At 40.4% G+C, this 250,636-nt stretch overlaps 2 protein-coding genes and 1 long non-coding RNA gene across 4 annotated transcripts; 1 reads left to right on the top strand and 2 right to left on the bottom strand.

Moving 5' to 3' along the window:
• Nucleotides 1-62,952: 62,952 nt before the first annotated feature.
• Nucleotides 62,953-163,172, bottom strand: LOC141744871 (uncharacterized). The gene is made up of 3 exons (XR_012587616.1): nt 163,129-163,172; nt 72,905-73,004; nt 62,953-63,061 (listed from the first exon to the last, which is right to left on the bottom strand). It is a non-coding gene; the product is annotated as an uncharacterized LOC141744871 (long non-coding RNA).
• A 42,616-nt stretch (nt 163,173-205,788) lies between these two features.
• On the bottom strand, nt 205,789-231,685 carry SEC23IP (SEC23 interacting protein). Of its 2 annotated transcripts, none has more exons than XM_074592975.1 (19): nt 231,375-231,685; nt 226,555-227,084; nt 224,944-225,139; nt 224,224-224,417; nt 223,790-223,879; nt 222,381-222,501; nt 221,942-222,031; nt 221,148-221,289; nt 219,601-219,809; nt 218,800-218,918; nt 218,040-218,210; nt 217,531-217,626; nt 217,143-217,349; nt 216,305-216,460; nt 215,433-215,535; nt 214,287-214,472; nt 213,374-213,536; nt 210,176-210,276; nt 205,789-206,854 (listed from the first exon to the last, which is right to left on the bottom strand). In XM_074592975.1, the coding sequence occupies exons 1-18, from the start codon at nt 231,517-231,519 to the stop codon at nt 210,195-210,197; spliced, it is 3,000 nt and encodes a 999-aa protein (XP_074449076.1). In that variant the 5' UTR covers nt 231,520-231,685; the 3' UTR covers nt 205,789-206,854; nt 210,176-210,194. The 2 variants fall into 2 exon arrangements, with proteins under 2 accessions (XP_074449076.1, XP_074449077.1); XM_074592976.1 differs by having other exon boundaries at nt 210,188-210,276.
• On the top strand, nt 231,391-248,982 carry MCMBP (minichromosome maintenance complex binding protein). Its single transcript, XM_074592977.1, has 16 exons — nt 231,391-231,864; nt 232,563-232,648; nt 234,383-234,523; nt 234,833-234,874; nt 235,344-235,445; nt 236,820-236,949; nt 238,089-238,240; nt 238,994-239,094; nt 240,953-241,116; nt 241,977-242,100; nt 243,750-243,867; nt 244,538-244,703; nt 246,871-247,004; nt 247,653-247,817; nt 248,222-248,310; nt 248,604-248,982. Exons 1-16 carry the CDS (start codon nt 231,807-231,809, stop codon nt 248,728-248,730), a joined length of 1,899 nt encoding a protein of 632 aa, XP_074449078.1. The 5' UTR covers nt 231,391-231,806; the 3' UTR covers nt 248,731-248,982.
• The last annotated feature ends 1,654 nt before the right edge of the window (nt 248,983-250,636 follow it).

The raw sequence follows: 250,636 nt of genomic DNA, 5'->3' as shown, positions 1-250,636 counted from the left end.
GAGAAGTTCATCCTTAAACCACAAAACGCAGCAAAATAATTCATCTTTAAATGTATTTAATTATCTGCTTTCTTGTGGCCTTTGAAGGCCTGTCCTTCAGGAGAGCGTTCATAGCTATTAATACTGCACTTATGTATAGAGCAACCATCAGTATTGCAGTAGGGATCCAATTCGCTTTACTACATGATTATTGCTAGAGAATTAATGCCAGAGAGTCTTTATTAAACCTATCTGCTTAACATATCCATTATGCATCAGATGGAAGCTTTGAACTCTGAATTAACTACCATGTAGTAAAACTTTTACTGACCGTGTTTGTGGAAGAACAGAGGCATAAGCTTCCACGCTAACAGCATCTACAGGTAACTACACCAGTGCTGGATTTGTTGCAAGGAGGGTGGCTGAACCCCAGAAAACACAAGACGTGTGACTGGCCTTGGAGAGAGCACTTAAAATGTTAGCGTTACTTAAATGACATCCACCTCCTCTGTCTGCCTTATTTCATTACTTTTCAAGACAGAGCTTGGTCAACTTTGTATAGTCTGGATTTTAAAAAAATATGTGATTCTGTTTCAGGAAACAAAGCTAAATTGTGAAATCTCTATGTTAAGCTGCTGTTGTTGGTAAAGGACATGTCCCCTTCCTTTGAGGACTCTCAATTTCTTTGTCTTCTATTGTCAAATATTTGTACTTCCTCTAGTTTGCCCCCCCCCAATGACTGAACATGTATGTACCTTGTTGCTAGGTGTGCACAAGAAAAATCTTTGTTTTCAAGAATAGTCCTTCCTTACCGAAACAGCCTCATGATCTGTGTGAATCAAGCCAGTCATGAAACGAGGAGCTGCAGGGACTATCAGATAGTGCTGGCAATCTGTGCTGCAGTTACCGGTTACACACAAACCGTGGAAGGAGGCAGGTGACAGAAGTGGGTAAACTGTGTTTGCCCTGCTTGAGGGCAAACTGACACCAGTTACCAGTCACACATCTTTTCTCCTATTCATTTTTTGTCCTGGAACTGTAGATATCCATTCAGCTGTGTTGCCTGTGGATCCTTCAGGCCTTTTGACTTTGCTACTGTACCTTCGCTACTATCCTGCTCCAGAAGAGGGGATTTTCCTCACAGATTTCTATTAGTGTTTGGAATCATTCAACTGTTATCAGCAGAGCTAACAAACAAGGCTACTTATAAATTAGAAATCTAACAAAATTTGTCCTGCTGCAGCTATCTGCTTGCAGTGTTCTGATTCTCCAGTACGTATCAGCTGATGGTGATTTATGAAGCACAAATACCTCAGATGATTGATTTTTATGAAACTAGACGCCGCTTGCAGCTGGCTGCTGAACTAAACTTGCTTTGACTTTTAAACCAAATATGAGTTACAGGGATAATTGGCAAGGAAGAGATTTAAGGCTACGTTGTGGTATTCAGCTACAACCCTGCAGTAGGAGCAGTGCAGAGTCACTGCGCTGCAGCAGATTCTCGGAGCAAACCACGACGACCCTGGCAACAACCCAATTCCCCATTCATCCCATCCCTACAACAGGCACGGCAGATGCCCTCCACGCTACTCATTTTCCTAGGTGAGAACTGATCCCACTCCGATGGAGGCAGCTCTAGGCTTCTCAGCATTTTTCTCTCGCAAGGATTAGTCTTTATTTTTTACTGACTCCAGCTGGGGAGCAGAAAGGAGAAAGCTACTTGAATCTTTTCTTCAACTATGTGCTTAGAGGGAAGGCTGAGCCGCCTGCAGCCTACTTTTAGTCCACAAGGAGATGTTGACAGGCAGAAAGAGCTGCATAGCTGGTACTGCTTTCCTGGAGGTTACGGCTCTGCCAATGCAGCAGGATGGGTGACTGCTTCTTACCTGCCTCGTGGCAAGATCTTGCAGCTCATGGTAAACCGAGTTTAAAAAAGACTGAATTTGCCATCAAAGCATATAAACTTTATCCTACCAAAATGACAAAAACCTAAGTGGTACTAAGAACTGCAACTGCAGAAGCTGGTTTGTTTTTTTTTTCTGAGTGTTCCCAAAGAGCTTGTAACTGTCCTGGGACAAAAAACCTCACTAGAAATAATGTTGTCTGGCTCATTCTTAGGTCTTGTAGTTGTGGAAGCTCTTAAGTCCATGGAGTTTCAGGGGTTGATGATGGCTTTTCTTCTGTATAAAGGATTCTTAAAAAGGTTACGTGAAAGTCTAACTTTTTTCGTCTTATGTGGCTACATGCACTCATTAGTCGAAGAAAAGTCACAGGTCCAGCCTAAAACATTTGTTAGACAGCTCCAGCACCTCCATCTATATATTTTTTATGTTTTTGTATCAGAGACAAGTACTACCTATCAGAATTCCTAAATCAAGCATTCCGAGGCTGCGCAGGTGAAGAATAGCTAATCTGTGAAGATTCACGGGTAGTGTTTCAAAAGTTGAAGAAAAACATTTTGATCCTAAGGATTACATCACCAGTTGGGGAGTTCATAGGTTTCAGGAGGGGAAGCGATAGCAGGATTAATTTAAAAATATAAAAAGAGGACTGTTCAATTATTTCAGAATTCAGATTAATACTTTTAAACAACCTTTGTTTTTTATATCACTGCAAAAATGTAGAGCATTGAAAGTCATATTTAAGCCCCATTAATGTTGATAGGAATCTTTCTGCTGGTTCAGGATGTTAAAGTCCGTCCTATATCTCCAAAGTGAAACATAGCAAAATTAGCCCGAAAAATTCCTATCATTGTGCTCACTCAAGAAAGTTCCACTTAAAACCAAATTTCACAAAATAGCTCATTGTGATCGTGAATAGCAAACAAAGGTTGTTTACTATTAGGGCTTTACATTTGCTCATTCTTGAGTCATTTAAAGTAGTGCTTATGTTCACTCTGTTTTTAAACTTTCTTGGGCAAAGAACATTTGTCGTCTTTGTTTTTTCAATGCTTAGCATTAGTGTCTAAGCTATGAATAGAAATACAAATACTTTGGTGGTTTTTTTGCAAAATCCTATAAGTTAAATTATAATGTCAGAAGTTAAAATAAATGTGAAATGGAAGAGCCATTTAGCTCCCCAAAGTGTACCTGTTGATTGAAAAAATAGCGAAATGAAATATCTCCTCTATTTTAAGTTGTGTCACCTTTTTCTTTTTTTTTTTTTTTTTTTTTTTTTTTGGTCAAAAGAAGAATTTTGTGAATTTTGTGGACTTAGGCAGTTTTCAAAAGTCCAAGTTTTCTTCATAAGGGTCACATACGGAAGGGTCAGCACTTGCGAGCTTGGGGCCCACCTGCACAGTAAAACTAGCCCATTTCTGACGTAAAAGTTTTCTCAGACTTCCTAACGCCGTCTGGCTTAGCAGAATGCAGTGGAAGTTGATGGAGCTGCACTCCGAGTATACCTTACTCATGGGGTTAGGTGGCATTATGTGTACAGTCAGCTCTTCTACCCGAATGAGGTAGCACATGGGCAATGACAGCATCGATGGCCCTGGGCTACTCTACTGATGTACTGGAAGCGTTGTCCCTGTGAGCGAGAGGGATGTCACGCTCCCGCTGAGGCAGTGGGACTGAAGGCAGCGTGCAACCCGGGGACACAAACACAACCTGAGGACTTCATCCTGTGCTGGCAGGCCCTTTTGTGTGCCTTTTTATAGATTTATATACATTTAGTCATCTGCCCAAGTCAGTCTCATTGATTCTGAGGTGATACTATTAACCATGTGAAACTCTTCCATTAAGTTGAACTGGTGCAACCAGTTCACGTAAGCCTGTGAACGAGAGCCACAGTTTTTTCTTTCTCTTCCTTGAACTTTTTCCCAAATTTTGTAGTTCCACAGCCCTCCTGTCTTTCATTCGCTATTTTAGGTTATTTAACCTAAACCGAAATGATGAGGAATGAAGAGAGTAAGAAATCTGGAACACGTATAAGTACGTAATTTATTTCTGAGAAAATCTCTGTGTGTATGTTTGAGTACCTCATGGGAAACTCTTAAATCTGCATAAGTCATTTCTTAATTAATAGAGCTCATTCAAGCTTATATTTTTTTGTTACTAATTTCTGTGGTAAAAAGCACATCTACAGAATGCTTTAGCTGGTTGCCCAGAGAGAGATTATGTGACAGGTTTGCACTACGTTGGGTAGGTCAGATCTACACAAATACTTCAGAACCATGTTACTTAACAGTGAAAAATGGCCATTATTTTGTGTTATTACCAATTTACAGTTATTACCAGTAATTATTCTTATTACTAATGAAATTAAGATTCCTTGAGATCTAAAAGTTTCTCCAGAAAAGAAAGCCAAACCTAGAATTTTAAGATACCGTACAGAGAAATTTGTCTAGAATACCTGAAACAAGCATGCTGTCTATGGATCAAACGCCATCTTTCTTACCCTTTATAATTTACTGAGGCTTTTTAATGATTAAATGCGTCACTGTTGGAGCCATTAAATCACTGGTTATTATTACTTTTTATATAAAGAGAGCAGAAAACTGTGGTTTATATTCCTTCACGATGATCCCGCTATTGTAGTCAGCATGAAGTGTACTTTAAGGAGGAGCCTTTCAGAAAGTAAGAATTATGCCTCCAGCATATAATAACATCTTACACAAATATTAGATATGATTTACTGCACAGCTCAAATTTAGTGCTACCTCTAAGCAATATAGGCTTTACATAGGAGAAGGGAGGCAGAGCATTGATTCTTTGTAAACCCACGTAAGGAGTTTGGAACCAGCCCTGAAACCAGGCAAAGGTCTCACCCCAACACATATATGTGAAATAATTTTGTATATTTTAAGAATGATTCGAGTGATGTTGACCAAAACTTGATGATTTTGTCAACTTTCATTTTGGAGTTATTTACACTCAGATTTGTCACAGGACATAAAACTGACGTGGGTTCAGATCCATTCAGATCTGAAGACACGTCTGGATGAAGAAAATTTCCAGTTTCCCATTGCCTAAGTCTGTAGACAACCAGACGATTAAGCAAATACAACTAAAATCACTAAAATCATGCCTGGCGTGACAGTTGAATAGCTTTTTATACTACAGTAATTACAATCTATTAAAAAATCTATTTATTCTTTCAAAGACATAAATGAAACGCTATTTTAGCTCTTTTCTTATACTGTCTTTATTTCTGTCAGTGTTTTTTCTTTTACTGCTTCTCCTATTCTTCTTCATGTCTGCTTGACTAATTAAGTCTAGGTCACCATGGGGAAAAAGCCCTCATTTTATCTTCCTTTTCTGCACACCACGTATCTGGATTCCCTGCGCACACTCACAAAGTTACCCTGACGTAACTGCTTTGTGCTGATGGACATTTGGAGCAATCAAGACTGAAGTACAGGCAGATGTCTCTTCTAGGGGAGTGGCAGCCAAGAACTTGAACTTTAAACAGTCTTTTGCCATTTTCTGTCAGTCAAGAATTTTGGCTTTCTGAATTGGTTAGACCTCTTGGAGTAGCGGCACACTGCCGGCACAAAATAGTTTAAATAGTTTAATTCAGGAGATTTTGTCTGATACATGTTATCAGTGTATTCCAGGTTAGCTTGCTACTTTTGGTAAGTTAATTCTGTATGAGATGTAATTGAAATTGAATTTCAATCTGCACCAACAAAACCCGTTCATAAGCCTTAGCAATCTCTGCCTAGGATAGGAAAAATGTTTCAGGGAGCCAAGGGTTCAGTCAATGAAAGAATTGACTTTATTCTAGTTCTAACCTTCAACAAATTCACAAAGATTGACCAGAGGAAGAAGTGTCCTGGCCATTAGAGAAACCTAAGTAGCACAGCTGGTCTTTGGAGAGTTTGATCAACGCTGCACACCCAGACGTGGTGCACAGCCCTTGGCTGTAAACTTAGCACTAGAGTAACTCCAAAGTCATGGAGGGTTTTTTTAAGGAAACCAGAGTCAAGACTGAGAACATTTTACTTGATCTGTACACGTCTGCACAGGTGCATATGGCAGCTGGGAAGTTCCCATCATCGGTGGACTTGTTTGCTATGCCATACACGCTGCTCAGGATTTCTTTCTGAAGTACCTATTGGTACTCTGATAGACAGAAGAAACTTCAGAGAAGAAAGCTCAAAGGAATTACAAACCTCAATCAGCATGATGTAACCATGCACATCTTAGTTGCCCTAGATATCATATTTAAACATTTATAAAAGCAAATTGTTGACGTTTCTGTTTAGTTACTGTACAAGTGCCTACAATTGGCTCATGATTGCGCCTAATTAAACAGTTGTTCTAAACACTCATGTATCGGCGTATTTCAGTAGTTGCTATCTAGTGAAATTGTGTCGAGTGTACGGTCTGGAAATTTATTAGCTTTGAATGTATGTGCTTGGAGCCATCGTGTGGCCCAGACCTACACTGCAACAAATGTGCTACTGCCCGTACCGGGGCATGGGCGAACCTGGCTGGCACCCACTGCACCTGGGCATCCCCCCTACCAGGGCAGCCAGCCCCGACGACCCCACTTCAGCTGCTTTCAGCAGAATTTATCTACCGAACCCTGGCTTACGCGTTTCAAAATGTCATTTATTACTGCTTGACCATTGTGGACAGGGACATATTTTCAGCTGGCACACTACTGCATCTAATTATCCGCATCTCGGTGAAATTTGATAAGCCTAAATAATTAAATTCATGTATATTACTCATATATTACTTATGAACCAGTTGACATTTACAGCACTGTGGCTTTAGAACTCAGTATACTCTGTGTGTTGTTGTGAGGTTACAGCTGTAAAAGTGATAATGTTCCCATGATAAACCTATGATAAATTCAAGTCTTTAACATTTACAATATTTAGTATTCTCGCACAGTATTTAATAGGAGACTGTGACTTAAAGCAAACATCTATCTTTAATCCTAAGTCACACTTCATGCCAAGAATAGCCTTATCGACTTCAATGAAATGGTTGTGTTAATTACTTTTTTCTATTGGGTTTTGCTTTTTTTTTTTCTTGTAAACATAATAGAAACTTGCCAACAGTTGCCACAGTCATTTCAAAAAAGGAAACATAATGAAACAGGGCACTTAAATGTAAGCGGTAAATGGAAGAACAAAAACAAACAACGTGAATGGTGCAAAACAAAATAAAATGTCTACTTCTGGGATTGGACAGAAGTTGCAAAACAAACACTCCAAAGTTTTAATATGACCTGATGATTTAGTATTCAGTAACAATAAAGGGCCATTTGTTCAGGTTTCGCTTGGATTTTTTGAAATTGCTAGCCATTTCATCTGGATTTTGTGCAATAAGGAGGCCAGAATATTGCGGCTACTCAGAGCGGGATTTTGTTCTAACCCATTTCTATTGGAAATAGCCTTGGGAAGAGCAAAATGGGATGAGAAGGAGTATTAATACAGCTTCAGACTCTGCATTCCCCTTTAAACATGCCATTTGTTGCACAGCCTTAGGAATCAGACTCTGTAACGGCGGACTCGAGTGCCCAGGGATCTGCATTCCTGGTGCTGGAAGAACACTGCGTTCCGGTGACTGTGCTCGCTGCAGTGGTATCCGAGAGCTTCAAAAACAATGCGTCAGGGGTTTCCCAGCAGGAATGATGTTTCATTGCTGTTCTGTAGGCTTCCTCAGCCACCGATCATGTCAGTGGTGTGTAGGAGGAGAAACAGGATTTTCTGCTAGATGAGAATGAGACCAGTTTCTAAGTTGTAGCTGTGAGCTACTGCAAAAGCGATTTCTACACCTAGGACTAGCAAACAACAACAGAGACTTCATTCCTCTTTAAATTCTGTGGCGTTCTGAGATTGCATGCCTTCACCCACATTGCAGCAAAGGGAGCAATTTACTTTATCCTCACATCAATGTCTTACCTCATTGAATGCTGACCTATCTGGTTAATAGCTGCAGAAGTAGAAGAAATGCTCTTAATTCCATGGCTAATCAGGATACATCAACGATGTTTCGTCAGACACACAACAGAGGTCAGAGGAGGGCAGAAACATCCTGGTTTAGTACCAGTGTCCGTGAATGCCACTGAAGGCAAACTGAAATTAGATTTGAACACTTTATGCTAGTTGTGACTGAGGTGGCAAAACTTTGTTCCCTGGCTTGAACATCCCCTGGGCTGCATCCCCAGCAGCGCGGCCAGCAGGGCCAGGGAGGGGATTCTGCCCCCCTGCTCCGCTCTGGTGAGACCCCACCTGGAGTGCTGCCTCCGGCTCTGGGGCCTCAGCACAGAACAGACGTGGACCTGTCGGATGGGTCCAGAGGAGGCCACGACAGGCTGAGAGAGCTGGGGGTGTTCAGGCTGGAGAAGAGAAGGCTCCAGGGAGACCTTATTGTGGCCTTCCACTACTTAACGGGGGCCTGCAGGAAAGATGCGGACAGACTTTCTAGCAGGGGTAATGACCTTTAAACTAAAAGAGGGCAGAATTAGACTAGATAAAAGGAAGAAATTTTTTATGCTGAGGGAGGCAAAACACTGGTCCAGGTTGCCCAGAGAGGTGGTCAATGCCCCATCCCTGGAAACATTCCAGGTCAGGTTGGACGGGGCTCTGAGCAACCTGATCTAGTTCAAGATGTTCCTGCTCATCGCAGGGGGGTTGGACTAGGTGGCCTTTAAAGGTCCCTTCCAACCCAAACCATTCTATGATTCTAAGAGGGAGGAGAAGGCACACGTATGATCTCTAGATGACTAGTATTACCTTTTAGATGACTAGAAAATGTATTCATAATTTCATTCTTTCCTGCAAGGTAGGCTGGGAAAGCCTGAGAGAACTTGGTGCTTATTTTTACCTGAGTCGCACTGTCACAGCCTCAGCACTTTCTTTCATTTTCTTTGCCTTCTATGTTATCTATATTTTAAAAATCAGCAGCTCTGTAAATTGAGTAGGCTAAGGACCCGATTGGGTGCGTATCCATGTGTTACTGCTAATTTTGCATATTCTGCCATAATTCCTCAAAGCGAAGACTACTAATTAATTAAATACGGTGGCCGAATCCAAGCTTACAACATAAAGCGCTCTGTGTTCCAAGCCAGTTCGATCAGCAGCCATTAATGTTGCCTAGCAGGGAAAGTATACACCATTTATGTAATAACCCTATAGCTCTGGCAAATCTAAATGCACTTCCCAGGTGAGCCAGAGACTGACTGCCACACGTAAGTGGAAAATAGTAATAGTTGTTGATAACGATGAAGTAAAATGATAGCCACCTGATTTAAATTAACCTCACTGAGCTTGGTGCCGTCCTGGGCATCTTACATATCACTTTAGGTACGTAATCAATATTTAGGTTTCATCTTACGAGGCACACGTGTGTCTCCTCTTAGAAGTAGAAATAAGCAATTCTGTCGCTGGGCAATTTTCTCTGGGAAGGTCAAAGGCAAATATTAAATATTTATTTGGCTTTTAAAACATACTATGAAATTTTATGTATTGATTCGTAAATAATGATAATTGAGCAAACTAGAGAAAAATCAGTTCATATATATTTTACTTTCTACAATTGCAGACAGATTTTAATCAACTAGTTTTAAAGGATAAGCTTTTATACTGTCTGATGTTAGAAATTAAGTTTTTTAACACTACGCTATACCAATACTGCTATGTCTAAATATTAAACTGTAGAACTATTTTTGGCAAAAGGATCTCTTTCTGCTGTGCAAGTACCCACAAAAGGATCCTTATTGTGCATTCAACCACAAATTACAGTTTTGAAAAGGACATCGATTCGAACTAATTGAAATTGTGAGATTCCTACAGAATTCCATATTCATTGAAATTAGTTCTGTGCATTTATCATAATCAGTGTGGTACCACAGGAGAAATAATGATTAGCTACTTATTGCTGGGTTTTAGGAAAGAACCTAATATTACTCTGAACGTTTAGAGTCTGCAAACAAAAAAGAACAGAGCATCGTTGTTAGCAATTCAGCCCACAAAAATAACAGGCTTTCTGTTAAAGTTTCCAAGGCTTTTAGTGGAAGGCTTGACAAGTTCTGTGCGCTTAGTTTGTTCTAGAGGGAACATTGAACTCAACTTCATTGGAAGGGGGGTGGAAGAAAGCAGTAGGTACTTACCGGGGTTAAGTTAGAGGCTCTTTCACTAGGGTGGCACTGTAAAGTTATACATTAGCTATACATTAGCTAAAATCCTTTAAAATAATCTTTGGGAATGCGTTTAATTAAGCACACTGGTAAATTCCTGTGTAAGCAATAAAGCTCTTTTTTTTTCCTTAGGTTGACTTCACTGATTATTCTGAGATTTTTTTTCCTTTTCACACAGAATTTTTTTATTTAAAAGAGTACTAAGAATGACAGAGAATTGCTACTTTTAGAGAAAGATATGAAAAAACAATGTCTTCAACTGTCTAGTTATACAATTTTTACTTGAATAATTCATCCCTCTTTGGTCCCCAGTGTTGTTAATTATAATGTATGAATGTGATAAGTAATCAGTTATGCTAGATTTGTGTTGAATATGGCAAAAAAGAATACTTGAACGCATCGGACTGCTTTCTCATTATTAAAATTCCTAAAAGAATTTCCCTTTCTCAGGATTCTCAATCTTCTCATTTTGTCTTCCAATCTTGTAATTTTCTTACTAGTTGACTATTAGAACTCATATCGTCTTGTCTTGTTTTCTGCTAGTAAAAAATACTGAGTATTTTCTAAACAGCGGACATGAAATATTCATTACTTGTGTATACCAAAATAGAAAGCTAACTTTAGTAATAATAATGAAAAATGCACATTGTTTTTTTAAGTGGTTCCAAAACTGCAGGTCCCTATTTTGCTCAACATTCTTGAAATTTGGAGATAGTTTTTTTGGATACTGGCATTCCATCCCAGTTTCCTACACCCGGGCGGAATAAATTGAATGAATGAATTCTTGGAGTCAAACAACAAGTTCAGTTACTTTTACTTTTCAGCCCCCGGTGATTTCCTGATTCTCTTTTTCCATGTCTCTTCTGATTCTTCCCTTTTCTTCTCCTTCCCCAGTCTTTTTGGTTTCTTTTCCTCCTTCAAAGGGTTACACCTTTTCCCAGCCCCATTTTCTCACTCCAGAAAATCAAAACATACTTATGGACTGCAGTGTAAGCCTTGATGGAGAGAGGGGATAAGTTACCAGCTGATGTTTTAATGCCGGTGTTAACACAGTTAATAGGAGCGCTCCTTTCCATGCTCAAGAACTAGAATTGAGAGTGGTACAAAAATGTCAAAGCATTGTCACATCAATATAATCCAAAAATAACCCCGATTTCTCATTATTTCTGAAGTGACTATGACTTGTCCTCCTTTGTAATTTTCTGCAACTGTAAAGAGCAGTTGAAAGGCCATGTCTCTAATTCCTGCTAGAGGCAGTGAAACAAGAAGTTCTTTAGGTTTACAGTAGCAAACAAAGGGTTCAGCAGCGTAGTGGAGGTGGCCACTTTTGAACAAGGGAATCAGGTTGTGATTTATTGCAGCGCTGTTTGCAGACCATGGATTTAGGCTGAAAATTCCCATCACTTCTTTCAGGACCAGGTCCTTTAGATCCCAGCCCAGAAAACGTTGTTTGGGTTTGGTATTTCTTTGCTTTTAAAGGAAGCATCTGAATATACCATGAAGTTAATATTTCATGGTATATTTGTTGTAATGTATGTGTAAAGATATTTTTAATAAGAAGGCATTAGCTGCAGTTTGACAAGCTATTTATTCATTGGCGAATCAGGGAATCTTCAGAGGTCTCCAAAGCACTGACAATGTTCCCACTTATTTATTGTCATGTTTTTGTATCACAACAATTGCATAATTTAATTATTGTGATAACCTGATTAGCGGCTTGTTGAGAAGGGCATTACAGTTTATGTTTATCAGGTTTAAATTTAAATTTACATGACTAGAGTGATAAAAAAAGCATAATCTCTGTTTACTGTAAACCTGGAAAGGTTTGGCAAATATTGTGAAACGAACACGATCATTTTATAGGTATAAAAGGTGCATTTTTTCATCTGCAAGTATTTGTAGGTCACGAACACTGGATATTAGATCATCATTTTCCTTTCAGTGAACGAGGGCCCAAGAGTTTTCTGCAACTGTGTGAGCTTCACAGACCTGACAGAAAGAGAAATTTGTTACTTTGGTTTACCAGGGATAATTTGAGGGGAAAGTGCTGTGCTGGAGTACTGAGTCTTTGAAAAACCGAGACCCTGCTACCTGCTGTCTAAGTAGACACTGTAGTAACGGTAAGCCAAATTAGCCCAGTTTCAATTTATATCCAAAGCACTTTCAAAAAGTCACGCAGAGCAGGGTTTTTGAAAGAAAGGAAGAGTTCATGGGTTTCCAGCTCTGAAGGTATCAGTGGGGGACCTGAGTCCTCCTTTTGTCCTCCAACAGTAAGTCACGAGACAGGAGTACATCTTTGCATCAGACACATCATGGAAAAGAGTCCTCAGCACAAGTTTCTGCAAGGGAGAAATCCGTGTTTCTTAATTGTGGCATGGAGCCACAGCTTCTTTTAAATTTTTCATGTCTTTCAAGCTCTCCATGGAATCAGAGCAATGCTAAACTGTTGTCAAGAGAATAGAAAAATGAGGCTAAAGCTTTGTGAGTTTTCCTTCTTGCCAATAAACCTATTACAGCAACTTATTTTATATCTAGAGACAGAAAATAAGGCTCAGAAAGCATATGAGCAGCCAGTCTGGGTGTTTAAAGTGCCTGATTCATTCTGTGAAATGTAAAGTGCCTTGAATAAAGAAATAAAAAAAAAACAGAGGCATCAAAAATCAGGTATTTCTTCAAAAAAAATGTAGCTCTATATAGCTGATAATGATACACGTAGCTAAAAACGAGAGAGTGAGAGAGAAAAGAGACTTAAGTTCAGCTTCTCAGATGTAATTGCATATTGCCATTATGCTTTGCAATTTTAATTGAGTCAATCCAGCTCTCTTTTATAAAGTCCCTTCCACAACAGTTTGAAACTTTTGATGTTCAAGAGATCAGACATAAACAAAACCACAGTCCTGTGCGCAGTGGGCACCTGTTTTACACTGACACCATGCAGTATTTATATTAACATTTTAAAATTTAGAACACTCTCTTTACTCAAAATTGAGTTTGTTTCAAAACAGCTCCAGGCATAAAGATAAAACAAAACGCCACATTTAAAGCTCTTTTTTCCTTTGAAGAGAACGTCAATTTCAAAGGCCCACAAAGGCATCACAGTCTAAATTGAGAAGAAGCTACCAGTTCCTAACCAATGCACCGTAGCCTCTAGAGATCGTAGCCGTGTAAGGATTACTTGTAATCCTTAAAAGAATTGCATAAATATTAAACAACATACTTGATATTACAGAATGTATTATACACACTACTTTGCTTGTACACTTATTATGAAAGTAATAGCTCAAATTGTTGAATTAATCAAACCTTGCCCTGCCATGTGGGAAAGCTATCTATTATTTCATTTACTGTTATTTAATGCATAATTCTAAATATATTTCCTGCAACGCATCTGTAGTAAAATAGCTTTTGTCATACAAGCTGTCATGGTAAACACTGTAATACCTTCTCTCAAGAGCTTGCATTTTGCAATGCCATCATTAGGACAAAGGCAGCAATGACGTTCGGTGTTATTTCAACTTCTGATTAAAAACCTGGGTTCTTTGTTCTCTTCCGTAAGTCCCAAAGATCTGGGTTCTCTCCCCAGTAACCTGTGTGTCTTCAGGCAAGTCGATGAGCTTTAGTGGGAGTCGAGAAACTCCAACGTGGTGCTGAGTTCTGGGTGACCTTCGCCAGTCAGAAGGTTGAACTGTGGAGCATGAACAAAAATGTCCCCTTATTTCCAAGGTGTTTACACGTGCTAAGCAATCTTAGAGCTTGGGTCACAGCTGGAAGTCATTTTTTATAAAATGTAGGATGATAAGGTGCATTTAATAGATATGTAAAAATGTAAAGCAGAAGTTGTCATTTATAGGTGTTCAAAATACAACTGCAGTAAACATTAATGTTTTGTTTTTAAATTCCTATATATTTAAAAAATAGTTGAAACGAGCAGGTTGAAAAGTCTCTACTAAAGCTGGAAAACGCAGGTTTTAGATTCAATGAATTTCTTCATTGAAAGGATCTAATTTCTGGGAAATGTATTTTTATTTTTTCTCCAATGCCAAACAGTAGAAACATTTTGCTTCTCAGAAAAAAAAAAAAAAAAAAAAAAGAAAGAAGAAAAAGAAATTATTTTCCACCGAAACATAGAGTTTCTGATCAGCGTTACCAAAACAGTGATCTCTCTATGTACTATCAGCTTCTTCCCAAGTTGGCAGGTCTTGGCATACCCGCGGAGAATAGGCACAGTTTCACTGCTTGCACAGCAAATGACCTCACATCCAATGAAAGGGCTATTACAGGGAAACATTCAGCTTTCCTTTCTTTTTTCAACATCCCCCAGCCTTTGCTTCAGTAGTAAGTTGACTTTGCGTGCCAATAGCAAAGCAGACGGGAGGCTGCCCCTGCAACAAGCAGATTTTGAGTCACGGCATAGTGATAAAAACTCTGAAGGCTGTCATCAAATGAGTAGAATAATGTCCCAAAGAGAGAAGGAGCTGGCAGAAGCTACATTTTACCTCAGCAAGACTGTGTAGCTAAATGCAGGGGTCACTTCAAAAATGAAAGAGGGGTGGGAACTTGGTGGGATGCTGAAATGATTTTATATTTCCTATAACATTTCTTGAGCGAAAAAAGAGAAGCTCAGAAACTCTCAAATTATCCCTTTCAGGATCAGGCAGAACTGGAAAATCTTAGGGCTAAGGTGCTGTGCGTTCCACTGTGATTATGTCAGTGGAGCCTCTGCAAAAGAAAAACAAGTTCTGTGGTAAACAAAGGGGATCCCAGCAGAGCAAAATCTCACCGTAACATCTGTGTTTATCTTTTAGCTGTTCTGGAGTTCTTTTCATGAGGAACACCCTGGGGGAAAGTTTTGAAAACGGCAATATTCTTATCCATCCTTGTATGTGTTGCGTGGGTATAGCTGTTAACAGGTAGCACGGCATACTGGGAGTGGGGATGTAGCTTGAGACAGCGCTGAGCATTTGATGTCTGTTAGGTATATTTGGGGGCATTGTTCCAGACTGTATCTAGGCTACTGCCCTGAACTGAATGCTTGTGAGGGCATTCATTAATGAGTTTTTACTAAAAAACTCATTAGATCAGTTTCCAGTTTCCAGATTAGGTGGATCTTCCAGTTAGTTTCATCCAAATAAAACAGTTTCTGTACTCTGAGACACGGCGACATCAACCACAATGTGCTAAATGGAAATGATCAGGAGATTCTCTCCAAGAGCACGCTCCTAGTGCTACTATATGAGTGAGGATGCATCTTCAGCCACCGACTGCAATACTGAGACCAGTAAACGCCTGTGTATCGATTCAGGCTTTCGGGTTCCGAAACCTCAGAAACAGCTTATCACTCCACTGGAGCAGGTGGCTCACTGGGGCTGGCTCGGATACATTTCAGACCCTTTTGCTATGACATGATCCTTTGCCGACTCCATCCACTCTTCCACAAAACCATGCAAGGGCTACCACAGGTGGTCCAACAAGTTTGTCCAGTCACCAGGCTAACAGCTGTCATTCATTCACATTCTGCTTCCCTGAATCCCTTTTCCTGTATTTATCTGTTGACCAAAGGAGAGTGTGGATGCTAAAATAAATGTCTGAGGCAGCTGGTGTGACTATTTGAAGTCCGTAAAAAAAGAAACGTTTCTCTTCATTTACATTTGTGCTTCCTGTGTTCTGGTTTTATAGTGGTTCACGTCTGAAAGGAGGATGCCTTCGCTAGTGAAGAGCCAAGAAGTAGACCAGGAAATGCAAGCAAGTTCCAGTGCTACGCGCAGGTTAATTCCTATTTTCCATCTAACCTTATGCAAACAGCTTGGTTAGTGTATAGCACCGTGACTGCAGGAAAAACTGGGCTGAGTAAGAGAAGAGAAAGTTTGTAAGGATTTATTTATATCTCCTGTTGATCAATACATATCTATTCTAGTTAGAATTTAGTAACTACAGATAAGCAGGGCCTATACAATCTAAGGAAAGCGGAAGACACCCAGGCATATTGAACAAAATGCTTCTGGCTGAGAGGAACTTCCATATGGTATGGGAATTTGTAGCACACAGTGGCGAGGGTCCATCGAATGAAGGGGAACCGACCTGGAAGATCCTACAGCACATTACCGTCACGCCAGCTGCAAATCATCAGTTCTGGAATCCAGAAGGGAAGCAAATATGCTGTGTGCAACTCAAACTTTTTATCATCTAGTAAAAAAAATAAAAATAAATCCCAGTAATCTTTATTCTATGATGGTCAGGGGCCTGTATGATAACGGAATATGCAGCAATGACCAAGATTCTCTCCTTTGCAAAAGGGAAAATAATGCTCGAGTACAGAGAGGTTAAAGTGGCAGGTCACAAGTGGCTCAGGAGACATGAGGGAATCTCTCAGAGAGGTTTAACTAAAGCCCTGGGATTCAGGGTCCAAATCCCTGAAAGAAGACGGGAACAAATGCCGCTCTTACGAGTTCTAATCCAATTATAAGTGGCTGCTTCTGCTGTCATGAAACTACATACGGCAGGTGCAAGCAACACGTTGGAGTTTTAAATTATCTGGATTTGTTCCACACAGGAAAAACACATCCTTATTACTTCTTTTTACGGGATCCACCTCTGGTACCTTATACTTAATGATCAGTGGGATATAAAACACCAGTCACTGCTACAAAAAGGAGCACAAACAAGCCACGTTACTCTGCTGATTTATACTTAGCGTGGCTGCAAGAGTAAACCTAGGAAATGCCTGTTTTTTGCCATATTAGAAGCTACAGATTATAGTAAGCGCATTTTCAGTATTTACTCCGTGCATCTTGGCTCAGGGCTGTTAGTGTTTTTAGAGCAAAGCCTCTTGCACATATTTGTAACTTAATTCTTCGCTAAGACCCCTCAGATCTGTGTCAATGAATGGTTTCTTAAGATGTTGTTACTATTTAAAAAAAGGCCTTTGACTTTGCAAGTAAGAATATGTTTTAAAAATAGACTGAAGAACGCTTTCATTTCATGTTCGTGGGACTCTGTGAGAGGGGAGGGGAAAAGTTTTGTAGGCGTTTTCTCCCCGGTGTTTCTAACCTTTAACAAGTTCGAAAATGCACCAGTAAACAAAGCAACCTACCTAAAATGCTTTAACACTTGCTAAAATGTTTCTATCTTTTCTTCCCCTTGTGCACTATCCCACATGTATTTTAATGATCCTTGTGGAAAAGCCGGCTGGTATGTAACAGAAAATTATATTCCTTTTATGCTATTTTACGAGGTGACTTTCACAGGAAATTCTGTGGAGTCTCTTCCCCTAGTACATTTTTCTAATTTGTAAATAATCTTTGTACATACCTATTCCTTTTCTGTGCTACAAAAATCCAGACTAAACGCAGTCTTAAGTCTCCATTCAGTTTTTTTACACTTCACTTTTGCACTTGTGGCAGACTGGAGATTGTAGAGCAGCTAATAAGCTAATGACTATAACATGAAAATACATAATACATTCTATTCTTAGCACTATTTATCAATCCTATTACAAACAGCTCTTAGAGAATAAAATTAAATCAGTGCTGCTGTCTTACATGGTGTTTCTATAATAAGGAATAGTACTGGTCCAGGAAGTTTGTATCACAGAATCATAGAATGCGTTGGGTTGGAAGGGACCTTTAAAGGTCATCCAGTCCAACCCCCTGCAGTCAGCAGGGACATCTATATCTATATTGGCAGGTCAGAGAAGAAATGGGGAAGGATTGATATACTGATGTCAGGTATAAAAAGGGCCAATCTGAAAAGCAGTTTTCATTTAAGCGCAGTTGACTTTGCTAGAAATTGCGGTCCTAAAAAACCCTAGCTCTGAATGTTTATCCAAGAATCTGGATCCAACATGGTATGCTTATCACCTCAATTTGTCATCTCATGTGTTGAGTAATTTAAGATGGTCATTTACACCCCCTTTACAGTCAATGTAAAGAGAATACCATTTTCGGAGAGGAGGTCATGTCATCCTGTCTATTTTTGGTACAGATTTTACGACGGGATAAATTGCTTTATGAGGTACCTATATATGGTGATATGGTTGAGTATCATGGTATTCAGGAATACAAAAATAAAGATAGATGAACACAAGCTAGTGAAAATATTTTAAGACTTTTGTTCTCATGAGGGTTAAAATTCTTTCTAATTTTGTCATTTTTTCGGTGATTTCACTTTTGCTTTGTTTTAAGCTAGTCTAACCAAAATTGTTAGTAAGGCTTAAAAATAATTCCACTGTGAAACATATTTAAAAATGTGCATGGATTTTGTTTAGTGAAGTTATTTAAACCATACGATCATTAAACTCTAATCACCTATTTACATGTACGAGATATTGTATGCTACCTAGTCTCATGAGCTTGGCACTAAGAGTGACATTGTGTTTGAAAGAGGTGTTTCAAGCTGACTTACAACCTCTTGAGAAAGAACGCAGTCAAGCCTAGAAAATTGTGCTATAGCATAGATTTTAGCAGATCCCAGGCATTATTAATTTTAAGCATACAGATGTTAGTTCACAAGTCAACAGTAATGGTTGAATGCTGCTGTAAAAGGAGGCAGAATTTTAAGAACATGCTAAAATTCTTTTTGAAGGTTGCTCTTTTTGACATCAGCCAATCCTTTCGCTGGCAGGGACATCGTTTCAGTTTTAAATCTTAGGCGTTGACTGCTTCTCATAACTTGTTGCTCGGTTCACAGCCCCTGTTTCTCACCAGGAGCCCCAGCTTGCTTCAAATGAACATAAGCCTGTATTTAGGAACTCTTTCTTTCCAAATCAATACAGCACAAACGTGCAGCGGCACCAGGCAGACTTTTGCAAACAACCTGACATTTATTACTCATTTGGAAGGTGTTATTTTAGGATCCTTAAATCAGAAGGAAAAAACAAAATTAAAAATACATCTCTGCTTTTGACACTGCCTATCTCCTTGTCCCTTTCTCCAAAAATTTCAACTCCCCCTCTGTAATGTTCAGAACATTTCCCTAGTTTCCTGACATATTAATTCTTTCATTCTGAGTGGCAGTCATGCTGTTTTCAGAGCTTCCGTTCTCTTCTGCCAAAGGCTAAAAATATGTCTGGTCACCAGTGCATCCAGGGTAATCCTATTCATATGTTGATGGTCCTTCAAAAGCCCTTCATTCCAACCTGGCAATGCCTACAAGTTACCTAATTCCCTTCAATTCTGCTTCTCTGGAATAGAAATTTTCCCTTAGTCCTGACAGCGTCAAAGTAAATGGGTAAAATGAGCCAATGTAGCAACGTCCAAAAAGATGAATGGGTAGAATGAACCATATCCATCTTTCACGAGAGTAATGCGAAAATTCACCATCCTGTCCCACAGCTACTCAAAAATGATGCTGCTGGTTTAAAAATTATGAATTTTTTAACATAGAAGCTTGGATTCTTTTGTATTCACACCACAGGCATCCTTACTTACAAGTGGGGGTTTACAGACTCTGCCCTAGTGTGGGATGGTCCAGCATGGTGCAGTGAGGGGGCAGCGAGGGACACGAACAAGAGCAAGAGCAAGAGAAACGGAAGTTGTCTTGATACTGCAATATTAATTCCCAAACCCTAATGCTCAGTATTGGACTTTTAATTAAAAGAGAAAATTTTCTGGTGAAATGTGAGAGGGTCCCGACCACATCCTCTCCCCTCCAGGGACCTTCCCGGTGGGAGAGCTCCATGGAGTGGTCCTCCAGGGACCTCCCTGCTGAGAGAGCTCCATGGAGAGGTTGTCCAGGGACCTTCCCACTGGGAGAGGTCCCAAAGCCTGCTGCAGCCAGCCCCTGTCCCCAGGAGCTGCCTGGTGCTCGAGCCTGGCTTGATCTACAGCTCCTGCCACACCGCAGCCGCTGCACCCTGACAAACTGTTCACATAGTAAAAACCAGCTTCGCTTAGAAAAAAAAACAAGAACACATTGTGTAAAAATGCAATTAAGGTGATAGCTCTGAAGAAAAATAGTTGTAGTACGCCCATAATTAACTATAATCTCTTAGCTCTGATAAATCATTACAGAAACTGGTGCTAAAAGACCCTATGGTATTACCAGCAATACATATTGAACCGTCTAAAGGCTCCAAATGGTTTCTTCCTGAAGAGGAAACTGGCAGCTCGGGTCTGCAATGTTACAAAAATAAGTAATCTTCCACATGTGAGCTTCGGTTCTGTTCATCCCTCCCTTGCCACGGGGTGAGAATGTGTCAGAAAACATTGGGATCCCACAAAAGTGAATGCAGGTCATGAATTATTGAAGACAAGTATTAATATCTACAGAATGAATAATATATGTTGAGGCAAAGTCTCATTACTTTTGAAACCTCTTTCGTAACTTGACTCATTGCTCTCTGCATGTGAAATTATACTCATATAATCTACATTACGATCAACTGAATATTATTTTCACAAATCCGAATGTTAAATCACTTTTTTTTTTTTTTTGGTACTTCAGCTCCGTGGAACCCACTGTAGCAGGAGTCATTATTTTTCCTGGTGGAGCAGAGATGGGTTTTAAACACCCCTAAAGTTCTAGGCCGAGGGGATTTGAAAAACATTACGTTTGGATAATTTACATTTGAAAAGTAAAAAGAAATGGAATGATGACAGTCGGTCTAAATTCTTTTTTGGTGTGCAGCAGGTGCTATTGTAGTGATAGGTACCTGAGGACAGTGTGAACATAAAAAGACGTTAGAAAGAGGGAGTCCCAGGATGTCAGGAGGTGATAAGGCTGAGTGATGGTACATTTGTTAATAGTGACATTAAAGCTTTTTGCTTTGTCGTATACAGCTCTAGCAGCATGACTATGTGACGGCTCCCCAGTGCAGTCTTTTTGGCCCTTCATGGAGATAAAATCCTCTCAGAAAAACTACCATCACTCTGGATTTGAACTTTTGGCAAGGATCCCAGGAAAGAAATTTTGGTAAGGAGCTAAATTATGTAGGTATTGAATCAGCAGATAAAGAAACATATTTTTAGACCCATATGTGCTGGTACAGCAGAGCGAGGAAGAAGTTGTCACATATGAATATAAATTTGTATTAGATTTTTCCCTTCAAATGACATTATAACCTCTATTTTTGAGAACATTTACTACATCTCGTAGTTGGCTAGAAGGTGAAAACCAGACCATGATCAAATTATTCCATGCACTACCTCTGTGATTGTCTCTCCTTAGAACAGCAGTCTGGTTACAGGAAGGGCTGGGATGGTGCAAGGTGTTGTTCTTGTTGTGGAACTTCTCAGCTACTTCAGTTTGGCACATAACAGAGCCTGGGTCCAGTTAAGACAGGTGTTTCTGGAGTGTAGTAATCTAAAAACAGGAAAGAGTGGTTATGTTTCCATCAACAATAGAAAAGTAAACATTTTTATTTGAAGGAATTTAAAAAATCAGAGTTAACAAAGAGGCTTAGTTTACTCTATGATAAAAGTGAGGATTCTCATGAGAAGTCCAGCTGAGGTTTTCCTGTTCCATGGTTGGTAGTCAAGACTTCTCAAGAGTGCAGATTTGAACAGTCCTTGATACATTGGTTGGCAAAGTCAGGTTAGATGGGGCTTTGAGCAACCTGATCTAGTGAAAGATGTCCATGCCCATGTCTAGGGATGGACAAGATGATCTTTAAAGATCCCTTCCAACTCTAACCATTCTGTGGTTCTATGATTCTATGATTGGACTAGGACCTGTAAAGGTTAGTTTGCCTTTTGAAGAAGTCTAGAAATTCTTCTAAATCACTTTCTCGTACTCAGGTCCAAAGAAGGCCACATGATGTGACCACCACAGATCTTTGAACCACAAGTCCACATTTCTAAAGTAATCAGCATGCAAAGGCTGTCCCAAAATTGTCTCAGAAGACAATGACAAGCCAATCTAAGCCTGCTCCGTTACCAAAAGGGACCATCCCATCCTTTCTCTTGATCCTGCTTCCACATAATTACCCTTAAGTTATTGTTAATGTTATATGGCCCACAGGGTAAATCCAGTCATTTCACTATTCAAATGAAAATGAACCATTTAATTTTTGGAGATTACATTTTCGGTCTGATAATTCATGCAGAACTGCATGAATACTAATGCTCGCTCAAAGGAGCAAGAGGAAACTCGCAGCTGGAGGAGGTCAAGTTAGATAACCCCTTGATACGATGAACCCAGTTATGAAAATGCACCCTGATATTCTCAAAAATTCCTTTATTCTGAATAGTGAAGCTATGAAATATTGTGCATAATACCTAGCAATGTCATATCCACAGAAAATTTCAACTAAATAATTTCTAAAGAACATGAGGTTTCAACACAGAGATTCAATCATTACATTTTTCATTGAAGAAGTGGTAGGATAGCCTGCCCTGTGTCACCTCACATCAGAGCCAGCCATAAAACATAGAGCTGCATATTCCAATTCAGGAAGTGTTTCAATTTTTATGTAGCTTGATTACTGTTAAAAAATGTTATGAAAATGGGTAATGTCTGATGGACATACTGGCTGATTTTGTTTGTGCGATGACTGCGTAGACTCTCCTTAAGATGATCAAAATAAATAAACGCAAGGACCAATACAATTTCCTGAAGTGCGGTGAAAAAGTACAAATAATATTTCAAGTAAAATCTTGGCCTCCCAGCCTTAACTATGCTGTGGGTAAAGAAAAATACAATAGTTGCTCCAGCATGCTCAAGATTTCACTTTCCTACTACCAAAGAAAATGTTTAAAGTAACTTTTCTTTGTAATTTAGTTAATGTAAGCACAAAATGCTTGCCCCCCTGGTTTTTAATAACAAGTTAGCTTTCGGTTTTTTCGGCTGTCTTTTCTTAAGTCTCTAACTTATGAAATGATGAAGTTATTAACTTGCTTTCTATGGTGTAGTGATGAATCTAAAAAAAAAGATTAATAAATTCCATGCCGTAGTGTTCTAGGCCGGTCCACTTTTCTGTTGTTCAAATGAAAGTAGGTAAATTTATGTAGCCAACTTAGCCCTCAGTAATTGCACTGCCCTGTTTGGGCCCCACAAAAATGAAATTAGTTTTTGAGTTACTGGAAGTCAATGCTCTTCAAACGTAGGTAGTTACCTCTATAATAAACAAACTGATGTGGATTAAGTATTATGTAGAAAAGACAAAAGTGTGTATACGCCATTTTGATGAAGAGATATAAAGGGTCCTTTGTAGTAATACCAAAATGGAAAGTGAGTCCCATAGCCAAAGTTCACTGATTAAATTCCAGCAGAATATTCTGTATATGGAGTGTGCTGCCACACTACAACGTGTGGAGCACCAATAAAAGAGATTTCTAAGAGTATACATTAACTAAAACCCCTTTACAAATGGGAACTCATTGTACTGTTTAACAGAGGCAGACAAAAAATCCCAGCGTTGTTTAAAGTTTAGCCAGGTCCTTGAAATACGTGACCTCTGGTAATTGTACTGATATTTGCCTGTTCCCGTTTTGAAAAATCCCTCTATACCTTCTGATATATTTTCTCTTTTGTTGAAATTAACGATCGAGATCTGTAAAGATTTTCTTGTAACAAGTGCTAGTACAGTGGATATAGATCTCCCTGAATCAAGATAAATGTTTTATAGCGTCTGTTTCCAAGCTGCAGATTCTTTTGAGAAGTGGCAGGAATCTGGGTCTTTATAGTAGCTAACCGGAGCGGGCAGATCACCTAATCACTGAAAGCAGATTTGCATGTTTGTTTTTTGCAGTATAAAGGCAAAGCACCTAAGAAAAGGCAACAATTCAAGAGATGGTACTATCTCTGTGATACACAGTAAGTTCCCTTGTTACACAAGGGATTATACAAGGAGTATTTCAGTAAAGATTTCTCATTTGAATTATTTGTTGCTTGGCTGGAATTCAAGATCAAGTGTGTTGGACTCCAGTGGGCAGACAGCGATATATTATATTCATGTGAAGAGGAAACCTCTGCCGCCCCTTCACAACATATGCAGTTTCAAGTCTACATATAAAAAGGGTAACCAATGACCAAAGCAGGTAGGAAAGAAGGGGCCGGTACACTGCTAAGCACGTCAGCTTTTTAGCATGCTGCTAGCAGGGTAAATGCAAATTCTCGTCTCTTTTCATGGGAATTAAGGGAATAGTTTCCCTCTAAGACGATGTTTTATTGAGGTTCAAAATTTCCTTGTGCTGATCCTTCACCAGCAGGATTTGTGAGTTCCTGTGCACTGGTAATCTCTGACCTCACGTCTGCAGGACCACAGTGTGGCTAGGAATTGTGTACTATGCCCAAAAGCAGGGCTGGTTCTATTTATCCGTTTAGTTATTTCCTCAGACTTCCCTGGCAATTCCTTCAGCGCTGCGGTCCATCTTTCCTAGCACCTTTCCCCCTTTGAATTCCATTTGGCTCAGTATTTATTGACTTGCGAGGAAAATTTTGGCTTAGCTCCTCACAGAACAGATCAACTATTCAAAAATCCCTCTTGATTTCCTTGATTATGTATGTATGCCTTCTTCCTATCTCAGTTTCCATTAATCTGGCAATGTCTCTTGATGTACCCCTTTGCCATTTCTTGTACTTTCTCTCTTCAAAGACTGTATTGTTTGGTATGTAGTCCCCACTTTTCTTCAGAAACTGCCTAACAATTGTTTGCTTTTGGCTTTGGGGGTTTTTGTTTGTTTGTTTTGATTTGATGATTCTATCCTTAATTTCTTGGATGCAGTTTTGTTTTGTCATAACCTTTTTGGGAGGATTCACACCTACAGTGTGAATTTATGATCTGAATATACTGCTGACTGTTCCGTCTTCATCTATCTCAGCATCTTCAACTTGATCCTTATTCTTTGCAACTCAGTAGAATTCTATATTTAAATACGTATCTTAACATCCTTTGACACCTTGGAGTAAACTTTACAGCCCTTTTATTTAATTTTTTTTTTACTTTTCTTTTTGACTAACTTGTCAGTTCTGCCACAGAGGCTGTCAGGAGCTACACAAAGTACACGCATTTTGTGAATTAATATTTATAAAGACAGGCAGTGGGATGTGGTTTTCCTGAAAGAGGTTTCATGCAAAATACAAAGTATTTGTGTGTTAAATTGTCCATCAACAAAGAACTAATGCATCGAAGAATGACCTTTACTTGTTCATCTGTGCCATCAGTCTTAATTCACAAACCCAGCGACACCCTTAAACAGGATGATTATGTAGTTAACCTCACACATAAATCTTCAGTGTAAAAATTAGGCATATGGGCTGAACGATATTTTAGCTTTCAGTTTGCGTTCTATAGCATTTTGTTAGGCTAACGAGAAGAAACAGAGAAATAGCTTGTAGATTCAGGGGGCATCATCCTAAGTCCTTGCTTGAATTCAAATCCAGGTCAAAAAAATGTGCGATGGAAATACCTCACATTATTTGCTTAATTTTGCAATAATCTGAATACCAGTTTAGTGAAGGCTCGTTGTCTGTTCTTGTGCTGTAGAGAGCCTGAGACTGAAGTGTCGTGGCAGTGCATGAGAAACCTCAGCTCCCACCTCCCAGGAAATATTCTGGGGTTCCTGTATCCATCTTTGATGAAAGAAGGCTGATTATACTTCCCTACAGAAATACACTTTCCTGAGAAAATGGATCTAGAAGTAAATGGGCCTCCTTAAAACAACGTATAAATGTTGAAGGTCTGTAATGTGTGATGTTTCTACCCTGTGATAATGAGATTGCTGCTTGTAGAGCGCCTGAAATACACGTTACTGCTTCTCAACACACAGTCCACCAAGGGCGTTGGGAATGAGCAAAAGCACAGGCTCCGTACCCAAGAAATCACTGCACGCATAAATGCTGTCAGCTTCAGAACTTTTATTTCCTCAATGGCTTATTCAGGGTTGTGTCAGTAAAACAGAACTTCGTTAGCAGACCTCAAGGTGCTGTCCTATGCTGTTACGATTTACAACTTATATTCAGAGAAGCTAGCAAGGTGCAAAAATAGCTTTAAATTCTATTTTCCATCCTTAGATCTGGTCAGGAACCAATGTGGATTTTTTTTTTTCTGTAATTACTGATTAATTAAGTTGAAAAATTTGCCCTAAAACTAGCAGACAACTGTCCTTTCTGAAAGTTGGTGCCGGCAGCCAGGGACTGGCAGAACACAATTTGAATACATCTGCCCAGAACAATGTTATGGGAGAAGATTCCCTTCCTTTCAAAGTATGTCTGGGTAATGTTTCTCTACTGCCCAGTATTTATTCGGTGATTTCCATTTCCATGCCTGTGCCTTTTCTTCTGGTCCTAAAGGATCTGTCCATCCTTTGTGATCAGACTCCATTCCAGAATCGTTCTGATTCCAGAATCATTCCTGGTTCCAGAATCAGGACTCCATTCCTGAAATCATTCCAGAAGTGGTGTTTCTAATTACAGGCACGCTATTTCCATGTGTGTATATTGCTGTAGCTATTTCTTTCATCTGCCTTTGTTCCTTGGTAGAATCTAAGATGTTTAGTTTTAATTTACAAATTCTTAATGAGTTAGTTACGCAGCACTGGACAAATGTTAGCTACAGAGTGACTCTGAGCTGATGCCGAGTGTAATTGCTTTTCGCAGTAGAAATGCTACATTTTCTTTTTTCATCCTGGAAAGAGTAGCATTCTTCCTTCTCCAGCTAAACCAGTAAAATCAATACAATTGCAACTTCACTAATTATCATCTTCTCGTGATTATGAAAGGCTGCATTCTGTGAAACATCAGAAGAATGCGACAATCAATGCAAAGAACTCCCTATGAGACTGATTCCCTCTTTTCCTGTAAGTAAACACAAACACATATACCATTTATCTCATTCAATGCAAATTCCAATAGATTCTACAGAGAGCTTGGGCTCCATCTGCAAATGCAGCTGATGGTGCTTTCCTCGTGTAGATCTGCTAACCCCGACTTTCAGACAGCATATTTAATCAGTGAAAATAAATTACTCGGGAATTAGCTTCACAGGAAAAGCTGGCTCAAAAACCGATCAATTTTATTGTTTCAGAAAGTTCATGAGCGTATCATTTTTCCCCCATGGACACATCTCTCAGAGAGGTATTAACTGTAATGGAGCAGGTTAAATTATTGATATCTATAAGATGGGCAGGCTTATCACGGTGTGAAATAGGTAAAATAGGTGAGCTATGGAACCTACGGAGGGCCGTCTATCACGATGTACCAGGTAACCTTCACGTACATGCCCAAGTGTCTTTGATTAAGAGCTTTGCTTCCCTAACTTGTGATAAATGTTGGACTGTTAATAATCATAAGCTTGTTACCGAAGACAGAGAACATATTCCAAAACCGGAACTGGGAAGTAGCTAGAGAGAGAAAACTTCAGGCTTTCAGGAAAAAAAAAAATTAAAAATTGCCCATGAGGGAGAAGAAAAGAGAGTTAGTTGTAGCAATGCCATTATAAAAGGGTTATAAAAGCTGTGTAGGAAAAAAGTAATTTATTCTAAAACTACTAAATTAAGCACAGGATGTAACAGGAAAATGGATTCAGTAGTTGAAGTATGGGGAGTTCCAGCAGCCCATATTATAATGGGACCCAGTCTGTTAAAAAAAGATATCTGCTACAACTATGACTTTTCTTCCCTCTGAGTTTGTGTAACATGTGTCTGTAGCGTTAATTAATCCAAACCCACGTTGTTGGCCAAAGATTCATACTCTTTTAAAGAGGCCCCTCTAGGCGTATTTGCAACAGTTCCTCAAACTGATTGCTGATTTCTCTTTTTATTCCAGAAATAGACATATCCTGAGTGCTGACAATCACTGTACTTGGAAAGTAAATTGATTTTGCGAAACAAAACATAACAGAGAGTGAGTGAGATTGAAACTGCAAGAAAACAAGGTCTTGGGACCTTGATGCTAAATGATGCTAAAAAAATATCCTCAAGACTTACATTCCATTACTTTGCTCAGACATCTCTATGCTGCTTTGTGTTTTTTATAGAAAACAGTTAGGGAATAAACATTGATACAAATATGCATGTTTTCACGTGAATTTAAATTTTAGAATCAGACAGGAGAATTAACTACTTATTGTTTTCCATTCTCATGTTTATCATTTAAAGGGTTTCAGTTACCCAGTTAGACATCAGAAAGAATAACGTGGGAAATAGGTGATCAGTTACTCATCAAAACCAAGGAACAAATACCCCTCAGGATATAAACTGCTTGTCTATGCTGTTCAGCTTTTGCCTTTGTAAAAACGAATGCATTTTCAAAATTTTGAATTTTTTTTTTCAAGGATTAAATGAAAAGAAAAATCAGCAAGAATCTTGCAAGATCAAGCCAATATGAACATTTTATTGTGCAAGAAAATTTATTCTTTAGCAGAACTTGCAGATAATACGTAAAGCCCCACCAAAATATATACAGGAAAGATTTACTAGGTAGTAGCTATAAAACCTTGAGCTACACCCCTTCAGCTTGGCTCACGTTCCTGCTCTTTTTAGGCAACAAGGCAGTAGAGAGAACCTGATGAAGGCAGAAGGTGTTTGCACCCTCATGTTAAATGCTTTGATATCATTGCAAGCAGCTGTGGCAAATGGCAATAATTAATTGAGTTGTTCATCAGTTGTTCACTCTCCAAAAATCAGATTCTCTTCTTTTCTCTATTAAAACATTAAAACATATAATTCTTGCTTTATGGGCAGAACTTCTGTATTATCTTTTTAGCTCTTAGGCTCCTCTTCAGTCCCTGTGCAAGCAGGACAATTGTGGACCATGAAGGTTGGCGGTGTTTAGCATTTTGAATCCCAGCTGTGCAAAACGTACTATTGCTGTCCTTACAGCTCTCTTCTCCCGTGGCTTCCAGAAATCCGAGGTGAGATTTCTCATTAAATTCATCCCAAAATCAGAGGGGACCTTGTTTTGCTAAAGCCCCATGCAGAGCCTAATGGCACCAATGGAAAGATTTGTTTTGATTTTGATGGGTTTTGTAGTGCATCTCCCACCTATTCGTAGAGACATCTCGTCTTCTTTTTCTGGCAGATGATGGCTCAAGAAACAGATCCATCATTACTACTCTTGAAATATCAGGGAAACTTATTCCCACACAAGTTCCAAAATTTGGGAGTAATTCCTTTGAAATAAACTCTTGACTGACTCTTTCTAGTACCAGTTCTACCTGCTGGGTCTTATACAATCCATTACATTTCTCTTTTCTTGTCATTATAATGGCTTTCTTTTTTATTTGCTGTTCATTTTGTATTTATTGTTTAGAAGATAACACTTTAATCTTTCCTTTCCCTCATTTCTAGCAGTTCAGCCATGCTTATGCAGTACAAACTTGATTTAATTTCTTAGCCAGGGCCACAGGGAAATTGGGGAGGTTACTTCATTAGTCTCTCTTGTAATTATGTTTCTAACTCTGCTTTCTAAAATAGCTCTTAGATGGCTTCAGTTCTGCGGCTGTTTTGAATCTGATCAGTGTCTTATTACCTGACATTTTTTTAAAACTGCTGAAACAGGTAAACTAGCCCAACTTGGAGACTCAGTGTATGTCCGGTAATTTTAAGTAGAAGGTGGGAGGAAATGCATTCAGTGGTGTATCAATTCCAGGCTGGATTTGGTTTCTTTAAACTTTGTGATATTACTACTAGCTGATAATAATCCATACAAATTCAACCACGTATAAAAACAATGCTTAACTCCATTGCATCCATCGTAAGGACAGTATATACCTGATTACATAGGCAGAGTCAATGTATAAATTTTCTAATACTTGGAACAGCTAATATGCCCCTTTAGCTGACTGATTGACTATTTTTGCGGTATATGAGGGCGACTGTTTTTTTTTTTCTTAAACAGGCACACATTTCCAGTCTATGGAGAGTCAGTTCTCTCTTTATTTTTCTTTTCCGTGTCTTCCCTTTGAACATAACACCTTGGAAAAGGGCTCTGTTCCCCCTTGATGAGCAAATCCAACTTAGGAGAGTGCATCGGGGCAGAAAATCCTGAAAACTATATGGCTGCATAGGGAGATGACAAGCATTAGCAGTAAAAACCCTTTGCTTTAAGAAAGAGTGCATTGCTGCCCGGAGGAATTCAAACTGTAGAAAACGGACAAGAAAATAACCCTCAACAGAAAGTAAATCTGGCCTCTTGAACTTCTTTCTCCTGGACTGATGGAGAGTCCTCTTGGTCAGTGCCATGAGGGTCCTGAGGAATCCATGACTGGCATCCGTCAAGTCTCCATTTGGCCATGATACAGATTGGACCACGGTAAATTTTTCTGTTCTCAACTGAATGGTCTTTGCTCTCTAGATCTGTACAATCTGGTGCGACTGAAAATGAGGAGGGGGACAGGGGGTGGTCAGCCCTCACTTTTCTCTTGAAGCAGGCATCAAAATTGCCATTTATATGTCTCCCTTTGTGATGCTTTCTGTAATGGCAAATCTCCTACCATCGGAAACTGGACTGAGAATGTTATTATGTTTTGCCTTGAGGTTAATTCATCAGATTAATAGCACCTGTAATGAAGATAGTAGCCCCTTAGCCTGCTAACTCCGGGCTTTGTACAAAATCCAGCTCCACGAGCAAACCTGAGCGTTGGTGGCTGGTGGCATGTAATCAATGCACAATACAGCAGTGGGTGTACAGGTAGTATCTGCCAGGGTTTTCAAAGACTCTGTCTTTGCAATTGCTTCAGCAATAAATGAGTAGTATCCTTTGGCTCATGTTTTCTCCTCTACTTCATCTGACCCAAACTCTCTGACATTAGGAAATGGAAAGTTAAAGAGTTGAGTGACTTAGGTATATCCTAGTCTTTTCTGTTGCAGCTGTTCCATAGCATATCTGATTCAACATTCCCTGCATCTTTGAGATGCATCTCAAATCTCTGCCCTCAGAGCACTCCAACCTGTAGGCTGTAAATTCAATTGTGGATATCTTTATTTCGTTCCAAACCAGCGAGTACTTACTTAATTTTACAAAACCCTATAGCTATGGCAGATTAAGACCTCTGCAAAGATTACCTATAGTCCCCTGAGAGCACTTTCCTAGGAGGCAAGGAATGTGGTTTAGACCTTATTTTCACATGTTTTAGAGGAAGACTTTCTCTCACACCTCCAAGAGGTGTTTTAACAAATATGCCACGTAAGCAAAGGGTCCGGTGTCCCTTTACACTACTTAATGAGCAAATTACACAGAAAAAATTACTCTCATGTTCACAATCATGAATGCTAAGAGATAGAGACTAAAAGCAATGATGTTCCCTTTAGTTACGGTCTATACCAGCTACTTATTGGCAGCTGCCCATTCAAATTTCTTGCTTTTACCTTTCTATTATACACTTCAGCCATTGCCCAGGGATCCCTCTGGGACTCGGGTCATTCCTAGGACTCAGGAACCCAGGACTTTCAGGACATCATTTTTGCACTGCCTCCCCATGTTCTGATCCTTTACTCTCATGCCACCGGTTGTATCTCCAACTCTTATCATTCAATTACCCTTCTTTCCCAGATGCTGCACACATCTGGAACAGGAATGCTAGAAAATTACTGAAATTTGCATCCTACAGATAGGTTTACATCAACCCTACAAACCACCTGAACTTACACATCAATCCTCACCTCTTTTTTGACGCATCCGAGCATGTCATCTCTCCCTTTAGCTCAGATTTTTCCATCCTCAAGCAGGATCTTGCTGCCTTTCCAAGGAAGTGCAACAGGATCCAGTACTGCATTTTCCTGTCTCCTACCCTATCATTCTCCATCCTCCTTGCAATGTACCTCCTCTCGAGTTATACCCCTTCCCACCTTGTCAACGAAGATTCAGTGACAACCTTTTACCCATTACGATGATAAGTAGCGAGAGACTTGATCAGCCCACGTGCTGTAACTGGTGATTTAGCTGCACGTGCTGTCTCCTCCTTTGTCTCTGGGAGTGAATATGAGCCTCAGCAAATCAAGGTGTATTTCAAAATGCTTTTTTTACTTCACCAGGCAAATGAATGAGACAATCCGACCCAATTATAACCAAAAAATGCTACCATATTTCTCGCAACAGAAAAGTAGTGCCCTTTATTCTCAAAAGAGATAATAATTAATTCCTCCCTTCCCTTCCACCCTGGTCTTTTCCTCTTCTTCCACGGGAGGCCTATTAAGTCCTTTGGCCAAGTCTCAAGCTCCTGTGCTGATTTCCATCACCTCTTTGTTTCACCATCAGCTGTCCACATCCTTAAAGGACCGAGGCATCCTGGTGAAGTGCTGTTCTAGCCACTGCCTTCAGACTGGGTGGAAATCTTCTGGAAGAATTTTCCTATCTGTCTGGTTACCAGTAGAAGCCTCCTTAATTTCCTGATAATTTATGCATCCAGCACAAAGTGAAACTTCATGCCACACCGGGTCATAAGTATCTTTTGAAATTTGAAAATGATTGTGGAAGGGGAATTTTCACAGCAAGCTCTCCTAAGTATGACCTGACATTTCAAATTCCGCTGGGGAAGACAGGTTACAAAAACGTACAGAAAAAAATCCTAGTTCTGTAACTAGAGACAAATTTGGATGTCTTCCTTGCTCTGAAAATTCTGAGAAGTACAGTTGAATCTGAATGTAATTTGCATCTCTCTTGGGTCACCTCAGGTTTTTCAGCTTTTACTTAGCGATACACCCACTTACGGGCATCTCTGGCTTTGGATCAGCAGGACTCTCTTAAGAGGTGACTGAATTTATATTCATCACAGAAAGCAATTAAGTAAAAGCAAAGCATGAGTAAAGACAAAGAGCACAATACTGGGATGGAAGCAAAAGAAACAGAAATAATGTGAATACCCTGTTCAGTCCCTTGAATCCTCTCGCCTGTGGCTATACCTGCTCTCCTTTTTCCCAGGTGTCCATACTGGGCTTGGCAAAATCTATACTGACGATTTTATCCTGATGTTACTATATTGGAATTGAATGCCAAGAGCACTACAATGTGATAATATGATACAATACTGCTTGTAATCCCAAATGAACTAATTGCAATTTCAGAGAACAAAATACCAATACCATTTATAAATGTTAGAACACATAAAACAACGGGATTTTCTTTTTCTGTGGGCTAGTCATCTGACTTCATTGTTCATCTTGCACAGTACAGTTTTTCTATGTCTGTCTGTTTTTAGTGTTAGTGTATTGCTATGATCACAGCCAGGAAAATCACAAGACTCATTACTCTTGGTTTTTTGCTTGCTTATTAATCTAGTCTAAATTATGCAAAAGGAATTCTACTGGAGCATCAGTTTGACATTAGGAGCTAAGCTGACCAAAAAGTAGAGCGTTTCATCTTTAGAGAAATTTCTGTTACCAGAACAAAACTGACATTTTTGTCCAGAATCCAAAACAACAATTTGAATTAGAAACGTCCAAAGACCCACAGCTTCTCAGTGAACCTGACATTTGAGAGCATTATTTTAACTGGGTATGTGCAATGGATTTCCAGGGATTTCTACAAAACATTCCCACTGCAGACTGGCTTAAAAATGTGCCCTGAGGTATTTTATGATGAATCTTTTGGACCCTGTTTTGAATTCAGGAAGAGTTCATTAAACCCAAAATGTTTTGAATAAATTTGAAGAGATTTTTTTAGGTAGAAATAGCTATTAGCAACTCAGAAAAAGAAGTGCCATTACTGGAAGTAGCTGGCATATATATATAGCTTCTTTAAGAATTATATTGTCAACTTCACCAGTGTTTTCTAATAAATCAGAGATGTTTTATCATAATAATTTAAAATGCAATTGAAAAGGTTGAAATGTATTGCAGATAACGCGGGAAGAAAGATTTGCAATTTCTTACTAGCAAAACCAGAGCCTTTATGTGTCAAAACTAAAATTTTCCTTAATACTGAAATGTTAATTAAACCAGTTTTCAGTAGACATATTTCATGCACTGAAAACCATGGGGATTTTTAGTTTTAAAAAAAACAAAAAAAGGCAAAAAACCAGTCCAGTGACAATTTTGAAAACCTGGTAATAAAGTCAATTAAATATTGATTAAATATTGCAAGAGATTTGATGGAAAAGAGAATAGAACTCTCACAAATACAGACAACTTCAGAATTCTTTTCATATTTATCTTATCTTTGTTTGTTGTTTCTGTAGCTCCAGCAGCCTATAAACAAAGTTAAATAATTCAATACAATCGATTTTACGCGCTTTTTCCCCATGAAAGCAAGTCAAGACCTAAGTGAAATCCAAGCATGGACGTGGTGTAAACACCCTTGTTCAGGGAGGGATTCATCTAAAATCAGCCGATCAAGGGCCATTCCCTGTTACCACTCCCTGGGGCCACCGAGTCACAAGAGAGAACTGAGTTATACCAAATTCTTACCTGCAGACCAAACTTACATCTGCATTGCGACTGGATCAGGCTTTGCTGTAGTATATGCTCACCTAACTCATTAATAAAATACCACACCTATATGGCTAGAAAACACCTAATGATAAAACCAAACAAATTCCAGAAATATCGTTCTCATCTGGCATCTTTTGTGGTCTAGCCAGTCCCAGTGGAAAAAGAGGAATTGTATCATGGAATCATAGAATCACAGAATGGGTTGGGTTGGAAGGGACCTAAAATATCATCCAGTTCCACCCCCTGCCCTGGGCAGGGACACCTCCCACCAGACCAGGTTGCTCCAAGCCCCGTCCAGCCTGGCCTTGAACCCCTCCAGGGATGGGGCAGCCACAGCTTCTCTGGGCAACCTGGGCCAGGGCTCACCACCCCCACAGGAAAGAATTTCTTCCTGATATCTCATCTAAATCTCCCCTCTTCCAGTTTAAAACTGTTCCCCCTCATCCTATGGCTCCATTCCCTGATCAAGAGTCCCTCCCCAGCTTTCCTTTAGTCCCTTTAGATACTGGAAGGGGCTCTAAGGTCTCCCTGGAGCCTTCTCTTCTCCAGGCTGAACAACCCCAACTCTCTCAGCCTGTCCTCAGAGGAGGGGTACTCCAGCATCATCTCCCAGCTGCCAAAGCCACAGCGCTAGGACGAGTCCCCAGTTTGCTATGTGCAGTAACATCACTGTCTACACCGTGCGGCAAGGTGTTCAGGCAAGTCCTTTCAGTGTGATTATAGGTAGTGCTGCAGGCATCAGGGCTGCTGCTGCACGACCTGTGCCTGTCGGTTGTCACACAGGAAGAGAAGATCCTGAGATCCCCTCAGACAGGACTGTCAAGTGGAAAGAGAAGGTCCACAAACACTACATGAAATTGTGATATAACTTCCCACGGTTAGGTCTAAACAAAAGAAGGGCTGAGATTTTACATCAGCTGGGCATGGCAAAAGAACTCAAGTTATTCTAGATACTAGAACTAAGCAGAACTGTTGCTGACCTTCTTCTTCCTCCAACAAGCAGGTGCAAGTCTAGCAAGAATGACTTCTAATGACTTCTTATAAAAACCTGTCCAAAAATCTAGTACTGCAATGGGGAGGGATTTATTTGATGATAAATAGCACATTCAGATCAATGCAAGTCCCTGCACTGGGGTCTCTTGAATCCATAGAAAGCCTCGGTGGAGCCTGCAAATAAATCCCAAGCTTGAGGGTCTGAGCAGGGGAGAACCCCACAGCTGGAGATCCTCACCAGGACTTCCACCTGACTTCACTTGTCTCGCTCTGGGTACTCCTCTTTTTGGAGAATCGGTGTGATTGTGAGTATCCTCATCCATATTACCCATGATGCAGAACTTCCAAACAAAAGTTAAAAATGTGCCACTGGATTTTATTTTTGGTGGCTTTTGTCACATGCAGAGATGTTATAGTTTTTCAAACTATGGGTTTCAAAACCTCGTTAGTAAAACTCAGTTGCCACTGTTATAAATAGAAAAGAGATTCAGAATTGCATAAGCATCATGACTCAAATAATTTTGGAAAGGCATAGCCCTGAAATTTGTTCATGTACTTTTTTGAGAGAGCAGTGAAAAATGTGTATGATGGGAGAGCTTCAGGATGAAACCATACACCGTACTCACTAGTTTTCCACCTACTGTAGTCATCTGGAGTTCAAAAGAATTTTGAAATTGAGAAAATTGAAAGCTTTTCCATCTGCATATGAAAGGCTGATGGGAAATTACATTCTTCTAATTACCTTAAATAGTTTTCTTTTGGTATCAGAAGACACAGACCTGTATTAAGAAGTTGTCGCTCCCTTCATAACCATTGAGAAAGGAGGACTTCCCCACAAGTTCCAGTGGACAAGAGGGAGGTCAATATAGATTCATAGTAATAGTGGAATAGATTCATAGTGGAGTAAAGGAGTATAAGGTCTGTCTGAGGCTAGTGCCAGGACGAGATGCTGGGGGTGCTTCTGTCATACCAATACACTGAATAACGAAACACATTTATCATCACTCCTTGCTTTGGGGAACATGAGGGAAGAACATGCTGATGTTTTGGGAAGAGCTAGCATTCGCTTTAATAATTTATATATTTATAAAACAAGTAATTAAGCTATTTTGTAAATGTCCTGTAATAACAATAAAAATACCGTGGAAGGACTCGGGTAATGAGTGTCACGCGTTGCTTGGAAGGGGTCGACTTGGTAAGATTTAGTAAATTGTAGATTAAGGCTCTGGAGTTCCCTCAATGTAAAAGCACTGACGGCTCTGTAATTTGTGTCCTAACAGTGAGAAAATGCAATAATAGCCTTTAAACTCTCACTTCACAGCCACCCTTTTCCCCTGTTTCTCAGAAGATCATCTCTAAATATTGCAGGGGTTAGTCACATTCCATAAAGTTTTTTATGTTTTCGGCTAGTAACACGTTCTTGAATGTTTGCTGTGCTTGAATGCAACTTAAAGTCAGAGGTACTGAGTGTTTTGAAGAGGAGAGACCTCTTCAAAATGAAGATCTAACAAAGCTCGTTTGAGAAAAAAATGGCAGGAGTCCGTGGCCCCTGTGGTCAGGGAATGAGAACTGAATGAATGCGAACGCCTTTCTAAATAAAACTGAATTTACTGGAGCAAAGCTGTGGACAGAGCCCCTGAACAATGCTTGGTGTCTGGAAAAAAGTTTGCCTGAATATTATTTAGCAGATGGGGGAGGAGAAAAGACTCCATGCGAAAACAGTTGATTAATAGGCATTCATAACATGATAGGGAACTGAATGCAGGAAATATTGCCTGGAGTGTGTGTCAGTGAGCTGTTAGTATTATTTTAAACAGAAGCATCAAGAAGAGAGCGTGCATAAAATTATAATATATGTGTATTAATGCATAATATAAAATATTCATTAGCATACAGAAAATTAAGATAGCATCTAATTAATCTGCTTAACCTCTAAATGACTAATTAATCTCATTAATATAGTCAACATTTGCTGATAGATAACAGAAATTAACTGCAGTTACTTCCCCTTCTATGTTTAGGGACAGCTGTGAAGTCACAGGAAACACAGAAATTTTGAAAGGTCGGCTTTTCCCTGTGTTTGTAAATGGCTATTTCTAAGATGTCTTCAGGAAGAAGAAGCTAAGAGAGCAGCTGCCTGGAAGCACAGGTAATGAGCCCAGCTGAACGGCAGCACGGATGTGGCAAGTTCAGTTTTCATGCGGATTTATTACCTTCTTATTTGGGAGGTCTGGAGCCAAAGATATGGCTTAGAGCTTATAAAAGCAAGTTCATTTTCATACTTTCCTTCTTCTATATATTTAACAGGGATTCTTTACCTATTTTTCTGTCTGTACTTCAGTTGTGCTACATTTCAAAATGACTGATGCCCGCGATCGTCACTATAGTCCAGTCAGAAAGGAGACATGAGTTAGGATTTAACAGCCCTAATCATTATGTCGACTAGACCCATTGCTGCTGTTTGGTACTGATTGTCAAAAAATATGTCAGAACTCCATTAAAAATCTTGTTTAGTCAGGAATTTAAAAATTAGCCATAAAACGCAGTGGGTATTGAAACAGTGTATCACAACTCAGCTTAATGAGGTGCCATAAATACGTATGTAAAGATCCCTACCCAATGATCACCTTTTTCAGTAGCAGCTCTGTACTAATATGATTGAAGAGGAACTCTTGAATCTAAAGGTGATTTGAAAACTAGATACGGTCTCAAACTTTAAATGTGTTTTTACACACCAACAATTTCGCAAACCTCATTCCAGTTTTCCATTCACTGAGTCATTACAGGAAAAGGACCACCTCAGGCAAGACACTGCAAACTAAAGCGTTTTCACAATTTTTCAACATTTTTTTCCCCTTTAAAGATGCTGATTTGGCAAAACAGAGGGGAGATGAAAAATTTCACATGTCACAATACTTTGCAATTATTCCTCTCTTACAATTATCCCTAAAACTGTTTGGTGTTCACTGTATGCCTTCAAAAAGCCCCTGTTAAAGTTGGGCACTTCTTTGCTCTGTGGGGTAAAGAAATAAGTAAATTCTGTTAGACGAAATCCAAAATTAATGCCAAAAATTGCCGTCATTTACTATGATTTAAATACATCCAGTCATTTCATTATCCCCAGTAGTGTAAGTAATGTCCTACTTTGCTCTGGACGGAATTAATTCCCACACAGCCTGGGAGGTGTTTTGGGATCTTTGAATACACTATGCCAGATGCAAAAGCAAAAGGCAGATCGTTGTTGTGTCCCCTGAGAGTCAGAAGCTGGGGAAATATTCGTGTTCCATCAAAATGTTTTTCTTCTGATGCAAGAAAAAAGTTACTGCAAGATTAAGCTCTTGATGTCTCAACCCTTTCAATGCAAACAGAACTTCAAGCAAGTGATAGTATCACTGACTTCAGTGGAATTGTTAGTTGCCTGAATTAATCTGCGAGTCTATATGCTTTTTGGGGAGTAAAGTCAAGTTGCAGAGATTTTTACATCCTTCTTTGTATGAAGAAAACCCAGATTAGCTAAGGTACCCATGTTCTATTCAAAATACAGTCATTAAGACAATTAAATTAAACATGATCAGTCAGCTCTTATTTAAACCTCGGCGACTGTAGAGTTTTAGTTATGGTACAGTATGTGAAATTCGTACACAAGTTTTGTTAAAGATGCAGTGCTCATTGGCCGTAAATGGCATAAAACATGTGATGTACTTCTCTGCTTGTGTAAATACTCCAGGAAGCTAAAACAGTGACTTTGATTAAACAAATAAAATTGGCTCATTATTGATCTCTCACCTAATGAAGCAAAGTGGAACCCCTCTCACATCAGCAACCCTGTTCTGCTCTCTCCAGTAAGGGAATATTTTGTGCATCTCAGGCAGCTATAGCAAGACCTAAGGAATCAAAGAGGAAATCTATTTCTCAGAAAACTCCATCTGTTATCAGTCTGGAAGAGGACTTGTAATTTGTGAAAAACACCAGAGTGCTGTCTGAAAGGGTGCTGCTTATGTTAATCTGCTAATGTTTCCAAACACTTACTATAAGCATTTCGCTTTCATCTGGGAAGCAATTACTGATGCGTTGTGGTCAGCTGTCTAACAGCAACGATGCAGCGAGCTATTGACAGAGAAAAACAGAGACTCCTCTGCCAAGTCCTTTACTATCCAGCAGCTACGGTAAGGAAACTCAAGACAAAGCAGCCAACATGTATTTCTAATGGGAAATTTAAAAAAGCAGAAATAATAAAACAGGTTTTGAGCGAATATCAATAGTATTTAAAGATACAATGAAAACTCATTAATCATAGAATCGTAGAATCTTCATGGTTGGAAAGGACCTTTGAGATCATCAAGTCCAACCAAACAACCTACAATCTCTGCCACTAGAGCATGCCCTGAAGCGCCACATCTAGATGTTTCTTAAACACCTCTAGGGATGGTGACTCAACCACCTCCCTGGGCAGGCTGTTCCAGTGCCTGACCACTCTTTCAGTAAAGTCATTCTTCCTAATATCTAATCTAAACCTCCCCTGCCACAACTTCAGACCATTCCCTCTGGTCCTGTCATTATTCACCTGGGAGAGGAGGCCAACACCCACCTCTCCCCAGCCTCCTTTCAGGTAGGTGTAGAGGGCAATGAGGTCTCCCCTCAGCCTCCTCCAAGCTAAACATGCCCAGCTCCCTCAGCCTCTCCTCATATGCCCTGGTCTCCAGACCCCTCACCAGCCTGGTAGCTCTCCTCTGGACACGTTCCAGCACTTCAGGGTCCCTCTTGTCCAGAGGGGCCCGGAACTGAACACAGCACTCGAGGTGAGGCCTCACCAGTGCCGAGTACAGAGGCACCATCACTTCCCTGCTCCTGCTGGCCACACTATTCCTGATACAAGCCAGGATGCTATTGGCCTTCTTGGCCACCGAGGCACACTGCTGACTCATGTTAAGCTGGCCGTCCACCAGCACCCCCAGGTCCTTTTCTGCTGGGCAGCTTTCCAGCCACTCTTCCCCAAGCCTGTAGCGTTGCTTGGGGTTGTTGTGACCAAAATGCAGGACCCGGCACTTGGCCTCATTAAACCTCATACAGTTGGCCTTGGCCCATCGATCCAGCCTGTCCAGGTCCCTCTGTAGAGCCTTCCTACCCTCAAGCAGATCAACACTCCCACCTAGTTTGGTGTCATCTGCAAACTTACTGAGGGCGCACTCAATCCCCTCATCCAGACCATTGATAAAGATATTAAACAAATCTGGCCCCAAAACTGAGCCCTGAGGGACACCACTGGTGACCGGCCGCCAAGAGGATTTCACCCCATTAATCACAACTCTCTGGGCACGGCCATCCAGCCAGTTTTTAACCCAGCAAAGAGTGCACTTGTCTATGCCATGATTCACCAGCTTCTCCAGGAGAATGCTATGGGGGACGGTGTCAAAGGCCTTACCAAAGTCCAGGTAGACAACATCCACAGCCTTCCCCACATCCAGAAGGTGGGTCACATGGTCATAGAAAGAGATCAGGTTGGTTAAGCAGGACCTCCCTTTCCTAAACCCATGCTGGCTAGCCCTGATCCCGTGGCTGCCCTGCACTTGCCGTGAGAGCTCACTCAAGATGATCCTCTCCATGATCTTTCCTGGTACCGAGGTCAGGCTGACAGGCCTGTAGTTTCCCGGATCCTCCTTCCAACCCATCTTGTAGATGGGTGTCACATTAGCCACCCTCCAGTCATCTGGTACCTCCCCTGTTGACCAAGATCGTTGATAAATGATGGAGAGAGGCTTGGTGAGCTCTCCCGCCAGCTCCCTTGGGTGAATCCCATCCAGCCCCATAGACATATGTACATCTAGGTGCAGAAGCAGATCATTGCCTACTTCCTCCTGGATTATGGGTGGGTTGTTCTGCTCTCCATCCTTATCTTCCAGCTCAGGAGGCTGAGTACCCTGGGGATAGCTGGTCTGACTATTGAAGATGGAGGCAAAGAAGGCATTAAGTATCTCAGCCTTCTCCTCGTCATTGGTTGCAACTTTCCCCCCGACATCCAGTAAGGGATGGAGATTCTCCCTGGCTCTCTTTTGTTGATGTATTTGTAAAAGCTTTTTTTGTTGTCCTTAATGTTAGGACATGGGGAATGCAGCTGTGTGATGCCAACCAAGAGCTTCCCAAGACAGAGATCAAAGGGAGAACAAATACTTTAAGGCAGTGGAATGAGATGGGCCATCAAGTTGGCAACTGCTGGAGATGAGTGTTTTACAGAAGCCCAAACACAGCAATTATTTTCTGTCTTCCAGTCTTAATTCAAGAGTCAGAATGAATTGACTTGAAAAGGATTTATTAAAACTTACAGGAAAAGACTAAGATGCAGATGAGGTGAAACAAGGAGGACAAGGGCAGCTTTTTTAAAACTTTTCTTTGTGTGCGATGAGCCCGTGGCTAAACTAACTTGTTTACAAGTTACAAGTATACTCGTTCAAATTACTTTAATCAGCAACTTCCACAGCTTCCTAAAAGCAGCAATACCTCAATACTCATGAATACTAATAAATGCCTAATATAATTGGGTTCATTGGCTTGACAGAGGAGAGAGGAACTGTATCCCAGCTATCCACTGTAATTATTTATGGCTACACAACTGCAGCCAGAGAGGGGGTTATTACAATAGGGCTTTTTAACAAAGAGAAGCATTTAACAGGGTCTAAAGCTATAGCCGGAGCTAAAGCCACTCTGCCAGATCCCTTCCCCCAGGTATATCAGTTTTACATGAGTAAAGTTTCATTAACTTCACTGGACCTTGTTTAAGTGCAACAAGGGTTTCTTGGAGTATAAGATGGACCTCATTGAAAAGATTTCTCATTGCAGCTCTTAAATACTACACCACGACTATAAAAATTAGAAAATTCTAGTACCCTCCTGCCCATCCGTGAACAAGTAGTGATTTAAACTTGCCCGTACAATCTGCGATATCTCTGCTCCTGTTGTACCTTTGCTGCACCCATACCAGCTTTTCTGGTCCCAAAATGCAGACTGAGTGGAGCCAATAAAAACATTGTGTAACAGTAAGATATTTCATATTCACTGCTTTCACATTGGTATAATTTCACTGACGTTAATGTAATTACCTTTGATTTACTCTGGTAAAAGTATATAGAATTGCATGAAACAGATAGGTAGTCTCCAAGTTCTGACACAATCCTTTCCAATTAAGCAAAAGACAGCTGAAGTCTTTCCTTACTCATTTTAGACTGTACGCTTTAATGACACCTTATAAATATTTATGAAGTTCGTTAACAGACGTATAATATTTGAGCTTTAATTGTTTAAGGACATTAAAACTTCATTTTAATAGAGGTAATATAATTTCTGAATTCTTAGCATACCAGCTCCAGACGTTACATTTTTAGAACTTAATAGCAATGATGGGTTTTCCACCATGGGGTCAGAGGGTTGGCAAATGTAATTTTCCAGACCCATCTGAAATATCATTAATTCTGTCCCTTGCATATAAAACGAGCTGAGTTGTCAGAGTCACAGTTTGTTTAACATATGGCAAATTCTTTGTCCCCTCATCTTCTATTGCTCAAATAAACTTCTCAAGTTGACAAAATCAATTAAATTAGAACAACACAAAGTCATATTGGGAGACTACATTGAAAATCACAAATTAGGTTAATATTACATCATACTAATGGTTTTATTAAACACTACTAAACACTAATGTGTTTTATTGTACACATTAGGGAAATTACTCTGCCAGATTCCAAACCAAAAGCCATTGTGCCATCTATTTTCATTTTATATGTATAGAACTCTACTGTCTAATTTACCTGCAGGTGCTGCTCTTGAGAGTCAGTGGATTCTCTTCAATCCTTCATGGGATAATAGATCTAGTTTCATTTCTGCCAGCAGTTGAAGAAATACATTCTCTGTCTACTTTGGCAAGGTCTTATTGCACCTGCTTTAAAGAGTTTTAGAGGGGCTGTTACTTCAAAGTGGGGTTTCCACAGTAGTAAAACAAAATATAGTTCTTTCTCCTTTTTCTCTTGTTGTTTTGTAGTGCAAAGAGGAACCAAATTTAGGAAACTTTTATTTCAGCCAACAGATTCAGGGAAGAAATCCTACAAAAGGGGTGCCCTTGCCCTTAAAAGAAGTCAACAGACTTGTTTCTCACACGATATTCCAGCTGCGTCCCACTGTTTTGCCGTGTTCTGCAACAGGTGGTCGCACACCCCTGCCAGGATAGCCAAATTTTAAAAATCAGTTTGTGCTGTTATTGAGGATGGAACCTGTACTTCTTGCTAAGGCAGATCCTTCAGTGTCCTTAGTGGCATTTTTTCTGGACAAATTCTTATTGAAATAAATTATATCCTCTAAGAACCTTTTAAGGTCTGTGGGTCCTAAAAAAAACCCATGAAAATCTAAAAATTTAAATCTGTGATCGGAGGGATGGCTGTAACTGAATAGCATCTATGACAGAGACAGAGCTGGCGGTGAGGTTATGAATTCTGGAGGATGGCTGTATATTAACATACTAAAGTTAATTAGTACATTACTAATTAAGTAACATACAGCCTTTAAAATAATTTCAGTAAACTAAACAGCGTCTGTGGAGAAGGTTTCAGTGGAATGAGATGCACTGACAGTTAGGCAGTAGTTATTACTACTTTTAAGATCACATAAATATTGATTACAAAGGATCCCTCGAGATCATCTAGACCAAACTTCCCCTAGAAATGGGACACTTGCAAAGAACAGATGGTGTCAACCATGGTTTTGTCAACCCACGTCTTAAAAACCTCCATGAATGGGAGATTTCACAACATTTCTAGGAAATTTTGTTGTGGTACTGCACTACTTTACTAGTGAAAAGGTTTGTCACAACATGTCCATTCTGAAACTCCCAATCTGCAACTAGTTGCCATTGCCCTGTGCTGTACCACCCGCCGCACAAGAGTTTGGCTCTATTGCCTTTGGCACTCCCTGTCAAACAGTTGAAGGTTTGTAACTCTTATGTTACAAACTCTCCTCTTCAGGTTAAACACTTGCTCTAGGCCCCTGACAGTCCTTTAGCCCTCAGTTGCACCCCTCCTGGCTTCTTGAAATCCTTCTTCAACTGGCCACAGTATTTCACCAGTAGCTTCACCAGTGTCAGGTGAGGGATAACAACTTCTGACAGTCTTCTCGCCGTGCTCCTCCTCGCATTGTCACACCTGCAGTTTGTGGTATTTACAGTGAGAGCACACTGGTGGACCATGTCCATCTTCATGGCCACCATAAACCCCATCTCTTTTTCAGCAGGGCTCTTCCCATCCTAGAATGATGCACGGGCTTACTTCACCCCACATACAAAATATTTGGGTTGAATCTCCCAAGTTTCTCATTGTCCCGGTCCTCAAGACCCCTCTGAATTGAAGCTCAACCATTTGGCATGTCAATTATCCCTCCTCCTTCGGTATCATCCACAAATTTATAGAGGGCATGTGACATTTTTTCTAACAATGACTTTCTAAATACGCTGCAATACATTGTTCTGCCTTGCGTATTATTTACCCTTGTCACTGTTACAGAGGGAATTGTCTTGCAGTCAGAATCCAAGTCACATCTGCCAGGATGATCACAGCTGACTCAAGATTCCCTCTCAGTACCCAGCCTGTAGGCATAACAAATGTTAAGCCCAAAAAGTGACACCATTGAGTGACAGTTTTAGAACATTTTGTTAAGATTTTTTAGTATGAAAGGTAGATATTGCAAAATTAAGTGTGGAGCTAAAAGTTTCAGGACATTCTTTCAGTTTCTCATATAATTAAATTAAAATGTAATAAAACCTAAAAACTCTAAAATCTCTGTTTCAGTGTCTTCTAGATGAAATAATATTATTTTCAGTTTAAAGCTATGTTTTAATTTAGAAACTGATAAAATGAAGAGTCAAAATGTAGAAGTGTCTGTTTAGTTGAAAATCTATTTCTTGCTTTTTTAATGGAAAATATTATCCCCAAATGGGCAAGTCTACTATTGATAAAGATGCAGTCATGACCCCAAACTGAAAGCTGATCAAAGCACAATTCAAAGTTCCAGGAGACATCTAAGACTCAGAAAGGTCTTTTATAACCATGGTAGTATCCTCTACCATCTCTCATTTCATCACGCTTTCTGTGAGTGTGATTTTTGTACCTCTGAATATAAGCCAACCATATAACGGCAAATTGTTTCTCTAACTTGTAACAACCTTTCTCAGATTCATAGTAGATTTCTAGCATGATTTTACTGATCCTATACAGATTTTTGTACTTGTGCCTGTTTCACACGCTGCTTGCTCAAGGATTTCAGGGCGATTGATCCTTAGGAAGGCAGGTGAACAAGAATCCTCAAGGAGAAACCCAGGTGCAAAAGACAAAAGCAGTGACTGACCTGTAGGCACTGGAGCTGAGCCCTGTGCCAGTGCCCCAGACCTCACAGATATGCCCATTTTTTATCTCCATACAGCCACAAAACTGCCTGGTTTGAAACTAGGTAAGTCTCATACTGCTTCTGGCTGGCATTATCGCAGCCTTGCCTCCTATACTGAAGGGCTGGCCTAATTCAGAGTGAAGTTTCGCTGACAAATAAGAAATAAAACAAGACAGATACAGTCCTGAATAGCAACTACCATGATTACTTTAATGGAGCAATTCCAAAAAAAAAAAGCGTTCAGCGGTTACTGTAACGGAGCAACTCCAATAAACGTATTCAGTGGTTTTATGTAATTGAACTCTTAGGATTTGTCTGCATTTGGAAGTTTACCAAAATAGCTAGTCAAGAATAATTACCATGCTAGGCTCTCTAATTCAGCTTTAAAGTGTCTTTTTTCTATTTAGTATAACCTATGCTGGAACCATGCCTGAAGAGCTGTTTTGGAAGAATTCTGAGAGTACATAAATCCTTATAATTATGAAAGAGGCTCATAATGTAATACACAAGAATGAGGCAATGAACATAAAGCCCAGAAAAGATCTCAAATTTGTGTGTCTCTATCAAAATAAAGACTCGAATATGACTAAATTATGCACAACGAGTTGTAAGTTAAAAGAAAAACTGAGAAGCAGCATCTCACATATCTCAGGTCTCTCAAGAAGTTCTTAAAACTTAGGAGCTTTGATTTAACTACATTTATGAGACTTCACTAATACTTGATAATTACCTGAAGATGACACAGATTTCATTTCATCTGCAATTCCTTTCATTCAGTTTGGCTACTAAAGTTCAATTTTTGGCATGTGTTAATTCAAATACATTAAAAGGTTACTGTGTTTTGTACTGAGAACATATCCGTGGGACATTTATAGCCCTTTCTTACGCAACTAAGGCAGTGCTATATCAATGGGGAAAAAAAAAAAAAGTTAATGTAGAACCCACCCCTCAATGTCTCCTGGAGACAGAATAACAGGGGTCACCGCTGGCTGATATTCAGGTAGAAGCCTTAGCGTAGAGGGACCTATGTTTACCTACAGAGACTCTTGTCTGGGATTCGCAGGCGTCACAAGTCACACTGGGCACAGAGAAACACAGTCAAGGCAGATTAAGAAAAAAAGTCAGAAGGATTCAAGTTCATGAAGAGCTTGGAAGAGAAGTATAGGTCTTGTGCGTTTATTTCTAGCATTGGATCGGTAAAGGAATAAGAATGCTGACTGCGCAAGAGACAGTGTTTCAGGAGAATCAAGTGCAGGACTGCTTAGAGAATGATTCTTAATAGCCAAAGAATGCTTAAGTCTGGCCAAGAAGTAAGGGGAAGAGTTTTAGAGCATTTTAGTCTTGATTTCTTGTAATGATGTTCTTAAACCTTAGCAAATTAACACTGAGAAGTGACAATAATTTCCCAGTTGAAACAAAGCATGAATATGCTGCCCAGTGGCTGGAGCTCTAAGAGAGACCACGCACAACCACCAAGGCAGCCTTGCATATCAAGAAGAGATCCCATTTTACCTGGCATAGCAGTAAAGGTCTAAAGAGAAGGAGGGGAACCTAGAAGCAGTGGCAGGATCCTATTACGTCCCAGCGAAAACGCAAAATAATTTGGTGGCTCTTTGGACATACATCCTGTACATAATTCTGTGTCGCTCATGTGGATCATGCTTGAGAACACCAAGGGTTGCTGAGAACACCCTCCCTCTTGTCCTTGAGACCTCCAGGGGTGCTTCGATGGTTGCCCTGGCTGGAAACTGTGGCTCTGTGAGAAGCAGCATGGAGAAGGCAACAGCAGAACGGGAGAACTAAAACCACTGAGAACAGGCCTACAGGTCAGTGAATTTAACAGGTAACCAGATGCTATTTTAGGAAAGGACAAGGAACGGTATCCTCCTGTAAATATTTTGAGTGCTCGATCACTGTTGTTGTTTTTATTAACAATTGTTATGGTTTGGAGGAGTTTTATAAAATAGCGAAGGGGTCTAGTAAATGAAATTTGTGTAGCTCAATACATCAGTTCAGGGCAATAACACACGCTAGTTTTAGCCAGGTAATTGCATTTGGCTTCGCTGCAGTAAATCGTGTCCTGTCACTACACATTACATACCATTATACACACAGTTGAGTTTGATGCTTTGGAGGAGGCTAATTGATCTAGTTTTACAAGAAGGTAAACAACATAAAGTTTGGATGCATGTGTCCCTTTTTATGGGTTATCACTGGATCATATAAGGCTGCAGAAGTCTGAATGAATTAAATCCATTTTGAAAAGAGCGGTGCTACTAACAAAGGCCAAACAAGTGCTGCCACTTTCTTCTAGCAACCGACTAAAGCTCTGAAAGAAGTAGTAATCTGTTTGCTTATTATTATACATATATTTTCTTCTTTCCCTCAGGAAAATCAACGCCTGATGAACAGAGAAAAATGAGAAGTGGAAGTTCACTAGGAACGATGGTACGAATGTGCAGTAGCAGGGTCTCTGTTTGCTAAACACCCCGAGCCCCAAAATGCTGCCCCATCTGCAAACTGAATGTAAGTGCCTGCAGTTCGGTTCATTCCAAAATGCATTGCATTACCGCACTGCTACAGCCATAACACGGCTATAAATAAGCCTTGGCTGGTTCTTCTTGTTCTTTCACAACTAGTGCAATGAAACCACGCAGTAACAATTCCGACAATGCAAAGGAAGTATTCTGAGCTAGTATAAATCAGGGTTATTTCACAAAAGGCAATGGACTGAAGCTAGTTTATGGCTCCTAGAGATGGCGATCAAAATAGTATTAGTGTGAAACCTGCTGCATGGAGCTATTTAGATTTATTTGTGAAGTACCTAATCCCCAGAAACTTCTCTTGTGGTTATTAATCACAATACGCTTGTTATCCTGACCTGCTAATAGGGCAGTTGGAGAAAGATTGCACTCCAAGTACAAAATTCTGCCTCATCTTTTCATGTTATATAGTGTTTTACTATTTTGCTTTGCAGTAAAGGAAACTAAATCAAACAAACCCCACTGTAACATTATATCAACACAGAAAGCTTCCTTGGAAATCCTGTGGCCCAATGAAGTTCTAATCAACCATTCTTCGTATATTTACAGAAGCTGGACTAGAGATGCTTGACGTATCATCACCAGTTTTGAACACTATAGCATTCACTCCCAGATTAAGTTTTTCAACTTTCCCTTTTCAAAAAATCTAGATCATCTTGGGAATGACATCAGAAAATTCTTATAATTCTTGGAGCTGTTCCTGTTTATAAAATGCCAGATCACCACAAGATATACGAAGATTATGGAAAACGCAGCCCTCAAATTTCAATGTCATCACAAGAAATCGTACTTCATGAGGCTGCCTCCTGCTAATAATCACTGCCAGGCAGGTACGTTCTCAAACGCTGGAAAGGGACATATGTTCTCTGGCTGCTGAAGTGGAGACATTGCCTTATGAAGTGCCAACATTTTTCGTCTTTCTCCCACCGTACTGCAGTCGTCGGATTATTTGAAAATTTCTTCCTTCTAAGTGGGCTGCTGCTTTCATAACCATGTAAGTGTCTGAGGGCTCCAGCATAATACTGAAGATAAAATGAACATACTGTGGCATAACAAGGTCCTAAAAACAGATGCCCCGTTAACTTGAAAACGATACTAAACGAACAGAAGCTATTGTCTTAGATCCTTTTCCTCTTTACTACCAATTTTTCCTTCCTGGCATGTCTTCGTTTCAGAGCTGATGTAAAAGTATATATTAAGGGTATAATTTAATTCTCACATCGTGCCTATCATATAATATTACAGAATTTTTAACAGGTCGTGAACTATTGCATTCAGTTTTGGGCCCCTCGCTACAAGAGGGACGTTGAGGATTTGGAGAAGGGCTACAAAGCTGGTGAGGGGTCTGGAGGACAAATCTTATGAAGAACGACTGAGGGAGCTGGGGTTGTTTAGCCTGGAGAAGAGGAGGCTGAGGGGAGACCTCATCACCCTCTACAACTACCTGAAAGGAGGTTGGAGAGAGATGGGGGCTGACCTCTTCTCCCTGGTGACAAGTGATAGGACGAGGGGAAACGGGTTCAAGTTACATCAGGGGAGGTTTAGATCGGATATTAGGAAACATTTTTTCACTGAAAGGGTTATTAAACATTGGAATAGGCTGCCCAGGGAGGTGGTGGATTCACCATCCCTGGAGGTGTTTAAAAAAAGGGTAGATGGGGCACTTAGGGACATGGTTTAGAAGTGGCTTTTGTCAGGGTAGGTTAAAGGTTGGACTTGATGATCTTAAAGGTCCCTTCCAACCCCAGAAATTCTATGATTCTATGATAATAATCTGTGCCCATTTGCAAAGATTTTTACATTAAGTCATAGGACATAATAGAATGTAATTAGAAAAAGATGAAGAGTAATGTTTTACTGCAAGCATATGTTGTTAAATATGTTATCCTCAAAACTCAAATCTGTATTTGGGATTCAGTCCTTCTGGATAGCCAGTCAGTAAAGAATGATCCATGACTTATGCCAGACAGTAAGATAAATTCAACTGATACAATTGTTCGGGGTATTTTCTACTTTACATTTGACAGTTCCACAAATATATGTTCAAATATTTCTTCCCTCTAACGACAAAAGCAATATTCACAAGGCAGGAACAAAATACTAAACTCAAACTCTGAGGTGAGCTATTGACATAAATTACTGATATAATGCTTTTTTGAAATAAAAACTTGTCAGTTTTCTCCAGAGGTATTTCATCCTTGCATATTTTTGTAACTCAAATTGAGAACCTGCTTCCAGCAGTCAAATTAGGATTATAGTAATTATTTCCCAACTCATTCATCTTGCCTGAAATTTTATGAAGAAGTTTGGCAACGGGTGCCAGAGTGAACCGTGATTTAAGTTAGAATCCAAACAGCGCAGCTTGTACAAAACTGTAGCAGAATTTTTACTCATTGAATAACATGCCATAACGTGACTGAGCCAACTCTATCGGTGAAGCGCTATCTCAGCTTTGCCCATAGAGAACAGAAGCAGAGTAATTAATTATTTGTTTAAAGACAATGCTGCGAGTCAATGGTGAAATAAGGAAGGCAGGCGTTGTATTCATTCCAAAGTCAATTCACATGCATGTGCAGCCTCCAAAGGAATTTTGCAAGTCCCATGACAAAACCAAAATTTTCTACCTGGCAAATGTGCTGGTAATATGTGGCATAGAGTGTCAGAGAAATCGGAAAATCTTTTTAGCCTCACAAATTAGATTGAAGAATGGTGAGAAAGCGAAAGAAAGTTGGATTATGTTCACTTTGGAATCACAAATTTTGGGGTTTGAATGGATTGATCATTGGATACTGCTACATGGACTGTAAAAACCATATAGGCACAAGTATGACACTGTCTAAAATTTTGAGGCTTAGTGAAACCTGAGATATCAAGGAACTTACACATTTTCTTCTTGCTTTTTTCTATTTTAATAAGCTGTTTTCTAAGTGGTATAGACAAAACTACATTGCTGGTTCTATTTTTGAAAATATTTCAATCTGTTGCATGAGGTTGGTTGATTTGGAGAATGGAACATTTTCTGGCAATTGATGTACTCTTCTTTCTGTAAAGTATTTATATTTGGTCCTTGAAATCTTTTATGCCTATATAGTGGCAATGTCAGAAAAACAAACACCACATCTGTAATGAACGCACCTGAGGCCCTATTTTTATGCACAGTGAAACCTGGGTGCATTCTACACACACGTAGAATAATAACAGCCCATTTATTCAGGTTTTACTGGCCACAGAATGCTAGAGAGATGCTGAGGGTAAGGTGAATATTTTATTCAGTGAAGTTGTGACTGTCTTCTATGAGTCCTTTTCATACTTTCGGAAGCTTTGGGGTTGGCATGCTGGCTGCTCAACTAATCTTCTGAAGGATGTATGCGCAAAGCAGCTTTCCCATGGCATTGAGCTTTCTGGCTGACAGTTTCATCTGGAACAGTTCTCTGCCAGAATGGGCTATTTTTCATTTTGACAAGCGGAGAGGCAAAAGAATAGAGTAAATGGAAAATGTTCACCTGACACAAATCTTTAAATGGAGTCACACAATCATAGAAATGTGTGGTCGCAGACCCCATGCCCCTGCACCAAGACAGGATCAGTTATGACTGTCATTAGCGATAAATGTTTCTCCAACTCAGCAGCGCTGACACCACCATATCTTGACCATATAGTCTATTCCAAAGCTGCTAAATCCTCACCATTAAAAGGGCGGTTTTCCTGAACATCAAATTTCAGTCTTTCTTGCTAGAATTTAATCCTGTTCAGCATGAACAGGGAGGACAGACCATCCTGTACACCTTACCGTGTGAGGACTGTACAAGTCATTTCTTAAATAGGTTTGGGAGGTTTTGTATATTGGGAAATGTCTCACTTTGCTTCAAGTTTTCTCTTCCTCAGGCTAGCCAGAGCTAGTTTTTTGTGGATTTTGTTGGGTTTTTTTCCTCTCATGGATCATAGTTTCTACACTACTGATCAACCGCTTCACTTTTCTGTAGACTTTCTCAACCTTTCTTAAACTGAACTGGCCCAAACCAGACCAGGTGGGATCTTGTTTGTGATTAAGAGACTGGAAAGGAGAGCCAACAACCTTGCAGGCTTTTCTCTTGCTTTTACCCCCCATTACAAGTGACTCCTTTTGCAGAAATATGCTACTAGTAACTTGTGTTCAGCCTGTGACTTGCTCTTGCTCCGTGCCCTCCCACTAGTTCCCATTCTGTAATTTTACGGTTGATATTCCTGTCTGTATGTAGGACATAGAACCGTTCTTGCTGCACTCTGTCCTATCTGATTCAAACCATCTGGTTCAAACCACTTCAGACTATCAAGATTTTAAATACTAATCCTCTTCTCTAGTACAGTCTGAGTCCCTTTTCCTCTGCAATGCCTGTAAATTCAGTAAGCACGCGAACTATCCCATCGTTTAAATCATTAATGAACACGCTGAAATCTGGCTTCTGCAGGCCACCGCTTGGTATGTTTTGACGCTGGCCCAATGAATAAAACCTACCCAGGGAAGGTCCGTTAGCCTGTTTTGTATCCATCCTACATGCGGACATTTTCTATATTTAGGAAAACGTCATGTAAATTACTGGCAAACTCTTAAGTCAAAATTCATGACATCTCCTGTTTCTGCTCTCCTCATAATATCCATTGCCTTTCCAGAGAGATACAAGGGTTTGGCTGACATAGTTTGTTCTTGGAAAGTTCACACAGCCTATGACACACGTGGTTACCTGCCAGGTATTTCACAACCAGTATGTGATCATATATTTCGGACTGTCCTAGAAATTGAAGTTTATCATATGTTCTTGGGATTTATTTTCTTAGAATCTATCATTCTTTTCTCCTCTTGCTATACTTTTTAAAGACAGAAAGTATATTTGCATTTCTCCTCTCCTGAAACACTCCTATCCTCCAGACCCTTTCAAACGTAATTATCTTAATTGCTTGCAGTTAACTGATGTGGAAAGAGTGTTGAAATACTGCCCTTTTTGGTGTCATGGACTGATAGCTTTTGTTTTTCATTGACTAGACCAAGATTTTTCTTGGTCATCTTTTTACTATAAAAGTGCATCTGAAGCGATTTCTTAATCTTTCCTGGTATCTTTGCAACTCAACCTGTATCACTTTTACATGTTAATTATTCTTCATAGCATTTGCTCTAAGTAAACTTGATTTATTTTAATTTGCCTGTTTCTTTTCATCTTCTGTTGCAGGCCAAGAAGGAATTTATTAGCCTATTCCCATTTCTTTTGCCAGAAACCTAAAAATATTTATTGAGGAAATAAAGTAATCATATTATCTAGTCCAGGACTTTCCTTTTGAATATTGCCTGTTACCGGTTCCTCACAGCCGCTTCCTTACTTACTACTTTATAAGATTTGTACTGCATCCTACCCTACCCAAATTAACACATAGTTTCACAAGTGATACTGTATCGACTACTACAGCAAAACCCAGTTCAATTTACTACAATTTCTTCAATTTCCTTTTTTTGGATGCCAGTGTTAATATCAAAGAAAAATATGAGATTATTCTAACACTATACTTTTTTTAGACTTACATTTTTTCTCTTTTTCCCATTTTACTTCTATATTTAAGCCGTTTTCTTCTACAAATCTATTTCCAAATCTTTATCTTCCATCTAATTCAAACCAAATGACTGGTTTGGGCCTTATCACTTCCTCCCTCAACTTCGTTAAAATACATATATTGCATTTTTTATTTTCCTGCTACGATACACGCTCCTAAACAGAAGCGTAATAAAATATTTCGTGTCTTTAATGCAGAGTCCTGCTCCAGGCTTCTGTTTTCAGAATATTAGGATGAAAATTATCCAGAACTCCAACTTCTCTGCAAGTAAATAGAAATTTCTTGGGCCTGAGGGTAGTCAAAGTAATACAATTTTGTTCGTATAGTCTCAGCTGCACTTAAATCCACGCCCCATATTGTATTCTTTCTTTCTTTTGGATCACTCACTGGATCAGACACCTGATTATTTGTGATGAGATACTGTAAATAGTTGCATAAAAACATCAAATGAAGATGTGATTGATACTGCCAGCAAATGAGACAAAGCACCACAGGCAGAACTTCATGAGTTTATAATAAAAAGAAACTACTCTTACCTTATTCCCTCTACAAGCCAGACATTTAAACATAGTTAACTGTATGCTGATAGTATTATAATTCAGAAATTCAGAAGCAAAACCTGCTGAAAAGAAAAGGTGTGTTCCGGCAAGGTGAATACAGAAAAACCCCATGGAAGTTACAGGGAATTCTTTCTTTTGTGAGTGAGGGCTCGTCAGTGAGATGTTGAACAAAAAGCTATTCATCCATCTGCAGGGTTGGTTTTTTTCCCATTACTCTGTTTTATTTAATCTAGTATTATATCTATGTGTATTTATCAATTTATAAAACCCGAATGGACGGGGACCTTCCGTAGTATTACAGGTTGTAATTTTGAGGGCAGAACCCCAAATCTGATTGCAGTGAATTCTTGGCATTTTTTTTCCAGGGTAGTTTCTGATGATTTCCTCATCCCCGTCACCTGGCTTCTCTTTGCCCATATGCTTGATGCCTTTATCTTTACGGAGTCACCAACCTTGCTCAGCACCGAGGGAAGTTGTTAAGAGCCATGTGCATCCCGTCCCTGCCACACAGTGGCCCAGCTCCTTCTTTCTTTCTTCCTATTTATTTCAGAAAGTATTCCAATATATTTCCATACCCTTCACAAGGCCTATCCCAGCTTGATATTTGGTAATTCTCATTTTAGCCCTAAGCTTTTTGGCCCATAACACATCTGTGTACGGCCCAAATGCGTAGACTAAAAACAAGCCCACGCAATATCAAACCCTATTCTACTAGTTAACAATAACATTCATTTCTTCCTTCATAGCCTCCAGTCTTGATTACGGATTTATTAAGAATAAATAGGAACTCATCATATACAATACCGGTTTGGTGGGTGGCTTGCAGGGGGGATTAATCAGAGAAAGCATTATTCTGAAGAAAACCCATTTAATGCAAGGTTAAATGTATTTGTTTCAAACCGTTCTATTGGCAGAAAGGCTTTAAGACAGCTAAAGCAGAAAAAGTCCCTAAGCAATCATCATAAAGTCTCACTGACACTAACAAGGGTGAAGAGTTTCACTGGATTAAGAATGTCCTGGTAACTTTGACACAACATAAAGCCACTGCTTCAAGAAAGCATTATGGGTTGGTTTTTTGGTTTTTGTTGTTTTGTGGTTTTTTACAAAATAAATACCTTAATTGTGCTAATTTATTTTAGGAATGTAAAACATGCATATGAATAATTCAATTTTCCACATCCAGTATTCAGTTTAAATTATTGTCCTTTTCAAGGATAGAGCTTTCCATTTTATGCATGCCAAGAGACGTGATTAAAAATATAGGAGCTACCTACATCCACAGGGCACTGGAGGAATCTACTGCAGAATATTTTTGTCACATTGACTAGCTCTTAGCAAGGTGATTAGCTCTGAGGACAAGAGCAGTGTTACGGGGAAAGTGTATTTCTTTATTCCCTGGACTTTTCCACACTGCCTGTCATGGAACTTTCTTGGCAATGATTCTCATTCAGATTTGGCTCTACAGTCAAAGGGGACCCAACACGAAGTCAAATCTTTGACCTCAACGCCGCAGCCTGAAAGAAGTAATAAGAAAAATGCCATCTGCTGATCACTTCATCCCCTCTCCAGTGCACAGTTTCTAATTACCTGGAGTGCTCGTTGTTGTCTTCACCTTGCTTTTGCATGCAGCTAACGTGCGTGATATTTGAATGTACTTTCCTGGAAATATAATCTATTTAGTATTGCCCTCCATGACACCAGGCTGGATCAGCATCTTAAAGACGACGACAAGTGGGAAGCAGTGACTCGCTGCGCTGCCCAGAAACACAGTGCAGGGCTGCGGATCAGAGCATCCGTGGAAGAGAAACCGTGCTAACCATTTCATATTTCATTTTGCCTGCTAAAATATGTGTCGAAGCTTCCAGATTCTTATATTGCAGCTTGAACCCTGGCACAGAGATAAGTGGTGCTTCTCTATTTCTCAGTATATCAACGGCGTGAATTTGGCTCGCTGCTGCTGCTTCGCTTTGGGGGCTCTGTTCCCTGGGGCACTCACAATTGCCTCAAAATTCACAAAAGTTTCCTTAAAATTTTGGCTCTTTCATGTGAAAAAAAAAAAAAAAGTGATGTTTCATGAGCAGTGATTTTAAAGCGATATGTCTTGGGAAATCAGACCTTTTCTCTTTTGCAAGAAGCTTTTTTTTTTTTTTTTTTACATGAGAAAAAGAACCTTTAAGCAGCTCTGAGGATGGGCTTTTCAGAAACTGAAAGAAATGATCAGAACAACCTAGTCCACTATTTCAGTTCTACTGGCAAGAGAGATGGCAAAAATGGGCAATAACTTATTTTTAAGGTGTTGGCATTTCAAATTTCAAGAACAAAATATTCCTTCTGATTTTTTATTTCAGTCTTTAACCCTTACACTAATAAACGCAGTGCTACGTGAAGTAAATCTTTGCAGAACTGCACCTGTTGAAATTGTCCCACAGCAGAAGTTGGCCTTACCACACATTGCTAGTCCCCACCTAGAATTTGTAGCACAATCCGTGGTAGAAATTTCAGTTCATCGTTCTGGGGCCAGCTCAGCTCCATGGGTCTGTCAGCTAGATCCGGGGCTATTATTATTTTGATTATTATGTTGGGTTATTATTACACCTAATTATGTCGGTACACCTGTACCCATTGATAATACCACAAATTCAGGAAAAATCAAACTGATTCCAACTTGAGAGAACAGAATTCAGCTGCTGGTCCAGAAAAAACAGCTGAACTTTCCGCTGTAAAATTTCTGCAATAAAACTGAAAGGCAGAATGGTAAATATTTTGCAATATATGTATATTTTGAAAGTGTATTCAATACTGTGCACTCATCCCGTGCTTTATAAAGTACCGTTCTTCCTCTATCTACAACACTTAATGATATTAAAGCCATGTCCACAAGCCTACATATAGGAAGAACTGGATAACGACCCAGTTATGCTATTGACTGAAACTCTAAAGCTGGTGCTTTTTTGGTTATTTGTGAGGTTCTGTTTGATGTTGTTGCCTGATTTGTGAGGTTTTGTTTGATGTTATTGGGTTAGTTTGAGTGCGTTATAAGTAAATTTTGCTGGGTGGCACAGTCTGCCCTAGAAATATCAAGAAGATAGTAGCTGCAGTGAAAAACAGCGCATTATTCTCGCAGTACTTATAAAGTAGACACAAGTAATTTTTATGTACTATAGTTAGATATAAATTATAGATAAAGCCATCCCTTTTATTTACAGAAATATATAGAAAAACAGACTACACGAGGATAATGGGAACTGTCCTGGCCATCTCTCTTCCAGTAAAAAAATATTCTTTACAGCACGTTTTCCTCTTAATTTGCCCAACCCCTACCTGGGTATCTCTAGTGCTACGGTTGTCCTTTAGAGATTAATAGGCTTTACTAGTGAGAAACTGCTAACGATAGCCAGCCAGATTCTCCCTTTCCCCAATTTATCTGATGAGACCTAGAGGCACTGCAGTGCCCTCAGGTTGCTTGGCACTCTCTTATTGAGTCCACTGACAGTCATACTTTCAACTTGCAAGAAAATAATTTTCCCCAATGAAGTTCGGCTTTAGCAAGTCTTTTACAAAAGCACATACACAAAAACCGTGGCTGGGACACGGTTTTGTGTGAATGTTTCTCCGATTGAACCTACTGCTGACTTAATATATTGTTTTGGGGGATGGGATATCTAACAGTTAATATTGCGATTACATTTTATCAGTGCTTCAACCTAATGGGACGCCTTTCGCTTGTTACTGTGTACTTGCACAGCAAGAGATCGTCCTCACTGCAATTAATATTTATCATTTCCAGTGAAACTCGGGAATTCCGTCTACAGGCTAAGACTCTACTGTACAAAGCACTGCAGGGACGGAGAAGAAAAGAGTCCCGGAGAGCACTGTAAGCATTTGCCGGTGTTTGTCTAACTTGTTCTTATGCACCTGAGCTAATAGAAACTCCGCCACTTCCCTGGGAAATCTGTTGCAGAATTTCACTCGCTTACTCATAGAAAATTTTCCTAATGTCTATCACTACCCAACTATGACACGAAAACTATAATAGATTTTTCATTTCCCCTCTGAGATCCCAGAAATCTTGCAGCAAGAGATGAAGATGATGGCATCCTTTGTCTGCTAAGAAAGAAGATGTCAAAAAAAGAGTTTGCTTATGTCGGTCCCTCAAATACTCTAAACTGATGCAGGGGTCAGAGGAACTAAATTTTTTAAATCACCTCTCTCATTTGCACAGAAAACATTTATACTAGTAAATAATTCATTACATGAGATCCTCTTGGCAATTTTCATTATAAAATTCATGATTAAATTATATTCCATGTCTTGGGAAATAGCGAACAGTTAACCAAGGTCAAGCCAAGTTTCAGCCAGTCCACGAGGAAATTTGTCATGTATTTGCTAACTAAAAATTATGCTAAACTGAAAAAGCCAGAAACTCAAATACTAGCTAGTGAGAGAAAGTAAAATTAGACCTCAGCCAATTCAGAGAACCCAGAAAAAAATTATAAGTGCTGGCAAGCATGAAGTTTTTGGTCCCTGTGTTTTCCTTACATGTAGAAAGTAGGTATGTGACCCTCAAAGGACTCTTGTAGCAACCCCCCTGAGATTCTTGGGTGATTTGTTTTAAACTGCTTATTCAAAGGAAACGTTAGTCTGTTCAATAATTAATGTTTGGGTTCTTAGCTGTTCTTTGAGACGTGAGTAGAATCTGAAGGAATTTACACGTGCAAATACCACCTGCCCATCCCAGCTCCACAGCCCAGAAAATATCTGCCACCTCTACTTTGTGTCTGCTGACCCAACCCTGGTCCTACCAGTGCCGTCAAGACACTGTGAAGCTGCTGAAGAATAAGGCCTTGGCTGCAGAGGATCTAGAAGGCGTCCATCGCTTCACCCCTTCACTGTAGCTCTTAAGGTGCCGTTGGGGCAGTTCGCCTCTGGAAGTCAATGTTTCCAAATTTCTGTGGGCAGCGTTGTTACCTTGAAAAAAAATAAATAAAAATAAAAAAGACACAGATCTGTCTGCTCCAACAGCAACGAGCAGGTCATTGGAAACAAGTCGGATGGTTACCCAGCACAGCTGGTTCTAGACTCGCATTTTATTTGACACTGTGAGTTAGAAAATATGTTTTTAATCTCTAAAATGACTAGCGAGACTGTGACCTCAGCACACAACTCCAGGCGTTACTTTCAGCATCGCCCCGCTGCATGCAGAAGGGAGCCTGAAAACGGAGCAAAGTGCCACCGCGGCACCCAGAGCGATAACGGAGGTGGAACACCAAACGCACTGGGGACAGAGATAACCAAGCTGTTTTGACGGCAACTTCAGGCTACCCAATTGATACCGGTCTGACTGCTGAGAAGCACAAATGGCTGATTACCTGCCGCTGGCCAAGCTTGTTCAAGAAAAGCTGCCGCTGTTATGGATCTGAAGAACTTGTGGCTGCTCAAGACCGAGGGAGAAGTTACCACCAGAAGAGCTTCAAGACAATAGAGCTAGTCAGGATAACATTGCTGAAGGGAGGTGTCTCCAGATAGTCCCAATTTGGCTGTACATCCCACAGAGATACTCACTGCTGCTGATACTAATATTATCTCTAGAATTATACTAATTACCAGCTTTGTTATGCAAAACAATCACTTATTTTGGTCATTCTGGTGCAATTCTAGATGAATTAGCTCAGACTTAATCGGACCTAAGGGAAAAATAAACTGAGAACACACTGACAAACAAGGATGATTTGAAATGTAGACCTTACTTTCGGAAACTTGCTAATCATATAGATTGACCTCTACTATCACTGATGCTTTCACATTTGAAAAGCAATTTCCTTCCATTTCTTCTGGCTTTCTGTGCGTAACTTTGAGAGGAAGAGTAAGAAGTTCAAGGAATCTTTAAAAATGAAAAATTATTGTGAGTTATCGCACTTAGTTAAACCTAGAAAGAGGGTCTAGCTATGAATCTGAACCCCAAACTGTCGTGTCAAGAAGTTTTTCAGCTCCAGAGACTGGTTCCAGTTTCACATCAGAGTTTGGTAGATGTCAACTTTTTCTAAGCATCACCTGTTATAAAATCTACCTCTGAGCTGCTTCAATAATTGCTAAGAAGTGGCAAAACTTTTCTCAGAGAAATAATTTCAAGGCATTTTGAAGCCAGTTAAAACTCAATTCACTCTTCCTCGTCTGCCTGCCTGCTTCCTTCCTCCTCTCCAAATGCTTTATTTTTAGGGGCAATGCTTAATTCTGCAAGGAAGGTAAGTTTTCAACTAAGCAAAAGAAAAATATGCTACCTGCAATGAACACGCTGGGGCTTTTCAGTGCTTTTTTATTTTTGTTTTTCTACCAAAAGAAAAACTAATTTTTCCACAGTCCAGTTGCCCTGAGCCTTCTACCTTATGAAATCTCTGATATTAAGTGGTTCAGTTGTCAGAAGGATTTAATCCCTAATCAGTCTTCGCAATCAGATCATGCAGACTGCCAGACAAATGCCTGACTTCAATTCACTACATTTTATCTTGATGTGTGTCTGCAGCACCAGATGCAACGCACGGGGAAAGAAACAATGCTCCATCTGGGACACCTTCTTACATTTCAGCTTCGCTGTTATGTTTCGTGACTTATCCATGTTTTTGTTTCCTTCTGCTCTCCCAACTGATATTTTCACAGTTGCTCTAATTAGTAGACTTGCTATTAAACTTAGATTTCATATGATTTTAACTTTCCTTAAAGACTAAACAAAGGCAACGCATTAATATTCTTTTTCCAGCCAAAGTGTTACACTTCCATTTGAAGAGCTCTTTAACCTGCTATTTGTGCATTCCTTATATTTTCTATATTGGTCATTACCTGCCTATGAGCATCGTCATCTCCTCCCACCCCTGCTTCACAGCACGAACTATACTATTTCAGAATTCAGCTGTGGGTGTTCTGGTTTGTCCTCTTTTATGAAGCTCATAAGAAAACAATTTTAACCCAAGAAAGCATGCTTTACTCAGGCTGAATCGGTGTTTCTTCTCCGGGTCTTTAAGTTCTTCCAACTCAATTGGTCCGTGTCAATTAATTTTCTCTCTCCTGACCCTACTGCTTGCTCTTGAAGTTAATTCCTTAAACTTTATTTCACAGGCAGTCACAGTCCACCTGAGTCCGCGAATGAGTCTGAAGGCAAACATGTAGTTGGAACCAATGAAACTTGCACGGCTGTTTGCCACTTTTCCTCAGTTCAGAGGTTCGTAGAGGTGGGTTAGTGCATAAACATTATCAGAGCTTTGTCTGGTGGAACCACTCAGTGAGGTGAAGAATTTAGATTTTATGTAAATCTTAAATTTAAAATAATAAATTAAAAACCAAACAAAACCAAACACAAACCAAACTGAAATTCGAGCTGAATGTGCAGAGAACCTGAGATGAACCTTGGAGCTATGAACTGTCTTTGCATCAGACTTCTAAAAGTTGGTGCTCCTCCGTGACCAGATGCATTCATGATGTGGGTGTGATGCTACTGGAAGTATATTGTTCCTTGTACTTTAAATTGTTTTAATATTACCTACACCCCTAATTCAGATACAATGTATTTGAAAACATAGTCACCATGACAATGAACAGAAAAACACTCCCTGTTGTACAACATGAATCTGTCTCCAATTTCAATATTCTTCATGAGGAGTGTCTCACTTCTATCTCTAAGTCAGCTTCAGTTCTGCATGCAGCAATCATCTCTTATCAACGTTTTCTTTATATAAATACACCCAGGCCACAGTGTCTACTCAAAATTCACTGAATTGGTCAGCAAAACTATACATTTTTTTTTTAAACATTCCTGCAGAAAGGTGTTTATTTCTTTGTAACAACAGCCTGACTTCGGGGCCACCCATGATTTACTACATTGTGAGAAAACCAGACAAGAATATGTTATCAAAAAACTCCAAAATGACTGGAAAAGATTATGCCAAATGACAGAATACGTTCCTTCAGTTTCCAGAGAAAACAGCTAAAGTGCTTCAAAACCAAAGATTTCTCTGGGATTTAGCATCCATTTTAAATTCATTTTAAACAACAGTGAAACTTCCACAAATTTTGCTCAAGATCAGACACAGTTAGGCAAGTGCATCTAATTGCATACACAACCGATGATCTGTAGAAATGAGAGGAACAAATCATGTACCTCGTCTCCCCAGAGGAAATAAAGTGCTTTTGCGTCTGGACTCCAGTGTCAGCTACCGAACTGTTGGCCTGTCCTACTGGCAAGATTTCATTACAGATGAAGCTCTTTTCTACAGAGAGAAACAGTGTTTGCTGAAACTTTCATCGTTTCTGCTCATGGAACTTGTGTCACCACAAAGGGAATGCGTTTAAGCTTTAATTTGCAATTAGTTTAGTACTTTCAGATTAACAAGGAAGCGACCCATACAGGCTGTAAGGGGCTGTCCGTGCAATTTTCCTTGTTCTCTCTCACACCTTTTGTTGCAGCTTACCCTGAGCTTCTATTTGCGAAGGGATCTCGCGGTTTCCTTAATAAGCACCATCCTTGGCATCTAATCCAGTGCTCTGTGGCGTGATTTGAATAGCAACCTTCAGGATAGGTACCTGTGGCCTCGCCGAGCTGTGAAATGAGTCAGACACAGGTATCAGCTTTTCTGTCATCCTGGCATGAATCAAAAATGCCTCAGTCCCCAGACGCTGACAGCCATAAATTATTCTTCAGAATTTGAGGGGAAAGTGCCGCTGAGCACGCAGCTGTCCCTTAGGAACCGCAGCATAGCCACCAGAAAGTGAAGAGCCTCAATTATTAAACTTCCCGTTTCAGATGCGACTACAGGGAAGAGGGGAAAGAATGCTGATGTTGGGACTTCGGGGAGTTGGAAAAATTTGCCTCCAAGTCGCTGCTTGTTATAACAAGTGCTGAAAAATGGCAGTTCTGCCGGGGTACCCTATGTCATGGTGAGGATTCCTTCAGCCTGAGGGGCTGGAATTCACAAGTCCATTAGGAAGCGAACAAACTGGCAGCTTACAGTGAGTAGGCTCAAAACTACATTCACGTAAAGAGCAAAGCCTTACGAGCCTTTACCTGATGCTTAGCCCAGTACTTCTTTAATTTCAACCTTTAGAAAACTGCAAAAGCAAATTTGAAAGATTCCCCAGACCTTCCTCTACAATTGCCTGTGGATGTACCATTTTCCTTTAGCTCGCCTCTCCCCTGCCCCTTTTTTTTAAAAAAAAAATCTTTTGAAGACCCATACTTTGAATCACGAAGAAGAATAAAGTTAGTTCTGAGAGAATAGAGAGCAAGGTGAGAAAAAAGGTGGGCTGCATGATGTGATTATGGACCCCTGGAAACATGAGAAATGAGTCACTGATCATGAAACCGAGTGATCGTAAAGGAATGAGAGAAAACAAAGGGGAGGAAAAGTAGTCAAAAATGTTAGTATGTTAACTGAAATCTGTTGAAAAACACCACTTTAAAACAAACCAATTAACGATGCCTCCAAACTAAATAAGAATACGAGGTTGTGTACTTTCGAAAAGAATTTTTTCCCCCGTGCAAGTACAGTCTTCAGCTGAATACAATACATTAAGAAAATTACCACCAGCAAAATTGAAAGAGGAACACAAAATTACAACGAGCTAAAAAAATTCAGATTGCTACTAGCAGCAGTATCAATTGAATGCAGGGAATATAATGATTACAGCTTCACCTTTCAAAAAGTTCATGTTAATCCCTTATGTTGCCTCAAACTCTACGTATTGAATGTTTGCTGCTGTTCTTTAATAATCTCAGCAGAAATCGCTTTGGGTTATTTCGGTGGTCAATGGAAAAGGGAAGGCACAGGAAAGCTGATATTAAGCCTTAGCCTGGTGGTTAGCGCATGCTCCTGGAAAATTAGCGTGGGTTTGACTCCTTCCCCTGCCAAGGAAGGTCAGGCATTGCTTTGACAAGGTCTTTAACCATAAGAATATCTTACATAGGGCAAGTACTGATAACCTCTTCCCTCCTTCTCTTTACCCCAACAGCCGGGTTTCCAAAATGAAGATGTCTATTATACAAGGGCCAGTTGCATCAGTATGTCAGGGTTGCGTAGAGCCAGGCTAGAGCTACTCAGACACCGGTGCCACGTGAACCCCAGCATTGCCCAGAGCAGCACAACCAGTGCCTGCCTGCCTGCTTACCGTGGGACAGCCGTGAACCCATGGCTTTCCTAAATTGCCAATCCATAGGGAAAACAGTTACCTCACTTAGCAGAGAGCTCCCAGACTGCAGTTTGGGCCTCCCAAAATAGGATTTCCATTAGATTTAGTCATCTGTAAGGGGCACTTTCAGTCCAGTCTCACTGTCTGGAGTCTATCTCTTACCAGTTAAGAGAGATGGACATCCTCAGAGGGCATTATAACCCACCAGTGTCCGCAGTCTTTTCTAGGATAGGGAGAACTGTCTTCTCAAAGTCCTTGTCATTATCTACTGGGTACTCGTAGATGGAGGCAGGCCAAATGCCTCCCTGTCAGAGGGCTAGGTTTATTCATGTAAGGTGACTCTCAGCCAAAGAGACCTCCTACATCTGGGTTTAGACACCTGCATTCCTCTTTAGATGTCATCCAGGGAAACTCTGCTTCTCCCCCACCCTCTTTGGACAGGAGCTGGCAGGTACATAATCCAATATCCAAGATGTACATTTCCACAGAACAATGATCTTTCATATGAAAAGGCATCAGATCACCCCCCGCTGGACACAAAAGTGAAGAAACAGTTTTCTGCGTATTTGACGTTTCTGTTTGAAACTGGATTTGTAACAGGTAATTCCTTTGAGCCCAAAATCATAGGGATGAAACCCAGGGGTAAATGAAATCTTGTTTGGTAGAATTACACTTTATCCGTAAAAGCAGGTCTGTTCCCGTTTGCAGTGAACTGAAAGAAAAATACACTGCTGCCTGTATAGGGGCAGGATTATTGCCCCAGGCGGGACTGTGGCAATACAGAGAGTTGCATAGTGGAGCTGCCCCATCAGCTGATAACTAAAGACACAAGTCACCTTTCTCCCAAGAGAAAATAAAATACAATTAGTGAGTGAATGACAACAGCTGTGGAAAATGCAGCCTGAAGACCACCTGAAAAATCAACTAAAAAGAGCATCACGCTTGTGCGAGGCATTGAAAAATCACACGCCTGTTCTGTCAAATCTTGCAACAATCGCAGGTGCTCGGTTATGCTCACAGGTTATGTTTACACAGCTCCGGGGACTAAATTCAAGCATTAATCAGTTTAAACCTTTGAAACTTTCTCCTTCAGGAATTTTGACCTAATCCTTTTCATGCACACTGTTCATTGCTTGATCAGCAGCAAACGTTAACTTCTTTTTTGATGGAGAGGGACCTCAAGAACATCCACTGGAAACAGCCCTCCCCACTTTTCTCTGCAAGGATACGGATTCTGCTGAGGAAAGAGCTGCTGCAGAACCACCCAGTTAGGGCTAATCTGTATCTGATCTTGTGAATGCCAACAGAAACCATTTGAAAAAGAAAAAAAAAATGGTGTCTGCAAACAATTCTGAAAACGATCAAGTGTAGCAGATTTTTTTTTTCTCTTAAAAAGAGAGTTGGCAATAGTCTTGCAGCCTTTAAAACCTTACAAAACATTGCATTGAGAAATGACCTTGTTATCTTAAAGCTTTTCTGTGAGCTATATGTTAGCGGTGCCAGCAGAGACGTCATATAAAGCATCTTTTGTCATATATTTTCATCTTATGGATTTTAAATATGGCCACTAGGCATTTAAAAATAATTTTAAAACAGCCAGAGCAGACATTCACTTGAATATGTTTCAGCCTATGCAGACAGGAGTATAAAGAGTCTTAGTTTTAAGAAAGGTATGTAGTAAATTAGTTCAATAATTTGAAAACAAGCAATTTCCTTGTTATTGATGGCATAAGACATTTAGAAAAGGATGGACTCATTGGAAAATTGCTAATGAGCTCATTCATGCTCCGAGTAGAGCAGGGTTTAATTAAAATCAATTACTTCACACTCTTATAAAAACTATAGATCAGTCTCACTTGAAACAAATATCCTTGACATCTGCAGTGGGAAGGAAGGTGGTCTCAATGGCTTTTGGGGGATTTTGTAGCAGACACGCAGACTGTGTTACTTTGCTCACAGACGTAAGGGGGGAAAAAGACATCTTCTCTGTATCCTCCTCGCATGCTGCTTCATCACCTCATTTTTTAGATTAATTTAGATTTCTAGACCAATTTATGCAAATTAAAGTGCAATTTTTTTATTTTCATTTTTTCACAGGGAAGAAATGGATCAGTACACTATTCTGCAAGGATTAAATAAGAGACAGCAAAGACTAAATCCAGGGAAAATCTGGTATGGTGCATAAGCTACAAATTTTTTAATGACCAAGTCATTAATGGAATCTAACCGTCTCCCTCATGTCCTCACGCACGGGTTCTCCCCCGTGCTGCAGTCCGAGACACAGGCTGCTGCTGAACATTAACCACTCAGGTAATGGCAAAGTTGATGTGTCTAGAGATAACCTGGTACCCACCCACAGGCCAAGCGGCTAGGAAACGCTTTGTGCATCCTTCAGTGAAAAAAATCACTTTCTTTTTCACCGGCATTCCCAGATCTGCGTTCCATCCTTGCGGCAAAATTTTAAACCCTTGAAACTTCGCGTCTTTGTACTTAGCCCCAGCTGTACAAGTTGTTCCAACTTTTAAAAGCCTACACTATAGCACAGCATCTCTTCCCACCGATATTTTTAATGCCATCCATCTTTCAGGTATTCATGGTTAAAGTGACCGCTTCCCTCTATGACACTCCTACAGCCTTTTTTATATGAGAGATGAGGCGGCTACAACTCAGCTACGTGCTTGTACAGGAATAAGGATGTTTAAGACTATCTTTTTTTTTTTTATCTTACACTGTTGAACCAGACGAAGCAAAGGGTTCAGCAGGGTTATTAAGCCTGCATCCTGCATTCAGCCCACGCTCATACACACAAGTATGAAGTTTGCTCCAGGCTTGTAAACGGGGCAGCGAGGCCACGGTGAGGGGAAGCAATCTGTGCGCAGTAAAACACCAGCTGATTGCTCACGCCATGGTACCAGAAGGGGATCGGAGACCATTCTGGTATTTTTGTGGTCACGGTCTGATCTCTGTCAGCTCTTGGAGCAATGCAGCTCCAAGGATACGCTCCTTATCCACAACACAGTTGTGCCAGAGCGAGTGCTTATAATTTGCTTTGATCTTTCCAGCTGATTGATATTCAAGAACTTCAAGGATCACAGAAATAAGGTGTTTCTTTTCCACTTGATCCGTGAGAGTCTGAGACAAAGACAAAGTGGTGAGACAGACCATCCCTCCCTCCATGCAGCTCACCGGGCAGATGACAGGTGAGGTTATATCCGTCAGACTCCGACACAGGAAAGCACACAAAGTACATAAAGTTGGCAAAATGCAGCTTTGACGTTTCTGCCTCACAAACAGAATGATTTAAAGTTTCCTTCCAAAGCAGCCAGACAAAAGGCGTGGAAGCAGTAATTGCGAACACAGCCTACCAAAGCCAGGTGGGGAGGCGCTAGGTGATCTGTGTCACTCCAGGTAACAGGAACAAGGAGAAACCGAATCTCTTCCCACCAAGAGAAAGGTAAGAAATTGGCTGCACAGGAGCATTAGCAGTGCAAACAAAAAGAATGAGCTCAGGCAGATTTTATTGTTTGACTGCTCGGGGTTACCTTGTGCAAACTGAAACGTTCCCCAGAAGCAGCATCAATGGTGCCCAAAGGAGCACTCAGAGATGCTCTGCTCGAGAGAGAGCACCAGGCTGGCACTCCAGGAGAGAGATGTTTCCATTTTCACTTATCATTTCTATCTCCAGCTCACACAAGAATAAAGTTACAGATCTGCCCTCTCTAGAGCTTCAAACAGACAAAAAAGAAAAAGGAACACTCTATACACATGGTATGAAAGGAGGGGAGGTTGCCCACCTCTGCTGCTATAGCTATAGGCTGTACAAGTGCTGCTCAACAATTCAAAATAGAACCTACCATAAAAAACGGTCCTACCTCTACAGCCCATTCCACCAGAAAAGGTTTATCGGGAAGCATCCATGGGATCAAAAATCTCTCTGCTCTTGCTGCTTTGGCTTAGGAAGCTTCTTGGATGGACCACTCTGATCTGGGAATGATTGCTGCTGTTCATTCTTTGGCCAGAACTATGCCCACAGATAAGTCATTTGTGAGGTGGGGTTAGACTCTGATACCTCTTGAAGCTGCAAGCCTGAAGTTAGGTATCATGAATTCATGTAAAAATGGTAAGGCTGTTTTAAATGGTAGCTCTTGGTGTTGAATGTACAGATCCAATTCAGAATTTGCTCTCAGTTTGCTTACAGGTTGCTGTTCTCGGGGGCAGGAGAGGATTGCAATGCATGGGATGCAAACTCAGGAATTAAAATGACAAACGATCTCTGCGATCCAATGACATTTCATGCCAATTTATAGCAGCAGCAACTACCGTGATCAATGTCCCTGTAGAAATGCATGGTGCTTATCTCCACAACGTGCGTGGGTTTGACCTGTAGCAATTACAACAGGGCATACGCATTAATACTGGATGATACATTTGCACCTTGAAGCCAAAGCATATTTTCCCAGGAATTTGCTAAAGAAACCAGCCTGCCTCAAGGTCTCCCTGTTTTCCTCTCACACGAACATATTCGTGGATTCCGTAGTTTCAACGGGTACATCACAGCCAAGGCACAGCAGGTCTTGCTTACCTTTACTTTTTGACATAGCAGTTGTTATTGCAGAATATAAAGCCAGGGTTTAAATCTATTTCCCAATTTATAAGTTAAAACCAAATCGGAAAAAACACTATATTCAGTAAAACTACGCCTGTTTAAAAGATGTATTTTCCATTTAGGCATTTGGAAATGAAAAATTTTTCTGCTCTGGTTTGAAATTGTCTTCCCTCTTGACATTTTGGGACAGTTTTCTTTATTATTGTTATTGTTACATGCAATTTAAGTGGTCAAAATCAACATGAAACATTTTGAAACCTTAAAAAAAAAAAAAGTCTCTGTTGCCCCAAAATGAAAATTATTTTCTGAATTTTTGGTCTGCAGGCGGTTCAGACATCACCATTCTTTGTCCCTCTGCGAAATATTAGCTATTTTTTTCCAATTTAGAACTTACTTTTAAAAGGCATGCCAAGCTCTATCCATCAGTCGCTTACTCTCTGATCCGAGTTTACTTCCCATAGTAAAGTCCGTTTCTGCTACAGAAAATAATGCTAGGAAATAGGGGGACAAGGATGAAGTCCTATGGTTTGCTCAAATTCATCAATATGTTTAATGAGACTCTTTTATGTACTTTGACTCCCTCACGCTTACCTAGAGCCGCCCCTAATAAAACATCTGGGATCAGCTTCTAGGCGTGACGTGTACTCAGGTTTTATACACATCTGTGTGTTTACTCACCGCACTGAACTAGTTCAACTTAACTTGGTTACTTCCTCCTTCAGAAATAAATCTGACTACATCTCCAGTTTCAAGGCGTTTTAGAGGTTAATAAAATATTTTACTATTTTAGTTGGTTAAAAAAACCACCCGTCCTAAATAAATGACGTTACTTTGTGATGCATAATGAACGTAACAGTGTTCACTGTAATGAACCATCCGTGTCTATAAACTGAATGTTGCTGAAATGGATTATTTTCTAACTTCTAATTCATAAATCAAAGCCTAATAGGTCTCCGAATACACCCTGTATTATAAAGATTCTGGCACACATTAGCGATATTTAAATACAAGGGCAAGTTCTGTTGCGACTGCTTTTCCATCTGTCATAATTTCTGCTGAAGGACAGAATATTAACAAATGACAAACCAACCTCAAAACCTTTCCTAAAATGCAGACTCCCAAAAGGACGTTATCAAGATTCATTTATAGACAAGACTAAGCAGCAATGCAGAGTGTTTCCTAAACGCTGAGTTATCCTTTCCCCAGGGATGCTTGGGAATGCCATCGGTTTTCTAGGCCTGGTAACAACCCAATATTAACGAGGCTGCATTTCCACCCCACACAGGCAGTACATTGCTGGCTGCCAATAACAGGTTTTTGGACTCAACCCCCAAAAGTTATTTGGTCCCCGATCTCTCCCGGAGTCAGTGAGAACCAGGTATCCAGCACACTTAGGGTCCAAGTCCTATATTCTGCAGCTAATTAACTGTGTTAATAAACAAAGGGTGCAAAGGAATGCCAGAAAAAGATGAACTAACCCCTGTTACGTGTGAGGGTCTTAATCACAAAGCTCATTCACGTTTCAATCAAAGGACAAGCGCTAGCATCTTCTCCAGAGGTTCCTGTTGCGTCTGACCCTGGATATCAGATGGTGAAACCTTTTCCGAGGGAAGCTTTTGTAAACATTTCAGAAATGCTCTGCTAGCTCTCATTCCCCCAAGTCCATATTTTGCTTTCTCAAACTGATAGAGGCGTACGGTTCAGGCAGTATCTCTGCTTTTTATCCTGAGGAATTGTACATAGCAATTTTCATTTTTCATCTGTAGCTTTCTCAAGCTGACATTCTGGAGATGTCTGCAAAACAGCTACTTGAAAGCCAGGCAAAACTCAAACCGTCATACGCTTTTTGACATTAATCTCATTTAAATAGGAAAAAAGAAATACCCATTTCAACTTCAAAAAAATCTTTTCATGCAGGAAATATGCAGGGTTCGGGGATATTTTCTGCCTCGCGGGGCCCATTCCTAAATTCCTGATGAAATATAGGAAGAGCCTGAGCCATTCCTCATTCCTTTTGGAAAGTTTCCCTCGAGTCCACCGATTTAGAAAGGTGAGTCACCAGCTACCTCCCTAGCAAAAGCTAAATTTCCTCAGTGATTTCTCGCGCCTGCAAAAGCTGTGTCCATCCATATGCAGCTTATATAAGGCTGAATGGCTACTGTCCAATTAGTTTCTGGTTATCTAATCCTCTTCTCTAATGCAGATAAATGATTAAGAGCTTCCATAACGAGCCGCCTGTGGGGTACTCGGGCATTTTCACAGCCCTTTCTGTGTCCTGTGCCCACATGCGCCTCGGCAATCAAGGGCAGAAAAAAAAGGGTTTTATTCTGAGCGTGGACAGACCAGGCAACAATACCTGCTGCGAAAACTTGCTCATCTCTGCGCCAAGATGTTTGTCAGCTTTTGCTGCTATTTTTTCTTCAGGTTTTCAGAGATGATTTAGCCAAGTTTCGGAGCGTTGGCTAAATTGAGCATTTCCTCCCATGCCTGGCCACCTCCCTGTTAATCTTCAACAGTTTAAGTTGCGTTGCTATCAAGGTATTGTAAACCTACTCGGTTCCTAATGTGCAGTTGAAGAGAGCAATAATATTGATGTTAACAGAAATCTCTGTTGTTGACATATATGTGTTTTCCACTTTGCTAGATGCAAAAATTCAGCATTTCAGGTTGGCAGATGTGAAGAGTTGCCTTGGCTATCGATTTCTACCTGCAACACTCCCCTGGACGTCTCACTAGAGCCCAAAGGACTCCTAATTACAGGTTACAGAAAATGCCACTCCAGTGTGGCTCCAAACCTGTGCAAAATCTGGGTGTGCAACAAATCCTACACAAAATCCTGTCTTTACATGAAAAAAAATATAAACCAGATAATTTCACGCATCTAGTCATCTTTTATAAGCATTCCCATATTTATTCAAATTGCTCGATTATATTTGCAGAGCACTTGGAAAATGAAAAGTACGTGAAGGGATGCAGCAAATGTATTGGCTTAATTTGCTTTCTTGTTTTAGACCAGAAATAACACTTCAGAGTCCAGTGGAGTTGTTTAAATGAATGCCAGTATAGGATGAAAGAAGTAGGCCAAATACCGATATGTTTTATTAAAGCCTCTGAGCTCCTAGGCACACAGCAATATTAACAGCAGTGTAAAATGATAGCTGAGATGCATTTGCAAAAGAAATTTGGATAAAATATATGGAAGATACACAACCAAGGTTAAAAGTCCACAGACAAAAAACAGTCGTAATTTTCAAGCTGAAAAGATAAGACAGATGCTTCAAGAGCTGCTTTTTGGGGAACAAAACCGTATAATATCTTAATAACTAAGAGAATAGACACTAAAACGATACTTTTCATATTTAACAAATCTGACGATACTACCAAATCACAAGAGGCTATAAGTAAAGTAACAGACATTGTGTAAGACCCTTAAAGTTTCAGAAACTGAACCAGTGGGATGAAACTTAGCACTGCTTAGGTGCAAAGGAAATAAAACACAGCTAACTCGTTTAGAGGACAACATGGATACGTCTTATAGTAGATCCTGAAAGAGGCCTCCACAGGACTCTGCCCGTGACGGCACGGATCTGCAACGCATTGGTAAATACGCCTCTATTAGCACCTACAAGAGCACAGCAAAATTGTACTTACCTATTGCTTCCAAACAATCTCTGCCCTTAAAAATATAACGTTGTCACCCATATGTCTTTTCTCAAAGCACGAGATAATTTTATCAGTCCAAGAGAGGAGACTGCAAAGAGAAGACAAATTAATGAGCACGTTGGCACTGCAGAAAAGTAACAAACCCCAGCAATAACGCATAGGCAAATTGCTAGGACGTTAAGCCGTCACAAGTTCATTGATTTTCTGCTTTCAAAAAGTGTGTGTAACGATTCCATTTTCACCTTATTCTTGGCTCATTAAAATGAATGCTTTCCCATTAAGAAGGTTGGATCGTCACCTTCAGAGGGTATGGATTTGAAAATAAAAATATCTCAACCTTTATAGCTAATGCATGCCCATATTTTATAGTAATGGTGCATAATGAATATGGTATCTACCCAAATTTATTCTGAGCTACTTTGTTACCACAAAGAACTTCAATAAATCATATATATTAAAAGTCACTTCATTTTAGAGTTATATGGCTTGCAAAGTCAAGCACTCAAAAATTAGATAATACCTAATTTTCTCTGAAGCCACTGAATTCATTCTTTCTCGTGCATTAATGCGACAGGCTACTATGAAGGAAACAGTGCGTGATCGGGTACCACAGACACAGGTTATGTGTATGTGTTGTGGTTCCAGTACACAAACGTGTGAGATGGTAATTTACGCATGGATAAGCAACTAAAAAACTTCTTTAAATACAGCGTGAGTTAGATGTGTTGAGCCATATAGACTAACGCGTTGGCAAAATGCATTGGAAGATGTTGAAAAAGACGACGGTTTTCACAGAAACAAACCGGCCACGAAAGTAAACTGAAGAATTTATTCTGAATACGACAAATTTTTTTTTCTCTCTTCTACAAGATAAATCAGCACAAAAAACCTAACAAATTTTAAAGCTGGATCCTGGTCCATTTCTGAAGAGACGCTACCCCTGCGTACATTGACTCGATACGATAGCAGGAGGTGCCTTCCAGCCTAGGTCCTGTGATCCTAGGTTTCTTCTCCCGTCATTTGTTTGTGCTGTCCTTCACGTTAGCTCCCTCTTCTCGTGTGCTTTGGAAAAGCATGCAAGTGAGCCAATGTGTTCATCACGTTACGCAGCAAAATGACAGCAAAAAGCGAAGGAAGCAGGGTTCAAACGCTGGGAAGCCTCGCTGCCTAAATATCTTCTGATCTTGATCTCTATCTCTGATCGTTACTATCCCTTAAAAGTATAAATTCGTTAACAGCTTTTCAGCAATAAATAATTAGCATAAGCGGGATGAAGCAAGCATGAATGCGATTAACTGCGGCAAACATCCACAGAAGCTAGCTATTCACAACAAAAATGCAAATTGAGCCTCACACACCGGCACGTGGCACGCTCTGATCTCGGAGAGCTGCCCTCTCAACTCAACCCAAATCCCTAAGAATTTGTGTTCCGTTCTACAGAGGGCCAGACCCTTCATGCCACCACACAGAAACGACAAAATTAAAACCAACAGTTTCAGGACTGCCTGAGTGTAGTTTGCTCAGCCCGGCTTTCTCGCTCCCAGCTCCCACTGATATTTTCTGTCGTGCGTATAGCCCAGTTCACCGTTATTGCTGTTTTCCAGGTGGGAGCTACTTTACATGCCCACGCTCCAGGAATGACGTGACCATACTCTGTCCCTAGAAGATTTTAACATTTTATGATCCGTTTGCGATTTAGTCGTTGCACAGCGTGCTTTCCCCTGGTAGTAGAATTTACAGGTAATATTTAGTGCCGGAGACGTCCCATAAATATGATGGACTACATGATTGCTATCACTGCGTCTTCCGAGCGTAGTGTCAGAACAAGTGCTGAAGGCAGGCTCATAGATAACAGGCTCTCTAGGTACATTATACTAGCGTTAAGTGTGAAAAATGCTATAAAATCAGCAGCGAACAGGAGGTGCTTACCAGCCTGACGCTATCAGTAGAATCCTGGATCGCTGTCAGCGCAGAAATCTGTATTTCATGATAAACATGTTTTTCTTTCCTTTTCAGGCTAAACATCTCAGGGAATGGTTCAAATACAAAATATTCTCAGATACTCCAATAAATATTACTTTAATAGAATAAATACAGTGATCATCCTTGTTAATTATTGTTTTCGTTGGCTCCGAGGACCCAAATGTGATTTACCATTGAAACACTGTTTTCTGCCCTCCCAGCACAGTTTTTGTTTTATTTTCCTGGCTCTGAAAGCTCCAAGTTTCACTGCAACACAAATGTTGCTGCACGCAGAGCTTGAGATGACCGTGGTTTGGCACCAAAATGAACCAAACTAGGCTTGTGTAGCTTGCTCTATAAAGAACATGATTTCTACCTGAAGTCTTACCAATAATTTTTAGTCTTTCAGATCATTTTTGCGAAGATATTGACTTAAGGAAGGGAAGTTTCACACATGCTGGTTTTGTCATATGAAATGTTCTCAGGCCCATTTGCTGTTACTTGAGACCTCCCCGCACACACAGTGTAAGAAAGAACACACACCACTGCCATTTAGGATTTATTTCAGGGTATGCTCCCTGACGTTTTCCTGTTCAGGTGGGATGCAGCCTTTCACAAGGAAGATCTGGAAACCTGCATGCAAGTAAGCTACAGCCTTAGCTCCAAGGAGCAGAGGAAAACCATCCTGTGAATTGGACAGAGAATGCGTTTCTCCTGAGAGAAGGGAATTAACAGCCCTCTCTGCCCCTTATCCATCAGTTCCAAACGGGGGTTTTTTTTAGATAGATAGATAAAGACAGATATAGATACATAGATACTAGAAGCCCAAAGAAGAAGTAAAAGTACAGCAGAAAACAAAAACATTTAGGCCTAAGTTTGGAAAGTTTGGAAGCCAAAAACTACAAAGTCCAGACCGGTCAGCTGATTTGAAACTAAGATACGGGGAAAAGAGAAATGAAGGAAGTAAAACAATTGCCTCTTCTAGCCCAAGTGAAAGTTTTGCAGAACACCAGCAGAATACGCAATAGCCCGGTGTGGGTCCAACTCTTTCGTGATGGCTGCAACTTTATTCCCTCCCTCCATAAACCCAAAGCTTCTCTCAAAGAAAAGAAGTTTTTGGGTTTTCTCTGGGAAACCATTTCTGAAGGTAGGGTTTTAGATAATACACAGCAAAATAAGATTAAAATCTGTTTGTGAGACTACCTCTGCACTGATTTTCTCTTTCGGTAACTGAAAAGGGTTTAAGTAGTCCTGATAGTAAAGCAGTTATAGACAGAGAGAAGAAGCAGCTGCTCCTGTTGGCACACTCCATCGCAAGTGTGCTACAGGATGAGTATTTTGTGCTGGGGATGTAGAGAAGCATTTGTATTCTCGATGGGTAGAAGCTGGCCATTTTCTGCCACTTTGCACAACGCTGTCCTATATTTCTTCCTGTCCTTTCTTTCCACTGCAAAATAAAACAAGGGAATTGCTTACCCACGGGCAGCAAGGTAGGAGTTCAGTCAATTGATGTACTGCATGAAGGGTGCAGGAATGGACACGTGATGGAAATGAGGCCTCTTTTCAACTTCTTCCTGCTCATTTATTCATGAGGATAACAGACAGCAAAGCAGCCGCATATTGCAGTTAGCAGTAAATTCCTTCAGACAAGAACAATTATAAGACAGACCAACAGCGAGGCTCTGTAGAGCGCTTCCACTGCAACGCCCAGAGAGTCAAGGGGAAAGTAAATTAAAAGCTTGAGTGCTCTGCTTCCCGAGGCACTGCCTGCAGCTGAGAACAAAAAAGATATTGCTCGACACTAGGTAGAAGCTTTTTTAAAAAAAAAAAATATGATCTTGTTCTTCTCCTTTTTCCTTCTAAGCAGTCCTTACTGCCTTGCACATTAAATACAATGGACCACAGTTCATACTTACAGCCTCCGTCCTCCCTCCCCTGCACACCGCAGCGGCACCGCAGCGCTGATGTTATATAGACAACAAGGGAAGAGAGAGAACAGAGATAAGAAAAACTGCCTGCTTCAGACAGCAGCTCTGGTGTTGTTATGTAGTGCATGCCTGAAGGAGAGCCTGGAGTGAGACTCGAGAGAGCTGAGACTTGCAGGTGACACCATCCAGCCCTCACGAACAGCCTGACTCACATCCTCGTTCGCCGTGAAATGTTACCAAGTCCCAGTAGGACTCGTTCCAGTTTGGGTGAGCTTTTTTAGGTCAGAGTCAAAACAATTCAGATTTGATTACTTCTGAAATTAAAATCCTACTTTCTATGTGAAGACTTGTTAAAATTCCCGTTTCGATTGGTGTCACAGTAACCTTTTGCAAGCCTGCGTGAACCGCGTTCCCAGCTCGATATCAGCAGCTCAGATTTGCACGGACGCTTCGCTATCTAATCTTTCATTTAATTCTTGAGAGTGGAACAATTTCTTCTATTGCTGTGATTGCTTTATAATTGCCATCACTTGACTGAGTTTAAAGTAACCTGCACGATGAAACCACAGGGGCAAGTGTTGATCCTCCATTCACTGATAGAAGTAGAAACAGGAGTAACACCATGAGGTCAGTTGAATCAGGCAGATGAAAAGGAGAGTGCTGGCTGTTAGGACAAACCTTTGGAAACCTGCCATGTCACAGCATGTGTCCATGGGACAGGCTTTGCAGAAGACCACTGTGAGAAGGTCCTGGATCTTGGCACACAGTTAGACATATACATGGGATCGCAATCCTGAGTGCAAAGACAGAGAAAAATGGAGGAGATTTGGTTCAGGAAAGGTAACCGGCCTCATATTTTTCAAAATGAAATGCAGTGGAATAAGAAGATCCCTTGAATAGGACATAACTTCCAGCAGAGGACATTTGAGGATAAATATGTTTTGAAAAACTCGAGGGCCCGTTTGGACGGTAGTGGGAACGGACTGTTTGTCGTGCAGATCTCTCACCGCGTCACTCAGGAGGTAGCTCGACGCCGTCAGAGATGAGGAAAGAGAATTTGTTGCTTCTTAAATGCTGCGAGCAACACGTATAGGACAGAATATACAGAACATTGCTGAACCCAGGGAGCAACTTGGGTTCCTTGAAATTTAGAGCTGCTTTAGGACTGCTCAGCGTCACGCTACGTTACAGCAGCTGCTTCAGAGCAATTTTACCAGCAAAGAATGCCCAAGTGTGTGTTATTCCTTATCCACACCTACCTTTTCTGCATTTTGTTCCTCCCATCTTATTTCTCATCCTCTCTCCTCCTGTCTTTGCTGTCCTGGAGATTGCGTAGGGAGCCAGTATGAGCCATTACAGAGGCAACAAGGTGCCCCAGGGCCCTGATGTGCTGGTAGCTTCAGCCCAGAACTCTGGGGTAGGATGTAGCTCCCTCGCCACAGAGAGCGCTCTCTCATCATAACCACTAAACCGATGAAGTGAATTCTCTCAGGCAACAGATCTATTGTTATTCTGTTCTCTGAATATGTATTTCCGAAAAGTCGTGTGTTCCTGTCATACCCAGAACTCAACGTGTTTGCTAAGTATTTGCTCTGCAGTAAAACACCTATTTGCACATTCCTGGGGTTAGATCCGTAACAAATATTTTTAGAGAGATGAAAGAGCATCGGCAGAACAACATACTTGCTGCCACCTACAGAAAGCAAGATGAGTCTAGTAATGAGACTGTAAACACACAGAGAGAAAATATCTCAGGGCTAAGGGCAAAAACCTTCAGAGCACTGGCAATATCGGATAGCCAGCTTGGATAAAATATTGAGAAATATGTGATTGGCTTGAGAGATAACAACACTCACAGCGGCCCAGAGCTAGAGAGTTATGAACATTCATAGGATGAAACCGGCCACATTGTAAGACCTTGTATTTGCAGAGTAGCTGTATCAGACAGGGAAGGAAATTTCAGTAATGAAACTCACATCTGCTTCAAAGGCTCCTAAAAGCTTTTTTAAAACACATAGCAATGCTTGTTCATTTAAACACAGCGTGCTTTCTTAAATTCAGATAGCAAGTCTGTAAGACACCAGACACACACTATACTTCTCTTTTTTTCCTTTTCCTTGACACCTTACTGAGTTTTTTGCATAAACAGTACTTTGCATGAAAACAGGAGATATTGATAGTTATTGCCAGCTAATAAGAAAAATCTTACTCTCCTTCCTTAACTCCTCATAAGAAGTAGCCTGTAAACAGCTTTTACTGCGACCAAGAAAGTCGGTTTAACAAATCTGTGGTTTGGGGCTTTTCTTCCCGCAGGAAATACCTCCGTTCCAATAACAAAGTACTGACTAGAACATGAACCCATCATCCACAATATATACATAGATCAGAAAAGCGTTATTTTTCTGATCTTTAATAGGCTTTATTATCAGCATTTCATAGCTTGAAAAAAGAATTTTATTTGTATCGCATTTTTAATAAATACATTTTATAGCAACACCTAGTCAATGCAGAAGCTGAAAAATCCACAGATCACAAAAATAAGGGCACTTGAAACAATCATCTGCCTCCTCTCATGGACCAGAGCCACCTCTCATCATTTTAATTCCTCAGAATTTCAAAGAACCTCCACAAGAAAATGTCCTTCAAAAGGAGCTTTTGAACTCCCCCTGATGCAGGAATCTGCTCCAGAAGGAGCCCTGATTGATGTCAGACACCACCTGGGTGCTTAAAATTGTCAGGCCCAAGAGGCAAAGGAAAAAGCATGGGTTTAAATCAACTAATTCGTTTCTACTCTTTAAGAGGAGGAAGCAATGGTGGAACCATGGCAAAACATAAGCAGAATTACAATTTTCCTCCAGATATCCCAGACTGACAGTGAATTTGGGTACTGCGACTCCTTATTTTGCTTCCAAACCCAATAACATCTCTCAGTGCCAAATTACAGCTCACTCCAGGGGGAAGATTTTAAAGTTTTAACCTGATAAGGCCACACGTATTCCTAGCTCACACACACATAAAAAATAGCTCCAGATGCCCAACACGAGGTCAGCATCGCTTATGATCAGCCTCATCATATCTCATTTTATCTTGGACAAGGCATCCCAGTCGCTGCCTTTTCACACTGACTGAGGAAGGAATTGAAGGTCGAGGGATCAGAAACTTTGGGAGAAACAAATCTACCCTGAAACTGCTGGGAACGCTGCACTGACTTCACTGGGTTCATCAGGCTGCTCCCATACTCTCCGCAAAAATCACCCAAAATATCTGTCCCTTATGTCAGTGCAGCTGATACGACCAGAGTCAAACCACAGAGGAATCTGGCCTCTACTTCTCCTTTATTTAATACCAGGTGGGTGTTTGGGTAGCTGCAAACTCTGATGCCTACTTGTTTAATTTAGAGCTGCAAACCACTATATTATCAATTATCAGACACATTCATACTGAGTTGTCTTAGAAATCAAGCCTCCACTTTCTGGCAACCAGAACCCCACGCCCCAGGGGAAACATTCCAGGTCAGGTTGGATGGTGCTCTGAGAAACCTGGTCTGATTGAAGATGTCCCCGCTCATTGCAGGGGGGGTTGACTAGATGGCTCTTAAAGGTCCCTTCCAACCCAAAATATTCTATGCTTCTGTAAAATGAAACCACTTTGTCTGAGGAAACCAATCAAAGTCAGACAACCAAGTCGCCATAATCAGCACTGGCACATATGATGTATCACAAAGACTTATCCCCTTTTGTATTTGGAAAGGTAACATGGCGTAACTGAATTTGTCTGAAACCAATTTTTCCAATTTAAAATAGCAGCAAGAGTCTAATACAAAAAAAAAAAAATAAATCTCAGGAATGTTGCCCTATCTTTTAACAGGTGCTTACCATGGCACTTAGTAACTACTGCCTAACACTTGCCAATGGTTTTTAATTTAGAAAAGATCCAAATCCCCTTTTAATCTTCCCGTTGACCTCAGTGTGTCAGTTATCTTTTCCCTTTTTTGTGCTTTAAATCCTATTAGCAGCAATAACCATTACATTGTGCATATTTTGCTCTCTACGTATAAAAGTCACCCATTACAACTGAGGTCAATACAAACAGAATGAAGCACTCGCAATTACGAGTAACGTATAAATCTACTGAATGCTAACTCTGCCTGTTATTATTATTATTAACCTGTTATTTACTATTATTTGCCTATTACATATTAAAAACCAGGCAATACTGGGTGCAGTTTTTCCCCATTTATCTTCCTAATATTGAAGGTTATAATCTTTTTGATACTGAAGTAAATCTAAAGCAAAAGTTAGCTCCCTCTGTAGGGCAAGCACGAGAGCTCCCTGTTTACAGAATCCAGTATAAAGTTAGTACCCAACAATCAGTGTCCTGAAAACAGAAATCTTTGTATAAAAAGTATCTAGCTAGAGTTTCTAAGAGACGAAACTGTCTGTACTATCATAACACTAACTGAAGCACTTGGAAAGGAGGGAACAGACAATAGGGGCTGTCTGTGGCCCTTACACCATCCATATAATAAACATACAAAGTTAGACTGCGAAAGTCAGACTCCCTGAGCAGAGAATTTTACTCCTTCTTGCCTGTGAGATAAGAGCCTGGTTTGAGACAATCACAGTAAGTAAACTTAAAACTAAATCAGCACGAAAGAATAAGCACTCTTTTTGCAAAGGGAAAACTTAGAAAAGGTTTTCTCCTATCTTAAGAGATGAAAAAGAGCACGTACTCATATAATATAGTCATATAATAGTCATATCAATAAGTCATATCATATCAATAAGGTTCCCAACCTTGAATTAAATCTCTTTAGGGAATTGAAGCACAAAGCAAGTGAAACAAACTCTTTTCATTTTTAAGACCACCTGTTAATAATTTAAATTTGTATTTTACACAATAAATCTAGATAGGCCTGTTCACTGGGAGATAGCTGTTGAACTCAAACATTAAACCAAGATAAAAAATTTTAATAAAGCTGGGTTTGTGTCAGTGAGCCTGGAATTTCACACTAAGAGGAGACACATTTCAGCTCAAGGGCTTAGCTGAGTTATAAACAATATGTGCAAGTTGCTTTTGTTTGGAAAATATTTTGTTAAAGCAAACTATTTATCTGAACCCTTTCTGTCGACTTAAAATCTACGAGTACAAACACTTATTTTGCTGAATACAGGAGGTCCAAGAAACATAACACAGTTTTCTTGTCTGCGATTCCAACCATAATTTTCTTCCAAAAATTCTCTGCAAAAAGAAATTCCGTCTGTTGATTTTCTCCTAAGGCCATGTTAAAAATTGAATTTCTCATTATTCCTCTGGTTGCATTCCACTTGTGTTTCTGCTTCTATTCTTTTTCTCCACTTACCACTGAAACCTGTTCCGTTGAGGGGTCGAAATGGAGGGTAAGAAGGAAAGAGGAGATTGCAAACTATTAAATTCCAATCTCAGCATTTACACGATGACAAGTCCTTGGCCTCTTTCATCTCTGGCTAAGGAATGACCTATTTAATTGTTCATTACTTCAGTGTAAATGACAGATATCTAGTGTGTCATCGTCTTTAAGGAGATTTGTGGTTGCCCATAGATCAAAAATATATGTGCTGGGGGCCACCTAAACTCCAGCCTAATGTATTAAAAAAAGATTTATATGGCCCTCGAACACCCCGGTGAAATACAATAAGATCAATGGGACTTGTGCCTAGGTAACACCAGATTATGACAATAACAAGTTAGTAGGATACACTAAGAAGACGATAGCAGGAATAAGTAACTGCAACATTTAGTGAGCAGCAATGTGAAATTCATCACAGTGGTGATTATTTATATTGCAGTATCAAAGTAGCAGCACTATGATTAAAGTCCTGTTATGGAATTCAAATTTAATAAGAGCTTTAACCTTTATCTTGTTGAAAAAAATACCACTGAAATGGCAAAAAGTCAAAATCTAGAATATGAACTTTGAGCTGTATTTGAAATTGTATTTTTATGGTGGTTTGATGAAAAAGTTATTGACACGTCAAGTATCATAAAATCTTTTTGAATCTTCTAAAATCTTTTTTTTGGCATTTTTCTTTGTGTTCATTAAAAATGGTTTTGTACAAGTCTGTGCAGGGAATCAAAACCATTCTGAGCCATCAGCAAAGCCTGGCTCCAGGCTACTGTTCTTTAACGGTAGTTATCAATCCCTTGTGTTTTCGGTGCACATTAGTCTTATTGTGAGTGTCTCACCATCATTTTGATTTCAGAGAGCTTAGTTGTGTTAAGACGATTTCACAAATGTATGGAATATTGTGACAGTGAGCCCTGTCAATGGAGTTGCTGCCTAAGAACAGGAGAATGATATTAAAGGTTTATAACAAAGAACAAGTTTCTGTAAGTAAGTACCTTCTAAAGAGGGAAATGAAAGCATTGCTGATCCCGTTATAGGCGATACCAATGGGAAGGCATGCACAAATCTTTCCATTTTAGCCTTTATTTGTATACCCTCAAGCATAGAAATGCTCAGAAATTTTTCATTATATGGGAACATCATGCCCTAATGGTAACTGCAATTAAATAGAGCTTTTGATAGTTAATAATAATTCGTGCTACTGCAACGGTCCAGAAACTTGGCCCTAGCTTCTACAATCTAATCAAATAGATTAGACAAAGCTAATAGTGCAGTGACATGTCTGGAAATAACAGGGAAATGGTGGAAATGGTGGAAATTTTGAAATGATGCAAGGTCCCAGTTTCGGCCCATGTGGACTGAGTGCTATTCTGGTTTTTGCACAACCCTACCTTTAATGTCCTTCATGATTAACAAAAGGGCTTCTGCATTTGATGTCCCTCAGCAGAGAAGAGAGACTCAAATCTCTTTGAATAAAGAGAAGAATAGCTTCTTTCTATTAAATATAGTCCCAAAACAGGAGTAGGTGCTAAGGAGGAGAGCACTGTGACATTGTGACATTCAATAGCACGACATTGAGTTGAGACAGCATGATGAGATACAGCCCACATACACTGGCCATCATCACTTTTGGAAACGACAGTAGAAAAAGATTTCTAAGATGTATTTTCATCTCTCACACTCAATAGAGAACAGTGATCTCGACACCCACATGCCTGACACAGTGCTGGGCGATGATTTGAAGAGACGACAATGAAATAACATTATCTCACATTGAAGAAATAGAATTACTTTTGAAAATGTCATGATTTGAAACAACTATACGTTGATTTCTTTATTGCCATGAAACTGTACCTCCACATTTTGTAAATCAAATTAAAAATGCTACAATGAGATTGCTTTTAACTGCTAGAACCTACTAATAATTTTAGACCTTAGGGCAAAGAAAATAACTTTTCAACAAAATATTCCTGAGACCTAAATAAGTTTTGATGTAGCTTTTGCTTCCATGGTCCTTTACATCTTTTTCTCATAATAAGCAAAAAGATAGTTATTATAAACCAGACGTGAATTTTATGGTCCAAAAAGATGGGGAGAGCCCATTGAGTTGCATTATCCCAGGAGAAGGCAAGTTCAAAACTGTCCTTCTCAAAAGGCTCTTCAAGAATAAAGTTGTTATAAGCTGCTTCCCCCTTAGCATTTGCTTGAGTGTCATATGCTGGCACATCGAAAATGTCAGACCTCAGCCTGCTGTACAGGTTTGCTCACTAATCTGCCAAGGGTGTATGTGGAACGAAGAGCTGCAACGCTACAGAAGTCCTCTGTGCCATCATATAGTGGTTTGCACGTCTTTCACACCTCCACCCCAGTTTGCTTTGTAGGACAAGTGGGGTTCTTGCCCATTCTTTGCCCTGTACCAAGAGCTCATTAGCTGCTTACTTTTCAGCAGTCGTCTAGCACCTTTGTTGCTATCTGTATTATCACATTACCTGAGCTTGAGTGATGCAGCTGAATCAGGTCCCTGGAGCTTGAATGGGGAGCTGGGGCTTACAGTGTTCTGTGATGGTGATATAATTTTCCCAGTTTCGATTAGGTTTTGACTTAATGCAGTTGTGTCAAAGATTCTTTACACAATTGAAGTCTTGGTGTTCTCTGTGGAAGGCATTATTAGCAATAGGTTCAATCAAGTTCAGTATAAAACTGTAGGCATTATTAGAGACATTTTTGGTGGCATAATGAGCTCTTCTGAGGCGTTTGCTTTGACCGGCCCTTTGAGCGATCCGTGAACGTCAGCGTTTTCTTGTTCTCTCTAAATGCATTTGTAAATCCACTTTTTTCTTGGTCGTGTTTCTATTTTCCAGTAACTCACCCTAATGGAACAAGGTGACTTTTAGATGTGTCAAAAAGAGATTGTATTAAAACGTTAGAAATACCTTCATAAAGCACAGAAGCTAGATACCCGTTTTCCTTCTCGGAGGGGGTGTCAGTAAGATGGGCCCAATGAAGTCAACAGAATAATTTTGATTTGCTTTGATAGATGAGGATTGGAGACCTTTAATCTCTGGTTAACCTTGGAAGATATGATGCAACCCTATCTATCACATCACAACCTTAAAATCTTAGTACAGTGCACACTTCAAAGCATTTACACACCTACGCTACCAGATATCGGACAAAAGAAAAGAAAAAAAGAAAAAAAAAGACTACTTTCAAATTTCAGGCAAGTAGAAGGTCTTGATATCTCACTTTGCTTGAAAGCAATACAATACAGTTTGTAACAGCGCTAAGCATTTATGGCAGGGCAACAGCCTTATACAGCACTCGCTGTAGTCTCTCTGATTTCTTTCCTCTTGACGCAGGTTCGTATTTGCAAGGCAGATACTTCAGGGACTGCTCATGTCTCCAAGCTATAAAATGATGTCTTGTTCACAGCAAACATCCATCTTCCTTAAAAATGTCCGTTGTTCTTCAGTAATATTCCCGATTGTTAACATAGGGCAAAGCTTTACAGCATTTTGGTTGCACTATACAACACTGCTGCAAAATTATTTTCCTAAGAGGACGCCTTCCCATTAGTGATCTATTTACTATTGCCACTACATGTAATCAAGCCATCATCTCTATAAACCTCCCCTTGCAAAACTAGTGTTTGTATTCAGCATCTCTCAAGCTGTTACTGCTGTCACTGCGAAAATAACAAAATACAAAAGATTGTCTGGAATTTGCACATTCTGTCAGTTTGCACAGTGACAGAATGATGTCACAAGAGTAGGAGGGATGAATTGCAGGAGAAAGAAGGATACAGGGGCTGCCTCTGAGAGGGACAGTGTGCTCAGAGGTTGTTCTTGCGCTACCTAAAATACTGAAGGCAGAGCTGGGGATCCGCTTACAGTTGGTCCTTGTCCACCCACTCCTTTCCTCCCTGTTTCGCTGGAGAAGCGTTCGAGGAGGGCGCAGGCACTACCACACTGCTGTTAACACTACAGACTCATGCCTGTAGAGACACGTCCACCTCTCAGGCGTTCCAACCAACTTGTTCTGGCTTCAGGATCAGCTCTCTACTCGTGTGGTCTCTGAAACACTTCTTTCACTGATTTAAAAAGAATAAAAGATTTGTTTGCACCCACTCTACTATCAAAAAAAAAGTTGCAAGAAACTGTGCAGACTTGGAAACTTCATCTAAAGATGAAGTTTAAAGGCAGCTGAAATAAATTTTAAAACATCGACATTTTGTCTCAAACAGCTCTTCCAACATTTACAGAATGCAGAAAAGGACCTGGGAGTGTTAGTGGACAGCCGGCTCAACATGAGCCAGCAGTGTGCCCAGGTGGCCAAGAAGGCCAATAGCATCCTGGCTTGTATCAGGAATAGCGTGGCCAGCAGGAGTAGGGAAGTGATGGTGCCTCTGTACTCGGCACTGGTGAGGCCTCACCTCGAGTGCTGTGTTCAGTTTTGGGCCCCTCACTACAGGAAAGACATTGAAGTGCTGGAGCATGTCCAGAGGAGAGCCACCAAGCTGGTGAGGGGTCTGGAGAACAAGTCCTATGAGGAGAGGCTGAGGGAGCTGGGCATGTTTAGCTTGGAGAAGAGGAGGCTGAGGGGAGACCTCACTGCCCTCTACAACTCCCTGAAAGGAGGGTGTAGAGAGGCAGGGGTTGGCCTCTTCTCCCGAGGGAATAACGACAGGACCAGAGGAAATGGTATGAAGCTGCGGCAAGGGAGATTTAGATTAGATATTAGGAAGAATGACTTTACTGAAAGAGTGGTCAGGCACTGGAACAGCCTGCCCAGGGAGGTGGTGGAGTCACCATCCCTGGAGGTATTTAAGAAACGTCTAGATGTGGCTCTTCAGGGCATGCTCTAGTGCCCAAGATTATTGTTTGTGGTGGGGTGTTGTGTGTGGGGTTGTGGGTGTGGAGTTTAGTAGGTGGGTGCTTTTTTTTTTTTTTTTTGTGGTTGGACTTGATGATCTCAGAGGTCCCTTCCAGCCACTAAGATTCTGTGATTCTGTGATTTACAGCCAACCAGTATTACTTTATTTATATCCTATTAAAAATGGTGCTCAAACTTAAACATCTGCAAGGTGTTAAGCGTTCTCAGCAAAATTCTCTGTAAGCTCAACTCCCACCAGCTACAGATGGAGAGGAGGGGGCTGAGAAGTACATTGCAGGAGTCATTCTTGAGTACATTTAAATTTAGTTCCATTTTGATAGGTGTTGTGGTTTGGGGCCACAAAATCACAGTCTGTATTTAGAAAGCTGACTCTTATAGCCGCTAAAAGTTACACTTCAGTCTCTCCTGAAGGTCTGCAGTTCTCAAGTACTTTGACATTGTCTAGTTAAGAAGGTCCGCAGTATAAAACCCATCATAAAACCCACAAAAGCAGGAGACCGCAGTATGAAGCCTATTATCTTCTCCCTATAGGCTTGGCTTGAAAGCAAAGCAGCTTTCAGCCTTTGGCATCTAGGGCTATCTTGTGCCGATGGGGTGGATTCTACGTGGGTAATGCTTTGTCGATTATTAAGATTTATGCAGAACATAGGTTGTTTCTCACTCCAAGTCATCGCTTGGGGTTTTTATTGGCTGAATAATGGTGTACTCCTCCTAGATTAGATTGGGGTTTGAGCCAAAATAAAATGTCAAAATAGATAAAACCTCTTCTTTAATATATCCTCGAAAAGCCATGAAAGCTGTGTCTCAGAGAGTCCTGTATAGCTTAGTAAACTATTAAATTAACAGGAGAGTTGCTGTATAACCTGAAAAACATATTAAAACATATTAAAGACAAACAAAAAAAAAAGACTTTTTCCATTAACTGTTTAGACAGACAGGACCAATCTAGCCCAATCTAAGACTAGAACAGTTCGAGTATTAACGATGTGAGCAACTGAGCAACTTCCTTAGGGAGACACATGCGTTCACACTTAACTGAAGCTGATTAAGACCAACAATTTTGTGAGTCACTGTAAACCATAAATCATAACTGTACATATTCCCGTCTGCAGTATTTTAGCATTTACCGAGCATGATATCATAGCAGAAACTTTAATATGCGTCGTACAATACATAGCACAACTGAGTCCTCATCCCTGCATAGGGAAGAAGGTTGCACCCATTAAAAAAATAATAGAACATGAGAGTCTATCTCATAACATTTGTAGACAAGTCCATGAGTTATCCTGAAGTTAGAAGCTTTCTAGAGATCAAAGGAGCACGAGATATCAAAGCGTCTGATGTACAACAGAGGTTTAAAACTCTAATCTGCATTCTGAACATCAACACAGAGTCAGAGGAGCCAAACTGCGCCTTCCTAGCTCTCGAGCCGCTTGGTCTAAATTCGCGCTTTCAGTAATCATTCAACAGAAGTGGTTCCAGTTTATTTGGGGTTTGTTTGATTGTGTTTTTTCAAAGAGTTTTTACTTTACTGTTTTCCAGACACTGAAGACTGAATGTGAAATTTTATAAAACAATCTTTCTATTTGATAAAATTTCTTTACTGAAGTGAGAGCAGCCTAAATTCAGAAAAAGGTGTGTAGATGAAAAAAAAAATTCTCATTAATGTTTTGCCTAAAACACTACCAATCTACAATTAACAACTTTTAAATTTAAAATTATTATGAACCATTTGTTCAGAATCCAAGGCAGCTTAAATAAATGTTGCACATGCACCATTGAGTAAAAAAAAAAAATCCACTGGCTATAAATCTCATTATATGGATAAAATATGCTTTATATGATGATAGAAAATTCAGAAATACTATAGTTAAGCCAAAGTTCTCTCAACAGGACATCTAAAGGTTTTAGTGTTGGGCTCAAGGATATGTTTCACTTCACTATCAGGGCAATAATAACTGCACTTGTGAGACGTCACTGGAGAACTCAATGGGATCATTTGCTGTTGCAATATTTTGGTTTATTATATTTTAGCAGGATATTGGTAGTTGAGAGACATAACCCAAGCTTGCTGAGGTTGTGGTGGCACCCTAGGCTCTATCCACAGGCAGTCAGCCCAAGATAATGATTTTGGTATTTTGAAAACCCCAAGTCAGTGCAAACAGGTGGCATCAACCGTCTTGAAGAGCCATGCTTCAAGGCAACACTTAGGAAAGAATATCTCAGCACATTTCCACTGATTTAATAATCTTATTTCTCTGTTCAAATTACGGTAGAACCTTCAAACTGCAGACAGGATCATAGCCAAATGATTCTAGTTATTATGACAAACACACAGTGTGCCTTTGGGGCTTAAAATCACATATTGAAACAACGCAGAAAGAGGAAAATAGAGTAATATGTCCTCACTTTAATGATGCAGAATTGAAGCACAGGGACTTTAAGTGCACTGCTCGGATATCACACCCATCTTTGTGGACTGATACCTTCATGCCCCAAACCTCCAGCTTAGCTCCCTTTTCTTTAAAGACATTATTTGTAGGAGCTTCAGAATGACTGTGCCAGTGTAAGTTTCCCCCCTTGAAAAGCAAATAATAGACAGAAGAAAACGTGAGTAGCCTAAACTAGGTATTTTAATAATTTCCCTTATTTGTGGTTTGAAAAAGACTAATTAGGGTCTAAGAATCACAAAGGATTAGAAGAGTATTTTGCAACGCTAAATAATGGTATTACACAATTACTTAAAATTTCCGGTTTTGAAATATAATGTCCTTAGCATGCATAGGATGGGAAAACGGATAGGAAAATAAACAGTTCTAGCACATGCTTCATTAAATCTTAGGCTGAGCTCAAACTATTTTTCAAAAAGAAATTTCCATTACAGTACTACTTGTTAATTTAGTGACTGAAGTGATGTATTAAGAGCAACAACTCTGGGCAGAAGGACAGAAATTACCCATACTGCAATAAAAGCACAGAATTAATCCCAGTTTAATGCATCAAGGAAATCTTCAGCACGGTGAAACAAAATTACTCTGTAATTTTTTTTACAGGCTTTATTTTTGTGGATGTTCTTTCTTTGAGCATCTGATGTTTTTCCTGCACAAAAGAATTGATAAAATCATGCTGTGAAAAGAGCAGAAGGAGCTTGCGGCAAACTCTGTGGTAGTCCCCCTCGCCACGTTCATCTTCTCTGTAACACATGAGCCTTTTTCCTTCCACATACCAAGGACAAGCTTTCCATTTATTAGAAAAAGAGAAAAAAATATTTTTGATCCGCAAATAACTTCTTTGCTTAGAGGGAATGCACCCAGTTCATTTTTTCCACTAGCCCATGGCCACAAGAGCAACACGAGTCCACATGCCAGGCTATAGAACATGACAGACTGCACTTTGGGGGCTACCTAAAATGCTGTCATCCATTCAACTTCTGTATCTCAGCAGACAAAAAAGTAATTCCCTGGCAATACAATGCTGGTTCACCAGTCTAAGCTCTTAAAAGATATTTTCTGTCCCCAGAGCACCTAAGTTTGAAAATTTGCTTTTTCAGAGTTTGGCCTATCAATAATTTGCCTCACCTAACTAATGTCCTTCTCTGCTCCCCACCTGCCACTTTCTGCTCAGTTTAAGTCACAGGTATCTGACAGAAATAATTTTAGTAACGTTTAAATTATTTTTTTATAGCAGACATTTATCAACAGCCCAATTTTCTGACTACCAAGTCAGGAAAAAGGGAGGGAGGTGCGGAATGGGGTGGGACACGACCAACAAAAAAAGTGAAAACAAAACAAAACCCAACAAAATAAACTTTCAGAGAAATCAAAAATAGTATGGTATTATGATTAGGAAAGTACTTAATTTGCAGGAGATACTTTGACATCAACAAAAGGAGCAGTGATATCAGGAGCAGTGAGAACATCATTAGTCACTAAGAAGAAGTTTTTGCACAAAAAGACAAAGCCTTCGCAAGGCAACAGAACCTCCAGGTGAAGTATGGGTGGCCCCAGGTCTTTCATCATTACGGTTGTTTCCTGTACCATATGGTCAAAAATCATTAGCTTCTAAACTGACTCCTCATTAAGAGAAGAGCTTAGAGAAGTAGAGAGAGACGTCTGGCCTTATAACAGAGAGTAGCTACCAGGTTCCCCTTCCAGATACCTCCCTTCCACAAGAGGGTTTCAGTAACAAAATCATTCTTTCATTTATTTGTGGCAAAGCTTAATTTTTATAATTTTGCATACAGACTCAGGCATGTAAAACCTACTCATTATGTCTGACTCTTGCAAGTGGCAAGGAAAAAGAAGAGATAATTATTGTGGTTCCTTTATTTTGACCCTGTAAAACGCTTAGGTGCTGGTAAGCAGTATAACATGGAGAAAGAGATTTAAAGAGATTTGAAAGAGATTTAAAGGACCAGTTAATTGCTGACAGAGTTGGGAAGATCAACTGAGACAGGATTTATTTGATAAGACTGAAGGGATGCAAAGGAAACTAGAAATTGCAGCTGCTGAGATTGCCCATGGTCTGCAACATGTTCATCGCTCTTGGGATAGACTGGGAAGAGAAACTGACATCATCTACCCGGAACTGTGCAAAGCATTCGATACCATCACAGACAACATCCTTGTCTCTAAATTGGAGAGATGTGGATCTGATGGATGGGCCACTCAGTGGATAAGGAATTGGCTGGATGGACACAGTCATACGTTGTGGTCAACATTTCAATGCCCAAGTGGGAACCAGCAACTAGTGGCAATCCTCAGGGGTCAGTACTGGGACCAGTGCTGTTTAAGATCTTTGTCAGTGACACGGACAACGGGACTGAGTGCACCTCAGCAAGTTTGCTGACAACACCAAGCTGTGTGGTGCAGTTGACACGCTGGAGGGTAGGGATGCCATCCCTGGAGGTGTTCAAGGCCAGGCTGGATGGGGGTTTGAGCAACCTGGTCTAGTGGGAGGTGTCCCTGCCCAGGGCAGGGGGGTTGGAACTAGATGATCTTTAAGGTCCCTTACAACTTTAAACATTCTGTGATTCTAAGATGTGGTTTTGTCCCTCCGAACAAGATCATTTTGCTGCAACTCTGATGCAGATGTTCCAAGCTGCACTGACCAGGACTGGAAAGTAGACATTTTATAAAATGAAAGAGCTATAATGTTTCAGTGTTAGTCCCAGGTCAAAGCCTGCCTAGATCCCACGCATGCCTCTACAAATGTTTTCACAGAGAAGACAGCTGAGGGCCTTCATTCCACTTTCTTTCATCTATGCAAGGAGGCAGAGGTCAGCCTTCTTCCAAACTAATTGTGACTTTTAAGACAACCTTGTGATCAGTTACTTCAAACAGCGGAGGCAAACTCAACGTGGTATGCAGCCAGGCACCCTCCTTGATAACAGAGACAGAGGCAGATTCTCTCCTGAAGGGCTTGGCAGTTGGGGATTCTTATTCCTTAAGGCGTGCACTAACTTCTAAGCCACTAGCCAAAAGATGAGATTGAGTCATGTCTGCACGCCGTGGTGTTCTGGCATTCAAAACAAACCTGGCAGATTTCAGACAGCTTCAAGGTCAGGAGTTCTGACTTTAAAAGGGCCGAGTTTTAAAAGATCTACTGAAGCTTAATTCAGAACTTTGGGCTTGTCCATTTTAGGTATCATAGCGTGCAATCTCAGGAGAGTATTCATGCAAAAAAAACCCCATAGATAAATCCACATGTATGAAAAGTAGATAAACTCTATATGATCTAAATTAACAATCCGTTTATCTGTATTCATCTACTGCCATCAGGGTGACGACAGCACTTGACAGTCTGAATATAAACGCTAATAATCTAAAATTCAGTTAATATTCAAGAAAAAAGTCACAAGCAAGGATTTTATGTCAGCCTGTGATGGTAGAGAGAAGCCAAACCAGGTACACCAGTTGTTGAATAGATTTAAAAAAAAAATTTATAAGGGAATAAGAAATAGCAATCATAATTGGCTCAAGAATATCCAGTAGCCTTTCTGGTTTTTCCACCAAAATAAAATAAATATTCTAATTCACTCCCCTTTCTTATGTGACGAGAGTTGTAACAGATTTAAAATACAACGCAATTACTATATCTAAAATTGTTACCCCCTCCAAAGTGGATGCTTCTATTCAGCTGAAAGTTCTATATATAAATCTAATATTCTTCACGAGCAGTACGTTGGGGATATATGACAATAAATTCATGAGTCTCTATGTTAGCTTATTTGTTTTCATATCAGCACCATGCACACAGCAGAATTACAATTCAAGAATCACTTGGAATGAAAGAAATAATAGCTATTAATATCGTTGCCCTCAAAGTATATGGAAATTCTTTACGTGATTCTTATATAATCGATGTAGTCTGATACGATGGAAGCGTAAAAATGCCAGGTCCAATGTATAAACAATATTGTGCCCTCAAGTTAGTCAGCAGCTGAAACACATGCTTATGTTTTGGAACATGACTGAGCTGTGCCCACACTTTTCTGTTTTTAGCATGTGTGACTCCATCAAATATGCTCGAAGCTAAATTTCTGGTTACGTTCTGGACTGATAGCTATAAAACTAATGACTGTACTGCAGGATGGAATATTTGTGTCACTGATACCAGGATAAATCAAGAGTAAGTTCACCACGGTGCCTAAGTACCTTCCCATTGAAATGTCAACTAGTAAAATTTTTAAGTAACAGACAAATCCAAAGCAAGACTTGATGGCTGGGAGGCACACGGACTTTATGCTGTAGCTATTTTTACTAATGACCTTCATTAACCATTGTAACAAATGACCAAAGACTATGACACCGATACCTTTCTGAAACATCTTCCTCTTAGGCACAGGCTGGTTTACGCAGGGGTCACCAGGTAAAACCCCAGCCTGTGAAGCAGACACAGCCCTAAACCGATCCCTCCTCTTTTGAAAACTATCTAGTCAGAGACTGACACCTTGTGAATCCATGTTTAATGAAAAAAAAAAACATTAAAAAACTTTGGGATGCACAGAGCGTGCCCCCCGGATAGCTGTGGGAGCGTGACCCCCAAGGCAGGAGAACATCCAGTTGGATCCTGAGGACACGAGGTCTTTCCCACCCCGTTCAGGACGGCCTAGCAGCGAAAGGCAATACAAGCTTCATCGGTCCAGATTGTTAGTTCAGGTAAATTGGCAGTTTTATTGGGGTAAATCCACAGAGATTGTGTGCAGTGAATTTTTTGTGCTTCCTAAGAAGAGGGTGTAGAATAAGCCTCTTCCTTCAGCACCTTTTCCAGCACCTCCCTTTCCCTCCTCAGGACCTAGTTTCCTTTGGCTTTTCTGCTTTGTAAGATCACTGTGGCCTGGGCAGAACACCACCACCTTTTTCTTGCCAAATCTGACAGACACAACGTAAGATGAGTATACTGTTATATTTCTCCTTCTGTATGGGAAGAATCAACCAGCTTTTTCCAACTTGTTTTCCTGAAAAAACATGTCTTGAAAATGTTTTCCATCCTGTACATCGGGTCACTGAATTGAAGCTTAAGGAAAGCTTATTACATCATTCAAATTTTCTGTACCATGTTGTGTTTAATAATATGGCCATGACTATGAAAATTATTAAAGTAGCAAAACCACAGTTCAAAATTTGGAGGGATGACTTGGAAACATTATTAGCATCAGAGAGGTTATTGTGTTCTCATCTCTCAATAAAAACTACAAGCATACACATCAATGAGGATTTAACACCAACATTTCAGAAAGTTAAATCAGTTTAAATCAGTCTGTTTATGAGCAACTTTTCCAAGCACCATAGATGAGTCAGTTCCCAGGGCCAGATTCCAGTTTCACAGATTGAGCAGCATTTTATAACATTGCTCTGCCAAGTTATCAGGGCTTGATCAACATGCAGCTTTGCAGATGTATAACATCATTGGGAGCAGATGTTTGGAAGGAAAATATCCACTCTCTGCTGATGTCAAGCCTATCACTCTGAAAGAAAGATCCAAGCAAGTGCTCCTGATAGCAAGGCTGAAAGTACTTGACATTTTTTTCACATCTAGAGACACGGAGGGAAAGGGCTGCAGGCAATCCCAGTCGTCCCAATCTAATTAACTTCTTGTCCTCCAGGCACGAGCAAATCTGAGCAATTTGTTTTTGTGTGAACACTGGAACATTTATCGAGAGCTCACTTAAAGCGAGGTGGAGTTTTTCCACAGACACAGTGGACTCTGGATCAGGTTCTATTAAAAAGTCTCTCTGAGTGGGTAACACCACTTTACAAAATCTTTTCATGCCTTTGAATTTCTTACCACGGTCCAGATATGCCACTGACCAATGACTGACTACCACTTAAGTGATATATTTTCAGATATTTAACACAACAATAATCTATATATCTTTAAAACTTATTTTTATACATGCATGTATGTATTTAAAGCTATGCCACAGAATCTTTATTATTGAATTCAAACCTACAATGCAACTTTACTGAAACACGTGTTTTTCTTTGGGATTTATGAATTGTTAAAGCAGGAAGGAGAAGTAAATTTATTTTAGGAATAGAACATTGAAAAACGTGCTCAACTAATGGCTACTATTTAACTAATAGAATCATAGCATCCTTTAAGTTGGAAAAGACACTTAAGCTCATCGAGTCCAAGACTGCTGGGGTTCTTCTTTCATGAGGACAGGTTTACATTAAGGGAGTTTCTGGACTGTCAAAGGTGACCAATTTGTTTGCAAATGAGGAAGGCTCGAACCAAAAGGTCAGGAAAAGCTTTCGTCCAGTTGGCGGCATTCAATTGGGCTAGTGAGCTGGGCACACAGCGACATCCCAGAGCAACAGAAGACAAGTGTCTTTAGTACTTGGGCTATTGGCTTCCCTCCTCCCACTGCTGCAGATTCAGAACAGGCTGCATCCTCTACATCCACACAGCCGCAGCATCAAATAAATGACCCATGCAGCGAGGGACCCATGCTTGAACTGCTGCAATTCAGCTACGGTGCCACAGGCCGATTAACCTCCACTTCGACAACACGTCTGCAAAGGTTAGCTTGTCCCTTTGGCCCACTTCATTTGCTAATTCAGTTTCAATGCAGGTGGACTGATGAGCATTTGATATAAGAAGTAACAGCTTTGAGCCATGAAATTCAGATCTAGACTTCTCAAGGTTTAGAAAACAGGTGGTAAGATTCACATTCTGGTATAAACTTGTCTTTAAATATAAGCTACTAAGACTGGAGTTATGATTTTTCCAAGTTGCCAGAGTTCAATACTTTCTGACCAGATCAGCTTAGATATTCCATGCGTGAAGCTGTAATGTTTCTTTTTAAATTTACTTATTTGATTATATTTGATGTTACGTGGGATTTTTGATTTAGCTGAATGATACTGCAATATACTGAAATCACGATACAAGTGTAAGTTACACTTAGCAAAATATAGCAATTGCAACACACAGCTTAACCACAGCACCAGTGTGAACCCTATTACCAGTCTCTCTCTTATGCACACCACCACAATGCTGGGTGTCCTCAGGAAAGAATACGTGAGTTTAAACCAGCTTAAGTCCTTCGTCTCTTCAAAATTCTTTAGTTTAGTTTTTAGCTAGTTTTGTTAGTTTGTTATACTCTGTGTTGGACCGAGCCATGCATCCATTTACACCATCAGTTGATCCACTCAACCGCGATACAATCAGTTGATCCACTCAACCGACATAGCTGTTTATCTAAAACAAAGGTCACCGTCTGGCTCCCTTTGTTGAGATAAAGTCAGGTTTCTTTACAACAGCCATGGTCAATCACACCCTACGTTACTCCAAGGTCTATGGACACATCTCCCTGGCCCATCTCTTCTGAGCCCTCTTCCACTTGTAGGGGTTTCTTGATCCATCACACGAGCCAAGTCTCTGATACCGAACTTGCAATGCTAAGCTTGACAGTCCCTCCAAATTAGGTGGCAGATTTTAGATGCCTACCAATGTATTACAGCACGCTGCCAGAGTGCCTGGCCGACCTGTACGGTACATCTGTAAGGAACAAAACAGTGCTTCTACATAATGGGTGGTACTTATTCAACAGTGACTGTAAACATCAACTTTTATTTGCCTACTGTAGATCACTATCAATAATTGCTATATTTTACAGTCCCACGTACCTCTCTAAAACTCTGCATTTCAGCATCTCATTCATCTCTGATGGGTGTCAGGAGAGCTTTCAAAGGTCTGCAATGCCTCTCTGCAAACGTTGACACTTACTTGCCTAGATGTGCAGATGGCCATTTACTGAAGCCAAATTATTATGTATGTTTTCATTCATTTTTGTGATGCTGTTAGGCAAAATTGTAGCATTTTCTAATGGACTAGATAATCACCCCTTGGGGGCAAAGCTCTTTGCCCTTCTGCAGTAATGAAAAGCAGTGGAGTTTCCAAATCTGCCCACAGTAATAACTCAAAAAAAAAAAAATTTCAAAGTTTACTTAGCGTCTGTTAAATCTCCATCTTGCATGCAACTTACAAAAACCTGACAGAAATCAATATTCTATATATATTCTCTTAATTATTAGCCTTTGACGTACAGCTGATAAATGTGGGGTAGTAGCCAAGGGGAACCGAAATCACAGTCTCCTTCCCTAATAAAATGTATTTGCCAGTGCTTTTTACATAGGTCAAGGAAATGAATTCAAGTTATATGTTACAATAATATTTTGCTTGCAGAAAGGAGCGTGCTAACTGTTGCATCTTTGAAGGTCAGATTTCCCTGAGACTTACAGCCACGTAGAAGAAAACATCCTGCATGACTTCCTACTTCTATAGGCACAGTATAAGACAACATTGATTTTTCTCAATCAAGTAATTACGCAGACAGGATTATGCGTGGACAAGATACACACAAAGAGGATTTAAGAAGGCTTATGTGAATTAATTTGAAAGAGTTTCAGTTAAAAAAAAAATAATCTCTTTCCTCTTTCCCCCTTTTCCCACACTGCCATCTCTGCTCTTAGAATCTTGTCCTGCAGTAAACATCTGCAATATTTTTGTGAACACTGTATCATGTGGCAGAAAAATCCCTGCTGGATTAGGGAACCTTGCATAAGCATCAGTAATTTTTATATTATGATATATAGCAGCACCTAGAAATACTAATCATGGTCAAAGGCCTCATGTATGTGAAGTTGTTGGCAGGCTGTGCACAACCTATAAGAGACAATCACATCTGTGAAGAACTTAGAACAAAAATCAAAGCAGAGAATATTGGGGGGGGGGGAAGTGTTGGAAATGTTCTCATTCCCATTTACTGTTGGGAAATAAATACATGGGGTTAAATGGCATAAAGAAGCTAGGCATTTTTAAGTAGGGTTCCTGTAAGTTAAGATGTTTTGGCCTCAGTTTGTCCTTAAGTGCTTCAGTTAAGGTCACTTGGAAATAAACGGCTACGTCAAAAAGAGGACCTAGACTGCCCCACAACCCAGCCATACTTTAGTCTTTTTGAGCTGTCACTCAGAGCAGGTTGCACAGGAACTTGTCCAGGTGGGTTTGGAATGTCTCCAGAGACGGAGACTCCACCACCTCTCTGGGCAGCCTGTGCCAGGGCTCTACCACCCTCAGGGTAAAGAAGTTCCTCCTCATGTTTAGGTTGAACTTCCTATGCTCAAGTTTATGTCCACTACCTCTTGTCCTAAAAGAAAGCAAGGAATTTCATCTCACTATAACAATGTTCCTCTTCTAGACTGCAGATTTCTGAGGTCAGCTCTATATTTACCCTACTCACGTTACTTCATTAGAAATAACAAGCAACCAGCAACATCCCTCAAACATATGGAAGGTTCACAGATCTAGTATTTAGTAAAAGAGCAACAGAAGGGCAAGATCCAGGTACGCACCAAACTTTCTCCATCCCTGGCCCTTCATTTCCATGGAGAGGAACCACAGGCAAGAAAGGAGCTGTGGTGTGCTCCAATAGGTCTTCCGAGCATCCGGATTAGAGACATGGAGAGTGATATCAAGCTAACTCACCCTTCACTTTAGATGCAGCTCTTGACATTATTGGCTATTTAGAAGCAACTGTAAATTACAATTTTGAATTGTATACTCAATAGAAATACTGGCTTGCTTTCAGGAGTCACGTTTCCTCCTGGTAACTCTTCAAGTGAGAATTCCCAAAAGATGTTTGGAAAGAGAACGGAGCGCATTCAAGCTTTGCGGCAAGTCACTCACTCACACCTCTCTTGGTCAGCGTGTTCGGTCTCTGCTTCCCTGTAGGCAGCGTTAAGGTACTGGCAGCCTGGTTTAATAAAGACCAGATGCAGCTTGGGAGTGGTTCTTCTTTCCCCCCACTACTATTGTTTTGCTGCCAGAGAGAATTTATTTCTTGCTGGTTCAACCATTTTGGAGAATTTGGATCTCCAAAGCACCACAAGCAATTGCAGGACACGTTTTCCCTACGTACCCAACCAATTCGCTTTAGCTTCCTTTGAAAAGCACTACTTCAGAGACGGAAAGGACAGTTAATTCTTCTTGTGTGCTGTTCTATTTAGACAATCAACAGGGGATAATTACTGTGAATTGAGTCAGTATTTTTAATATTTGCCGGTGAGGAATTCTGCTGAGACCCATTCACTCATTTCAAACAGACAGATGGAGCCCAAACTGTAACAATATCCACTCACAAATAAACCAGTTTTAAATTTACTAGTGGTGGCAGGGACCGTAGTCTCCCTGCTGAAAGTGAGTGGCACAACATAAGCACATAAGGTCACAAGATCTCATTACGTCAGATCAATTAAGTGTTTTTTCACCCCGCATATTCATACTGTGGCTGTATGCATCCCTATAGATTGCATCAGTTCAACTGATTAACATACTATTAATCTTTTGAGATCTTAAACTCCTTCCTAAGTGCATATATTTGAAGTGGAAGCTGGAAGGGTTCTAAGTGAACGTCAAAAACTTCCAGATTGGAGGTGCCTTTACAAAATATCCTATTCAGAGGCTGGTAAAGACAATTGCAAGCTAAGTGATTCTTCTGTATCCCTGCAATACAGCCGTCCCAAGGTCAGCCCTACAGAGACAGCAAGAAGCTGCTGCTAAGGACCAGCTGACAAGGTTTCTTTCAAGCTGTATCTGTACCTTTCATCACAGAAGATATCATGAAGAGCTAACCTAGAAAATATATAGAACATCATAGCCAACTCTACAAGGAGTAATTCCAACCACTTCCAAAAGCGAATGATGTACATTATATATAACAAAGTAGTAGGAAATACAGGGATTAGAAATTGCTAACAGGAATTAGTACCAGGAAACAAGCAAAAGTACACTGGCAGTCATGCTCAATGCTGTCAGCTGAAGAAAACGTACATTCTATTTCTAAAAACCTTTAAGAAAACTGCATTCAGATTTACTACAATTAACAGAACTTGACAAATTGCAATTATCAAATTTTCCACTGCCAAAAGCAGGTTGTTGACCTCAAGTCATCCTTCTGTTTAAAAGCTCCTGGGCAGTTTAATTTTTTCAAATCAGTTTGTATAAGTGTAACCAAATAATTCTACTGAATACACACTGTTAGGATATGACATTACAGTAATAATTTGCATTTCTTTGAGTCTTATTTGCATTCGTACGAGAACAATAAGTAACAAGAAGGTGTTGAAACAGATTTTGTGTATGTTAAAGCAGATTTTGGCTATGCTAAATTCAGCTCTCTGCAGCTGTACCTTATCTAATACCAACAGGCTGTCTTCACAGAATCACAGAATGGTGGAGGTTGGAAGGGACCTCTGGACGACATCTTCATCCAACCCCCTTGCTCAAGCAGGGCCACCTAGAGGCATTCGCCCAGCACCATGTGCAGACGGCTTCTGAACATCTCCAAAAATGGAGAGTTTGTTTGTTTGGTTTTCCCCACATCTCAGTTACACATACATATAATTTGAGAACATGTGAATATAGATCATCACCTTCCAGATGCATTTTAAGACATCCCAAAGCAGAATCACACCACTTGTTCCAATGCGGTTGGCCAAAGATAGACCTGATTAATCATATTCACCCACCTACACCAAAATTAACTGACTGTGAATGCTGCTTTTGCGGTTTCAGGTGTAGAATATCTCTTGATAGGTAAAATCAGTCTGGAAGAAAACATATCCATTGCAAACATTCATCCAAAACAAACAAGTGATCCCAAGGTTTTCTGAGATTCCAAAATTTCTTTCATGGAAATTTACCAGTCTGTCAGGTTATGACATCATCGTTCCCAGATATCAGTAACAGCACAATATTTCAAAAATGCTTTTGCCCCTTTCTCTATGCTGTCCTGTATGGTGTTTGTCAAGCTACCCCTTTTCCTCTGCATCCATGTCCCATCTCCAGCCCCTCAGTCTCTACCTTGGCTTGGTGCAGGGCTCATTCAACATCTCCTCCATACCAGGGGCTGAGAGGAAGAGGAGATGGAGGCAAACCACACTTCTCCATCCAGCAGCCATCCTCCCTGTCTCAGGAAAGCATCAGGGCAAGGCACGCACCATACGCCTGCCCATCTGGTGAAGGATGAGGGGATCTGCAGAGCTGGAGGAGAAGAGCAGGGGGAAGAAGCTGAGATGCAGCAGAAGTCCTGAAGACAGGGTGGAGAAAGGGCAGGCTCCCAGCAACGTCTTCCACCGCAATCTCCATCTTGAAAGCAGGTTCCCACAAGTAAGACTCAGCTTCCAGTGACAGAGGATGAGTTAAGCGAGAGAAGAAACCCTGACTATAACCTCCTGCGTAGCCCTCTATCCCTATAGATTCCTCATCCAAAAAGACATATTAGTACTGTGACACTTGATGGGTATTTTAATATCAGTATAATATCAGATTCAAATGGGTTTGCTTTATCTCATCCTCTACTTCCTCAATGCCAGAAGAAAAACTGCTAGAACATATCGAAAGGATTATTCAGATGCTGTTACCACTCCTACTGAAAGCAGAAATTTCAGAACTGCCGAACTCCTGGATGCAGTCTGACAGCTGCATTCCTTATTTCAGTTTGTCTTCACAGTCAGAATTGAAGGAAAAGGAAATATTTGTTTGAAATTTAGTGTTAAACCTCAAGATTAATAAGTAAGCTTTGGATTTGGTCTAAATGTTTTGTGGCTGTTTCTACTTATTCTATAATTTATGAAAACAAAATAAATGATAACGTAAAAGAAGCACTAAAAATTAAAAAAAAAATGAAAATTGAGTATTTCCACTTTTTTCTACAGTATGATTTATCAATGTCACTCCCAGAGATTGCTCACTTGAATAAATTGGCTCCTCCCAATGGGGAAGGGGAATATGATAAAAAAACAAAACAAAACAAAAAATCCAACCACACCCACAGAATCTGTGGTAGCAGCATTCATTGATTTTTAAAGCAACGATAAAAATATGCAAATAACTCCTTTTATTTATATTCTCTTCTAGAATTCAGCACTATTTCACTGCCATGGGACCTGACTAAGGAATGGATACTGCTTCAGCAAAACCCCTCTAAGTACTTTTTTTTCCCATGCTTATATAAAGGCTTTATTGGATAAAATTTCCGTAACTTTCTATTTGAAAAGTTACACAGTGAAATTCACTTAAGGAGTAAAGTTCAGGACCACACACTTGTATTTTGGTTTGAATTTCCTTCTGGATATACTTAGCTTGTAAAACGTTAAACAATCAGAAAGTCAAATCTTCATTCTATCACCTCATCTTTTCCCACCTTCAAGATGGAGAGAGAACAATAATTCAATCTAATTACATTTTTTAAATAATGTGTTTAACAGCACAAGGTAGCTCTTAAATGATTTAGGAATTCTTAAGTGACAGAATGGTCTTTTCACTTTTTATCTAGCTGTGATAAATTGAATGCTGATTTTGCAGGGGAAAAATAAAGAGCAGGGTCACTTGATACAGACCTTCTTTCGGGTACGTGCGTGTAGGTTCAGTGCCAACCTAATTAAAAACAAGGTAGAAACAGTGCGTTCCGTGATGTAGTCTGACGTGTCCTTCCTACACGCCCAACTGAGGATCACCGTTCTTCACCTACTGAACTGAGAAACTTTTTATAGCTCAATAGAAAAAGGAAAATGCTGTTTTAACATTTAAAATGAACTCTTACTAACTTAGAACCGCAGAGTGCCTTTTTATTAGTGAGTATCCTGTAGCTCAAACATCGTTCAAACATTTTCACGGAATCACGGAATCTTCAGAGTTGGAAGGGACCTCTAGAGATCATCTAGTCCAACTCCCCTGCTAAAGCAGGATTGCCTAAAGCACATCCCTCAGGACTGCATCCAGGCGGGTCTTGAAAATGTCCGGAGAAGGGGACTCCACAACCTCCCTGGGCAGCCTGTTCCAGTGCTCTGTCACCCTCACCGTAAAGAAGTTTTTCCGTGTATTTGAACGGAACTTCCTATGTTCTAGCTTGTGCCCATTGCCCCTTGTCCTGTCGCCGGGAACCACTGAAAAGAGCCTGGCTCCGTCCTCCTTAAACCCACCCTTTAGATACTTGTAAACATTGATCAGGTCCCCCCTCAACCTTCTCTTCTCCAGGCTAAAGAGTCCCAGCTCTTTCAGCCTTTCCGCATAAGGGAGGTGCTCCAGTCCCATAATCATCTTGGTTGCCCTACGCTGGACTCGCTCCAGTAGTTCCCTGTCCCTCTTGAACTGGGGAGCCCAAAACTGGACACAGTACTCCAGTTGTGGCCTCACCAGTGCAGAGTAGAGGGGGAGAATGACCTCCCTCGACCTACTGGCCACAGTCTTCCCTATGCAGCCCAGGATGCCATTGGCCTTCTTGGCGACAAGGGCACACTGCTGGCTCATGGATAATTTGCTGTCTACCAGGACCCCCAGGTCCTTCTCCTCAGAGCTGCTTCCCAGCATGTCCGCCCCTAACCTATACTGGTGTTTGGCATTCTTCCTTCCCAGGTGCAGGACCCTACACTTGCTTTTGTTGAACGTCATTAGGTTCTTCTCTGCCCAGCTCTCCAGCCTGTCCAGGTCACGCTGGATGGCAGCACGGCCCTCTGGAGTGTCGGCCACCCCTCCCAGCTTGGTATCATCAGCAAACTTGCTGAGGATACACTCTGTCCCCTCATCTAGGTCATTAATGAATATATTGAACAAAATTGGTCCAAGTATTGACCCCTGAGGGATACCACTCGTTACAGGCCTCCAACTGGACTCTGTGCCGCTGATCACAACCCTCTGAGTTCTGTCACTCAGCCAGCTCTCGATCCACCTCACTGTCACCTCGTCTAGCCCATACTTCCTCAGCTTCCTAATGAGGATGTTATGGGAGACAGTGTCAAAAGCCTTGCTAAGGTCAAGGTAGATGACATCTACGGCTCTCCCCTCATCCAGCCAACCCGTTATAACATCATAGAAAGCTATCAGATTGGTCAGGCATGATTTGCCCTTGGTAAATCCATGCTGACCACTTCCAATAACTTCCTGTTCCTCTATGTGTTTGGAGACGACATCCAGAACGAGTCGCTCCATTACCTTCCCAGGGACAGAGGTGAGACTAACCGGCCTGTAGTTCCCTGGGTCCTCCTTCTTGCCTTTTTTGAAGATTGGAGTGATGTCAGCCTTCCTCCAGTCCTCAGGCACCTCTCCTGTTCCCCATGACCTTGCAAAGACAATGGAGAGTGGTCTAGCGATAAATTTTGTCATTTCTTAATTCATCTCACAATTAATTACACGCAGTAGTTTCCATATGTGCTCTTATATAGCTTCACTTTATAAAATACTCTAAGCTTATCCGTCTGTGTACACTGTCTGAGTGTTTGGAAACAGAAGCTACAGCACCAAATACCATGCATTAACCTCACCATTGTAACTGCTCTTAGGCTATTGCCAAATTAACGCTAGTGCCAGGTTATAGACTTCTCATACTGAATGTTCCCTCCTCATCAAAACGTACAAATGGGATGAAAAAAAGATTCTTTTTCCTTTTCTGTAAACAAGGACTAGACCTTGCATGATACTAGAGAGACAGATAGCAATTTTCTGCACGTAAAAACACATGAATTTCAGCTGGTGTAACTCAGTCTAACACGAGTGAAACCAGGGTAATTAAACCTGTTAGTAGAGTGAAGGATCTGCTCCATAAATTCTACAATGTCTCTTGCTTGATAAATACACTAAAATAATAGCAATCATGTGATGGAATAGCAATTTACACTTGCCTTGTCACAGCACTTTACACACAGTAATTGCTTCTCTGCAGTGGTTCATCACCTTCATTGTAACAGCAACAGCCATCACTTCCCGTCCCCGCCCCCGTCTTCCTAAAACAGGATGTGCACCACGAACGCCACTGAGCTCTCCAATTAGTCATGACAATTAATCACTGAACTCGGCACTTTCATAATAGCTTTCATCTCCACAGCGCCTTGTAAACACGTGCTGAACACAAGAACAGTGCGTCGGGCTGGGTGAGCAATAATTATTGTCCTCCGTTTACAGCTAGAACCGAGTTCTGCCGAGGAGAGCTCCGTACAGGATGGTGCTTCCTCTCCATCCCCGACCCACCCCCGTCCTACACCACCTCCTGCAGTTGGTTAACCCTCCTATTGCTGAGGTCTAGAGCTCGTCATTCCCACATAAAGTATTCCAGGAAAATGGATATGCTCTACAGTTTTCCAAAGTTCTTTTTCCCCCAGTTGAACGCCACCTAAGCAAATAGCTCTTCCGCGATTCATACCAGGTCCTAATGTACCCCCTTCACTTTAGGTTAGAAATAACCTCCTCTGACCAAAATTATCAGCTTTCTATTGTATCAGGTGTCGTTGCAAGGTACCAGTCTTTACCTTCTCTCAAAAAGGAATGTCTTATGAAAAGCAGCGAGACCCTGAAAAAGCACTTGTTAAAAAAAAATTAACAAAAGTAATGCCATCGCACTGAAAAAAAAGGTGCTGCAGCAAATACGAGACAAAAGTTCATCGCCCAGAACGGAGAGAAACTTCCAAGTTTCCTTCAGCTCCCGTCATGAAGGATAGCTTTTGATTAGCTAATATAATTTCAGAAGACAATATTTTGTTTCAATAGAAGTTTCCTACTAGAAAATGTCAATATTGACAATTTTTTTTTTTAATTTCCAATTTTGAAGGTGCAAAAAAATTTTCATTTCACTTTGTCAAAGTGCATGTCATTTCCTGGATTTTTAGGATTTCCCCTACACAGCCAAGTCTGTAACCTGCCCCCAAGAACAAGGAAATGTAAAAAAATTGGCTTGTGGTTTCCCACTAAGTTTTTCGTATGTTTTGAAAAACCCTTTTGTCTCTGTATTCCAAAATAAGGAAGACAAGATAAAAAAAGATGTAAAAAAAAAAAAAAAAGAAAAGAAAAACAAGAAAAAGAAAAAAGACAAAAGCAAAAGAATTAATCTTGAAACAAAGTGAAATAATTGAAACTTAAGAGCTTGTCACCGCACTGAAAAGGCCCTGCTTCATCCCCAGTGGGCCTGATCCTGTGACACCAGCGCTGACCTTGGCTCCAGCTGCCCGAGCTCATTCTTCTGACTTGCCGCGAGAACTGCCCACCTCCTCCTGCCCGCGCACTGCAGGCGCACGGACTTGCAAACCAGACATATGGTGCATGTGTAATTTTTTGCTTATTAATTACCTCGCGCTAATTAATTTAGAATTTCATCTCAAGCTGCTGACTTGCATTTCTCTGGTTAAGTGAGGTCAAAAGATTCAGAAATTGGGGGGAGCGATGTTTTCCCATACCAGCTGGCTGGCTGAACGCAAGCAGTCCACAGCCTTTGAATAGCAGTTGCTGCTCTTCAAGGTTTGGAAAGAGAAAACCTGTGAAGATCTGCTACTCTACAGCCCAATATTTTTGATGTCCGATGGTGAGCGTAGAAAAAGCCTCAAGAAAGAAGTTGAATGTGAATTTAATGGAATAGAAAGTCTATCAACCTAGAAATCGTTCTAGGAGTCAGTATGGTTCACTTTTTTCCAAGCCCTAATGCTTCACTTGTTTCCCCCTCGCTGCTGGATATTTATGATGCACTTTTGTTCTCCAATAGCAGTAAATTTGTGTTTACCCCCCATGGCCCTGGGGGAGGAAATGAACGGAGGGCGGGAAGGTGGAAAGCAAGGCTCTGTGAATTGCTCCACCTTTCCTTGATGTTGTCAGTCTCTTGCAGCAAGGCATTATACTCTTTCCGTGCTGCTCACCCACCTGAAGCCTTCATACATCTTTCTCCCAATAAAACACATTCTGACGTGTAAACCAATACCAATTTGATGTCTTGTTTGCACCCAGTCACTGCACCACTAGCGCTGAGCTCATTAAGGCAGCGTGATGGGCTCAAAGTACAAAAAGCCTCTGAAATGCAACCGTGTTCCATGTGTGACTCCCTCTCTTCCTCACCTTTGGATGGTATGCTATTTCTCTGCCTTCTCCAATAAAATCCCATCCAGAGCTTAGCTTCTCCATGTGGCATCGAAACACCTCAACTTTCCTCCTGACTTCAGAACAAAGTTCTGACTTCAGAGTCACAAAAAAAACTGTAAGAGAAAAAAGTCAGGCAAGGGAAAGAACTAAACCTTTTGGAAATGTTTGTGACGAAAGAAGATGGTTGTTCTCCTTAGCAGAAACGCTAGATTAGAAGTGACAGCAGCCAGTAACCATAAAATAGAGAATACAGAAACTGATAGCAATCTGGAAACTTTAAAGGGCAGAGAAAGACAGAGGAAAAAAAAGCAATAATATTTTAGATAAGAGATGTCTGGTAGAAAGCAATAAGCAATCACATTTCATACTGGGGGGTCTGGGAAGAAGACAGTGCCAGATGCCACTGTGTGAAATGGAAAATCAAGGATGGCAAAAAGCACACAAAATATGCACCATGTGAAAAATCAGACATGTTATTAGTTAAAGGCTAAGTGTTGCTATGGATTTGAAGATAGTAGCTGAAACAAGGCTTTTTATGGATAAAATGTATTTTACTTTGTGTCTGCATTCATACCTATTGTTCTGCCCATCATTGCCTCCTACAGCTGGGGGGAATAACCCCATGCACCAGTACAGGCAGGACAGACTGGCTGGAAAGCAGCTCTTCGGAGAAGGACCTGGTGGGTCCTGACGGACAATAACTTGAATGTGACCCAGCAGTGTGCACTTGCACAAAGGCAGCCAACAGCATCCTGGGCTGCATGAGAAAAACCACTGCCAGCAGGTCGAGGGAAGTGACCCTTCCACTCTACTCAGCGCCGGTGAGGCACATCTGGAGCGCTGGGTCCAGTTCTGGGGTCTCCAGTGAAAGACAGACATGGATGGACTGGAGCAAGTCCAGCAAAGGGCCACGAACATGAAGGGATTGGAGCATCAGATCCGAGGGGAGGCTGAGAGAGCTGGGACTGTTCAGCCTGGAGAAGAGGTGGCTCAGGGTGATTTTTATCCACAGAAAGGAGCAAAGGAGACAAAGCCAGACTCTTCTCAGTGGTGCCCAGTGAGAAAACAAGAGGCAATGGGCACAATTTGAAATACAGGAATTCCACTTAAACATAAGAAAACACATTTTCACTGTGACGGTGGTGAACAGATTGCCCAGAGAGGTTGTGGAGTCTCCATCCATGGAGACAGATAAAACCTGACTTGGTCCTGAGCAACCAGCTATCACTGACCCTGCTCTGAGCAGGGGAGTCAGAGCGGGTGACCCGCAGCGGTGCCTTTCAACCTTGGCCATTCTGTGGTTTTGTGACTTTTGCTGTTACTCGGGTCCCCCAGTGGAAAGCCTGGAGTCACCAGTTAGAAAAGCTTTTGAGCAAACACATAATTGTAATACTTATTTAACACAAGTAGCGCATCTGACACCTGATGCTCTAAGAGCCTAAATCAAAGCCTAGAGAATTAAACTGAAGTATTTCTTTTGACTTTATAAGGAATAAATAAGCCAACGACTCTGCCGGAGGAGCAAGCCTGCTCACACATTGCATACAAAACTTGCAAGGTGCATCGCTATCAATGAGCACACTCATTTCCTTACTAACATGTGCCGCAAATTACAGCTGATCAAACAAAGCCCTGTAGATAAATGGCTTAATAATTCCTTAATCATATTTAACAAAGCCTTAAAAACTCAAGAAGAAAAAAAAAAAAACGTCTAAAGGGATTTAACAGAATGGCAAAGTGATAATGAACATTACAAACTGCAGCAGGACTTGTAGCACAGCAGCTCACATACACATTCATGTCTTCCAAGATTTTCTTTTAAGTTTAATGCCCTACATACCTAGATTGAGTGAGAAATACATACCTAGATTGAGTGAGAAATACTGAAATTAAATGACCAAAGGCTTTGGTTTAACATATAAGCCTGTAAGAATGCTTCACTGGGAATTGGCTCTGAGGATCTTGTCTCCATTGACTACTCTCGTTAAGAGAATGAATTAGAAATGACAAAACTGGTGGAAATGAACCAGACTCAGGAGGCTTCATTCCACTCTAGCACAGTAGCATGTCCCCCTGAGGGGCCAAAGTCCTCCCTAAGGTACAAGGACAGAACTACCGTGTTTTGCAGTACATATTTATATATGAACCTAAGAGGCCATGGGACCTGAAACCCAGTTGTAGCCCTAAAATGTAGAGTAGAGGTGAAAATCTCTCCTGATTAATTTGTAAGCCAGTCTATAAGAATTAAATGTGTTCCCTGGATACTGCAAAATCTCAAGGTCATCAGCTCCCACATATAGTCAGAGTATGCAGCATGGGGTAAGGAGGGCACGGATGGAGCCTGAGGTCTGACAGCACTCAGAGAGCGATTGGGATCAGGCAAAATTAGAGTCATCTTGGGACTGCTCTGGCTGTTTTCCAGGTCATAGCATCTGTCGATGTGTGAAAAAGTCATCTTTGGATCAACCATATGAATAGAAAACTCCTCATCCACTGGTGTATAAAATGAGTGGCAGCAAGTTGGGTTTTTTACATTATAATAAATGAAAAAAAAACCCTTATATTTGCACATAATATAACCTTCAGAGGGAATAAAGTTTTGTTACTATCGAAAGTGCTCTGCTCACTTGTATAATATTTTTTTCCTAGAGAGAACAGTGATCCTTTCACTTACAGTTTTACAGAGATACAAAACGAACACAAAAATTCAGCTATACATCCTGTTCCTTCGGTTGCTTCTGGCGGCTTTTGGAAGGATCTTTAGAAAAAAAAATCCCACCTTCTTTTGAAATTTTTGGTTGGCTTTATAAGTAACAGTAATGCTTTTTTACCGTCGGTACTGCGTATATGTTGTACACGCAGAACAGATCAGACAGCTGCGAACTTACTTCCAGTTACTCAATTATAAGATCTTAAAAGGTCTAAACAATGAGGACCTGGCACCATTCTTCAGATAATAATATAAAAGGAAGCAAGCCAAAGTATCTGGACGGTGAGGTAACTAAAGCTACTGCAGGCAATGAGAACATGTCATTCACAAAAAAAAAAAAAAAAAAAAAAACCAAACAAAAAAAACCCCAAACATTTGGGGCTTTTTTATTATTGCTGTTATTACTTTTGTTGTTATTCCTATTACTACTGCTGTAACAAAAATCAAAGACAGTTACAATGTAAAACACGTTTTCTCACACAGCCTGTTGTGGTAGAAGTAACGTGTAATAACACTAACCCGCCAGGCAATGTCACTAGCCGTATTCAATGCCAGATAACTTAAGGCCTGACTTGAGGCACTGGTAGGTTAAGTACTTCAGTGAAATGCGTTTTATTTCTCCATTTTTTGTGCATTCTACATCTTGTCAGCAAGTCGAAACCTGGCAAATCAACATTAGGGGTACCTACAGTGCAAAACCGAACGAAGGAAGAAAACGTCTCGCAGCAGCACATCTTAACTGAGAGAAAATAACTAATACAACAAATAAGAAAAAGGCAAGCTACAACAGGTAAGACAAGTTATGGCATGGGGATCTTTTCTGCACAATATTCCCTGATGTTGAGAAAATCCAGTCTCTGTGGAAGTCAAATTAAGGAATTTTGAAATAATCTCTCTTGCCATTTCAGACGGCCAAAGTCTGAGCTCAGACAGGCTGCTCAGATCCTCAGAATCATGATTCTGTCAGTTTGAGCTTAAATTTTATACCTCAGAAACATTCCACGTAATTCATTTGGACTGAAAAAGGGAGTGAACCCCATATCAGACTACATGGTTTTCTTGCCAGAAGGTGGGCTTTACATGGTCAGGTTTTCCCTGCTGTCACCATCAATTTACACACAAATCTCCTACTGCTATGGGATCCCAGTTCCTAATTGATACATATAAATCCTCTTACGTTTCTGTCCTAAGCTTCAAAAATATCTGGTTGGCAATAAGAGAAAAATTGCGATTATGTAATTCCACAAAACCGCACCCTATTTCCTGCATTTCTACCCTAAGTACCAAACCAGTCTAATTCAAGGCATCCATTACTCTAATCCAAGCACTAAGAAGCTTTCTGTGAACACTTTGCTTATTCTCAGCCACTGCCACAAGCCTGCCAGTATTCTAACTATGTATTTCATTTCTTCTGGTCATCCTATCCAAGCCATTTCATGTTATTTCATGTGTAGTTTCGTTGATTTAAGCTTTTTGGTTTGGTGTGGGTTTTTTCCAAACAGCCCTGCTAGAAAAAATTAAGGCTCGTGTCGGCTCCCTGAAACAGATTTATAACGTGCTTGAATTCTGAGATACATTTATTTTTGTTCCTGAATTCTTATCTTTCCAGATCATAAGAGCTAGGGAATATGCTTTCACATCCTCATTGATTCCCCATAAAATTCCTATTAGTTATGCTGAGTAGTAGACACTTATAAACTAATGGGATTGGGCAATCTAATTACAAAACAGTTTAAATAATCACCTACATCTGTCTATCACCATATTCCACATTACTACGGCTTGCATCATCATAATGCTGAACACAAAATCATTCACGTGCAATATTGCGCTGGGATCTAAAGTCGTTACTTTTGGCTACAGGAAAACTGAGAGCTCCTGGCTTTCCTGAAGAACACAGGCCGACACAACCTTATTCACTCTGCGGTCACCCTGCCTGGGCAAGTGCACTCCAAGGGGGAAAGCCACCATTCCCAAATTTTGAAATGCCACGGTCTGTGCTGGGGGTTTGAAGGATCCTGCTGGCCTCACACAACAGAAATCTCTCCCGAGGAGTGGGGCAGTGAGAGGCCACAACGGCTGGATGTCACCAGATAACACCTGGCAAAAGCCACCCTATGCAAGAGCACCACATATCACAGCATCTCTGCACGCGAGGACCAGAAGAAACAGCCCATCCCAACTTACGGGATGAAATGAATGAATGAATCTATTAGTTTTGTAAACCTTAGTCACAGAAAATCCTTTGGGAAAGCAATTTTATGAGCAAATTTATCCGCCGATGGCTAAGTCTGCACAAATGGTTCCGAAGTTTCAGATGATGTAGACCAGTCACAGAAGAACATGGAATTACATCAATAAACATCAAAAAAAGGATGGAATTCTTCCTGTGCAAAGATGCCAACGCTGACCATAAAATCCATTGTCAGATGTGTTCGTGACCAACTTGGTGGTGTCTGCGCTGACACCAGAATTATATTTTATATGCATCATATTTCAAACTCCAGGTTATATGCAATTGCTCTGCATATACCCAATTAATTTACAGACGGATAGCATTATTTCACCTACTATAACTATACCTATGGCATAGGTATCTGTGGATACAAGTGATAGTCTAAGTCTACATTCCCTCTATCAAGCTGTTTACCCATACACAGACATACGCTGAAAGGACACTTCGTAATATGCTAAATAAATCTGCAAAGGAAGGCTGAAGCCTAAATTGGAGAACAATTTGAGGGCAAACTGGGCACTCCTTGTCCTTGAGTTTTTTAACAGGAAAGAAATATAGCTTCAGATTAACAGGAAGCATGGAACATATCACATTTTAATTAATTAGCTCCTTCGGGTGAAAATCAAATTGTAATTCATTAAACGTTTTTTCTCATAGATTATAATAACCCATTCACATTTTTCTATGTACACCCTTATATCCCAAATCTAACACTTTTGAATAACCAAGATTTCTCGAATTTGAACTATTTAGTTGTGTTTAACATGATATTTAACAAAGTGGATTCAAACCCTCTTCATTTTTATTTGGGGGAAAAAAAATTTAATGGTGCTATATGAAACAATTACAAATTTATTCTTGTTCAAAATCACTTTCTCAGCTTGATTCATATGTATATTTTACTCCCTCACAGACTCGGCCCCTGTGCTACATTTTTTGCATCAATAAGGTAAAACTGTTTCTTATTCCAACTCTTTCGTGCTCTGAATATTTTTACAATCCTAGCTATATATAACCTGCGGGCCCTTAAGAAGTCAAATATTTCATTTAAATATTTTGCAATCAAAGATGTATCTTTATAACCCAGAAGTCCTAAATAGATTCAAAATAGAAATTCGGGAGAAAAAAAATTGGGCAGTCTGCTGTATTGTCAGACCCATTTATCAATGGTTTTATTTTAAAATAACCTTTTCCTAAGAAAAGCAAACTGTATTTGGGGTGAAAATTAACTTACAAGGAATACCCACAGCAAAACTAATTGCTTTTAATATTATTAAATTCAAAATACTAGGGCAGGGCTGTGAGCAGCAAAAGAATTTGATCCAATGGCATATTAAATAATTTTCTGAAAATAATTACATTTCTAATCCTTTAAATTCTTTACATTTATTTTGCATTAAGGAAGGATGGTATCAATCTTCATATCCATGTGGACTGTAAGAAGAGTGGAGCTTTTCATGAAAGTGTCTTTTCCTGTCATCGCCAATGAGGATGAAGAGGTCAATTTCTACTTTGAAACAATCCATAATATGAATATTAATCCCCCATATTTAACTTTCAAAAAATCAGCTTCATGCCTTTTTCTTTTTTATGATGGCCATTATAATAAAAGGGAAGAAAAAGAAAAACAATGAGGCCCCACCTTGTAGTTAGGTGCGTAATTAGGTATCTCCCTCAAATCTATCAGTAATATCAATGACCAAGAAAAATAAAATAACTTACACCAAAGAATACCTACTCTAGATCAAAATATCTGTTTCTTCATGTTCTAGCTTCCAGGAAAGTTAGCTAGAATGAGAAACCAGAGAAAGTCCATGATGGGTGTACTGCCCGAGCTGGAGTTGAACAGCGCTTGCCCCACCTGCCTCCCCTACTTGGTTAGAAACTAAATAGGCAAAGGGCCCTGAACCACCTAAAAATCACCACAGCTCACTCACTTTCCATTTAAAAATATCTATTTTCATGTATTTTTACCTTTCTTCAGGTAACAGACAAAGCTACTGTGTCTTCTACATCACCTTTAGAGCACGTTGCCAGAACTAGGATTATTGGCAAGGAGGTGAGGTAAATATTTCACCGAGCCTTCATGAAGAGTTATGAGAAAAGCTTCAGATCGAATTCCTAAGGGTATTCATCTCCTAGAATGGTGTCTTTAACATTTGCCACAGCATTTATAGGAAAAGACAGAAAACCTCACTCGTTCAACCGTACAGTTTAAACGCTGACCTCCTCAAGAGGGGAGAACAGCTGGGCTGAGGGTTATAGCCAAGGGCTGAGACTTCCCACCTCCCTAGTGACTGAGTCGCTAGTGAATCTTCACATCCCCGACAGGCAAATTCCCAATAAGATGAATATTCAGAAGATGCTAACAATTCACCTGCAGGAAACCAGATTCTATTGGGAGGGGGGCAGGGGCTGACTGAGGTTAGGTTTATACCGGCAGATGTACGCAAGTGTCCGTTTGGTGCCACATGGCTTCCAGATCGGAGACAAATGCCCCTTTGCAAGCTGGGGTAGAGACAAAACAATTACATGAAAGTCTGTTTCCGGCCATATTAATGTATTATCCATACACTAAAACTGAGGCAAATGCACAGTATCTTAACGACGCCGATCAGATCTGCTCCCTCATGACCCAATGCGGTGACTACAGCTAATTGCACAGCTCGGTAGCCAAAGCTGCTTGCAAAACAGCCTGATTTCTCCTGCAACAAGTTGATCTTATACATCTGCATAATCATCTGCTAATTTCCCTAAATGTAAAAATGAATTTAACTTACTGAAGCACAAAATGCCTTCTGCACACCAGCTTGCTAAAGCCAATTCTACCATATCTACAAAGCAGTGGTACTTTGTTCTAATTATGCCTTAACTACCCATTATACATTTTCGGAAATAAGCTTTATATAAATGCTAAGCCTAAAGAAATGGCTTCATGATGTTTGTGGAACCTGTTTTTCTTGTCTTCGATTCCAATGAAATCAGAATTTAAACAAATAAGCATCCCCCTGAAGAATGTGCAGTGCAGACCTCAATTCCACGAACGTTATCATCTGTTTCTTTATTCATATGAATAATTCTATCAAGGGCCATGAAACTGCTCACGTGAACATACCACAGATCAAATCTTAATAATTTTTACTCATTATTATGTATTTAATATGTATATATACATATTACAATATACATATTATATTGTATACATGTAATATATACATATTACAATTAAATGGCAGTCAGGTAGTGATTTACAGGCAGCAGCTGCCATTAAGGCTTCAAGGAACTAAAATGCCTGTACGTAAATTGCTTTATACTGCAAATGCTCCCCTACGTTCCCATCCCATGTAGGAGTCAGAGAGGAAAGTAAACAGGTCGGTTGATCTGCCAGTGACGTGACCCTGCCCTGCTGCATAGTCAGAATTACACCTTGACTAGTAGGATCCAAAAGAGAAACGTTCAAAATTAATCACAATTGATCTACTACTGACCCATTCATTATGGAACTCAGCGTCTACACAACAAGGCACAACGTCACCTATAAATCAGGTGTAATTAGGCCACTATTGACAGATTTACAGTAGGAAATGTGGCATGAACAGAGAATTGAGTCTACTAATCTATATAACAAAGAGGCTTTTGGTTTGTAGAAATAGTCGTTGAATTTATTTTATGTAAACTTCCCAAAGAAACAAAGATGAACAGTTTAACATCTGTATTTTGATCTCTATGATTTAACAAAACGTTTGTTTGTGAAGTTAGTTTTAAAAATGGGAAATTTAACATACTTATGCCTTGTAGCTATTTTTTTTAAATCCATTTGGTTTTTTAGCTGTTCCCTCAAAGCATGCTTACTTTACATGAGTACCTAATTGCTTTACAAATTAATTAACAGAATTAAAATCTACTCTGAAAATGGATGAGTTACTTAGTATTCAGACTTTGAGAGTGCGTCAAGGGAATTCACTACTTGGGGACTTTGCCATTATCATAGCTAAATGGATGGGTTCTCCTTTCACACAGTGGAATACAAATGTTAGGAGAGGTTTTCAAGAGCCATGGGGTCTTTGTAACAGAATATGTCTGGATCTTACAAGACATCTGAAGGAAGGAACGCAAAATGCTCCTGCTACGTGACCGAACTGTGGAATCAACCGTTCCAGCCCTGCAAAGTTGAGGCTTCAGCCCTTTGCCCCTCAAGCAGACGCACAGGTGAGCCCAAAGAAGGATCATCTTAGAATATCACTTTAAAATTCCAGGTGGAAAATGGAGCTTTTTTCCACCTTAGGACTAATCCTTAGGAAGATGGACCACATCCACAAAACGCCTGCTCTAAAGCAGTGCGGACAGAATATCTATATAGAATATCGTTTAGATATCTAAAGTCTTGTGCAGGTCCTAGAAAATTAAATTAGGAGTCTAAATTCAGAATTAACTCTTTAAAAGAAAATAAATAATTAGCTTATTTAAAGATCGAGAGAATTTTCTCACCTTCCTAATAATTTGAAACACTGGCCTGTTTTGTAACAGTACAAAGTCACCATATCTGCTCCTACACTTGATTATATTTGTAAGCTTCTCTTTCCTCCTTAGAAGCCTGAAAAAAATAAAACTTTTAAAAAGAAAGCCTGGATGTCATGTATTCACACCTCATAAGTGTGCAGTAGCAGTACCATCATGGCAACCTCTTGCATTCTCTCCTCCCTGTATCCTGCACGTTATTTCACTAACAGAGCTGCACGGTGAGGCCATAAGTACTAAAAACCCGGTGCCTCAGTACATCAGATGCGGCTTCTCTTTTTCAAAGGCTAAAAATGAGGAAAAACAAGTCTTTGAGACCTCACATGAAAAGATTCAGCTTCAAAGATAACTCCAAGCAAAGGAAACATTGATGGAAACGCTTCTCCTTCTGATGATAGCGGCACTACTGTCGTGGACTACTGAAACTTCATGCTTTTATTTTGATCTGGTTTAAATATTTGGAGCTTTAACCATTTACACTAACTTCTGAGTGGTAGAAATATAGAGATTGGCCGGGGTTGGGTTGGGGACGGTTGGCGTTTCTTTGGTTTTACTTTGCAGATTAACAAAAGAAGGTTTCTTCCTTTCCCTCTTCTGCCTCCTGCACAGCATCACACACAAGCCGTTCCATGTTTATGGGAGTGGGAAGAGACGAGACTGTATCCTCGCCAGAAGCTGGCTCCATATGGCCCGTGCTTCGTGCCCCTCTTGCCCTCCAAGGTCCGTAGCAGTGACGCTCTCCCTTCGCACACCAGGCGATCCCTGGAAGCGCAGTCCCTGCAATAGCTCCTCCTGGGCAGAGGGTCTCAGCTCCTCCATCAGCCCCAGCACAGGACTTTGTCTCCCTCTCTTTACATTTTAAAGCTTTTAGATCTCCGCACCAGTTTTGGTTTGGATATGTTTGTGTTTGTTGGTTTTGGGTTTGTTTTTTTTCATTTGAATAATACGCATTCTTTATTCCTCAAACATTCAATGAAGCTCCTTCAGCACTTCTCACTCTGGTTAATCTCTCCCGCTAGCTCTTTCTTTTTAACATAATCCATTAGGTTTGCATAACTTCTTTTTCTGGGGTGTGTATACCTGGCTTTATTCTGAAAGTTGCATTTTTAAGTGAATTTCCAATTACCATTTTGTTTTCTGGTTTACAAAGTGATTGCTGCCGGCAGCCTCAAGAGATCTAGCAAAGAAAAGCAGTTAAATAGAAATATGGGGTTTCTACGCTTGATTATCTAATGTCACTGGCTCCCCCAAAACAGCATCTTTTATGCTGATCTTACATCTCCTTGAATTTGAAGTATCTATTTCTTCTATTTCTATTTCTCAAACATTAAAGCCAAAACAGCCTGCCTGCTGCTTTCTCTGATGTGTCCAATGAAAATGTGACATGAAGAATTAAAAATAAAAAGAAATGCCATGCTGCTATACTTTGATGCTTCATTTATCTGTTCCCTAGGAAGTTGAAGTCTTCTCTTAATAACGTTCAGAAGCAATTGTCGTTTCTTGTTTTCTTATAATCAACTTTTAAGTTGCTGAAAAGGAACTGGAGTTTACAGGAAAATGATCAAAATTAACGTGAAACTAATTTTTTTCTTTTTTCTAGGGGACTGCACTGGGTGTAACTTTCATTATCACTTCATGCTGACTATCTATTGGGTTCATTTTGGTCCCACATACCATTCACCTCGGCCCATTTTCCTTCTTTGTTGGGTTAAGACAAAACTAGTGAATCACCGTTACATCCTATTCTTAATTAGTTACCAGTGTTGTTTCATACCTTTTGACCCTAACCAATACGGTAGGAACACCTTCCTGACTCCGAAGGGGTCCAAAAGCTGTCACAGAAGGCAGAGAAAACTTCTGAGCAGAAAGAGCAGAGCCCTGCACGGTTCTTAAATGGAAGCAGTTATCGTTAAGGAGAAACGGCAGGCAGCCTTCCAGGGAGGTACCCCTGATCCATCTTTCCTCCTCCAGGATTTCTCCTCCTACAGTCTGGGTTCTTTTCTCCAAATCCCATGCCAGTTCCTGTCATTAGCCCACTGGCATTTCTCTGTTTTACTTTTTTTGGCGGAGTTACTGCTTATCAATCCCCACTCTCCTAGGAGGCAGGATTTTCCCTAGTTCCCTTTCTTTAATCTTTACAATTTCTTCAATGCTGAATTATATTTTATCTGCTTGACTAAAGTGTCTGGGCCTCCCTGATATACATCCTATCAATCTACAGGTCACTCTTCAGCAACTGTGACATCTTTGTAATTTTGTAATCTTTGTATATAGTATTATATATTATATTCTCTCTATATATATATATAAAAGATATATATATATTAGTGTATATAATCTTTGACATCTTTGTAACTATCCATAACCCTCCTGAACACCACAAACCCCTTCCTTTACGGACGGATGGGATAAGGTTCCTGAAAGCACAGGGTGGTATCCCAGTCCCACTCTCCCTTTTTTGTTTTTTTACTGTTATTTCTAAACAGTGTCAGTACATACATTGCTTCATATCCTACAGTATGATTTTTAGATTCTCTCCTGTTCCATTTAATACTTACTTTCTTATTCATATAGTCTGTCATATCTCATAGTCTGTCATACACATATTAAGAAACACTTCCAGAAAAACATTCTGTGGGTATCATTATACAATATCATTATTGCATATTCCTTTGCAGTGGAAACAAATTATTCAGGAACTGGGACGGCTTAATCTAGAGATGAAAAGACTGAGAGAGATATCATAAAGTTCTTGAGTGCGTTAAATCACACTGTAAAGAAAACCAGGATAATTTACTCTCCATATTTATAACGAACAAGAAATAGGACAGCATTTTTGTTGACAGCACAGAAAACTTTTGCGTTTGTTTGGTTTGGGGTTTTTTTGAGTGAATACCCTTTGCACAGAACATGCCTAGCACATCACCAAGGTAAACTAAGGTAAAACACTGATTATATCTCAGTCACGAATATGGAAAGCTACCAATAAAAGCAGAGGAAGTCTGACAGTATGGGAAATCTGGAACGAGAGAAAAAGATTGATCCATAGTAAGAATGTTTTTCCTTTTTTTTTTTTTCTTTAGCATGACATCTTACATTTTGCCCACCAAGCAGAAGAGGGTTTGGTTTTTTGTAGAATATATCAACTGATTTTCATAAGGAAGTTAGATACATGACTTTGATCTGATTAGGTAATAGTCAGGAAAGAACTAAAAAGGTATAAAATTTAACCAATGTTTAGTAGTTATGAAAGCCTGTGTAATCATTATGAATAAAGCAGCTATACTAAGTGTTTCATTTAATTTGTCTCAAAGACTTGATTTAGTAACGCACTGTAGGCAAAAGTTCCTCCTCTGACTTCACTCATTTATTTGTAATTGCGCTACAGTGTGACGAAAGGGTCGGGGTGAACATTTATATTTACATGTTTTACTCATTCATTTCTAGGACAGTAGATCAATCTTTTGCATTCCGCAATGGCCGCAGTGACGGAGGTCCTGCAGTGACCGCTTGTAAAATCATTGCATGAGTCTGGTGTTTATTGTGGAGGCGGCGTGGAACTGCTCTGACTCTCTTTCCCGCTTCCATGGATAACATTATGCCCTAAATACTTTAGGGCTCCTTGGAAATTCCTGGCACAGATCCATACATATGCCTGAGTCTACACACTTGCAACACTTCATTTAAAACTCACTTTTTTCCTTTGTTTTTTAACATATTACTGTTGAGGCTGCTCATAAGGTAACCTACTACTTCTTGTCTAACAACTAGCCACTCCACGGTGCTTGCCCAAAGAGAAGGCATAAGAAATCTTTAATTTGTGCAGCCTGCTTAAGGGACAATGAAGAGTATACGCTTGGGTGGACTTTGCTGAAAGGCTCTGTTCCCTGGACACAAAGACCCTTGGAGGCATTAAGATGGGCTCTCTACCCACCAGCCAACAGATTGGTCCAACTGATGGCAGTTTGGTCCTCAAAGAGGCAGAGCTGTATGTGGGGCTCCCATTGCCGAGTGAACTGGCTGCCCAGGACTCCTTCATGCTCCACACTGCACTCCAGCAGCTGAAGCAGGGCTTGGAAGCTCACGGCAGCAACATTGCCCCTACAATACGGCACAGAATTCAGCATTAAAAGAGATAAGCAAGGGTAATAGTTTTTAAAATGTCTAAGCGAGAGCAGGAATTGACTTTTTTTCTTTAGTTAAACAGACTTTATAATGGTTAGTTAAGTCAGTAAGGACATGACAGATTCCAATCTCAGTAAAACTAAGAGAGAGAAAAAAAAATAAATGACCTTCCAAAAAGAAAAAAACAACTTACACACCATTCAATAGTGAAACCTATTACAAGAGACCATGCTTTTCAGGCAATTTTTTTTCTTTAAAGGGCTATCTCAAAGCATCCGTGAGTATGCTGAATGCAGTCCTGCTTCCCTTCATCAGCGGTTCTCTTCTTTTGGTTAAGCAATCAATAGACCATCCCTTCTTCTATTTGCACGGTTAAACCACAAGACTGATGTCAATTTTTTGGTAAGCTTAGAAATAACAGGTTTACAACTAAGACTATTAATACTTTTGCAGAGATTTAAGTGATTATTTATGAAAATCACAGGGTTTTATTCCATGACAATTCACTGTCTTTCCATTATCATTCATGAAAGTCTGAAAAAAAAAAAAAGCTTTTACAAAGACATTACTATCTGATCTTTATCTACAGCGTTTTTCAGAGTTCACCGTAGGAGCTGTGTATCCATTCAGCCTTGTAAGTACTTCCTCACAAAATACTTCTCCTGTCTCCATATTCGTATTAGTAAAGTTAAAAATGTGTACTGATGAAACAAAGAGGGCCTCACTATTTGAAACACCTTCCAAAAAATAGTTTCTTTTTTTTCAAGATTTTTAACAAATAAGCAAAGGACACAAAATGATTAAATCTCAAGAACAAAATGAGGGTAAAATCTTTCAGCAAACTATATTTTTCTATTTTTTTTTTCCTTTTTTAAAAAAAAAAAATCAAGAAAAACAAATACTATTTTCAATCCACTCTACCAGTGGTTATCTGGTTTGGTTTAACAAGTGTTAAATCTATTTCTTAAGAGAGACTGAAGCCAAAAATTACACCAAAAATATATCTTCACTCACATTTAATACCCAAGAAAAATTGCATCCTTACTAGTTATGCTACTGCTTAATTATCAAAGTTATGAGATAAGTTGGTCAGGGATAGGCAATTACAAGGCTAATGCATTAGTTCAAATGTTCTAATATCAGACACTTAGCTTTTGTAAAGCTAACTAATAGCAGAGACAGCATTAGAAGAGACATTTCTTTTACAATAATGAGAAGATGTCTTCCTAGATGTAAGCAAGGTAAATAAGAAAGTGAAGGAGGTTGAGATTTTCCCAGCTACATGGAGAAAAATTTTTAATCTTTATCCGTGTTTGTTATTCGGGGTGGGGGGGGGGGCAAGGAGAAGTAAAAATCTTTAGTTAATATGTTTAACTTAAAGAAAAAAAAAAGTAAAATTCATTACAAAATCCATGTTTCCATAGTTGACTTAACAGTCGTCTTCTGAGGAAAAATTTGGTCCAAGTAGGATACAATAAATTGCCTCGTCTCTTTAATGCCTTCCAAAGCGAGAGAGAGTCAGTGCAATTCATCTTGATCTTTACTTTCAGAAACCTGCACCAGCCGGTTGCGGGATCTCACAGGAACCTTATTTCTGGAAATGTTCATTCAAGTGCTCAGATTTGCACATCCAGTGGGAGCCCTCATAGGTGTACCTGCCCGCGTCCCTGGGGCCACGCGCATACGCAGCAAAAGTGCACCTTCCCTCCTGGGGAGCGTCAAAAACTCAGGTAGAGAAGAAGGGAGATGGCTGTCGACATATTTTGCTGGGAAATGGATAAGTTCAATTAGATTCTTAGCACTATGACTAATGACCTTCAAGGCTGAATTTACCACTGGATTTACCAGTGCATGAAAAGCATTAATAAACCCCTTTTCATGCTAATCAGCACCACAGAATCGCTTATACTTTCTATCCAAATTAGATTTTTGGCAATCAATTTCCAGAGCCCCTTGAGGAGTTTCCCAGTGGAGAGATGAAGACGGATGAGAGAAATTCCTATTACTTCCCCTGCTTCAAATGCTGCTCTGGAGCCTGGGTTAGGGTTAGCGCTCTGCTTGCCTGCAGGTCATTACAGACCAAGTGGGTATCGGCTGCCTGAGGCAAAAGTGGCAGAGCAACCTCTCTGTTCAGTGCAATTGCTGTGGGGAAACAAGCAGGAAGGAAAAGATCAGCACTTGGGACTGAATTATGGAATTCATCCGGAAGCAATTTCTCAAAAAAGACTGGCAAAATTGTCCATGAATGGATATCAGTAGCTACCTCTTGTTGGAGACGGGAGATGGAGACTGCAAGACCTTCCTAAGCAATATTATGCTCACGTAAAGGCTGTGCACCCTGCCCACCTGCTCACTTATGGTCGGTACATTAAGCACCCCATATTTCTCTGGAACAGAAACCTGATGAGGATCTGCTATTGGGTCAAGCCTTGGCCCACACGCTTGCTAGTAACAACCTTGCCTTAACGATGCAGACAGCACTGCTGTCCCTCAAGGCATGATGCAGAAGCATGATCCCAGGTAAAGAAGCCCTACTTGCTTTCAAAAAAATCTCAGTCCAGCTCCCAGGCCTCACAGAGGGCAGAAGCCTGGGCTAGACCTTCAAGCGGGGTCAGTCATGTAGACTTATCTGGGACAGGAGCACCCAGACTGCAGACCCCCACAGTTCTGCGGGATGAGAGTTTCTGAGGTCAGGTATCATACCTGAGAAGTAGGGCACTTTGCAGGCTAGAGGGGCAAACCAAAGTTCTAGCATCTGACACAGGGATGTTTTATCTAACAGACACAAGGCAAAAGACAGAGAGAGACCTTTTGGTTCAGGACCCTCTCACGTAAATGCTCCCAACCTTCCTATTTACAGCACCACTCTCTCTGACCCATTGAATCTTTGATTCTTTCAATGGTAAAAATATCAGAACAAAAGAGTCTCAACTGGGATTGTGATCTAGGAGGACGTGCACCAATGTACTCCAACCAGCCAAAATCACAGTGATGAGTGCGTTCCCCCAGGAGATGTGCTTCCTGGATATGTGTTAAAATAAATGCTTTAAAATTGATGCCAGCTTTTTTCTAGTTCTATTCTACTAGTTGCGCAGGCCAGACAACTACTCTCAGAAGAGGACCTTGGTCCTCTCCTGAAGCACGGAGTGCAACAGGGAAGTTTGGATGATGGGCAGGATTTAAACCACCCCCTTAGAGTTACCTTTTCCCAAACAGCTGCCTTCAGACAGCTCCCAGATCACCACGTGACTTGTTTTGGATCTCATGCCAAGGTCCCAAGCCCAGACGCTGAAGGTAGCCTACTGGGTTACACACTGGACACCACTACAATGAGTTTTCCAACATATCCTTTCCTATGGATTTTTTTTTGCTTTCTTCAAGCCAACCTTTTATCTTCTTCAGAAGAGAAAAAAATTAGTGTGATACCAATCTTCTAAAGTGCTAGGCCTACTCCTTGAGCAAGAGACTAACCCCGCTGTGAATACTAGCAGCAAAAGCTTGAAAAATTGTCAGCTGTTGTCTCTAACTCCTCGGAGAGCTGCAAATTACCATTATATACAGCTGATAGATGCCTCTGCAGGAGTTACCTATCATGAAGTCCACATTAAAGACTCATTTATATCCTTACCACTACATGTCTTGCTGATTTGAGTGTCCTTAAATGAAGGATTAATTGCCTCTCCCTTGAATACCTGATTTTGTTCCATCAGTCTGATTACATCAGATCCCCTGGTCTACAGCACAAAACTTCATTGTAGCCCAACCCCTGCATGCAACTCTATTATCATAAGAGCAACGCCGACTGTGATTTCTATGGAGCATCATTATTCAAGGTGATTTCAGATCTCTAACTTCATCCTTCATGTTTACTTACCAGTGGGGTTTACAGTCTGGCAAACAGGGTTTATATCTCTCAGGACAGAAAGTGTGAGCAGCAGTCAACCTCAAAGCTGAAGGTAATCTGTTTTAAGAAAAGGGGGTCAGTACTTTTCTTGTGCCTGCTGAGTGGTCGCTCATTTAATAAGTGTGGGAACTGAGACGTTACCTACGTCACAACAGAAAAAGAAGAGCGTGGTGTAAGAGATGTGCTCTGGAAGCTCGGCACCTGCCTGCTTACCTGCACAATCAACTCAATTGTTCATCAAAGAAAACGTTAAACACAACCTGAGCTACAACCTGAGGTCAGGCACTTAGCAGCTAGCCTGCACCATGGAATTCTGTTTTTTTCCTCTAACTAGATATAGCAGAGAACCACAGGTTTTACTGTTGAAACACCACTAATATTTGCTCTTTTCAGAAAAAAAAACACTCCCAACTCCGTTGTAAGAGAAGCACTCAGCTATGAGGCCTTGCTAAATACTCAGCATGCGGAGCTTTTACAAATGGCTGGATAGTGTAGAGGGGTGTCGTTACAAGCCAACACTGGATCCGTTACACGTTGGTACTGGAAGGGTGTTGCAATGAGATTCCCAGTCAGCAACAGTCCAGATGCACCCTCGGATCTCACATCCCCAAGCACCACCTCTGACGGGATTAAGGCCTGAGGGAATTTATTCACACTACACCCCGTAAAGGGAAGTATAGTGACTAAAACAACTGAAACTTAGCAGTCCAGGAAATAGGAATTTCTGATGGAATATCATACGTCCACTTCTCGTAGTTCGGATTCCCTGCAAAATTAACATATTTAAGTTCAGTGGGAGATACAAGAAGGTAAGGAGAGCCTCCCTTTACTTTCCTGGTGTATGAAAACACATTTATTGGTGTGCACATACTTTAAAATCGGGTCATTTTAGACCTGGAATATGTTTTTCCAATGACAGACAAAAGTTAACGCATTTCTGTGAAAAGTTTCCACTGTGAAGAATCAGTGGTCCCGATAAAATAATTCTGAACAAAACTTCCCAAAATGAGTGGTTTTCAGTGCCAGAATCTTGCACTAACCTGGCCTTTGGTTTAAAAGCAAGTCACAAAGGCCATAAAGATGCAGAGGAGGAAAAGATAATCTCATTTTAGAAGCGCAAATTGTACAGTTCAGCCGCGAGTGCCCTGCCTGACACTTCAAAATAAGCAACGGAGGGGCTGTGAAAGGGACTGATTGTCGGCAGAGCAAACGCTGCCCGGCTAAAAGCCGGCGTCTCCCCATCATCCTTGGCACTGCCCTAGGGCTGCTCGCCGCTCAATCATTTCTTAGGCTCCCTGTGGGTGCTATCAAGAAGAATAGCGGGAACAATTCCTGAGAACCGCATGAAGAGAGCGCCGGAAAATATACTGCTGCTCCTTCCCGCGTTAGACAGCCACCCAGTACGGTGCAGAATTAAGACACAGCTTAAGTGTTCCCCCTCAGACATGTCCTTCAGCTCCTCGTGCTTCCCCAGATCACAGTGTCTGGTCAGCGCGGACGTTCAAAGGCTGATCGCAATTATTTTAAGTTCTGTACCAAAGACAAACAAAAGCTCATCAGAACGCCGCACAGAAAAGCAGGCTGCTTTTAAAAATTCACAATCATTTTTTTTCATCACCAAAAAAAAAAAAAAAAGGGAGGATGTTTTGGTGTCAGATTTTCCCTGCTCCTTTTTCCCTTTTGGGCTTTTTTCAGTAGCAAAACTGTAAAGAAAAGGGCTCGTGGTGCAAAAAAGATAGAGGCAAAGTCAATGCACCTTTTCCAAAACTTTACAAACAGCTTTTTCACCATTTCATTTTTTTCACCATTTGCATTTTTTCCACTTTCTCTAATGTAAATACAATGCAAAAGGTTCAAGTAACCTGGAGGCAGTAAGTTTTTAGGAGCTGAGCGGACTATACCCTATACGTGTACCTCCTACCCACACCTCAACAGAATAGTGCGAAAAATATTTTGCATTTTTTAAAAGCCCTTCTGCTTTTCCAAAGATTTTCACACACACCCCCAAGTACCAACACTGTTTGAGATGGTTCGGTTCTATTTTTGTAAATACAGGATTACAAAGTGTCCTACAGTGATATGCCTCTCCAGATCCTAATGAACAGTCATCCATAAAACAGCTTGCTGTGAAATGGCTATAGAGGCCCTGAAATTGGACAACATGACCATAGTACCTAATACGAAGATAAATGGATATTCTGCCTTGGAATCAATTATCCTACAAGACTGTTGCAGAGAGGTGCATATGCAAGGCTGACAAAGTACCTGCCAGCATTACACGTAGCAGGAGCCCCCAAGCATGAGCAAAAGGAGTAAGATTTTCCAGGAAAAAAAAAAAAAAAAAAAGTTGCATCATTTAAGATGTTAATCTCAGAGAAATATCTGCATCTTTTTGCACCTCCCTATCATTAGTAAAAATGTAAAAGGTCAAAAAGAAGGAGAAAAGGACCAGCCAAGGCATGGAAAGACAAGGCTTCCTTACAAGAACCAGCTAAGCGGGCTAGGACTTTTCAGCCTGGAGTAGAGATGCTCAGCGGAAATATAATGAAAGGATGCAAATTCTGGAATTCCACAGAGATGGAGAATGGATGGCACGATCTCTACAGTATCAGAATTAGGGACATCAAATTAAGGTAGCAGCTGGCAGATTTAGGACAAATATAGGGAGGTGGTTCTTTATAAAACCTATAGCTAGTCTAGCAACCCCCACGCCGCATGATTTTGTTCACATTAAAAATTGCACACAGGCTCACGAAAAAAGATGGACAGGTTCGTGGAAGAGAACCAGCTGAAGACGGCTTAACAGACAAATATCTGCTGGGGTATGGTGTAGGGCAAGCTGCCAAGTCTTCAAAGCTTGAAGGCAGTTGGAGTTCTGTGTGCCTACCCTGTTCTCCAAGGGGCACACTTACGTGACAGATGCACTGCCATCATGCCTAATAGCCCACTTGAATACTTCTGTTTTCTCTCCTGGATACCTGTAGCGATGATTAATACCACTGCAAGCCCAAACTATTTTCCTGCTGTCTGGCAGTTGGGCTTTTTAAGCATTTAGACGTCTGTCTGGTCTTTTGCTGGGTATCCAGCTTTGATATCACCGCAACATTTGCACTGAAATACAGCAGGACTAGGGCTTCAACTACTTTTGAAAATTGCATCCTGAATTACCCAAATCCTGACAAGAAATACCATCTTAGTGATTGTTGTCATGTTTTCATCTGAGCACTTGATCTACAGAACTCTTAAAAGTGAACACCTGAAATTATTACTTATAGTCACCGCTGTAAATGATGATCTAGATAATGGTAAGAAAAAGGCATTTTCTCTTGAAACATTTGCCTTTCCCAAAAAAATTCATCTTCTTCCCCTAGGGAATCTAAAGTGTTTTGAAATGGTCCTGCTTTATTTTTATAAACAGGGAGCCAGACACTGTGTAACAGCAGACCTACACTTCATCTCGGCTGGCTAACTAATGTATTTATTTATCACCTCATTTAAGTTATCCACGATTTCTCTGAAGCACAGAAAATCGCTGCCCTAAGGCAGACTAGATCTGCACAGCTGTGAAAAGCGATATAAAAAGTCACAGCTGTCCGGGAAAAAAAAAATAAAAATAAAAATTGACCCCAAGTTTAAAGCAACAAAAGAACATGGAACCATGTCCCCCTGTCCCCCACCTTCCCAGCTGCAGCGGCACAGTAGTCCTGGGCCTCAGAAACTATCCCTATCCCCAATCTGGACAACGCTCTGCTGCAAGAGATCACTTGAAATGCTTAGTGCTAATTAATTCTATTGACCCTAAAATATTTAATACTAATAGCTTTTTTGTAATGTTTAAAGGACTAAGTGAAAGGAGGTAAGTCATTTTGTACGGTCAAGCTTCAACTTCCTTTGTAGCTACTAAAATATCGAAGCACAAATATCAGAAAGAAGAAAAAAAATTATTTCCATACAAAATTCAGGAGACACTACAGCTTTCTACAAGTTGATTTTGTTTTTTTCTTTATTCATTGATTTCCCCCCACCGATTGCATGGGATTTATTGTAAATGTTGTACACCTCGTTCCACAATGACACAATTAATGACTGTATTAAAAAACGGTTCTTTATAGAAACATAAAAGTAGGTAATAAACTAGAACAGGAATAATTCTGAGTTATATTTCTTATTTAACTTCTATATTTAAAGGGAAAGCGAATGACATTTCATGTTTAAGCTCCTCACTGTCAGAGCTATAGCAGGTTTATAGTGTTTGAGGACCTGCCTCACCAAAAATTTCATCTCCGCTAAATATCATCAACCCTGATTCTCACAGGAGCACTGAAGACCTGGTCCGGAAAAACGCTCCCAACTCATGCCACGAGCATCTCCAGAGCTCTGGTGCTGTGAGCAGAGGCCTTGCAATTTACTGCTAAACACACCGGCACATACCGGCTGTCTCACCTGGTCCTACATCCGCTGTAATAATAGCCATATTTTCTAGGGAGAGGAAAACCGATAAAATGATGTTAAGCCAGAGGGTATGCACAGAATCTCATTTTTAAGTTCAAACAATAATATGCATACCTTTTTTGCAAACCACCCTCCAGATAAAGAAAAGCTTAAGAAGTTCATGTTTCCTAAATGCTGAGGAGCAGTTCCCTAAAGCTGTCTCCCTGAGCGTGATGAGCATCGAGAGTGGTAATGCATGCCAAGGACTAAACCACTGCTGGAATAAAAAAAATAAACACCTATTCTGAGTCCAGCTGCTGACATAAGATCTTCTTCTTTTAGACGCAGTAAGACTGCAACAGTTAGAAATTTAGGTTACGATAAAAAAGTTATCATGAAGATCAATTCGAGAAGTCCAAAGGTTAAAAGAAAAAAATAACCAAATCATCGGTACAGCAAATATGCTTTTAACACGTGCATTCTGAATCCAGCTACTTCTCTAAAAAATGTTGCCGTTCGGAGAGAAACTTAAACATTTTTACCAGTAAAACTAGGGCAACTCTTAGGAAAGCTGTCAACAGCTCTATTATTTGGTCCTATTTCTGTCTATTTCACTACCTATCAGTCTCAAAGCTAAATTCTACAAGAAGTTATTAAAAAAAAAAAAAAAAAGATGAGAAAACAGGACAAAGGAGAGATTTGAAGAGAGGTTTTAAACAGCACAATAAACAACCTGTAGACGTTTACAAGATCTCTGAAAAATGATGAAACCTTGGGAAAATATATAAAGGTATTTGGCTGAGCTTGTAAAATATAGATGATCAAGGCTGAAACTACAGACAGGATAGAGAAGTCATTTAATGCAATATCGAAGGAAAGAGCGTTTAAAAAGGTTTTAGCCCAACAAGCATGGTGTAAGTCACAGTGGCCAATACCTTAGCCACTTCAACTGGTTAAAAAGGGGTTTTGTTATAACTCATGCTCTTCATAGGACAATTCACGTCCTGTTTAGTACTACCATGGATGCGTATTAAAATGTATTTTGTCATATCTTGTCACCTATCTCTTTGGGCAGCTGACGTACCAGCTCCTGCACTCTCATTAACTTAGAAGTTTCCCTTCAGATTCAAGATCATCCTACAAAACCCCTGCTTGCTGTTTTTCAGACCTCCCCCTAAGATGGACAGTCTACGGTGATGACTTCTCACATCAACATTGGACCAGCAGACAGACCTATTTAGCAACAGGAGAAAAGATGCGTATCCAAATGGTACTGAGCCTCAGAAGAACCAAACCAAGAGTGTCATACTTGCCAGTCGGTGAAAAGAGAGCCGCCAGGAGAAGTCAGCTCTAGAGCTCAGCCTTCATCTCAGCAACTTCCTCACGTGGAGGGAGAGGCAGAGGAGGGGGAAAGGTCCTCAGACAAAGCAAGAGGCTCACTGGTGTTACCCACCAGCGTGTATGTGTTGAGAATCCCAGTAAGGGCAATAAGCTTGCTTTTATTTAACACAAGAACATTTCACTTTGATTTTTCTGGTGCAAAATGCTTAGATACCAAAGTAAGATATGGCTGGGTAAAGAAGTAGATGTAAATACTTCAAGATGACTGAAGAGCATAGCTATGACAAATATATTGTTAAGGTGGTTTTATGCACAGTCTTCCCTGTTCCACTCCTCCCTCTGCACAAATATGGTATTCTCTTTTGATTCGGGCATCGTGCACAAGAGATTCAGTAAAAATCTGTGTATTGTAATTTGGAAAAAAAAAACCAAAATCTGTTGTCTCATTTAAGCACAAGGGTAGCGGGAGATGAGCAATTGAGATGATCAATGGCTCTTGAACAGGCACTCTGACTGTCTTTCATCATACAACGTAATTTGAAAGTTGCATGATGGATTTTGGAGGGGGGGCAGGGAGTGATAAGCATTAAAAACTTTATCTTCACTTAAACAGCCGTGTCTTACGCAATTCCTGTGGCTATATAATTCCTGGAGTCCCAAAATTTTGCATTCAAGTCAAAGTCCACCACAGAACAGGCCAATACCATGACAGAGAAGGTGTTGTGTCTGTTTTTCATCTCTCCTGCTGGTTTTTAAATGATGGAGTTGCCTCTGCTAGAACTCTCCTGAGCAATGCAAGGAGATTCCCACCACCCCACACGATGGATAATTACGAACTGTAGTGGATAACTACTGAAAACATGCTATATTTTCACGGTTTGAGGCATCAATGACTGCAGCGAAAACATGCCTTTTTGAACTCAATTGTTACTTGTTTCCACAAGGAGCAATATGTTGTTGGCAATGTGCAAAGCTTTGTCCTCTTAAGATATACAATTTTAACTATGGGCAGACTTTGGAAAACAACACTAACAAACGTGTCACAAGTAGTCTTTAGAAATGACTGTGTATAATATTGTGGCATACTTTCTTGTTCCTGCATCAGCCATCATGTTCTTCTCTGTATTTTCATATTTATTATGTACAAAAAGAAGTTAAAAGCGCTTCCTTCTTAGAAGCTGCACTAGCATATTCTTGTGATGAAATCTAATACGTGCTGTCTTGGAGCTAGCACCAGGAACAGCCAAGGAACTTCTGTATAAGCTATAAAAAGTCTTATGGAATCATAGAAACGTTTAGGTTGGAAAAGACCTTTAAGATCATCGAGTCCAACCATTAACCTAACACTGCCAAGTCCACCACTAAACCATGTCCCCACTGCTTAACTTAATCCACTGAGTATTTTTCTTCCATTGACCGTGGCAAAGCTTCACTTTGGGGGTGTACTTGCTTTGTTGATGGAACATCTCTAGCATGGTCCCTGCCATAGTCACAAGTCAAGTCATAAATAAATTGACTTAGGCTCTTGACTGATGTCTCTGACAGGGCTGCCCTCTTCTGTATATTCTGTAAGCATAAGAGAACAACCCTGAGCTGGCAGAAAACTACACGATCACATTAATATGCCTATAAACCAGACATAAGCACCTCTGAGAAGTATTAACAAATTCAAGTTTGGTATTGCAGTAACACAGATACCCATATTTTGGTTATGTGTAACAACTGAGAACATGACACAAGGCACTTCCCCTTAGACCGTCTGACAGGGAATATCTGTTTTCTTAAAATGTTATGCCAGGCATAATGGGATCAAGTCTCTTCATTGGCCTTTAAACACCAGAATGCTAAACAGAATTGATAATGAGTAAAAATAGCAATATCTCTTCATGCACACAGTGGGCTTACAGTTACAGAACATATTTCTCCTTATAAATAATTAAACCTTGTTTAGTCAAGCTGAGATTATTAAAATGCTTGACATTCAAGCTTCATAAACGCTATTGCATGGCAATTGCCTGGAACAAGTAGCCCGAGTGCTGCTACTCTCACCGACCTCCTCTGCTGGGCAGTTAGATAACGTCAAGTGAATAGCCCAGAAGAGGCACAAAATAAGGGAAAACTGTGAACAGTAGTGCGTCAGCAATGCTAAGCCTGTCTCCAAAGTCACAAAGGAGAGCAAGCAGAGAGCAAAGCAGAGCTTGTCCACGGCTACAGAGTCAGCCTTATTTCAGAGCCTGGGCTCTTGAGAGCAATTGATTTTTGCTGGGGCCCGTGAAACACAGAGTTCAAAGCTCCCCCTAAGCCTGGAGAGTGTTCAGACCCAGGACCCAAGTGCGTGACTCATCTGTGACCAGTAGAGGCATCAAGCAACTTATTGGTCATATACTGGCAGGACAAGTGAAGAAAAACGGAAAACAAAACTGAATCATGGGAACAGAAAGTAAGGCAGGTGATAGATCAGCCTGGTGAATATTTTATTACTGTGTATAACACAGGTGGAAATAAACTTGGATACACTGTTAGTCACTGTCGAACAAACATGCCCCACTAGAAAACATGGAATTCTGTTGAGCAGAGACCTTAAAAAAAAAAATTAAAAAATTCTTGCACAATTCTTGAATGGCTTAAAAAAAGTTCTGTAAGCTCTTCCCCAAACCTTTAAAATGTATTTCCTGTTAGGTAAATACACAGCTCTCACTATAAATTGAACTAAGTGATGTGTGCTGAAGTACTGAAGTCTGAGGATTTCTTTGATTCCTCGAAATATAAGAGCTACTATATTTTTTCTAAGGTTTTAGTAAATTAAAGCATAAAGAAATTTGGTGGAATATAAAAGAATTTGGGGTTCTATTTTACACAATGCTGGGATGTTTAGTAGGACTGTTATCCAGCATGCTTAAAAGCATCAATTTTTAGAGCAAAAAATAATCCAGTTCCACTAACATGAGTAGATAAGCTTATAATTTCATTAGCACAGTGTCAAGCACTCACTAAAATTCCTCTGTCCTAACTCTAAAAAATAGATTAAAGAGGGGAGATACAGGTAGTTGAAGTACACTGCCCAAATACCGATGGCTTTCATGCCCTCCACAGCATTTGTGGGAGTCATAGGGCCCCCGTATGGTTTAACAGCCTATTCAAAAGCTCAGTACAAAACTCAGCGTACTCCTTCAAGTGAATTAAACTCTAAAATTATGCAAAAGACCTGTTGTGATAATCCTGTCCTATTCTCCCCTAGGAAGCCAGTAGACGATGCACAACTTGCTGACACATTTGTTTTCTCCAGGTGCTGCCCTCGAGCTCTGCTCTCCTGCCAGCAGCACTCCAAAACAGCCAGGGACACCAGTGACTCGGTTCCCGTACTCACTGGTGGGGAGCTCATAGTCTTGCCTTGTCATCTCTAATTAAGAACAGTTAACGTTTTCTTCTTCCCCTGCTTCTTTCCCCTAAATTCCATTTGCAGCGAAGGGTGATTTCTGGCATCCTGTTTCATCTTCCCCAAACTTGATTTACAGGTCTAAGATTTTGTAGAGATGGCAGGATTTCAAAACACGAATAAGGAAAGGATGTGCTTCATGGTCTGGCAAAAGTAATGAAATGGTAAAAGTTAAAAAATGGCGCTTTTTTTCTTAAATATTTGGCATTGCCTCTTCTAAGTCAATTAATATTGTAAAAAAATGAGAAATCTAGAAGTTCTCTGCTATTAAATTCTCATCTCTCATCTACGAAATCACTTCATTCAAATGGTATTTCAAGAATCTGAAGGCTCTGCAGTGCTGAGGACCGAATTTTGTGTGTCCTGGTAGCATCTACACTTTGGGATGCTACTACACTATGCCCAGAAGCTATTACAGAGGTACCTAGTGGGAAGTGAGTAAATAAGAGTTATTGCTCTACATGTTGTGGTACTTCTAGTTAAGGTTGTAGTGCCGCTGTGTTGAAGGGTAAAACGTGACAGAACAATAAAGCAAAATGAGCCCATTATCCCACATAAAAAAGTTCTCTCTGGTCTTTGTTCAATTCTGAAAGAGGCAGTGGGTAACTAAAAAAACTCTTCTAAACTACTATTGGCATCACCAACAACCTTAGGATTTACACAGTCATTTTCATCTCCAAAGCACTTCATGCACATTAAAGCAGTTAATGCTTGCAGCGCTCTTATGAGCAAAGTTCATTACAGTCATCCACTTCACCCCAAGAGAATAGAGAGGGGGTTTTTTTTGCAGGCTTACCTGCCGACTGACTCAATGCTGGTCTCATTTAGGGCCCCAGAGCGGCCATGCAATGGTGCAACCCCATAGCCGTGCTCCTCTTCGCGTCCCACTTCATGAGACAGCCTCTTCCCTGTTACCACAGAGGAAAAACCCGCTCCACAGGTACTTCAACTGCAGCTACTTCTGTACTAATGCCAGGGAAAAACTGCCTTCCACATCCAAAAAATCTGCACTGGCTGAAATAACAACGCTGGTGTAAAAGAGATGAGAAAAGAGTTAAACCTCCACCTCTCAGAAAGCTCCCCAAGCCAGCACTTTATTCTTGCTGGTCTTGGCTCAGGGCTGTCAGCAAGGGAGGAGACTGGACGTGTGTCTCAGACCAACTCTGCTCCACGAAGGTCATTGTGCCAAACAGCAGCTGTGAACGGCACCTACACAGATCCTGCCCCAAGGTGCAGCCATGCTGCTGCTTCCTACCAAGTCAACCGTCAGAGCCCATGGGCATTGACCTGCAGATGGATTACCTGTGGTCTGTATGCACGCTTGGGCTGCCTGGAAGGCAAAATAAGGTGGGTTTGAGGGTTTTTTTCTTGTTGTTTTTTTTTTTCTTCAGGCTTAGTCAGTGCCAGCCGAAATTCAGTTCACAGTTTGGGAGCAGGAATCGCATCACATCAACCTCCACATCTCCACGTCAGCCTTCCAGTACCTGAAGGGGGCTTACAGGAAAGATGAGGAGGGACTCTTTATCAGGGACTGTAATGACAGGACGAGGGGTAATGGCTTCAAACTGAGAGAGGGTAGATTCAGATTGGATATTAGGAAGATATTCTTTACTGTGAGGGTGGTGAGCCCCTGGCCCAGGTTGCTCAGAGAAGATGTGGCTGCCCCGTCCCTGGAGGGGTTCAAGGCCAGGCTGGACGGGGCTTTGAGCAGCCTGGTCTGGTGGGAGGTGTCCCTGCCCAGGGCAGGGGGGTTGGAATAAGATGATCTTTAAGGTCCCTTCCAACCCAAATCATTCTATGATTCTATGTCCATGGCAGGCTGTACTCTCTTGCCTCTGCTCCTTTTAATGCAGCAAAGCCTTGAGCCCTGCAGTACCATTTTGTGTACGTTTGAGCTAGCCGTATAACAGTCTTTGGCTAGTTCCTTGGATGAATGCCCGGCTCAAAGCCTGAGTGCCCAGAGCCTGCCTGGAAGGGAACAGTCCATGGCCTAGTACCCAGGGCAGCACGGCTTCGCCCGCTCACCCCCATCTCGTGGGGACGGCTCAGTTAATCTGCATACGGAGTATCGCACGAGTGATATGCCAGATCATCTTTGTCAGAAACACATTCCTTAAATCTTCCTTTCCAGTACATTATATTGGTACTGAGACAATACAGTGTTAATGACATGGGCCTTAAGGTGGCAAGGTGAGGCAGGTGAAGCAGGCTCACAGTTAATCAGGAGTTTCAGGGGTTTTAAAGTCTCATTATAACCCAAGTTAAAATTATCTCCCCTCCCCGCCCCCGCTTTCAGAATTTCTGTTAAGCCATCCAGATCCCCAAGAAGAGATGCCGAGATACGCACCATGCTCCTCCTGAGGTCTGCCAAAGGTTGGAAAGCAGACCTCTGCCTTGGATCTGAAGCTGTATTTGAGATCACAATGCCCCAAAACAAAGCATTTCAAGTTCAAACATGCGTTTTAGAAGGAAATTTGACTTAGTCGGAAGAATTGTCAACAGGTCCCCTCAAGATACAGACAGTGCTCATGCTTTTCTCCTTTCTTTCTCCTCTCCTTCTCCTCTCTCTTGCTCCTTTCCTGCCTATTCACATTCATTCCCACACACACTTTAATTTTTAATTTTTTTCTGCTCTGGGGACAGGAGTGGAAGAGCATCTCAGGGCTGATTCTTTCCCTCCCTTCTTTTACTCTATGTAACCAAACCAACAGCAATTTCAGGACCTTGCAAGACTGAAATAATAATTAACAGGACAGAAACAATAATTAACACAAAGAACTGAGGCACCAAACTAAGAAGTAAAAAGGATGATTGTTTAACACTATCTGCTTCTGGTCTAAAGAAAACAGATTGATTTTTAGGATTCACCTCCTCGGTATTTCGAACTGCAATGAAGTAACTTCATTAGTATGAGACATTGATCTAACAGTCCGAGCAAGATGCCACCCTCGTTTGAATTCTGCCGGCTGAACCACCGGGGTGTAAAAGCTTGTTTTAAAGCTGTGTATTCAAAGGGCAGTCAATACGTTGCTTTGCTGCTATAATTTAACATGGGCTTGTGCACTGAATGAAAAAAAAAAGAAAAAAACCTAAAATATTCTCTGTGGGCTGCAAAGGATTAACCCCTTCTGAATTCAGTCCAGTTTCTATACTCGCTGGACAAACAAAGGTTTGCAGAAGACAACATGCAAATGCCAGATGGAGGACGTCCGTTCCTCGCAGTATGAAGGCCTGAGTTTTATTGCATTGCACAGTGGTACAAATAAAGAAATAAAATACTATCACCAAATTCTGCATATGGTGATTGAAACCAAAGGAAACTACGTGCTTGGGTGCTGAATACAACTGGGGGTACAGAAAACAAATTATACAGGAGAGAAAAACTCAGTACTGGTTATGTTAGCAATTTTCTTCTCAGATTTTTTCTCTGCTTCAGATTTATTCACTGAATCTGGCTTCACAATGGAAGATGATCTTCAATAACACACCAGTGGAGGAAGCTTATCCTCCTCTTGTTAAAGTTGCGATGTGCTATTCTGTTGTCCACTGTGGATCTGCATGTCCTATATTTTTTGGCAGTACTCAAAGGTCTTATCTGTGACACTGAAGCTGCCTGTTCAAGACTGATAAGACATTTACTTTGCCATAGGAGAAAAATTTAAAAGGAAAGACATAAAACCTTTGGATTTCCTTTTTTTTTTTTTTTCCCCCCAGGATATTAGAGGGCAGACTTCTGTCATTAGCACTAAGAATTGCCTCACTTACTTTAAACCCACCTTTCCACTAATATCTAATTAAAAAGTGTAAATTCTTTGCTCTTCTTAAGCACCTTAACAGAACAATAGTAATAAGCTATTGCTCTAATTCCTCACCTCCCGGTTACTCAACCACCAGCAACAAACAAGCAGTAAAACATGCTTAAACTCTCCTGTCCGAGGCTGGCATCATTTTCTGGGAGGGCACTTAGAGCACAGAGGTGAAGGGACCAATTTGGGTGAAGGAACACTGCAATCAAAAACCTTGCGGCAGCGCCAGCTCCATGGAGTGATGGATATGGCCATTGGACATCGCCCTGATTTAGGTACCACAGTAATACGGCAGGGAGAACTGCGTGCCAGTCCAACTCCAAACGCATGGCATGCCAGCAAGTTAGAGCCATTAAAGACAAGGTAAGAAGTAGAGCCATTTTTTCCCCAAAATAGCTTTTGCTTAATAAAAATCCAATAATCACGTAATTTTTATTATTTCAAAGGTCTGCTGGAAAGCTCCATTTGGCTGATATGTTTTGGAAACTGGAATCAAATTAGTTTTAGCAAAAACATCCATTCAAAAATTAAAAATGGATTTTGGTTGAAACTTTCACGTTTCACTTCATGTTTTGGTGATAGTACTCACTGAAACTCTTTTCAGCTGAAAAAAAATATATATATACTTAGATTTTGGTATTAGCCTTTTACAGGAAGGAAGAAAGTAGAGACAGATAATGTGGTATTTCATATATTTATCTCAGACGTTCCCATAAAGAGCACTGACGTTTTCTGGATAGTTATTATAAAAAAATCTTTGTATGAATTAACAAAGAATTTGCTGCAAACTCAGCTAACTTCCTGCACATACACAGACCAATCCTTTTGGAATTCTAGTAAACATCCTGTACTTGGTTTATATAAGGATTTATCTCACTAAAAAGGCGTATTTCAGACAGAAAAGCTTTTAACTTTGGTTTGGGCTGTAATATTTGCAATGATTAACGTCCTATTGAGATTGTTCAGAAAGTCTTATACTGTGAAATAGATAAAGCAATATGTAATTACAAGTTTTGTTCTGTCTGAAATAAAGCCCCCTTACAGTCTCCCTATGCAATCCAATTTGTTTCCCTTGCAGCTTTTGTTTCCTGCCCAAATATCCAAATTAATCATCTTCCTTCAAACTTAAAAAAAACATTATGAAGATCACCGCAAAGCAGAACCTGAGAAATGTTCCCGTTGGCATTTCTTTCTCAAGATGGATTTGGCAAATCTCAACGTAAACCACCAAATCCGCCACGCTAAGCTTCGTGAAATGGACTGCACAAAATAGGCAGCAACAAAGCAGAACCACTGCAAATACTTATGCATGTATTTTTCAAGAAGCTACGGTGCAGCTCTCAGTCATACCAACGTTCATTAAGCTCTCTCAATTGATGAGAGCTGGAGAACGAGTTAAACCAGCATACAGCTTAAAGTGAAATCGGCTTTTACCATGACTCTGTATAGCCCACAAAGAACTCTGTCATTAAGAATATTCTTTTGGGGAAAGTTTTTATTAAGCCAAGGAGAAATTTCAGTTCTAAATTAATACGGACTCTTACTTTCCTACTGCACCTGGCTCTAACGGAACGCATTTATGATATTAATCTTTTTACTTACCAATGAAAGCATTATGAACAGAAAGAGCTGGCAGAAACTGTTTTATGAATGTTGTTTTCAACCACCCATGGTTGAAAGGGAATGAATTATGCTTCTTTCCTTCTGTGGGGTTTTGGGTTTTTTTAGCAGTGCAGTCATTCACGTATGTTTTCTGGGGAGCAGAGTATGTTTGTCTCAAAGGACGGTTGAAGCTGAGGAGTATCGAAGCACACATGCTGAGCAGTAGCACGCCAGGAAGAAATGGAGTATTCCGGGCATTAAAGCTTTCTCAATGTCAAAGATGCTATGGTTTGGAGGGGTATCAAGATCAGCCTCTTACCTGTGGGTCAGGTCTAAGGCACTTTGGCAACATAATTTGGGAAGCACACACTGCTGCTGCTTGGTGGAGAGACAGAGACCTTCTGTCTCTCATGCAGCCCATCTGGCATCTCCCACAAGCACCGAATTCACTTATCCAACACAAACAAGTGAATAAGCCCTGTGTGTTTAATACTTCACAGAATTTCATTTTAAAGGGAACTGAAAAAACAACATAGGAAGGAAGGAATCAGTCTGACTATTCATACAACAGACTGTGCACTGTTCTTCTTGGTCAGGGCTAATTTCATGCACTGATATCATTATTTGCATGCTTTGCTGATTGGCAATGGAAGCGAGACACTAACTCATACAAATTGAAGCTAAGAAAATGAATATGGGTATTTTATCTCCATAAAATAGAATAAACTCAAGTAGTTTATTCAGATGAATACTATTATTCTGGCAGTCACACCTCAATGCCTAAATACTGCTATTTGGGAAGAAATCCATATGCATCTTGGTCATCAAGCCAGGATTCCTTTAAATGAAGAAGAAAAGCTAGATTATATTTTTTCCCTCCCTTTTCTTTGAGTGGTAAGCTGAATTCACAGCTCATTTGCTGCAGAAATAAACCTTGCAAACGTATGAGGTCATCATCTAGTTTGAAAATGCATTCAGTCATAGGTGTACAGAAGCTCCAAACTTCAGACCAATGGATTGATACCTTTCTCATTCAATGTTTAAGAGTGTGGAGGCATAATAGGTCATTAACGGCCTGTTGCTGAATGCCGTGATAGCTATATCACAAGATTAAGGAACAAATGTATTTATTTATTTATTAAAACCCTCAACTATTTCAGACCACATTTCTTTAAGGAAAGAAATATTTCAGCATTGGGACTCTCAGAAAGAACTTGATTCCTACAGGCTGCGGAGCAAAAAGCAAATATAAGAGTAGAACAAAGACAAATTTTCTTTTAATGCATAAAAGCACTAATCATAACTTCTTTAAATTTTGGAGGTTTTCCGTAATCACTGCAAGCAGTTTACGGGAGTAAAGTATAGAGGCAGTCTCTCACCACTGAGACGTTCATGTGGCAGAACGAGCTTATGACTGTGATTCCATCCTGAGAACGTGCTCTAAAGGCTGCTGGTTTATTGGGAGCATAACAGCGCTCCCACAGATTTGCTCATCTTCAGTGAAACGCCATGGGTACTCATAGGCCAAGCACTGGATGTCTTTAGCCCATTTGCGAGGTTGTGTCCCTTTACAGGATCAAATCAACTTTCAGGATAACAGATTAACACTAACCATACCGTAAGCACTCCAGGGCCTCTCAGCAAGACTCAATGCCCAGAGGCATATGATTAATAGACTTAACACAGGTTTATTTGGCTTTAAAAGTTTCTCTAAATCAGACCATACTACGTTATCATGAGGCTGCTCCTTATGGTTTTGTACAAGAAGTTTCTTAACAGATAAGGGCAACGATCCTGTTCTAGCTGTTCTAGGCCGATGGTCAACCAACACCATGAAGGACTGGGTAAAGTCAAGTTATTATGCTCTTAAAAATGTCAAGTGAAATCAGGGGTAGAAGTCTGGTTGGGAAGGAAAAAATTACAAACAGAAAAAAATAAAAAAGAAATACTACCAAAAAAATAACAAACATACACAGGAAGTGTATATTGAATTTCTGCAGAAATTACTGTTTTGGCTCAGGTTAGCAAAATCTTTATCATACACTGAGCAAATGGCAACTTAATTGATGTAACTGGCAATTCTGAGGCAGTTTCATAAGTAAAAGAATACGCTCCTTCCGTATCATAACTAGATCAGTGCTTTGTAGCTTATTTCTTTGCACAATTATATAATTTCCTCTGACTTATTCATATGGTCTTAAAACCTCAGAGGAAGAGCATTCAGAATCTTAGCCAAAGTTCCTCTATATCTTTTATTTATTTTTTGCTAAGCAATGCAGGGTCAACTAAAATTTTTACTCATCATCATTCTTCTTCTACGAGGATGCAGTTTACTGACAATAAACATACTGGGACTAATGTGTTTGCAGTGCATACATCTAAGTCACCTATACTCTGTTACCCATGGTATAGAAAGCAAAAAAAAAAAAAAGGGCATGTACATTATTGTATTTTATTATTTCAGAAAAAATAGCTGTCACTGAACTGAATATCATGGAATCATAGAATGGTTTAGGTTGGATGGGACATTAAAGATCATTTAGTTCCACCCCCCTGCCCTGGGCAGGGACACCTCCCACCAGAACAGGTTGCTCAAAGCCCCGTCCAGCCTGGCCTTGAGCCCCTCCAGAGATGGGGCAGCCACAGCTTCTCTGGGCAACCTGGGCCAGGGGCTCACCACCCTCAGAGTGAAAAATTTCTTCCTGATATCTAATCTAAATCTCCCCTCTTCCAGTTTGAAGCCATTACCCCTCATCCTATCACTACATGCCCTTGTAAACAGTTCCTCCCCATCTTTCCTGTAGGCCTCCTTTAGATACTGGAAGGCCACTATAAGGTCTCCCCAGAGCCTTCTCTTCTCCAGGCTGAACAATTCCAACTTTCTCAGCTTGTCTTCATAGCAGAGGTGCTCCAGCTCCCTGAGCATCTTCGTGGCCTCCTCTGGATATATTGGCAAGGTCATTGAAAGTCAAAACAACAGCAGCTGGGCTGAACACCTCAACTGTAGCCTTGTTGCAAGGCTCAGTCTTTCATTAGGAGCCTTCCACGGCTCTCTTCATCAGCCCCTCTCTCCTGCGAGGCAGTAGGTCTGCATTGGCCTTCTCAGGTCCCAAGGGCTCAGAGAGCGCATGCCAAACACATTCCTGTTTTTATTTATATCAGTGGTTTTCCACATGGCTGAGCTGGGCAGATGACAGGAATCAAAATCCAAGGTATTGAACACAGCATGGCGCAGACAGCATTCCTGGCCCTGCTTTTGGGTGGCCATTTAACATAGGCCAGGATATTTAATCTCTTTGATCAAGCCCCAGCCCTCCTGGAGCCCTGTGGCAAGAGGCCAGGTATCTTTGACAGGGTCAGACTTGCACCATCTGTGTTGGGTTACGTGTGAAATGGACTCTTACCACTTGCTTTCTAAAATTTCTTGTTCTTTCCTTTTAAGTTATGACTTTCAAGAGAGCTTTAAGGAGACACAGCCCTAAATCCCAGTCAGGTTTCACGGAAAGTTGGCCAAGTTTATCCTTTAAGTCTCCTTAGAAATCCCAGGCTGCACTTTACTTTACTTTCTTTCCACAACTCTGCTTTGTTTTCCGTTGAGTCCATCCTTTGCTGGAATTTTTGATCCAACTGCATGGGGCTTATGAAAAAACTACATGGAGCGTAGCTCTGGAGGCTGAGCGTGCAAAGCTGGTACACCCCACACGTAGGGCTAAGCCCGGGGTGCTTCTGCATGGAGAGGGGCAGGTGGGAGAACCAAACATATAATAAACACCAAGTACTTCCGTTTAAGTGAGACTCTCCAAAACATAATAAGAAACCACAGCATGAAAATACAGTTCGTCATCTCCCACCGTTTGCTTAAGCACCACTTTTAAGAGGCTGCGGCCTGTGAGTTTGCAGGACTTGGCCATTCCGGGGACAAGTACATCGCAGCCCCGTCCTGACGTTTCAGGCTGTTCGTTTCCCACACCAGAAGCTCTTTTGCTTTGAGAAGCGGTGGCTTTGGGACACCATGTGTGCTGCCTGCCTGCACCTGGGACCAGGTCAGGGCCAGCAGCCCTGCCAAACACACAGCAGATGCTCCCATCTTCCCAGCAACAAGCAGCACGAGGGCCTAAGTGCCACCACTTTCTTGTGGATGGCTCTGTCACTAGCATGTCACATCCTCTCAGACATTTTTCTCTGCTTTTTCTGCCCCCGACACTTCCTAATGTGCAGTTTGCCTGTCTCGTCTATAAATCTAAAACCCTTTGGGGCAGATATTTTTCTGACTGCCTGTTTGTACTGGCAGAGGCCTCAGCTGGGTTCTCCAGTGCCTTAACTTATAGTTCCCTGGCTGCTTTTTTCTGCTTGAAGCATTGTATTTTTCTCTCAGACAGTGACCATTTCAGAACATGAATCTGTAAATCTACATATTGCTTTATTACAAAAGTGTTTATGCTTCTAGTCTGTCTTTCTTGCAATAGCTGTATAATGAAATCACAAAGCAAGAATCTTTCATAATAAAATTTGATGTAGACATGCCTGGAGAATGAAATCAGAAGCAGTCAGTGATGGGAAAAGCTGCCATCAATCATGGCAGGCAGACTGCTCCCTCCCGACAGCAGACAGAAACAGAGGTAGAAAGATTCAGTAATTCAATAACAGCTGCAGTAGAAAACCAGGAAGAAATATTATGATGCTGGTCACTACGTACTTAGTATTATATCTTACCTGCACATCAAACTTGTGAGTGATGGGTACAGGAAAAATTTACGCTAAAGTCATCAAGCTGCAACTGCTCGCTTTAAGGCTGCAGAGCTCTTGCTCTTAGTTTTACGCACCTGAAGGCAGTGATCTATGCACTCTCCGACACCCACTCCCATACCCCCCCAATAATCCAGGCAGAAAGGAACAACCAGAGGACGATTCAGCCCACCTTATCTCTGGATAGGATGAATTGACTGCTCAAGGGTCTACTTTTGCCATTGTCTGTAGAGATGACTTAGATTAGAAGCCTGACTTTAATACAGCTGTTTCAAAGCAAGCTGTATTCACTTCAGACCAGCTTCAAACTTCACTTTTTTTTTTTTTAAGTATTAATCGGATAGAGACTCTTATGGAATTCACACTAGTGCCACAAAATCATTAACACAAGTTCACCTTCATGTCACATTACACGTTTTATAAAGCAAGAGACTTGAGGTGCCCTCCTCTCCCTGGGAAGTTGCAGAGCCAGCTCCTGCTCTGGGAGAAGCCTTGGGTCAGAATAGAAACATTTAATTTACATTCATCCACTCTTGCATAGAATTGCCTACCTGTTTTGTTTAGGAACTGGGAGATACACAGTGTAACAAATTTCTCCAAGTACACAAATTTCTCTAATTCTCTTCAAACAAAAAAACCTACATGAAGCTTGACAACCTGCTTTCGTTCATAGGAGAGAATGAAAAGAGATTATTGGTTTAAACTCAGAATTCTGGACTTATAGAAAAAAAATATTTGACTGCCGTGTCATGTGAATTCAGGCAGCTGAAAATCATTTTATTGAGAGATAAAATGCTCATAAAACATATCACACATCTTCAGGCAAAAAGGCCTGAGCCAAGGTCTTGCCCAGGTGGTCAAGAAGGCCAACAGCATTCTGGCTTGTATCAGGAATAGTGTGGCCAGCAGGAGCAGGGAAGTGATGGTGCCTCTGTACTCGGCACTGGTGAAGCCCCACCTCGAGTGCTGTGTTCAGTTCCGGGCCCCTCTGGACAAGAGGGACCCTGAAGTGCTGGAGCTTGTCCAGAGGAGAGCTACCAGGCTGGTGAGGGGTCTGGAGACCAGGGCATATGAGGAGAGGCTGAGGGAGCTGGGCATGTTTAGCTTGGAGAAGAGGAGGCTGAGGGGAGACCTCATTGCCCTCTACAACTCCCTGAAAGGAGGCTGCGGAGAGGTGGGTGTTGGCCTCCTCTCCCAGGTGAATAATGACAGGACCAGAGGGAATGGTCTGAAGTTGCGGCAGGGGAGGTTTAGATTAGATATTAGGAAGAATGACTTTACTGAAAGAGTGGTCAGGCACTGGAACAGCCTGCCCAGGGAGGGGGTTGAGTCACCATCCCTAGGGGTGTTTAAGAAACATCTAGATGTGGCGCTTCAGGGCATGCTCTAGTGGCAGAGATTGTAGGTTGGTTGGTTGGACTTGATGATCTCAAAGGTCCTTACCAACCATGAAGATTCTATAATTTATAATTATGCAATTTATATCTCCAAGGATCTCTGCAACTCTTATTTTCAGACTTTTTTCTTTCTGTGAAAGAGATGAAAATATGTTGGGGAAAAAACTAGGTTTCCGGGAGAGAAAAAGATTATTTTTTTTTATTAGTAGTAAAAAAATATCACTGGGGTTGTAGGGAATCTCTTAATTGAACTCTCCGGAAAGTCTGCAAATCTGAAAGATGAAATACTAGTATTAAAATAAAAGATATTCTGAACAGAGTCCTTTCAGTTCATGAAGGACTACATGGCACTGAATACTTGTCCATTAATATATGCAGCACACAGCACAAATACATTTGATCATTTTTTCCATTTGTCACATGCAGATCTGAATTGCTAATCTCATAATGAAAATAGCGCCCCGTGTCCTGCTGTTGCAACTATTTAAGATTCAGCCACCCATCACGACAAAGTAGATTTCAGTAAAAAACCAGACTGTATTTTGTCATTAAAAAATCCTTTTATTCCTCACTATGGGAAAAAGAGAGTCACTATGTTTTATCTGATATAAATAAGTATGCAAATTGGGAAGGTAAGTGGTGTCAGCCTGAGCTCTTTGATTAAAAAAAAAATGGAAACTATTATTTGAGATTATATCTCCAACATGGACACCAATTCAGTCACTCGAAAAATAAATCTTACAGACTTGCTTTCAGCAGAAGCCAAGTAAAAAAAAAAAAAAACACACACTAGCATTATATCACAGGAAGTTAGCATTATATTATAGGAAATTCTGCTTAATGGAGGAAGTGAATTTGCATTTTATGGCTGTTTATATATATTTGTGATACATATAATATGGTATGACCTTCAGAAGTAACCAAATTTGTGTTTTCATCACATCAGAAACTCTTTAGCATGCTGCAGTTTGCTAAGGGACGCCATCGCTCCAAACTGTGAAGTAATAAACTTGTCGGTCTTATTTCCCTGAAGCATACTGACTCCTGGCTGACACTTTGAACAGTACAAACTAATTATAATTGCTCTATAAAAACAAGACTTATTCAAGGGCAACTTTTTTACTAAAGCGTTCTCTTAATGGCTTGACGAAAATACATCATTTTCCTTTAGCTGCTTGGAGGTATCTTTAGTTGAAATCAGGTGAGTTAAAACTTGTTTCTCCAGTATAACTTTGGCAATAACAAGGAACAACGTTTATATTCACCTTTGCATACCAGAATACAGAGCAAACTTGACATTGCTGTAAATCCATGAATGACAACAGGAATAGGCTGACAAGTGGAAAAATAGCATTACAAGTAGTGTTTCACAATATATAATTATTTTTTTTTTAAAGAAATCTCATTTATAGCTTCTTGATCTAGGATAATATTCTTAACCTTAATATGAGTTATAATGCACTTACTAAATACAGTGGATTAAGACTATCCACTCCACAGATTAAGACTATCCACTCAAACTTTACAGAAGTTAAGTATAAGAATTAAATTGAGTTGTTTGCCTTTAGAAGGAGACTAATACACAGATGAATCAGGGACTTCAGCTTTTAGACAGCTTCACATCAAATCAAGATTCATGCTGTTACCGAACAGAAAGGTGAATCATATAGAGGACTAGATCATAGGTGAGGGATTAAAAACAGAATTAGGTGACACTCCCAACACTGAAACAGCTTGACGTGGTCCAAAATGTCTCATAATTCCTTGGATCCATCCTACACAGTACCACAGGCAGATGATATTGTATTCCACCTACTAACAATACATAAATAAGGCACAATGACATGTGAAATCAACACTCTGTAGGAACAGCGGGAAACAGCTTAAATCAAGAACCTTGTTCGTGGGTTCAAAACATGCCTTATTAATGTTTTGAGCGTAAACCCTATAAAATACATGATACATGACAGCAAAATTCTATAGACACCCAGAGAACTTCACAATGCAAATTTTGAGCAAACCCAAGGCATGTACAGAAGGACTGACATTTTGAAGACCTTCCTTTTGCTGCTGAGGGGTGACCTCCTCAATGTCAGAGATGTCTCATTTACATTTTCACTCTAAATTAGAAAGGTCACACAAAAGTGGAAGAAAAAAGGATTTTGGACATGCATGCATGCTTTGAATCATCATGTGAATTGACCAGAAAATCCTGAAGTGAAGGTACAGTGACCAGGAAGAGGCATTCAGCTCAAAGGAAAAGTGCTGTTTAATGTTCCATTCGCTTTTCAGTCCTAAAATCTGAAATCTGCCTTGAAGTTAAACTGTAGCTGGAAAAAGTTTCACTGCTAAGTATACCCTAAGACTATTATTTCTTTGAACACAACCTCTTTTTCCAAGTTAATTTGCAATCAAAATTGCAATCAAAATCAAAAATTTAAGTAATCAGAAGTTCTGCTTTAGTTAAAAACAAAACATTTTTTTTTTCCCCATTTTAGCTTGCACCAATGAGCTACTTATTTTCCTCCACGACATGAATCCACTCAGCTCAGATCATATAGATTATGCTTTGGGGTGACCTACAATGGAGGCCAAGCGTGGAAGTCCCAGATTGTTTCCCCTCTCAGTCCTCCAGAATCTGTTTGATAGCTAACACCTCGAGATACCAGAGCATACGGTCTGGTTTTCCACAGTGGGCGTAGAAGGCAGTGGGGTTTTTTTGATAAGGAGCAGGGACGGCCAAAAAGTTGATCACATTTCTCAGAACAACATGTAAGTGCTGGTTGAACACAGTGGCCCAACATTTCAGAGGTAGCTGTGTCAGCATCTTGGTCCACACACAAAAACTATTTCCTAAACTTGCTTAAAATATAAGGATTCCCTAAATAAGAAAACTTTTATTTTTTTTTACCCTTTCTCTACAAGATGCTGGATTTAACACATAGTAAGAGACGAATGCTAAGTCTGGAAACAATCTGGCTGGAGCAACAATATTCCTTGTAAAAAGGCATTGATAAACTAGCGAGGGTAGAGAGTAACCAACTGTTTTGTTGGAAATTCCCCAAGAAAACATTTAACTGACACGGTCTGTGCATCTTGTCAGGCTGCCTGGCTCCCACAGCAACTGTGGTGGGAGCTCAAACGTCTCAACTGATAGTTCAGCATGTTGTTCCAAAGCGCGGCAGTTATGCATCCCACCAAGTTATTTGGTTATTGACATCTATTTGTATGTAACCGTTGTGAAAGACTGAGAAATGAATTATGGTTAGTGTTGTTTCAGCAAATGGACACACCAAAAAGAGCAAAACATGAGTAATTAACAGTAAAGTGTCAACCTTTGCTTCATTGTCCCACTTCAAGAAATTGTTAATGTCTTACTGAGATTTAAAAAAAAAAAACAAAACAAAACAAACAACCCACAAAAAAAACCAACCCAAAACCACAACAAAAAACACAACACCACCCACACACGTCTTTCTTGGAAAGTTTTAAACAGGAGGAAACCCAAAAGGATAGCAAGTCTTCAGTCTTTACAACTTTTACTGTAGTAGGAGAGATTACTTTTAAGTTCAAAATCCTTTGAATAGTTTTTCTTTAAAAGAAAAACCAGTATTTCTTACAGGAACTGTTCCCCATCCCACCCCCCTCGAGAGCCTTTTCACATTCTTGCCAGCTCTAAATTAGTCAGGGAGGTAGCAGAGGAGCCAACCTCTCTGTAGAAAGGCAGAAATACCCTCCACACTCGGAGTACTGGTATTCCCTCTTTGTTAACCACACTAAAAACAATCTTTCAGGTAACTAACATGGTATCCAGCAATGAAGAAAGAGGAAGGACTAAATTATACCTTGAGAAAAACATACCCTTTAAAAAAAATGCATTTCTAGTGTATTTGAATCATAACAGTCAAGAAAAACATTAAACACAGCCAGGAAGTGGTGCGTTACTGGGACTTCTCGTGTGCAAGGGCTTAATGTCCTCAAAGGCTCGGCTGATGAAGCCACTAAACATTAGCGTCGATGGCATTTACTTCCCGCAAATCTGTCAAATCACACAGAAATTTCAAAAGATATCAGATCTGGGGATACGCACCTCACGTTAAATCAAATTCAAGTGATTGTATCCTCAGATTGGAAATCATTGTGCTCCAAGACCAGCCCTTGACCGTCTGTAGGACACCATTTGCACCAATGAAATGGGCACGTGTCTGGACCCCATGCATAAGTAGTAACACAACATAAAGTGAAAAAGAAATCTAATCATTTCAATAAGAAAAAAAGCTCTGAAGCCCGTTGTTCTGACAAGCCATCTTTCTCTTTTACCCTGGTGGGAGTTATCTTCAGTTTCTAATAACACTCTGATATTTTTTATGCTGTAACCAGACGTACTGCAACCTGCCAACTTCACTCAATTAACAAGTAAAAATTGGTGCTTCATACAATGACCCTGTGTGTCTTGAACAAGACAATGGACTGACAAGCAGATAAGTTTCCCACACACATACAGATTATACTAGAATTCTCTTAAAGTCATAGCAGGAGTAAACTGCAAAATTCTGCAAAAAGCCCTAGAAGGGCTCCGGCAGCACTGCGATAGTGACCGGTGGCGCTGTTCCGTCATGGCTCATTTGAGTAATTGTGAGCAGCACATCTTTTCCCCCCCACCCCTTCTCAATATTAATAGTCTTTTAATGATATAAAAGGTAAAAGCAAGAACATTGAGCAATTGATTATTTTGTGGGAAACATCCCATCTTCCAGCATTAAGCTTTATACGAGCTCAGTATTTGTTTATTCTGAAGTTCTAAAGAGACGACAATTTTCTCCTACAAACCATCAACATTGCCTGGAAGGCAAGACCCAGAGGCAGCAGTTGAGATCTGAAGGGGATAAAAGCAGAAAGGGTAAGGGGAAAACAAAAAAAAAAAAAGCCACCCTCTGCTAATACCAATGTAAGTTTGAGGCGGTAGCACCGGTTCGATGCATACAAGGTTAGAGAACAGGTAGCTACAGAGTGATGCTCTGCCATGTTTATTTGACAATTATCTTAAGAGCTGGGTTTAAGAAGTGGATTCTTAGACACTCCAGGCCGTGGGAAATTGCCAAGAACTGCAGTCAGCCCAACTGCAGTTGAGCTAAGTTCTAAATGCTTTGTTACGCTGACTTTTTGGAGAAGCAGCTTCTCAGCCTGTGTAACGCTGCTGTAATTCCTGCCAGGGTGCTCGGAGCGGAGTACTTGATAACCCAGCGGGGCTGCCAGAACAGCACTCTCCCTGCGCATCCTTTCAGCCCTGGAGTATTTGCATGCACCAGCCTCCAGATTTGTTATTTTTCCAGACTTTTAGTAAGAAAGAGCTCATAAACAGGGCAGAGGAAATGAAATGCATACAAGCTTACCAGAGGTCAGCCTCTGTCTGATTAGCGCATTGTTTTAATACAATCATGTGAAATAACAAGAATTGGATACAGGCAAAATAAAAAACAAAACGAGCAAAACGATGTATGATGTTAGGTGTAAGGTCTTTTGTTCAGGAAAGTGGATAAGAGAAACATTTCCTCGGCTGCAAGAGCTAAGGAGGAAAGGTTCTGCCATTTTGGAAGAGTTTTTGCTAGAATCTGATTAATTTGAGACTGACTTGTTGATTTACAGGAGGAAGAGGCAAACAAGTAACATTAGACTTGCTTGTCCTTCTATAGTGGATTGTTTTTCACCACCCCCAGATTTCATTCACCTGTTCAAAAAAATTAGCAACAAAGCCTAGGATTAAAGAGTTCTTTTAATCTCCTAACATCTTTCCTTATGCCCATTCCATAACTCAGGGTGATGAATCAACAGGCCAAAAGCTAGATACACATCTCACTACTCTTACCTCATTCAGCTGGTGAAGCCATGTAATTTTTTTAGTCTATCAGCCTTGGGTTTCCTTCTGTAACCAATATGTTTTCTAACAGCAAAAAGCAGGTGGCTTCTCCTTTACGCTGGTTGCATTGGGAAGGGAACTTTGATAAATATTATCAGCACAAAAGAATGTTCGTATCTGGTTCACGCCTATGACTGCGCCATGTCCCTAGATATGGAAAACTAGCAGATATATAAGCAGACTCATAATGTGAGTTTGTTTATATTTTCTTTGCACTGATTTCTGTTATAAAATTAAGATCAGGGTTTTTCTGTTATAAAAAAAATCTCAAATTCAATGCTGAATTATAGGCACAATTTAAAGCCAGAGATAATAAAAGAAAAAAAATACGTGTTCTGCACTTTGGTTTTTTTTTTGAAGGTCAGCTGTAATGATCACAGCCTGTGAACCTACTGAAGGCTCTCAGACTATCTTTATAGTTATGTTTTAGTTTTGAGCAGACTACGACCTTCCCAAAAGGGCGTTCTGTAACACTCATTAACAGTTTTGTAAAAGTAACCTGCGAGACCCAGTAAGACAGTTTTGATTAAAGGTTTTGAAAGTCACCTACTTGTAGTTTTCTATGGAGATTGGTTTCTTATCTCCACTAGCAAACTCTTATTATGAATATTAAAACCCCATACTTAACACCGTTATTCCCAGGATCTATATCTACAAGTGTAACCATAAGACTTGCGCAGAAAGTATTTTATTCACTTCCGATGAAGATTACTGCATACTTAGTCTTTGTTCTTCAAGCCTTCTTTCTAGATATTGTAATAGTGGCAGTTAAAAAAGGGAGCGTGCCAGTGTACTGCATGCAACTAATAAAATAACTAGCTTAACGAAGTTGATAGTACAATATTACAACTCAAAAACTGCAAGTCAAATAAAGCTTTGTTTCCAAACTAAGTTCATTGTTTCGTTCATACGTTCACTCTGTTGTTGTGGACCACTATTATAAGAGTACACCAAAACTTTCTTTGAAAATCACGTGTGACATAACAGAGTCTAGGCAATACGTAAGGTATCTTCACAAGGGTCATGTGTAACCTCTCTGGAAATCCTAGGCGTCATTTAATAGATAATCAAGTCACTTGATTTTTGAAGATAAATGTATCTTTGCTATAAGTCAAGGCAGAAGCATCTTCAAAAAAAAAACTTCCCCCCTAAAAATAAATAGCACCCCCAAAAATAATAGACATCTCTATTAAAAAAAAAAAACAAACAACAAACCAAACATCAAATAACCCAAAAAAAAAACCATCACAAAACCAAACACCTTTAATAAGCATCGCCCAAAAAAAACAGCAAACACCTTTAACATGATGCCTTTGTGATACTGTGCAGGAAGCAGGAATTCTTTATCCGTGATTCTCATGGACCTGAATTTAGGACATTTCTCCACAGTGATTAATACCACCACCAGTGCACTGCTGAATCACCAACTGCACAAGCACCGGCACATAATTGCGTTACTGGTTAGTCAGAGAGCACAGCCTGAATTTCACACTACTTTCCATTGAATTTATGCCCGCTGACAAAGCTTCTGACATGGCATAACAGGCTCCTGCTACAAAGTTAATCCATAAATATTTCTTTAAACAAAACTTCAACCTTCATGGCAAGTTCTTTCTGATCACAGCTTTGTGTCATGCAGTCACAGCATTTTTGATCCTCCATCACTGACTGAAAAGCCAGGTTTATCACATCATCAAACCACAGCTCAACCTACTGCTAAGCCTTCCCACCACACAGTTGTCTGAAATCTGGCTGCTGAAGAAAACATGAGTTGAGTTCCAATTTCTACCTCTTTGATCCCTGTTTTGTCCAGAAATCAATTTTCAGCACTAAAATGGTCCCATCTCATAGACGTGAGTTGCATAAATAAGGCAGTAGATAAGTCTGTAACAGTTTTCAGACCTTTATTGTATTTTTTCCCTGCACTAGGCACAGACAATTTTAAAGTAGGGGCTAAAGGAATAGTGATTGTTTTGTTTCAGGAGTTACTTATACATTTGAATTTCCCAATGCTCTGATGGATTAGAGCAGGAGCCAAGAGGAGGTCGAATAGTTCTGTTCCTATAATCCACACTCATTCTCGCATCAAATTTGTTTTGGAAGTGCTCCCCTGATACATTGTCTGGCCTCTACACTAATATTGCAAAAAAATAATTTCTCTAAGGTTTAAATTTCTTGTTATTACAACTTTTGCTTTATTTTACTTAGAGGAGCAGGTATACACAGTTACACAGTCCGGATTTCAATTCACTGAGCTGAAGAGATTTCTGATCCCACTGGTCGTCACACCTGTGCGATCTCCCAGCTCTGAACAATCCTATCCCTTCTCAACACTGTTGGACCAAAATTTTCCCTTCCCTGAGCCCAGGCAGCACTCTGCAAATCCCAGGAGCCACTGCCCAGGCTCCATTCCAATCAATTCATGCACAACTGCCTCTGTTGCATACAAGAATTATCTACTCACAGTCTTTCTGCACACTGATGAAGTTATTCCAGGGGCAACAATGACTTGCTTCAGTCCCAAGGCAACGCAATCAAATCAGAGATACTGCAGACTAGAGAAGACCCCATCTTTCATCAGCAAAAACCAGCAACACAGGTAGAACTAATTAATTACTACAAATACTTTTTCCTCTTTGTCTACCTGCTTAATTCTCTTTTGCAGCCTCGACACCCATTCACAACTCTTCCAAGACTGATGACCTTTCAAGTCTTATGGCGCTTTAGCTGCCCTTCATTCACCAGGCACACCTCGCTGGTCACCACAGTTCTCCTCCAAGAATGGGGCTGAAAGTTTGACAAATGGCTCGGCGTGCGATACCATTCCACTGTGCCAGGAATGAATAATAAGACTGCACAGGTGAGAAAATTAAAACACGTTAGGTGCCTCTGAAGCACACTTTCAAAAGCACCTCATGGAATTTACAGAATTCACTTGCTTCCTGGAGAAGATATTGAACACCAGTCTAAACTTTTCTACACCTATAGATGACTTTAAAAAACACACTTACTAATTAATATTAAGTCATCAGCTAGTAGCTATTCTGCATAATTCTGCATGGGAGTGCCTTTAAGCTCCTACAGCAGCATCAATGCCGAGAACTAGTCTATGACACAACCCCCCTCATTTTCAATATACAGATGAGCCCTTTGCAGCTATGTTGCTATTTGGTTATTTTTTAAGTCAGCTAGAAGTGGATATTTGAAGTTTTGAAAGGCATGTTGGCAAGTTAACAAACCGTGGAACACTGCCTGCTGGATTTTTCTCAGCAAGAGGGGGACAAAACAAGAATCAGAGAAATACCGTGAATAAAGCCATGCTGCAGTAGCCAAGGGAGATCAGAAACACAGATGTTTGGGGGGAATCCCTTCTCTTTTGCAGGTGTTTTTGGGTCAGAGTTCTGAACTATAGCTCTTCCTATGCTCCCAGATCTTCCCCTGCAGAGAAAGGGAAGCAGTGCATTCTATTCTTGCCATCTGAGAGCAGAGAAGGATGTGCTGAAGCACGTTATTTAAAGCCTTTCTCATCAGTTTATTTGGGACCTGAGCTGTACAATCTAGGGTATCTCTCCGGAGCTGCACTGAAATTGAACCTTTGAAAGAATCACATTGGCGACTAAGCACCTGTATTGACAAAGGAAGCTTGGAGTCATTTAAGGCAAACTGTACATAAATACCATGGAGATTAGAGCAATATGTTGCTATTTGCACATGTACTTTAAATATTATTTTTTTTTAAACAAGGACCTACAGGGCAGAACAAATGTATTGTGCACTAAAGCCAGCTCAAAAACTATCAGCAATTAGTTTTCTTCAATAGTCATTAGGTTTTTTCTGTGACAATAAAACCCTGTGAATATTATGCCTCCTAGCAGATTGTAGTGCATCTCATCTGTAAATTCCCCAAAGCGTCAGTATGAATCTCTGTGCATGGTATGCAATTATAATGAGGAATGTTCTGAATGTGTAGGTCTACCTTCAACCATCTGGAGTGCCTCCTTTATCAAATTTGTTTTCAGTGTTTGTACAGTCTCCTGGTAATTAATTTAAGTGATAAAAGTATATTTGTCTCATGTTCAGAAGCCTGTTACCTTAAATGCAAGGCTGTTACCTTAAAATACAACACACACACAACCCACACAACAACAAGCACACACAAACCCAACAACTTGAATTTTTGATCAGGGTATTTGATATAGAGAAAGGAGATGACATAGTTTCACCCTTGTTAGTGAGGAGTTCCAAACCAGATCTCAGCTCAAAGCAAGGTCATCCAGAGAACATCAGAGCACCGCCATACCATCATCCTTTAGGACATACGGAGTGTAGATGCATAGGATACAGCAGCCTGAAGGAGGCGCAGAATCATAGAATGAACCAGCTATTCACATTTCCAGAAGCGTGAAGAGATCAAAAAAGGTGCACCATCTTTGAAATCCATCTAACTCATTAATACCTGTGTTTTTAACGTTGCACCCCAAATAAAGCATGGAGGCATATTGCATAGGGCTGCTAATTGCCCCAGAGGTCTATAGGAACATGGTTTGAACAGTATATAAACCAGAAACAGGTGTGGGGTTTGGGTGGGTTGTTGTTGTGTGGGTTTTTATTACTATTTTTTTAATATAAGCTTGAAGTGCATTTAATGAGAGAAAGGGCAGTGCATGTATAGCATGGATGTGCCTTTATGGGCAAGATTTTTTTTTTTTTTAATTCTAGTCAGTGATTTGAAGCATTAATAGTCTTCATAATTTTTTTTCCTAACTAGTATAAGCACAGATGCTAGTCTTATTTGTATAGGCAACTCCTTACATCACTGTTTTCCAGGAATTAATAAAGTTCACTAAACTCAATTGGAGCCTGTAATAGAATTGATCAATCTGTCTGTAAACAAGACTGATCATTTCAAACCACACCCCAGCTTCAACTAGCAAACCTTGTCTGGACCCCTGTCAAAAATGGTAAGCATATTTCTTATTTGGGTTGTTGGCACTCTCATGGAGAATGTTACTCATTTTAAGAGATTATTATTTTTCAAACCTCCAGAAAGTGTTCATCACCAATGATCCAATCCTAAAGTACAATTAATTGTGGACAATTACCTAGACTAGATCCAGTAAAGGCTTCGGTCCCTGCACACAAGTACATCACCACACGGTTTCTACAGAATTTAGGTCACGTCTTCTGCCATTAGATCTTAATTTCCTTCTAATGAAAACAACCTTACTGATTACAGGAAACATCCCAAGACCAATCCCTTATTAGATTCTTTTATAGTGATACAGCTTGAGAAAAAACAGAACGTCGTAGTGAACTGTCTTTTATCTCACACAGGGTAGACACAAGCACTGAGAAAACATGACTAAAGGTTTCCAGAACATTTTATAAAAATAAAAAAAAAAAGTCATTTACATTTAATAGTGGCTAGGTGTGAGAATTAAACCAATCTACTAATTCTACAATTTATCCCGCACTGCCTCTCTCAGGGAGAAGCAACACCTGTAAGTAAAATAATGAGGTCTGCTTTTCACTGTAAGAGGCTGCCGTGAAATATTTGGAAACACTCCCAGCAGAATTCCAGGCGTGAATTCTCCCTAAAGCCACAAGCACATTACCTTGCAAAGGCAGAATAGCCATTTGGGTGACAAGAAGGATGTTGAGAGGCTTTTGTTTGTTTTTCCAGATGTAATTGAATGAACTGAAGAAGTCTCTCACAACCCTTTATGGGGCTGCCTGAAGAAATATTTCAAAACTAACATATTTCCGCCCTCAACTCTTATTTATAGTTTGGGCTCACACGGACCATTTGGCTTATTCACTCTTTTTTATAGGCCTTTTTGATGTAATACACTGCGTTCTAAATACGTGCCAGAGTAGTTTTATTTCAATTTAACACTATGAAATATGCCTAAATACACACCGATTCAGTGAACTCCATGTCACACAACGTGGCTCGGAAAGAAAAAAAAAAAATAATATATGGCTCACTGTTCAAGCATTTCTACAGGACCAGCATGCAAACTAAAAACGTCTCTAAAAGCCACAGTCCCATGGAGAGCTGAATCAGAGGCAATATTTCCAATAACTCCAGAATAACAAGATTAAATCTCAGTGTGAATTCTGTTTTACCAAGGAGAAACTCTAAAGCTAAAGCTTGAAACAGCAAAATACCACACACCGAGGCGACGAGGGAGTTCATTCTTTCAGAGCTGGGTTTTCACAATCAGAGTTTTCTTAAAACAAAGAAGGTGCATCTATAACAATGGCAAAAATACATCCTTTTCAAATTAAAAGCAAAGACAGTATGAAATGCATGAAATTATAGAGTTGATGCCACTGCCCTCACTTTACTAGCCTATGATCAATGCAAGTCTTCTGCAGCATAAAATTGCCCGTTGGAGTTCAGAGAGTCCATTAGCTACTTCACAAATAATCGATGCCAGAAACATACACAGACCTGCTGCCCGAGAGAGCATCAAAGTTACAAGAAATACCAGATCCCTGGACTGGAGTTTGTGCTTCTTGTAGTCAAGATAACGTTTCACGGGAGAGTAGCACAGTTTGAAGGCTTTAGTATGAAATATTTAGTATGACAAAAAATGAAGACTATAGGTCAAGTAAACCAGGAAGAAAGTTATAGCTGGATCCCTTTTGATTTGTCTTAAGCACTGAACTATACCTAGTAAAAAAAAAAAAAAAAACGGTCTTAAACAGGGGAAAAAAGTGGTATAAAGATGGAGTTATACAAAAAGCATTCAGCACCTGCTTTTGTGATATTACTGGGGAGCAAAGTTACTGCGTGCTGAATCAGAAACAAGGCACGGCGCAGACACATTCAGAGACAGCCCTGAGGAAATAAAATTTACTCTTAGATTCACGGTAACCAAATACACATACAGTCCATCAAATGATAAAACTGCCATTTTTATATTCGTATTAAAAAAAGTATAAAAAATATTAAAGCTTATAACCGTTTTCATACATTCTGTAACTTCAAAACTTTGTTTCAGGCCAGCTTTGGCTAATATCGTTTTTAGTTCTGGAGGTTTTCCTCTGCACTTCACTGTAGTTAACTGCTGAAAGTCTACAAGTCTATCCAGTAACACACTGGAAGAGCAGCTACCCACATCTCGTGGAGCATTTGCAAAGTATCTCCAGCTTCTGTCGAACCCAAAGCTATTTCCAATGGGTTTTGGGACCGTCCCAAGTGTCCATAGCTTGTCCAAGGCATGGATGCCCAGACAGCCAGCCGGCTGGCCGAGTGAAGGTACTTCCACCACAGACCCAGCTCTAAAGCCAACTCCTACTGTCATTTACCTGACCCCTGGTAGAACATGTACGTGCTGGGCGGTCAGACCACAATTGCTCGGGGGAGCCTTTGTAAGCACTCATGGAAGTCCAGTGCCATGCCACAGATGAGGAGAGGAATCACAGATCAACCAAGCCCTGTTTGACATGCCAGTTGGTCCCAGGGAACATCCCCCAGTTCTATCAGCTGTGAAGTAGGATATTCACAGCTGACCTCACTCAGCTCTACAAAAAACTCTTGTGGACTTCAACAAGGTTCATCCAGCCTTAAACACTGTTAGAAACACCATGCCAGGGCTTTATTTTCTCCTGCAAAGCATGACTCCACCACTCAGCTCCCTGTCCTGCTTCTCCAGGGAGGGACCGGAGAGGGCTGTGGAACAGCTGTGGCACAGATGTGCCAGCAGCAAGTCTGCAGGAGCCAGACTGCTCCATGACACAATCACAGCAGGGTTACAGCTACCTTCTGCCATGTGAGGGAACAGCAGGACTGGCCCTTCCCCACAGCAAAATTCAGCCATCCTCGTTGATTCTCACCCTTCAGTCCCAGAACAGCCTCTTTTCCCCTTCTTTTCTGCACCCTCCTGCATCTCCAGGCCAGCCACCCTCTTCCTTTATACAGCATCAATGTTTGTTCCTAAAATAAAACAGGCAGACACATGGCTGCAGATTTCCCAGGCCATATCCATCCTCCGACAACTCCCTTCTGTCACACAACATCTTTATCTCTTCCCTGTCACTGAAATCAGTCACTTCTACCAACCCCACCATCACTGCTGCCTCCAGGCCAGATCTCCTGGTCACCGTACGAAACATATCGCAGTGGTACTTGTTGATAGAAAGAACATCACTATTAATACAAAGGTTCCCACACGGACAATTTCTCTTCCCATTTCAACTCATTACTTTCATATCTGTGTAGCAACAATAACTTTAACTTGTCCCGGAAAGGGATGGAGGAAGTGATTTTTAGATACCTTCTAATGAGATACTAATATAAGTGTTGGGTTTTTTTAAAAGGAAGGAAAAGACAGTGTGAAGTTGCCCAAAAGAATCTCAGAGCATTGATTTAACAGTCTGGGAACAACAACTTGGACTCTTAACTCCTTTCTTTTTCTTCTGCTGTCCTTGTTTTGGTCCCTACACACTACCAAAGAGCAGCCATTCCCTCATGGCTTCTCAAATAGGCTTAGCAAGTTCCTCTGTGTTATTTTCCATCTGTGCTTCTAAAACCTCCCACCATCCTCACCTGCTCCTCTTCATTTCCTTCTCCCTCTCTTACCACCTTTGTGGCCCAATAAAGTTTCTTAGAATTTAACTGCTGTATTTATGGTCATGAAAATACCCGCACGTTTTAACAGAGGGGCCTTTAACAGAGATTTCGTCTCCTCGCGATCAGCCATTGAAAGATAAGTTATCTTATTTTACTTTGTAGAGATATAATCACACAACAGTACAGTCACAGGCACTTAAGGATTGTAATTACAGAGCAATCATACACCATCACAAACTTAAAAGTTTAGTTTACAGGAATCTCAACTTTTTTTTTTGTTTGTGTGGTTTTTTGGAGTTTGGGGGATTTTGGGGTGGTTTGTTGGGGTTTTTTTTGACAAAATTAAAGGAAGGTAAGCAGAGATAGAAGCAATTCTTCAGACGAAACAGTGTAATAGAAAAAAAAAAAAATCAAACAACCCACAGTTCAAAAATGCCATAAGGATTATTTCAGTTGTATCAGACCAAGGAGCTTTGGTTCACAGTGCTCTGTAGTGCAAATGTGCTGCCAGTTTACGTTAAAGCCCCTGCTGCAGAGCACAGAATCCTTCCCTCCCTTGACATACAGCACTCAAACCCATCCCACTTCCACCATAAACTGGAGCAGACAACGCGCGCCCCAACCGTACTGCTTGCACTACAGTAGACTGGTTTCATCAGCATTAGAGATACTTTTCAGTCTCCTTTCTGTTTTCATCCTTAATTAAGTTAACTCATTGTGGCAAATACCAGAGCTCGCTCATTCTCGTTTGCATCTTCCCCAGCCTGTTGTCTCAACCGCCCTCTGTATCTCTAGTGCAGCATCCCAGGAGCTACAGCACCACCCGGCTCACTTTGATTTCCATTGCGGGCACAACCGCAGCCGAACAACATGCACTTGTGAGCCTTTGTAACAGCAGCGGCTGCAGAGATTGATATTGATCCGACTGCTCCTCGTACGTGAGTGTCTGGGGCACAACCTCCCTGCCTTGTAGCCAGCTGCATCCTGCTGCGCCAAGCGGAAAACACAGAGCAAACAGCTATTCCAAAGCTTTAACAAAAGGGAGCCCAACTGCCAGCCGGTTGTATTCCGTCCCTTTTGCCTCTCCCTACTATCATATATTATAAAGTTATCTTATTTTTATGCACTACGTGCAAATAACATCTACATCTTCTCTTTGCTTGCTGAGAATTATGGAAGCTGGAGTGGGCTGAGCAAGATACTTTAAACCACCAAATCAGAAAGTCCAGTCTAAGCATGAGCAGCTCCTTAAAAGACTGGTGTTTACCAGGTGCAGGAAAGGGCCTAGAATGAGACTTTCCTTATCAGCCACATGGCAGATATGCTTTAGAACCCGGTGGGAATGGGCTGCTCCGTGAGGAAGAGGTGGTGTTTAGCTGGTTACACGACACAGCAGGAGTGCACCACACATGCATGTGACAGTAGCGTCTGACCTCTACTTATCTGTGCCTTGCTTTCCCTTTACACGAGTTATAATTGGATAAGAGGCAGTCATCACATTGCAGTAATGTCACAGTGTCATGAAATGTAATGGGTGTTTGCAAAGGACTAGCAGAGCTCAGGATGAAAGGTCTCATCGTAAGGAAAAGTGCTGGTGATCAGAACCCAGGGGGAGATTTGCTGAACAGCAGCCCTGGTGTGTAATGGGCCCCCAGGGAGTTTATTAGAGAGCCTCACAATTAAAGAAATTTGTCACGCTTCCGTCTCATACCACTTGTTTATTTTAAGGTGCTGCATAAGGAAGACCAAGCAAAGGACAGAAAACAAGGAACATTCTGATAAATGTTTTCTTTCAAGCCCCATCAACCCTGGGGAAGTGGGTAATATTTCTCACAGACTGCATTACTCACCAAGCATCCAATACTTCAACTGCCAACCTGTAACTCAGGTGGAAAGGCACAGCAGCTGGCAACAAGCTAGCACGTCTGGAGCTTTTAACAGAAACCAACACAGGTGGAATCCATCAACCCATCAGAGGAACCCACCCAGGGCCACCTGCGCCCTCCAGCACAGCACGAGGGAGAGCTGTGCCTGCCCAAACACCTTCCACAGAGGTGGGAATCCAGGTCCATGCCCTAAGGACAGCACAGAATGAATTAATAGGACAAAAAGCAATAAAGGAAAGGGCTGATATAGTTATTACATGTTTCTTACACAGCCATCAGCCCTCCCTTGCAGTTGCCCCTACAGAGCAAGTTCCAGTCCCCCATAACTCCCACCTTAGCTGTAACACCAGTCAGTGGGCTGAACTGGGAACCAGACACTCCACCTGGTTTATTACCCTGGGCACTGATAGAGAATTAGGTTCTTTACCTAAACTTTTATTTACTTATTACTTCTCAAAACCTTCACAAAGGGAAGACAGTCGGGCCCACATTTTCTAAAGCAGCTCAGTTCAGGGGGTGAGAGGAAAGGCAAAGAAACAGTGGATAAAACGGCAGAGCAAAACCCACGGAGGATTAAACCATACCTGCACTGCGACTCCGGATCCTTCCCCACCTGCCCTCGCCCTCAAGAAAGTGCCCAGCAGCAGCCCAATGTTTATAACCATAGAGTTGCTCCACCTTTCCTAAGACAGCAGCAAATTTAACTGTAAAATATTTACATACAATTTATTTTCCAGGGTCTAAAGCCAGACTACAGCTGGACAGCCTGGTCCCTGCATACTCACACCACCAAACTTCACAGAGCCTCTCCCAGAGACCGGCCAGCAGCAGCCAAACAAATGCAATGTTCAACCCAGCAGGGGACATGGGCACACGCACGCCTGCAGCTCGGTCACATCCACATCGGAAAGGCAGCAAATGCCACACCAACTTCCAAGGACCCCTTCAGAAACTGTTTTCTTTCCATAAAACTGAAGATATTAACAAGTAAGAACACCACTAACCTTCCTCCAACTGAGCAATTCCAACCTTCCTGCTCCTTCCAGGCAGCCAGCTACCTCTCTGCTGTCCTAAAAGACTTTTAAATCAGCTGCTGAGAATCAGGGCTAATTACTGATTCCTGACTTTCTCCTTGCCAGCAAGTCCAGCACACAAGCTGGGGTGCCAAGTTTGAATGGAGAATGTCTTCTGCCTCAGAGAACGCATATTTTTTGTATTACTGTGATTTGGCTTTTGTTCTCTGGATTAAAAGGTCTTCTTCTGTCAGATGTCTTGTCCCTTATGTTTACCGATTCCATATGTTTGAATTAATTTTATTATATTTACTATACCTTTTAGACTGGGAAAGAAACTGCCAGGGTCTGATGCCACAAACTGAAGGGTGGGTGCGCTGCACCGAGGCAGCAGGAGCAATAACTTCATGAAATTCTAATGCTGTTCTCTATTTTTACCAATAAACAGGAGCAACTATTGCTTAAAGTAATAAGTATTCACAAAGTTGTTGCTAACACACATCATTGCCATTTCTGAAAAAAAAAAAAAGAAGAGAAAGAGTAGCATCGTCATTGGAACAGCAGTTTCAAAAGAGTTAATGTATTTGTCATGGCAGACACACTGCCGCTTTAATTTGGTTTTGACATCCACACAGACGAGTCTGTTAAAAAAATGAAGCAGGCATAAAAAGGCATAGTGCTTTCTCGAATAAAAACTCACAACAAAGGTTGTATTTAGGTTTCAATTTCTTTTGCCACGCTATCAGCTGTTAGCCTTTACAAGCGTCAATCACTAGGAATTGAAATCATTAGAAACAATTTCACCGAGAGCCTACAGCTCGCCTCCCGAGATGTAAGTGAGGGCAGAGCCTGTCCCGAAGCAGACGACATTTGGTTGAAATTGTTCAGAGTTACAAGGTTCATTATAACTTTTTAAGCACTTCTACAGTTACAAAAAAAAAAAAAACCAAAAAAAACCCAATAAAAACGCTGAAGTTACAGTAGGCCTTGCCTTTTCATTTTACAGAATCAAAGCGGGTCCCATTTTCTACTTCTTGGAACAGAAAATGACTTCTTAAGCCAAACTTTTCACTGAAATAGCTTTTCACTGAAATAGACTTTTCACTGAAATAGAAATAACTTCTAGCAAGGTTTTACAACAACAGAAGAAAAAATTTAAAATTACTCTATGTGAGATATTCTGGGAAAATAATTTTTCTGTACCAAATTCGTTAGAATAGCACATTAAAAAAAAAAAGCCAACAAACAAACAGAGCCAAAAAACAACAACAAAAAACCCACCAGCCTTGCCATCCAGAAAGTTTTTAAGACCTTTAGTAGAGCGTTTTCTTGGCCATGACGCAGTGCCTGGCAAAATCCAAGGCGGTTAGTATTAAAGACAAGCTTCCCAACCCGTTTTAGAAGCTTAGGTTTGTCACTCAGACCATTTTACTTCCAGTGTTGGGTAAAGCATCAAAGAATGCAAGGTGTAAAGGTTTACGAGAATGTACAATAACAGTTGTGTGTGGCGCTGCCACGAAGACGTAATAGCAAACCTAATAAATGTAGTGGGAAAACACTCCTAAAAGTGTTATATTGAAGATCTCATATTGCACTTGAACGAACGGAAGGTGCTGTGGAAAGCACAGCTTGCCTTGCACTTGCATACTGATGGTTATATTTTTTTGCTGAATATATTGTATTTTGTCTATTTTAGGCAAGCAGTTAGATTTATGTTAGATATTTTTAAGTGATTACCTTATAAGAGCATGTAACTCACTTCAGCTTTTGCCTTGATTGCATATATCAGCAGTTATTTTCATTTAAGTGGGAAAAAATCTGACTTGAGATAAACAGGGCAAAATTTCTGTCAGCCGAACCATCTAAAACATAACCTTAAAAGCTACATATTATTCAAGCTGTCATTTCCGTTTACTGCAGCGGGGAAAGTTGGGTTTTTGGTTTTTTTTTGCTTTTTAATCCCATTAGCCCTGCTGAAACAGCAGGCTGGAGTCGGCACCGTCTGGAACCAGTCAGAGCTGAACGCGCGGCTCCGCTGGCGATGCTCCATTGTGCAGCCCCTGGACGTGCTGGTGCGCAGCCTGAGCCATGCCCGTCTGGAATTACTCCCACAGAAAAGAGGGAGGGAAAGCATAAGTGGTTTCCACCCTTCTCTCCCTCATCTGCAAACCCTGTTCTCAGGGCCGGCAGCTAGAATAAAAGTCCTTTCCCGGGATGTGCTGGTCACCAGCACGTGCGACCAAGAGGAGTGCCCTGAATAGTGCCCTGGGAGTGGGTCAGGAAGGACTTGGGGAGCAGGGATGAAGGCAGGTTTGGGGGAGGAAGGTCCATGCAGGGGCTGAGGGGCAGTGGTATCTGCACGGTGTTGGTGAAGGTGTGATGGCACATGAGCAAAGTGTTTCAAAGAACAACGGTATGCTTTTTATTCTTTCTCCACAGGCTTCCAAGATTTTCAAATGAGGTCTAAAAGCAATCCTCCCTGTTTTACAAAATCATTTTTCTTTCTCTTGTCTATTTTTATCTTCTAAACTGCAAATGAGGCAAAACTCCCAAGTTGGTGCTGAAAGAGAAACAGCAGCCGCATGGAGGAAGGACTGATGCCATGTCCAGAGCCTGCGTTCTGCTGTTCCTGAGCCCAGGACCTGAATTAACCTTTCCAGAGCTGTGATATGGATAATCACACTATCAAACTCACACGCCACGGAAGATGTCCCTGCCCCTGGCAGGGGGGTTAGGCCTAGATGATCTTTAAGATCTCTCCAACCCAAACCATTCTATGATTCTATGAACACCCTCCATCACACTCTTTATCCCATCGGGGTGATTTAGGTTCCAGTTGCCTTTTTGTTCCAATCAGCTTTCAGTTGAGTTGGCCACTTAGTCACTAATCCTGGTATGGTATCTCACAATATTAACTAGTCTATCTAGTAAGCTTAATAAACAGAAAAGCTTTGCATTTCTCTATTGCATTTTCTAATTAATTCATTTTTTTGCATTTAACAAAGTGTTTTCTAAGGAAACAGATACAGACTGCCAAGTCTTCTTCCCCTGTAAAATCCAGGCTCTGTTGCTTGTAGTCGAAATAGTTTTAGCCTACTTAAAAAAAAACAGAATAATGCATTGGACTGAAGTAAGCATTAATATTGAGAGATTAAATATATTCCAGTTTAGCTATAAGATTTGGAACTTCTTTTTTGCTTTCACTAGTCTCTCATTTTATGAGCATATAGATCATTTTGCCGTAGCGCATGACTAAACTGATTTCATGGCTGTATTGTGTCAAAATTATCTTCTTTAAATTGCCAAGTAAGGAACATTGACTTCTGTACAAGTGGATTTCCTTTCCCTCTTGTCTCCCCTCCACAATCTTTAATGAGTCCCTACTTTGCTGTCAGCCACCATCGAATATTGGAACAATTTTAAATAGTGAGGAAAAAGATGGCAGCCTGTTAGGTTTTAATACTCCGACACTCCTCTGGGAGTGGATGAAACTGTTTATTTCCATTCTCCACAATTTCATTTGGCTTCCCTGAATTTACATATTGCATTTTTCCTTAGTAGATATCAACCTTAATTCTGATAAAAGGCTCAGATTAATGTGGTCTAATTCTGATAATTTACTGACTCTTAAGGCTTTTCTAGACTCTTAAGGCAACACTAATAAATCTTTTCTCTCTCTTTCTTTTTCTCTCTATTTTTCTTTCTTTTCCTCAATTTTCCTTCTGAAACAGAAAGTGCTTACTGAACTTGTGCTTCATTGTGTTTACAGATTTTGTTTCATAAAAGTCTATCCCGATTGCTTTTTAAATGTTGGTTAAAAATAAAGAAGAAGAAACAAAACCGGCATTAGACTCTTAAGCATGTTTAGAAATGACATGCGTGAATTTAGAGGAAAAACAGTGAGAGTCCCATTTCTAGTTAGAGTAAGCTGTTTCCCACTATGTGTGTGAAACTATCTATCTGTGCTGTCAGGTCTCATCCAGATTTTTCTCATGGATAAGGCTCCAAAACCTGTTTAATCTCTTCCTCTGTACCTCTCTGGTGTGACTCCTGTGCAAAGTACCTTCTGAGTCCTTCCACTGGGGTAATATTGTTCTCTCTCACCTGCTTCTGGGCTGCTGGAGTCTAGTTTCAAAACTAGGGAGACCAAAAAAGTGCAATAAATGCCTATGGCAGTTGTCCTGCTAACCACTGGAAATGGTTACTAATTGGCCTGTGTATAAAACCTTGCTCTTGTCTTTCTTAAATTTGAAGTTATGGGTGCATGTAGACCAGAAAACGTGTTCAGAAAAGGACCTGGCTCATGGGATGACGATATTCAACTGGCTTAATATTTCCTACTCTGCTTCCCATTAATACTTTCTCTGATCTGCCTTCCCTGTGTCAGTAAATAGATTTCACACACGCAGTGCTTTTTTTCCCCCGTCGTGTTATTTGAGTGTTTTGTTTAGTTACAGCCACCGCACAGAGAGGAAGGTGGCTTGCAGGGCTAATGTTGGCTACCTTCTCTCCCATGCCGGTTGATGGACTTAATTTTTTTAGAGTGTGGGTTTTAGTTGTTTTGGATTTTTTTAAAGCTTTTATTTCAAATAAACAAGGTATTAGATGTGAAGTGCAAAAGGGATGCACTGAGATACTCTATCCAAATAGTGTGTGCAAGTAAATGTCATGTAAGTAGGCTATTTTATTTGGAACAAATAGTTTTTAAGAGATACGTATTTATCTTTAGGTGAAGGTTAAAGATTTAATAGCATGGAAACTGAGTTAACATTCCACGAAAAATCTTGTTTTATTTTGTGCCAGACCAGATCTTCCCTCAACAGCAGCAACAGTAACAACAACTGATTTGGTCCTTTCAACGCTGCCTGACCGCTGGAGACCCAATTGTAGATTCCTTCTACAAATGGCTGGCCAATGGACACCCTAAATCTAGAAGTTTATGCACCATTTGGGTGGCACAGACCAACGGGACCATGGCGGGACAAAGACGTGGGTGTCTTTCTCCATAAGGAGAAAGGCATGGCCAGTCTCTCTCTCGTGGCCAGTCTGTCCCTTCGGTCGTGTCCGTGACATACAAGAAGCAAGTGTCCCTGATGAGAGGGTGGCAGGTACGCTCCATGGTTTATGCCATCAATTACCATAAACTGGTAACAATTTTACAGTTAAGATTGCAGCTAGCTGTCCTAGGAAAGTTTCATTTGACACGTATGCCCTCTTTTACCCGCTGTACGTCTCAAGTTTGCCTTTGCCAAGTGAGAATCATCTGTGCGGGGCTCAGACAAACACAGGTGAGAAGAGTTTTCAGAAAAGAGTTATTGCTTTCATAATAAAGGCTTTGGAAAACATATTTGAAGAAATAAGTGGTTTAAGAGTAAAAGGATGGTAAGAGACCAGATTGGAGAAGTAAATATTGCATGAAACATAGATGTTTCACTTCTTTTTCCTTTTATTTAATGAGAGAATAGCCACTTGACTATAACACATGCACCATTAGTGCTTTCTTCCTTTTTTTAGCAGCATTTATGTCCCCTGAAGTGTTTTCTTTGCATTGCATGAGAATTTACTCAGTAAATAAGGGTGAGAAAAGAGTCTTTCGTGAATTGTGGCTAGCGAATATGCAGGAAAGGGGTCTGCTCTCGTGCAGAGAAGTCTCAATGATCCTGACAGCTCAAATGCACACGCGACAGAGTTAACAGCATTGAAGGGACAAAAGCTGTCCCTAACAGAGAGAACCGTGTCTGAAACTCTGAGTCACCCACTTGTAGTTCGGCAGCTGACTTATTTCAGATGCAAGCCGTTTCTCCCGTGACAGGTGATATATGTGAGCAAGCACTAACAACCATCACAAGGGGAGTGATGGATGACTCCACACCTACTGTCCAAACTCCAGATTTTAGCCCCCAGCTTCGGTCAGAGCACCAGGTTGAGGGGTGCTGTAAATCTCCAGGGCTGCAGAGGAGCCTACATTGCAAACTTAAATAAGCTAAAAGGCTCGGCCAATTAGTCTTTAAATAAGCTTTCATTGAGTAGGAAAAGCATTGGGCGAGATGTTAATTTGAAGCAGGTTTGATCTATGTGTATACACATTGCTGACAGGAAAGAGGACAGCACAGAACTAATAAAAAGGAATAATATTAAGCTGGAGAAAGGAAGAGGAAACAAGGGTAAAAATGGTTTTAATGCAGTAAGATCTATCATGCAGAGTTGAAAAGTCGGACTGTGAAAAGCCAATTAGTGCATCGAATATGAAAAGCACACAAATTAAATACAGAGAAGATCATCAAAGAGAGATGAAATATGGATGTTCCCAGCACGCAGACATAAAGGCATTTCAGTTGAGTATATAAGAAAATGTTTTTAAAACGAAATGAAATGCAGTGAGAATTCAGTAAAAACAAGCCTGTAAGGGGCAAATGACAGATTGTGAAATGAAAGTATAAAAAGCCAAATCTTTATATAGTGTCTAACACTGACAAGATACTTCAAGGTTGAGTTTATGAGGTCCTGTGCCATAAACATCGCAATCTAGAAAACTGATTTGTTGCTTGATGCAGGTTTTGATCTAATATCTTCTGTTCCTGGAGCGTTAATGAGCAAAAAGCCAGATTGTAGTATAGTTCTGTATTACTAGAATAAGAAATAAGGACCAACATCAGCGTTCGTATTTTAAATTATTAACAAATGTCTTGAAAACAGCCTCTCCTATTAAGCAACTTGGGTGCTCATTGTGGTCTGAACACATTGAGAACTGCTTTGATATAAATACTGAATTCATAAGTGAATTTTCTGCATTTAGAGTGGCCACCTGCTGGCTTTTATTCAAAGGAGAAAAAACACAGAGGGTTTGTGCTGCCCTCTTACATTGGGATAAAGGAGACTACTAGGCAGTACAGGATGCTTTCAAAATATTACAATTGGAAACAAGAAGTTGCTTGAGTTTCTAGCAATTATTAACAACATTGGGCTTAAATCTCCATACATTGTGAGAAAATATATTGGCAAAATGTTGAGATACGAGAAGCCTGAATTAAGGAATACAGGTTGTTCCTGCAGGCTGAATGAACGTTGACTTTGCATCCTCGAGCAGCTGCTGCCGAGAGCCGGGTCACGGCCAGCCCTTGCTGCAGCTCTGCTTCCAGTAGGAACGTAAGGGCTGATCTCTGCCACCAGCCGGGCATAGGGTGACCAGGTCTGGTCAGTCTGTTGGGTAAGCTCAGCGTAAGAGCCTTCTGGGGAACTGTTATGAAGGGTCTCTGAATTGACAAACCAGACTAAAAAAAACACTTGTGCAGGAATTTGTAATCAGGGTTTTAAGCTTTCCTAGCACTCCATCTGCTGAAGTCTTAGTGGAACAATTATGCAGAGGAATCGCCCAAGTAATCAGAGTAGGGAAGCTACCGCAGACACCACCACCCCTTTTTTTTTTTCCCCTGCATAAATGCATTTTACTTTTCAATCATTCAAAAAGATTTTTATGTAGTATATGTTTTGAATAGTTTAAAGCTGCAATTTGAAATCAGTGTGTTTAATAATAGAAGCATAAGTACTCGAAAAGTGAAAAGTCACATTAGGATGTTCAATCCTGTCTCATTTTCTAAGCATCCTTAAGTTAAAGGACGAAATCAAGTATAACAAGTTACTTAACATGAGTACTTTATATTTCTTGAGGTAGTCAGTACCTCAAGCCAATGTCAAGTCAACATCCAGGATTCTTGTTGAGCTTAAGCTCATATTTTAGTTCAGCCATTATGCCAAAATGCTCTGCAGCGCATGTGGAAAGTCTGTTCCTCAGATGAGGATTTGTTCTGAAAGCTGGTTCTGTTCCGCCTCAAACCAGGACACTCTCAAAGAACAAAATGTCTACCGTTAGAGGCTAGTTTTGCAGTGTGTATTCACAGTACTGTGAATACTAAATAGCTACAAAACCTAAGCACTCGTCTTAATCTTTGGGATGTTTCTTTTTTGAGCACTTAATCTTTGTGGCTATAACTGCTACCAGAGAGGTTTTGCTCAGGCTTCTAGATTAAGACTGACCTGTGCAGATAAAATCTACTATACATAGCATCTTCCTTCCAAGAAGGAAGAATTTTAATTTAAAATTTTATCGTTTATTTTCTATCACTTGTGTACTGAAAATAAAAACATATTAGAAGCAAAGACTATCCTTAAAATTCCAACTTGAACTCTCTAAAAGTAGAAACAGCTTCAGTACTCCCTGCAATATAAGACCAAACATGCAATTAACTTGAACCAAGCATAGAAACAGCCTTTCCCAAACTTCTGCTACCAAAGCTACTACTGAAGATAGAATAGTTTCTGTGACGAGAAATCTGCCAGCAGCTTTTTATGCCATTAGGCAACAGTTAGAAAATCAGATGGCAAGACTTCTTATTAGTAAGACCAAACAATTAAATGACAACCATCAGTAAAAAAAAAAAAAGTATTATTTAGCATAATAGACATTTCAGGAAAGCTGAAACAGCAGCAGTTTACTGAGCCATCGTTAGCGTAATTGTTGTGCCTATCACTTTGTAGCAGAGTCAGGAGTGAGGTTGGGGCATGGCAGGTTTTGCTCATTCCGCTGCCTGCGATATGTCCACTTGTTCCTCTGTTAGCCTTTTTCCAACCAAAGTACATCCTCCACATGTTGCTGAATCCTGGCAGCGCTCTGGTTTGTGGTTGTTGGTGTCCAAAAGGTTAACGTGATAATGCCTGTCTGTAAACCGGTCAATGTTCAAATGTTACAGCAGAGCAGTCCTCTCCTCACCCTTTTCTATCCCGGGCAGGGCAATTACTTCCCCATGACAGCCATCATTAGCGCAGAGGTTCTATGTCACTTACTGGGTAACTATTCATAAAGTCATAATGAGTACAATTTAAAAAACAAAACCAAAACCCAAACCATCAACTGTTGATTATTTCTTTGAAACCCAGCCATTTGCTGTGTCACTTGTGTTGGTCCCTAAGACCACATTTTCCCCTTCATCAGGCCAGCATGTGAGATTGGGTAGACCATACTCAGCAGTTACAGAGCATTGGGCAGTGACTGGAACGGCTGGTCACAAATATATTAAGGGCCAAAGTGGGAGAACTTTATCTGCCGGCCTTAACTGAAACCCATATCTCACTTTAATTAATTTAATCTCACTCAACAACATAAAGATCCATTAAAGACCATTGGGCCATTAAAGATCCATTGGGAACAACACTCAAGTGGCACTTGACATTATTAAGGTGGTGGGGGGGAAACAACAAATTTTGCTCGGCTTTTTTGCTTGTGCAAGCCATCTCCTTCCTCTGTCCTTCTCCAGAAGGATGCTGTTTCTAATCTGGAGCTGACCAAGATGAGGCAAGTACCATTGTTGCCACAGCCCCAGCTCACACAGAGCCAGTTTCAACGAAGTTCTCCACTTTAAACCTGCATTTCTGCTGATTGCCATCTACCAGTTTCTCAGGAACCACTCCAGAGTAGGGTGATCTGATTCCACTCCGGGGGCTGCCTAGCCCACTGACCATGCTTGGCCTAACACCTCCCTGGGAGCAGAGACCACGGTAAGACTACACTAATCAGAGCAATTAAATTTCTCCCTGATTTATTCTTCCTCTGATACACTAGAAATTGTTTTTAAACCCTGGCTCAAAGCTTGCGTCACGAAGCATGATGAGAGAGCTGGCAAGCCTTGGGTTGTTTTGCACTACAAAACAGTAGGGTCATAATACGCTGATTACTTTACTTCCAAATGAAAGCAGCTCCATGAAGACTCCTCGAATGAGTTTATTCCAGCTTTGAGCTAGAAACAACATATCTGCAGGTTAATGGAGACCTGAACAGATCGGCAGTGCTGAAAGAATGAGCCCTCCTGCAGCTCAGCCTTCAAAGGAAATTGATGTTCAAAGGTGCATACGAACCAACTTTGCCCGAAAACGCCATGTAGGTATACTTGTCCTACCTACCCATTTCTGAAACGTTGAATATTTGATTTTGCAGCTTCTCAAGTGTTCTTTTAAAGCTGATGATTACAGACTGTGTTTAAGTTCCTCCCCATCTGTCTTTTAATTTACTCAGTATGTAAAAAGGATACATTTCACATGTTTCCTATTATTCTGTGACTGGCTCTTTAACCCATTAAATCCCAACATTACTAACAAGTATACTCTTGAGATCTTTCTTAATTTTCTAAAGAATTTACATATGTATGCGCGTGCAGATGTGTGCATGCAAATATATATATACACACACACACACAGAGTACCTCCATGCCTACAAATGATTTTGGGATGGAAGAAATTCTCTCTCCTCCTGGAAGTCTATTTTCCTGACTGAATTTTCAGACAGCACAATTTTTTTTTTTCTGAACTCAGAATTAAACTCACTATATTTTACAGAGCAAATAAAAACCCTACCAGATGGCTAGCCAAGGCTATTACGGGCTGTCACTACTTTCCACACCCACCTGTCCCTCCAGATTAGGAAATATGACTGAAGAGTTGGTTTTCCTCCCGCTTTTTTTTGTAGCAGCAATGCCAGCGAACAGATGATGCCTCGCAGTTATCTTCAGCTCCCCCAGAGCACTCGGCTGCCATTCAGCGGGTTGCTTTGCTCTCTTTTCTCAGAGAAGGAAAATGGAAGTTATAAAGTATGCTGCTCAGAGCAAAATGCCACCTGATGAAGAGTGTAATATTTCATTGTGCAACTCAGATCAGAATATGATAGAACTTGAAGAAAAATCAGCTTTTTGTCCAAAAATAAACATGCGCCAGAGCCATCTGTTTCACATGCCTACAGCCACCTGGAGGCTCCATCATACCTGACTAACGCTGCATGGCGTTCAGTTACAAAATGGGTACATAGGTAGCTGTAACCAGATTCTTGATAATTTCTCATAAACCAGGCATTTGCTTCCGCATTTCCAGTTCCCTCCTTCTCCCCCCATTGCCTTGCAGGACGTTGAAGCACAGCGGCACGTGGACTTCCAACATGTGGAGGAAAACCCTCAGGCTCCATGGGAACAGACACAGCACACCAGGCTCTGACAGGCAGCTCTCATAATCCTGTCTCCCAACCTGAGAGCACAGACTACACAAAGGGCAGCTAATCAGCGTTAATGTAGAGTGCGTGGGACTACCCGAAGGCGAATGGCAGCTGATTTGAGTTAGCGTGTGTTTGTCATCAATAAAAGAGATCGATTTCAAATCATGTCATATTTGCTAGGGCTGTGTTCCCAGGCAGTTACTACAGATGCTGTCACTTTCGAACTTGTCTTTTCATCTGAGAGCTTAGATGCTTGCTTCATCTGGCTTTTTTTTTTCTTTATTTGCACAGATGTATACATAAAACATAATTTAGTCCCTCTTTTGCAAAGTGCTCCAAATGCTATTTGTTAATTTTAGCACACACAGCAGGGCTGTGAGTCCTGGGAACATTACGACTGCTTCAACTTAAATCTTGCTCCACAGAAAAGGCAAACACTGCTAAATGCAAACAAACGTCAGCTGAGCAGCAAACAGCAACTCAGTGGAGGTTCTAAAGATGAATCTTGAATCGGAAGGTCCCTTCCAACCTAGACAATTCTATGATTCTATTATTCACTTGTACAGATGCCTTTGATTGCTCTTCTCCCACTCGCACAGTGACAGTGGGTCAAAGTCATCACCCCATGTGTAGCTGTTAGCAGCGTAAAAAGAAACAGTGGGACGTATAGGACAAGGAGTAACAGTTTTAAACTGGAAGAGGGGAGTTTTAGATTAGATATCAGAAAGAAATTCTTTCCTGTGGGGGTGTGGGGGTGGTGAGCCCCTGGCCCAGGTTGCCCAGAGAAGCTGTGGCTGCCCCATCCCTGGAGGGGTTCAAGGCCAGGCTGGACGGGGCTTGGAGCAGCCTGGTCTGGTGGGAGGTGTCCCTGCCCAGGGCAGGGGGGTGGAACGAGATGATCTTTAAGGTCCCTTCCAACCCGAACCATTCTGTGATTCTATGAATATTGTGGACATGAGTGATACAGGGAGTTTTAACGCACACGGTGGATGAATGTCCATTGCTCTTGTTATCAGGGTGCACAGACCTCCTGGGCAGTTTGGGGCTTCTGCACGGTTCAGGGAGGGACAGAGTGGCCCTGAATCACGGGGACAGTGGGTGATGGTGACATGGGCTTATGCCTGGGCACTGAGATGAGCCCGGAGGGAGCCCTTCACCCATCCTGGGGCAGAGGTGAGGAAATCACCCGTCCTCTCTGGCTGCTAGATGGTGCCGTGCTTGGAAGCTTTTAATAACTCTACTATGAGTGTGACAAACTAATAAATCCTCTCTTTCCTATCCAAACTTATTGCTCAGGGATGCTGAACGTCCCTTTCCTGGCTCTGTGAGAGGCAAGCCCAGTGGCAGGAGGGAGACCGGATAGATTAAAAGGGGAATTAATCCCTGTCGCCCCCAGTTTGCCTTCTTGCTCCTGCACTGCCGCTCGGTAGTTTAGTGTTTTATTGGTAGGCAAGAGCGGCCAAACTGCCCTTAGGTTCTTTCTCCTCCTTGTATTTATTTTTTTTCATTCAGATAGCCAGTTTTAAACTCCAGGTCACTGTGTCACTGTGCAGGAACGGTGACTGAGAGGGTCTCTAAATTTTCTAAATGAACAGTTTTACAATGTAATTCCAGCAGCCCTGAAGTGATCCTGAAAACTGTTGTGGTGACATGGGAACAGTTTCACCTCGGGCCATGGCGAAGGCAGCTGTCAGCAAAAATCTGTGCTCCAGAGGACTCAGATATGTATACTCAGATGCGTGATGGATAATTAAAATAATTTCAAGTATTTGTTATGTCTCTCTCTACAGTGCAACATTTTTCCTGCCACTGAGTTTGTATAAATAAAGGATTAACAATTTTAAATTTAGCCTTAAACTTAGATTTTTGTTTTAAAGAACTGCCTTTGATCCAAAGTAACACAACCATGTATTTAAGTGCAACTTAATTCACAGTAATTAATCCATTTTTCACTCTTCGCTGCCTTCCCAATTTTGGCATGCATCTGCGTGTCACAGTAGAAGCTGGGTGGTCACAGGAGTGGGGGGGAGCAGCGGCAGGGGGGTTATAGTACAGGCATTCAGCACATGCTGCACATTCATCAGCTCCCTATGGATTCTGGCTACCTGCTCTGGTTGAAATTACCCATGAATAATTTTTATTTTCATCATCGCCACCTCTTTGGTAACCATCCTAGCCATGATACAGCAGCAGAGGCGTTGTGTGAATACCTACTCCTGTTCAACCTCTGGACCAGTCACTGATGATTTTCTTTTCATTTTTATTGATTAAAGACCTAAGAAATAATCCCTGCAGGACATAGCAGAAATACATCCGCTTGGTGACATTTCCTTGCTTCTGGTGATGTTTTTGTGACCTTTTTGTCAGCCAGATTTTAGCATGCTCTTTCAGGTCTGAGGTCAGGCAGTCCATGAGGATGCTCATGCACGCAGCAGCGCCGGGACCAGGGGCAGGTGCTTCCATCAGCCCTGAATGCACCTGCCTCCTTGTACGGCTGCTTTGGCTACATTTGTGTTCCTCAGCAAGCACGTGTGATTAGGAAATGCCAACTGAGCAACCAGGTGGATGTGAGATACATGCAATGTCAGAATTAGAAGTTTTTCTTTTTTGTTTTTCTTTTTTTTTCTTTTTTTTTTCCACCACCACATCAGTTCTACAGCTAAAGTTTACAAAATCAGTGGAAGATGCAAGAGTTGGCATAATCAGACTAGATGGGCTTCCACTTGTTGACAGTGATATTTTCAGCATGAGGATTAAGTACATATATAAACACTTTCAGAATTAGTGCCCAAACACCAGATGGAAAGATAATTGAAGTCAATGTAGAAAGCTGCCTTCCAAATCACGGATATATCTTTAAATCAGGATTACAACAGGCACCTTTCATTTGCGTCTTTGACCCCAGCTATGGTCTCTCTGGGCTTTATCATGTTCAGTGATGATGAATCATAAGCAGTGAAGGACATGACTTAAATTTCATTTCAAGTATGCCATTTACAGGGCGAGTGGTAAGGCAGAAGAAATTCTTTTTTGCTTACGAACTCAGCAGACTCTTCTGGGAAGAGTAAAGTGACAAATAAATATGCCTTTTCCCAGTGCCACTCACAGAGTGATTTTCCAGAACAGAACCATATTTTAACTTGAAAGCAAAATATATCTCTGCCAAGTAATCCATATTAAATAACACGATTTTAGTTCCAGCCCATTAGTTTTGTTTACTATGTCTAGCTAGCTTAGACAGCGCCTAGGAGACAAGAGCCTGGCCTGGCCTTCATCAAAGCTGTTGGATGAGTTGCCACTGATTTTAACAGGCTAAAAACGATCTCTTGAAAGGCATGTGTTTTAAAAATTTAAGGTGTGCTTTTTAATTCCTTTGGTATCAAGAAGATTTCTTACTTGCATGCTTTTCTAGACCCAAAAGTCTTGAGAAGAATCATATTGGAACCACTGCTAGCTGAGTTTAGTGACATGTACTGCAGAGGCAATTAAAACCTTGAAGTCTTGAGCAGCTGAGAGACACATCTGACTTCCTTTCATGCTCAGAAGGTCACTAAAGTGAATTTGAAGCTGGTATGATAGAAATGAACGGCTCCTACGTAAGAACCTGACATAGAGTTAGCAGGGTTTGACAGGGAGCGTCAAATGATTTCTGTAGAGCTTGAAACAAAGGCCTTTTCAAAGTTAGACAGTGAAATAAGCTTTAATATTTTAACCTGGTCTAGTGGGAGATGTCCCCACCCATGTCAGAGGGGTTGGAACTAAATGATCTTTAAGGTCCCTTCCAACCCAAACCATTCTATGATTTTAAGCTCATCCATTCAATAAATACCAAGCAACTTCTCATCTAGAATTTCTAACCCAGAAGAGGAGGCCAACACTAGCTCAGCAGAAGATAAAACAAGTTGAAGAAAATGCTTTTGGTAACAGTAGATACTTTTAAAGCTCTAAGGACACTCAAAACATAACACCAGCTTTTAGAAACTGAATTCATAGGATTTGCTGTCACACAAAACTGAGAATTGGTGCTACTGTTTCTCTATCTTACCCAACCAGGTAGTTTAGAGCTGCTATTGCTGTAAAGGGAGCATCACTCCAAAAAATCCTAAAGTAATATTCACAGTCTCCCACTAATGGGGGGAAAAAAGGTGAAATGTTACCATGGCAACAGAAAAAGCTGGAATCTAGAAGACATAGCACTTCTACACAGACTGCACCTAATTCTGTGTCATCCTCAACCGTGCAAGGCAAATGACTGACGGAGGCTGAAACTAGCAGAGTTTTTCTTCTCGCACAGTCTTGCTCCATTTGACCATTCCTGGGCTCTGTCACAGCCAGCAGTTGCTTTCACCTTCCTGCAGGGTTTCTCATAATTCTTCTTCTTCTGACAGTATGTGAGTTTTTCTGTTCTTGTTCCTCTTAGTCCTATAGCTGGGCAAAGTTAGAAGGTCGTGGTGTATCCCATGACAGAAGAACGCAATAAAAACCAGTGCATGCAAGAAAGAGTGGTATCTTCTGTTACAAAAAGAGTTTGATGGAACCATGAAATTTTACTGTTTTTTATTTATTCGGGGCTCCATTGTTTCTATTGTTAGTGATATATTTGGTATAAATAAATATAAATTAGTATATACTACAATGAGGCAATTAACTTTCAAAGGGTTATGGTGTGCCTCTTCAAGAGGTTTTGTTCTTTTCAGGTTGTCTGGTGCGATCCCAGTGCTGATCTTGCTCCATGTGTAAATCTGTAGACCAGAACCTCACTCCATATCTCAAGCTATGACAGCCTGAATCGGCAAGACAGTGATTCCCACCAATACATTCAGAGAGTTGCAGAAAATCATAAAACAATTCTAAACTACACAAAACAATTTTATAAGAGGACTCAAGCGATGGTTCGGGGGAACTTACAGAAGTTAGGCAACTACAATTTCCAGAAATAAGTCAAAAAGTCCCAGACTGAATTTGCACATAGAAAAAAACATAGGAGCAGTTGTTTATGTTACCTATTCTTGTGATTGAAGAAAATGCTCTTTCCAATATAACAACATCCAGAGATTGCGAAGGTCCCAAATCCAAACTTGAGACCTGAGCCCCCTCAGAGTTTGATCAAGGCCTGAGCTATGATGAATTAGATCCATCTCTAACGATGCAACCTGCCTATACAAAAAAGTACAGCATTAACATTTGCATGTATGTACCCCATGAAATAGTTAATATCTAGATTGGAAGGAACTTTGTTGGCAACATGGACGCGGGATTGAGTGCACCCTTAGCAAGTTTGCCGATGACATCAAGCTGCATGGTGCGGTCAACACACTGGAGGGAAGGGATGCCAACCAGAGGGACCTGGACAGGCTTGAGAGTTGGGCCCATGCGAACCTCATGAAGTTCAACAAGGGCAAGTGCAAGGTCCTGCACATGGGTCATGGCAAACCCAGGCACAAATACAGGCTGGACAGAGAATAGATTGAGATCAGCCCTGAGGAGAAGGACTTGGGGGTGTTGGTAGATAAGAAGAAAGGTCTAGATGTGGCACTTCAGGGCATGCTCTAGTGGCAGAGATTGTAGGTTTTTTGGTTGGACTTGATGATCTTAAGAGTCCTTTCCAGCCATGAAGATTCTGTGATTCTGTGAAGCTCAACATGAACCGGCAACATGTGCTGGCAGCCCAGAAAGCCAACCACATCCTGGGTTGCATCAAAAGCAGTGTGGCCAGCAGGGCAAGGGAAGTGATTGTGCCCCTCTGCTCCACTCTGGGGAGACACCACCTGCAGAACTGCACGCAGCTCTGGAGCCCCCAACATAAGGAGGACATGGACCTGTTGGAATTGGTCCAGAAGTGGGCCACAAAGATGATCAGAGGGCTGGAGCACTTCTCCTATGAAGACAGGCTGAGAGAGTTGGAGTTGAGGTTGATCAGCCTGGAAAAGAGAAGGCTCCAGGGAGACCTAATAGCAGCCTTTCAGTACCTAAAGGGGACCTATAGGAGAAATGGGGAGGGACTCTTTATGAGGGAGTATAGCAATAGGATGAAGGGTAATGGTTTCAAATTGAAAGAGAGGAAATTTAGATGAAATATTAGGAAGAGATTCTTTACTCTGAGGGTGGTGAGACACTGGAACAGGTTGCCCAGAGCAGCTGTGGCTGCCCCATCCCTGGAGGGGTTCAAGGCCAGGTTGGACGGGGCTTGGAGCAACCTGGTCTGGTGGGAGGTGTTCCTGTCCATGAACTAGATGATCTTTAATGCCCCTTCCAACTCTAACCATTCTATGGTTCTATGAACTTGACTCTTTTCCTCTTCTTCCCTCACGTAGAAGTGCTAAGCGATTCCTTCACTCAGAAGTGTGAAAGATTATCTTACAGTTTCCAAAATACACTTAACTTTCAGGCCACTTGAATCAGTCTTAAAGGACGTAAGCAAATATGAAGGGATTAAAAAGGCAGTAATTACAAAAGTCCAGGCTATTAAAGGGCTTTTGTAAGGTATCAAAGCTTCTGTGAGCATCACTCTGCTTCAGAACTTTTAATTACGTCTCTATTTAAAGTATATCAAAGAACAGATGGTTTTCAACGTTAATAGGCAGCCTGGAACCATTAAACATTAGCCATCTATTTCTAGTCTGGTCTCCTCAGGAACCCCAAGAGGACATAGTTTAAGGCTAGGCCACCTTTCCCATATGGGCATTTCTCTGTATATTTGTTTCTATTCTGCAAGAATTACAACTACACAGAGAGAAGTATCCAGAGAAGAGCCAAAGTACTGTTTTTATGTAATTGGACCTTTCAGCTTTTTCCATACTGAGGGCACGTGTATCCTCCTCTCCAAATGTAGTAAGTCAGAAACTAATAGAGGCCAGTATCAACCAGATGAACAGAATTCACTCTTTTTTTGAAAGACAGTACTTTGGAGCAAACTCTACCTGAAGTATAATCCATAATTCCAGGATCTTCTAACGGTCTCTGCATCTCATCCATGTAACTGAAGAAATCTCAGAAGAAACAATCAGGTTCAAATTATTTCTTTAGAATGAGGAGTTGCACTTTAATTCTGCTTTTCCTTATGAAGCGTACATACTGCATTGCTAATGATCCGGTGGGTTTAATCCTTGTGTTATCTAATAACTTAGTAGAAAAAGCTCTGCTAAATTTTAATCACTGTTTGCGTTCCCTTAGGTGAAATTTTTTACTCCTGGATTTTTTTATTGGCCTCTAAATTAAGCAGCACATAATAGCAACCTCTCTTCCCTTCAAAATCCTACAGACCTTAATGAAGTTCTCCTCGGTACCAAATAACTTTTCCCCACACTAATGAGAACTGGATGCAGCCTGACACTGAAAAGGTTCAAAGACTCAAAAATCCCACAGCAAACGCTGAAGATCACACTTCTTGCTGATGTTAGATTTTTTAGCCCGCAACTGATTTATGTCCCTGCAAATTGTGCAAGATCTGTGCGTTTACCTTTTGAAGAGGGGGGTGCACAGTGTAGATATGCCCCATGCAGTTGTGGCCATGATGTCCCACGTCAACCTTAATGCATGCACAGAAGGAGTAGGTTTGCACAATATTGCAGCAACATGAGCAGCATGAGAGAAAACACATGAACTAACACAAAGATGAAAGAGCAAGTCTATCACGCTGTCTCCCTGAGGGATTTGATAGTCCCTGAGTTGTAAATGCCATTATATCCTGTTGGCCTTTAGCTTTGTAATTGTTTTCAGCTTCAACAATAGGATTTTAATTTGGCTTTAGTTATTTTGTTATTATTAAATGTACCTAGTTTGGGTACTAATGATAAAAGCAGACAGTTTTGGCTCATTGTTTTGATAGGAAAATGGGAGCAGGTTTTGGATGAAGGCTTTGACTTACAGAAACAAACGACTGCACTGTGATCGGATATAGACACTTACCATGACGTAGTGCCTCCCAATGCCTACTGTAACTCGCATATTCAATACGTTCTTACCCTGGCCTTAAAACAATATCGTATCATAGCAGTGACAGGCAGCAATAATAAAGCTGTTACAGACAGTTCTTTACGTACAATTTTAAAATAACAGTGGAAATTGGACTTCTAAGTGATTTCCCCGAAAATAAAATATCTTGATTTCTTGGAAATATAACACGAGTCAGCTTTGGAACTATGAATTTATATAACTGTACAAAACCAGGTTTTTTAATCTTTAGAGGGGAAACAAAGATAAAATACTATATTTTTGAATATAAACTCACTAAAGTCAGTATTTAGGACTTGGACATCTAACCATTTCTGCTATAGTGATGTCACAGTGATATATATCAATGTTCCACTTGCTGATTTTGTCCTTTTTCTGAAACCTACGTAGACTGCACCATCCTAGAGACTGTTTTTTTTTTATATATGGATACAGGAAAGAGATTAAAACATATTTATATCTTTGACCCTTAATCATCTGCCCTAGTAAAGCAATGACCAGGAATTTCTATAAACAAACATGTACCTTGCATTTAAAAATACACAAAATTGTATTAGTGTCATGGTTTAAGTGCTGCCTAAAGGTATTAATAATTACTCCTTTTAAATGGCTAAATATGCCAAATGGGCATTTGCCATTCTGAGAACAGAGACTATTACAGGTATCGCACTAAGCCCAACTCAGTCGCCTGGTACACACTGACGCTTTAATGAAGTTTACTTTCTGCTTTTCCCGTGGCTAATAAGGAAATGATGATGTTTGAAAAGAAAAGAAAATACAACAGTATTCGTTGTACCGAATACCTGCTACTCTGCTTAGAAATGTTTAGCTTTGCTGTTGTCTTCCAAGGTCACTTCTTGCCCGAGCACACTGGGTCTGTGGTGAAATGGGAGTCCTCTGTTCTTGCTTTAGTCACAGCAGGGCCGGACACAGGCGTCCTTTTTTCCTTTTTTTTTTTTCTCCTTCTTCTTTCTTCCTTCAACTGCTTAGATCTGTTGGTGCTGTCGGTGGTAAGGTATGAGAAATGAAGCTCAACAGGTGGTAGGATTGCTGCTGGCATCAATTTATTATCATTAGCTAATAGAAAGAAAACTGCTCAAGTTAAAAAATTCTTAAAAACATAGCAGCTGATGGGGTTCCAATCTCTGTACTTGCCATGATTCTTAATTTAAACAAAGCCTCACAGTGACTATTCATCAAATTCTTTGCCTGAATAAGCTTTTCTTTGTATACATTCAGAGGATAGAGTATGTAGCTCAAAGTTTGCAAAAATTATACTGATTTGGTATCTATTTAGAACAAAAAAGAAAAGTATGATTCCTTTCCTTCATTCCAGAGTAAATCAAGACGAATGCAGTGATTCCAGCTGAGTTACATCAGACTGAGATGAAACACATAGAATAAACACATCAGTATTTAGCACGTTGGTGAGAAAATCAGCCTGGTAGGAATTTTATTGATGTTAACAAAAGACACTGGACCCTAGGAAATATTATATCACAGGTTAAGCTCTAGACCCCCTAAAAAGCATATTTAACCAGTCTTCTAGGACAGATTTTTATCTGAATCATGATAAGAATCATTAGACAGAATTTCACGCTTATTTTGCTTCTTTTTTTAAATGTCGTATTCGCAAATAAGCAAATACTTCACATTGAAGAAAGACAACATGGGGCTCATATTTCCCCACACTGAACTCCCAGTGGCAATAATGACATTGGAATGCGCTCAGAGATCTCACCAAAGTGCAGGGTGAATATACAGGCAGGTAGGAGTGCCATTCTTTGGAAAATAAAGACAATTTCATCCTCGAGCATGCCACGTTCCCTCAAGTCCTTTGGGGAAGCGCAGGGATTTCTCCCTCCATCTATCCCAAGGGAGGGGGCAGAGAGCAAGGCTCCACGTCCCTCCAGCAGCACCACAGGGGACTGAGATGCAGTCAAAGAGCGTGGCAAGAGGTAGACAGTGGTCTGTGGCCACTGAGGAATACCAGATCTGCTCTGGGTAGCTATTCATTGTAAATAACATACGTTGTCTTTGTGATACTGTAAGAAGAGAACACAGAACACGGATTGGCACAGACACATGGGAGACCTTATCAATTCACATGCACTGAATTGCTTGCAAATAAGCCACAGTGACCTGAAGATGGAGCTAATTGAAGATTAGGAAACTCATATGTCGTCTGACTTCAGAAGGACAAGCTAAAGATCGATTCCTGGTGAGACTCCATCCCTGTTTCAATTGAGTGTAGTTTCTATAACAACCCATGCAATTCCAGTAAAGCGGGCAGTAGAAGAAAGCAACTCAAAATGATTTTGGAAGTGAGCCATTACTCTCTAATTCTCCAACTGCATCCCAAACCCTCCATGCCACTATGCAAATTGCCAAAGTCACCCATGAATCCAGGTTGGAGAAGCAGCAGGGTATTAATTCAGTCTTGTTTCTCTTGCTAAGTCCACTGCAGCTGTAAATCCACTACTGAAAACTTCTCCCCACTCCTGGATTCATTAGTATGCTGCTCTGGTTTAAATGTCAGCAGCGGAACATGTATTATATGATGAATTTAGAGAGAATTTCAGAGAGTGAACTAAAATGAGCCATCATGAGTGCCATGTGCATTGCTCTGAGTGCCACAAACACTCATTATAGCAATTCACTAGTCCCCTAAATATCACCCCCTGAGCTTTAATGTCACAGGGGTACATCAGCATAATTATCTAGGATTTTGCTGCAACTGCTTCATTTTAATCCCTTATATCTTTTAATATTCTTATATTGTCTGGGCTTTGGGGTAGCTTCCCACTTTTTGATGTTAGGGGCTATAGAATGCTTTCTTTAGTACTGAAAATTTAACCAAAATTCATAGCACCTCAGTGGGATAACTGAGCCGCCCAAAGGAATTCTCCTATTCAATTCACACTAACCTCATTGACAGTCTTGCCACTGACTTCCCCAGGAGTAGGTATGGGCTGTTGTAGCCAAAAGAAACACCTGGTGTACAGTTATCGAGCCCGTATACAACCTTGGGGTCAACCATGTCACAGACAGATAACACCAAAAAAGTTATTCCACAGACTATGGGCCTCAAAACATCTAAACCTTCTGTAACAGATTTAAGATCTTGAGTACTAGTCATGTCAACATGTCAAAAGCCATGAGAAGCAGAAAACATTAAAATGCCCAAACCAAACAAGTATTATGCATTGCAGTGGGGGGGTTGTATGTTTTCTTGCAAGAAATTATTTGTGTTTTCTTGCAGTGAAGAGGATGAAACACAGCTGACTTTGGAGAACTAAACAAACATTTCTGGGACAGATTGTGGTTGCCATCTGGGCAGCTGCCAGGCAAAGCAAAGTACTCCCCGTGCGGATGGATCCGCTTTACCAGCAGCAGACCACAGAAATTAGGGTGGCTGTTCACTGAATAAATGAGCTTCTTATGACCAGCAAAAGCAGCCTGGCACGTGGAGAATGATGAAGGTGCACAATAGTTATGTGAGCTCTGGTTATCCTTGGGATTTATATATCCATGGACTGTAAAGCCAGAAAGGATTATCATCACAGGCCTCCTCTAGTTAGTTAAAACTAAAACCTTGCCTTCGAGGATGACATCTGATCTTGACTTTTTGGCTGCCCTTGGGGGATAATCTCCACCGCTACTTAGCGTATCGTTCCAGCCTTCAGAAATAACCTGTTACCTCTGTACCTCTTACTTCAGCCTTACTTTGATTCCAACAGGCCAAATACTCTTTAGCAGGAGACAGCATTCTCATCCCCCCTTCGCTAGTAAGCTTTCAGATGTAGGTTTAGATTCAGTTTACAGGGGTTTTCCTGTACAGGGAGCATGCAGAAACAAACTACTTGTTAAATGGATTTTTGCAACTGGGACACTTCCTTCTCTTTAGGAGTGAGCCTCAAGTGGCTGGATGAGGTCCTTCCTACATAACCAGCAAACTCCTAAACTTCACTCACCAGGAGAAGGTGGTACAAGGAACAGTAATGCAATTTCTTGCCTTTCTTTGTCAATAGGGAAACACTTCAGTGAATTCTAACTAAGAATTAGTTATTGTATGCATTGCTACTCATAAACGCAAGTTCTTAGTGGTCACAAGCGTCCAACGTTTAACAACTTTTCAGCAACTGAAAAGTCCCCAAGAGGTATCTTCCAAACAACCATCACACCCAGCTTGTGTCCCACATTTAAGCTCTGCTTAATTACAGTAAATTACTAGCTCTCATACAAGTCCCCACCTTTTGAGGCTGGGGAAAACAAGGCAAGGAGAAAGAAAGGGACCTGTCCAAAGCCTTCTGCACATCAGATCAGAAGCAGACCTGGGAACATAACACCAGCACATGGTGAGGGCTGGATGGTCCCTAAAGGAGAAGGAGCTACAGGGTATCTCCAGGTCAGCAGGGTATAGGCCTTACCTACCAGTGCCAGAGATGGTGGCCAACCAAGAGCCTCTATCACAACACAACATAACAGTGATGAGGCAGGTCTCAGGTCCAGCTAGGAAGCCAATCCTCTGATCAGGATCAGGTCCAGTGACTGCCAGACAGGTCAGAGATCATTGCAGAAAAGAGGCTGTAAGTTGAGGCCAAGATCAAGGAGCTCCATGGCTAAAATGCCACAGCTCAGCTACAAACCTACAACGTTGCTCAGAGAGAGGACAATAGCCCCAGGCTGAGCTTAAATAGAGTCCCTGAGCCCAGGGCTGGGGTGGAGGCTCCAGGTGAGGCTGTTTGGTGCCATTAAGGCTTGTTAGTGCCCTCAGAACCCTGAGAGGTACTCTCCTTCAAGCTGTGTCTGTTATTTGCTTGGAGAAGAGGGCCCACGTGCAAACGTAGCCATCTGGTTTACTGTTGACGAGAGAGAGCAGAGCAGCTGTGTTACATTGACCGGTGAGCTGTGTATCGCTGGCCCCTCGATGTTCAGGACCAGGGGAGCATGGTGTAGGAGATGGAGCTTTCCGCAGACAAGCAGTGTCAGGTCCTCTGGTGGCGTACATTGGTGTTGCTCCAGTGCTGTTTTAGGAGTGATGAAGGCTTCAGCATTTTGAATTCTTTTCCGTTGCATTAATCTGCTCTGTTGCAGGAGGTGAAAGGCAGAGGGAAGAGAGAAGGGACTGAGACAGACTCTGCATGTCCTGAGGTGCTTTAATTCATGTGCCGCAGGTTCTGCACGTGTCACAGAGCACCGGTGGAAATTACACACACACTCACTAGTTATACGAAGGACAAGGGCAGTCAAAAGAGAGATGTGAGGCTGCTTTGGGTTATATTTTTTGATCTTCCTACTTTGAAGTCAATGAGTCCCAGCTGCAGCTTATAAAGGTAGCCATATAAGACGCAATTGCCCCTGAAGCTCTATGATGGCTTTAGTAATGGTTTGTATTACAGGAAAAGACTGCAAAAATGGTGCTGGGAAAAGGAAGATGGAAATCCCTTACTTACTTCTTCAGATGGTTGAGAAAATTTTTGTTAGCTCAAAAAATTTCATAGCATAACGAAATACACTATGGCCCTCCAAGATTTTCATGATGCTAATAGGAAAGAAAATGAGAGGAAAAAAAATGGTTACTGATAGTAAAGTGGTAGTTAATAATTTTGCAAAGACCAACTTCTGCAAATTTATTTGCTGTCTTGTTTGGCTACTCGGTTTGCAGGAGAAAACTGATCCTATTCTACACATTAGTATAGCTCCAATTTTAGCAGACTAATGTCCAGTAAGAGAATGCTGGTTGTTGGCACAAGCCTACCAACTTCTGTATAAACATAATTACTTTATATAGGAAACTTCCTGAGCGGATCAGATTGCTGAGCGTAACTGGATTCGTCCCGTCTACTGCCCTTGTCTGGAAGCCCTGAGTTGCTGTCTGAAGGTGGAAATGTTGCTCCTATATAACCAGCATGACTGAAACATAACTTTTGGCTGAACTTCTCAGAGCTTCAGTTATAAAGGAACTTGATGGCAGGGTAAAATTACCTTAGTCTTTCTTGTATACAAAGATTGGATCTAAACAGTTTAGACTGTCAGTTCTGTCCCAGCCACTTCGTATAGATGAGTTTACAGTTTTAGGATTGAGCTGTACTGGAGAGAAAATATGATGCTGTGCTGATTGATAATAGTAGGAGCCGTGCGTTGCTCACCAGTGTAAATGTATTTGGGTAACATTTTTTTTTTCCGAACAGTTTGAGGATTTTATTCTAATTCTTTAGTTATATTTTAATGAGGTATTTTGAATGAAATTCAGTTTTAATGTGTGTTGAGTTTGCTATGTTAACTGGACCACTTCCATTTATTTCATATAAATGCTTTGGATGTAATTTTATAGTTTCTGAAAGAACACATTGCAACTACATCTTAAGTTTTATGAGATAATAGAAATGTCACAATTTCATGTTCTGCATCACATATAAATGGAGCTGTCATGCAATATTCCATTTCTGACAAGAAACCAATAAACCAAGAGAAGAAAGAAGGAAAAAAGACTCCAAAAAAATCAACCAAAAGAAGCCGTGATTGATGGGCACATAACTGAGCTAGGATTTCCACGAATAATGTTACTTACACAACATGCCAAAATACAAAGTTTCCAAAGGGAATGATTTTATGATTAAATGTAAATTGTAATCAGGACCAGAGTAGTACCAGGAATTAAATGCTACTAAGCATGGAAAAGAAGAAAAGGGATAACCATTCTCATTTCAAACAGGGTTTTGTTTTTCTTGGCATCTTACTTTGTGGCAGCTGTCCTGCCTATAAATTATGGATTTATTTTTTTTTTTTAAATTGACACGTGAAAAATCTCATTAAAACAAAACCCTACCTGTGCTGCTGATAATATTCCATGTTATTAAATCTGGAAGAGCTTTTTTCAAAATCTTATTTACTCTTCAGTAATTTATACATTAGATGTCTTGGGCAATAAAGATATCTGTAGTTACTTTGCTTTCTGGGATGTCAGGTTTTAACAGCGTTTTGTAACATTGAAGTGCTGAGAGAGGTTTGTAGGCAAACATTTCATTCATCCCGTTTCAACAAAATGAAAATAAAATAAGAGATTTTAATCAATATTAGAGCCTGTTAAACGTATTTTGCCATCTCAAAAACCACAAATTATCTGACAACACGAATAGAGACAAGTGAAGTGTTTCAGAGAGAAAACTTTTGAAATTTGGTTTTAGAGGCCAACGTGGCAGAATAATTAATACAGACCTGTCCAAGCACAGAGTTCCAGCACCCAGCACAAGGCTGTGAATGCAAAGGGAAATTCAACTTGTTTAAGTCCAAGTCTGTGTAAACTCCCAGTAATCCTCTGAACAGCAAGATGCCTATGGGATGCCTGCAAAGGGGCTGTGACCACCTTATCCTGTTTTTTCTTCTAGTCTTCCACTTCTTTCAAGTGGAAGACCAGACCAAGCTATCAGCATATTGGGTGAAAATGTGTACGTCTGCAGACACTCGTGTATACTTGATAACCTGTGGGCACGTAAGTACCAAGCTCAAGATTCCAGTTATGGAATAAGGACCCGACGTGTGTTGAAGGATATAGTCCGGGAAAACCCAACTTCAAACTATATTCAGCAAGATGGCGAGATGCACTGTACACTGTGCATGTACATCAGTGCCATTTAAGAGGAAGCAAGATGTATGGATTGCTGTTGTTCAGAAATGTAAACGGGGATTTGCAGGCAAGTGATACTGAAGAACTTTAGAGGCAGCCAGCTTTGTGCTCTTGGCAGCTTAGCAGGACCCCCATCCCAGCTGTGGCTTATGCTTGGGCTGGACAAAGCACTGGGCGATGCTGGTGGCACAGCAGAAATGCAGGGCAGGAGGCACTTATTCATCGGAGGCTGCCGCCCAATCAGGTAAGATACGTGCAGAAGAGGGGGAGAGTTTTAATACCCAACCCCATGAACACTGCGATGACAGCAAATATGAATCTACTTTAAATTATGAGGGATGTTACTCTGTTTGCTCAGGGGAGGGACTGTATCGAGCTATTTTTAAGTCGGCTTTTTTCATCCTTTTTCAGTAGACTTTCAGCTTGTAGTTCTTTCCTTACTGCCTAAGAGTTAAAACTAAAGGAGGGAAAAAAATATGTCACCTTTTGGTTTCACATCTCACACACAAATTATCTTACTACAAGGTCAACATTGCGTGCATTGTTCTCCCATGGATTGTCTGCATTTGCTGATAATTCATTCATTTTCTGGCTCATCACCTCTTCCTTCCAAGGGATTAAATGGCCCTCATGTCTCCTCGAGAAATATGAGAGAGCTTGATTGCACAGGGATGACAAGAAGGATGAATGGATTGAATTTCAACATGGTTCTTTCCTTCGCTTATTTCTCTGCTTCTTGACAGGAACACAAAAAACGATCTGCTGTCAGTGCAAATGTGCGTGAGGAAAGCAGGATAGATCTACTGGGAAATTTTACTCTCCAAAAACCAAGGTAGGGCAGATGCTAACAGGTGAAATTTCCCTGTGGAAGAATCCCTCCGAACAGGAGGGTGCTGCTGTCTGCTGGGGGACTGGCACAAACCACGCATCTTTCGCACACGTTCATTTTTGTCTCTGGAAAATCTTGAGATTGGTCTTTTATTTTCCTGTGTCAAAGAAGAAATTTTAATTCATTGCCACAGTGGTACTAAAAACTCTATTTCCTTATTCCTGCATAAAAATCCTGATGAAGTGCCCTCTCTGTGACACATCTTCTCAGGAAAAATCTGCGTGAGCACACTGGATTTATGCTGCAAAACAAATGACTGTATCAAAGCAAGACACAGGTTTGATTATTTCATTTGATCTCCTTTATTCCTGTATCCGATTATTTAAAGCCAATAAACATATTGGTTCATCTTTACATCTTGGATCCCACAAGGTAGGACCTGTCACTTACAGTTATTTTCACTTTCAAACAGGAGTTTTGGACATTCAGTTCTCTTTACGTGCTTGTAAACTGCCTGTTCCAAGAGGTGATGGCCTGAACCGGCCATGGAGAGAGGGGCGGGAGGTTGTCGGTAGGACGGGCTCTCCACAAGCATGCCAAGTCAGATCTAAAGTTCTACTGAAGCACTAATGAACTCCTCAACCACCTTGTCTGCCAGCAAAAATCATTCTCTTTCAACTGCCTTTCCATTTCTGATACAATTAATCATAATTTTATGTAGTACTTCCCCCATTCAGTACTGGGCATGAAAAATAGCTAATGAATTTCTGCACAGGCACACTCAGAAAGATAGAACTGAAATAGGTTCTGCAGTATATATTTAATGGTCAATATGTTACACTAAAGCATCAGTAGAGCTCCTAAAAGCCGTTATTCCCCTGCAGATACCAGACTTGTAAAATTGCTCCCATGCCCTTCTCCCAGGCGTGGATATCTGGTGGGGTTGAGATGAAGGAAGGGGATGAGCTGTCAGCGCTGCGGACAGGCCAGATGGTATCGTGAGCCATAGGAGGCACTTGTACTTTAACTGAGCTCCTAAGGACCGTTTGAGCTATGCGGAGGCTCAGGAACAGCTCAGGGTCAGAAGTGCTTTAAAGCTGTTTGATTTCTCTCTGTGTTGCGTTTCCGAGCAGCTCAGCCCACAGCACCCGGAGCCTGCGGGGCCGAGCCCCTCGGTGGGAGCCTTGTGCTGGCGCGTGCCTCTGAGCTAAGGCAGGCTATTACCAGCTCCAGCACCTGCTTCACGACTTGGAGGAAACGGACTCTGAAAAAAGCTCGCTGCTAAACTGGAGTTTTGCGAGTGATGTGTCCTGCGAAACCATCGAAAGCCAATAATAGAGATCGCACAGAGCAACCGGCACCTCACTCACCTTAGTTACACGAGTCACTGCCATGCAAACATCAGAGGAACTCGCTGATAGTCATCACGCTCCATCCCTTACTCCAGCTCACACGCGTGATTCCAGTCCAACTGTGCAGCTGCTGCTTATCAAAAAGTACATTCAAAGAAAACATGACTTTTTTCCTGTTCAGCATGAAATCCATCAAGCCATGGCTAGCTTGGCTGGTGAGCATTGTCCCAGAGCTCCTGGAGTGAGCCTTTCTGCACCCATGGATGGCATTTCTGCACAGACCCACCCAAATGAGTGTCACATCATTTTGGTGCCCACTGCATACCAACTTGTTCTGCAGTGAGTACTGCTTTTCTGCCAAGAGATACAGTGAAAGGCAGCACATCGTCTGTGTTTGAGTCCAGAGCTGAACACACAGCTAAGCTATGTTTAAGCTAATTGGTATTTTTGCAGTCTGCACCCTGGATGTATTCATAATATCAAGGTCTCTTTTTTGGAGGGCAGGGTATCTCATGAATACAATCCTTGCTTGAGTGAAAAGCATTGTCATTATCTTTTACTAAGAATGATACTTAGAATCAGTCTCTTGTGTCTATTAATAATGACACGCTAATTGAATCTGGAAACTCATTGCTCAGAAGCAATGGATGCCGGGCTAATACTAGCATTTTATAGCTTTGCACAGAATGCAAGCAAGGGTCTTGCCAAGATAAACACAAGGTTTGCTTTTATTGCTGGCAGGCATTGCTGGAGCTCCATTGTTATAGCTGGAGTTCAGCAATACGTATCAGCAGCAAGCTTAGCCTGAAGTCCTTAACTCGTTGCTGTGCTGGAGGTGAAGTTCTACATAATCTACACTGAAATTCCCTTATTAAGGAGAATTTTAAGAAATTCTTATGTCCTTTTCTTTCTGAAAGAGTTCTTTTCTTGAGGCTCAGCACGGAAAGGTAAAAGATGGTTCATTGTTGCTTTAAAGTGCACAGAAAAGAGTAAGATATAAGAAATTTATTACCTTTGCATTGCAGGTTGACACTGGTACACGAAGTTTACCACTGGGTAATGGGGAAGGTTGGACAGGAACACTTGTTATCGGTAGAAAGCCCTTGTTAAAACATTAACAGCATATTTTTGAGCCAGACATGGCTAGACATACCATGGCTAGACAACCAAAAGTTGCAGGGGACACAAAGGAACTTAGACTATTCTTGTTTGTCCTAGGAAGTGCTGTGCATGACTTCTGTGGTTTATCAGGCATCTAGAACAGACTTTCTTTCCCTCTGTATTTCAACGGGATTTTTCAATCCCTCTCTTAGGTGCCTCAAAACACATTCATCCAGAGAGCTACGCTCCGCTCATAGACCCTGTCTGCATGGCTCTGGAGGCAGGGAGTTGTGGAGCCCTTCAGCAAATCTTGGCACGTGGCATGCATTCCTTGCATTTGAAACTTGGTATATTCCTAAGGGAACTGCTTTCAAGGATGACAAGCCATCTGCCTCCACTTCTGGTGTCTTCTCTGCTTCCACATCCATATGTTAAGGTGGAAATAATGTTTTCAACTCAAAAGCCTAATTTGGCCTGTAAATTGCAGATTTGTAATGATCAAATCTAGTTTAAGCCAGACAGTGAAGATTCTTCCATCACCATTTGCTGATAGGAATTACTTCTTCATAGCACTAATGGCTCACATGTTACTGCCCCAGTATTTGAATGTAGCATGGTATATTATATCACCACCAAGTCCACGTTCTGGACTCCTGCTTGTTTCACCCACATCCACGATCATTTACCGTAACCATTCTGCTGCATTGGCTGCTCTCTTCTGGTGAAATTTCTATTATAGTAAACGCGGGCGGTGTAAAGAAAATGTTGCAAAATACTGCTTTGATTAGCAAAGTGCTGCAAGAATGCACTGGCGAGTCTGTGTTGCACATGTGGACACCTGGAATGAAGAGCAGTAAAAGGAAAATATTATTTCATTTCTCTGCAGACACACCGTGCGCGGGCAGAGCTGGGCCCATCCTGCAGACCAGATGCGTGTCTCTGCGACCAAGAAGTGAGTTTGAGTAAGATGGTGTAGCTCTGCAGCAGGCAAGGCCGGCGTTTTGAAATGAGGCGTTTTGCATCGGCAGGACAAGGGGATAAGGAGCCCAGAATGTTGGGGACTCTTGGCAGCAAGAGGCGGGGAGAGCAAAGCACATCTCAGCCCTTCGCCTCTGGCAGCCTCTGTGGACGCTGCGTTTAGTGACGGCAGAAGCAGCTGTGGAAATGGGCTCCTTGCAGGGGGACCCCTCTGGAGCTGTTGTCACCTTTCAGGGTGCAGCAGGTGGAGGGACAATGCGGTGACAGCCATGGGCACCCCAGCTCTCCCACCAAAAGCGTCCTCAAAGGGAGGCCCAAAGGCACATCCATCAGTGGCCTCCAGGTCACTGTGCTGGGTGGAGGCCAGGAGCTTCTCAGCCACAGGAGGGTGGTGAGGTGAATTTATCCCCAAATTCATTCTTCATAATGTTTTTCTTAACAATTTTCAGAGGTTAGGATTGTATGAGCTTTTCCTTTCCTTCCCCCTCCTGCCATCAGCTTCAATTTGAAACGAACTTGGTGAACTTCAGAATTCTGACCCCCTGGCAGGCAAAAGCACAGGATCTTTCAAGGCTCTCCTCGGGGCTGTGGTCGCTGTGGCACCATTGTTGAGCTCATTGCATTTATGCCTGTTTCGAAACGCTTCTGTCCTTCCTACCGACTTTCACAGTTTCACTGGTGGCCAAGCACAATCCCTGCAATGTTGTTAGCCTACAGATTATTTTAACTTCTACTTAGCTGAGCCCTAATTGCTTTACCCTCGGTGCTTCCAGTACAACATCTGATATGATTAGCTGTGCCATTAATTATCTTGTACTTTAACTATGAACCTCCTGCTGAAAACCAAGGAAAGGTCAATGCACATCTAGAGAAAATGGTACCTAACAAGATACATTTATCAGCAAATTAGGCACAATGTGAGTTCAGCACATACATGTGGTCTGAAAGGTTTTTACCAGCGTGCTAATGGTACCTGTTACTTTCCCAAGGATAAATGCTTGTAGTCAACAGGACACTGTCTGGTGAAAACCTCCCATGGATTTTAGCATACAAAAATCCTTTATACATAATAAGAAGTAAATCTGATTAAAGAATGCAGAAGATATTTGATAAGTAGACCAGACACCACAGATATTGGTCAAATGATACCTGACTAGCTGTTGTTACAGGTAATAATTGTTACATGTTTTTACCTAGAATAATTTAAAAAAGAATAGTCCACTCAGCCCGTTCACAGTTATCACCCAAGTGTTATCATACACTCTGTTTCTCTCCTGAATGTTTCTTAGCACAGCCAGTAAAAAAGAAAGACTACCGGACCTTAATTTTTGTTCTAAAATGCTGTGACATTTTGATCTAAAAACTGTGAGGGACCCTTTTCATTGCAATATGTTTCCCTGTAATTACAGATACAATCTTTTTGTTTGCAGTGTTTTCCGAAGTGTTCAGTTCCTTTTTTACCCTTGCATCAGATGTGCCCTGTTGTCCCTTTCCCTTAAGGATGTTTAAGAGTATAATGTTGCAGTTTGTAAATATTTTTACTGAGTTTCATTTAGTTCATTTCAATTTTGATTGCCACCATCAACATATATTTTCCATATACATTTTCTATAGCTTGACATAACTTTTTACTTCCAAACCCTCTTTTCTTGATTTCAAACATTATCAGCATCCCTGGAGTATAGTAATGCTTTTTGGTTTGCCTTTTTCCCATGCAGATGCTACTGGCTCAGAACATCTCCCGCTTAGTGGCCACACCTTCAGAAAAGGACAAACAGTTTGCTTTTGATAGTGTGTCCTCCATTTTCATCCAAGCTACTCACTGACTTCGACTCTTACGTACAATTCCTACTAAAGAAATTTGAATTGAACAGGCATACATTTTCCCCCCTTAAAAAAAATCACCCACTTTGTGTTGCAAAGCCAAAATAACAGAAGTGACTTTTGCATGGCTCTGAAAGCCACCATGTCCCTTCGCTGGGTTCTCAGCTTTGCTGAGAGGAGACATAGGAGCACCTGAAGGGACAGAGGACTGGTCCGTAAACTGGATCCCAGTTAGGTTGTCCTCTTTTTCCTGCAGGAAAATATCAGTAAGATTGAATGAGACAACTGACTGTTTCAAGCGCTGCCTTTCCCTCCTTCCCAGCACTCCATCCCTGATCTTGGGCAAGAACACAACTTGTCCAGCCTGGGACTGGATACACCTGAAGTATTTAAAGTACATATTCGGGATAAATAAAGCTAAGAATAGGATAATTTGCTTTCGCTTCAGGGCAAACAGCCTCATAGTGCTGTAGAGGCAGGTGTGGAGAGCTTCATATGGGACATGAGTCTGAGAGAACCTCTGGTGCCCTGGTGAGGAGGAGCGCGAGGCGTTCCCCTTCCTCACCGTCAGCCTGGGATTTTGGGGTGGGTGGTGCTGGAAAGCAGCAGCTGGTTCCCAGCGGAGGGGGAGCATCCTGCCATTTCACAGGCAAAATGTTCAGTGATGGTTACTAGTACCCCTATGTGTTATTCCCAGTTCCTGTATTTTTTCAGTGTTGGATGTACATTAACAGATACAGCATGTTTTGATAAATATAGGAGGATAGAATGGATATTTTGCAAAGTGTGGACATATTTATCCAGGGATTTAGGACTATCAGCTGTTACCATATAAACCTCACAAGGAACAGCTTGGCAAGCATTTTGTTTTGTCAGCATTGCTGGTGTAGGTACCCCATCCCCATGCTGCCTCCTCTGTTGTGGCTGAGAAGTTGTTCGGTTCTCCAGAACCAGGAGCTGAACCAGGTGAAAAAACCTTTTTTTCTTTCTTCTGGGCTAAGTTTAACCCACGTCCAGTTCACCAAGTGGCCTCACAAACAGCTGCACAGACACATACATCCAAGTAGGCAGTTGAGTGGTCAGAATAGGGGAAGAGGTTCCCAAGAGTGATGTTACTACTTAAAATCTGTCAAAACACCATCTGAGTGGTTGCAGAATTAATTAATAAATTGAATCCACTGAGTTAAGTCAAATTCACGCTAGCGTAAAACCAGCCCTGCACAACCAGCCCTTTGAACGCAGCTCAACTGTGCTTTCACCCCTACCTTGAATTATGCTGTGTAAGTGGTCTGTTGCTGTTGGCATTTTGAACTTAATGCAATTTAAAAGAAAGGCACCGTGTCAAGGTCATATTAAAAATATTTTGGGGACATGTTAAAATAACTCAGTATATTTCAATTCAATTTATCTTAAAGGGTTTAAATCTTGTGTAATTTCTCTTGGAGGAAAGGTTAGACTTGGGATCTATTCTCAAAACAAAGGAGGAAAGGCTGAAGAAGCAACCCACAGTCTCCACGTGTATTTGGCACTTCATTTTTTCATCTTCCAGTTTTTGAATAATAAAACGCCCAGGTGCGTAGGGCAGTTTTGCACTGACGGCTGAGCTTAGGAGGACTTGAGAGCCAAAACAAATCAGCTTACTGCAGCTCTTCCTTGGGCAGTTGCAAGTGTCTAGGTACCAAGGCTGCAGTGTGCTCCTGCTTCAAACGTTATGCGGCATTCAGTGCAAAAAAGAAGAGACATTATTGCAGTCAAAAATCAAGCACTGATGTTACAAGAAAGATATCTCTTCTCAAAAAAACTGTACTTTTCAACCAGGTGCCTCAGTTTGATTCCATTCACCGTGTACCTAGCTTAGATACAGCTGAACAGGACATCACCTCAAAACTGCGAGACTCAGGCCTGAGAAATCTAGGCAGGAAAAACTTTATGCAGTCTCAAACTGCCAGTGAATACACAGTGCATGCGGAAGCTAACCCTGGTGTGGCAATGTCCTTTCACCTAACTCCTATTAGAGTCAACAGAGAAAACGCCTCTTGATTTCAGCAGCAGCTCATCTTAGTATGGACGTAAAATGCAATGACCTTCAGTTACCTGGTGGGTCTTGCATTGTGCTAGCCAGGAGTTTCGCAGAAGCTGCCTGTGGTACCTCTTTATAACCAGAAAACTCTGCTCAGGTAGACACTAGAACACATCCTCGTGGTGCTTGAGATATAAAAAAATAATGTTAAGCATTTGGAATTAGCAATAAGCACAACAGGTGCACACAGTTGTCTATGTCCACAGCAAAGGCTGCCAAGATTCAGTGTTAGTTTTCACCTCTGAAGAGTATCAGTTCACCTGACAGTGGCAATTCAACAGCCAGAAGGTATTTCAGTATATTATGTATATGTACACCCATATTTCAGTATTTCAGCCTTTATTACCATTAGCTAATAATACTTCAACCTTCATACAACTTCCTTCTCCTTAAGAGCTTCAAGCCCCTTTTGCAGCCCAGGTGGCCCATAGGCTATGTCTCTCATTTTTACAATCAGCCTTAGTTTTTGCCTCTTTGCTTGGACGAGCTTTTCACCCTGAAGTTCACCTTTTCCCGGCTTGCTCTGCTTTTAAGTGCTGCTGTGTTTTCCCATTCCTCCCACTCCTTTCTCCGCAGTGAGGCTTTTCAGACTGACCCTTGCGACCCTAGCCCTGTACCGCATACTCTGCTGAGAAAACAAGGATTCCGTGTCTGTAAAAGGAAACGGGCTGTTTCAGAGCGCTGTTTTTAGAGGCGGTGGGATGGAAGCAGGCATTGAAACCAGACGCACGCAGGCTGCCGTCCTCTGTCCTCCCATGCATCTCCTCCTGCCATGGTGCACCTCAGTCCCCACACTTCGCTCCTACTCAGGTTGATGGGAGATGAAGTGAAGCCCTCGCTCCAGTCATCAAGGAAGCTGCTTCCCTAAGCTGTTCCACCACGCAATGGAGGAAGCTATGTGGGATCTAGGTTCCTTCTTGAAGTGTGTTCCAGGAAATACAATTAAAATTTATCTGGCCTGATCTCACACTGTGAGTTTTGATACATGCATAATCTGAATTGTTCTTCAAATTCACCCATGTTCTAAAAAACAACAACATGATGAAGTGAGACTGGTAGCAACAAGAAACCATCTTGGAAGAGTTTAACACACAAAAATTCAGGTCAGCTGTACTGATGTAGGTAGAATATGTCTTTGAATTTTACCATAGACTTCAGGTTGATGTATTTTTTTCCTGAGTGGTTTACCTATGCTTCTGTGCTTACCAGCTACGTACCATGATGCTCCATTGTATCTGGGGACCAGGTCTTTTGTGCTTCCAATCCACCAAAGCTCAATAAATGCACATTTAAGTTATTTCAAAGTAATTTAACCTTTTTCCACATCTTGGTTTATTAAGAAGATAGCAATAAAGAAAAAAACATACTATCTGAAAGAACTCCTACATCTGTAGGAGCTAAAGCGCTATAGTATCCCTCCTTCTCAATACCAAACACGTGGACCAAGGCTAATGAGCTTTTAGGATTGAAGTTAGAGCTGTTTCTATTTTCTAAACTAACATACGCAGAATATATGTATCATTTACACATGCACACACATACATATGTATGAATGTGTGTGCGTATATATACAGGTAAAACGTACATATACATCTATGTGTATATGCATTTATACCTAACTGCTAGTCCTATATAGTACTATCTCAGTTCAGTTACTGGTTTCTGTTAATAGCTCTTTTTATACTATTTTCAGGCATCACTGTTTTCTAAGTGGGAAGTGGTCTCTCTCCTGAGAGGATTTCACAAATCACTCAATACCAGATGTCATTATATTTCAATCAATAAACTTGTACTGCGATCCTATTAGCGAAGGATCTTCCAGAGGCTATAACCACATATATTTGTGCAAAGGATGGTCTGAAAAACAAATCTAATCTTGTTTATTGACAGAGTTCAGTCCTGAAAAAATGGTCTCTTAACAAATCATGTAGCCAAGGTATTTTGCAGAAATACCGCTACCTTCATGAAGGAGGTTTTGAGGTTATTTGCTCCTACTCTACAGCTGCAACTCCCGTTTTTCACTCTGCAGCACTGTCATTATTTTCTCCACATGTAGCTTCCACTGAAAAGCTAAGGGGAAAAAAACAGAGGGAAAGTATTTGTCATGACATAGCTGTGCTCCCCTTTCCCTGCCACCAGCTGTTTTATATTGGCAGAAATCTGAGATCTGTTTCTCTCTCCATTCCCTTCCGTAGCTCCCTTCCATCACTGCTTAAGAGACCCTCCCTGGGGGCTGCTAGGGCCAGAGCTTATTATTTAGAAATTCAGAGCCGTGTTTTCTTAGTCCTTTGTGCAGACGGAAAAACTGGGAAAAGGACAATCATATCTGAACATTCTGCAATGCAGAGAAACGTCATGAATCCCCTGAGCTACAAACAGATGAATAACTAAACCCTTCACAATGCTCGTAACAAGCCTTCGCTTAGGAAAACTTGACTTCTGCCTACACTCGAGCACGTTCCTTCTCGTTTCTGAATAAACCCTTTTCCCTACAAATGCACTCAGAGCAGTCTCGAGCATAATTATTGCTTCAGTTGCATTCATGAGGCCATTTTAACCAGATTACATTAACAGTCATTTGAACATTTTTTTGGCAGAAAGGGAGATACAAGGTCAACTGCTCGCTTTCTTCTCCTCTCAGACCTCTGTTCTCTATTACCATCTCTTAAATAGACACACTTCACTTTTGATTGACTGAATTTGTATGGATCTGGAGCTATTTTATTGATGTATTAAAAGACGTTTCTTCTTTTATAGCCTCCATATGTAAAGGAAGCCTGGAGAGTCCTAGGTTTTCAAAAGTCATCGAGCTGAAAGCTCCATTCCTCACGCATATTGGAGAGCTGCATTTTAACTTCAAGGAGGTGCATTTATAGAGGGTTCTTGTACCCTCCAAGCAGCTCAGCTGAACACTGCTGCGGCGAGCAAAATCTGAACCAATGATCACCTCTCTTCCGGTCACTGAAAATTTTCACTGCAGAAGTAAGACAAATACTTAGTCCTTTGGGCTTTGCAACAAAGGAAACAGAAGTTTATGCTTTTCTGCGCGCAGGTTGCTTTTGTAGTTAGGAATAAACTCTATAAGGAAGTGCGGATGATGGGAACATCGGTTGTGCTGCCAGTCAGAGGGACCTCAACAAGCTGGAGAAATGGGCAAAGAGGAGTCTCGTGAAGCTCAGCAAAGGCAACTACAAAGCCCTGCACCTGGGGATGACCAACCCCAGGCAGCGACATAGGCTGGGGCCTGACCAGCTGGAAAGCAGCTTTGCAGAAAAGGTCCAGGGGTTCTGGTGATTGTGTGAATAACGTCTACATTCTTGCTTTTTTTCACCACTGTTTGCATCATGCAGCAATAGAACATAAGGTTCACCTACTTCCAGGTTCTCCGGTCAAAAGCCCACGTGCAGGGTCAGGGATGCTCTAAATGACTTCCAGTTTTGATGCACCAAATCCCAGATAACTGTAGTGATGCTCATCTCCTCAGCCTCCTTCCCCTCTCTGGCCAGGTGGTGCCCAGGAGAGCTGTGTGGTACCCAGAGCCTGTCTTCTGCTTTCCTTCACCTCCTTTCCATCACCATGGGAAAATGGTAATTCTTTACAAGGACCGCTAGCAATCTGCATCTAAAGTAAATAAAAAACCCCTCACCGACTCTGTGAAAATGCTGAGCGCCAGCAGGTCTGTTTGTAATCGTATTTACACTGGAGTTGTTCCACTAGCCTCTGGGAAGCTAATCCTGATTTACAACTACAAAAATCAGACAGAAATCTAGAGCCAAGCTCATATTTTAAGAGTTGCTGTTACAAGAGTCTGAAAACAACGACCAGACTGCTCCTATTAAATCAAAGTAAGCTGTCAATGACTTACACCATTTCAGTTAAATACTGATACGCCAAGAGTATTGAAATGAGAACGGGCATTTGAAATAATATTTCCCATGAAGAATTCATGGGATTTTTTATTTCAACACTGGGGAACTCATCCTAATTCAAAGCGATGATTAAAAATAAGGCCAAGAACACTTAGCTCGGCCTGAGAAGTGCAACACTGCAAAGGGCTGCTCTCCAATGCCCACTCCTGTTATATTGGAACATTCGGTCTCCGCCAACGAGTGTCCTGGCACTGGCACCAACTGCTGATCATTTTTAAGGAAAAATGAAATGCTAGATTTTATTATTCATCACAAGAAAAAAAAAAAACAACATACATGGAGGAACCAGGGAGAACATTATTATGGAAATACCATTTTAGACAGAGTTTGTAACACATTTGTCATATTGCAGACACAAAGTTATAAATATTAATGTAACATTCATTGGGAAAGACCAGGACAACTCCAGGCACAGAGTTACTGAAACTTTTTCAGTGTTACGCGAGACATCTCCTAGCACAAGGAGAAATTATTTGACTTTGCTTCTTTTACGAAGAGATGCGCGAGGAGGTGTTCCCAGAGGACAGAAACAGGCAGTGCCAGCGGAGGCAACAGTTCCCGAAATGGCAGGAAAGGAGCTGTGGTCAAAAGGTTTTTCAAAAGAAATAAGTTTTCAATGAAAGATTCAGTTTCATTCAAATGAGAATCTTTAGGAAAGGTGCTGGATTTCTTAGCGAGGCTCTGATTTTTTCCTTGGAATTCATTCATAAAAATTTCCACCTGAAAATTAACTTTCCACGTGAGGCCTCAATGCAAAACTGGACTGTATCGGAGTCAGAATCAGTATATGAAAGGAGTATCCAAAAAGGTATGACCTTTTAGCTGAAACTGGTTAGTTTCACACTTTTCTGGCATTTTTTTTCCCAATTTATTCTGCACACTATGTATTTTTCTGTCTGTGCCCTTTACTACTTCTGTGGCTTTGGGGAACTCACCAACAATCTTTGGTTCTCTGTTGTAATGCTACGAGGATGAAGTGCTAGTGGAAAAGAAAAGTCAGTCAGAGCACTTTCATCCTTCAATAGACTTATTTTCAAAAGAATGTGCAACTTAACAGATCTGTAGATATGAGATCAACACAATGTTACATATGTGCTTATCTGAAGCACTGCATGCCATTCAACACAGCAGTTTCTTCACAGACAGAGAGCGAAGGCATTTGCTCCTCAACGCTTTCACTAAACAAAGCACCGTATCTTGTCAAAAGTCTTCAGATCTTCATAAATGTCTTCAGACTCCCACATTAGGGCACAGAGACTGTCTCCCGTTATAAACGTGAAAGTCAGGCTGCACCAAAGCAGCACAGGGAGTGAGCACTGTGTTCAGAAGATCCTCAGGAGAACACTTAGCACGAATGTGTTAATTGTAGGAAAATATTGATCTGGGTTGCTCAGCCAACCTCAGCTGCTGAATGGAGGGAGCCAGTCTCCCACCGGCAGGCCAGGACACAGGTGACAGTAGTTAAGAGCATCTCATTCATAGCACAGGTGGCCCATTTTCTGAGCATGGAGCATTTCCTAGAGCAGCTTGCTGTTGCTTAAGACTTTCATGACAATCTCTCCCTAAATAACACTGTAGGTTTTCATGAGTAGGAAGGGAGAGAAAGGGTAGATTTAGACTAGATATAAGGAAGACATTTTTTATGCTGAGGATGGTGAAACCCTGGCCCAGGTTGCCCAGAGACGTGGTCGATGCCCCATCCCTGGAAACATTCCAGGTCAGGTTGGACGGGGTGCTCTGAGCAACCTGATCTAGTTGAAATTGTGGTTGGACTAGGTGACCTTTAAAGGTCCCTTCCAAACCAAACTATTGTATGATTCTAAAACATCTTTAGAAAGTCACAGGGCTACACAGGGTGAGATGAGTCTTCTACTTTGCACTCTACAGGGCGGCTTCTGTCAGCAAGAGTTAGTCACACATTTTCACCCTTCCACTATGAGTGACTTGCAGTCTTTTGTTTTAGCATGAACTACTACATGGTGATCTGTCTGAAGGATGTTTTAAGCTTGTATAGTACGAGCTCTCTCTCGGGTTAGGCAGATGGTGCTAGTATCACTTTGTACCTCACATCATGCTGCTTCCAGTATTTCTGAACACCTCCACAAAGCCTCCTAGCACAGCTCATGACTGTAGATATGTGGTCAGGGCTGCAGACACAGCCCGTATTTACCCATCCTCTTTTCTCCTGCAGAGGCCCCAGGGCCAGGATGCAAGTCTGAAGCAGTACACTTTTTTTTTTTTGGGATGTGGGCAGATGACAAGAAAGACCAAGGCAGAATGAGAGTGGCAGTGGGATGGTTGCAATTCTCAACACTTTGGGGTAGGTGAACTAATTTTACCTCCTTTCCCTGTGCTATTATACCCTGCTACATAGATATTTTGATTAAAAAAAGAAATCTTCTGGACAATCTTAATTTTTTTAAAAAAAATATTTATGATCACTTCAGCACAGATGAAAATATGGCAGGGAAAACTTTAATTAGGTAATCTGTATGCAAAAATTTAAAGTTTAATTAGCATTATCTATTTAATTATGGATTATAATGCCTACTACTCCTATTTAGAAAAGTCAAAATAAATAAAAAAACAACAAACCTATAGCAGCATATATCAGCGGCTGTGCTGCATATGGTCTGCCCATTAAGTTGTTGCAGCATGCTAGGAAGATTTGTGCTGAGGAAGTAATAGATACATCTGTAGCAGATAGAAATTCACTCTTTAAACTCCATTTGTTTTACAGTTTTTCTTTGTTTTATATAATCATTGGCTACGCTGTCATTTTTCCTTCGCTAATGTCCGATCTTCCATTTGCTTTTAAGATATAAGAAGTGCTAGTTACTGTAGTTGCAATTGAATTTTTATTTATATAACTAGAACTGATTTTAATGCTGTATTCCCAGAACAATTTCTCTGCTCCAGATGGTCCTCATTCACCTGCAATATCCTCCTGTGCATCCTTCCATTGCAAAGGAAGCTCCTTGCCAGCCAGGATCACCCAGGCAACAACACTTCTCACACACCCATAAAATTTTACTGTTCCTTGGCGCTGCTGTTCCCTCCCAGCAGTATCACAGTCCATCAGCTTTACAGTAAAAGAAGAAAGCGAACAGAAAAGACAACCGTCAGAACTATTTAAGCATATTCATCAGATTATTCAGTGTTGCACAGAGTTGATAAATATATAACTTCCACTCTATGATACTTTAGATGAAAATGAGGCCAGTGGTTGTGGTTTGTAGGTTTTTGTTGTGGTGTTTGCCTTTTTTATTTATTTTTTTTTTAAATGTAGTATTTGTATTCTAGCTACCAAAGCAGATCATAAAGCTTAGAAAACTTGGTCTTCAGAGGTTAATTTACAAAGATACAGACGTGTTTGTTTTGAATAAAAAGTTTCCTTTGGCAAATTTGCTTCCCAGAACAAGATGGACTTTGATAAACTAAAGCAAGTCCAGTGGAAAGTCCCAAGATGACTACAGGGTGGCAGCAGACGGCATGCAAGATGTCAAGGAAAGTGTTCAGTTTTGAGAAGCCAAGTAGGAAAATCTTACTGTTGCCCTCAACTACTTCATGTGGGAGCACAAGAGAAGACAGAGACATTATTCTTGAAGAGAAAGGACAAGAGGCAACAGACAGAAGCTCCACCTGGGAAATTCCAATTGTATATTAGAAAAAGAAATTGCAATCACAGTAGTCAAACATTAGAACAGGGCCCAGAGAGGTGAAATATATCTCCATCCTTGAACAAGGTCCTAAGCCGCTCCTGCCTTGAGCAGGGGAGTTGCACTAAGTAACCTCTCCAGAAGTCCCTTCCAACCTATTTTCTGTGATGAAGTACAAAACCTTGCTGTAAAGACCCACTGTAAGTAAGGTATTTTTAATTATAATAACCAAAATATATGCACAATAATGTGTATTTTACATATACCAAGAAAAAAACCCACACTGCATTTCAAAATTCATTTACTGTAATAACAGGCAAATAGTCAGTAGTAAGGTTAAGTCACTAATATTAAGAAAAGCCACAATTTGCACGTAAGCTGAAGCCAGAAGAAAGCTACAGAAGCTCAGTATTCAGAGATACAAATTCAAAGGATTTCATACTCACAATTCATCTCAACTTCATTACATGAAAATGGAGGCTGGGTTGCAGGTCTGGACCTAGATTATTATCTACCGCCCATAAGCTTCAGGTTCATCTATTTACATTTACTGTTTTGAGATTTTAAAATGCAAGGTCAAGGTAAGTATTTTAGTTCTCACAACCGCAGCCTAGTTTCACTAAAATTACCTTAATTACTAGACCAGAATGTTATTTTAAATTGTTCTTCATTTCAGGAGATGTGAACACTGAACTAGCTGTAACAAACTTCTAACATTTTCAAAGTCAAAGGTTCATTTTTACTTAAAAAAACTCCACAATAAAACTCTTAACAGAGGCTTAAAAAGGTCTTTATAAAATAATCTCCATCACACTTACAATAGTAAGAAAATTATTCTGGTTGCTAGTCTCTAGTAGATATGAACTGGTTTGTGGAATCTGTATTAAAGATGGTTATAACTACAGTTCACATTTTATTTTTAAAAGGTGGACCCATAAACGTGTCAAGAAAAGCAGATTATTGCTGTTTCTCAACAAGTCCTTTTTAATAAGGACATGCTGCTTTGATAGGCAAAGCATATTTGACTGCCAGCTGAGACAGGAGAGCTGAAGGAGAGAAGTAATGATTTGCATGCCAAAACCACCTTCTTCAGGGATCACTTTATACTTGGCAACTGTACAATTAAACTGATTTAAGATCAAAATTGTGTCATTCCATCCATCTCTTGAATGACAGTGCTGATCATCTCAAAATTTAAGTTTGCTTGAAGTGACACAAGAAGGTAGAATCTGAGCAAGTTCTGGACTGGCAGAAAAAGAGTCTGACGCTTATCCTGCCATCTGTAACTATGAAAATACTAGATGTTCTTCAAAGTGTTTTTCACCAGGTCTGTCGGAGCAACAGGTATGGCTGTGCAGAGAAAACAGAACATGTACATATGGGAAGTATGAAACATATCAAGTTTTCTATTCCTGCAGTAGTACTAATAAAATTAAATATGCCAACATTCAATTTCAAGAGGACTCAAAAGGATCTAAAAATCCATACACATTTTTCATTAATTTTTTAATACAATAAGCTCCTGAAATATACTTCTTGTGGACACAAATTGGCAGTTACAATTACAAAGAGAAAGAGCTCGCAACAACTGCACATAGGATGTCATTCACTATACATTTTAATTAGCTACCAGATTCTTTAACTTATGGTAATAAATTATCCTACTCTATTTAGAGATAAAGATGCCATAGTTTATACAACCAAGTTTTAATATGCTGGTGCATTCTCCTCCCTTACTGGGGCCCTCTAAAAAGAGCTGTAAAAATAAGAATAATATACAGAGAGTGCATAGTGACTTAAATCTTCTAACCGACACAGTGATAGATATTCCTATGAATGTAATAAAAAAATAAGACTCTAGTGGTGGCCACACTTAACTACAGAAAGACAAAATTCTCATTTGCAAGAGTAAACTAAAGACATCTTGGAATTTTCAGATTCCTTTCAAACAAGTTACCAAAAAAGATACAGGAAATGAAATTTTCAATTTATGTGTGCAAGTTGTCCCGAGCACTTCTTTACATTGTTCACATGAAACCCTGTACCACCATTTCACAACAAACAGCTTCAAGATGATGTAGAAGAGCTAATTCAAATCACTCATACAAAATAAAAGTAGAACTCAAAAGTTTTTAATATCATTGGTACTATTTTATCAGTAAGTAGAAGGAAACAGATATTGGCAGCTACTCACCAATTTTAAGTGCGACCAACTCTTCTCATACGTAATTTTAACTAAGATAGTTAAGTTACCCAGAGATGTCAAAACAATAAATACTCCCAAGACAGAACACTACACAAACAGGCTACATAGCATATGCTGTGCATCAACCCTCCCCTTCTTTGCTTTCAAAATCCATCCTCCATATGATGAAGCACAGTGACAATCCTAGTCCCTCTTCTGCTTTTAGGAACACTGTTTGGCAAACTCCCTCCACCTCTCCAAAAGAAAACAATCAGCTAATTCAGACCAGAAATAAAACTGAGCATCCAGGTCCTCCCTTAGCTTGCCTCTGCTAAATTTTTTATCTGCTCCAAAATGACTACGGTCCCCAAGAAGTGAAAGGGATCTGCACTGGCCACCAGGACCATAAAGATCAAAATTCCCGAGCAGAGGCAAGCAGGTAAGTAGATCCTGTCTCTTTCCCTCTGCTGACAGCAGACACCATGAAATTAAACTGGACAGCAAGAGGTAGCTCTGCACATGAAAGCAGGGAAGTGGTGAGGTCTCAGCATCCAAATCAATTAACATGAAAAATATGAAGAGGGAGCCCAGAGCTACCTGTGACATTTACTTTTTCCCTTGAGCAGTCCACAAATAGAGAGAGGCTGTTTCTTCAGATAATCTACTTCTGGGTAGGTAAATGGATGTTGCTCTCATAGGCACTGCTGGATAACCCACTACCTTCAGACTGCCACCTTTCACATCTGAGGGTCTTAAAGGAAGAAAGAAAAAAAAAAAAAAAAAAAAAAGAAAAAACCCACAGCCAACCTTACCTGACCACTGTCTACCACTGGGAGAGAGTTTTCGTTTTTCCTACTGCAAGACTTACACAATATTTCACACAGAGTATGTAGAGACATTTCTTCTCATGTAAAAAAAATCCTGGTCTTGCAGCGTGCAGCCTTCCCGAGATACCACTTGTCATTAAGTGCATCCCACTGGGCCTTAACTGCCCTCCCATTTAAGCCTCTGGGACCTGAATCCTAGCCTCAAGTGCTGTTCAGTCAAGGAAGTGCTTACAGAAGTTCTGAGCAATTCCTAATGGTATTACAACCACACAGACACCCTTGACCGTGCTTTGTTGCATGACATCCTGCTAAACCAGCCTCCGACTATGTAGTTCTCAATGAAAAATACTATTATCCCAGTGTCTGCTGAAGCTAAGCAACAAACCCACTTCTAGCTTTGTGGTGATAATTTAATACGGCCCAACCCCCACAATAAGACAGAAAGTTATTTCTGTAGCAATAAGCTTTGTATGATTTCACCCTAAGCGGTCATAAATAAAAGCAGAGAAAAAATTCTGGAAATATGACTTGAGACTCTGAATAAGCCATTGCAATAACTGATACACCACTGTCAGTGCTGTGCAGCCAAACAGTGCCTTTTTCCTATTATTTGGCCAAGCTTTAAAAAATGCATTTGATCAGCTACGACATTTCATTTTTAAAAAAAGATCTTATCAACTGACCATGAGAAGCATTCTGTTACAAAAGACTACTAAAACCGTATGGTAGCAGTTAAAGATATCTACAATATTCCTCTAAAATGTTAAGTATTTCTCTTCACACTGGGTATTTATGTACCTTTACATTATCAGTTCTTCTGAAAAATGGAGAAATACATCAGAAACACATTTTGTTGTATGATTCCAAAAAAGGCAAGGTGCGTATTTCTTCCTCCTTGCCTCTCAAAAGAGAACATAGCCTTTTCTATAACATCCAGGGAGGCAAACTGGTACAATAGAGATCCTCATCTAGGACACACACCTCTTAAAATAAAAAGACCTGCAAGTTGTATTTCATATCTAAGATACTCAATTATATTATGTATTTGATTTCTTTTCAAAGTGAACCAACTTCCATGCTGTATCATTTCACTCGTTCTACTGAAATTATTAAGCTATACAACGATAACAAAATACTGGCAGATATAGTAATTTCTCTTTTAGTAATTTATCGATATCAATGTTTAACACTTTCTTAGGAGAGAAGTGACTGGCAGATGTGCACAATTGGTCAACCAATACCACAATTTGCACATTACAACACTGGAACACTGTTGGTGTTCTTTAATGTACTGCACTGCAAAGGAAATTTCATCATATCCCATATCACCAAGTTTTCCTAGACTTGAACGTTCACTAAACAATTGAACTGAGGAAGAAACACGATAAAGAGAGATCATATTTTTTTAGCATATTTATACTGGCAATAATTACACCATACCAAAATCTCTAATATCAGGTATCTTTCGGGACCAAAGGAGGCAAGAACTTGGAAGACTTCCCCTGCATCTAAAGTCTAGAAATTGTTTTTCCCATCAAAACGACACTTTGCAGCTGCCTGCTTCATAATTTAAACTTCAGAGGAAAAAGGAAAAGTAAAGACATCTAAGTTGCAGCTGAATTTGATATGAGTACATAAGACATATTAGAACAAACTTACAAATTCATGTACCTATACATCAATGTTGCGGCTGTTCAGGATTGATATTCATAGTCCTGTATATTTCTTTGAGAAAGAGCAAGGCAGTGTCTTCGGATCCCCTACAAAGAATTTTGGAAAAAAAAAGAAAAAAAGGAAAGGGTTATGTTGGTATGGTCCATGTTCTAATTCTTGTAAACCATGCTTCATCCCATTCCAGGTCTCTAAAAAATTTGCACAACCTATTGCCCTAGTACTTATCTTTCGGAAACATGGCCTTACCTCCACCAAATTCCACTGGGCTACAATTCTTCAACAGTTTTGCATTATTTCTGTTATCAGCCCTAGCCTACGCATTTACCTTCTTCTACTGCGTTTTTCCCGCCGACTCCATCCCCCCTGACTTACTATGGCTGCAACTTGAAATTCCCTTCTCTATCCACTTCTTTGATGTTACTCATTTGGCTTAATAATCTATCACTTTTTGTCTGTGATGGGCTCCTGAACATATTCCACCAAGAACACATTCGACTTGTCAAGGCTTTCTTCCTTTACTTGCTCCACTGCAGCTATTAGCCCAGCATCAAAACTCAGCCTTGCAAGTTCTATCAGCAATATTCTAATTCTTCTCTCCTAACTGGTTGGCACTTCCTTGTAAATAGGCTATAGTAAATATCCGTAGTCTTCCTCTCTTCCTTACTACTAAAAAGTAAAGAAGTTCTCAAATAATTTAGAATTAATGCAATTCATGTGCCATGTTTCCAAGTTGGTGTTTTTCCTCTCCTTTGCAAAAATCAAAGCTTTAGGCTATCTGAATTTAAATTCAACATGGACAAGACTTAATTTTCTTACTTGTCTATAAATTGTTATTTAAACACACACAAACAATACCAATATAAAAGAGCAACAATCACTGTAAGAAATAACAAAGTTAAACAGGCAATTTTTAACAAAGTTCCAAACTGCAGGAGTTATTACATAAGGGTAGCTTCCTGTGCTTTTTAGAAGAAATTACATAGGGAGACAGTTTTCAAGGAGATTTAGATGGTCAGAACTGTGACCCTCCAGATGTGAGGAACATCATTTACAGATCACCAGGACGGAGTTAAATGTGCAAGCTAAGAGACTACAGATATTTTCCACAATTAAGCACAGGGATAAGTAACCACATTTCTTGATGGTCTCTACAATTAAATGAGCAAGCAAACAAGCAAGTAGAAGGATCAACACAGAAGCGCTATTCTCTCTAGCATACAGCTCATTTCATTTAAGGCTATCCCCACCACCCTCCTCAAAAAACAAAAACAAAACAAAAAAAAACCACCACACGTTAATCATCATGTTTATCTTCCTTATTTGAATGAGGAAAAAAAAAAAGCTACAGGCAGCAAGCTTTTAAAAACTTGGCAATGATCGTCTGCCGCCTTGTGGAAAAGAACTCCCATTCCTTCAACTCTACCCGTGAAACGGCACTGCCACCGTGGGGTCACCCATTGCTAGGGGAGCCCTGCCAGAGCTCAGGGCTCCACAGTCCTGGCACACATCAGCGCTGCAGCCTTGATAATCCCTTCTCCGGCAGCTGCTGATCTTTAACAATGTAAGGGACACCCACTTTAATAAGATCCTTCAGGTAACGCTTTCAATTTCTTATTTTAACCTCTGGAAAAATGCCTGCGTCTAGAAATTATTAGCTATCGAAAATCAAAACCTTCAAAAATAATGTAGAGCACCGCTTGTCCAGCACTTGCTAAACTCAGAACAAGAGACTAGTATTTTGCCTACTGAATAATAAAAAACAGTCACTCCCCCACAATAGCATTTTGCACAGCTCGGCACCCGACATCCCAGTTTGTCTTACATATAAAGGCGTGCTGTCATGTTGCCAAATACAGTTTACACATTGTTTGCTTGACCATTCCACATCTTGTGTATTTTCATGTGTGCTAATTTTATGACAGTAATAAAACGCATATGATGACATATCAAAAAAAGAAAAAAAATATAGAGCAACTCATAAGGGCAAATACAACAGGTCAATAGTTACTGCTATTCCTATAAATGGAATTATATCTGTCTCCACTTGAAACATGTAAGCACTTAAAAAAAAAAAAAGTAAATCCAAATCCAGATAAGACAATGGTGTACCACAGCTCTGATTACATGAAGACATCAAACTCTGCTTCTTGTTCTATAAATTGTTCTGCATATGAGCAACCACTGTACACAAGTGGTAAATTATAACCATCCAAATTTACAGGAAGATCCACTGTGCCTTCTTTCTTCCCTTTATTTGTTAAACTTTGATAGCAGAGCATCAATATCCAGCATGAAGAGGTAATAAAGTTTTGCTACATATTGTAGTCGAATACAATTCCTTCATGAATAGTTTTATTTGAAAAACTACAGTTGTCAAAATGCTCATAGAGCTCTTCTTGTTCTGAAAATTATTATAGCTAAAAGGTGTGTGTTTTGAGTGTCAAAGTTCATGAGATGAGTATGCAATGTCTTTAATGCAAAGAGGAAGATAGATTTGTTTACTTTGTGCTAAGACAGAATTTTATTTTGAAATGAAATTAGCTAATAGTGACATCTAGGTGCAACACCTTGAGACTGACATACCTGGACAGTCATATGTATTGTTTACCTTAATACTTGAGACATCTCATTCCTGTAACACTTGAGCATCCAGAGTATAACAAATTTATCTTTACAGTATGCCCGTGTGGGAAGGCAACATCTTTTCAAACAAGAAGCCATTTCAGAATTAAGTGACGAGGATCTCGTATCCAACTCGACAGTCACCTTTTCCAAACATTTCAAAGATTACAAAGACCCAGAAAACTCAGGTCTCCTAAGTCACAGGCATACACATCGACCACAGGAACAACTCCTGCTCTGGTAGCTTTATAATTGGTTGGTCCTTTTACAACATTTAACTTCTCAAATCAGCAGTAGCCTGAAAAATAGATCTGTGTATATAAACCCCATTATTTTTGTCAAAACATACCTGAAATGAAACACTAGGGCATGATTTTTGACAGAGATCACCTGAGTTTTCATTATAAATACTCAAGACAGAAAACACGATTCTAGCAATTATCATATTGGTCACAGGTAAATAACAGATAATAGGAGTAAGATGAATAGCATGCATGTCATTACCAACATTTAAAGATATACAGTTACGTCAAAAATAGAATCACAAATACTTCCTCTTACCAGTAACACAAATGACTCTGTAAAGCAAAAAGGTATTCATTGAAGCTTTCTATTGGTTTTTCTTGTAGAACATAATCAATACGACGTCCTCCATTTAGCATTCCAACCTTCACTAAAAAATCTTCATCTTTTGGAGGGTCTGGACTTTCAGTGATCTTTTCAGCTAAAATTAAAGAGTTTAAGAATTAAACTCTTTTCAAGCACAGCCTGATTGACTATAATCAAGAAATATGACCATTCTTCCCCGCTATAGTTTCCACGTGCTTACACTAAAACAGTGATAACAGCCTCAACTGACTAGCACACCACTGCATAGTTCAGAAAGTTTACTGGAACTATAGGCTTATTTCTTTAATAACAGTTTAAACAGTTTGTTTGCATAGAGTCAATCACTATCCTCAATTTAAACTAGTAGGAATGTTTTGTCTTTGTAAGTATAGACAAAGTCAGCATTACTAAACACCAGCAGATAATTTACAACTGGGAAGCCTGCCCTTGGCATCACCAGGGGTAATATTTATATTTGACTTAAGTTTATTTTCCTCAGCAGCATTTTTTTCTGTTACAGCATATACTTAAATGTTTCTTAGCTCATCCCAAAAATATTTATTTGTACTAATTTGCCCTGAGAGGAAAGAGAACACAATGGATTTAAAAAATCTGCCCTTCTAACAGAAAGTGGAAAGGTTATACAAACTCAAGCCTAAAATATCCTTCAATAAAAGTTAACTTTTCCTTTCCTAAAAGACAAAAAAATGCATCAATAGATCTTACATTTAACGTTAATATTCCAAAAGCAGAGGCCTCCTTAACAGGGTCAGGAAAATCAATAGCAAGCAGTAATCAGGATGCTCAAGTTTCTATTAATTTGAGATCAGTAAGTTATAAGAAAACCAACAATGTGCCCACATACCTTCTACGACTTGCTTTTCTTCTTCCTCTTTAATTTGGTTAGCTACTTTCTCCAGTTCCGCTTGTAGCTGAGTTGAAGATGTATGAGCACGTGCAAATTCATTAAGGGTCTGCCATGCACTCTTCAAAGAGCTAATAAAACCCTGTTTCAGATCAGATCCCATACGAGAGAGAGAGTCTTTCAACTCTAAGAAAAGGAAAAAAATTGAAAAATCATTACAAGAGAAGGATTTAAAATTATAAACTAAAAAAAGAATGATTAAACCCTGTTCAAAAAACATCCTAATTATTAGGAGAAACAGACCAGCTAAGGCATGAATGAGTGTTTCGTTAGAACCACATTGGTCTGTTAGATGAGGGCTCACAACTGTACCACGGAACATTCACCTACATCAAAGAAACACCAGAAAAGATCAACAGACCATTATTTTTTCCTCCTTTAATATACACACCTTTTGAGAGTTGTAACCTAAAACATGCCTTAACAAGCACCTTGTCTAGTCTAGGAAAGCAGACTCATTCTAATGTATCATTCTAAAGTATAGACGCTGTAGAATTTCTCCATCCAAGTGCCTGAAGACAGGCTTTCAGGAGAGCTCTGTGAACTTGTACAACAGTAATACTGTCAGCTGTACAGCAAAACTTACTTTCCTTATTAAGTATGCAAAAACTAAGTACAGCACCTTGATGTGGTGCGTACTCGTGAGCAACAAAATCAAGCCCCTGCCCACCACTGGCTATGGAATCACCTTTTTCCTCAACATGTCCAATACTGAACAGACACTGGTTAAACATTTTATGATGGTCATTAGGGACAAGGTAGAAGAAACCAGTAAATTTAGTTTCCATTTCATATCATCTTAGCAATTACTTAGAATTTAACATGAACAAGCACTATAGAGCAATTTTAAAATGGAACTTTGGTAATTAGAAGCTCAAATTGGGAGGAATTACAATTATTACATCTAAATGCAATTGTGAATGCCCAACTTATTGGGCTAGAAGGAATCCCCTCTGATGCTTAGGAACAACATGGAGTCAGATACCCAGGAACATTCATTAGTATCATGAAATTTTACAATATGCTAATGAATCGAATGAGTAAATTAGGAATGAGATCCATATACGAAATAAGTTTTCCTTTTACCCAGATGAAGTCTTTTTCTGCCTTTATGATGTGGAATGAGAACTGGTTTTAAATCCGTGTCTTCAACGATCATTGGTTCTAACCTGTAAGCTACTGGATCAAGCTGTTAAGAAACAACACATTGACATTTAGTTATCTTAAAAGTTATTCTAATTATCACATTTCAGTGAAAAAAAAATTCCTTTTTACGATTAATAGAGAACCATTTTTTAATTCTGTTCTATTTCGGTTTACAGAAACTCAGTTCATGACCACTGAGTTTAATCATAAGATTAAACAGGTTCATTAACTAGTTAGATCTTGTTCTCCTACAGACAGAGATTCTAAAGAGGAAACACAACAGTGAAAGAGCAGCAAAATTTTCTTGCACTCTCGTGATCTCTACCAATATGTCACTGTTTAATTGTTAAACAAGATGGGACAGAAGAGGACAAGTGTACTGCATGCACTGCAAAACCTCTAAGAATTTCTGGATTTCCCAGAATCTAAACTGGAAACTCAGAAAGGTCCTGTAAAAGGCTCAAATAGAAACACTTTATAAGAGTTGACAAGAGTGGCCTGAAATTGATTAAAAAAAAAAAAAAAGAAGTTCTTTAAGCTCTGAAAATGAACAGGGCAAATATCATCAAGCCAACCCATACCTAGAATGCTAGGTATGGAACCTATAGCCAGCTCTACTTCACTTTTGCAGTAAAAGACCATAAATATTCGGAATGTATATTTGAGTTGGGTCATTTGTTTTTTAAAAGGGTGTTTTGGGTAATGTACATAGGGAAACAGAAGGTGTAATGCTCAGAGGTTACAACTTAGTATTCTGCATTGTTGTCATCTGCATCGACTAAAATCAAATCTCAAAAGTACTGCATACTCACTGGATGATAGATATTGAAGAATCCCTTGCAGGTAGGAAGCCTGTAGTTTTCATCAATCTTCACCACACCTCTCACAGTAAGGAACACACCAATAGGAGAACCGAGAGCAAAGAAAATATCTGGTTCAAAGTCCAAAGCACTGTAAACCACAGAAACCTGCCAGACAAAAATCAGACCTATAATCTCTCAGAACTGCCAGCTAGTTAACAGAATGCTTAGCTAGGAAGGAAAAACAAGTTGTGTATTAAATCAACCGCACGCTCACAGTACTTACAGGAATTTTCAGCTGCATTGCCCTCTTCCATACTAATACTATAGGCACTAGAACATTTAGATACTGTAATATTAAAATGCTTTTCTTTAAAAAAAAAAAATTCAAAAGGTACAAAAAATTTAAAAAATATATATTTTTTAAACAGGAAGTCTTTGAGGTTTGGTTTTTAAGTTAAGTTTCAGGTAAAAAAATATAACAGCATAAATGTATCGGTTTAGGCTACCGTGTTAAATGTAACTTCACAGAACCAATCAATATTATGTTATTCACACAGTTCTGCTTCTGGAACAGAACTGTATTTACAACTCGCTCACTGCTGAAAGAAAAAATGAATTGTAGTGGCATCCTTGTAATGGTGAGTTTTGGTTTTCAGTAATCTAACCCACTCTCCCATCCCTCCTGCCAAAGGGTAAAGTTCTACATAAACCTAACTTTTGTACAACAACCAAGGGAAGCAGCACAAAATCATCAACATTAAAAAAAAACCTCAAACCAAAAAAAACCCATAACCAAGCAAAAGGACAGCATTGCTCCAAATAAATATTTAAATCTATGTAGTCTCACCTGTCCAGTTCCAACTTCAAAATACTCATAGTCAATGTTCACAGAAGAAACAGATGCACCAACTGGAAGCCTCCTCTTTGAGTGCAGCTGACCAGACTCTGAAGAGGAGACAGAAGTACCTGTCTCTTTTGCTTTCTGGACATCATCTTGAGTTTGGAGCGTGGCAGCCAGCACCGCTTTCTTCTCTGCTACTGCTTTCTTTTGTTCCTTTTGAGACAAGTTTGAAAATCAGGAAAAAAAAAAAAAGTTTATTTCACAGATGTCAATATTTCTTTAATACATCCATGATGTTAACAAGTGTGTCAAAGAATAGAAGTTACTCCACAGCAAGGAAATCAGTTACATTTGCTTAACAACTTTTTATTTAATTCCCAAAAAACGTATTTACCTGTTTGGCTGCTCTGTCTTTTACAAAATTAGCTATTTTCTTTCTTGGTCCAAGAGGTATGCCCATCTCCTTCAGGTCATCAACTGTACACATCAGCTAAAAACATCCCAAAAAACAAAAAACCACACACATCAAAGCATAATTTATAACTTTTCTAGTAACATATATAATTTCTTATTGGCAATGACTTATGAATTAGAGAAGACATTTTATAAAGCTACAGAAATTACAAAAAATTAAAAAGACATGATACAAAGTGCCTTAATGTAGTTGGGGGGGGGAGGAAGCAGGGGAAGGACAACACACCAAAAGTTTTGCATAACATTTAGTCATCATGTCAGGCATTAATCATCTTACCTTTGCAACTGCTTTCATGCCTCATGGTACACTAAACTCAAAGAAAAAAAAACAAAAAAACCCAACGAGACCTTCAACCCCAACCCCCTCCCTGCCAAACATAAACATCCATACCCTGGCAATCCCCATAAGTCAAGTGAACATTATTGTACCAGAGACTCCATGTCAATTCGCTCCTTTTCAAATGTGCTTGTGTACTCTGACAAACTAAGCATTTCCAGAGTCTTCTGCAAAGTAGGAACATCATCCTCTACTTCAGGCTCACAAAGGTCATCACCAGAAGTAGTAATTGAGGAGCCCAAGGAACTGGTATCTTCAGTCGTCTTAACAAAACAGTACAGAAACAGAATCACACCATCTAATGGTGAAAAACCAATATTCAGCAGGTAAAAACAAGTTAAATTACTTTCTCTTAAAATCTTTATTATGTAAGCTTTATAAATTTATGCCCCTTTTAGTAAAGCAGGATACAGATTTTCCACTAACTATATGCCAGCAAAATACATATTTAAAAATTACAAAGAGAGGCAAAAGTTTTCTTGAGCTTTCCAACACTCAGAAATATTTCCTTTTAATCATCACTGGTCACTGGTCACAACTGGTCACTGTTTCTGGCCTGAACACAGATAGATTCTTTCCCTCTTATGCATCAGATTCTGTTAAGACCAAGTTACATGTCTACAAGGGTCAAAACTGATGCTCGTGATCAAATCCTGTTACTGGCCTAGTTGGAACTTGAGAGAGATGCAAATAGATTTTCCTCAGAACCAAAAATATTTACAAAACTGCACACTTCCATCAACACGTTAAAACGTACTATTAGAACCCACAACCCCATTTCAGCTAATAAATTCTGAAAACTTAAGAAAAAGTTGCTGAAAATATCAGATCTAAGGCTAGCATGCAAATTACCTGTTTATCATGAACAGCCACGTCCTTCACAGTTCCATTAACACCAGAGAACGGTCCACTACTTACTGATGAAGCCAAGTCCTTCTGGTTAGACAATATGTCAAATAGAATTAAGGAACCTGGAAACAGGAATTAAAGTTGCCTTGGGAAAAATGTCAGATTTTCCTGTCCCTGAATCCCAAGCATGATTTATATGGAACAGTAATAGCAATGTATAGATTATCAAAAAAAGATGGCTGAATTAAAACTAAAATACCCATATATTAACTCAAACACAATCATTCTCATCATTCTCAGCAAAAAGCAAACCTTTTTTGCCCCCCCCCCCCGCCCAGTTCATGCTTTGTGCAGTTGCCAGGATTAAGCTATCTTTCCTTAACCATCTTAGACTGATTGCAAACTGGAGGAAAAGTTCCAGCCCAAACCATTATGTCATATTCACTATAACACTTATTCTGTTCCAAAAAATTATCTACTTTTACTAAGTGGGGGTTCTGAGACACAGAAGTTACCCACCTAACAGGACACCAGATAACCTGCCAACTTTTAAACACAAATTAGATACTAAGTCTTCCTGAAGGAAACTAAAGGGGGCAGGAAGTGGGAAATGCACACATCCACAAAGTACTAACCTTCTCTCAAAGCTTTATACACTTAGCTATCGAGGTGTTTGACTTTTAGTCAGCAGCATTCAGACAGCCATGCCCTATCAGCTAATTTCGCTTTATGCTTCATGAAGGTTCCATTTCCCTTAGTGTAGGAGTGCTGCTTTTATCCCAAAACAATTCCTTAGGTAATTACCTAAACTGTGCCCAGCCACGGAGACTCCTCCTTTGAAGTCTGGGTTGCGACTCATGAAAAGTGCATACAAACGATTCATTTCCATCCCCACTTTATCCACAATCGTCTGACAGTAGGTGGGGCTGTTGTAAAACAGTATGTCAAGGAGTGTTTCATTGGTGAAGTGGCGCAGGCGTCCAATGCTCGGCAAAGTGATTTTTTTTATGTTCCTAGTAACACAAAATCATTAATTAGAAGCATGAATGCCTTTTAAAAAAATGCAGAACTTTGTTAACTTTTGAAAGTAGCAGAACTGCAGTGTAAATACTACAGACGTTAGAAAAACATATAGCCTTCTGGCCTTATTGCATATTCATGCATTAGTGTTATCTACTGATTGTACATATTTGAGAAAGGTATGGCTCCCTTTTCTCTCTCCAGACTGAAGGGATGCCTGAAATAATCTCTTCTCTGTTCCAGCACTGCTCTGTTGTAGTAACAGGGAAGTTCTGTGAGCAGATTGGTAGAAGTGGAAGAGAAAAAGAACTCGCATATAAAAATTGAAGGTGAAATTGAAGTAAAAGGCAACATAATGCTCTCTTTTTGGAGAAAAAGCTTGACATCACCTGCCTGCCTGCCTGGAGTTAAGACAGCTGCAGTGAGAACTGAGACTGCCTTGGTTAGCATTGCCTGGTTTGATTAACAGAATGAGGAACTTTCCTCATGATAATGCAGTGTTCAAATAAGAATAGAAGACTAAGGTTCTAGGAAAGCAATGACTTAACCAAGCTAGAACAGTCTGAAGAATACCAGCACGTGCTCTAAGCAGTACAGGTTGCTACCCTCACAATTTCTACTTCCCCATCTTTGAGCAAGAGATGACAGCTTGAAATGTCAAGTGACAGCAAAGGGACAGGCACCAAGAAGCAATTTTAAAATAGATTTTAAAATGCTGTAACACTCCTACCCAAATATAGAGACTTTGTTTTTTAAAAAAAAAACAAAAAAACACCAAAGAAAACCCCACCACCTTAGCTCAACTGCCTAACCACAATTCGGGTACTACTCTGGGACTGGACAGAGGGCTCAATGCCTTCCTGGGAAAGAGGGCACCGACATCTCCTAGGGTCAGACTCAATGAGACTAGAAGAAGGTACAGGAGAGAAAACTCTCCACTCTGCATTGTATATACCTGTTGCTGGACAATATAACTCCATGTTCACCACCTCATACTTCCGATCACTATCTCTATGCACTCAATCATCGTCACGTATCAATGCATTAGCCACTTTCATGAAAATGCAGTACTGAAAATATGTGTGTGCCTGTGTATACATATCATGTCACTTAGGGTGATGAAAATAAAAAATAATACTCCACATGCCTTTCCACTTCCTCTATAATCCTTATTAAAATGTTAATTAAAAAAAAATCAGTGATTCTCTTTTGTAACCCTGTCATTTATGCATCTAGCCTAAAGAGCATATTACCTTCTTTTTTTATCCACTTTCCAAAAAACATTAAGATGCAGCTGGTATGAAATTCTCAACATTAAACAATATACTCACCTGTCTACACCTGTTGCATCTCCGTGCAGAGAGCTATGCCAGTGAACTGGGAGGAATTCCACCCTGCTCACTTTACGTTCCTCCAAAGATTTCTTAAAGTGAGTCTGCAACAACTTCAGAGAAACAGTCCTAAAATCATCAACTGTAGAGAAGAAGAGGAATGAAAATCTTATAGTAGTACTCAAGTAACACACAATTACAAATATTCTTTCCTTCTCCCCACTTCTGGTTTTAGCCATAGAACATAAATGAACAAAACTGGAAAGTGGAAACATCTTTTCTAGCATTACTCCTCTAAGAAATTTTTTTTTTTTTTTTAAAGTGGATTTTCTAGCAAGCTTCTATTTATCGCACAATGAATGCATTTTTATTCCATGACCAGACATGGCCTTAATTTACTCAAATGTGCTTGTGTGTATTTAAAAAAACAAAAACAAAAAGAAAAACAAACAAAAAACAACAAAAAAGCAAACAAATAACAACCCCACAAAAACGACACAAAGCAAACACATCCACCCACACTACAAAAAACAACACGCCACACGCCCCAGAAGCTAAACTATTCTGCAAGTCTAATATTGGGCACTAATAATAACAGTTAAGGCTGTAAGTCTGACAAAGCACAGATTCTGCTTTTAGAAAATAATCAGGAAAAAATTCTACCAGAAATTGAACTTCTTAACATTAGAGAGTTTGGGTTTTTTTTAAAGACATGCTTATCTGAATACGAGATACAGAAACCCACATTTAAACAATTAAGAATACAACTGCTTATTAAACAAGCAAAAACGTACCGCATTCAACAATGCTTCTAAATCTCAAGTCACATACAGGACCTATGCCATGAACCATAAATACTAGATGGTCAATTTGGGACATTTCTCCTGTAGAAAAAGAAAATAAAAAATTCAGAGTACCAATATGTACTGCAGTTCAGTTTAGACTGCAGGTTGCTTGACTCTAAAGTTTAGAGTCAAGGAATCTTAAGATATACTTGCTTTATAAAGCCTACTACTTAACACGGTTCAGGACATAATATAGTTCACAGCACTCCTTTGATTAAAAAAAACAAAACCAGATAAACTCTTTCAAGCAGCTTAGACTAAGGAACAAGTTTAATCTTTAGACTCTAGGCACGAACAGTGCATTGCGACTCCACCCATTAGGGCCAAACTTTTGCATAGAAACGAACTGTCTGCTCAAGCTGCAGACCTACATACAGGAATCACGTACCATCAGGAATTTCATCCTGGTCATCATCAATTCCCCGTTTTACTACCCTTGGTCTTGCCTGACCATCTTGAGTAGTGCCCCATTCATCTGGTGTGGCAGAAGGTTGGAACTGAACTATGACCTGAAAAAAAATATATTGTCCAATTATAAACACAAAAAAACCCTTACGATTTGTCAGTCTGAAAGCATTGCATGGTTTAACACACTTTTTGTTTGATTGCTTTACCTTGCATCTGAGACAACTGTTTTCTTTAATTAGCACATATGCAAAAAAAGCCTTAGAAAACCCTAGGGCTATTCCTCGTAGCAGCGACAGCTTCACTGAAACTAGATTCCAAAATAACACAATTTTCATTACCTTGAAAAGCAACCAGACAACTTAAACAAAAGTAACCACTAGTTGAAGAAGCTGGCCTACTCAGTCATTCTTAACAATTTTAACTCCTCAAACAAGCATGATTCAAGTTCCTCTTTCCTAGACCCCCATACCAGCTCCTCTTTAACTGATTACTGTTTTTGTGAGGAAACTGAACACTACCCCAATTTACAATTACTATAACATCAAGGGAGGCAGGGGGGAAAGAACAGTTCTTTTCAGGGAAGGACAACAGTATTCAAAGTAGCCCAGAAACCTCAGAAAGTGAGGAATTCAGTAGCACAGCTGTTTATAAGACTTAACACTGACTCAGTGTAGTCTGAACTCATATTTATGACACCAAGTGGTTTAAGCGCTCCTTCTCTAGGTTTTTACTGGACAGAACTCCTTAACCAGCATTAATAAGTGCTTAAAGTAGGAGCAACCATGATCCTTTCTGGCCCTTGAATTATTTTGTTCGTTTATTAATTACTGCATCTGTGATAAGCGAACAGTTAACAGCATTCCTCAATAAGGCTGAAGTCCATGTTTTAATCACATGAGACTGCTAGCAGAGTATTTAGAATAACTTTTAAAGCTTTTTTTGCTATACATACTCATGGCCTAAAAACAGTTGCACTGGAAGACTTCTCATGGCTTAGAAACACAAACTAATTACCTTTTGTTAAATTAATTCTCTTTTCCACATGAAAGCTCTTAGTTTAAATTACCTTCCATTTGCTACAGACTGAGGTTACACTAATTCAAAGTGCCTCCCATTTGCTGCCAGTTACACTTAGTCAAAATATTTACTATGCAAACCCTTGTTTTTCTTAAGTTTCAGAAAGCATTGTCTTTTAATCACATGACAGCACATTGAAGCAAGCAGGAGTTCAGTGTTCTATAAATTTTATCATCTTTAGTGCACACATATCCAAAAAGATCAAGAAGTACTTTTCAAGCAAGACTAAGACTGCATTCAATTTATGCTTCCATCAGCCTGCTCAATCACCCCTAATGAATTCTGTAAGAAACAATTGCCAAAATCTATTACCTTAGGATTATGCATAACAATTGTCTCCCCATTTGGGAATTCAAGTCTCCGATGCCATTGATTTGTAGTTACAGCTCTTTTATATTCTGCCTGAAACAGTAAGCAAGTTACACAAAATCAGTATATGCCTTCTCACACAAACTATTTTTTGGCCTTGTGCATCATCTGTATGTCAAGGTTATAATTTACATAACTTTATTTATACAAAAGTGCCATGTGAAGCACTATACAAGTTGATTTTAGGTCACAGTGATGCAGGACCTATCGCATGAGCAATGTGGCCTTCCAGCCACTCCCCATTCCACAGTTTGTTTACTTATGTTCCAGAAAGTACATTGTGGAAATCACTGTAATGAAACACAAAGTATTTCTAAGATCATAAATACAAAGAACTATCAAATTCTTCGTGAAGTTTATGTAAAGGTAATACTAACCTCTAGCTTATCACTAAAATCCTCAGTGTAAGGAATAAACCGGCTATCCTTGTCTCCCTTATAAAACCACATGCATCGTCTCACTTCAGAAGGCTCTTCTTCCCAGTAAACAGCTTTCCTTATTCTGTCATACAGGTACACGTCATAGCGTCCCCCGTCAGTGCTCAGAACCACACTCTCAGGATCAGGCTGGACTATGAGACAAAAGTCACACTTGGTTACAATACTAACACATGCAATATTTTCACATGCAATATTTTTACAGACTCACCCCACCCCCAATCACTTCTGTGATGAATATTAGGCCATTAAACAGATAGTTATACCATGGAAGAGAAGAATTATAACATCAGACAGCCACTCTATTGCCCCTAAAAGGTTTCTAAATGCTCTGTACACAACAAAAAAAGCTTTGAACATCTCCCAGATGCGAATAGTTATTCCAGAGCTGGCAGCATTTAACAAAAAGGCAAAGCAAGGCACAGATAACTAGGAGTTCTATGTGAAAATGCAGTATCCACTAGGGACGTACATCTTAACACTGACAGCATCAAGCAACAGATCACGTAAATGAAATAAATTAAGTGGCACAAAATACACCTTCAAGATATGTATTAACGTTACTTATTGCTGCCATATCACCCTCTCATATGTGAGTAGCATTACTCCAATATCTTCCTTCTAGTCCTTCTATTCACCTCCAAGTAAGATACCACCTACCAGAATTATAGACTTCCTCTAGTTTTGCAGAATCCAGAATGCTGAATGGCATCCATATTTGCTTGTCCTCCACCTCCTTACAGTAGAACCAGTGTGGCTGAACCGGCTCATATTGGTTCTGCAGCAAAACAGGAGGTGCTGGGACCAGTGGACCTGCAGGTCTGGGAGCTCGCAGCTGTGACTGAGACTGTGGAAACTGAAAATACATAAGAGCTCATCACCTCAATCTCACATAGTTTTTACAGAACTGATCTATACTTTGCTATAGAGAACACTCTGGGCCTTTACTTCTAACATTTTTCCTCCCTAGGAACATTGTCTATAACATTTTTAGAATTAAAGATAAGTTGTCCACTTTATCATTTTTTTTTTGAAAACTTACACCTTTTCAAATACAGATGTGAATTTCATTCCCATAAATACTGTTAAAAAGTTTTACAGTCTAGCACCTTGATTACATAAAACCAGTAAGACTTAAAATATTCTCCTAAATTTTCAAGACTCAGGCTGAGCTTATTACTTACAGCCACCAAATTTGGCATGAAAACAAAAATGCATTCTTCTCATTATTCATTTACACATTATTACATTTTTACATAAAGACTGTCAATTTTAACAAGTGGCTACTTCAATAATAGCTCTGCTGCAAAGTGATCAGGACAGGCAGATTTCAAACTCAAACGCAGCCTCAGTGACGCAAGAAAAGCAACTGATTTTGAAAGGGACTATAGCCTACATAAAGCTCATTTCATACAAATTGTACAAAGATCCCAGTTAGTACAAATAAAAGCAAGCGATGTCAGCAGTAGCAACTACTTTGGCTGATACATTTAGAGAAAAAACCCAAACCACTAGTGTATGGTGAAATATATAAAATCAAGCAAACAGAAGCTCTGAAATCCTTTAATCTAAAACTCCAGATATTTTAGGTTCTACTGCCTTTGCTATGTTTTTTATCATTATATAATCTTTCTAATTTTTATTCACAATAGCAACAATATAGCAGTAGTTCAGGCAAAAAAAAACAATTTTTGTTGTTTTAAAAAAAAAACTTGTCAGGTTATTACTAACCCATTCACATAATTTTAATAATGCTTTTGTGAAGGTAAAAGAAGAATGGAGATTAATGCTTCATATCACACAAAATCCTCAACTGATGTGTTTCAAAGGGTTTGCTAACAATTTATGTGACTCAGATCATAATTTCAAAAAGTGCTGGCTTCACCAGCAAAAACAGCTTGAAAAGAGATTTTTAGCCCGTATCTTGCAAATGGCTGAATGACCTGACTTACAGCAGAGGCACAAACAATGCATCAGCACAGCTGAAATGGCAGCAAACTCAGAAACAGACAGGAAAGAGGAACAGAACTTCACAACCTGGATTTGTTTCTGATGACAGAGGCTCATGTAGCTACAGCCTCAGAGTATGCTGACTTTAAAGATCAGGAAGTTTTCCTAAAGCAACAGTTCCAGGCTAGTTCTAGTGAAAAGATTTTGCTATCAGAAATGGTTCAAGAATTTTTCTGGGGGGTTTTCAGGAGAAAAGAAAGATCTTCAGATGACTTAAATAGTTTTCTTCTGGTACCAGGACATCAGGAATGATTTATATACCTGTGTTAATGACCCTGGAGGTGTCTGATACATCTGGACAGGTGGCACAGAGGATGGTGGGTGAGCAGGTGCCTGGCTCTGCTGCAGCTGCGGTGGAGTAAGGTATGGGTTAGCTCTGCTGCTCAGGGTGGTGTGCCGATAAGGGTTATACCCCTGCTGAGATGTTCCTTGGGGAAGAGTAGACGCATTTGCAGGCGGGGGACAGCTCTGCTGAGGAGTCTGATAAGCTGCAATTCCACCCTGTGAAGTAGGTGGTGCACCATAAGAGGACTGTGACTTGGGAATATGCGGTGAAAAGACATTTTGCCCATCCTGTGACCCAGAGACAAGTGGAAGTGAAGTTGGAGGCTGAGAGAAGGCTGGTGCTCCAACAGGTGGTGCAACAGTTGTTAAGGGAGGCTGCCCAATACTTCCAAATGGGTCACTGCTACTAGGGACTTGCGAGAAATAGTTGAAAGTCTGTGGTGGATTGGGGCTGGCAGAAGTCTGACCCAAGAAGCTGTCCTCTTCACCAACGTCTGCAGAATCATCTGCAAAAACAAAAAGATCACTAGAGATATTGTGAAAGGTTCAAACCAGTTAATGTATGTAGTCAAAATGTTCTGTAACATTATCATCTATTTCCAAAACTCTGTTGGCAGGCATAAAACTAAAAGCATTACAAAGCTTACACATCCTTGACAATTAAACACACCATAAAATGAAATAAAGATACCAAGTCTTCAAGAACATTTAAAATGGACCATAGAAGTCACTCAATGTAAACAGATACAGCCACAAAAATAAAAAATCTGACATAAGAGACCCAAGTGTGACTGAAGTCAGGGCCTTCCCAAGCCAGCTTGGCAAAGATCCCTGCTTACAGGGCACTAAAATCCATTCCAATTTCCCTTATGCCTATCAAATGCAAGAGCAGCCTTGGTCCATTCCCTTTCACCATGAAACCAGTTACCAAGCTTAGGACTTTATGCTCTAGTTTTTAGAGTTCCAAGATCAAATTCAAAAGTAGAGCTTCAGGACATTCCCAAAGAGATCAAACCTATTGGCTAAACAATCCATCCTCGCCTGCTCCTTCAGCAGTGCCCTCAAAAGGTTTCCCATTTGGCTCACAAGGTGGCCACAACTCATCACTTCAAGTCACTTGATGAGCAAGACTTATTCCAGTTCTCCCTAAAAATCCTATTCTAGACTAGCACAAGAGCTAAATCTCTAGTGCAGAAAACTAAGTCCTCATTCTGCATAACTGCAAGGGAGGTCTTAAAAAGGTGCAAGGCCAATGACTGCCCTTTTGCATTGAGAAAATACATAAACCAGGTCCAATGCAGCCAATGCAATCTGCAGAAGTCACAAGAGCATTGTCATCTGCTCTGACAACCAAACAATCCCCATGCTATGGGGAAGAAACCACAGAGCTATCATTGCTTCTCTGCTCTCAGTCACCAGCCAAAGAGAGAGAGCAAGCATCCCTGCAGCTACAAGAAGCCAATAACAAATGTCTTTATCTGCAGCCAACATAACTGTAAGACAGAGTATCAAGGGAGCACAGGGGAATCCACAGAGAAGTCTCCCGAGGAAGCTGCTGTTCTAATTAATTAATCATAAAAGAAGCAGCTGCCATGACTAAAAAGGACTATTTTAACCAGATTTTATTTAGTAGTCTTTTCAGACAGTGTCAATTTGAGGCAAACATCACCTGCATTTATCAATTTCTCTTACTTTCACCTATAGCATTTCATTCCACTTTGAGGAACAAAACCAAAAACCTACGAACGCGAACCATCGTGTGAGGAATACTAAAACCAGTTATAAGCAATGCCCACTACGAAGTCAGGCCTATGAAGTATCTCCCAACTACAAGCAGAATCGCTATTTACACTAAATAAAAGATCTCAACTTCTAAACAATAACATTGTTCTTCCTTTCACTTTTCATAAGCATTGTGGAATAGAGAGAAGCATACTGCACACCATGCTGTCAATTCTCAGCTTTCTAAAATAACTGGTAGCAGAGCAGGCAATTCACCTCACCATGTCAGATCACGATAAACATCTAGCAACATGCTGGAGAGTTTTCAAGGTCTTTACCAAATGCTTGTTCACAAAACACCTACTATTTTCCAATTTCAAATAGGTTTCAGAGATTTAGTCTGTGTCTTTGCTTGCAAGATGAGGTTGACCAAAGTTCTGCCAAAACAAAAATTATACTTATGTGTGTGTATATATATAGACATAGCTTTCCAACACATTACTTTCTACTTTGCCTTTTTCTAATTTTGCAAAAACTACGCTGGAACACAAGCCCAGACTGGCAGAAAAAGAAGCACTTCATGCAAATTTAAAAATTTCCTATGATGTACAGCTTTGACATACAAGGGCAGTATTTTTCCCATATACAAAACACTCTTTCTTCAACAGTGACTGTGTGACAACCTCCTGTATATCCCTCCCTGTATAAGGTGGAACCTTGACTTCGCAGATTGTCACCTGACAACCACAAGTGACATTAGTCCACTTCCTCATTGGGAACACCCCCTTCTATCTACAGTAAGTATATTGGTTACTTCATCCACACCTGAGCCAGAGAATTTATCTTCTATCATCAAACTGCAAAGCACAAAACACTTATTAGTCACTCTTGGAGATACAACAAATTTATGACTGCACACAGCTTCCTAACATTGGCTGTCAGATGTCAAACAATTCCTGAGATCAATTCTTATTACATTTTACACAATTTAAAATGCAAACTCAAGAGCTTGTTCCTTCCTACTTCAAACTACAATTCAAGATCCCTATGAGGCCTGGCTGGACAAATGGCGAGTGCAACGGACCACAGAAATAGAACGTGGACCTCACTTGGGCAGACAAGGAACGTGGCACAACCTCTGGCCCTGAAATTCACCCCAGTTGCAAAACTACAAATCTTCATTCAATCAAATTTTAAGTGAGATGGAGAGTATATGATTCACAACATTTATGAAATTCTATCAGATTTTCTCTCTGTCTAGCTTCGAAGTCTTCAGGAAATTACCACATGAAAGACACCCAAGCAAAGGTACTGGCCAGACTAGCATTTAAAACTTACTTTACTAAAAATTAAAAACAACGTGTATTTGCAAGAAATAAAAGCTATAAGGATTGCATAATGGAAGCAGTAAACATATCAGCTACCTAGATACCTGAAGCAAGTAGGAATAACACTCTAATGCTTTTAACCCTCCCACACAAAAAAATATAGTCGATCTAAAAAAAATGCCTCAAAGCCATATGTTTGCCAAATGTTGGCAAACATTTTATTAAATCTAGAGGTGAACTCCACTGATTTCCAGATATATTAATACTTATTTTAGCTAAGATACAAAAGTGTTGAAATCAAGTCTTGGATTTTAGACTCAACACGTACTAACGCAGTAAAATTTAAAATATCTGATTTCTATGTGCATTTCTACTGTTTAGGGCTTTAATATCAGACTGAATGCATTTACAGAAAAATCCATTCCTTGATCTGAAACTGTTTGAGCATCAGATTTTAAGTTGCAAATGCATGTGTTTGGAACACCATCAAGGCTTTAGAAGGAAAGGATATTAAAACCACGGCTAAATTAATAAGGAAATTTAAGGTGATTGCTTAACATGCTTCTTTCACGCAGGGAAAATAGAAGATAACATGGAAGAGGAGCCTAAAAAAAGTGAAAATATGAAATACACACCTGAATGGGAGCACTGACAACTTTTAATTGCCGAAACAAATATGCTAATCCATGAACGGAAAACAAGATAACCATCCTGCACCTAGGCTGGGGCAATCCCAAGCACCAATACAGCCTGGGTGGAGAATGGATTGAGAGTAGCTCTGAGGACTTGAGGGTGTTGGTGAATGAGAAGCTCAACATGAGCTGGCAATGTGCGCTGGCAGCCCAGAAAGCCAAGTGCAATCCTGGGCTGCATCAAAAGAAGAGTGGCCAGCAGGGTGAGGGAGGGGATTCTGCCCCTCTGCTCTGCTCTGGTGAGCACTGCGTCCAGCTCTGGGGGCACCAACATAAGAAGGACATGGACTTGTTGAAGCGGGTCCAGAGTAGAGGCCAGGAAGATGCTCAGAGAGCTGCAGCCCCTCTGCTGTGAGGACAGGCTGAGAGAGCTGGGGTCGTTCAGCCTGGGGTCTCTTAGAGCCCCTTCCAGTATCTAAAGGGGGCCTATAGGAAAGCTGGAGAGGGACTTTCCACAAGGGGATGTGGTGACAGGACGAGGAGTAATGGCTTCAAACTGGAGGAGGAGATTTAGATTAGATATCAGGAAGAAATTTTTCACTCTGAGGATGGTGGCCCAGGTTGCCCAGAGAAGCTGTGGCTGCCCCGTCCCTGGAGGGGTTCAAGGCCAGGCTGGACGGGGCTTTGAGCAACCTGGTCTGGTGGGAGGTGTCCCTGCCCAGGGCAGGGGGGTGGAACGGGATGATCTTTAATGTCCCTTCCAACCTAAACCATTCTATGAATCTGTGATTCCCTCTCCCTAAACACAGGGCTAAATACCATTAAGCACAGGAAAAAAAAGAGAAACACACACATCTCCAGCAGCTTGTCTTTCCTGAAGGACTAACGCCCGACAGCCGGCAGTGACAACCCCCTCAGAGATTAGTCTACCCGACAGATAGCGGGTCTGGCCGTCGTCCCGGCCCGCCGCACCCCATGGTGGGCCTCGGCTCGGCTCCTCAGGGCTCCTACCGACCGTTAACCGGCCCTGCCCCGCCGGGCTCCCGCCCAACCCCTCCGCGCCCTCCCGCTCCCCTCACCGCGGCCCCTCAGCACCCCCGGCCGCCCTCCCTACCGGCTGCCAGCAGAGCGGGGCCCGGCGGCACAGCCGGAGCCTGGCTGACCGGGATGAAGGGCACGGTGAAGTTGAACTCGGTAGCCGAGGAAGAGAAGAGCAAGTTGGTGCCGCCGCCGGTAGCCCCAGGCTTCGCCGCCGCCATGGCTGCACCTCCGGCCACGTCCCTTCCTCCGTGGCTGCCCGGCCCTTTCCGCCCTCAGCGCTTTGCCCGCTCCTAAGATGGCGGCTACGCGCCCTGACGGCCTCTCTGCCTACGGGTGAGGAGGAGGAGAAGGCGGGCCCGGCCTTAGCGGCGCCGCCATTGCCGCAGGAAGAGGAGGAGAAGGAGGAGGAGGAGGGCGGAAGCGAGGAGCCCCCGTGCGAGGCTTGCGAGCGGGAGTTGGCGGCTGCAGGGCGCCAGCAGCCCCCTGCCTGCCCTCTGCCCCCGCCATGCCGTGCGTGGCCGACTGGCTCAACAACCCCTTCAGCATCGTGCAGGGCATCTTCGGTGAGCGCGGGCCGGGCGGGGCCGGGATCCTCTCAGCGGCTGCCCTGAGCGGGCTTTCCCTCACGGCGCGGGAGCGGCGGGCCCGGCCGGGGGAAGTGGGATCAGCAGGGCGGGCGGGTGGCCGCGTCCTCCTTCCCCGCCGGGAGCCGCCGCCTCGCCGAGGCCTCACAGGGGGTGCGCGGCCATGGCCGGCGGCGGGGGGTCCGGTCCCGGTGCCTCACGGCCGGGCAGCGAGGTCTGCCTCGGCTTGGCAGGCCGGTGAGGGGGGAAAACAGAAAGAAACCAAAACATATTTTGGGTTTCGGGAGCCATACGTGCTGGCTATATGGGTTACCGATCGGTGGTGATATTGCCAGGGCCGCCAGCTGAAGCTGGGCGCTAGGCTTGATCTTAAGTAAAGGTGTGTGGGAATAAAAATTTCTGCAGTGAACATAAAGCAGAAAGCGACACCTCCTCCAGCCTCTAGCTGGGTTTCAGGGCTTTTCCTCGCTTCCAGGAGAGGCCGCGTTCTTCTTAGCTTGCCTGAAAGGGTGTAAGATAGGAAGTCAGTGCAATTGTAAGAGTCATAAAGTAGTCTAAAATGCAGTCATTTGCCCAGAACAGAAGGAAACGTTTAAATTGTTTACCATGTTAGGGGAACGCTGAATAGAAGTCTGTTATGTGATGCTAATGCATACATAAATGTGTTTTGTTTGTAGCCCAAAATGTTCCAAACTCTGATTGGGAAAAGAAGGTAACCGAATACTTCAAGGAGAAATTAAAAGAAAATAATGCTACTAATTGGGTAAGATTGTTTTATTCTTTTAGAGTTATGCCATTCTTAAGCTTCATTCTTTTTACTTCCTACATGTTTCTGAGAAGTTCTTCTGTTTCGTGATGAGTACACTTCCGAATTTCAGGCCTAGACTTGGTGATACGTTATTTACACCTCAGTTGCTTTAATCTGTTTGTAAAGCAAATGTGTAAAATCCCGACTGAAACCGGAGAAGCCGATCCGCTTGACTTCAGTGTACTGTTTTGCCCTGGGCCATAGCTGCTGAATGCTGCCTGTTTGTGGTACAATCCAGTAGATGGCAGGAGCTGACAAATACTGTCATTTTTGAAAGTGTTAGTGCCTGCCCTGTCTACTGTGAGCCTGCAGTGTTTGCACACCACGAGTCTCTGAACTGCTGTTTATAAACCCCTTCTCTCCTGATCTTTTGTCACGATGCTGCAAATTTTGTGTGGGTTGAAGAAATAGCTGCTGGGGCTTTCAGATTTTAGGAAAAAACACTTTTTGCTAAAACTGCCTTATCAGGCCTGGGATTTGCAGCTTAGCAAGGAAGCTACGCATTAGGTTTAAAAATAAAGCATGTACACTTGAGTTCTAAAGCTGATATTTGTCTAAAAGACTGTGGCAAAAACGGCATTGTGGAACACTGCTAAGTGGATTAGAAAATTTCATATCAGATCTGTTCTGCTTATGGCTAAACAAACAAGTGAAAATAATTGGCTTTCTTTTTTTTCCTTCCACTGAGTGTATTCTGTAATTAATATTTCAATGACAGTTTAAATAGAAGTGTAGATGGCAAAATTGTGTTAAATTTACAACATTAGAAGGGATTGAAAGTGCATTTTCTTACTCAAGAGAAACACGAGGGAATATGTGTTTGTTTATTAAAATGATGTTTCTTATAGGGCCACTTATGGGTTTTGTTGCACTTTAATGTTGGATGTGGGTTTGGGTTTTTTTCAACAGAGAGTTTATCTTCCAAATCAAAAAACCTCTATTCTTATTGCAACTCTCATTATTTCAGGCTATACTACATGCCCAGGCATTGGTTTTTTTCCCCTTCTGTTTTTCCATTGTCATGTAAACATATGGGGAAAAAGACTCCCCCCAGTGTGGACTTGGAAATTAACATACAGATTTTCCACGGCCTTTTGTTATAAGAAATTGTGCATGCGATGGCTATGGTACCACTGATACATAACACGTGGTAAAAGTGTTGTTAAATGGGAATAAAATAATCAATAAATTCTATTTAATACTGCAGCTGCAATAATTGCCAGTGTAAGAGGTAGTTTTGAATGTTGTTGTAGAGTTCTCATACAGTTTCAGTCACCGAAATGCATTTCTTTGTAGTCTAGTATTGGGATTGAGCAATGAACAGGACTGGTGGCTCTGGAATTGGAAGAATTTGGGAACTGTTAAGTGTCTGATAATTGTAACTATTATCTGTACCAGCTGTTCCAGTGTTGAGATATACACACTTTGCTACTGCTTGGATTAGGGGAGTAAATGTGGGGGGAAGAGTACTCAGAAAATATTCAGTATGTTACCTGATGGGGCACTGAGTTATCAGAGGCAATTGATCGTAGCGACAACAGCAATACAGGGTTTGAAGCAAGTAACAGTAGGATATTACTAGATGATCAGAGAGTAAATTGGTGACAGATTTTGTGCTGATTTTGACTTACTTCAGGGCATTTCTTAATATTTATATAGCAGTTGTTTAGAATAAGCTCTTTCTTATAGGTGCCGTCACTGAATGATGTTCCCGTACATTACCTAAAGCCCAACAGTTTAGTGAAATTTCGCTGCATGGTTCAAGATATGTTTGATCCTGAGTTTTACATGGGAGTATATGAAACAGTTGACCCAAACACAAATGCACGTGTAAGTGAAATACTGATTTATTATTTTACTAAATGTTTAGCATTTTCTCCATTCTAGTTTTTATATTTCCTCTAGTTTCTGAATTAAACCTGTAGAGTCTGGGCACTGTCTAATAGAACTCTGTTTATATGTCTCAAATGGCGTCAGTAATACATCACTTCTTACCTTTCCATTGAGGAATAAAAATTACTAAAATAACGAAAGTATGTCTTTGAACAACTTTAGACCGCAGTGATTTTGGTATAAGTAATTCGTATTCAGGATGCCTTCAGAAACATAATGATTGCATTGCCTTTTCTTTCTTGACAGGTTTTGCATTTTGGTAAATACAGAGATGTGGCAGAATGTGGGGTAAGTTATACAAATTTTGAAACGACATATTAGAAAGATGTAGTTCGTAAGTGTAGTATCGCTTATTTGGTGGCTTATTTGGAAGCCAGTGGCTTCCTGGAGATACTGCTCTTAAAATGCAAAATTAATCTCAGGTTTGGAAAGCAGAGTATTCTTAACTGCTCATGAGCATTCTAACTTCAGCAGGCTTCAAGTCGTTTCTGTTGTATTTAAAATTTGTTTTGCTTGGTGGGGGAAGTGCTCTTGCTCTTGAAACTTTCTGCTATGGAAAACAATTTATTTTTGGTAGCACAGTGCAATTAGAACCAAAAACATTATATATGCAGACTGGACTCACTGTTTCATGAGAGTATATAGTCTTGCGTGTTTGCTGTAACTTCTGGATGAGTAAATGACTCTGTGGAGTTAGTTTAAAAAAAGAAAACAAACTCTAATCAGATTTTTAACAAAGTTTCTATTGGTATTCTAGCCTCAGCAGGAAATTGATTTGAACTCCTCGCAAACAGTCACCTCGGAGAGACAGACTTTCTACTGCGTTCCAGTGCCTGGCGAATCAGCATGGGTGAAAGAAATATCTTTTTTGACTGGGCTAGTGCTCTGTTACACAAACAGTGATCACCAACTAATTCATTAGGTTTAAGGACATAAGAGGTGGTAGGTTTAAAAAAAAAAAAGGAAAATTGGTGATGTGATATATGCACAAAGAGGATGCAAATGAATTTAGGAACACTGCTTTTTGATTTAGTCGGGATTTAGATGAGATTTTTGTGTTTGCTTGGGAGGGTCTTGAAAATTCCTTTCAATTTCTACTTGCGAATTCTTAGAAAAAGAGAAACTTCAGTTGAGCCATGGGTATCCCATTGACATTTTCTGATTAAACTAGTGAGAGCCTCCTACAAGAATCTGTAAAAACACCTGTAGCTGAGCATGTTATGAGAATAATTCCTGTAAAATTGACCGCAGTATGTCATTTTCTCAATGAGTACAGGAAACATTCTGGGGAGAAAGAAATCATCTTTAGTTTCTCCTAGTAAATGGAAGTTGAATTTTCTGAGTGAAATGGATACAGGATGTTTATTTTAACACCTTTTAGGAATTTTATATCCTCTTCTCCAAGGGAGTGGGGGAGAGGTCTAGAAAACTTAAGGTAAGTTGCATTTTGTGAAAAGATAGGATTTTGATGGTAAATCTATAATGATTTGATATTTCATATTTGGAATTTAGAATTTAAGAAAACTACTATTTGTCATTGTCACAGAATACCAATGCGACTTCACAATTAATCTAGCACAATTTTTGTAATAAAATGATTGATAAGCATTAGTCTTTGAATGAAGCTTGCAGCAAAGTACTGCAGCAATGGAAATTTAAAGTGAGACGTACTATTATGAAAATAGTGAACACTATTTCAATGCTTGCTCATAACGCTAAGAAAAAGTGTATTAGCTTTTTCAGAATTCATTTAAAAATGTAGTATTGCTAGTATCTTACAAGTATGTCAACACTTCCTGTGTGTTTCTTTTTAAAGTAATAATAATTATATCGGATAGCAAGTCTTTAAATATTATTATAATGTCTGTTCTTTAGGGTTGAAATGTAGGAGAGAAAAAATTCTTGAGATTTTGAGTTATACCTGACCACAAGCGTGTTCTCTGGGCATTAAAAAAACCTCACCTTTTTTTTAGAGACTGATAGTGGAATAGCACTCAGTGTTTTTTAGTTTCTATTTTCAACAAAGCCAATGACTCTTGTGCACTGCTTAAGCAGGTTATTTGTGTAGCTAAAGAGATGACATCTAAATAACAATTTAAATAATTATTTTAGTGTCTTGCTCAAAATAGGACAATAGAATTTGGTTTAAAAAAAAAAAAAAAAACAAACCCAGAACAACTTGCCTTGAATTTTCTCAACTAAGTCTGTGGTTGTCCTTAATCCACAATTTTACGCATATATTAGTGCAAGCCAAGCTCGAGTTAGTCCTTCAACATCCTACACACCGAGTCGCCACAAGAGGAGCTATGAGGAAGATGAGGATATGGATCTACATCCATCTAAACAGAAAGAGCAACATATAGGTAATAATCATTATTGATAAGTACCTTTTGTGATATCTTCCCAGAATTTGCAGAAATTTCATTCTCAAAAATTGAAATATTTGTAGTTGTTTGAATCAGTAGTGTTAATGCAGCCTTCATAACTAATTTGATAGCTTTGTTGAAGTCATCGGTGTGGGAGAGCCTAGTGTTGCATGTGTATTGTATGACTTGTTGGTACTACTTTCTAGAGTTAATTCCTAAAATTAAGATTTTTTTTACGGCAACATTTGTGTATTGCCTCTTGTATGTAACAGCACACACAATTTATAGCAGCAGGCTTGAATTTTGGAGTTCTTGTTTAATTTCCCGCTCTGTTTCAGATGTCATGGTAATCTGGGAAAAAATCCTGTCTTTCTTGTGCTCCCTTTGGGGATGTTATTGTGTAAATCGAAGCCAAACTAAATCTCAGATCTTCCAGTCTTACCTTTTGTTCTAACATGAGACTTATTAATTGGACTTCATAAAGGAACTAGATTAATCCCAGACACTTGAAGCATCCTGAAGAAAGCTATTAAAAATTGCAGAAGCTATTGCTTTCTTTTGTTCGGTGTTATGTATCTGTCAGGTTCATTAGCTGAATTCAGGTATTTCTAGTTGTATTCTTACCAGTTTGCAAATGTTTTATTAGATAGTTTAGACTGTTTTGTCTTCATACTCAGGCTGATCAATTGTAGAGTAGATATTTTTAGTTTTATTACTGCTGAAAATCTACAGAGATTTTTAATGTAAACTGTTACATTGATGCATACTCCTACCTTTAAGAACTATAGATTTTTGACCATGAGGTGCGGAAAAATATTACCTTGGCAGTCCAACCAAATTTAGAAAAAAATTCATTCACACAGTTTAAGTATTACATTTTGAAAATCAGATTGTTGACCGTGTTTGGGTTTTGAAGACACGTAGATCCTCCTCATGCTTATCTTGGTGATATAAAACATGCATTTGTGAGACTTCTCTATTCTGAGTAAGAGTATCTTGTGTCAAATCTATTCATTTATTAAATATTTTTGCCTCAGGCATCTTGTTAAATTAGTTTAATTCTGTGTTGCTCAATGAAGAAAGCTGTTTGCTTTTGCATTTCTGTTTGAAGAGCCTATGAATCCTTTATTTTTCAGGCAGCGGAGGTAATATCCATGGATGCGTGGAGCCAAAGAGATTAGAAACGGAGGCTTCTGCTGGTCATCATCTCATTTCTCCCAACTGCTCCCCTCCACTTGACTTAAATTTTCCGTTGCCAGGAGAGAAGGGACCAGCATGTCTCGTCAAGGTAACACAAGCGGACAGGTGATGAGTGTGGCTGTGGCCTCAGTGAGGCAGACAGAATCTGTAAAGTAGTAAGTCTTGCATTAGTTTATGGGCACAGAAATTGAGTTTCAAGTCCACAATTTTGTTTCTACAGATAATGACATTGTTTTTCTTCATTATTACATTGTTTCTCTTCACTGCTCCTGTAGGTGGATTGCTGAACTCCTTCAGCAGCATTTATTAGAGCTTGCATATTCTTACTACAGTTAGCAAAATGAAAAAATCCATTATTAGATGCTCAAGGGTGTAGCTGATACTGACTCCTGGTATTTTGCTTTTAGGATTGGCCTCTTAAGGAAAAAAAGTTGTGATGGAAGAAGCAAAACACTACACTACGCATTTTTGTATTGCATTTGAAATGGTCTGTGATTCACTATTGTGCTATATTGACTATGAAACTTGCGACACAAAATTTCTATGCTGCTGCTGTGTTGAATGCTCTGTTATTCGGCAAATCTTGATCAGTCAGATTAGGGTACAATTTTTTTACATTTCTGTAGCAAAAGAATGACAATAGGAAAAAGCATGCAATCATAGAAACTCATTTTCCAATGTAAGCTTACTGACACTAAGGACTGGGAGAAACCTCTTCACACAGACTGTTCTCAGTCTACAGTTGAGTCTCCTGAGATTTTTCCTTTTGTCTTGTGTTTGTGTTCGGTCCTGCATCTGGCCCACCTGCCTCTGTATTTTATTATTTTCTCTTTTGTGGCAGGTCTACGAGAGCTGGGAGAGCTTCAAAGTCAATGACGTTCTGGAGGTATATGGTATATTGTCTGTGGATCCAGTGCTGAGCATAGTAAACAATGAAGAGAGGTAAGACTCCCCTGGTGCATGATCCTGAATTGAAGGAAAATTTATTGTATAAGCAAAATATTCTGGCTGTCCCCTCGATACAGACATGGAAATGTATAAATACATAACAGTTATGCTTAAGTGGTGAATTTTGTTGCTTAAAAAAAGCTTGATGTGGAAAGTGTTAGATCCACCGTCCTGTAAACTGGAGTCTGTTGTACTCTGGTACATCCATACCCTTGGATACATGATATGTCTTTTTTTAGGTTGTTGTATAGTCTATAAAGCAGAAAATGCTTCTATAGCTAGATGTTTTGTACCCTTTCATGCCTATTAAACTATCAATGAGCGAGTGAATAACGAAAAAAACTTTCTAATAAGCTTTAAAATTATAAAATGTCCTTTTGGAATAATTTCTAAGTCCCTGAAAGTTGTTACCATAAACAATTCTGAAAACTACAAAATAAAAAGTTTGCTTGTCTGCATGGAGAGTGAAAGTGACCAAAATGAGTAAAAATGGGCTTCGTTTTTTTTCTTAATTAAGGTATAGCATCACATTATACCGCTGATTGAAACTTCCCATTTCACCTGCTGTTCTGCAATTACTTGCTTGACAAAACACAAACTGACTGACAAGGATGCAAGAAATCAACTTTTAAAATGAAGCTGTTTACCAGTCTAACACGTGTACTAGTGATGTGTTGAACCATTGCGCTTTAAATTATTTCTGTTGGTGATTTGGTTTATCTTTCTGATAAGTACAATATGGAGAGTGCAGTGTGAATCCTTTATAGTGCCAGCTTCTTAAAAGTTAACTCAGCCTGGTCAGCTGCTTTTGGTTATCATCTGTCTGACAGCTGATCCCAGACTGACAGCTCAGTTGGTCTGTCATAGGTTGGGTGTTTTTTTCCCTGCGTGTCATTCTATCACAAATAGACAAAATGGTGGCATTTAACAATGTTTTGAATGCAAACAAAAGAAGTTTCTTTTAATGGAAAGAGTGGGCAGTCTGTTAGTGAACTGCTGAAGAGGCTTTGAAGTTATATAGCCTTTCAGCTTTTAAAACTGATACAAGTCGATTAAATTTGTACTGAATTGCTATCATCTGATATAGTCACTTTAGGGATTTTAGTTTCTATTTCAAAAATGAGAACCACCTGGAAGGAATTTTGTAAGACCTCCTCAGAGAGAGCAAAGCTTGTGTATCTGAACTCGTAAATGAAGAGGTTGTACCTTCAAGTTCGAGCTGAGGTACATTAGGATTTATTTACTCACTTGTTTTTTTAACTCGGCCACTGATGTAGCTGTTGTGTGACTGTCTGGAAGATCTTATCGTCAGGCTCTAGAACCTGGTGGAGTATAAAAATCCTACATGTCCATACACTGACAAATGTAGTAAATGATTACATTATTTTCTTAAAAGTTGCTATTTAGACTTGATTCAGTACATGCTGTATAGAACAGTGTAACAGTTTGTTTGAAGCTACATCTCATTAAATGGTGCAGCAAATAATAAATGTGGGGGTTTTGGGGGTGTTTGGTTTTGGGGTTTGTTTTTTTGGTGTTTGGGATTGTTTTTTTTTCAGAAAGGTAAGATTTAATTATTTTCTGAAAATAATAGAATCCAAATTTTTTTGGTCAAGCATGCTTGGGCATTTCTATATCATTATGTAACTGTGATTCAGTATTTATGGCGTTTATAAAAATCACAAAGAAGGTAGTTTGAATATGGGAGGAGTTACCCGGAGCTGGGAGCGGATGTTGTTTGTTCCGATGTGCTCTGTTCTTGGCCTGGTTCCAGCTGCTCTTAGTCAGATGGCGAGAAATTTGTGTGGAACGCTTCTAAGTCCAATTGTGCTGTGCCCTTTCCTATGGACAGCTCGGCCCTGGATCCTATGGAGTGTATGGACACAGCAGAAGAACAGAGAGTACACAGTCCTCCAGCCTCATTAGTCCCCAGAATCCATGTGATTTTGGCACAGAAATTGCAACACATTAACCCGTTACTGCCTGCTTGCCTTAATGAAGAGGAGAGTAAAACCTGTGAGTATCCGAACTTGACCTCTCTCTGTGTAGGTGTAAATCTGCAGTTTCCTAGTTCATCTGAATAAATACTTCTTTGCTCAGAGACAAACACATCAATGGCAGGATTTGAATTTAAATCTTGTTAAATGGAGGAACCATTCAACACTACAGAACTGGACAATATGCAAGTGTTTGTGTTTGTCATGCTTGTGTGTTTATTTTTCTGAAATAAATGTGATTTATATGAAACTTGGTTTTGCATTCTGTGTGCCCAAGGATTTTACCAAGTTATTCAGCCCTAGTAGTTTATTTATTTTCAAATGGAGCAGTGAATTGCTGGAAAACTAGATTTCCAATTTAGTATAACAGTGACGATAAGAAACATACCGACAACATAAAGAAGAAAATAAGGCAATTCTGGTTTTAAGCAACTGTTCTATTACTTGTGGCCTATTTGACTGTTATTTTTTGTCACTGAATTATTGCATGCAAACCTCTAATTGATATTTATCGTTTTCTTCCTTGCATGCCTTGTATTGAGCTGTGCTATGTGTAAGGGGTTTTTTTTTTCTGCCTTTAGTATAGTATGGATAGACTATTGATTTTAGAAATTTGGCTCCAGACTTTTCAGCCTTCTGCAAATGCATTACACAATATCTTATTAAAAAAAGGAAGGCATTTCCAAGGAAATGTTGGTTATCTAAGGCTAGTAATTACTCAGTTGGAAAACCAATGAATGTTTATTTATTTTTCTTAGACTACTTTGGGTTAAACATTTTTCTTCGTCAAACTGTAATGCAAAGTAAGGTTGATGTAGAGGGAAGAGAGTGAGGAACAGCACATTTCCTGACGTTTGTTTTCTTCTGCTTTTTTGTTAGTTGTTTCTAATTTCATGTCTGAGCTGTCACCAGTGAGAGCAGAGTTGCTTGGGTTCCTCACCCACGCCCTCTTGGGAGACAGTTTGGCTGCTGAATACCTTATATTGCATCTCATCTCTACAGTGTAAGTATTTAGATGTTTGCTGAGAATTTATATATTAATCTTTAAAAGAAATCTCCTTTGATGGGGCTCTTCACCGCTCGGCAAATAAATGGCAGAAATAGCTTAAAGAGTACTTATTCCAGTAGTAATTTGTCCAGCTAGAGTTGTCCTGTCATAATAGACAGAGTAAACAGATTTCATAGTCTGAAATAACGGTGAGTTTTGTTAAAAGGCCAGTTTTGTGGCAGCGTGTCCTTGCAGTGTTCCTTTGAGAGTTGGACAAAACTGCCAAGATATGCTTTTAATCAGAGGTATGAAAACATCTTTTTATCTCTAGCTTCCTTTACTGAATAGGACATGCATCTGACTTCTTAAAGATGGCATTTGCTAACTGCAATAATTATTCTTTAGGTATTAAAAGATACTGAAAGGTATTTTCTGGGAGTTTGTTTAATTAAATGTAGACATGTTTAATGGTAAGTTCAAGTGACCCCCATTTAGCATGTGATAGAAATTTACCACCACTACAGCTGATGCTGTAGATAACAATGCAGGTACCTTCAGCTGTCTTCGTGGCTGATTAAAGTGGATTTGTGTAACATTCTCTTATGCTGGTTTAAACTGTCATTGGAGGAAGCAGCAGCATCCTTTGACTCATTAAAATTTCAGGTGTGAAACTTCAGACAATATGTTTTGATTAGATTAAGTATAGTTGTCAGGCTCAAATTTAATTTTAGTCTTTTCAAAATGAAAATGGATTCCTTTTTTTTAAAAAGAGTAATTTCTTAGTAAATAAACCACTTGTTTATGGTTTTCAAAAATTCCATTCTGCTACGAAGTGAATAGTACAGCGCATGTTTGTTTATCAGAAGTGTTTGCAGAGCTGTAACTGGACTCAGCATCTTACCTTTCTCATACCTGCAACTGGTGTGTTAGAAGCCGTAAGATATTTCTCGGCCTCAGTGAGGCAGGTGGTGTCAAAATAGATCCAGACATAATGCCACAGCTGCCTAATTATCAGCCAACAAGATTTATGGTGGATTTGTGTTTACAGTCTGCCCTGAACCCTTGTCCCCGTGTAAATAGAAGTACTTCAGTATCAGTATGTGGGGTTTGGTTTTGTTTGTTTTTTTTTTTATTCTGTGCACACTTCTTTCTAGTGGGACTGTGAATGCTCTAACACTTAGACTAGAATGTGTTTTCTCTCTTAGCTGTTATCACAAAAAAGTTGAAATTTGTCAAGAATGGGGAGAAGATATACAGTAAGAAGAGGGAGAGGAAAGCTGAGGGCAGGTAAAGGAAATGAACAAGTATGATAAGCAGGGAAACTGAGATTGGGCAATGAGAAGGACAAGGATGAAGAAGTGTATTTACTGAGTAACAATAGAGCACAAGGAGAACAGAACGTCTAGAAGGCACCATGCAGGGTCTGAAGCACTATAAAGGTGCTGCTTTTGTGCAACGCTGCAAAGCCTTCCACAGCAGCCTTCAGCCTCACTTAGCTCCTTGCACACTGGAGGAGGAAGAAAATATGGCTGCTTTTTATTTATATGTATTGGTATTGAAATTCTGCTAGTTGTCAGAGACACTGCACAGTACTCATGCTGATTGATACCTGTATTCACCACGTTAATCAGGTGTTTGCCTAACTTTTGTTATTTTTGGTCTAGTTATGCAAGACGAGATGTGCTTCCTCTGGGAAAATTCACAGTCAACTTGAGCGGATGTCCAAGAAATAGCATCTTCACAGAGCACATATACCGCATTATCCAGCAGCTTGTTCCAGCAGTAAGAATAATAGCGTTATAGTGCTTTAATATGTCTGGTGGTAGACGTTGGACTAATTGTTCCAACCAAAAAAACCAGCATTTTAGTTAAAGACAGGCTTCTTAAACAAAGGCTTGTGCTATCCATGTAGAGAGCAGATAAAAATGGAGATACGGCTTTTCTGTCAGTTGAAGTCTCTATTTACCTAGTCATTTAGGATGAATGTGTAATAAAATCATATCCCCATAGGCATTAAACTGACAGACAGGTGCTATCTACTTTATTTTGTCTTTCTGGACTGAGATGTTTAGACGTTTCGGTCATTGAATTATCATGTTGTTAGTTTTTATCCCCAAGTTTGTGGACACTCTTCTGCAGAAAATTCATAGTAATTCAGTTTTGGAGTCATAATAATTGTATTGCTGCAATAAATTGTTTGGGGTTTTTTTGCTAATTCTAGATGTGCAGTACAGGTGATAGGAGTTCTTAACGGCATTATTTTCCTTTGGGATTTATTTTTTTTTTTTAAGCATTTGGACATTTGGGATAAAGTGTATTCCACATTGTGGTAAGAAGTTTTGGTTTACTTGCTATGGAGGTCCACAGTTACAGCGCTTGCTAAAGGCAGCAGTATTTACTAGGGAACCTGGAGGAGAGGAAATGTGCTGATTAGTGTCTTTTCTCGTTGCAGTCCTATCGCCTACAAATGACCATTGAAAACATGAACCATTCACGATTTATCCCACACAAAGACTACACAGCTAATCGCTTAGTGAGTGGGGTCTTGCAGCTTGCCAGCAACACCTCCCTTGTGGTAGACGAGACTCAGCTTGAGCAAGGACAGCTTGACACAACAGGTAGACATTTTTTGTTTTTTAAAAAAAGAAAATCTCATCTGGAAGGTTGAAAGTTGATGCTAATTGTGTCACAGTGATGACTTTATAGTACAAAACTGTTTGTGGTTTCCGTATGGTATTTCATTGCGTGAGCTCGCTTCCTGCTAGTCTGCAGCCTTCTCAGTCAACTTACGGCTTCATCTCTTGGAGTTTTTTCCCTGTTTTACTTTCTGGAACTGCCTGGTATTTTGCTCAGAAATGTTTTCATTGAGTCAAAATCTCTATCCCAGACCCCAAATGACCAGTAGTGAAACAAGGTAGTTCCTTGTTTAGTAAGCTTTGCATTGCAGAGAACTCTGGACAGTGTCTTTGACACTTGGTGGAAAAGGCCACTGATTTGAGTAAGTCTTTAGACCAAAATACCTCTGATTCATTATAGTAGCCTTTGCTTCCTGTGATAATGAATGAAGAAGTGGGGAAAGCGTATGCTGCTGCCTTATGCTTTATACTTTCAGTGTATGTATGGAAACCATACCTGAAAACCCAACTAAAAACGGGAGATAAAAAAAATTGCTATTACTGTGTGGAACAGAATGATGATTCTAACTTGTAAGCTGATGTAGAGCTGTGTCTGCTTTCTACAGAGCTTTAGACAATTAATTGAATTATAATCTACATAAAAGAGGTGAGTTGTGATACCTGTTAAAAGTTCAGTAACTGAAGAATACATAGTATGGATATCTGTGGTCATTTCAAGGAAAAAGGAATAGGAAATCACTGGAAGGGACTTTGTTTTTAAAATAAAAATGCTACATCTTGAGAAACCTGCTAGACTGTGAGACACTGTAAGCCTGTGGGGCTCCCTAATGACTATCAGTGCTCTGCCCCATCCAAACACTTCGTCTGGAAGAACTAGTGAGGTTCAGATTTCAGGTTGATTCTATTTAGAAACTTTTTCTTTTCTTTTTTAATTACGCTATTAAAAGTTGTTCAGTGAAAGTATTTGCTTGTTTTTGAGTCCTCAGTATTCTTTTTTGTTACTCTGCTTTAGTAAAGTTACAAAATTTCACTAAAGAAAATAGTAAAACTAGTAGAAATCTTTGCATTGTCTGTTCCAAAAAAAGAAGTCAAAACATGAAAAACTCCCATTTACAGAAAAATCTTGCTGTGCTGGTTTAAGTTCTCTAAAATATTTGCCCTTAATGTCTAAAAAAGCTCAACATTTAATGAAAATTCATATATTAACAGTTGCAGATAAAAAAGGCTTGTTCATTTTATTTTGTTTCTGTTGGTGTGATGATGTTCTCTACTGAATTTAGAATAGAAAAGTAAGAATTTTTAAATTCTTGTAACAATGTTGGGAACAAAATTTAATCCTAGAGAAGAACAAGTATCTTCAGATGTAGTAGTTAGTTTGGAACTCTTGGAAGTTACAGCTTAGAGATTTCAAATGGGAAAATGTCCCAGAAGTAAATAATAATATTAAATTTGCCTTTATTTACTAACTTGGCCTTTATTTACAGTATAGTAAATTAATACTAATTCATTAAAGGCAAAAACATAGCAGTAGATGTGTCATCTGATGCAGTAACACTGCTGAAGGGAAATTAGAATTGTTGGGTACGTGTTGGTATTTCAAAGGGAGAATTCTAAGAGTTAACCAGTTAATTCATCAATCTTAACTTTCCAGATTTTAAATAACTTAGTTCCAGGTAAGGCAAGTGACTTCTATAAAAATTTGGCAAAATGATAATAAGCCCGTTTTTCAGCTGTTCGAGTCTTGGTAGCTTATCTAATGTGTTCTTTTTCCAGCAAGACTTTTTTTTTCTCTCCCTTAAACTGTTAAATTACACTTTCTGCCAGATAATTTTGTCCTCTTGAGGAGAGATTTTTTTTCCTCTGTTAATGGTTATCTGACTTTATAGGACCAATAAAAACATTAGCTATTAACACACATACTATGTCAGATAAAACTCAGGCTTGAAATCCTTCAAGAATTCTTAATTTTGGTCTTAAGAAAGGGTGGTCTCTATCTGGAGGACACAACAGACACAAGAAGAAACAGGATGCTTGCAAGAATTTTTCTTCCAGCTGCTCATTAGAAACAGATTAGAAACGGGGGGGGGGAAAATCAGGTCTGACATTTGTTTAGGTCCAGTTGTCAGAGAATTTGTTCTTGCTTTTCTAGGTGTACATAATGTGACAGCGCTGGGTAATCTGATAACTTGGCAGAAGGTGGATTATGACTTCAATTACCACCAGATGGAATTCCCGTGCAATATTAATGTTCTTATCACTTCAGAGGGCCGATCGCTCCTACCGGTATGGCATGGTCTTCCTTAATTTGGGGAATAATTGCAGTTGGTAGCTTCTTACTTAGAGCATGCCATTCCTGGAACAAGCGGAGACAGGAAAACTGTCTTGTGACCAGGGCTGGGCACGACACTAGCATTAGTTATCACTGGTGGCTGCAGCCAGGCCAAGAACCTGTTGAAAGGAGAACCAAGAGGTTGACCTTCCCTCCTCCTTGGCTGAGCGGCACAGTGATGGCACGGCAGTGACCCGAGTTATTAACGGAGATCCCAGCAATGGGGAAGCCTGCAGCCGCACTGCTGCTCTCAGAGCCTTCTAGGACAGACTCTCTGAGGTGGTGGGCGCATGGATAAAGGGCAGCAGGTCTGGCATTGACCCTAGAAAAACGGAGTAGCCGAAGCTTAGAAACATCCGAACTCTTGCATTCCAGTTCCATGAACTGAGTGTTTGTTCTCTCGCCTCTCAGTGAAACTGGCTCCTGCTTGAATAAGGACTTCACACTGGTTTTCAGAAAGGGAACCGTTAAATATTTAAAGAATGAATTTTGTCTTTCCTTAATTCTGGGACATAGTGACTTCTGTCACTTTAGAGTAAATTAGTCTTGGAATAGACAAAAATAGGATGTGGAAAGAGATGATATGTAATTTTATTTTTCAGTCAGATTGCCAAGTCCACTTACAGCCACAGATAATTCCACCCAACATGGAAGAGTATATGAACAGCCTCCTAACAGCAGTGCTCCCTTCTGTGTTGAACAAATTCCGAATTTATCTAAGTTTGTTGAGGCTGCTGGACTATAGTATATCTGATGAAGTGACCAAGGTATGGAAGACTTCACTAATATGTTTTCAACTGTATATTCAGACAGAAAGCACCTTAAGAGAAAGTTATTGTACTTTCCCTTTTCTCTCCCTGTCAGTCATTCTCCTTGAAGTTTTCTAAAAACCAAACAAAAGTATTTTCTTGTCCTGAACGTGCCTTCAAGGATTTGTGTTCTTGGGTATTTCGGTATATACTTTACACGTACCCTGCTTTCTAAAAACTCATTGTGAAAATGTTTTTCAAAGATGAGAACTAGCCTACATTAACTCAGGCTCACTGGCAATAACGAGTTGAAATGTTTCTCCTGTCATCTAAGGGTCGTTATGGTGTTTAGCTCCTTAAAAGCTTATCTCATAGTGAAGATTCTTTTTTTGCCACTTAATTACGTGCTGTATTGTTTATAGGCAGTAGAAGAAGACTTTGTAGAAATGCGCAAGAATGACCCCGAGAGCATAACAGCTGATGATCTGCACCGAACTCTGCTGGTGGCGAGGTGGGTAGCGCCGTTTGTACGAACCGGAGACTTTCTACGAGGTGGTAAGGAACGAATGGTCTGCAGTTCGACTGCAGTTGCGTGAGGCGGGGTAGCAATCTAGAGATGGAATCACCTCTTCCTTTGTTCCTCTCGTCACAGAGTCCTGATTAGGCAAAGTATTTCCTCCCCCCTTCCTTCCCCTGCTTTCTAGTCCACAGGATACTGACAGAAAACTGGGTTTGTACTGAATCAGCTTATCAACCCTGACACGCGAACAAGCTCTTCTTTAATTGCTGTTTCTGCTCATCCAGGTTCCTGTCTCTCAGCGCGGGACAGACAACGCTGTCAAGAGAGAGGTGGCTGAGAGCAAAACAACTGGAGGCCTTACGTAAAGCCAGACTTCAGCAGGAAAAATGTGTTAATGGGAATGAACTTTAATATTTTGTGGATGTCACTATAAAAATTTGTCTAATCCTAGATGGAACCCATACTAAGATTGGAATATTGTTTATACCAGTTTTTGTAGATAATTTATACCAAAAAGCTATGGATATTTACCCTTGCAGTCTGAACACGCTTAACTCTGTTCAGCCAGTTAAACATATTTTATGGAATTTTTTTGGAGCCTGTTTTGTAATTGAAAATTGGTAACAATGAGCAAATTGTTTGATATTAAACTTTAATACTGAAGTTGCGTAAACTTATTTCCTTTAATAATATGCAGTGAGATGCCTTCATACACAGTGACGGTAGTCTTTGTTCTGGAAGAAGTTTGTGATGTAGTTCTTGAAAGGCTGAATTTTGAGGAGCAGAGGTTTCAGCGAGGCAGCAGCTGCAGCTGGAACATTGACTGTAGTAGCCAGAATAGTGTAGTGTTGTTCCCATGAGCCGAGGCACGTTGTGCTCACAGCAGCAGCAGCATCATAGTGATGACAGTGTAGTATAAAGAAGTGATTTGATCATATCTGTGACAAGGTTCCAGTATGAAATACATCTTTATGGTACTCAGAGAAAGCCGTGACTTCTCAAACCTCTCTAATGAGCTTTACTCTGGCACAACTTCTTTTTTGAAAAAAAAGTGTTGACTGGAGAATTCCTGATACTCATGTACTTGTGCAAAACATACCCGACTTTCTACATGACCAGTAATGCACTGTGCTTATATTGTTTGAATAATACCAATTAAGCATTAAGAATGGTCTCTACATATCTTATTCATGCCATGGAGTTTGAGCTGGTTTTCAGAGGCCCTACTGCCCCTAATGACTTGCAGAACTAGTTTAACGAGGGTGGTTCAAGTAGTGAAACATTAACAATGTGGAGCCTGGAGCAATCCAGAAGGACTATGTAGTAGGAAGTAGGGCTGCCCCCGTGGAGCCAGCCTGCAAGAGGCAGTGATGGAGCCAATTCTAGATTTTGCTTCAATTAATGCTTTTCTGAACAAGGAAAAAAAAAAAAAATGTTCCTGCCAAACTACATTAAGCTGATACCACCTTTACTTAGTGCTTTCTCATGATTGAGATTGTGTGAACAGGGACCCTCCTTTTTTTTACTGCGTTTTTCCTATTCCAAACATGACATTGGTTTTTGCCAATCTGACACTGCCTCTGCACACTAATAATAATTAGATATTTATTATGATAAACAATTTTTGCATATCTTAAACTTGAGCCAAGTTTGATGCCCTTTCAGATCACTTACAGATTATTTCTTTTTTTGAACACTAAAATGAACATCCATGGTTTCAGCTGACTTGTGCTACATTAATGCAAAGTTAAGCAACTGAGCAAATACAGGACAATAATGAAGTCTCTCTTCAAAAGGCAGCCTGGCTGGAAAGCAGAGCTGCCTTAGAGGATGGCTTTATGCGTAGTGCCATGGATTATGTGAGACTGTATCTTCAGTATGTCGTAAGTATTGGACAGTTCTAAGCTGGAAGGACACGGTATGTTTGGGTCACCAAGCAGTGCAGCACATCAGGAACCCATTTCCAGGAAGATACACCCCAGGCAGTTGACTAAGCCATAAATTTTTTTAATTTTAGGAGTGACTTAATAACCATTAGTACCCTTGCCCTACAGGCCTCTTTTAGACTGTACAAGTCACTACGTAAGCATTTGTACAGATCAGTTTCTCTTGCTCCTACCAAAATAATGGCAAAGTATTTGAAATTTCCTCTCCCTCCTCCAGACCCTTTACAAGTACCAAGGCTTAGGCAGTTTTTAAGGAGTATCCTCATAAACACATCTTTTTCCCCTCCCCTGAGGCCAGGATAGTAGCAGTGCAATGCCAGAAGAAAAGGATAAAGCACTTCAGCCACGTACCTGTCCCCTGCCTGACAGGG

The sequence above is a fragment of the Larus michahellis genome, chromosome 6, assembly GCF_964199755.1.
Source record: "Larus michahellis chromosome 6, bLarMic1.1, whole genome shotgun sequence".
Taxonomy (NCBI): domain Eukaryota; kingdom Metazoa; phylum Chordata; class Aves; order Charadriiformes; family Laridae; genus Larus; species Larus michahellis.
The sequence above is the reverse complement of the archived record's forward strand: the minus strand, read 5'-3'. Positions and strand labels throughout refer to the sequence as shown.

What these genes read in the sequence shown, in the direction of transcription:
- SEC23IP (XM_074592975.1), bottom strand. Translation starts at nt 231,519, where the DNA reads ATGGCGGCGGCGAAGCCTGGGGCTACCGGCGGCGGCACCAACTTGCTC. An exon ending in TCTTCAATATCTATCATCCA is followed by an intron (nt 215,536 to 216,304) that starts GTGAGTATGCAG and finishes GTTTCTTAACAG; the next exon opens with CTTGATCCAGTAGCTTACAG. An exon ending in CAGAGTCATTTGTGTTACTG is followed by an intron (nt 210,277 to 213,373) that starts GTAAGAGGAAGT and finishes AATTCTTTGTAG; the next exon opens with GGGATCCGAAGACACTGCCT.
- MCMBP (XM_074592977.1), top strand. Translation starts at nt 231,807, where the DNA reads ATGCCGTGCGTGGCCGACTGGCTCAACAACCCCTTCAGCATCGTGCAG. An exon ending in ATAGTAAACAATGAAGAGAG is followed by an intron (nt 239,095 to 240,952) that starts GTAAGACTCCCC and finishes TCCTATGGACAG; the next exon opens with CTCGGCCCTGGATCCTATGG. An exon ending in TATCTGATGAAGTGACCAAG is followed by an intron (nt 247,818 to 248,221) that starts GTATGGAAGACT and finishes TATTGTTTATAG; the next exon opens with GCAGTAGAAGAAGACTTTGT.